The sequence below is a fragment of the Loxodonta africana genome, chromosome 23 (assembly GCF_030014295.1).
Source record: "Loxodonta africana isolate mLoxAfr1 chromosome 23, mLoxAfr1.hap2, whole genome shotgun sequence".
Lineage (NCBI taxonomy): Eukaryota > Metazoa > Chordata > Mammalia > Proboscidea > Elephantidae > Loxodonta > Loxodonta africana.
Window position 1 is genome coordinate 43,512,083 of NC_087364.1, and position 262,721 is coordinate 43,774,803.

Consider the following 262,721-nt stretch of genomic DNA (forward strand, 5'->3'; position numbering starts at 1 on the left):
TGAGGGGCTGCAGCCACAGCTAGGGAATCCAACTCTGGGAGTGAGAAGCTGCACTGGTGCAACACCCCATAATAAGTCCTGCTACGAATCCCAGAGGCCTCCAGGACAGGAGCCACCTTAAAGCCATCTTAGAAAGCTGCTGCATATCTCCCCCTAGACAGTCCATCTCTTGGAAAACCCCACTTATACCTATGAATAAACATAAATCTTTTCCAGCCCCAATATCTTTAAGAACCCATGCAAATCCTTTGTTCTGGGAGATTGGGATAAGCGTTGCCTAGGCCCTCCTCGTCTCTGCTTGCAAATCTCTTTGATAAAGCTTCACTTGTGCAGAAAATTCTCAGTGCCTTACCTGTTCATTCTTGACCAGTGAGAGGCAAGAATCTTATTTAATTAAAAGTGTAGAGGCACCGGCAGCAGTATCTGGAGGCAAAGGAGTATCCCAAGAATGTTCATTCTAAGATGAAGAAAACAGAAGCTTCCAGTTCTCATAAAGTCTAGGCCTGGGACTGGCACAGTGCCACTTTTGTTATATTCTATGGATTAAAATACTCAGAGGCCAGCCAAGTCTCAAGGGGAGGGGAAATAAAGTCCACTTCTCAATGGGAAAAATGACAAAATATTTGCAGCCATCCTGAACCAACCTTGTGAGAGTACATATAACCCAAAAAACCCATTGCCATTGAGTCAATTTCAACTCATTTTAACCCTACAGGGCAAAGTAGAATTGCTCCATAGGAGGTTTTCCAAGGAGCGTTTGGTTGGTGGAATTGAACTGCTGACCTATAGGTTAGTGGCCAACCTCTTAGCCACTGCACCACCAGGGCTCCATATATATATTGTGCTGTAAACGTGTTGTGAATCCTATCTCTATGATAGTAATGAGGTGGGATTAGTGGCAGTTCTGTTGATAAGCCAGGACTCAATCTACAAGATTAGGTTGTGTTTTAAGCCATTCTCTTTTGAGATATAAAAGAGAGAGGCAAGCAGAGAGACATGGGGACCTCATACCACCAAGAAACAAGAGCCAGGAGAATAGCACGTGCTTTAGACCCGGGGTCCCTGCACTGAGAAGCTCCTCTACTGGGAAAGATTGATGATAAAGACTTTCCCCAGAACCAACAGAGAAAGGAAACCTTCTCCTAGAGCTGACACCCTGAATTCGGATTTCTAGCCTCCTAAACTGTGAGAGAATAAATTTCTCTTTGTTAAAGCCATCCACTTTTTGTATATATATATATGCCAGATGCCAAACAATTTGCCTTTAAAGTGGCTCATAAATTAGTAGTTTTCTTCTTTTGCCCATTCATCTTTGAGTTCTGCCTGAAATTCTTTAAGTTTGTGATGGATTACATCAGAATAAATGGCCCTCCACTAAAGGACAATTTGTTCATTCCTTATCCTCTTAGCATATATGCCCCTGACTAACACAGCATTACTTTCCTAATGAGAAAAGAAATCTGTTAAGAAGGAAGTTGATCAATAACGTGGAATATAAACTCATTATTAACTTTTTAGCTAATCATTAACATTGACTTGGACCCTGACAATAGAGTTTGAAGTTACTCTGCTTTTGGGAATCTATGAACTAAGGGGCTTTCTTCCTATCTAGAAACAAATAAGATGAAGGATCCTAAAAAAAAAAAATCATGAAGTGTTCTTGATATCTGGAAACTAGGCATATGCCAAACTAACATTTTTCCAGACACTATTTTACATAGAAATTCAGGGCATGTAGTTCAGCTGAAAGTATACATTTAATCAACATCAGTCTTTATCAGACTCAAATTTAATAGATAGAATTTTCTTCCTGGTAGATGTAATTCTTATATTGCAGAGTCACAACCATCTATTGTGACATTAACAATTTAGGAATTACTTAGAGAACATATTCACAAAATCACCTATATGCAGAGTTAAAATTGAAGCCAATGGTAGCTTTTAAATGTATCAAATCTGATGTTTATAATGGCCTAAGGAAAGCCCCAAGCAATCTCTACATGCCAAAGAGTCTAAAGCAGAGTTTCCTAATGTAAACTAATCAAGGGCTGTCATAGGAGTTTACTCCATCTGGTATCACACAAACCCAAGTCTTCTCTTAATGCTGAAGTTCAGGGGTCTCATGTTCTCTAGATTAAATCACTTGGGAATATCATGCTGTGTACAACAATAGAAAGTTCATGTACGTTACAAGTCTTGTAGTGTGTCTGAAATCAGCGAAGCTGTTCTCAAATATTTTCTTACCCCATTATCTGCTAAAGTTACTATGGTAGCCATAATTCTTCTGCATAATGTTGATTGGATAGTGATTTCCCTGAATACGGTTGTGATGAGTTTTGCCTTCCCAAGGGCAGTTTCTTTAGAGAACAGCCCACTAGAGCAAACTGAGGACCCAATTCAATCAGGTTTTAGACAAGAATTTGAAAACTAACACTGAACCCATGAATGGGTAGTGGCGACAGCAGCAGAGAAGCAGAAACGGTGGAGAACCAGCAGCAGCAGAACCACGAGACCAGCACAAGATGGTGCTGGAGCTGACCCACAGAAAGAAAAAGCTGGATATCTGTGTGCAGGAGGCTTCCTGGCGGAGTGGTGTGCCTCCAGGCACTTATTGGTGGAGCTAGGCTTGCTGACCCACGGAGCCAGAGAGCTGAGTGCCTGTGTGCAGGGGCTTTGTGGTGGAGTGGGGTGCCTCTGGATACTTACTGGTTGAGCTACAGAGCTTTTGAACACTTGCCCCAGCAGGGCAGATGTGGGCGTAAGGCCCAAGGAGTCAACAGGCCAAGAAACCAAGAAACAGAAGCTGAAGAGACAGCACAAGAAGCTGAGCTGCCTCAGTCTCAAAAGGCATGGCCAGGACCTCTGGGATTTCAAAGGGTGGAGTTGCCACTCAGATGGTTGAGGAGAATGGTGTGCCTAAAGCCGAGGGAGCAGAGTTGCCATCCCAGTGAGCCTGGGAGGTGGAGTTGAAGCCCAGGCCCAAGGGGTCTCCACTCAGAATCCAAAGAGTGTGGCCAATACCTAGAGTCTGGAAAGCAGGACCATTGTGTAAATTGTCTCAGGGAACAGAGGATTATTTTCAAAGCTTTGAGGGCTAATGTAATGTGTTCTGCTGACTTTCTTGGTGCCTGTTACGCCTTCTTTCTGCCCAGTTTCTCCCATTTGCAATGGAAATGTCTAGCTTGTGCCTTTTCTGCCATTGCACCTTTGGAAGCAGATAACTTGTGTTCTAGATTTCACAGATGAAGGGGAATTTTTGAATTTTGGGCTTGGACTTAAGACTTTTGCTATGCTATGATGCGATGAATATGTTTTGCATGTTGCAAGAATGTGATTTTTGGGGGGCCAAAGGGTAGAATGTCATGGGTTGAATTAGGTCCCCCCAAAAATGTGTGTATCAACTTGATTAGGCCCTGTGTGTTTGTCCTCCATTTTATGATTATAATTTTGTTGAGAGGATTAGGGTGGGATTTTGACACCACCCTTACTCAGCTCACCTCCCTGATCTAAGGTAAAGGGAGTTTCCCTGGAGTGTGGCCTGTACCACATTTTCTCTCTTATCAAGAGATAAAAGGAAAGGGAAACAAGCAGATTATTGGGTGGGATCTCATATCACCAAGAAAGCAGCACCAGGAGCAGAGCTTATACTGGACATGGGGTCCCTGTACCTGAGAAGCTCCTTGAACAGGGGAAGCCTTCCTCCAGAGTTGACAGGGAGAGAAAGCCTTTCCCTGAAGTGATGCCCTGAGTTTGGACTTGTAACCTACTAAAAAAATTAATTTCTCTTTGTTGAAAGCAACTACTTGTATTTCTGTCATGGTGGCAGGCAGTAGATGACTAAAACATTTGGTAAACTTTGGTCAAATATTCATATTGGTTTTGAAAGACCAGTATAAAAGAAAAACTTCTTGACTCTTAAATATTTCATAGTTTCCTACATGTCATTATTTCTAGCAACACTGTTTTACCACAATTAAAATACAGACATTTTTAATATCAGGACTCTTACCTAGGCTATCACCATCAAGCCTCATTTACCTTAAGCATAAGCATTCTGTAAAGGAAACACCAAGACTTGTTGTTTGACGAAATAAGTAGTCGAGAATTTTCATTTTCCTATCTCTCGCTATATTATTCCTTGCTCAATTATCCTAATCAGTCCTACTGAATTACTAATCAAGTGATATCTCAATATTTGCCTTAAGCATTGTGATGGTTAACATGTATCAACTTAGCTGAGCCATGATTCTCAGTGATACAGCAGTTATATAGTTTGATAGTTACATAATGATGCAATTTGGCAGCTATGTAATGATGTAATCAACTCCACGATGAGATCTGCTATGAGCAGCCAATCGCTTGAAAGAAAGTTTCCTTGGGAGTGTGGCATGTCTCCAGTACATAAATGGATGTGCTTGCAAAGCTTTTGCTCTGGACCCTGCATCCGGCTCATCACCACCTGACCTCCAGTTCTTAGGACTCGAGCTAGCAGCTTACCTGCTGATCTTGAGATTCAACAGCCTCCGCGGCCTGTGAGCCAGCAGACTCCTATTTGATCTAGGGTTTGTCAACCCCTGCAGCTACTTGAGTCTGGAGAAGCCTCCAGCCTGATTTTTGGCTAAGGGATTTGGACTTGCCAGTCTTTAAAACCACATGAGTCATTTCTTTGAGATAAATCTCTGTCTCTTTGGGGTTATATATATATATACTTGACTGGTTTTGCCTCTCTAGAGAACCCAGCCTAAGATAATCATCTTTACACTTTACACTTGAGAAGGGGGAGGAACATATATGTGTGTATGTATGTGTACATATATATATAATCTAGGCAAACTAGGTGGTTATTTTTATCTCATCAAGATTACTTATACCACAGGAGTTAATATTTTCTAGGAATGATGGAGCTGAACCAAGATAAATTTCTGTGTTCATGATAGAAGTCTTGTAGCCTGACTGTCTTAGTTATCTAGTGCTGCCGTAACAGAAATACCACAAGCGGATGGCTTTAACAAAGAGAAATGTATTTCCTTACAGTAAAGTAGGCTAAAAGTCCAAATTCAAGGTGTCAGCTCCAGGGGAAGGCTTTCTCTCTCTCTCGGCTCTGGAAGAAGGTCTTGTCCTCAATCTTCCCATGGTCAGGAGATTCTCAGGTACAGGGACCCTGGGCCCAAAGGACGCACTCTGCTCCTGGTGCTGCTTTCTTGGTGGTATGAGGTCCCCAACTCTCTGCTTGCTTTCCTTTCCTTTTATCTCTTAAGACATAAAAGATGGTGCAGGCCACACCCCCAGGAAACTCCCTTTACATTGGATCTGAGTAAGGGTGGTGTTAAAATCCCACCCTAATCCTCTCAGCATAAAATTACAATAAAAAAATGGAGGATAACCACACAATACTGGGAATCATGGCCTAACCAAGTTCACATATATTTTTGGGGGTACACAATTCAATCCATGACACTGACCTATAAGTATCACATAAGCACCAGTGTACATGCATATAGGCTATTTTGACAAAATCTTGTTGATCATCTATGATGGAATTACTCCTAGGATTCCTTAAAAAAAAAAAAAATCATTTGAAGGATCCATTCTAGAAATTCGACATTTATTTTTCTATATTATCATTTGAGAATTAAATCTAAAGGAAAGGAAATCTAATAACCCTTTTCCAGTCATGTACTTGACAAGGGGTGTCCTGGTATGTTGTACCTAGGATAACAGAAACAACCTCTCAGAATCATCTCCGTGATTTCCATTTTCTGTACTTCATATGCTTTAGTGAATTTGGGTAGAATTGCTCTGGAGACTTTATTGACCCTAAAGAGATCACCTTTTCCTTGACTGTTTTATCATCACAGACATAAAATATATCTTTATCATGATAATGTAAAAACATTATCTGGAACATCCTTGAAACATAAAAAAAGTGAGATCGAGACCAGAAAATAACAGTGCTTTCACCTATTAATTTTGAAGATGATATATCTTTTTTAAAGGGGAATTAAAAGTTTGTTAGCATAAATCTTGGAACTAAACTATTCCAAAAGGAAGATGTAAACAAACAAACAAACAAACAAACAAACTGGAAGCCATGAAATGGTAGTGATTGTGTTTTAGGAAGTAATAGATTAAATGAAAAAGGTCTTGTTTAAATGGACCCACTTAAAATTATGTCAGGTTTCCAGCCAAATAAAAGATAAAATTTTTAATCAGATCTGAATGGAAAAGCAAAGCTTTAAAAATCATTGGACAAAACCATAACCGCATCTTGAGTTAGGCAATTTGGTTCTTTAAAACTGTAGATAACTGGATTTGTTAGTGACATAATGTACCTTTAAAAATGCTGTGCACTTGTCAAGCAGCCAGGGGTTATCTTTGTCACACTCAGGTTTCAGAGGTTTGGGCAAGTCTTTAATTTGGTTTTAAAAAAAATGAAAGTAAAGGTCATTTGGTAGGAGCAGATGCAGATTTAACCTCCATGGAAAACAATTTAATGATATTTATTTTAAATGTAAAGCTTTTTAAATGTGCATTCACTTTATTTTTACTTGGCTTCTCTGCAAAGCAATGGGAGACAAACAGCAAAAACAAACAAAATATAAAAACAAATCAAAAGACACTGAGACAAAGCTTTCTGCATAAGTAGTTTGTCTTACAGGTAATTCCAGGATGCGCACTAAGACAGTGGGGATATGAGACGAGGAGAAGGAAGCCAGTGAAACGTGCACTGATAAGCAGGCTACCTCTGCAGGCAACTGTGGCCGTAAGTCCTCTGAGGATCATCTCTGGGGAACATGCCTCACATTTGTACCACTGAGAGCTGATAAAGTTGGTATTTATCCATCAGCCCTCATCAATTCTTGGTTGAGGGTCATTCCAAGGGCATTGACTTTCTGTCTGGTCCTATGATGACAAGTACGCCAGCTATGGCAACCAGCGAATACCTTCAGGCAGAGAGATACAGAAAAATATCAGTCTATATGGGAATTTTATGCAGGTGACCTCCTGGGTAAACAAAGAGTACATGAGTAGGACATTAATGAGCTCTGCTACTCTGTCCTAAAGGGTCGCTATGAGTCGGAATCGACTCGACGGCACTGGGTTTTTGCTAGACCCCTTGAATCAGCAACTCACACGTAGAAATTTATTTTTCCATCATGATTATCACAGTGGGATAGGAGCCACTATAGCAGTATGTAGTAATGTAACATGAAGTACACAAAGCTACAGGGTAACAAGGAATATTTTCCTGGAGCATCAATTTTACTCTAGTATTTTAAGAATATGGTTGGATTGTTTTGAATTTCTAAAAGGTTTTGTTATATGCAAATGGTTATGTAATAAACCAGTGGGTTTTTGTTTAACATTGGATTATATCAAAAGACTGCAATCTATTCAAGCATCTACTGAAATTATGGTCTATTAAAGCAAATATATAGCTATAATCACAAGACATCCTTCTACCTTGGGATGCCTGATTAATATTCCTAGGAGTCTGGAGACATCCTACATGGATTTGCCAGATTTAGCAAAAAATAGTACAGGACACCCAGCTAAATTCGGATTACAGATAAAAAAAAAGAATGCTGTCCTAAATATTGCATGACACATAAAAAAAAAAAAAAATCATCCATTGTTTATTTGGAATTCAAATTTAACTAGGAGTCCTACATTTAAGTCTGAAAACCCTATTCTTAGAGGATATTCAGACTTCACCATCACCTCACTTCTACATGCTGTTCAAAGAAGCTCTGTTTCTGAAATGAGACTGAAATTGAAGGAAAGTGTCAGAGTCTTCAGTTGTCCTGGGGCTTAACTTTTGCCCTGCCTTCTCTAAAGTATTACATAGGCCTCAGGACCAACCATTTTTCTTTGCCACATTTTCTCTTGGAGTCTGAAGTTGTGATTCTACTTCCGCTTGGTAAATAATTATTGAGTACCTGTTCTGGACCAGCAGCCAGTCAGATGGTAGATAAAAATAAATGAAATGTTCTTCCTGCTCCCAGGGAGCCCACAAGCAAACTGTAATGAAGAAGAGGACATCTCCCAAATAATGGCTATGAATAAATAATAAATAAATGCTGGCAATATAGGCGCCAGCAAAATGTACGAAAATGAGCATAAATAAAGTTGAGGGAACCTCAACTGATTGCTACCCCACCCATTTTGGAGGTTTCAGATCATTTCACGGAGAAGTAGCTTTGGATTTTGGTCTTAAGATGATGGACAGTATAAAAACATAAAGTTGAGTATAAAAAAAGAATAGGAGGGAATATTCAGCTAGAGGGAACAACTGGACCAAAGGTAGGAGTCATCAGCCTGTTCAAGGAAGAATGGGTCGCCTAGTTCAGTGGTTCCTTAAGTCCACTGCATCATAGACAGAATGCCCTGGAAAGCTTTTTATATATATATATATATATATAAATATCAATTCACACAGTCTATTTCAAAAGGCCCTGATTCAGTTTGTTCAGGACAATGTGCTCCCCAGATATTGTAAAGTAATAAGTAGGCCCAAATACATGATGGTTCAAACATAAGTTTATATTTTGTCCATGCAACAGTCCTAGGTCAAGATGGTAGGTTAAGGTTGGGTTAGATAGGAGTAGGCTAAAAGGGGAAAATCTGTTTTGTTTTTCCATGCGGCAAGTTAATTTTAGGCTTACTCAATGATCTAAGAATTTTACAGCCAAGAAACTTTTTCATTAGCACAAATCCCTTCTTTCTTTTTCCTGATACTCCTTATTAAAAGTCAAAGAATAATTCCCATATCCAAACCAACTTATAAATGAACAATTATTGATGGTTTGCACTTAGCGACATAAAATGCAGAAGACTCAGTGTTCTCGGTTCTAAGAAATGAACAAACCTAATTGGTTACATATTTTATGTTATTGATTTAGTCAGATCAGGTGCAGATGAGGTAGATTGCTCTAAAATAGAGCAACCGACTAACTTTCCATGTAAATCACAAAAAAGTTTAAAAATAAAATAAAATAACTAAAAATAACTGTGTGACTCAAACTCCAGGAAATGCAAATTGCTGCTTGTTGTGTCTGCGTCTAAAATAACGTTTAAAAGAAAAAAACCTATTTCTCAAAACAGAGAAAATATGCAACTCTACTCAAAGGAATGTGAAATTTTAGAGAGATGTTTCCTGACAGTATGAAAAATTCTTAAAGGTCTTTAGCTCTAAAACTTTTTGTTCTCTTTATTTTAGGAAAGCCTTGCACCATTTTCATGCCATGTATTATCATCATCTAAGCAGAGTACCAGGGTAACATTATCTATTTGGAAAAGTCAGTATGGTTCTTACTTCAGAACAGCAAAACCAAACCCATTGCCATGGAGTGGATTCCAACTCACAGTGACCCTATAGGACAGAGTAGAATTGCTCCAAAGGGTTTCCAGGGCTGTAATCTTTATGAGAGCAGACTGCCAAGTCTTTCTCCCATAGTGCAACTGGTGGGTTTAAACCACGGACCTCTCTCTCAGTTAGCAGCCAGTCACTTAACCACTGCTCCATCAGGGCTCTGTAGTTCTCATCCACATACCAAGAAATAATGATAACAAACACTCGGAGTTTATGAAGCAAATGTACCTGTTCTGTCTCTTTTGGTCCCTAAGAGTTGTAGCTGGTGGGGAGAGGTGGAAGCCACTGTTAGCATTACCTTGCCATACAGGTGATTAGTCTTAAGCTCAGTAATATTATCAGAGACAACCAAAGTCGGCAGCTTGTGAGTGAGAGAAGCAGGACTTGAACCCCAGACTCATTAACAACCCCGTGTTCTTTCTATCATGCAATGAAGTTCCATTTTTCAGGAAAAGTTTATCCTTATGAAATAATGTACCAGAGCAGAATGTCAGGCAATTGTTATATCTGCCTCAGATCTGTGAGAACTGTTATTGGGATGGGGGTGAAATAGCTAGAAACACCTATTAGAGATATGCAAAGTATATTAGGATTTAATATCTCTGCCGTTGTGTTTTAAAATATCTCAATAAGTTGAACTAATCAATATGATCAAATAATATCTATGAAACACAATTTTAAAGCAAAGCTGTTAGATTTAAGGAATCCAAAGACAATTTCTGAAACTAGTTAACTCTTCCTGCTAGTAATCTCCTTTATCGTTTCATGAAATTTAAACAAGTCACAATGAAAGTTCAGAAATGAGGCGTTTATAAAACTCCAAAACGGATTTCACAGTTTCATTCCAAGTCAAGTCTTAATAATCATATTTTAAAACTATGAGAATGGAGGTTCATAATGGACATGCTGACTGTTCTTTGACTGTCACAGCAATAACGAGACATCACTGCAAAGAGGCAGCCTTGTTTACAGTGGAAAACGAGGTGCCTGTATTACGACTCTTTTTTGAAATAAACTGTCAGTGTCATCATACCCCAGATAATCAGCCCAATAGCTTCCTATTAGGCCATCGTAAGGGACCCATGGTTTCATTAATTCTCAACTTTGAAGGTTCTTCAGCAATCTGGAACAAAAACTGTATGTCTAGCAGTAGGGAATCGTTAATTAAATTATGATGGTCCCCTATAGTGGCATATAAGCTCATGAATTTTTATTGACATGGCAAAATGCTCATGGTCTCATATTAAGTTTGGAAAAACATGATGCCAATTATATACAGAAATATATTTCCTTGGCTGCATATGTATATGTGAATGTCATGGCAAAAACTAAAAGGAAATATGACAAAAAGTTAACGGAAATGAGTGGGGTAAGGCAAATTTTGTTTTCATCATTAAATTCTTATAAATTTAAAACAATGTACATTTATTAGTTGTCATTATTGTTAGGTGCCTTGGAATTGGCTATGACCCATAGTGACCCTATGTATAACATACCAAAAAGTTGCCTGGTCCTGCACCATCCTCACAATAGCAGGAATGCTTGAGCCCATTGCTGCAGCCACTGTGTCAATCCATTTTGTTGAGAGTCTTCCTCCTTTTTGCTGATCCTCTACCAAGCATGATTTCCTTCTCTAGTATTTGTTTTGTTCTTGATAACACATCCACAGTAAGGTAGAGAAAGCCTTGCCATCCTTTGCTTCTAAGGAGCATTTTGGCTGTACTTCTTCAAAGACAGATTTGTTGGTCCAGTTGTGAGGATTTTTGTTTTCTTTAACTTCAGGTGTAACCCATAGTAAAGGATGTAGTTTTTGATCTTCATCAGTAAGTGTTTCAAGTGGTCTTCACTTTCTGAAAGCAAGGTTGTATCATCTGCATATCACAGGTTGTTAATGTGTCTTTATTCAATCCTGTTTGTTTAAAAAGAATGACTCAAATTACTAGTCATGAAATATCAGGGCATCTGATTGTTGTTAAGTGTTGTTGAATCAGTTCCGACTCGTAGTGACCCTGTGTACAACAGAACAAAATACTGCCCAATCATGAACCAGCTTCACGACACTTGCTCTGTTTGAGGTCATTGTTGCAGCCACTGTGTCAATCCATCTTGTTGAGGGTCTTCTTCTTTTTTACTGACCCTCCACTTTACCAAGAATAATGTCCTTTCTGCAGGGACTGGTCCAACTTGACAATGTGTCTGAAATACACGAGACTAACTCTCACCATTCTTGCTTCTAAGGAGCATTCTGGCTTTACTTCTTCTAAGACACATGTGTTTGTTCTTCTGGCATTCCATGGTATATTCAATATTCTTAATCAACACCATAATTCACTGTCCAGCTTTCACATGTATGTGAGGTGACTGAAAATACCATGGCTTGGATAAGGCTCACCTTAGTCCTCAAAGTGACAACTTTCTTTTTAACATTTTAAAGAAGTCTTTTGCACCAGATTTGCCCAGTGTAATATATTGTTTGATTTCTTAACTGCTGTTTCCATGGGCATTCATTGTGGATCCAAGTAAAATGAAATCCTTGATAACTTCAATATTTTTTTCTGTTTATTGTGATGTTGCTTATTGGTCCAGTTGTGAGAATTTTTGTTTACATTGAAGTGAAATCCATACTGAAGGCTATATAGTCTTTGATCTTCATCAGTAAGTGCTTCAAGTCCTCTTCACTTTCAGCAAGCAAGGTTGTGTCATCTTCATATTACAGGTTGTTAATTAGCCTTCCTCCAATCCTGTCGCAGCATTCTTCTATATACAGTCCAGCTTCTTGGATTATTTGCTCATCTTATGGCTTTCATACATATGTTGAAAAGATACAACCCTGACGCACACCTATTCTGATTTTAAACCCTTGCCCTGTACGAAGGACTACATGTTGGTCTGTATACAGGTTTCACATGAGTACAATTAAGTGTTCTGGATTCCAATTCTTCACAATGTTATCCAAAATTTGTTATGATCCATCTGATTAAGAAAGTGTTATTTTCGTGAACCAAGAGAATTCTACAATAATCTGCATTAATAATTTTCTTCCCTTTTCTTTGGTTTTACTTCTTCTTCCCATTTTTTTAAAATATAAAATATCAAAATCTTAGACAGTAGCCCATGATGTAATATTGTCAAAAGCAGAACTACTCTAGTTGATGCAAGGTCATGCTCCTTGAACCTGTAAAGAATTCATTCACCCTCAGTAGATTTTAAGCACTTCAATGACAAGGACAAAATCTTATTTATTTTGAAAATTCTGATCCCTAGTGCAAAGCATTTGACTGAATGCATACTCAATAAATATGCCAAAAGACATCCAGATATCTCACAACCTTTCTCTAAATAAGAGGACAACAGAAAGCACTGGGTTAGAGTCAATTCAGTTCAAGTTATAGTTCCACTGAATATCACATAAGTAAATTGCAGCAATCCTCTTAAGATCTGTGCCCCTACCTCTCTTACCCATTAACCACTGTGGTTTGCCCCTTACCCTTTGAACTAAAGCCTCTTGAAACCAAGAGCTTATTTGTTCTTAAATCCGTAAGTCACAGTGGCCCACAAGGAAATGTTTGTTTGATAAAGAAATAAATAATCAAAAGGATTTTTCTGAGAAGTGAATGCTAGGAAAACTAAGCCAAACACCCTTAGATGGAGATTGTGTGAAAATTCCAGGAACTGAAATTTAGTTTTGGTGCTGACTCTAACTAGCTCTATGACTTTGGGCAAGTCACTTAACCTTTCTGGTCCTTAAGTTTTCTTTATAAAATCACTGGATTGGGTTAAACTGATCTTTCAGGTCAATTCTAGCTCTTAACTTACTATTAACACTCTTCCTCCTTTGTCAGAGGTATGATTAATGGACAAACACCCCTTACAGCCCATTGGTCAACTTGGAAATTCAGACAAAAAAATATTTTATATTTTTTCTTGGTCCGAGTTCAAATACTTAGAGTCCTAGAGAATTCATAACTTCCTCTCTGTTGCATTATTGCTAAACGTTTTCCTAATTAGTCCCTAGACTCATCTTGTATGCCCTTATTACTAATAAAAAAAAAAAAAAAAATTTTTTTTTTTTCTAATGGTTCAGCATATAAACTTCTGTGTGGTACTAAAAGAGAATGATTTTCTATGAAAATTAATTGTTGTATTTTTTTTTTCTTTTTTAAGCATTAAAGAAAATTAACAGTAGATGAGAGTGAAATGGCTGGAGATTTTAATGCCTCAAGCACTTTAACCTTATCCAATAGCTCAGGTTGATCTGCTTTGCAGACATACCAGCAGGAGGGAACATAGCGGGTGGGAAACAAGACATTAAGAGGCTTAAATGAATGGCAATTAGCAGTCCATTATCCCCACATCAGAGCTAGATTGGTTTCCCAATAAGCTTCTGAATTAACCAGCCATCACATTCCAATGTATATCAATTAAAGTCATTTTAGTGTATTATTTTCAGACGTCTTACAAGTTGATTCATATTTACTTAATTTTATGTGTAGTTGATAATGGGCCCACAAAAGAAACCAGTATGAATCTCAAATTAATTTAACTTCATTGTTGATAAAAGTTAAAAACATCATTAAAATGATGGGATTAGGGAGTTTTATCCCTGGAAAAAACATGTATATATTCATAAAGTATTATGGCATAAATTAAATATATAATCATATAAAATATTCTTTTTCACATTTGCCTCATTATAACATTCCTGCAAATAGCAGCACCATTCTCCCAATTCGACTTGAAACTCCAGCTTTCTTTATTGCCTTCTCTCTTGTCTACCATTTTGAAGTTGTTGCCAGTCCAGGCAAACAGTCTCTTCTTTCCCTCACTAGATACATATTCTCCACGAAACCGACATCCCCTAGTCCCCAAAAGCATATCTTTGGTTAAGTGGTAGCCTTCATGATATGTCTGAATACAAGAAGAATCTTTGGGGAAAGCAGTGAGTTCTTCCACAGTTGGAACTGAACAAGTAGAACTGAAGCAGTGTGTGTTGATTTGGAATAGACACAAAGAGAAGGATGAGGTAGTAAATGCCAGGAAATTGAACAAACTGTGGACTCTCATAAAGATGAGGGATAGTGATGTAAGCCAAGTTTAACGAGATATGTGAAGGACAGAGGTCCCCAGCTGAAAACTGTATTCCATATTGGGACATAATTACTGTTACTGGCACATTAATTTTCCTCCTTCCCTGTTACTACCATCACTTCCTAATTTAAAAAAAAAAAAAAAAAATTTTTTTTTTACTACATGTCAGACACTTCCTAAAATAAAGTAGCATCTACAAATATTGTCTCTTGTCTTCGCCATCCTCTCAAATGGTAGAAATAACTGCTCTTATATTACATACGGCATACAGGCAAGTCAAAGAGATTAAGATAGCAGTGTACATTCTTTGCCTACAGCTCCAATCCAGACCCTGCATTCCTTTCCTGATATGCTATCACTTCCTTTGCAACTGTTGAAGAGCATAGTGTTTAAGCAAGCTCTCATTCAAGCCATATGCCTCATGTGCCCATGAAAGCTGGACAATGAAAAAGGAAGAATGAAGAACTGATTTATTCGAATTGTGGTGCTGGCGAAGAATATTGAATATACATACCATGGACTGACAGAAGAACGAACAAATCTGTCTCAGAAGAAGTGCAGCCAAAATGCTCCTTAGAAGTGAGGATGGTGGGACTTTGTCTCATGCACTTTGGATATGTTATCAGGAGGGACAAGTCCCTGAAGAAGATGGTTGGCAAAATAGACGGTCAGCGAAAAACAGAGAGACAGTCAGTGAGATGGATTGACACAGTGGCTGCAACGATGGGCTCAAACATACCTACTATAGTGAAGATGGCACAGGACTGGGTAATGTTTTTTTCTGTCATACGTAAGGTCTCTATGAGTTGGAGCCGACATCAAGGCACCTAAAAGCAACAAGACCTCACTATGTGATAAACAGATGGGTAATAAATCTGGCATGAACTATAATCAGCCTGCTGATCATCAGGACTGATTTGACTATCAGAATGGCTCAAAGTTTTTTTCCTCTGTGTGTCTTCCTACTCAAACCACCAGTTCAGTTAAGACCAGTGCCATCAAGGGAGTCTTGAAACCCATGTGAACACAGTCATCTAAAGTGCCACAGGGTGTCCCATCAGTTAGAATCTTCTTCCGAGGATTGAGTATCCAGATAGCACATTGGGAATTTCACGGGATGTTCGAGTTTTGGGGTGCTTCATTACTAAGACCTAGTGTTCTTTTTGTTGCCTGAATTAAGATGAATAGTATACCAATACCCATAGAACACCTTTGAATTAGAAAAAGATATTCCTTTGACAGGTGGATGTAGATCCCTCAGGATGTTATGTGACTTGTCAAGTACAGTATGATGTGGATTTTAGCCCACACTCACTGTATTGCTTAGTGAACATACTGCACAACCATACATCCCTGGCGAAATTGGTGAAAAATAAGTTGAAGGAACTGAGCCACAACAAATAATAATAATTTGGAGGCTGATTTTCAAAGACTTCCTGAATTTTCATGATTAGGCACAGATGAGGACACATCCTTAATATATACAGATATAGGTCTTCTGTGAGCTCGATATAATACTTTTTCTGTTATGGGCTAGTAAAATGCCCATTATAGCATTTTTTGGACTTCTGCGATTAATCAAATATTGACATGATGTCCTTCTCCTGATTATTAAACAAAGTGTAGTTAATCTACTTAGTTATGAGAAAGGTCATCTCCCAAGACCCTTATGGCCCAAAAAAAGGAGAGGCAGTTTTTCACCTTACTAGTAAGGGCCACTGGAGTAGACCTAGCATTTGCCACCATAAAATCTTCTCAAATTATTGGAATCTATTGAGAACCCTGAATCAAACCTTGAAATACTTGTCATTACCTGTTTGTTACACTTTCTCTCACATTCTATACCATAAGATCCTTGAAGGAAGGAAAACTATTTTTTCTTTGTGTCCAGCATAGTGCCTGGAACATTCAAGTCATTCATAATTTACCACAAAAATGAATGAATGAATGAAAAAATGAATGAATGGGGACCAGGTTGCTATTTAGAGTAAAAGAAAAAACATAGACTGTAAGACAGTTTTAGCCCGGCCCAGATTCTATGAAAAAAACTCCCTCACTTAAGGTACTTCTTGTTTATTGGCAGCAAAAGCATGAGTTTATTCTAGGTACAGCTTCTTGGGGGCTATTCAGTGTCCTAAAAAGTGGAATTAAAGATAGCTGTGTGGGAGAACTGGGAATCCAGGACTACCAGCATTCAGAAATGGTTATCCAGAGAAATGACTGCAACCTTTCTTGGATTTAACCAAGGTAAACGAAGCCTTAAATAAACGAAGTAGCCCAACTGTATTTCAGTGTAGAACCAGCTAAGCCATCATCTCTTACCTAGACTAGTATACACTCCCCACCATTCTTCCCACTTAATCTTGCCCACAACAGTTGATTATTGACAGAGTCAAGAGTGAGCATTTTGAACTCTAACTTTGGTCATGTTGAAACCTCTCAATGGTCTCTCATTACACTTAAAATAAAGCATAAATGTCAGCCTACTTTTTCAGCCTCATTTTCAGCCACTAGTTTCAGGTTCACACCAATCTTCTGTCGGTTCTTAAAAAATTCCAAGCTCACTCTTGGCCATATGTATTGTTCTGACTGGAACCTTCTATTCCTCTCCCCCCCATTTCCTTACTCACATGGCTAGCTTTTTCTTATCCTTCTGATAGGAGTGTAAATGCCATCTCTTTATAAAACACTTTCTTGACTCCTAATTTTAAATAGCCTTTCTATTATTTCTTAAAATTTTTTGAGCAAAGAAATAAGAATGGAAGTGGCATGTGCCACTTATAGTCAGGAGTTTAAAGAGACAGTGTCTGATTTGCTTCATTCTCTTTTCTTCTCTAACAGTAACAAACGTTGCTTCAGTGAGGGAGGCTTCATAAATCCACATCACCCAGTAAGTATGATATGGAGCGACACCCAAGTCAACTAGTAATGGAGTTGCTTTAAACTACTGATTTTATGGGGTTATTTGTTATTGTATTATTATTCAGTCTATCCTAATTAATGGAGTCTTTTCCTGGGTAGCATAAATGGCTAAGCACACGACTACTAACTGAAATGTTGGCAGTTTAAAGCCACCCAGAAGCACCTCAGAAAAAAGGCCTAGTGATAGCACCTCAGAAGAAAGGCCTGGTGATCTGCTTCCAAAAAGTCACAGCCTTGACAACCCTATGGAACACAACTCTACTCCACACACGTAGGGTCACCATGAGTCAGAATGGATTTGAAGGCAACTGGTTTGGTTCTTTGGTATCCTAACTAAAGCAATCACAGGGCCCTGTGTATTACCTGTATATCTCTAACTACAATCTATACTTAATCTACTTAATTTATTGACATCTTTTTCATAATTGGACGACCTCACTGAATTTGTAAGTTTATGAAACCTGGAACCCTCTCTGTACCCTTCATTATTGAATGATTTTATGTTTGTAGTTTTTTAGTGATGTAATGTTTTTTCACTAATGGAATGCATGCTGAATCATTGAGTATTGGTAACTTTTTCTTATATAATATGAATTTTTATAAATATCATGTGGTACTTTTTTCACACATATGTATCAGTAGGTTCTGGAGGTATAATAGGTGGAATGAGGTAGAGAAAAAACTAAAACTTTTGAAAACATGGGGTAATACATACAAGCACCCTGCACTGACTGCACATAACTGTTGTTGGAGTCTGCTTCTTCTCAGTGCTGCATTCTCCTCACCGCCTTCTGGTTCCCTTGACAGGTAAATGCTTTCCAACCTGTTGGAGCCAGACATCATTCGGCACCCTACTGACTCCTAGCTTATTCCTGACAAGAAAGGAGCGTCTTCCTTTTGTTATTCACTTTAGTATTACAAAATCCTGAAAACTGCACCTTCCCAATAACACACAGGAAACCGTAAGTATATTTACGAGGCTTATCTCATTGTTCAGAAGCCTGAAAGGGGAAAAATATAAGTGGTACTTGTATATACCATTGTTCGTACGGTACATCAAGGACGCATACTTACACTGTGTTGCATCTGAAAATAATTTATTCACTTGAATATTACCTAGCACCCAAACCCACACCTTCCCAACAACATACAGTAAATATACTTACAAGTCTTATCTCACTGTACAGAAACCCAAAGAGACAAAAGTTTTTTTTTCATTTTATTTTGTTTTTTATATAATCACTCCTCCAGGATACAGCACTACATACAGTTTCTCAACCTTCTGTTTTATGCAGTTACACAGGTCCCCAACCTGACATCGGCATATTCTATAAATGGTAAAATAAATAAATAAATAAAATAAAGCCTCCCCAGAAATCCCAGAGGCAGAAAATGTAAGTGGTACCTCTACGTACCAGTAGAGGTAAAAGGGGTAAAAGGAATATGCCTACATAATGTCTGGTACCCTGTAGGTGCTAAATACACATTTGATGAATACAGGAGTGAATCTAAGTCCTGCACTACTATAGATACTGCCCAGCGGAAAGGAAACATGAAGATCCCCACTGATGAGCCTGGAGGTGGCACCTTTGGTTAATTGCCCCCATTCTGGCTAGAAAGAGCAGCCTTCAAGAAGGATATAGGGTTACACTTTGCCTGATTTCCTCTACCTTCCAATCTAACCTTGGGACACAGCAGTCCTGAACTCATTTCATATGCGGACACCTTTAAAACTTTAAAGAAAGCCATGGACTATTTCCACAGTACAAAACCAGGCAAGTTTATAATTTTACAGGATTCAAAACTCCCTGAAGGTTTTTCAGAAAGCCCTTCCCTAAGATTTCAGAGACCTCATGCTAAGAAATGGTCTTCACTGTAGTTTTCTGACCAAGTTTCTATGTATCCCATAGTGCCTGAGCCCTATTCAGTACCCCTGATCTGCCCATGCTGTGGTCCTGCCTCAATTTTAGTCTGTTTACTGAATACCAGGCATAGGATAGGGATTCTGGCAAGTGACCTGTGAAGCTGGACCACTTCCCTTGCCTAGAGATGGGTGGTAGTCCCTTCCCTGACTCTTAGTTCCTGTCCCAATCAGGGAAGCATGTGTTATAGGTACAGCCTGACTGCTCCAGATTTCTCCAGTTCCACCAAAAAATATCTCCTAATGCTCACTCTAAACACAGAAATAATCCTGATTTTGAATATTTCTTAAATGAAAAGACTTAAAGATTTCCTCATTTGTTCAGCTTTCTACAACCATGAGTGAATGAAAATGGGTCGTAGAGTCACCTTACATGCTCAGGGTTCCCTCTTAAACTTCTTTTCAGCAGAACTAAAAGTGGAAAGTTAAAGTGCTTCTTAAATTGATAAAAGTGCATCATCAGTTCAATGACTCAACTTCTGAGTCAATCTGAGCTTTCCAACACAAGATGCTCTGGAGTCCATCTTAGGCTGAGTGTGAGATACTGCACTTAGCACATTCACAGTATTATTCAACTCAATTAAAATAACAGTTATAAGTAGAACTGAGTTCTTGCTATGGTGGACTTAGAATTAGAACCATGCTGTTTAAACATTTTAGGCAAGAAAACCTTTGCTGAAAAAAAAGTCTTTTACAAAATCATGATAGGGAAGCAATAGAAGTAGAGTTTCTGTGACCGGAACTTTGATGGGGCTTGAGAACACTTCCTCCTGATGCCCTCCACCCTAAGGAGTCTTTGTGGAACCACCAATGGCCTATGGAGCATCTTATGAAATGCACTGACATAAAATATTTTTCTCTGTGTTGAATTCTAAGCTACATGTGACAATGCAGAAGAAAAATATCTTAACAATTTAGATGATGCTTCTCATCTTCTACAAAATCAAAAACTAAGAGATTCCATGACACCATCATTCATTTTCTTAGAGGTACATGGTGATGATTGTTTGCCAGTAAATTCAAGAAGGCAAACAAGTGCATCATTACTGTGCTGAATGACTTACTTCCCATGTGTAGCTGCCTTCAGTTTGTCCCCTGTATCAGTCAGTAGAGGTTCCCCTTGCTCTTTTTCCGTCCTGACATCACTACTGTATGTATAACTTGAAAAACAGACCTTTTCTACTTTTCAGAGGAATGGCTTCTTGTTCCTTTTGAGAGATATGTCGCACCTCTAGAACTTAGAAGAATATACTGATCAGTGATGTCAAACCCTGAGATAACCTTAAACTAAACTTAATTTGTTGCTGTCGAGTCAATTTCTACTCACAGTGACACCATGTATGTCAGACTAGAGCTGTACTTCACAGGGTTTTCAATTGCTATAATCTTACAGAAGTAGATCAACAGGTCTTCCTTCCATGGTGCTGCTGGCTGGATTTGAATCACCAACCTTTTGGTTAGTAGCAGAGTATAAACTGTTAACATCAACCAGGGACCTCTGAGATAACCTTGTTGTAGTTGTTAGGTGCTGTAGAGTCAGTTTGGACTTATAGTGACCCCATGTGACACAGTAGAATTGTCCTATGGGGTTTTCTAGGCTGTAATGTTTACTGGAGCAAATAGTCAGGTCTTTCTCCTTTAGAGCCTCTGGGTGGGTTTGAACTGCCAACCTTTTGTTTAGCAGCCAAGCATTTAACCATTGCACAACCAGGGCTCCTGAGGTAACCTTAAAAAAAAAAAAACCTTAGCACATGAAAATTCAGTCTTCCATCTTTAGTGTATAAAATGTCTGAATAAAAGGTCGAATAATTATTAACTTATGAGAACCTCCCAAAAAACTAGTGTTGCCCTCTATACGTAGTTTTCTTCTTCCACTTAAGTTTTACTGGAAATGCTTTCCATTCCCCACCCCCACTATCTCCACTAAGATGACAAAAGTCCTACTCATTCTCAATACTCAAAGTGAACATCACTTCTGTGAAGGCTTCCCTTACACAAATCTCAGAGATTACTATGCATTCATTAGTGCAATTATTTATGAGTCTATCCTCTCTGTAAGACCATAAATTCCTTGAGGCAAGATTCGTATTTTATCCTTACCTACCCCAAACCCTGCTTCAGGGCCTAGCACATAATTACTGCTGTTGTTAGGTACCCTTGAGTAGGTTCTGACTCATAGAGATCCCATGTACAACAGAATGAAACGCAGTCCGGTCCTGCACCATCCTCACAGTCGTTGCTAAGTTTGAGCCCATTGTTGTAGCCACTGTGTCAATCCATTTCGTTTAGGGTTTTCCTCTTTTTCGCTGACCCTCTGCTAAGCATGATGTCCTTCACCAGAGACTGGTCCCTCCTGATAACATGTCCAAAGTATGTGAGACAAAGTCTTGCCACCCTTGCTTCTAACGAGCATTCTGGCTGTACTTCTTTCAAGATAGATTTTTTTCATTCTTTTGACAGTCCATGGTATATTCAATATTATTCACCAACACCATAATTCAAAGGTGTCACTTCATCTTAGGTCTTCCTTGTTCATTACCCAGTTTTGGCATGCATATGAGGTGATTGAAAACATCATGGCTTGGGTCAGACACCTTAGCCTTCAAGGTGACATTTCTGATTTTTAACACTTTAAAAAGGTCTTTTGCAGTAGATTTACCCAGTGCAATGCGTCTTTTGACTTCTTCACTGCTGCTTCCATGGGTGTTGATTGTGGATCCAAGTAAAATGAAGTCCTTGACAAGTTTAATATTTTCTCTGTTTATAGTGATGTTGCTTATTGGTCCAGTTGTGAGGATTTTTGTTTTCTTTATATTCAGGTGTAATCCATACTGAAGGCTTCTTCATCAGTAAGTGCTTCAAGTCCTCTCCAATTTCAGCAAGCAAAGTTGCTAATGAGTCTTCCTCAAATCCTAATACCATGTTCTTCTTCATATAGTCCAGCTTCTCGAAATATTTGCTTAGCATAAGGATTGAATGAGTATGGTGAAAGGATACAACCCTAATGCACAACTTTCCTGATTCTAAACCATGCAGTATCCCCTTGTTCTGTCCTAATTACTGACTCTTGATCTATGTACAGGTTCCTCATAAGCACAATTAAGTGTTCTGGAATTCCCATTTTTTGCAATGTATCCATAATTTGTTATGTTTCACACAGTCAAATGCCTTTGCACAGTCAATAAAACACAGGTAAACATCTTTCTGGTATTCTCTGCTTTCATCCAGCATCCATCTGACATCAGCAATGATATCCCTGGTTCCACGTCCTCATCTAAACCTGGCTTGAATTTCTGTCAGTTCCCTGTCAATGTATTGCTACAGCTACTTTTGAATGATCTTCAGCAAAATTTTACTCATGTGTGATATTAATGATATTGTTCAATAATCTCCACATTCTCTTGGATCATCTTTTTTGGAATGGACACAAATACGGATCTCTTCTAGTTGGTTGGCCAGGTAGCTGTTTTCCAAATTTGTTGGCACAGATGAGTGAGCACTTCCAGCAGTGAACACATAATGGGTTGTCAGAAATGTTTATTAAGTGGCTAACACTGACTATTGATATAAATAAGTTACCTCACAGAATTGTTTTTTTGTGTAGGCACACTTAGGAAATCTGATGATTAAAGTGTTACCTGAGTCTATAGCCAAAGATAGAAGGCCACACTCTAGCTTTAGCCTTCCCACCAGCCATCACCCATCTGCTGGCAAAACCACACATTCCACCTTGTAAGAAAAACAACTATAATGCTGAGTATAAGCATTGTCACATATATAGATTTTGTTTCAGATTTTTTCAGCTAATATTTATTGAATATCTACTAAGTTCAAGGCAATGCAAGAGGTTTAAAAAAAATTCAGGGAATTTTTTTTTAAAGAATGAAACTATGGTTTATAAAGCTATAACTCAGACATTTTACTTAGAAAACCCTAAATTCAATCCTATCACCCAAAGGTGAGATATATTCTACGAATCATTAGAAAATTATATCTTAAAAGTTCACTGGAGTAAAAAGAAGTGGAAAAGAAATATTGCACCTATTTGTAAGCACAGACTCTGGAATCAGAATGCCTATATTTATAATCCATCTTTGCCACTTACTAGATTGGTATCCTTGGGCATGTTAACCGTTTTGTGCCTTAGTTTCCTCATATGTAAAATGGGGACTAATAATAGCACCTACTTTATGGAGTTGTTGTTGGGTATATGAAAAATGCTTACAATTGTTGTTGGGTGCTGTTAAGTCAATTTTTGACTGAAAGCAACCCCATGTGACAGAGTAGAACTGCTCCACTGGGTTTCCTAGGCTGTAATGTTTACAGGAGCAGATTGCCAGGCCTTTCATCCATGGAGCTGCTGCACGGCTTAGAAGCACCAAGTTAGCAGCCAAGAGTTTAACTGTTGTGCCACCAGGGCTCCTTGTATCACAAAAAAAAAAAAAAATTTTTTTTTTTTTATATGTTATGAAGTTATTGTAGAAAGGCTCTATCAGCTACCCTCTTTACAGACCTTTGGAAAAAAAGTCCATTAATTCATTCATTTATTCAGTTTATATTCAGCAAACACTTTCTCTGGGCCAGACACACATTGGGGACTTACATAGTTATGAACAAGAGAACCAGTTCCTTCAGGAATTCTGTGTTCTAATAAGAGATCCACAAGTTTAAAAAAAAAAGAAAAAGTGAACAAATGCTCTCTGTAATAATACTGAAAGAAAAATTAATGTGTAGGGGAATAAAGTATATCTTTTTTTTTTTTTAGATATAGTGCCAAATGAAGATTTCTGTGAGAACTGAGAAATGTGAATGGGGAGCCATGAAAGTTTCTAAGGGAAACATATTGCCGAAGGGAAAGCGAGTATAGAGGTCCTGGAGCTAATATCATCTGCTGTTCAAACAACAGCAAGCAAGCCAGTATGCTTGGAGCAGGATTAGCACATGGCAGAGAGGCTGTTGACGAGGTCTCAGTGGTAAGCAGGGGACAGGCCATGTGGGGCTTTGATGGCCACTGAAACAAGTTTGGCTTTAATTCTGACTGTAGTGGGAGGCCAGTTGAGGGGTCTGGATGGGAGAAGGATGTGATCTTTTCTACAAAACAACCCTGGCTGTTTTGTGAAGTAGACTATGGGACAGTTGTGTTAGCAGGATGAGTTGGATTAGGTGGGAGTGGTAGAAGCAGTTAGAAGAATCTTCAAGGTAGAGCTAACAAAGCTTACTGCAGAATGGATAGTGGTCTCTAAGAAAAAATAAGATTCAAAGGTGACTCCTAGTGTCTTTGGCCCAAATAATTGGGTGACTAGCATTGCCATTTTTAAGATGAGAAAGACCAAAGGAGGAACCAGTTTGTGAAGGAAAATCCACAGTTCTGTTTTGGGCATGTCAGTAAAATTTTATGGAGTTTAGGTATGAGGCTTAGGTTATACATTTGGGGTTGGATAAAATTGCCTTTCAAGCGTGTAGATATATAAGAGAGCACATGTTGGTATGCCTGAGCACATGCACATTCAGAGAGAAGATGGAAACAGGAGAAGGTATTTCAGACAACACTGTGAAGGAACAATCGATGAGGTAAAAAGAAAATCATGAAAGGATGGTGTTCCCAAGGACCTATGAAAAATAGTTCCAGAAGGATGAAGTGGTCAACCACATCAAATGCTGCTGAGAGGCTGACCAAGATGGGGTCTGAGAAATATGAAGGTCATTGCTGACCTCGACAATAATATTACAATCAAATGGTGGGAACAAAATCCTGATTTCAATGGTTTAAAGAAAGCGTGGGAAGTTACAAAATGGAAGTAGTGTATAGACTTCTCTTCTGAGGAATTTTACTAATTAAAAAAAAAAAAAAGGAGCTAAAAAAAAAAAAATGGGAGGAAAGACAATGTGAGTTCAAAGAAAATCAGTTTTTCAGTGGAAGATGAGACAGTATACTGCCCCCTCCCTAATATGAAATTCTGAGCAAGAGGTGGGAATTCTGCCTACTTTAAGACAAAGCTCCCACCAAATCTGTGGCTGATATTCCAAAGAGTATTCATAGCAAGAAATTAGATATTTAGCCTAGACTTGAACTTTGTGCAGTTGGGATTCCATAAAAAAAAAAAATGTAAAAACAGTGTTCTGTTTCTGAGGCATGTTTATTTTGACCAGTGTTATAGAAAAAAGTAGAATAATTTCTCTAAATCTAATAAAAAACTGAAACATTTATATTTCTACATTTAGAACAGAAAATACCATAAAATGAAAAATTCATCATTTGGTATGATTGTCACCTATCATTCCTATTTATAGAAAAAGCAAATAAAATTTCATTTATAAAAAAAAGTCTCTGTGAATCAGAAATTTTAATTCACAAGAAGATAGGAAATATTTTTAGAAGAATGGAGAATCAAATTGAGGCTTCCTTTTTTGACTAGCTTTATGTCAAAATTGTCTTTTCCATAACAGTGCAGTGAAGTGTGTTTCACTAATACCTACTAAATGTGTTTTTAATGATGTTATAATAAACCCAAAATCTTGAGAGAAGAGTGATGCTGTCAAAGTATAATCATTTCAAGCTTGGAAAATGAACCATTCAGCCACAGTGCAATGTTTATTTGCAGATAAATGGCTCATTTTCACCTTGGCATTTATTTGTTAGCAGGGGGAGACATATCTTGGTAAAAGTTCTATTACCATTATCTCTTATTTTAATCACAAGCATTTGGTTGGGGTTTAGTTCCTCCTCCATAAAGAAGAAAATGGAGCCATTTCAAAAACTGATAAAGGGGAAACTGCAGAGATAGGCTTGAGCTCCCAGCAGAATCATCTGCCCCTGTATGCCAGACAACTGAGGGAAAACACCTGCCACATTTATAATATCTTTTGAAAGTCTGCTGGGACCACCACAGAATACTTTGCCCAGAGGGGAATTCGGTGTGATATTTCACTTCATAGCTCATCAAGAAGATCAGTCCTGGAAATGAAGACGTGTCATCTAGCATCTTGTCCATGGTAAAGACACAGAGAACAAAATTAGAACTAAGCTCCAGGTTACCCATTTCCGACCATGATTCTTTGAGAATGGAGTGAGATTTACAACTGAATCGCATGTGAGGACAGCCTCAGGAGTTCTAGTAAGAACACTTACCCTCTCGATTAATGCTGGTTTGAGACTAGAGGTACCACCTTCATGGCTACCATAGTGTCAGGGTGGTTCATACTTGCCCCTTTCCCTTATTGTACCTCTCTTCACACCCACCCTTATATCTCTGCCTTACAAACCTTCTGTCTTTGACATTTAGTCCCTTCCCTGAGAGTTTTTCAGGGATGCCCATGAATACCAGCCCCACTTCACTTTTTAAAAACTTCTTCACATCATAGCCTCAGGCCTACTGATATGCACAGGCCACGTTTTATAACATAAATTATCCTTCTTTCTCTCTGATTCCTCCTTCACCAATGCCTTGGCCTGATCCAGCCCTGGGCCATCCTTAGGCTACCATGTTGTCTGCCATGAAAATACAAGCTAGGCCATTTCTCCTTCTGGGTTTAGAATTGAAAAACCAATCCAGAGGGCTGAGGCAGTTAGCTGTCTAATTAGAGCTGAGGTAAACTCAGTTATCCATAATAAATTAAATCTTGAGCAAGAGAAGAAAATATCAGTGAGCAAAAGAAGCCAGTCAGTAGGGAAATATAAGAGGTAGAGATCTAAGAGAAGCAGGAGCCACAACAGTCCCTTCAGTCTCATGAGGCCAGCTCTTTCATGGTTCCTGTTCTTGGATTTCCACACAACTTCACTTCTCACTGCAGTAAACCCTCTTTACTTTTAGTACCTTGAATAGTTCTATACTTGAAGAAAAAAATATCTAACTAGAAGTCAGTTAGCAATTTACATAGACAGTTAGGTAATTCTTGAAATGAGAAGGAGGACCTCTCCTCTCTAGTACTCTCCAGAATCTGGTTCTACAGCAAAGAGATGTAATTTGGCCATGTATCTTAACAATTATGTGACAACATAAATCCCAGAATATCATCCCAAAAAGGGTATCCAGAGATCTTCTGGGGCTCTAGGACACAGACATATACATACATATTTTTTTGTGGCATAATTCTTTTCTTATTCTAACAAAGAACTGCTTTATATATATATAAAATGTCACAGTATAGATGCTTTCCTGACAAACTAAGTCCCCCTTTATACTCCTCACACAAATCAGGAAACCACTAGGGTCCCCACAACTCAGTTTGAAAGCAACTAATCTCTCATTTTATATAGGGACTCTAAAGGATTTAACCTGGTGGCACAGTGTTTAAGAACTCAGGCTGCTAACTAAAAGGTCAGCTGTTCGAACCCACCAGCCTCTACTTAGAAACCCTGTGGGGCAGTTCTACTGTCTCATAGGATTGCTATGAGTCAGAATCGATTCGACAGTAATGGTTTTATAGGAAAAAACTTATATATTTGTTCTGTGTGTATTCTTCTGAAAATTTCAAACATCATAGATTTTAAAATATCCTAATATTTGGAACATTTATTTCTTATCACAGTACTCTTAACACAGTGCATTTAAGTCATTGCCAAAGTAGATTGGATTTGGGCACCAGCCCAAGGACTGAACTTTAAAGAGATTTGGAATGTGTTTCAAGAAGTCCTAAGGTGAAAACTTGAAGCTGAATAATGATGAGGTCCCTGTTTGTATAAATAAAGTTTGCCTTTCAGACTGAAAAAAAAGGTATGGTTTATATAAGAAATGAGTAATTTAACATTAGTGGTGCCTCATTTTTGGCTTCTTTAAATCTCAAAAGGTTGGTTTCTACCATATATTTCAAATCACTACAAAATTCATATATCCTGAAAACAAACTGCTGTAGATTAGTAATGAGGGTAACATTAGAGGCTGTAATAGAGACGCCAGTTGCCTGCGTGTTTACTCTCCTTGTCTTCCTTAGTAACACACCCCCAAATTTAGCCTGAACAGCAGTGTGCCTACTTAATTGACTACATTTCCAGATGGCCTTACATTTAGACTTGGCTAAGTTCTGGCCAATAAGATGCAAGCAGAAGTGTTGTGTGACACTTCCAGGAACACTGGTTTAAAGGGAGCTTGCTCGGCTAGAGGTGTGCCTCTTTTGCTTTTCCCACTTCCCCCATCTGGATGCCTGGAACTCAAATTGTGACTGTAAAATATCTACAAAGGAGCCCTAGTGGCACGATGGTTAAGCACTCAGCTGCTAACTGAAAGGCCAGCATTTTGAACCCATTAGCAGCTCCATGGAGAGAAGGCCTGGTGATCTGTTCCCATAAAAGATTACAGCCTAAAAAACTCTATGAGGTAGCTCCACTCTGTAATACAGGGCTATGAGTCAGAGTCGACTAAATCAGCCCATAACAAGAACAAGATATCTACGGCCATCTTGGAAGATGAGGTTGACCTTGATGGTGGAAGTAACTTTCAAAGATGTAGTTGCCGTACCAGCTCTTGACTGCTACTCTCAATCTCAATGTATATACAAGAGAAATAAACTTATATTTTATTGCACTGTTACTTGGCACTTCCTGTTATACAAAATTAAACCAAATCCTAACTGATGCAATAGCCTAACCCACAAGATATTCTTCCAGGGCTCTGGTGTAGGAGGCTATTTTTAAGTACAGGACACTGTCATCATTTGAATGGATAACAAACTGTTATTCTATTTTAGAAAATGACAATTACTTTAAAAATGTAAAATTATATAAAAAGTGCCCTAAAACAGTCATCCCATACTTATGTTGAATATATAAGGTTTAGTCATTTGTAAAATAGAGGGAAAGCTCACCAGCCCCACCCCACCCGCAACTTGAAAAGCTTTATAACATTCTTATCTAAGATAATGTATATTTTTCTTTTCTGGATAGAAAACAATACACACATTGCTTCCTTTTGGAAGAAGTAAAAGGCTATAGAAAGCCCTTTTAGAAATATGCTTCTATCTGTTATTGTGTAGTATACGTACTGGAAAAAAAGAAACACAAGATAACTCCATCAATCAATTAATTCTTTCCATTTTAAACATAACTGTCACCTTATAGAGAGCATTAAGAATATATCTCCTTTTCCTTAACTATAGAAGACATTTGCATTAAAAGAGGAGGATTTTTATTTCCTTAGAGCTCATCTATGCCTGCTGGTTATTCCTCAGCTAAAGTCATAATCCTGTTTGCAACATCATAATCACTTACCCAGCAAACAATCAGAGTGTCACTAACAAAGAATTATGACTTTAGGTGGGGGATAAACTACAGGCACAGATGAACTCAGAGGAAATAAAGATTGTTTTTATGCAAACGTGGCTGGTAATAAATAACCAGGGATAAAAATTATGATGAAACAATATCTTATAAAAACAGATTTGGGGAGGTATAATTTTTTTTTTTTTTTTTAATTTTCCCTCTCTGGAAGTATGAGGCACAGGGTTTTTGTAAAGTGCTGGTACAATTTTAATATTTAAGAACTTTGAATTTATACATGATAGAAAGAAGGCTATAAACACAGGGAACAGTGTTTCAGAAATATTTAATAAGATAAATTTAGGCATCTAGCCTTCAACAACAGCATCAGCTTTATATGTCCTTCAGTCTAATTCTCCAGCTAGCTAAAGCATTCTCTATTTTTGAGATTAAGTGATTTTTGTGGATTATCTCAACTTAATCCTAAATTCACTAATTAATCCCTCCATTAATCTATCTGTATATTCAATGATTTTGGCATGAAATCATGAAACGTGAAGCGAACAGGCATGACAGAGCACTTTCCAGTTCCCTAAGTGTTTTTCTATTCACATTCTTTTGAGCTAAGTAAAGCTGGTATAATTTTCTTCATTTTATGATAAAGGAACACATTGAAATATGTGATCTTTCAGCTAGTAGATAGTGTGACCTGGTTCCTAAGAATAAAGGCAGTGTTTCTCCCACTACATATATCATGTTGTCTCCCTGGAGAAAAGTCAAGGACTGAGATGGTTTATCAACTGGATGTTGTACATTCATTCATTCATTCATTCATTCATTTACTAATGACCACCCAGTCAGAGCTAGGCATACGCTAAGGACTGAGTGTATACTGGTGGGCAAAATGGACATAATTCATGTCCTAGTGAAATTCATAATCTAGTTGGGGAGACACACCTTAAACAAACACATAAATATTAATAAGTTCTGTGAAGTATAAAGCAGGATGCCATGAGAAAAAAAATAAAGAAAAAGGGACAAGGGAAATTAATTTAGGTTGAGATTAAAGAAGTCTTTGGGAAGGTACTTTCGAGACCTCAGATGAGAAACAGCCTGTGGCCAAAACCAGGATGAGATGTACCTCACTCAAGGTCTGTCCAACAACTGAATCATAAGGTCAGGGTGGACTCCTTTTCTGAATTAAGGTATTACTTAAAATATATGAGTGCTCTATTACAGGGACAAAGCCATTTTGTAATATTTACTTAAGGAATATTTTCCACGCACCTGTCATGTATAAGGCTCAGTGTTAAGTGATCCAAAGGGTAGTAGACAACACTGGCCTGCATTGTGTGATACCTTCAGAGTGCACGAGATGTGAAATGACTTCAACAAACATTAAACAACAGATTAAAACTGTCAAATGCAATGCAATGCCAATCTGTTTCCATCGTGTGTATATCCAGAGCTATAAAATTACAGTATTTCATAAGGCTATTACAGCCCTCATATGAGTCGGAATTGACTTGACGGCACTGGGTTTGGTTTTTGGTTTGGTTTATTACAGCCCTAGCAAGTCTGGGTAAAATTACCAGATTCCAACATGTGTGTGAAACCAAGTGGCTGGGGTTCCTCTGGCATATCTGTAGCTCTCTCAATTCCGCAGTCAGAACTAGGTGCAGGCCGTTAACAGGGATTTTACACTTAAGCTTCAAAATGAAAGAACACATTGAAGCTGCTTCGGGCAAAGGCTCTAATCTTACTTAGTTTTTATTTTCTCATTAGACTAATGGCAGTGGAATTAAGGAACTTTTCTGAATACGTGGTTATGGGAAGCAAATAAAGGCAGAAGGGGGCCTGCTCTACAATTCACAGAGGCCCCTCACGTTTAATTTCAAGGTCACATTGGAAATTCAGTGACAAAGTCAGTGACACCTAGTGGCATATTTTGGCAAAAAATATACTGATGGCAATTGTCAGATTAATTTTCATTTCAAAATTCTTATACTGTAAAGGGTAATGACATCTTACAAACTCTTTTTCTGAGCTAGTCCATAAAAGACTGAAGCTATGGCTGAGTAAATGTAGGAATAATAGGGGTCCACTCCTTTCCTAGCAGGGATAGGACAACACTTTCTTACACTTTGAGAAAAATCCAGGAGTTTTATAAATTGCACTCACAGGAACCATTAGCTTCATCAGAATGGAAAAGGAAGACACCTTAGAGCAAATGAGGGCAGAAAGAGTCAAGAACCTTTAAGGCTGATTAGATGTTTTGAAAGGAAAAAATAACATCTTTTCTTACTTTAACAGATGTGCAGTCAATCCCCCACTTAACTCCCATTTAACTATAGGTACTAAAATTCAGAGAGCTAGCAGCCTCAGGACAAGAGGCCAGGAGAGCTTTTGACACAAATGGTGAAGATTAAAGGGTGGCTTATCTTTTTTTTTTTTTTTTTTTTATCACTGTCTCTTTATGGAATTGTGGTAGAAGAAGTCCTAAGGGGACAGTAAAAATGACTGAGGAGTCACTCTCTTTTTAAGATGTTTATTTCTTTTGAAATACTTTATTCTGAAAGTGATTCGCTTTGCTGATTGCTTAATGTTCACTTGTGTTAATCAGTTTAAATAAACAACATTTATATATTAAAAGACATAGAAATGCCGTAGGTCTCATCATCGTCATTTCCTAGCCTGTCAGGTGACGATGCGTGTAAATGTCAGTATACTGTATTGGTGACATGGAAAAAGTATCAAAGATAAATTTACACTAAACAACCATCAGTTTCGTACAAGGAATTACAACCCAGAATCACAGAGAATAGAAGACAAAAGAGTCAAGGCATGGCTATGTAGTGGTGAGGGCAGAGCCAACCTGCAAGGACATCTCTTTGAGAAGTCAACGAACAACAAAAAAGAGAAAAGGTCCTAAAATGTCACAAAGTGACAACTATAAAACTATTCTCCCCATGTCTTGTCCTGCTCTTAAGCTCTTGAATTATAAGATCATGGAAACCTGACACACGCACCAACCTCAGCACACACACCCTACCAGTACATTATCACCACTGCTACCCAAGACTGGCAAAACACTCCATCTGCATTAATTATTTCCTTTAAGTATCACAATAATCCTTCAAACTGACCTCTCCAAAATAAGCTGTTTGGGCATCTTTTCTATGTTACCAGAACAGAGAATGACAAGTATAATGCCCATTTTTACTTCAGTGTTTTTTTTTTTTCTTCTAGCAGCAACTTTTGAAGCTACCAGAACTTCTATAAACCTCAGAAACACACAAACAACAACAACACAAACTCCCTGTAATTACCAAAGTAAAAACTGGGTTCCAGGTTCAAATGATGATACGAACAAGTGTGACTTGGCAGTCAAATGTAAGTTCTTGTTGATGACATCATTATTTAAAACATTATTTAACAATCAAACATTACTTAAAATGTAATCACATTCTTCATAGGTTCTATAGACATAATTACAACCATCAATTCTTACAGTTCACCAAATTTTACTAATATGATCTGTAATATAGATTTGTGCTTGACATATATCATTTGAAGAAAAAGCTTTTAAGCTCATAATTTTGCTAACTTTTATTAGTCTGTAAGCTTTGAAATATCAGAGACATTAATAATCAAAATCTCCAGCACCTAGACAGGTACAAATGGAAAAGAATGAACAAATGATGATTAAGTATTATTTGACCATGGTAGTGTGATGACATGTTGCTTGTCAAGAAAATCCTCTTCATCCTCATCTGTACTGCTCTCTGAAAGCGTCAGCCAGGATGGAATTTCCGTATCTTTCCCAGAAGAACTGGAAATACATTAAAAGATCAATACACAATATACAGAACCAAGTTTCGACTCTTCATTTATCTTTTGATCAATAGGACATTCATTGAAGTCATTGGAGGCAGGCAGATGCGAGGGGGCTGTGTCAGACTGGGGCCATAATTTTCAGTGTGCCTCATACCTCCTTTTAATGAAAAATTCTCATGTTCTTACTCTCCCCCAAGAAATAAAGCCACAGTGGGACCAAGGAGAAGATTTTTATGGTCTCTAGTTGTATCTTTCATTGGTGATTCAGAAGATACTTCAGAAACTTGCAAAGCCTCAGGGTCATCATCAAGAACACTCATCATTGCTTTGGCTGGTTAATAGAATCCCAATGAATAGATTGTCAGATAAATCTCCTCTTTTGTGTACAGTAAATTAGGACTATGTGGATAGCCAGTCAAGACATGCCAAAGCCAAAATTAATGACAGCAGTTATAGTTATTTTACTTTGTTGCTTTTTTTCTTACTTTGGGGGGTCAGGATAGGTGGAAACTCTAGCATGTAGATGTCTGAGGTTTGGGAAGACGAGTGGGGGGGGGCAGAGAGGAGCCCATATCGTTCAGATTTTTTGGTTCTAAATTATCTAGATTTTCTGCCCATGTATGCCACTAAATTATGTAAAATAGTTCACCCTGTGCTGGAGAAAACTGTTGTTTGGATTGTGTTTTATGCACAACAAAGCCTAAACCAGCAGTTCTAAACTCTGGTCTGTGGACCAGTTCAAGTCTAAGTGTGGTAAAGTTTTTACTGGTCCAAAAAGAGAAGACAAAATAATAACATGGTGGTGATTTTTTCACGGCATTTGTAATGTGAAAGGGTTGTGTTTTATTCTGTATGTTCTTCTGAAGTTTTTAGTGTTAAATGTATTTTCTTCTACAAAACGGTGGTGAAAGTAAGTGGTAGGTTTAGTTTTTTTAAGGACACTCTTAGGAAAAAACAATTGGCAACTTTATATTGGCCCCTTGGTTTTTTTTTTTTTTTTTTTTGGTTTTTGGTTTGTTTTGTTTTTTATTTAAGTGGAGTTATAAATGCAAAAATCCAAGAATTAAGTCTAAATGATTTTCTCCTTCAGAAAGACAGTAACAAATTTGCTTTTACTGCAATATGAGACTTCGAAGCAATAAAAGGGATTCACAATTCAAGGGATTTTTACTTTGACATTTAATCTTATCTTTCTAGAAGGAGCCCTCTTCCTTTCTAAGGAATTTTGGTTGTCAATACTAAACAAAAACAATAGACTACTTTTCTGAAGCATTTTGTGGTATAACTTATATACCTCATAAACTGGTCACTGAAGAAGTGATATAAATTAAAATATGCTGTTATTAACAATCTAGACTCAATTTCAAGAAAGAAACTTTTTAGTATTCTGTTTTAAAAACTGTATTCACATTGGGTATAATTCTATTAATGAAAAGCATTGAAATTTATTAGGTTAATTAATTCAAGTAATGCAATCATCTTTCATTATGAGAAGAAATGAGGAAGGATTATTCAATTGCAAATGTCTTTTCGCTTTTCTGATATGCATTATACAGCAGCACTATCTCTTCAAGTTAAAGTAGCAACTTCATAAACCTTTTACTTAATCCTGCTAAGAGGTAAGAAAAGAAATCAAACATTTTACAAAGAATGGTCACATAAAGTACACACTTTAGGGCAATTTTTTCTTTACATATTTTTATGGATTGAACTGTGTCCCCCAAAACATTGTAAATCCTAACCTCTATGCCTGTGGTTATAATCCCATTTGAGAATGGTTATCTTTGTTATGTTAATGAGATAAGGTTAGCATAGGGTGTATCTTGAGTCAATCTTTTTTGAGATATAAAAGATACTAAACAATCAAGCTAAGAAGCTGAGGTGGCAGAAGACACATGCCAAGCCACATGAAGATCACCCAGGAGCAGAACCTCAAAGAGACAAGGCCCTTCCTCCAGAGCCCACAGAGACAGAAAGCCTTCCCCTATAGCTTGCACTCTGAATTCGGACTTCCAGCCTCCTAAACTGTAAGAAAATAAATTTGTTTGTTAAAGCCATCTACTTGTGGTATTTCTGTTATAGCAGCACTAGATAACTAAGACATATAGTAAGGGTAACTAGATGTGCTTGTCAAAAATTTTACTCTGTGCTATTTTTAGCCTATGCAGCCAGACTTAACCTACCTCTGTTCTTCAACTCCACAGGGGTCCCCTGAGCATGAGGTCTTAAAAAAATCCATGGTAATCTCGCTTGTATTCTGCGAATGGCTGCTGAAGGCTGGTAACCCTTCTGAGGTTAGGCTGTAAAATTTTTCTGAAGGACCTGAAATATTTTATTTCATGCATTGTCAACACATAAATTCAATAAACAAATGCACAGCATATGGTGCTGGAACTTTACCCCGAATAAGCTAGAGGCAGTGCAAAGAGTGTCAGTACAGACTTTTAATTGTCTCTCAATTTTCTGTGCTGCTGTTTGTGGGGTGAGCAGAGGGTAGGGTAAGTTTGATCTGAAATGGCAAATTTGGGCCTAGGTACCAAGTCACCTTAATCATATTGATTTTTGAATATATACTTTAAAAATGTATCAAATGTCCTGAGATTACCAAATTTCAAAGAAAACAAGTGATCCTTTTTAAAATTAGAATATTATGCAACTCCTCAACTTGCCTGCATGTTAAACATCTCGTTATTTCTTTTTTTCTCTAGAAATAAAAGCTTTACCCCCACACAGTCTGAGGCAAAAGGTTACCTTCGGCAAAGCTGTCCTTCCTTTCTTTGCTTCCTTGCTTTAGTTTGCATAGATAATAACCATTTGTGTTTGAAAGGGGAGAAGTCTTAAATCTCCCTTTCATGAAGCTGGCCTATGATTCAGACTACTAAAAAAACAAAAACCAAACCCACTGCCGTCGAGTGGATTCCGACTCATAGCGACCCTACAGGACAGAGTAGAACTGCTCCATAGAGTTTCCAAGGAGTGCCTGGTGGATTCAAACTGTCGACCTCTTGGGTAGCAGCCGTAGCACTTAACCACTACACCACCAGGGTTTTCAACTAGGTAAGAACATAGAAATAAATATGATTACTGCATTAGAAATGCTGTAATGTGTTCTTTGTCGTTGATGAAGTTGTAAGAGCCATCCACAATATTCATATGAAATTCTCACGAAATTGTCAAGTAAACATCCGCCTGGTTAGAGGACTAAACACTAAACTACATATAGCCTACATTTGACTGAACAGACTTTTTTGTGGGAAGGTGGGTGGTTAGTATCAGCTTGAAGTTTTTGAGCAAGCAGAGATTCCTCTACTGAAAGTAACTTAGACTGTTCCAGCTGAAATACAGACCTCAATACACCTTAGAGCTAGCAATGGCCTTAAAATTGTGTAACACAACGACTTTCAAATTATGATAAATGGATGAATTAAGGGGTACAAATAGTCAATGGGCTCAGCTACTACCTGGAAGGTTGGAGGTTCAAGTCCACTTTGAGTTCCCTCAGAAGAAAGGCCTGGTGACTATTTTGGAAGAATCAGTCATTAAAAGAGCACAGTTCTACTTTGACACACATGGGGTCACCATGAGTCAGAATTGACTCTATGGGAACTGGTTTTAGGGATGAGGTTCCAGCTCCTACTGTCCCCAAAGCAATCAGGACAGCTTTACTTAATCTAGTTTAAATATTGGGGGTCTATACAAGATTAATTAAAAAAAATAAACTTCTCAGTCCAAATTTTTTAAGCCATCTGACTACACCTTCTCCTCACTTATTAACTAACTTATTATCTGACATTTCACATTTACGATAATAGCATAAAATCTACTATCTGACTCTTTTGCACATTAAATACATATATCCGGCAGTAGCGAACGTTGAGGTGCGAGGCGAGAATAATGCTGACTTTGATGGTTAAGGTTATGTGGCAACTCGGCTAGGCCATGATTCTCAGTGGTTTGGCAGTTACATAATGATGTAATTTGGCACTTACATAATGATGTAATTGGCAGTGATGTGCTAATATAAAAACCCAAAACCCAGTTCTATTTTGTGATCTGATGTGATCATCTTCCATTTTCACCTAACACTGATTTTGCATAACGACCTGGTCTTTGGAATCTAACCATATTGATAAGCGAGGAGTGGGTGTGCTTCTTGTTAGAGATAGGAAACTAAGGCCCCACAGAGAACTGAAAACCTGTCTAAAGTCACACAGCCACATGATAGAAGAGCTAGAACTAGACCTAAGTTTTTTTAGTTTGCCTGTATTGTAAATTGTTCTATTCAAGAATCTAATTCTCTAATTTGAGGCTACCATTTCTTGTCCTATTTTTTCATGAGATGAAGGAAGACAGGTATCCAAAGTACACTTACGTGCCCCAGTGATAGGGAATGCTGCTCATGGGAAAGCAGATAAATTTCAGAACTTGGAATTGGTGGAATTACAGTATTACAACCCCATAGTCATTCTTAGATTTAAAAAATACCACCAGGAGAGGTAGTCAAACTGAATTCTAACTGTACCAGAATAGAGCTAATTGAGATAGTAGAACTAGAATGAGCCTATATTTGTAGAATTAATCATTCATTCTAAAACACATATTTCAGAATGTCCTGTGAAGTTAACAGAAGCAAATGTGACATTATTCGATTTTAGGTAAAGGAAAAACAAAAAACAGAGAAAAATAAAACTGCTTACAAAAACATTATTGTAAGTTAGTGTTGAACCTAAAAGGTCAATTGAACAGAAACCCAAATCGCCTGATTTTTGTGCTACAAGGTCAGGTAAGATTGAATTGGCATTTTTATTGAAAATTTTACTTTATAACTGTCAAAACAGATGATTGTTGTGCAATGGATTGTAGGTAATACGATTCTCTCCCAGGAGTGAAAAGTACATGCTCTCTGATCATGGAGGTATCTCTTAAATGCAATAATAAACAAGGAAAAGGAGAAAAAACTCATTAAACATACAGTTCTAACGTGTATTTCTAAAATTCAAGCCATTTAAAACACATGCATAAAACTGTATTCCACAGGGAATAAACATTTGTATGAATACTGTTGTTGTTAATGTTGAGTAGATTTCGACTCATGGTGACTCCATGTGTGAAGAGTACACTGTTCCATACGGTTTTCAAAATTGTGACCTTAGGAAGCAGATTACCGTGCCTGTCTCCGAGGTACCCGAGTGAGTCTGTACCTCCAGTCTTGCTATTAGTGGGCCATTAACCATTTGTGCCACCCAGGGACCTCCATTTGAATAATAGGAAGGAAGAAAAGGAAAAAGGAACAAAGAAACCTGTAAAAGCTTCAGAGAATGGAAACAAAGCAGACAGGGTATTCTACAATAAGAAGCAAGCAAGAAAAATTCTAAAGGACAATTTTTTATTTTTTATCTACCATAGCTACATATTTACATGGCAAATGTTTAGGAGGCTTTGACAAACAGATCACTCGCCCTAGAGTCTATGAGCCCCATTCCCAGCCCATTCTGCCTCCTTGTTTTCCTCCTCTCATTTCTCTTCCCCTGTTCCAGTCTGTTTTACCTTGTTTATCCCTCCTTTTCTCATTCACTCCATGCATTCTTCCCCTTACCTTCACTCTGCCCACACTTTCTCCCTCTTAAATGGTGACAGTATTGGCTGGAAGATTTTCAAATTATTTAAGCAGCATTGTGATATGGTGGCAAGACAAATGAGCACGGAGGCAAAACTGTATCCAAAAAGTGGAGATTAAGACTGGCACCTGCTCTACCTACCTCACAGAGTAGCTATTCAGATCAAATGAGGTAGCATTACATATAAAAACAACTAAGAATTATTATTACTGATGGAATGATTTCATATTCCTTATATCAGATGGCTTTTTAATATGTTGCCTTGCCCTTCACTTATTTGTAGCCTGCATTTTTTTTTTTTTCCCCTGCAACTCAAAAGAGCCCTAAAGCAAAAAGAGTGCCATTCCAGCCCACTGTAGCCTGGCTGTCTTTACAAGGGTTATTTAGTTAATTTGCTCACTATACATCCCAGTTAGAATAGTCTTTTCACAGTTTACATTACTTGATGGTCAACCTGTGAACAGAGGATCTGATTATTCAGGAAGCCACTGCCTCACTGTTTTACTTCACAGACAGTCTGACTACATCTGCTAGCATTAGGTAGAATTTTATTCTTTTTTTTGTTCAGGAAAAAGTACCCTCTTCAGTTACTTGGTCTAGTTAACTCCCTGGGGGCTTATATGGAGCCCTGGTGGCGCAGTGGTAAAGGGCTTGGCTGCTAGTCAAAAGGTCGGCTGTTCAAAACCACCAGCCATTCCACGGGAGAAAGATGTGGCTATCTGCTCTGTAAATATTACAGCCTTGAAACCCCAATGGGTCAGTTCTACTGTGTCGTATAGGATCACTATGAGTAGGAATCAGCTAGAAGGCAACAGGTTTTAGGCTCTGTTAAGTGTGTGTGAATAAAGGGAGAGAGAGATTTTCATAAATGTAATATTTCATGTAAGTAACATCATAAAATCATCAATTTTATGAGAACAATCCTATTAATATACTCATGTTTCTTATATATAATCTGATGAAAGAGGGATGAGGAAAATAATTTGCCCAAGGTGACGGACTAGTAAGTCCACCTGACCACTGAGCCTGGGCTCTCAACCATCTCATTCCGGATTGAGCAGGAAGTTGTATCTGCAACCTTCACTCCCTGCCCACCGCTGCCCCCCGCCCCCCAGCTCCTTCCTGCTGTCTAAATCAAAGGAGAAACAGGGACAGCTTGACTTAATATAGTTATTTTCTGTCCTTTCTTCCCCAGCTCCTTGGCACAGCTGTTTCCAATAGAACTGAGAAAAAGGAAATTTTTTTTTTTTTTAGAGCTAACTGAAAACAAGTCAGAAGGGTAGCTACTCACAAAAAAGCAGCTTTCACAGGAAAGTGAACACATTTACATTTGTATAAGAGTCTCCAGTGTGTGACTGTGCCTGTGTGAGGCCAAACCCCTGAGGAGTTTTTCCTGACTGCAGTGTGAGTAGTGAAATATGGGTGGAATGTTTCTGCCCATTGATGCTAAACAGACTAAAAATGTCCTATGCAGAATTAGTGAATTTTCTGGAATTGTATCTGATTTCACCATAGCATCTGTCACCTCACTGACTGTCAGGTAAGTCCTTCCAAAAGCTGTGCACTCATCTAAAGCCAACCTATCTAAACAGAAAGAAAGCCATTCCTGGGTCAAGCAGATGGAAGTGGCTATGTACTGCAGCTGGGCCATCAGAAAAGACCTTGCAGTTCACAGGCTACGCAGTGCATGCTTACTTTCATATATGACATGCTTTGTGTTCATGTTAAAATACTGATATCAGCATATGAAAAAGCGAGTGACATGGGAAAAAAGTGAAGCATATACAAACACAAAGTGATAAAGAAAATGGAAAATTTGGAGTGGAAAAAAGACCACTGCTTTGTAAACTACCATATTTTATTTGAAAACAATGGAAATTATCAATTTATCAAAAAAGAAACTCTTATTTTCTGATTAAAAAAAATGGTTCTGCTTCTGGAGTCCGTGAGTGGTACAAATGAACAAGCGCTTGTCTACTAACAAAAAGGATAGCAGTTCAAATCCACCCAGCAGCACTGCACAAGAAAGAACTGGCAACCTACTTCCTTAAGGTTGTTGTTATTGTTGTTGAGTGTCATCGAGTTGATTCTGACTCATAGCAACCCCCCGTGACAGAGTAGAACTGCCCCATAGGGTTTCCTAGGCTGTAATCTTTATGGATGCAGATTGCCAGGTCTTTTTCCCATAGAGCCACTGGGTGGGTTTGAACCACCAACCTTTTGGTTAGCAGCCAAGTGCTTAACTGTTGGGCAACCAAGGCTTCTTTCCGTAAGTTTACAGCCACTGAAAGCCCTATGGAGCAGAGTTCTACTCTGCAACACATGGGGTCATCATGAGTCAGAATCAACTTGACTGCAACAGGCTTGGTTTTTTGGGTTTTTTACTAATGGAAAGGTTGGTGGTTCAAATCTACCCCAAGGCACTTTAGAAGAAAGGTCTGGCAATCTACTTCCAAAAGATCACAGTGATTGAAAACCCTATGGAGTGCAGTTCTACTGTGACACACATGAGGTCACCAAGAGTTGGAACTGACTCTTTGGAAACTGGCTTGGTGTGATTTTGGCTATCCTTTTAGATCCAGTTCAGACCTGGCATACTTCATGTTAGTATTGTCTTTTAATGTATAATTATCTTCAAAGAGACTTATGACTGTTAGTAATTCAGAATGATGGCTCACTACTCCCCTAGCTCCTGATAAAAATAAAATTAAAATGATAATTGGAACTAAAGTGGAACTAAAACAAAAGAAGAGATACAAGAAAGAGACATAATAAACTTTGAAAAGGGGCAAACAAAGAAATAAACACAAGACTCATTCAGATGTGGCTGGGTATTACTGGTGTACATCCAAAAACTCAAAACCAAACCTGTTGCCATTGAGTTGATTCTCACTCATAGTGACCATATAGTGACCCTATCCATCCCCCCACAAAATACACACACATACACCAGAATAGAAATAGAAAAGGTAAAGAAAAAAAAAAAAAATACTGAGATGTCTCACTAACACCACCCCTATTTGGAGAAAAGCAAGGGGAAAATACCTACCACAAGACAAAAGAGGACAGAAAATTGCAAATCTGCAGGTGTCCCTAAAGGGACAAAACACACTTGAAATCAAATCAAATAAAGTTTGGCATTTAATAAAATCTAGTAAAAGACAAAAAAGCTCATATCCTCCAAATGAGCTGACTGTACTCCCAACTCCTTCATCTTCCCCTCCCCATCCCTCTGAGCCTGGTGTACAGAAATCCATCCAATACCCAACCCACAAATAGAACCTCCAAAGAATAGACTATCAGATCTCAGTAAAGTCTCACTACCTCAAAAAAGACAGAACATATAAGCAAAGCCACCCACAACAAACATGACCAAATAAGATACAAAGAAATTACACGGCAACTAGTTATACAAAAAACTATATTCAAGAATCCGTAGCATGGCAAAGAACAACTATATAAAAGACCAACCTGGTAGAAAAGATAGATCAGGACCACAGGAAATTTGCCCACAAGGCCTTTGAGTACTAAAGAAATAATACAAACAAACTTCTCAAAAAGTGTAAAAATTAATCTTACAGATAAAATACAAAATGTCAAAAATCAAAAGGGAGATGACAAAACTAAGGGAAAAAATTAAATGGTCACCTGTTCCTGGACTGGATCCTAGATCAGAAAAAAAAAATCCGTAACGGTCATTATTGGGACAATTGAAGAAAATTAATTATGGGCAGTGGATTAGATGATCGTATTCTATCAACATTAAATTTCCTGATTTAGATCATTTTACTGTGGTCATGTAGGAGAATGTCCTTGTTCTTGGGAAACACGCCAAAAATTTACTATTTGTTGGTAAAGGAACGTGATGTTTCTAACATCTTCTCAAATGGTTCAGAAGAAAACAAAAAACATTGTGTATATGGAGAAACAGAAAGAGAGAATGAAGAGAGAAGAAATGAAAAGCAAAGGAGGCAAAAGATAAGTGGTAAACTTAATAAAGGGTATACAGGAGTTCCTTACAGTACTGTTGCAAATTTTTTGTTAAGTTTGAAACTATATCAAAATAAAAAATTACCAAAAAAAAAAAAAGGCCAAAGCAACACTAAGTAAATATATTGTACAAAGAAGAGCCAACTTATAGAAAATAGTTTCTCAGCAAGAGAAAGTCAAATGGAACAGAAAAGCAATTCAAAGATACAATAGCAGAAATTTCTCTGGAAAGAAGAAAGAACTTTGTGGACGGGAAGAGAACCCTGTTTTAGAAATTGATGAATTATTGACACTGAAACACAATCCTGGTCAAGTTACTGAATGTCAAGAATTAAGAAAAAAATTCTTTAAGCACTCAGTCAGGAAAAAGGGTGACACATAAAAATCATGGTGGCCTTTAGACTACTTAGAAGCCCTGGTGGTGTAGAGGTTAAGAGCTACGGCTGGTAACCAAACTGTCTAATCACCAGACGCTCCTTGGAAACCCTGTGGGGCAGTTCTGCTCTGTCCCATAGAGTCATATGAGTTGGAATCAACTCGATAGCAATGGGGTTTTTTTTTTTTTTTGGTTTAGACTACCTCACAGCAGAATGAAAAACCAGAAAAAAAATAAATCATATGCACAAAGTTCAAGAGAAAAGAAGTCTAAGAATACTACATTACTCTCGGTCAATTTGCCATTCAAATATAAAGGTAACACACATTCTCAAACATGAAAGAACTCAGGTAATAGAGCTACAATGAACCTTGACCAAAAAATAGGCACTATCGAGTCAATTCCAACCCATCACGACACCTTGTGTTACAAAAATAGAACTGTAACCTCTCAGAATCAGACTGCCAGACCCTAATTCTGAGGCTCCTCTGAGTGGGTTCAAACTGCCAACCTTTCATTTAGGAGCTGAGTGCTTAATCATTTGCGCCACCCAGGGCCTCCATGAGCCTTTCCACCCATTGCCATCAAGTGGATTCCGACCCATAGCAACCCTATAGGATAGAGTAGAACTGCCCCATAGGGTTTCCAAAGCTGTAAACCTTTACAGAAGCAGACTGCCGTATCCTTCTCCCAAGGAGTAGCTGGTAGGTTCAAACCGCCAACCTTTCAGTTAGCAGCTGAGCACTTAACCACTGTGCCGCTAAGGCTCCTTCCATGAGCCTTACCTGGGGGAAAAAGAACCAGTTGACAATTTAATTCATTCAAACAAAAGTTAAACTGAAAAACTGTCATAAAGAGCTAACTAGCACCATATTCAGGGTCAGAAGATCGTGGAAATGTCTACCAAGTGCAGAGGGAAAGAACTTGTGACCCACTAAATAAATCTAGATAGCACACCAATAAAACATAAAGACAAAAGACAGTCTCAAGAATGCCATAATCAAATCTTCTAGAAAAGAATCAAAATAAAGGCTCAAGATTGGGAAGTTATAATAAATACACTGGTATTGAGTGTTTCATCCATGCAAATTCTCAGTAAAAGAAAGAAAATAAAAGGGAACCTTGACAAAATAAAAATAATTACAACGATACTGTCTAGCATTATATGTGGTTAAAAAATAATAATTAACCAACAAATAAGTCCTCATCTTTTTTTATAGGGGATTTATTCATTATTGTCTGAAATGACAACACGTAGTTAAAAATGACCTCAACTCCTTCCTATTTCTTTTGACCTCTTAACTTTTAAAGTGACCTTTTAAAATTTTTCAGTTTGGACTATAAGAATTGCCAATATTTCACTGTTTGGGGTCCACAAAAAAAGTGATTTCACATGGTTCAACTTAACAATTCTGTGGTGAAAAAAAATGTTTATCTGAATTGTATGTTTTCCTTTAGGTTCATTTCAATTTTTCTTTTGTTAAATTGGGTCAATGTATATTTAATAATTTTTAAAGTATTTTGCAAAGCATAAATTTTCTTTATAAATTACCATCTTTCTCCAATCTATTCTTTCTTCTAAATATTTATTTTATGTGTACTTACGACATACAAATGTTTAAAATGATGCTCATCAAATGTTAATAATGGTTATTTTCAGGGGAGTATTTTTTTTTTTTTTTTGGCTTTCTTTTTTGTAGTGTTTAAATTTTCGAAACCAAGATGTAACTTTTTTAGAAAAAGAGCAAAAGCACCATCTAAGGTGAAATAAGGGCGGATGTCACTAATAAAAAAAAGACCAGAGGAGGGGCAAGCGTGGAATATACATACCCAGAAAACTTTGCAGCCTGCCTGTTGGAACTGCAACTGTCTTCTACTAAACTGTGTGAATGGATTTCTGATGAAATTAAGAGGGTTGTTTCCCCTGATATTTTGTTATAGAACCAGCCCTTTGCATGTTCAGAAACAGTTATATTATTTGTTAGACTAATACCCACTGAAGTTTAGAAAACAGAATGCACAAGTATAAATTTCTCTTCAAACTGTGGTCGGCCCACCAGCAGCAACGGCCTTAGCTGGGTATTTGTCAGAAATGCAGAATCTTTTGGAAACCCTGGTGGTGTAGTGGGGTCAGCAGTTCAAATCCGCCAGGCGCTCCTTGGAAACTCTATGGGGCAGTTCTACTCTGTCCTACAGGGTCACTATGAGTTCAAATCGACTTGACGGCAGTGGGTTGGTTGGGTTGGCAGAATCTTTGGCTCTGCCAGAGACCTACTGAATCAGAACATGCATTCCAAAGTGGATTCCCAGGCGATGTATGCACATTAAAGCTTCAGAAGCACTGCTCTGAAAGACCTAACAGCTCAATTCTTCAACAAGAGGGCTGGACAGCTGGCTTTCATAAGCTACAGAGATTAACCACCCAGTGGTTTTGTGGAGAGGGGCCCTGGTGGCACAGTGGTTAAAGCCATCAACTGCTAAACAAAATGTCAGCAGTTCAAAACCACCAGTGGCTCCGAAGGAGAAAGATTTGGCAGTCTCCTTCTGTAGAGATTTACAGCCTTGGAAACCCTATGGGGTCAACTCCACAGCAGTGGGTTTGGTTTTCTGGGGGTTTGTGAAGAGGAGCCCTGTGGTGTGGTGGTTAAGAGCTTGGGTGCTAACCAAAAGGTTGGCAGTTCAAACCCACCAGCTACTTCATGGGAGAAAGATACAGCAGTCTGCTTCTGTAAAGATTTGCAACCTTGGAAATCCTATGGGGCAGTTGTACTCTGTCCTATAGGGTCGCTAGGAGTCAGAATTAACTCAACAGCAGTGAGTATTTTTTGGTTTGGGTTTATGGAAAGAAGATTTGTTGTTGTTGTTGTTTTTCTGTGCACATAAAGGTCCTTATTTCGCAATTTATCTGTGTATTATGTCGGCTAAGGGAGACCATCTCTGGTGTGGCTGAGCATCCACATACTTTATAACATCTTCAGGATGATATAGGGAAATAGCTAAGAAAACAGACATAAAGGCTGGTGGTTAAAGAGGAAAAGATAGAGATTTTTTTTTTCCTTCTGTTTCCTTGCTTGTTTTCTTGGAGTAAGATATGAAGAACCAGGCAGAAGGCAGAGTTAACATCGTCTACACATGGGGGTGCCATGAGTCAGAATAACCTAGATGGCAACTGGTGTTTACTGGTTTATACTGAAAAAAAGTAGCATTACCTGCAAGATTTCTCAGCTCATTTAATTCCTTTTCCAAACTGTCTAAGGTTTGTTGATCAGCAGTGCTGTCTAAGAAAGGCTCACTGTGGTCAGTAACATCAATATACTCAATTTCTGAAATTGCAGAAGCAGCTCTAGATAATGATCGAGCAGCTGCACTTCTTGGTCGCAGATGAGAGGAAGAAAAGTAGTTGGAGCTTGCTTTAACAGAGCTGGAAAGTGGTAAATTTACTGTTGAAGGTCTCTGTGATGTTTGGCCTAAAATGCAAAGTAGAAATTTTAAATACAGAATGATTTTTTATTATTATTCTGAATGAGTGCTTCAAGATATAAAATACCAGCATCCTACACTTAGAGCAGTTAAGTTCATGTGACAGAGGTTACTAGAAAATCAACTTTTGATTATCTAAAAGTGGATCACCCATTTTTATTTACTACAACTTTTTAACCCCAAATTACATTTCCTGCTCTTATACAGAACACTTCTGGGTTGTTTCCCCCTAATTTTTCTGCATTCAGACAAAGACAAACTAATTTTAATATTAATTAAAGAAAAACATTTATAAACCAAGTAAATTCCAGACCAAACCAACACCCAATTTTACAACCTATCTCAAGGCCAAGCAGTGTGCCATGTTTCTTAAATTCTAGGGTGACTCCACCCTGTGCCTTGAATGAGAAAAAACTTGTACAGTAAACATAGTGCCACTTCCTAGAGTAACAATTCCACTTGATGGCAGGTAGCTTACTTTATGGAGGCAAAATAGACTAGTATGCAGAATCTTTTGAATTTTTAGAAAAACAAAGGTTTTAAAGAAATTGAGATCACATCACTTATCTTCCTAAATATGAGTTCACTACCTTCTGCCTTATTTATTTATTGTTTCCACTTTAGTGGAAAAGTTCCAAAAGCCCAGATCTAAGTTATTTACTCTGTTCAATTAGGTCAGTTACCACTTCATCTTGATTAAATTCAAAAATCCATTTAGTTTGTTTCTTTAGCATGTGTGTTTCTTTCATAACAGGGGGAAAAAAATCCTTTTGAAACTTATACCAACACAACATCACTAATTTATAATTTGGCATTGCTCACAAAAGATTCCTTAATAAAGGTCAAGACAATTTTTAAGGTACAAATTCAGAAATTCACACCACAGGTCAATTTTTAAATGTACTGAATCACAATTCTGATTTATATAAATGTAATTATGCTAAAAAATAAGTAATTTATACTAGAAGATAACTTTGTATTCCCTTAACACAAACTGGCTTCATTCAAAACATTGGATTCTTTAAAGTAGCGCTCTTGCCGCTACCATAAAAATCATGATTTGTCTGAACTACAGCTCATATAACACTATGCCCACTCTTCTGACTCAAAGGAAAATGTATAATTCAGAAGAATGGATACAGGCAGTTGCTGTGTATAAAACATTTAATGACTACTGAGCTTGTCTTTTCTAACTTAAAAGATCTACTCTGAATGTAGCTAGTACCCTAAGAAGAATCTTAATGCAGTATGTAGTTATTTAAGCAATTAAAACTGACTAAGGTAAGTCCCAAAGGGCACCAATTTTGATAAACATTGTAGAAATCACTTTTTAAAACAATTTTTGTTGGAATGAAATTATGAATAAATTAAGATTCTAACCTCTTGTGTCTTTGTCCTCGCAGACAATTCTGAAGAAAAATAACCAGTAAAATGTGCCTATGTTTTAAGAAAAATATATATAAATATCCCCAAGAAGTATTTTGATGACTAGAATTTGGAAATGATATTCCCTTTTATCTGTAATATGTGAAGAATCAATATTTTTTTCATAAAAAAAAAAAAAAAAGCAAACCTGTTGCTATCAAGTTGATTCCAACTCATAGCGGCCCTATAGCACAGAGAACTGCCCCATAGGGTTTCCAAGAAGCGGCTGGTGGATTCGAACTGCTGACCTTTTTTGGTTAGTGGACGAGCTCTTAACCACTATGCCACCAGGTCTCCATTTTATCCACAGCCCTCAATAAACATAATAAACTGTTTCTATAATTATAGTTGAGAAGGAGATAATAGTGAAAAGCTGAATGAATGATACCAGAAAAATTCTACTCCAGTGTTATCATTTACCATGTGTTGAACTTGGGCAGATCACTTTATTTAAGTCCCAGTTTTTTGTCCTAAAAAGTTGGAATAGTGACTTTTTTTTTTGCCCAGCTCAGAAGATTTTTGAATTAAGCAAGATGAAATAATTAATGAACTTGTAAAGAACACCATGCCATTCTAGTGTAATAGTAGCAGCACAGGTGAGTAGAACAGTAATTCAGCTATATAAATCGACAGTACTAGATCGATGGAGAAAATCAGAGTCTTGTATCTGCTTTAAAAGGTACTGAGCTATGTCTCTGTCAAGGTAAAATTCAAAGGCATTTAGCATTTTTTTACTGAAATAAAACAAACAAAAAGGAAGGCTGGACTTCTGCCAATCCTGACAAACATGAGCTGAGAAAAATTTAGCATAATATAGATGTCCTTCAGAAAGTACAGAAGAGTGCAAACACTTGCTGAAATCTTACAACAACAGCTGGTTGCCACAGTATTTGAGGTTAATTGATCTCATTTGAAAAAATATTTATACAGGGGATTGATTGGATTTATGCATAGCACATGGTAAGTGGACAGGTTATTTTTATTACTGGAAATACGTTCAAAGTTTAACGTAACTAAAGCATAGATAAAGGTGAGGTCCCAATTTGGTCCTTAATCTATTCGTTTATTTTCATTTAGATCAGTGTGTTATTGCCTCTAATGTTTAATATATAAACTTCTTAAGGTTATTTACTAGAGTTAAGATTTGATACACAGTTACAACTAGCACTAATGAGAATGTCACAATAGAAGGTATCATTTTATAATAAAAAAGTAATAGTCCAGTTTGTAGATTATAAACACACGAAATATACTTTTAGAGTAACTGGCACTATGACTGGCAATATAATCTTAAAAAAAATCTTAAGGAAACATTAATTAGCACTAATCATAGTTATACTATAAATTTAACAATTGTCCTTGATGTTCTCTGAAGAATAGATGCTCTATGATTACTGGTGAAACCATGCCATGTATTGGAAGATAAAATATATTGCTGCCTTTGGGTTATACTAACTTCCATAAGAATGCTGATAATGTTATGGAAAATCTAAATCACTCGCTGAACAGGAATTAATACAACACTAATTGTCACTACTATTATAAATTATAAACATCAGAATTTGATGGGAAATAATCATAGCAACAAGTCTTTTGGATAACATTTTTAAAAGAAATAACATTCTAAAAAACAAACAAAAAGAAATAACATTCTAGTCAAACAGCCCAATATTTAATTCTGAATAGATGTCTCAAAACACTGGTGTCTATTGACACTCTCGACATCCTGCGTAAATTCAGAGAATGTATACACAAAAGAAATAGAAATTCAGTTCTTGACACATATATGGAAATTTTATTTAGCAGAATGTTTTAGCGGAAACAATGCTAGAAAGGGAAGGCTTATTGTCTAGTCTCACTGAATAGAAATTAGCTTGTGACCTGGGAAATGCCAGAGCATATCTCACTTGGAAAATTAAGGAGTTGGACAGGCTGTCTGAAACTCCCACTAACCCTAAGAACCCAGTCCAATACCCAATCCAATTCAACTATAAGAGCGTTTATCAGTTCCTAAAACTGCCAAGAACTGTGTCTGGATCAGTGTATTCAAAAGTGAATGAGACATGGCCCCTAGCCTTAAGTTGTACTGCAAACTAACACACAGTCCTTCTATCCCGCTTCACTTTGTTCAGAAACACTGAGCACTTGCAATGTGCTTGTTCTGTAACTCATGATGGATTCATCAACAGGATAGGCTAGGTCCTTGCTTTCTTTCCAAATGAGGATGAGGGAGAACAGAAAATAAACAAGAAAGATAATGTAATATGGGTGCTGTGAGGAAGATAAAGAAGGTAAATATGATAGAGGGACTGAAAGGGTCAGTATGAGATGGAGGGGGGTTGGTTTCAAAGGTTTCTCTAAGGAGGAGGCATCTGGGCTATGATTAAGTTATGGGAAAGAACTAATCACATGAAGAATGCTGTGGGGTGGGGAAGAGGATGCAGAGCATCCTAGATCAGAGGGAAAAGCAAATCCTAAAGCTAAGAAGTGAGTAAGCATGTGGCTTGTCAAAAAAAAGAGAAAAGAAGTCAGTGTAGCAGAAAATAAAGTTAAGTGAGATGGGCAGGACAAGCATAGCAAGCAATATAATGTGACGCATAGCAAGGAATATAATGGCTTTTCTACGTGCTGTAGGAAACTACAGGATACAGGATACAAGTTATGGTTTAAGACAATGGAAAATGTGATTCCCTCCCTGACTATAAATAGAAACAAATCACTCAATGACTATAAACAGTAGAATTTGAGGGAAATTAATCATGTCAGCATGTTTTGGGGAGCAGTAAAAGTGAACTTGGAAGACAAGTGAGAGATAGTGGACTTGGAGTCAAAATGGAACAATGAACACAGAAGCGTTTAGGGATTTGGGATAGATTTTGATGCTGAAATCAACAGGATCTAGAGATGAAAAAATGTGGTGGGTGAGAGTCAAGATGACTCCCAGGTTTACTTAATCAATAGTTGGATGGTGTTGCTATTTACAGAGGCTGGAAGATGAGCTGGGCGAGGAGTTGGCATCAATGCAGGAAGGGGTGTTTGGAATCAATGATAGTTATAAGTACTCACTATAACTACCATGTTTTTACTTTCACAAATTTAATATCTTAAGGAAATTGGAATTCCTTTAATATATTGGCATCAGTTCAGAATATAAGATTTCTACAACCTGTGACATAGTCAAGAAGGTTTTGTTTCATTTTATGCCACTACCTCTGTCCAGGAACCCATTTCCCTCCTTCCTTAATTGGTAAAATCTTACTAACTTTTTAAGGCTCAGCTGAAAAATCACCTAGTCTCTAACACCTTCCATATCTACATTTTTCAATGGCAAAGTAATTCTTTTATTATCTCTACTCCTAAATGACTATATGTGTACCTCCATTATAGCTGATGGCATGTACTATTGTTAATTACCCATTCATCTCCAAAGGTGAATTACGTACAATCTTTTTATAAAATTTATCATATAGTGTATAGCATCATTTACATGCTTGCATGTATACAGCAGTTTTCTCAAAGTATGATTTCTGGGCTATCTACATCAGAATAACATGAAGTTGCTAGTAAAATAAACGCAAACCCCTGGGCTTTGCCTCAGCCTGAAGGACTCAGAATCTCTAAGAGGGAAGTCCAGTAATTTGCATTATATATAACAGGGTTCCCTGCACATACAAACCTAAGTGATTATGTGCACACTGACTTTTCGAGAACCTTTGAATTGGACTGTAAGCTCTTGCACAACAGAGATGAGGGTTTATTCTGTATCGTAAGTGTCTGGTCATGCCTGGCCTAAAGTAGGTGCTCAAACAACTATTTTTTATACTAATCACTGATTGCAACTGATCTTCCCAAATTGATGTTTAAATTCATTTGGCTACTTACTTATGAAGATTTGTCTTAGTAACAAATTTCTCATGGCATGCACGTGATTTTGTTTTTATAAGTACTGACTCAAAACAGTTCCTTCTCACTGCCTCTGGAGGAATTTTTGAAGCTGTTCTAGACTTTGATGTGAGAATAGGTGCCTAATTATAGATCCAAGAAACATTTATCATAAATGAATATTTTTTCTGCTAAAAAAAGTATATCTGACAGATTCTCAACATAAATGCATGTGGAAAGGGCCTAAGTTCGTCAAGGAGTTTTAAACACAAGGTTTAGGACAGGAGATGCATAAATGTCACATACATGGAGAAATCATATGTTATTAAATTTCTGGCTTGAAGACAGCCTTTCACCAAGGCAAATAGCTCACTTTATGATGTATTTTTCCTAAACCATAATCTCCTTAAGACCAAAGAACATGACTTAGACATCCCTTTATCGCCAGTGCCTAGCACAGTGCTAGCATACTCAACACGTGTATGCCTTAATTCATTACTGACTGAAACTTCACAAGAAATTCGGCATAAAACAAACCTATGTTAACATGTATTAATGTATAACAATAAATCCATTGCAGCCCAGCCAATTCCGATTCCTAGCGACCCTGTAGGACAGAGTAGAACTGCCCCGTAGGGTTTCCAAGATTATAAATCTTTATGGGAGCAGGCTGCCACATCTTTCTCCCTCCGACCAGCTGGTGGGTTTGAACCACCGACCTTTCAGTTAGCAGCCAAGCACCTAACCACTGCACCACCAGGGCTCCTCATGAATAATAACTCAAACCCAAGCCAAACCCATTGCTCTCAAGTTGGTTCTAACTCATAGAGAGCCTACAGGACAGAGTAGAACTGCCCCATAGGGCTTCCAAGGCTATAAATCTTTGCAGAAACAGACTGCCACATGTTTCTTTGTGGAATGGCTGGTGGGATGGAACCGCCAACCTTTTGGTTAGCAACTGAGTGCTTTAACCACTGTGCCACCAGGGCTAGTGACCTAATAATATCACTGCTTTTACTGATGTCAAAACTCTCTGCATGCACTCACAAGGAAAACAGTACAATGAAGGTTCCACATGTCAAAAGAGTTATCACGTTCAAATCTTCCAATTATTTTGGTGAGCAAATGACCTGAAATCAATGTTCCAAGGTTAACACATACAACAGTAGGTTTAAAACGGAGCTATCTCTATTACAGTTACAAGCAGCAATCTTAACCTGAACGATTTGTTTCACAAAAGCCTTTGCTGATCATAGTGTGGACCTAGTGGAAAAGTGTGCAAAATTTGGTGAAAATAAACTGCTTCTTGAGAACATAATAAAATTAGGATATTGAAGGATTGTTCAAAATCTAGCATATGCTGAGCTACATTTAAAAAATATTATTCCTTAATACATTGTTACAGAAAAAATAAGACTATAACTCATGTTTATTAAGAGGAATAACGACTTCTCTTGGTTTGTTTGTTTTTTTTAAAGAAATGTTTAGGCTATTAAGTTAAAATTAATAGGATTAAGTTACATAACTGCAGGAACTAACTTTCAAGTACCTAGTAGAAAACTTGGAGTACCTAGGTGGTGGCGCAAGTGTTTAACTGCTCGACTACTAGCTGAAATGGTGGCAATTTGAGTCGCCAGAGGCACCTTAGAAAAAAGACTTGGCAATCTATTTCTGAGAAATCAGCCATAGAAAACCCTATGGAGCACAGTTCTGTTCTGACGCAGATAGGGTTGCCATGAGTCAGAAATGACTCGATGGCACTATTTTAGTAGAACACTGCTAAGGAACAAATATGAACAAAGTAAGCCACTAATACGGCTCTGCTGGCTTCTAGCCCGTCTTACCTGTCCTTTCCTCTGTTCTACTTGGCCATGGGTTCTGGGCACTGAGGAGAACATCCAAGGCAGCCACATTATCAGCATATGCACTTAAACTATGGTCTGGGATCCATTCTCTGTCTCCTGAAATGGGAAAATGAGAAAATAATATAAATTTTTAAGGGGAGGGGGGATTTATGCTCTTGGTTTATTATATTTATCACCTCACTAAACAATATCTAGCTGAATGAGAGGTATTTATAACAGTGAAATGTAAATTATACTATGAAATATAAAATCTCATAATTATACAATAAAAAACAGATTTACATAGCTTAATCATAAATAAAAATAAAATCTATATTGCAAAGATACTACACACAAACCTATATCTGAATAGAAACAAATATTTTAAAAAGCATTTAACAATATAACTAAGGTTAAACTGTAAAAACTGTACATGGATAAACACATTTGATTACATATGAAATCTAAGAATATAGGTAATATGAAGACCTAGGTTTCAAATGGAAATTACTAACACATCTTAGAAATTGCACAGATCTTGAGATTTTGAGACTTGTTTTTAATAAAGTATTTAAGAATCATCATGTAATACTTAAGAGTTAATAAAGTGATTTGAAGGGTTCCTACTATTTTATAATTTAGTAAGGACCGCATTTCTAAATTCTAAAATTGATGTCTCCCTTGTTTCATTATAGCCATGTTTCTCATATTCTGATAATAGCCTAAGTATAAATACACGGCAACTCACACAGGGTTAAAAAAAAAAAATTTTAATTTTTTCACACAGCGTTAATAATTTCAGTTAGACAAGAAGAGTGATTTTATTCATTGAACAGATTGCCCCATATTTCCTAAGATGAGAACAGGTTGTTAGAAAAGTAAATGAGACAGAAATTATTAAGTTAGTTCAGAAGCCATCTGATTTAACATCTGAATTTACCTGCAAGTGTACTCCTGGTACTGGAAGAGCTGCGTTCTAAGCTACGAGAAGGACATAGGTTGGGTCTTTCATTTTTATCACAAATAAAGAATCTCTCAAGTCCTTGATAACGGTCAGTTATAGGTTTACTTCTGAGGGCTATTTCTTGTAACAACTGGGAAACAAAATATTCAACAAACTAAATTAATTTTATTTTCTCTCACATCAACTCAAAGAAGCACATCATTCATTGAGTACCTATTATGTTTTTGGCAGGGACTCTGCCCTCATCAAGTTTAGGTTCTAGTCCTGGAGACATAACTAATAAACATAACATGTTTATAAATTCTGAAAAACATACAAACCACAACTACAGTAATTACCTAAGAATCATCATCAGTCCGTAAGGACAGAAGCTCATAAGACAAAATAGTTTCCTTTCTCCTTTCGTTCATTTATTTTCTTCTCTAAAGTATCTCTGCATATAAATTATCTTGAAATAGAGTCTCACTCATATGCTGTGTCTTTGTCTAGGGTCTTTGAACTAGTGTCTTTGTCTCTACATATAATAATTTCAAAGTTGAAAGAAAGTAAAATACCAGTGGGAATAAATATGATCTGACAATGGCTGTGGACAAAATCCAAGTTAACAAAATACTCATTATAAAGCAAATATACAAGTAAGAGACTGAAGCAAGGGAAATATAAGTAATTTATGAAATTTAGATAGCTAAGGAGTTTATATACCTAGTAGACTTAGGTTTTAAATACAGACCTGGATGATATGAAGCCTAGGCTTATTCCAACCACCCTATGAAATCATTTTATGTATGCTTTTTTTTTTTTTTTTTTTTTATTCTAGGGGAGAATATACCTGGGATTGAAAAACATATAAATCTAGTATAAAGCAGATTAGGGATTTGGAAGTAAGAGCTCTAGATTGACTTCAAAGATAATTAGAGGGGCTATCAATATTTAGGAAACCCTGTTGGCGTAGTGGTTAAGTGCTATGGCTGCTAACCAAAGGGTCGGCAGTTTGAATCCACCAGGCGCTCCTTAGAAACTCCGTGGGGCAGTTATACTCTGTCCTACAGGGTCGCTATGAGTCAGAGTCGACTCGACGGCACTGGGTTTGGTTTGGTTTTTGGTATCAATACTTAACAATTCCCTAATCAATCTAATTAATGATCAAATACAGTCTGTTTCACAGGATTGAATAATGCAAAGATAACTGTTGTAACTCTGTAGAAATGTGTAAATCAGATAAATGAGAAAGTATCTCAACACTAAGCTAATGACCAATAAAGCATCTCCTTCAAAGACAAATACAAATCTATTTCTTAGGACTTCCTCCTTGGCTCTCCCAGGGCTTGATGACCAATTTACAGGATCTCTTCAGCTCTAGTAGAGCTCATATTTGGACTACACAATTGTATATCTAGAAGGATTTTTAAAAGCCTCAGTTTACAGATAAGGAAACTGAGAGTAGTTATGTTTCTTTTTGCCCCCCCCACCCCGGCAAACACACAAAGTTAACTATTGGTTATTTCAGAACCAGAACCAAGTCCCCCTGACTAATTTATGCTTGCCCTAATACCCTACTCGCTACCCTACAACTTAGTACTTAAGGCCATAGGAGGTCCCACCTTTATGAAAAAAAAAAAAAAAATTTTTTTTTCATAACAACTCCTGAAAAAAAAAAAGTACAAAATGAACTCTGTCTTACACTCAATTTTGATGTCAAGAAATTCCACTACTAACAATTTCCATTTAGTAGTTTCTGCTCAAGAATTGGAGGAGAATAAAATCAGTTTGTGATAGTCATTAGGGATGAAAACAGAGTAGATTCTGCCACTTAACCATCCACAAACAAGAATTCAGTCTGCAAACTCTAAAGCACCAATTTCATATGATAGGCTCTTTAGAAAGCTCTTCTTATTTTATAGACCGCCCTGTTGGTCACCTCTTTTGCAGCATCTGAAATTCTCTCTAGTTCTGACCCAAAAACTTCACTCAGTAGTTTAGCAGATTAGCCTCCCATGGAAAATGCTCAGGGAGAATCTTCGACAGTTTAAGTTCTATTAAAGTAGAGAAGCTCTATTTCTGTGTAAGTATTTATGCTTTATTTTTAAGCCTCAGATATAATTGCCTTGAAATGGATCAAAATATAGCTATAAAATACTTATAAAAATGGGGATCCTCAAGCTAAAAGCCCATTAGCCTAGGGAAGATTCCTGCAGAATCCTATGACAGATTCATCTGGATGAATAATATTAAAAAATTCTAATAGACCCCCAATAATTTATTGAGGAAATTTTAGTAAGTTTCAGAATTTGAACCAAGCACCATGCTTAATGATACAACCATTTACCACTTTTAACAAAACCACACTTTATTTTTAGAATAGTAATATGAAGAATCAAAACATTAGTAGTTTTTTAATTTCATTTATAATATAAAATATTTAATTACAAAGATATGTAGAACACTAACTTGATTACACAATTTAATATTGTTGTTAAAAGTCATCGAGTCAGTTCCAACTCATAGCAACTCCATGTACAACAGAACGAAACACTGCCTAGTCCTGTGCCATCCTCACAATCATTGCTATGCTTCAACCCATCCTTGCAGCCACTGTGTCAATCCATCTTGTTGAAGGTCTTCCTCTCTTTCACTGACCCTCCACTTTACCAACTGTGATGTACTTCTCCAGGGACTGATCCCTCCTGATAACGTGTCCAAAGTATGTGAGATGAAGTCTTACCATCCAAGATTCTAGGAAGCATTCTGGCTGTACTTCTTCCAAGACAGATTTGTTCGATCTTCTGGCAGTGCATGGTATATTCAATATTATTCATCAACACCCAAATTCGAAGGCATCAATTCTTCTTTGGTCTTCTTTATTCATTGTACAGCTTTTGAATGTGTATGAAGCAATTGAAAATTCCATGCTTGGGTCAGGCTCACCTCAGTCCTCAAGGTGATATCTTTGTTTTAACGCTTTAAAGAGGACTTTTGCAACAGATTTGCCCAGTGCAATGCATCATTTTATTTCTTGACTGCTGCTGCTGCAGGAGTTGATTGTGGATCAAAGTAAAATGCAATCCTTGACAACTTCAATCTTTTCTCCATTTAGCATGATGTTGCTTATTGGTCCAGTTGTGAGGATTTTTGTTTTCTTTTTTTTTTTTTTTATGTTGAGGTGTAATCCATACTGTAGGCTGTGGTCTTTGATCTTCATCAGTAAGTGCTCCAAATCCTCTTCAGTTTTGGCAAGAAGGTTGCATCATCTGCATATCGCAGGTTGCTAATGAGTCCTCCTCCAATCCTGATGCCACGTTCTTCTTCATATAGTCCAGCTTCTTGAATTATTTGCTCCAGCATACAGATCAAATAAGTGTGGTGGAAAAGATATGACTCTGATGCATACCTTTCCTGATTTTAAACCATGCAGCATCCCCATGTTCTGTTCAAACGACTGCCTCTTGGTCTATGTACAGGTCCTTCTTGAGCACAATTAAGTGTTCTGGAATTCCCAGTCTTCACAATGTTATGCATAATTTGTTATGATCCACAGAGTCAAATGCCTTAGCATAGTCAATAAAACACAGGTAAGCATCTTTTTGGCATTCTCTGCTTTCAGCCCAGATCCATCTGACATCAGCAATCCATCTGACATCGATTTGCGTCCTCCTCTGTATCCGGCTTGAACTTCTAGCACTTCCCTGTTGAAGTACTACTGCAGTTGCTTTTGAATGATCTTCAGCAAAATTTTATTTGCATGATGTTAACGATATTGTTCAATAATTCCCACATTCGGTTGGATCACCTTTCTTAGGCATAGGCATAAATACGGTTCTCTTCCAGTCAGTTGGCCAGGTAGCTGTCTTCCAAATTTCTTGGCATAGACGAGTGAGCACCTTTAGCGCTGCATCCATTTGTTGAAGCATCTCAATTGGTATTCCGTCAATTCCTGGAACCTTGTTTTTTTGCCAGTGCCTTCAGCGCAAGTTGGACTTTTTCCTTCAGTACCATTGATTCTTGATCATATGCCACTTCCTGAAATGTCTGAACGCTGACCAGTTCTTTTCTGGTATAGTGACTGTGTACATTCCTTCAAATTTCCTTTGTTTCCTGTGTTTTTCAATATTTTGCCCATAGAATCCTTCAATCTTGCCACTTAAAGTTTGAATTTTTTTTTCTTCAGTTCTTTCACATTAAGAAATGCCAGGCTTGTTTTCCCTTTTGTTTTTCTAACTCCAGGTCTCTGCACATTTCATAACAATACTTTACTTTGACTTCTTGAGCCACCCTTTAACATCTTCTGTTCAGCTTTTTTACTTCATCATTTCTTCTATTTGCTTTAGTTTCTCTACGCTCAAGAGCAAGTTTTAGAATCTCTTCTGACATACGTTTTGGTCTTTTCTTTCTCTTTAATGAACTTTCGCTTAGTCATGTACGATGTCTTTGATGTCATTTCACAACTCTTCTGGTCTTTGGCCATTAGTGTTCTCTGCATCTATCTATTCTTGAGATGGTCTCGAAATTCAGTTGGGATATACTCAAAGTTGTATTTTAGATCTCATAGACTTGTTCTAATTTTCTTCAGCTTCAACTTGACCTTGCAAAGGAGTAATTGATGGTTTGTTCTGCAGTCGGCCCTTGGCCTTGTTCTGCCTGATGATATTGAGCTTCTCCAACATCTTTTTCCACAGATATAGTCGATTTGATTCCTGTGTACTCCATCTGGTGAGGTCCACAGGTACAGTTGCTGTTTATGTTGTTAAAAAAAGGTATTTGCAATGAATAAGTCATTGGTCTTGCAAAATTCTAGCATGCAATCTTCAGCGTTGTTTCTATCACCAAGGCCATATTTTCCAACTATCAATCTTTCTTCATTTCCAACTTTCACATTCCAATCACCAGTAATTATCAATGCATTCTGATTGCATGTTTGATCAGTTTCAGGCTGCAGAAGTGGGTAAAAATCTTCAATTTCCTCATTTTTGCCCTTAATAGTTGGTGCATAAATTTGAATAACAGCCGTATTAACTGGTCTTCCTTGTAGGCATATGGATATTACCCTATTGCTGACAGTGTTGTACATTGGGATAGATATTGAAATGTTCTTGACAACGAATGGTATACCATTCCTCTTCAATTTGTCCTTCCCAGCATAGTATACCATATGATTGTCCAATTCCAAGTGGCCAATACCAGTCCATTTCAGATCACTAATGGATATCAATCTTAATGTATTCCATTTCATTTTTGATGACTTTCAATTTTCCTAGCTTTATACTTCATACATTCCATGTTCCAATTATTAATGGATGTTTGCAGCTATTTCTTCTCATTTTGAGTCATGCCACATCAACAAATGAAGATCCCGAAAGGCTTACTCCATCCATGTCATTAAGGTCAACTCTACTTAGACGAGACAGCTCTTCCCCACTGGTATTTTGTGTGCCTTCCAACCTGAGGGGCTCATCTTCTGGCATTATATCAGACAACGTTTCACTGCTATTTATGTAGTTTTATCCATTTTTACTACATATTTCTGAAGCTCTATTGGTAGGTACATACAAATTGAAAAAAAAAAATTTTAATCTTCATGGTAAATAATTCCTTTTATCATATATAATGACCCCCCCCTTTTTTTTTTATCCCTGGCAATGTTTTTGCTTCATTAAAGTTATTATTTATTTACTTAGTTTTAGTTTTTATTATTACTTTAAAACACGTTTTAATACTTTAAGTACATTTCTTGTAAATAACATCTACATGGATTTCGTTTTATATTCAAACTTGGAATGTTTCTAACAACAAATTAGACAATGTAATCTGTTCACATTTATTCCACTGACTGGATTTATTTCTATCAGCTTACTTTACTCTTTTCACTTACTATCAAGAACAGTAAAGGGTCTCAGATTTTTACCCTACTTGCAAGCCTACTACAATTTCATGGATGCAGGAAGAAGACACAAAACTTCTTTGTCAGAGACAAAGGGACTTCATTTCTCACAGCTATAGAAGTATCCAGAGTATCAGCATTTGCTTCAATCTCCAGAACCCAATTTCTACTGAACATCAAGAAAAGGGCTAGGTGACACCTGTACATACAGTGGGCTGTCCTATAAGAAAGGAAGCCTAAGCTTTAAACCAAAACCAAAGCGTTGCCATTGCATCAATTCCAACTCATAGTGACCCTATAGGACAGGGTAGAACTGCCCCATTGAGTTTCCAAGGCTGTAATCTTTACAGAGACAGACCGGCACATCTTTCTTCCATGCAGCGATTTGTAGATTTATATCACCAACCTTTTGGTTAGCAGCTGAGTGCTTAACCACTGCACCACCATAAACCTAAGTTTATGGAACTTGATTTTTTATACCAGACAGTAAGCCTGCCTGACCTTTGTCACACAGATAGACATTATCTTTATTATATTCACCCACTGCTGTCGAGTCGATTCTGACTCATAGCGACCCTAAAGGACAGAGTAGAACTGCCCGGTAAATCTTCCCTTTGCTTTGGAGATACGACCTATATCTCCTAAAGCTGTTTGCTATACAATTACTCTGGAATAGACACTCTGCAACAAAGGGAGCCAGTTCCTTTGTTTGCAAGATGGGCAAAAACGTGAGTGACTCATGGAGAGTTGTATACCCAATACCTACCATACAATTCTTCCACTGAGCCTTTTCTTTCCTGACTATTTCAGTCAATCAAGTTTCTATATTCCCTCTTTCCACTACCATTATGAATAGTACATATTCTATTTCTAGTATTTTAATGGTTACTGTTGAAATTTTTAACATATATACATGACTAAAACCATGTAGTTAATCTATGATCTCTATCCTCCTTCTTTAAAATGTAGGATTTTACAAGCTTTAACTCTAAACATACCTAGCAGTCTTACAAGTTATTTTTGTATATTATTCTTAAATTTTTTATAACCTCGAAGTTGGTCATTATTATAATCGTTTTATAATACATCCAACATATGTGCCACCCCCCCTCCCACACAGACACATTACTTCTTGCATCCCACATCTTCCTTCTAGATTCAATTTCTTTCTTCTGAAGTGTATCCTTCATTGCTCTTGCTAAACTGTTAGTTCTCTTAGAACTTTAAAGATAATGTTCCATTGTGTTATGTTGTTGAGGCTATCTGCTGCTGTGGATAAGAATAATTGTTCTTTGGAGAAAATCTGCTGTTATGTCTGGTTGGTTTTAAAGATTCTGTTTTTATTGTTATGAGGTGAAAACATGTCACAGTAGGATTTATTTTTATTTATCCTGCTTTGAAATTGTTATTCTTTGTCAATCTTTTTCAGTATCTTTTCCATATTTTTCAATTCTTTATCTTTGCTGTGATTCAGGTAATCTCTTTAAATCTATCTTCCAGGTCACTAATATGCTGTACATGATATGCTGTTTAATCAATACATTCAATTATAATTTCAATGATTATATTTTGAATGTTAGAACTTTTTAATTGGCCTTTTATACAGCAGTTTCTAGTAGCTTATTCTTTTCTTATGTTTTTTATTTCCTTTTTTCTATCTTTAAGTATTTTTAATATACTGCCTCTCTGCTTTGGAGTTCTTATTTATTTTGTTAACATCATCCTTTGATTGACTGTTTCTTCTTTTACAGGATAACCTCATCTGCAACGCGACTTTATTTTTGGAAATTCATTTTTGGCTTAGTTGTGGGAATATCTTTACAAGAAGCATTGGGATTTAGTTCTAACAGATGCATCAGGGTGTCAATAGAAATTGACATTAATGTTAACTTCTAGGCTTGGATATTCCAGGCAAGAAGTATGTGTTCAAAATCCAAACTTCTGCTAAATGAAAGCCAAAGATCTCCATTTTTCAGATATTTTATTTACCCAGCCCAGATCCCAAGCAGAAATCAATTCGCTTTCATCTTGTTACATCCGTGGAAATTTCTCCCAGTATATTCCTTCAGTGACTGAGCAGACTTTTAGGAGTCTAAGCTTTTTGCAGAGGTCTTAGTTCTGATTTCTCAGCTCACATGGATATAAGAGATGACAAGAAATCTAATCTGCCAGGCATAATTAGCAGCAGCTTAAGTGTTTATTCTTCCACTTTTTTTTGGAGAGGGGGTTCCCTTTCAATTTAGACACCTTTGAAATTTGTTTCAAATGACTTTAATGGAGTGAAAAATGTTTGTTATTTGCTCAATTTCCAACCAATGTATTAATAATAATTACAATTATTAAGATTTCCAGTATATAAAACAGAGATTCAAATATAGTTTTTAAAAAATTGGCAGTAATGAGCTACTTTACTATTTTTTCCACTAAGAAGAAACACACAATGCTAGTCATGTTCCTGATAGAATTACATGCTTCACCCTACACTTAAATTAAGCAACAGAAACCAGTTCTACCCACATACCAGCATACATTTCATTAAACCAGTGACTATTTTATAGTAAAAAGCTAGAAAGAGGATTTATTATACTAAATTATTCATAATAATGAATTTCATTTAGAAAAGTAACAGCACTCTTACTGTGGTTCATGAGGTGGGCCTTGAAGTATTATTTATCATAGAAAGCCATTTGTCATAATGGCATTACCACAGAGAATTTGTCCTGTAAGTCACTGCATTCTTTCCCAGATGAGTCACTCTTCCATTATCTCATGATAGTATAAGGTATCATATTTTAACTTCAATAGAAAGTAACATTTAAGAGTGTATTGTTTCAATACAAAATTTTAAGTAATTTCTTATAAAACCTGTAATGTGATAAACATAACAGAAATTTACCTGTGCGGACTTGGTAGTTTTAGAATCTTGTAAGTTTGGTCTCTCATGCAGATTGCTAAAGTCCAAGGATTCTTTGATGTCTTGGGATAATTTCTCCTTAATGGAAGGTTCTTCTAAAGCTATATTTGGCAAAGAATACTTGCTCTCAAATGGTGTACAGGAATCAGCAGATTTTTGGTTACTTTCTATATCTATACTTTCCTCTGTTAGATTTTTTTCACGAAAGCTGTTTTCCTCTATCTTTTCACCGGCAGGAGAATAAACACCAGGATCAGCAATGCTGTCAAAATTTGTATTTGGAGTTTCTGCTGTTGAAAACACACATTTACAAAAGGTAAATAAATATATTTAAATAATTAAATAGAATAAACGGTTTATAAACCTAAAGTTCTGTGTCGTAATACTATCAATAAATACTAATCATCAAAATTTCTTTATGGGTGTCTCAGTGCTAAAATACTTTTCTTCTGCTTACGGTCATACACGGTAATCATATTTACTTATACAGCCAAACCTTCCTGAGCCAGACTAATTAATGGAAGGAGGCAAGATTTTATCTTGCAATGAAATCTTGAAATAGATGCAAATTTTATTTCACCCTCTGGTTCAATTCCCACTTCCCCAGCCTCTCTCCCATTCAGATTTTACAACAGTAATTCAGGTGATGTAATGCAGAGGGGATCTAAGCGCCACATTTACCTCTCCCCTGGCCTGCCTGCCTTCCTAGTGATGAGGAGAGGGCAAAAGGAAATCTGCCTGATGAAAGGGCAGCAGCAGTCAGAGGCACAGAAAATGTGTAAGCTGGGACACCTGCCTCTGGAAAGCTACAAAATGAGCCAGACTTTCTTAGTCACCCACCTCATTATGCCTGCTTTAGTAAATCACTTGGTTTAGATCACTGGTTTTCAACCTGACTGCCCATTGGAGTCATCTAAAGGAGCTGTTTAAAACTGTCAGTGTATGGGCCAGGCCCCAAACCAGTTCAATCACACTCTGGGAGCCAGAATCAGGTATGGGTCTTTTTTTTTTTTTCTCTAAATTCTCCAGGTGATTAAAATGTGCAGCCAGGGGTGTGAAATCCTGGTCTAGATTTTCTAGACTGAAAATTCTATCAGAGTTATTTTAAAATATTGCTTTTATCTTAACAAAAGTATATATGCCATTATCTGGATTTAATGCAGCTTAATGTAATTATTTCTTATTCTCTTTTCATTAAAAATACATTGTCTCTATAAATAAAAAAAAAAAAATTAGCTGCATAAAATAGTACAGGCTGTGACGAAAATAAGAAGTCCTGGCTGCACAATGGTTAAGAGCTTGGCAGCTAACCAAGAGGTTAGCAGTTAGAACCCACCAGCAGCTCCACAGGAGAAGAGACACGGTGATCTTCTCCTATGAAGATTACTGTTTAGGGAACCCTATATAGGGCCTATTGATTCAGAATCTACTCGAGGCACACAACAACACCACTATGATGAAAATGGTCTCCAGTGATTAAAATTCTGCCTTACAACCCAAAAGACTTACTTGTTACAATCAAATGTTTCATATATCTCAGCAATTACAAATAGTATTTAGAACTTATATTTCCAACTACTATCACCTCTTAAACAGAAATATTATGAGAAATGAAAGAACATGTAAATATGTTAGAGAGAAACTCTTATAAGGAAAATGTTCTAAAGGCTATTCAATTTAACAAAACTTCCACAATAGTGCTGTACTTCTCTCCTAAGCCTGATAAGAAATTATCCAATATTTTGGTAAAAATAGAAGCCATTTCCTGCATTTAAAAATGCCTACAAATAACCTCTACAGCATTTTGGCAAGATTATAACAGTCTACTGCTGGAATCCATTACCGCTGAAGGACTGACAATTAAACCAGTCAAAATATAATGCATAAAGTATAGGTGTGATTTAATTTAGTGTATTTCTATTCATTGGAAGCTCAGTTAAGTCAAAAAAAAAAAAAATTAGGTGTCTTTAATGTAACACTCATAGGTATGTATGTTCACCATTTTCCCCAAAAGCAATTGAAGCACCATGCTCCAGGTTGGTCAGACAATGCTCACTTCTGGATCGGGTCTGGAGCCCTGCAAAGTTGTGGATTCTCATGTTGGTATAGTTCATAAAACTAAAAAACCAAATCCATTGCCGTCGATTCCCTATAGGACAGAGTAGAACTGTTCCACAGGGTTTCTGAGAAGCAGAGGGTGGATTTGAACTGCTGTCCTTTTGGTTAGCAGCTGAGCTTTTAGCGACTGTGCCACCAGGGCTCCACTATAGTCATAGGTGGCCATAATGGTTTAGTGGCTTACCCAAAAAAACCCAGGACAGCCACAAATCTATTGCTGTCCTCTACCTTCTGCTATCCAGTCAGAAGGTGATCATCAGTGTTTTATAACTAGTTATTTTATACAATGCTCTCTAGCATCTCTCAAATTTTCACAGAAAATGTGTTTATTGTTTTCTTTTCTTAAAATCCCAGGTAGGTCTTCAAATATAATATTCGAGAAGCAGCTTGGAAACAATCTAGTTCCTACATTTTAGCTGAGGAAAATGAGGTCTAAAAAAGTAAGGGACATGATCAAGGTCACACAGTGATTTAATGGCAGAAACCAAAATCTGACTTTCAAACCAAGAAACTTTGCTGTGACTATCATTGAATAATGATCTCACCAACTGGGAACGGGAACCAGATGTTTCCATACAGCACTCTAATCTATAGATCCCATTGAAACTCTGAGCAACAAAAATGTAGAAACATCAGCAAAAGGTTTGGTTTGGTTTTGCTTTTACCCCTAATGTGAAACTTTGTATCTTATTTGAATAGTTGTGTAAAATGTTCAATGCAAGTGAGGGCAACGAATGTCAGTCAGACTTTTGTCACTGTAAGTTCTTCCCTGTGATCTCTTCATTCCTAGCTTGGTCCACTATAACTTTTAGAGAGGTGTATATCACCTACACTTCCTTCTGAATACAGACAGTGCTGTTCACTGATTAAAAAGAGTATTTTCAACCAATTTTCTACCAATTAATAAACTTTTGGTTTTAAAATGAACAGCATAGTAGTCTTATAGACTACAAGAGTAACTCTTGGTTTTATTAAATTACTAACATTTGTTGTTAATAATATTAATAAATAAGAAGAAGTTACCTTTTGAGTTATCTTTATAATACGAAGTGCTGCTGGTCAGACAAAATTTTAAGAGGTCTATTTTTCCCTTAGTGAAAACATAATGTTGATGGATGTCATTTTCACATGGAAGATTATTCTTTTGATAATCATGAAATGTCCAACTTTCATGTATAGAAACAAAGAAACAGAGTTGAAAGAAATGATTAAAAAAAGTTTTAAAAAATCCCAGTTATTAAAACAAATACAAGTAAAGGCCAAATAGAATAAGGTTATTCATATTAAGTTACTATTTGTTTTATCCTTACTGAGATAGCATCCTAAACTATGAATAACTATTTAATACTATGAATGTAAAAGGAATAGGCAACTGATTTAACTGAAATATTTCAACTGAAAGTTGATTTTTTAAACCATAAGGGTTTCCAAAATAAGTTCAGTTTCCTATATTTTTCTAAAAATGGAAAGTTCTCTTTCGAGCTCATTGAAATCAAAGTTTTACTACCATAAACCAAAAAAAAAAAAAACGCAAACCCATTGTCATTGAGTTGATTCTGAGTCATAGCAACCCTACAGGACAGAGCAGAACTGCCCCATAGGGTTTCCAAGGAGCAGCTGATGGATTCAAACTGCCTTTTTGTTAGTAGCCAAGCTCTTCACCACTGCGCCATCAGGGCTCCTTTACGACTGTATGAACATATTATTTGTTCATCAATGAACTTTAATAGTAAAAAAGCAGTATGTGGTATTAAGGTTTCAACTTTTTAATGATGATTACAACCTGTAAGCATAGTTACAACTTAAATAACATTTTCTGTAAAGTTAATAATGCATCATATTTATGTAAGCTCTACAAAGTACCATCATAAAATTTCATGGATTATATTTAACCGAAAAGGCTGTCTTGTGTCACATAGTCAGGAGGGAGATAAAGTTCATGTGGCACCTCCAAACCTAAGCTGTAAAGCTACGGCCAAACCACAATCAGTAATTTTTTCTAACACTGTACATGGGGTCAAAGCAAAGATATGTGATAAGATATACAGAAGAATAAAATTAAAGAGCAGAAATGCTACTCATTTCCTTGAGGATATAAAAATGGCCAGAAACCTTTTATCTTTTGGCAAGAAAGTTGTCTCTTGCCAAAATCCAGGTGCCAAACGCGTATTTGCTTCGAGATATCTGTGTCTGTGTATCCAACCACTTTTTTTTTTTTTTGCTATTTGGGGGCAGGGGTGTCCAAAGGCATTACTTCGGCTCATCCCATTGCCGCAGAGTCAGTTCCGACTCACAGTTACCCTATAGGACATGCAGAACTGCCCCATTGAGTTTCCAAGGCTGTGAATCTTTACAGAAGCAGACTACCATATCTTTCTTCCATGGTGTGGCTGGTGGGTTCAAACCACTGACTTTTCAGTTAGAAGCTAAGCACTTTAACCACTATGCAACCAGGGCTCCATTTAGGCTCATAAAAAATTAGTTGTTACAAAATACTGACAAGGACATAAGTTGATCTGACCATATAAAAAAAGAATTATAATAGAAGCTACCTAGTAGGAACTTCATTCCCCTGGTTACTGAAGTTAGTGCTTCGTGATCAAAACACCTGTAATTCTAACTAAAATTTCACAAGAACTTGGAGTAATGTTTTACTCCAAATAAGAATTGCGAACTTGGAGTAAATTTTAACATTAACAGTTAGATATTAGTTTTCATTTAGAAATGACAAAATTCTATCTAACAGTTATAAAGTAAATCATTATATTTCATTTATTTAATTTATTACCTAGAAAAATCTACCCAGGAAATAATCTATAGTTCAGGAGCTCTTTGTGTCTCTCAATCTAATCATTTACATAACTGTTTTTATTTAGCATTCATAGAAACTAAATGACGCAAATTCAAACAGTATCTTTAGATAAATAAAAGCACAACTATTTCAAATAACTGCAATTCCTAAATGTAGAAGTAACTATTAAATAATCCCAATATTAGGTAAAAGGACAAACATATCATTACAGATAATTTCTAATTGCTGGAAATTGACAAATATTAGCTATACTGTGTACATAAATTAAACCCTGGCTTAAGCAAAATATACTCTAACAGTAAAGTTACAAATTTTTAACATGAATTTCTCATTTAGAGAGAGAATTAATTTTTTGTGGATTTTTAATAAGCATCTGCCATGGATTGAATTGTGTCAGCCAAAAATATACGTATCAATTTGGTGAGGCTATGATTCCCAGTATTGTGTGATTGTCCACCATTTTGTCATTTAATATGATTTTCCTATGTGTTGTAAATCCTACTGCTATGATGTTAATGGAAACTCTGGTGGTGTAGTGGTTAAGAACTACGGCTGCTAACCAAAAGTTCAGTAGTTTGAATCTACCAGGTGCTCCTTGGAAATCGTACGGGGCAGTTCTACTCTGTCCTATAGGGTCACTGTGAGTCAGAATCGACTCATGGCAATGGGTTTTGGTTTTACGATGTCAATGACGTGGGATAGGCAGCAGTTATAATGAGGCAGGACTCTATCTACAAGATTGGATTGTGTCTTGAGCCTATCTCCTTTGAGATACAAAAGAGAGAAGCCAGCAGAGAGACAGGGGGACCTAATACCACTAAGAAAAGTGCATCCCTTGGACCTGGGGTTCTTGTGCAGAGAAGCTCCTAGTCCAGGGGGAGACTGATGACAAGGACCTTCCTCCAGAGCCAACAGAGAAAGCCTTCCCCTGGAGTTCAAACCCTAAATTTGGACTTCTAGCCTACTAGCCTGTGAGAAAATAAACTTCTGTTTGTTAAAGCCACCCACTTGTGGTACTTCTGTTACAGCAGCACTAGATGTCTAAGACAGCATCCAAAGAAAGTTAGAAAGATCTTACCTTTGTTTACTGTCTGCATCAGGTAATTCAACTTTGTAAGGCACAACATTTCCTGGTTCTTCAAATTCCTCTTCATAAGTCTTATTAAAATATGTTGTATAATATTAGCATGTTCAATATATTTAATATACATTAACCAGATAACTTGTGGATGTTACTTAGCATATTTTCTAATTATAAATTATTTCATGGGCTCTTTAGCTACATGCCATAAAACATGAGTTCCATGAGAATTCAACAAATTCACCAGATATTTATTGAGGGCATTTGCTGTGTTATTACTACTATCATGCCCAGAAACAACAATAACAACTTATATTTTATTATGCACCTACAAAGTGCCAAGTAGATCAGTGATTAAGATGTTTTTAATTCTCTGACTGGCATAAGTTTACTGTATATATCAATAATTTAATGAATAGTGTGTACACGTGTATGTATATGAATGTCCATGTGTATATTTATTTGTCCAATAGATCAAATTCAGCCAAAAGAGAAATAAAGAAGTTTCCCAGAGATAATGCTTAAATCTTAAAACAAAATATCCCCTGAAGTCTTCTTAAAACCGGGCAACAATTTAGCTTAACTAGTAAATAATGTCTGCTTTGAGCATCATGCTCTTTCAAGATCTATCTATATGGTATCAGATTGACAATAGCAACTTGCAAGATGAGAGTAACCTTGGAAGCAGTGAGTTTATGTTAATAGGGGAGGAACACCTCAGAAAAGGAGAGTGAGAATGGTTGCACAACTGGAAGAATGTAATCAATGCCACCGAATTATACATGTAGAAACGGTTGAATTGGTGCTTGTTTTGCATGTATATACTTAACAACAACAAAATAAATTGAAAAAAAAAAAAAAAAAACAAGTTGCTAATATCCCCCCAGAGGGGGGAAAAAATTAGAAGGCATCAACCTAAACAACGTCTGTTACAACCAAAAATTTCTACGGCAAGAGGTATGCTGGGTTACTAGATGACTAGAAAGTCAGATATGTATTGTGTCATACCTTAAACCGGCTCTACTTGGCTGATTCTACTTAATGTAAGATAAATAATACAGCTGTATTCAAGTTATTATTATTATATTATTATACTCCCGCTGCCGCCAAGTTGGTTCTGACTCATAGTGACCCTATAGAACAGAGTAGAACTGTCCCATAGGGTTTCCAAGGAGTGGCTGGTGGATTGGAACTGCTAACTTTTGGTTAGCAGCCAAGCTCTTAACCACTGTGCCACCAGGTCTCCTCCATTATTACACAAAGTCACTTAAATCTTAAATACTGTTTTTTCCTTTGAATAGAAAATAATTTTAAATGACATTCATGGAACTAAATTTACACTTAAAAAAAAAACTTAAATGTTATTAAATAGACACCATACAATGACACTAACTTTTGTTTAAAAGTCTGATAACATAAAGAAATAAATTTAACAAATATCAAATTACATTTCTACAAGTCAAAACTGTAAAATGTCTTCTCACCTCCCATATGGCAAAATATCAATTCAGTTAACAAATTCACTCTCTACATTAAAAACAATACTCTATTTTATTTCTATGAGTATGTTTAAATTCCAGCACTTGTAAACTCATTAAACTATGTAGAATTATAAAAGAAACATTGTTGAAAATAACGTTGTTGAAGCTATACACTATTAAATTCCTGTTGGTTTAGTAATGTGAGTGGTCATTATGCACTTACATCATCCAGTTCTACTATCTTTAGAGATGGCTCGGGTCTCTCTATTTTTAATTCTTCTATGGGCAGAAAAAGCTCTGGGCATTGCACTTTGGTCTCTTCAACTAGGAAGTAAGATTAGAAAAAAATGTTAAAGAATATATCCTACCTAATAACGTCCTTTCTTTAAAGCAGCATAACCAACAATATGCTGTGCAGCCATGCAAATATATAAACACTTTTAATTCCCCAGATCAAGCTGAACTGGCATTCAATTTTTAAATGAAACTATTTTAATTAAAGTACAATAAATCTAGGGAATGGAAAGAAGAGAGTATATAGGATTTTGACCGGCAGCTCAAGGACTGCATTGTCTAGTTCAAAATGATCCACTGGATTGATACGCTAGAATGATACACTAGTTGCTGGTGAATTTTTGGTGCATTTAAATTGAAGTAATAAATGTGAAAGTATCAAGGCCGAACTGACCATCACTTTCTTCTTCGCTTCCGTCTGGGGAAAACTGTGTCTCACGAGTGGTTTTACAAGAAAGTATGAATTTATTTGGTTGCATGTTAAGAAGGTGATCTTGTAGAGTTCTAAAAAAAAAATTAAAAGACTTAAATACATTATCTGAAACAGCCCCAAACAAGATCTTGATTGCGCAAGGAGTATAGCAAGTTAATGATGGAAACATAGCTGTACCTTTAATTCAAGAAAAAAAAAAGTATGATTGTATAATAAAATTTTAATCAACTAAAATAGCTTTGTAAATCAAATTGACATCACATGTGATTTTTTTAATTGCATACCTTATTGTTTCTATTGTATTTTTTCAGAAGGAAAATCAAAGTTATAATGTCAGTACCACTTGCCATAGAGTCCATTCTGACTCATGGAGACCCCATGGGTGTGAGAATGGAACTGTGCTCCTCTAGGGTTGTTTTTTTTTTTAATATTTTATTTTTGTTGTTGTTATACACAGCAGAACATATACCTATTTAACAATTTCTGTATGCACAATTCAGAAACATTGATTACATTCTCTGAGTTGTGCAACCATTCTCACCTTCCTTTTCCAAGTTGTTCCTTCCCCATTAATATAAACTCACTACCCCTTAAGTTTCCCATCTAATCTTTCTAGTTGCTGCTGTCAGTTTAAGCCCATATCGATAGATCTTAAAAGAGCATGATGCTCAAGGCAGCTATTCTTTACTAGTTAAGCTAACCTACTATTTGGTTTTAAGAAGACTTCAGGGTTAGGTTTTAAGGTTTAGAGATGGTTTAGAGATTATTTCAGGGCAATAGTTTCAGGGGATCATCCAGCCCCCACAGCTCCAGAAAATCTGAATTCCATGAGAATTTGAAATCATGTTCTGCATTTCCCCCTTTTAATCAGGATTCCTCTGTAGAATCTTTGAACAAACTCTTCAGTAGTGGCAGCCAAACACTGGTCTCACGGCAAAGGAGGCAGTTGTTCATGGGAGCAATTAGCCACACATCCCATTTACACCTTCTATTCCTGACTCTCCTTCTTCCACTATTGCTCCAGCCAAACAGAGACCAAATGTTATAACTTGGATGGCCATTTGCAAGCCTTTAAGACCCAGGTACTACGCCAGGAACTAGAAGGTAGAAAAGAAACACTAAACACAGTATTAGGCTAATTAGCTAGGATGTCCCATGAAACCGTGACCCTAAACCTCCAAACCAAGGAACCAAGTCCCATAAGGTGTTTGGTTGTTTATAAACAGCCTCAGCAGCTAATCCTTTTTTTCTTTTTTTTTTGTCATTGTAAATATATTTATCACGTAACGTTTGCCAATTCAAGATTTTCCAGGTGTACAACTTACTGACGGCAATTACATTAACTGGCTGTGCAACCCTACACTTAATGTGATTTTTTCATAAACAGAAAGTCAGTACTCCACAAGCAATAACCACTCCCCATTTCCTCCTGCCTCCCACCTCTGGTACATTTGCCTGTTTTTGTCTTTTTATGTAAGTGAGGTCACACAATATTTGTCCTTTTGTGATTGGCTTATTTCACTCAACATAATGTCTTCAGGCTCCATCCATATGGTAGCATGTATTAAGACTTTCTTTCTTACTAGCTGAGTAGTATTCCACTGTACCACATTTTATTTATCCATTCATCTGTTGAAGGGCAGTTAGGTTGTTTCTACCTTTTTTGGCTACTGTGAATAGTGCTGCAATGAACAATAGGTACATGTCTCTGTGTGAGTCTCTGCTTCCAAGTCTTTTGTGTATACAGCTAGGATGGAATTGCTGGGTCATATATTAGTTCTATTTCTAGTTTTTTGAGTAACTGCCACACTATTTTCCAAAACAGTTGTATCACTTTGCATTTCTACCAGCAATGAATAAGGGTTCCAATTTCCTCATATCTTTGTGAATATTTGTTCTTTTTTTAATCTTATCCGTCGTAGTGGGAGTGAAATGGTATTTTATTGTAGTTTTGACTTGCATCTCTCTGCTGGCTAACGATGTTTAGCATTTTTTCACGAGCTTGGTGGCCCTTCGAATGCCTCTTTGGTGAAGTGTCTCTTCAAGCCCTTTGCCCATTTTATGACTGGGTCGTCTTTTTGTTAAGTTTTATTATATATATTGGTTATTAGATTCTTATCATATGTATGGTTTCCAAAGATATTCTCTTAGTCAGTAGCTGTATTTTCACTTTTTTTTTTTTTTTGGTAAGTCTTTTGAAGAACAAAAGTCTTTAATTTTTATGAGGCCCCATTTATTTATTTTGTCTTTTGCTGCTTATGTTCCATAGGATTTTCAATGGCTGATTTTTCAGAAGTAGATTACCAAGCCTTTCTTCCAAAGTACCTATGTGTGAACTCAAACTCCAACCTTTCAGTTAGTAGCCAAGTGCATTAACTGTTCGTTATCACCCAAGCTCTCTAAAGCTACAGAGTCCACAAAACATACTACACTATTTAAAAAGCTAACCTATGGATGTGTGTTGGAACTCACAGCCTGGGCCTTACACTGAACTGATGAGCAGTAACAGAACCTGAGGATATTTTTAAAACTTCCACCAAACCAAAAGGGTGATAAAATTGACTCCCACGATATGAACGTGAAGGTGTTTTTGCTGTGGCATATACTGCTGAAGGTAATGCCAATTTGAAAAACATTTGGCAGTTCAGCAGTTTCTCATAGAGCTATACCCAGCAATCCCACTCCCAGGTATTTACCAAACTAAAAATGTTTATAGCCACTTTAGTCATAATTGCCAAAAGGTAGAAACCATCAGGATGTACTTCAACAAATAAATGGATAAATAAACTGTGGTATATCAAGATGATGGAATACTATTCAGCCAAAAAAAAGGACTAAACTATTGATCCATGCAACAACATAAATGAATCTTAAATGCATTTTGCTAAGTAAAGAAAGCAGTCACAAAAGGCTACATATGATTTCACTTACATGACATTCAGGAAAAAGCAAATTTATAGGATAGTAAATAGATCCGTGGTTGCCAGAGGTTGCAGAAATGAAGAGGGAGCAGCCACAGAGGCAGAGTACAAGTGTATTTTGGAGGTGATGGAATTTTTCATTTCGGTACGTGGTGGTTAGATGATTCTATGCATTTGTTAAAACTCAGAGAACCATATATCACAATATTAATCTATGCAAATATAAAAAACCAGCTATGGTATACGGGGAGCCTAACAAATGGCATAACCACATTGAAGGAGGTAGGAATGATATAAGCTGGTCTAAGTGACTGGAGAACAGGGCTTGGACTGGATTCTTTAGGCTAAAGACAAAAAGCACATTTCAAAAACAGTTCACTATAGTTAGTAAATTTGTTCCTCCCAGGGATATGAGTTAACAATTCTGAAACTACTTTATATGTATACTAGGATTGAACAAATTATTAAATATATTATGTATATTGAGAGCCAGGTTTCTCATTACAGGTGAAAGAAATTATAAAACAAGCAAAGGGAGAATGCTAAATGAACACTGTGGTGCTGGTTTGGAGTCAGAGATGCGTGAACTCATGTTTAATAGGTAACCAGATAGATGGGTACAGAAATAAATTTAGCTGTATATGCATGTGTATAGAGGGGTTAGTATAGATACACAGAAATTTGCTAGCTTTTTCCTCTGAAGAGGCCTGGAAGCTGTGATGCCTGAGTAGCTATGAGTCCATGTAGGGACCCTATCTTGGTTTCTGATACCATTCAGAATAAAATGAAGCAGATTTCCTCGAAGAAGTGATTCCAGGTCTGGAGCCAGGAAAATACATCTCGGGAGCCAATAAAATAAATTCTCAAAACAAACCGAACAACAAGGAAGGATAGGGACATGTCAGAAGGACAAAGGCATGATTCTGAAAGAGATTCCAATAGCTAAAGCAGGACCAATTTGAGTCACAAAGTAAATAACAAGAGTATTGAATATTAATCTAAAGAATAAAATAAATATTCATGAGAAATGAAAGGAGAATAAGGAACAGCTCATCCCTGAAGAAGACTTCTAATTAATAAAAGTAGATGGAATAAAAGAAATAGAAAATCTCCAATACAGTCTCAGAATAATAACTGCTGCAGGCAAAAATCCACTGATGAATGCTAAAATCAGTAGGTGAAAGCTTAAGGGAAAATAATATTTTCATAGTCTCAAAGTATCTCCTTTAAATATTGATTAAAAAAAAGGGAAAACAGTGACTTTACAAGGAGAAACTTTGTGAACACTACCTTAACTGTGTGCAGACCTATTGACAGGATGATCCCATGGTATCATGCACTGAGAAGGGCACATCATCTCTAGAGTTTCTTCTTGAAAATGTTTAGCCTCAATCTAACCATGAAAAAAACATCAGACAGACCCAAGTTGAAGGTCATTCTATGATGTACATGTAAAGTACTCTTCAAAAGTGTCAAGGTCATGAAAACAAGGAAAGGATTGAAAGAGGCTAAATAGACATGACAACAAAATGTAATGTGGGATCCTGGATTGGATACTGGAACAGAATTAGGGCATTAGTGGAAAAACTGGTGAAATACAAATAAAGTTGGTCATTTACACAATACTATTGTACCAGTGTTAATTTCTTAGTCTTGATAAATATGCTATGATTATATAAAATGTTAACATTAGGGAAAGCTGGGCTGACAGTATATAGGAATTTTCTGCACTGTTTTTGCAACTCTTCTGTTTATCTTATTTCAAAGTAGAATGTCTAAAAAAATATGACATGACAAACTGTTGAAAGCTGAGGGAAAATGTTAATCTTTCAAACCGAAGTCTCGAGAGAGAAATGAGGCTTGAATTAAAGACCCTGAAGGGTGCCATAGAGAAGAAAGATTAGTCCTGTATGAGCTTAACGAGTAGAATTAAGACCAAGTTTCAAGACTAACTAGAGACATGTTACAGTTTACAAGGAGATATTTTATCAAGCAAAATTCTCCAATGATGGAATGGGCTGCCTCAGGAGATAGTTTTGTATGACTGACGGTGCAGCAAGGGCTTGATGGCCGCTTCCCAGGAACATCCTAGAGAAGTCCTTCATCATTTTACTCCTGAAAATGTGGTCCAGAGATTAGCAACATCGACCTCAGCCTCACCTAGGAACTGAGAGAAATGCAGAATCTAGGCCCCACCCCAGACCTACTGACAATCTGTATTTTTCCACAGTTTCCAGGTGATTTGTAGGCAAACTGAGTTGGAGGCCATTAACAGTACTTCCCAAGTCTGAAATTCTATAGTTCTTATATAACGGTAAAATTATGAATTACTCTAATACTTACTAGTTTAATATTTTAAATAACATATGAAATGGTGCATCTTTGAATAAAATCCACTAGATTACTATTAATAAAACTATAAAATCAAAGATTTAATTAACTTAAAAGTAGATTCTGATAAGTGTAGCCTTAAAAGTTTATGCAAATACAAGAAATCTGATAGTAATTCTTAAAAGTTACCTGCAATTTATCAGACTATTTTTGCTATTATTTTTAAATTCTCTACCGCATTTGTGTCTTTTCCCATATATACATTTTTATTTCTCAAGGCAAACCCTAAATTAATGATGCATCATATTCATACGTTGAATTAAAATTCTTATTAGAACAGTAGAAGCTTCAAAGGCATTTAATATTGTTTTAAAATTATTTATGCAAATAAGAAGCATACACATAAAATTGATACAAAATGGCATATCACACAGTAAGGAATATAATTAGTTTCTATGTTTCTTATTAATGTTGTATATTTTAGATAATACCTCCTGTGCTTTTTAAGCCATAACTTTTCCATATAGGATAGACTGTCTTCTTTAAATTCAATCTCAAGTGGTTCACTCCAAATTTTCAGATTAGTCTGTACTTCACATGCTTCCATTGAGCCTACAAAAATAAATACAACATGCATAATCAATGTAACCTAGTCTATAAATTATCATATCTTCTCTCAAGATATAGAACTTACCTTTTTTGAGGCATATGCACATTGATATTTATGTGTATAATCAACAGTTTCAGGTTTAAAGAATGTACAGGAGTTAAACATTGATCATTTATTAAATAACATTACAGATACTTTCTTCAATAATCCCTTGAAATGAAAAGCTCTTATTATTCACAAAGTTTTTTAAAGCAACTAATTCTTTTAGAGGAGAAATAGAAATAGAAACAGATGCATTCCATATTCAATAAACATACATGCATAAAGGTATGCATTATGGCCACTGACAAAAATATTTACACATTATGGGAAATAGAAAATAAATAATTCAGAATGGCACCTGCAGGAGACAACCATCTTCATGAATTTATATCCATGTGGCAATTTACTTACAGATGCTTAAAATATTTATGAAGTGTTACTAAATTAAAAACATTATTAAGACATATTTAGAAATGATGAAGGTTTCTGGGAAAGAAAACAGTACAAATCCAAGATTACTAGTCTCTCTGCTCTCCCAGGTATCACTCCTCTCTCTACAACAGTAAAAAAGAGGAAAAAAAAAAAAAAAAAACAGGAGGAGGAGGAGGAGAATTAAAAAAAGTAAAGTTGGAAAAATAGACTTTAAGGCAAAATACCAGCAACAGATACAAACCAAAAGAATGTGAGTTGTCCCACTCCTATTGTTCCCAAAGAGTAAACCAATGTTGAAGGAAGCAATTAGAAAAAGTTCTGCAAAACTCCACCAGAATTCATTAAACTGAAAGAAGAGGAGTTCAGGACATGAAGAAGTAATGGGGAAAAAAAAATGTCTCCACTTGGAGTCTCCCTTTCCTTGAAAGACAAAAGATTTGTTGACAGAGGAACTGAAAGAAAATATAAGAACTCATTTTTATTTATTTATTTTTCTGTGCAGTTGAAAAAGAAGAGTCATTGTGCTTGAGAGATAATCACAAACCTAGAGGAGTAATTTGGAAGGTGCTAAATCAGCTGGCATTTAAGTTTCCCTTTTCTGCCATTGTTGTTGTTTGTTGCCATCCAGCCAATTCCAACCACTGGTAGATACTCAGGAAAAAAAGATGTCAGGTGTTATGAATTGAATTGTTTCCTCAAAAAAGATACATTAATGTTCTAAGCCCCAGTACTTGTAAGCGTAACCTTGTTTAGAAATAGTGTCTTTGAAGTAGTTGTCAATTAAGTTAACATGAGGTCATACAGGTAACCAAATATGAGTGGTATCTTTACAAAACAGGAAAAGGTATACAGACACAGAAACACAGAGGGGAGGTGGCCATGTGAAGATGGAGGGAGAGATTTGGAGTGAAAAATCTATAAGCCAAGAAATGCCAAGGATCACCAGCCATCATTAGAAGTCAGGAGAGAGGCATGGAGTAGATTCTTCCTCAGAGTCCTTGGAAGGAATCAACATGGCTAATAGCCTGATTTCAGACTTCTGGCCTCCAGAGCTGTGAGACGATAAATTTCTGTTCTTGTAAACCACCCAACCTATAGTTCTTTTTATGCAGTCCTAGGTAATTAATACAGCAGGTGACCTGGGTTAATGTTAAAATTATGTTGTTAACTGGTACTCCTGGCAAGTAGATTAATGATGCTTTCTAGGAGAAGAAACTTTAGCTATGTAATGCTTTTAGCAGGATGTAGCTGGTTTAGGATTGCTTACAGTAAACAAATCTAGAGGCATGGCTCCCAGCAAAATGTCACATAAGCTATGTAACCTAGGCTTTTGTTTGCTGCCTTGCTTCACGCTTCACTTGCTACCTTTTACGAGATGCTCCATGGCTTATACTGATGGGGTTGTGAGTATTTTCCTTAAAACACAGCACAAAAGTCCTAAGGTGAAGGTATGCTTGAAGTGTTTGAGAATACCCAGGCCAGTGTGGCTGAGACTGAATAAGCAAGGGGAGTAACAAGAGATGAGTTCTCAATAATAACAGATGTCACATCACATAGAACCTTCGAGGCCAACAGCCTCTTAGCAAGGCCTTTGACTTTTACTTTGAGGGAAATAAAGAGGCCTTGGAAACCAAAATAAAATTAAGTTAAAAATCCATAACAGAAATAATTAGAAATCTTGGAAATTTAAAGCACATTGCTAAAGAAAATAGTCAGGAAACATAAAAAGATACTCAATATCATTTGTAGTAAGATAATAATACGAAGTATATAGTATATATATATATGTAGTACATGAACATTATGTATTCATTAGTATCTATACATATTAGTAAGTTGTTGTTGCTAGGTTCCATCAAGTTGGTTCCTATTCATAGTAATCCTATGCACAACAAAACATAACACTGTCCCATCCTGCATCATCCTCAGTCATTAATATGCTTGAGCCCATTGTTGCAGCCACTGTGTCAATCCATCTCCTTGACGTCTTCCTCTTTTTTGCTGACGGTCTACTTTACCAAGCATGATGTTCTTCTCCAGGGACTGGTCACTCCTGATTAACATGCCCAAAGAATATGAGATGAAGTCTTGCTGTCCTTAGAAGGAGCAACTGGGCTGTACTTCTTCCAAGACAGACTTGTTCATTCTTCTGGCAGTCCAGGGTATAGTCAATATTCTTCACCAACACAATAATTCAAAGGCATCAATTCTTCGGTCTTCCTTATTCATTGTTCAGCTTTCACATGCACATGAAGTGACTGAAAACACTGTGGCTTGGGTCAGGCACACCTTGATCCTTAAAGTGATATCTTTGCTTTTTAATACTTTAAAGAGGTATTTTGCAGCATATTTGCCCAATGCAATGGATTTGATTTCTTGAAAGCTGCTTCCATGGGCACTGGTTGCAAATCCAAGTAAAATGAAACCCTTGACGAAATCAGTCTTTTCTGCTTTTATCATGATGTTGCTTATTGGTCCATTTGTGAGGATTTTTGTTTTCTTTACGTTGAGGTGTAATCCATATTGGAGCCTGTGGTCTTTGATCTTCATCGGTACGTGCTTCAAGTCCTCTTCATTTTCAGCAAACAGGGTTGTGTCATCGGCATGTTGCAGGTTGTTAATAAGTCTTTCTCTAATCCTGATGCCCCGTTGCTCTTCATATAGTCTAGTTTCTTGGATTATTTGCTCAGCATACAGATTGAATGAGTATGGTAAAAAGATACAACCCTGACACACACTTTTCCTGGTTTTAAACCAGTCAGCATCCCCTTGTTCTGTTCAAATGACTACCTCTTCGTCTTTGTCCAGGCTCCTCATTAGCACCATTAAGTCTTCTGGAATTCTCATTCTTTGCAACGTTGCCCATAATTTGTTATGATCCACATAGTTGAATGCCTTTGCATAGTCGATAAAACACAGGTAAACATCTTTCTGGTATTTTCTCCTTTCAGTCAAGATCCATCTGACATCAGCAATGATACCCCTCATTCCACATCCCCTTCTGAATGTGGCTTGAATTTCTGGCAGTTCCCTGTCAATATACTGCTTGCTGCAAACATTTTGAGTGATCTTCAGCAAAATTTTGACTTGTGTGTGATATTAATGATATTGTTCAATAAATTTCCACATTCTGTTGGGTCACCTTTCTTTGGAATAGGCACAAACATGGATCTCTTCCAGTAAGTTGACCAGGTAACTGTCTTCTAAATTTCTTGGCATAGACAAGTGAGTACTTTCAGCACTGCATCTGTTTTTTTGGAACATCTCATTTGGTATTCTGTCAATTCCTGGAGATTGTTTTTTGCCAGTGCCTTCAGTGCAGCTTGGACCTCTTCCTTCAGTACCATCGGTTCCTGATCATATGCTATGGCCTGAAATGGATGAATGCAAACCAGTTATTTTTGGAACAGTGACTCTGTGTATTCCTTCAATCTTCTTTTGGTGCTTTCTGTGTTGCTCAGTATTTTCCCCGTAGAATTCTTTAATAGTGCAACTCAAGGCTTGAATTTTTTCTTCAGTTCCTCTTCAGCTTGAGAAATGCCAAGTGTGTTATTCCCTTTTGGCTTTCCAACCCCCAGTTTTTGCACATTTCATTATAATATTTTACTTTGTCTTCTCAAGCCACGCTTTGAAATCTTCTGCTTAGCTTTCTTCGTCATTTCTCCATTTCCACTTAGCTATTCAACAGCAAGCTTCAGAGTCTCTTCTGACATCCATTTTGGTCTTTTCTTTCTTTCCTATCTTTTGAATGACCTCTTGTTTTCTTCATGAATGATATCCTTGATGTCATTCCACAACTAATCTGATCTCCAGTCATTAGTGCTCAAATGTATCCTTGAGATGGTCTCTAAATTCAGTTGCGATATGCTCAAGGTCATACTTTGGCTCTCATGAAGTTGTTCTAATTTTCTTCAGCTTCAGTTTGGAAACCCTGGTGGCATAGTGGTTAAGTGCTATGGCTGCTAACCAAAGGGTCAGCAGTTCAAATCCACCAGGCGCTCCTTGGAAACTCTAAGAGGCAGTTCTACTCTGTCCTATAGGGTTACTATGAGTCGGAATCGACTCGACTGCACTGGTTTTTTTTGGGTTTTTCAGTTTGAACTTGCATATGACCAATTGATGGTTTTCTCTGCAGTTGGCCCCTGGCCTTGTTCTGACTGATGATATTGATCTTCTCCACCATCTCTTTCCACAGATGTAGTCGATTTGATTCATGTGTATTCCATCCTGCAAGGTAAATATGTATAGTCACCGTTCAAGTTGTTGAAAAGGTATTTTCCATGATTCAGTCGTTGGTCTTGCAAAATCCTATCATGCTATCTCTAGCATCTTTTCTATCACCAAGGCCATATTTTCCAACCACTGTTTCATTTTCTTTGTTTCCAGCTTTTGCATTCCAATCACGAGTAATTATCAATGCATCTTGATTGCATGCTTGATCAATTTCAGACTGCAGAAGTTGGAAAAAATCTTCAATTTCTTAATTTTTGTCCAAAGTTGTTGGTGCATAAATTTGAATAACAGTTGTATTAAGTGGTCTTCCTTGTAGGCATGTGGATACTATCCTATCACTGACAGCATTGTACTTCAGGATAAGATCTTAAAATGTTCTTTTTGATAATGAATGCAATACCATTCTTCTTCAATTTGTCATTCCTGGCATAGTAGACCTTACGATTGTCCAACTCAAAATGGCCAATAGTGGCCCATTTCAGCTCACTAATGCCTAGAATATAGATGTTTATACATTCCATTTCATTTTTGATAATTTCCAATTTTCCTAGATTCATACTTCATGCATTCCACATTCCTATTATTAATGGATGTTTACAGCTGTTTCTTCTCAATTTGAGTCATGCCACATCAACAAATGAAGGTCCCCAAAGTTTCTCTCTATCCACATCATTAAGGTTGACTCTACTTTGAGGGGGCAGCTCTTCCCCAGTCATATTTTGAGTGCCTTCCAACCTGAGGGGCTCATCTTCTGGCACTATATCAGGCAATGTTCCACTGCTATTCATAAGGTTTTCACTGAGTAATTTTTTTTCAGAAGTAGACCGCCAGGTCCTTCTTCCTAGTTTGTCTTAGTCTGGAAGCTTAGTTGAAACCTATCCACCATGGGTGATCCTACTGGTGTTTGAAATACTGGTGGCATAGCTTCCAGCATCACAACAACAAGCAAGCTACCACATTACAACAAACTGACAGACACCTGGGGTATTAATGTTTAGTATGTAAGTATATTACTGTCTTAGGATGGGTTCTCTAGAGAAGCAAAACCAGTATATATAAACATATATATATATAGAGAGAGAGAGATTTATATCAAGAAAATGGCTCACGCAATTGTAGAGACTGGAATGCCTCAAGTCCGTGAGTCAGGATAGAGGTTTCTCCTGATTCACATAGCTGCAGGCATTGGCACAAGTCTTCCCCAGGTGTGCACCACTCCAGTGACAACCTCCCTCAGCACTTTTTTTAATCTCTTGCTTCTCTCTCCTCTTTTTCTTCTTTCCCACACCCACTTAGCACCACACATCACATCCTCCCTCCTCCCCCCACCTATCTGTACCATGCATTGAGCATTGCACCCCTAGCATCACACAGGCACAGTCTACCAGAACCTACCCTGCACTGTGCCCAGCCCCACCCTGTTGGCACCAGTATGTGCCACCTATGACTCATCCAACCCTTCCCCCTCCACTGGACCTGTGCTGCTGCACCATAGCTGAGAGATTATTCCTGCCCATTAGACAAGGTGGTGAGAAGAACTGTGCCCACAGATGATCAAACAACAAAGACTGCCCAGTCCACCTGCTCAGCTACAACCAAATAAAACAAAAAAGCAGGACAAAACAACCAAATCTAGAATCAATTTACAGCAATAGACGCACACATCAAAAAGAAGGGACAAAATCAAAACATTAGCTACACAACTCCAATAAAAAGAAAGAGAACAACAAAAGAAGCCCACAACCACCAGAAGAAGGAAAATAATAAAGATCAGATCAGAAATTAATGAAATAGAGAATAGAAAAACAATAGAAAGAATCAATGACACCAAAAGTTGGTTCTTAGAGAGGATCAATGAAGTCAACAAACCACTGGTCAAACTGACAAAAGAAAAGCAGGAGAGGACACAAGTAATCCAAATAAGAAATGAAATGGCAGACATTAAAAAATCCAGCTGAAAATAAAAAGAATTATAAAAGAGTACTATGAAAAATTATACTCCAACAAATTTGAAAACCTAGAGGAAATGGACAAATTTCTAGAAACACAATATCTGCCTAAACTAACACAAAATGAAGTTAAAACTCTGAACACACCCATAACAAGAGATTGAAAAGGTAATTAAAAAAAACTCCCCCCCAAAAAAAAGCTCTTGCCCAGATGACTTTACAGAAGAATTCTACCAAACATTCAGAGAAGTGCTTGCACCAGTGCTACTCAAACTATTTCAGAACATAGGAAAGGAAGGGCCACTTCCAAATTCATTCTATGAAGCCAGTATAACCCTAAAACAAAAACCAGGTAAAGACACCACAAAAAAAGAAAATTACAGACCAATATCTCTCATGAATATAGATGCAAAAATTCTCACAAAATTCTAGCCAATAGAATTCAGCATCATATCAAAAAAATAATACACCACGGCCAAGTGGAATTCATACCAGGGATGCAAGAAAGGCTCAACATTAGAAAATCAATCAACGTAATCCACCAGATAAATAAAACAAAAGAAGAGAATTACATGATCATCCCAATTGATGCAGAAAAGGCATTAAACAAAGTCCAACACCCATTCCTGATAAAAACTCTCTACACAATACTTATAGAAGGGAAATTCCTCAACATAATAAAGTGTATCTATACAAAACCAACAGCCAACATAATTCTTAATGGAGAGAGGCCGAAAACATTCCCCTTGAGAACGGGAACAAGACAAGATGCCCTTTATTACCACTCCTATTTAACATTGTGCTGGAAGTCCTAGCTAGAGCAATAAGGCAAGAAAAAGAAATAAAGTACATGTAAATTGATAATGAAGAAGTAAAACTGTCCCTATTTGTGGATGATACTATACATAGAAAACCCAAAACTACTGGAACCAACAGACAAATTCAGCAGACTAGTAGGATATAAGATAAACATAAAAAATCAGTTGGATTCCTATACACCAATAAAGAGATCAATGAAAAGGAAAACAATATCATTTATAATAGTCCCTAAAAAAATTAAATTCTTAGAAACAAATCTAACCAGGGACATAAAAGACCTATTTAAAAAACAAAACACTACTGTAACAAACCAAAAGAAATCTACGTAAATGGGAAAAAATGCCATACTCATGGGTAGGTATACTCAACATTGTGAAAATGACAATTCCGCCCAAAGCTATCCCAACACAAATACCAACAACATTCTTTAAAGAGATGGAAAAACTAATCATTAACTTTATATGGAAAAAGAAGACGCCCTGGATAAGTAAAGCACTATTGAAGAAGAATAAAGTACAAGGACTTGCACTACCTGACCTTAGAACCTATTATACAGCTACGGTAGTCAAAACAGCCTGGTACTGGTACAACAACAGATACATTGACCAAAGGAACAGAATTGAAAACACAGATGTAAATCCATCCACGTACAGATACCTGATACTTGACAAGGGCCCAAAGTTCATCACATAGGGAAAAGACAGACTTTTCAACATATAGTACTGGCAAAACTGGATGTCCATCTGCAAAAAAAAAAAAAAGAAGCAGGAGCCACACATCACACCATACATAAAAACTAATTCAAAATGGATCAAAGACCTAAATATAAAACCAAAATCTATAAAGTTCGTAGAAGAAAAAACAGGATCAACGGTAGAAGCCCTAGTATACAGCATTAACAGGATACAAGCCATACCTAACAACACACAAACTCCAGAAGATAAGCTGGAAAATTGAGATCTTCTAAAAAGTAAACCCTTATGCTCATCAAAAGACTTCACCAAAAGAGTAAAAAGAGAACATACAGACTAGGAAAAAAAAAAATTGGGGGCTTTGACAAATCCAGCAAAGGTCTAATTTCTAAAATCTACAGGAAAATCCAACACCTCTACAACAAAAAGTTAAATAATGCAATTTAAAAAATGGGCAAATGATATGAGCAGACACTTCCCTAAAGGAGACATTCAGGCAGCTAACAGAAGCATGCAGAAATGCTCACGATCACTGCCCATCAGAGAAATGCAAATCAAAACCACAGTGAGAAACCAGCCCACCCCAACATTACTGGCACAAATTAAAAAAAAAAAAAAAAAAAAAACAGCAAATAGCAAATGTTGCAGAGGCTCAGGGAGATAGGAACTCGTATGCACTGCTGGTGGGAATGCAAAATGGTACAACCACTTTGGAAAATGATATGATGCTTTCTTAGAAAGCTAGAAATAGAAATACCATATGATCCAGCAATCCCACTCCTAGGAATATATCCTAAGGAAATAAGAGCCATCACATGAACAGACATATGCACACCCATGTCCATGGCAGCATGGTTCACAACAGCAAAAAGACAGAAACAACTTGGATGTCCAGCAACAGAAGAATGGATAAACAAACTATGGTACATACAGTCAATGGAGTATTACACAATGCTAAAGAACAATGATGAATCTGAGAAGCATCTCACAACATGGATGAACCTGGAGGGCATTATGGTAAGGGAAATAAGTCAATCACAAAAGGATAAATATTGTATGAGATCACTACTATAAAAACTCATGAAAAGGTTTACAAACAAAAAGAAACAATCTTTGATGGTTATGAGGGAGGGGAGGGGCGGGATGGAAGAATACTAAACAGACAATAGATAAGTGGTAACTTTGGTGTAGGGTAAGACAGTACACAATACTGGGGAAGCCAGCACAACTTGACAAGACAAGGTCATGGAAACTCCATAGACACATCCAAACTCCCTGAGGGACCAGATTACTGGGCTGAGGACTGTGGGGACCATGGTTTGCAGAACATCTAGCTCAACTGGCATAATACAGTTTCTAAAGAAAATGTTCTACATTCTACTTTGGTGAGTAGCGTCTGGGGTCTTAAAAGCTTGTGAGCAACCATCTAAGATACTCCACTTGTCTCACCCTGTCTGCAGCAAAGGAGAATGAGGAAAACTGAATCAAGGGAAAGATTAGTCCAAAGGGCTACAAGTACTACAGCCTCCACCAGACTGAGTCCAGCACAACTAGATGGTGCCCAGCTACCACTACTGACTGCTCTGATGGGGTCACAATAGAGGTTCCCGGACAGAGCTGGAGAAAAACGTAGAACAAAATTTTAACTCATGAAAGAAAGAAAAAAAAAAAAAAGCCATACTTACTGGTCTGACAGAGACTGGAGCAACCCCAAGAGTGTGGCCCCCGGACACCCTTTCAGCTCAGTAACGAAGTCACTCCTGATTTCATTCTTCAGTCAGGCCCATAAAATAAAACAAGACTAAATGGGCACACCAGTGCAGGAGCAAGGATGAGAAGGCAGGGGGGGGAACAGGAAAGCTGCCAATAGGGAACCCAAGGTTGAGAAGGGAGAGTGCTGACATGTTGTGGGGTAGGCAACCAACGTTGCAAAACAATATGTGTACTAATTGTTTAATGAGAAGCTAGTTTGTTCTGTAAACCTTTACCTAAAATACAATTAAAAAAAAAAAAAAAGGCAAATTCAGGGGTCCTGAAATTTAATGATTGGGTTGCGTATTTTTTAACATATTGAAAGTTCCATCAGTGCTTACTCTTTTGTTTTTCTCTACATCCTGCATAAGTTTATCATTGTTCCTTTTTATCTACTTAATATATTATATAAAACCTATTTAAAAAAAGTACTTACAAACATGACATATAATACACACCAAAAGATATAAACACACATATATATAAAACATACAAAAAAACCCCACAGATAATATCAATAAAATTCCTTATCCTGATGACTTCTCAGCAGCAGTCACTGACCTCACTTCTTTATTTAAAAACAATCTTCTCCCTATGGGTTTTTGATGATAATACCTGTACTGGCTCTTTCTGTGTCTTCTTTGTAGGCTCAGCTTTCTTTACAAGGCTGCTAAACGTTATCTCTCCTGCCACTCTTAGCCTTCTGTGCTGCATTACAATCTCTTGCTTTTGAGGTTCAGCCACATGCCTTCCTTCAGTTCCTTGGACATAATATGCTCTATTACAGAGCCTTTGCATTTGCTATTTCCTGCCCCCAACCTCGAACGCATGTATCTAGATCTCAACTCAAATTTTGGTTTTGAAGGGAGCCTTTTCCTGATCATCTGTATCAGTCAGGATCTTAGCAGGAAACAAAGAGCATACTGAAAGAGATAATTTGAAGTGGGTTGATTGAAGGGACTAACATAATCATGTGGCAGGGTTAAGGGAAAGAGTAATACTGAAGCACCTAGAGACTAAAAACAGTGGAAAGCTGTGACCAATGCTAGGTTTACATAGGGTGCAGGGAAGAGGTTGACTAAAAGCTGCTGACAGCAATGGCCATGGAAGCAGGGCCACCTGGCAAGTGCTAAGAACACAGGTAGAAAATACAGCTACTGCCAAACCTAAGCACAAAAGGGAAGGAGAGAGAGTCAATTCCTCTACCTCCTTCTTCACTTACCCTTCAAAGTTCTACTCTAATTGGCCTCTAATTGGCCAAATCTGACCATAAGCTACAGAGCAAGACAGCCTAGGTAATGCAGTCTCTAAAGGCCAACCTCTTCCCTACACTTTATTCTGGTAATTTTTCTACTACATCTTTGACAATTATCTGCTAGGACCCGGCCTCTGCCATACCAGGCCTCCATTATTCCTTTGAAATCAGGCAACTCAATTCCACTAAAGTGTCACTATCCACAGTCATCCTCAGCCTACAGAGGAAAAACATATCCAGCTTTTTTAAATTCTAGTTCTTAATGCCTTGGTTATGGGAGAGTCCTCTGAGCCCTCTTAGAGGGTATGGTAAAAGGATGGCTGAGTAGGTTGTACGTAATCAGTTCCAACATTCCCATCTCCAAGAGCCTTTAAACTCCTTCTCTTACAAAATGTCAAGGAAGTCCCATCATCTTAACCACACTGTCTCTAAAACTACCATCTAATCCACGCTTCAGTTAATCAGCCTAGCAGATCGTTAATGCCATTCCTAAAGTACTTGAGCTAACACATTAAATTCTAAATCCTGGGTCAGTACATTTATATTGATAAATCTAGTCTGATCTAATCTTACTTAATCTAGCACTTTTAAAATCTGTTCCCATACTTGCTTCCCAGTTCACGTGATACACATAGACAAGATGCTGCAACTTCTTGAGTACATGCTCTTTTCACCTGGAGTAGGCATAGCACTTTTCCATCCTTATGTAGACTATTAACTGAAGGATTATAAGAGAAAAATGTTTTATATTCCTAAAATTTAAAACATTACTTGTACCAAAGTATTAGCAAAAGATATTAAGAAAAGAACAAATAAAAATATCTAATAATTATTTCACAAATGATTGTTGAAAAACCAGCTAAAATAATCATTTATTTACTATTAAGCCAGCTAAAGCTAAAGGACTTGAATCCCATCATAGAAAAAATATGGAGAAATAGCCCTTTCACACATTGTCAGTAGAAGTATAACTGACATGGTAATATTTTTAGAAAATAGTTTGATAATATAAACCAAAATTTTAAAAATATATAACCATTGACTCGACATAGCTATACCTAAAATTTATTTTAAGGTAATTGCATAAGTGCACGTGTAGCAAAGGATGGCCATCATAACTTCTTTTATAATACTGAGGATTAGAAACAAAATATTCACCAATAAAAGTCAGGTTAAATAAATCACGGGGTACAAAATACTAAGGAACAGTTACAAATGACAGTGTATTTATAGGGAAACTTGCCCACGACAGAATCTAAGTGGAAATGCAAGTTAACAAACAGAAAAAAACAATGTCACTCCATTTGGGCTTTTGTGTGTATGTGTGTTGATGTACAATATTTTTACACAACTAACTCATTCCTTCTATGTTTGTTTTTCAATAGTTCCTTCCCTGCAGGATACTTTCATAAGTGTGCTATGCTAATTGTTTAAAGCAACATGTACAAAAAAAATTGGCATAGCAGCACTTACAAAAATACCTTGCAGGAGGAGGGAGCAGTTGGCAAACAAATGTAGAAGACACATATTATTTGCATAAAAATACGTTATGTGTCTATATCAACAGAAAGAAAAATGTACCAAAATGTTAACACTGGTTATCTCTAGTTGGCAGGACTGGACTACGTTCATTTTCTTCTTAGTAACTTTTTGTTATTAGCTGAATCTTTTAAATAATAATTATAGTATTTTCATAATAATATAATTACATCCACAATAAAAAACAAATTTTTAAATGGTTTTGGACTTCTCTGATTTGATGATTTCTAAAATCCATACTGGTATTATTTTCAATACTCTTTTTAAAGTGGGCAATCAAAAATGTATTTCTAGAGCCGGAGCCAACATGGCACTATAGATAGAAGCACCATGCTGTCCCTCCACAGCAAAGACCCAAAATACTAAGTAAAACAGAGACAAACATCAATCCTGGAACCCTAAGTGTCAAATAAAGAGGTAGAGAACTCAGCCAAACACCTAACGGAGTAAAAAACTGATAGAAAACAGAGAGCGAGGAGAGATATGTGCAGAAGTCCCCTATAAGCTAATGTAGGATGGACTCATCATCTCAGGCTCCTATTGGAGATTGGCAGACAGGGAGTATGAGAAAGTGGCTCCATGGAGCTCCCAGCAGGAGACAGAATACTGGTACCAGCAATATATGCTTTCCACCCTCCATCTTTCCTCCCCCCTGCTCAGTCTCCTCTGCTTCTCATCAGCCACAGTCTCTTGGCTGGGAGGCACTAGTTTCAGACTCCTGCTGCTTGGATTTGCCCTGCCCACATTGGTCAGCCCTCTGAGAGACATTTGTTTATTGCTGATGTTTTGTTTTTTTACTTCTTTTGGTTTCTTCCGTGCTTCTCACCACCTCTCCCTCCTTTCTCTTGAACACCTGGCTCACTGTGCCATCTTCGTTTCTTCTTGAAAGGCTGTGAAGTGCTGCTTGACTGGGACAGTGCTTCTCTGGCCTGCCCTGCCACACTGGTGGGATCCTTGGGGCTTTTTTTGTTATTTTGTTTTGTTTGTTTGCTTGTTTTCTATTTCTTTTTGCAGCTTAGGAGATCTTTCTAGCTGGGTTATGCTGCACAGCTTAGGAGCCACTTCCATGGTTGCGCAGCTGCGTCAGTGGGATCCCTGGGGGCATTTCTTTTTTCTTTTCTTTATTTCTCAGTTTCTCATCTCTCTATAAAAAAAAAAAAAAACTTTTTTTTTTTTTTTTCTATACTTACCTTATTTTCCTGTTTCCTGAATACCTGGCACTGTGTGACATCTCTACCGCTTCCAGCCAGGCTGAATTTTGCAGCCTGGGAGTCACTTCAGGTCACGCGGCTGCACCAGTGGGATTCCTGGGGGCTTTGTTTAACTTTTCTTTTTCTAATTTTTATTTATTTATTATTATTATTTTTTCCTTTTTCTTTGTTTCTTTTCTTTTCTTTTCTTTTTTTCTTCGTTTCTCAGTTTCTCACCTCTCCAATCCAAAAGCAAGCTCCCATTGCCTTTTTTTGTTTGTTTGTTTGTTCATTTTTGGCTCCTGTTGTTCTCTCCTCTTTCCCATACCCATCTGTTATGGATTGAATTGTGGCCCCAAGAAATATCAGTCAACTTGTCTGGGTCATGATTTTCTTGAATGGCTGTATGATTGTCTACCATTTTTATCTTCTGATGTGATTTCCCCATATGTTGTAAACCCTATCACTATGATGTAATAAGATGGATTAGTGGCAGTTATACTGTGAGGTCAAAAAGATTAGATAGTGTCTAATCTTTTGAGACATGAAAGAGAGAAGTGAGCGGAAAGACATGGGAACCTCATACCACTAAGAAAGCAGCACTGGGAGCAAAGCACTTCTTTGGACTTGACGTTCCTGTGCTGATATGCCCCCAGACCAAGGGAAGACTGATGACAAGGACCTTCCTCAAGAGCCGGCAGAGAGAGAAAGCCTTCCCCTGGAGCTGGCACCCTGAATTCTGACTCTAGCCTACTGGACTTTGACAGAATAAACTTCTCTTTGTTAAAGCCATCCACTCAGGATATTTCTGTTATGGTGCAGCACTAGATGACTAAGACACCATCTCAGCTTCACATAGCACAACCTTCCCCCTCCTTCCTGCCTACCTGCACCGTGCACTGAACATCACACCCCCAAACAGCACAGGCAAGGCCTACCAGACCTGCCATGCACTGATTCCTGGCCCACTCTGTCGGCCCTAGTATGTACCACAAACAACGCATCACAGTCCTTTTCCTTCAGCTTGGCCTGACCTGCTGAACCTACAGACTAGGGAAAAAATTTTGGCTGTTACAAATCAGACAAAGGTATAATTTCTGAAATGTACAGTTAAATCCAACATCTCTCAAACAAAAAGACAAATAATCCAGTTAAAAAATGGGCAAAGGAAATGAACAGACACTTCAACAAAGAAGACATAAAAGCAACTAACAGACACAGGAGGAAATGCTCTTGATCACTAGCCATTAGAGAAATGCATATCAAAACCACAATGAGATACCATCTCATCCCGGCATTACGACACCAATCAAATAATAATAAAAAAAAAAAAAACAGAAAGTAACGAATGTTGGAGAGGCTGCAGGGAGATTGGAACTCTTAGGCACTGCTGGTGGGAATGCAAAATGGTTGAACCATTTTGGAAAATGATAGGATTCTTCCTTAGAAAGCTAGAAATAGAAATGGCATATTATCCAGCAATACTACTCCTAGGAATATATCACAAAGAAATAAGAGTTGTCACACAAATAGACATATGCACCCATGTTCACTGCAGCATCGTTCACAATAGCAAAAAGACGGATACAACCTAGATGCCCATCAACAGGTGAATGGATATACAAACTATGGTACACACACACAAGGGAGTATCACACAACAATAAAGAACAATGATGAATCTGTGAAGCATCTCATGAATCTGGAGGGCACTATGCTGAGTGAAATAAGTTAATTGCAAAAGAACAAATATTATAAGAGACTACTACTGTAAAAACTCATGAAAAGGTTTACACACAAAAAGAAACAATCTTTGATCATTATGATGGAGAGGAGGGGTGAGGATGGAAAAACACTAAATAGACCATAGATAAGTGGTAACTTTGGTGACAGGTAAGAGAGTACATGATATTGGGCAAGCCAGTGCAACTTGACCAAGGCAAGGTCGTGGAAACTCCACCGATACATCCAAACTCCCTGAGGGACAAATTGCTGGGCTGAGGGCTGTGGGGACCATGTACTCAGGGAACATATAGCTCAATTGGCATAATATTGATTATAAAGAAAATGTTCTACATTCTACTTTGGTGAGTAGCATCTGGGGTCTTAAAAGCCTGTGAGTGGTCATCTAAGGTACTCCACTGGTCTCACCCCTTTGGGAGCAAGGAAGAATGAATAAAACTAAACAAACAAGAGAAAGATCAGTCCAAAGGACTAATGGACCACATCTACCATAGCCTCCACCAGACTGCGTCAAATAATGCTAGATGATGCCTGGCTACCACCACTGACTGCTCTGACAAGAATCAAAACAGAGAGTCCCAGACAGAACTGGAGAAAAATGTAGAACAAAATTCTAACTCACAAAAAAAATGCCAGACTTACTGGCCTGACAGAGACTGGAGAAACCCCGAGAGTATGACCTCTGGACACCTTTTTAGCTCAGTAATGAAGTCACTCCTGAGGTTCACCTCTCAGCCAAAGATTAGATGGGCCTATAAAAAAATAAAATAAAACGAGACTAAAGGGGCACTACAGCCCAGGGACAAGAACAAGAAGTCAAGAGGGGACAGGAAAGCTGTTAATAAGGAACCCAAGGTCGAGAAGGGAGAGTGTTGACATGTCATGGGGTTGTTAGCCAATGTCATAAAAGAATATGTGTACTAATCGTTTAATGAGAAAATAGTTTGTTCTGTAAACCTTCATGAAAGTACAAAAAAAAAAAAGAATAGCTGAGCAGGTTGCTCAACTTGAGGCTTTGGAATCTTTCCACCACCTATAGTGCTTCTCAAATTTTAAGGTGCATACATTTCACATGCGGATCATGTTAAAATGCAGATTTTAATTCATTAGATCAAGCTTGAGGTCTAGGATTGTGCATTTTTAACAACCTTTCTGGTGATTTTTATAGTCCTTGTTTGTGGACAAGAATTTAAATAGAAAGTCTCCACAGTATTCACCAAAGTTGTAGCCTTTCAACCTCATTAGCTAAAGGGCACAACTAAGTCTAGGCTACAATTAGCCAATGTAAACACTTTTAATTCTCAAGTCAACTCATTAAATTCTGAACCTTGGGTGAGTTCACTCCTGTTAATAAAGTTATACCAATCAAGGTTTTTATTTCATCTTACTTTGTCTATTACTCTTAGCATCCATTCTCATACATATTCTATATATTCTTGCCTATAAGATTGATGAAGTCCTGCAATTCTGTCTGCATATAAGTTGTCTTTTCTTGGGTCAAACTTTTACTTCTGAATTGGGCTATTCAGGGATCTCATTCTCTTTATGGGTCTGGAGGCAATGAGTCAACTGTCCCAATCGCAAACACTGGAAGATTTTTATGTGCAAACATTGAAAGATTTTTATGTCAGAAAAAGCTGGTTCTCTCACAAAAGGAGGGTGGTCATGCCTTAATTGGCAAAGGAGGTTCAAGATGATTTGCAATTACGAAGTTTTCAGCCTTACCTATGCCTGCCAAAATGTTCTTTTTTATGTGTCACCATCCTATTTACCCCCTACCAGTGCTCTTATCTGGCAGGATTCAACATTCAATTGGCATTGCAACTTTGTAACCATTACAAGCAGGTTATAGGAGATGAGGGACTTCTTCATCAATCAGAAGGTTTCTAATTGTCTCCTTGCATCTCTGCTGGAAAGTCACAGGTCTCAATTTCTCCTTTACCCTATGTACACTCTGAAGGACTTTAGAAGCTAGACTACACCGTCATCTTTATATTATTACTTTGGTTACTATTGCTGCACTAGCAATTCAACACCCACAGTTATTTGATCTCTTCTTGCCTTCACTATGTTCTCCATCCCAAGCTACCGTCATTGATAATTTGAATCATTGTAATACTACTGGCTGTCATGGATTACCCACTACCCATTTCCTTCTGCCGAATGGATTATCCCATTTAGGATATCTCCTGGGGTCTCTTCAAAATCCCCTATGGTCTCTCCCAGGATCTACTTCGCCCACCTCACAGTCTCTCCCAGAGTGTCCTTTAAGCATATACACACACTCATATTCCCTCTCCCAAATTCTCTTCACACACACCACAAAGGAGAAACTGTAGAAATCTATGCTCCTTTGTCAGCCTCAATCTACATGGGAAACAAATTCAAACGTCTCTAACACCCAATTCAGGGTTCTGTAAATATTAAACCACTAACCAATGATTGTACAACACATGCTGTTTTGCAGAAGTCCTATCAAACCTCTATCCCAAGAATGGAGATAAAAAAAATAAATCTTTCTTTTACGACATCCTTTTTTTAAAAATAGCCATACCTGGTTTTTCTGCATGTAAGTTCTGCTTCTCATTGTCATCATGATTTCTGGTTCTCCACTGATTTAAGACTTCCTGAAAGGATCTGGCAGAAGCTTCTTCATCGAATGATCCTTCACACAAGAGCTCATCTTTTTGATTTGTAGATTCTGCTCTTTTTGATGTTGTAATTTCTACCTAAGCAATTAAAAATGAATATAAGTGTGCTTGACTAAATTTTCTGTATCTTAAGATACAGGTAAAATTATTAATCTTTATGAATTAAGCAGTGTTTTTATAAACTTAGAGTGTTTTTATTGTACTTATTTATGTGCTTTACTATTTTCTTTAAAACTCTATCTGCAATTATAAATGGTCTGTTTAGAAATTATTAAAACCAGAGCCTATAGGACTGATGTTCATCATTATGCTATTCACGAGTTCTCCTTGGAAATAGCCTTGTATCTCATCTTCATACTTTCCAGTCACCTGCTCCCTGCAACCTCCCCACAACAGACAGAACAGGTTTCTAAAATCTGAATCGATCATGTCTCTCCCCTGCTCAATCCCACCCTTAACTCTCTATGGCACCTCAAGTTCCTACCAGGACCTACAAAGTTCTACATGATTTCATACCTCCCTACCTTTTGCTTTATCTCTTTCCATTCTCACCTTCACTCACCCTGCTCCAAGCAAACTTAGACTCTTGCAGTTCTGGGAACTCAACAAGTACATTCTCACCTCAGGACCTTGCACTATATCTGCACCCAAAGCCTGGACTATACTTCTCCGTATCCTTGCATAGCCACTCCACTTATTTCATTCAGTCTCTACTCAAATGCCATGTAAGACAGATCTTTGCTGATGATGCAACAAAATAGTTCCCTTCTCTCCTACTTGCTAATCCTTTATCTGCTTTATTTATGTTCTTAAAACTTACTTCCATGTAAATTTACACTACAAGTTCATTTGTTTATGCCTGTCTTTCCCCATTAGAATGTAATGAGATCAAGAATTTTGCCTTCTTCCTCAATGCCGAGAGCAATGTCTGGTGCAAGGTAAGTTCTCATTAAAAGTTAGTTGGACGTTTTTCTTCAGACATGGATTGGACTGGACAACAGGTTGGAGAGGGATGCTGGTGAGGAGTGAGCTTCTTGGATCAGGTGGACCCTTGAGACTATGTTGGCATCTCCTGCCTGGAGGGGAGATGAGAGAGTGGAGGGGCTTAGAAGCTGGTGAAATAGACATGAAAAGACAGAGTGGAGGGAGGGAGCGGGCTGTATCATTAGGCGGAGAGTGATTGGGAGTGTGTAGCAAGGTGTATATGGGTTTTTGTGTGAAAGACTGACTTGATTTGTAAACTTTCATTTAAAGCACAATAAAAATTATATAAAAAAAAAAGTTAGTTGGACAAAGGGAACAAATGAACAAATTAATTAATGCATATGAAACATTTCGTACTTCTCAGCTTAATCATGGGAGAAAGGATACACTCAGCACAACATATGGATCCAATCTGAACACACAAAAGAAAATGAAGGTAGGATTTGGCAGCTATTCAGTAAATCAGAGAAAGCCAAATTATGAAACTCTAAAAAAATAAAATCCACGCCAATGCTGAATTATCAAATTGCTAAATCTCCATTGTGTGTCATTTAGACACAAGAGCAGAATCCTCTATGTTCAGCCCTTACTTACTGTCTTAGTCATCTCGTGCTGCCATAACAGAAATACCACAGGTAGATGGCTTTAACAAAGAGAAATTCATTCTCTCACAGTCTAGTAGGTTACAAGTCCAAATTAAGGGTGTCAGCTCCAGGGGAAGGCTTCTCTCTCTGTCAGTTCTGGAGGAATATTCCTTGTCATCACTCTTCCCCTTGTTGAGGAGCCCCTCAGGTGCAGGGACCCCAGAGAAATTGGGGAATGGTGGTTGTGGACGCAAGGAAACCAATTAAGATGTCACTGAAATTTGCTTACGTCTATTACTATTACAAATGCATACACTCTTTTTACCTAGGAATTTCAAGTTTTTTTTTTTTTAGTGATAAAAATCTTGGCCTTAAGAGTGTCTTAGGGTTAGAAAGAAGGCGAGCATCTGCCCAGAATAAGAGGGAAGAGGCGGTCTTCAGGAAAATACCTCTTGTAGCAAGCATCTTAAAAATTTGGTACCAAAAGCCCATATTAAAATTGCTTGGAATGCTAACTAAGAATCAGATCCTTGGGCCCTAACCCAGGTGTAAAAAAATCAAAGCTTGGGTGGCAGATTCAAAAATGCGTATTTCCATCAAACTCACCCAATGCTTCTAATGCCTCTTACAGTTTGAGAATCAGTGCTCTCCAGTTCGGAGGAGTGCCAGTTATGTGAGGAGGCTGTATATTTAGTGTGGGCATGCACTGTGTTCAGGCACACTTACGGGTCTATAGCAAGGTCTTCCAACCAGGAATGCTCACCAGAACCACTGAAGGGTTATTAAAACCACACAGGACTGGACCCGACCCACAGGTGCTGACCTTACATGTTTCTCTAACATTTCTTCAATTGATTTTACTATGGCACAGTGGTTAAGTGCTGGGCTGCTAACCGAAAAGTCGGCGGTTCAAACCCACCAGCTGCTCCCCTGGAGAAACATGTGGCAGTCTGCTTTTGTAAAGATTAAAAAGCCTTGGAAACCCTATGGGGCACTTCTACTCTGCCATATAGGGTCCCTGTGAGTTAGAATGGACTCGACAGCAATGGGTTTGGATGGTTTGGTTTGATTTTAAGACAGGAGATAGTGGGTCTATACAGCACAGACAGTCACCCATGGGATAAAAGGGAGCATTTATGTAGTAATTAAATGTACAGGCAAGGGAGTAAGTTCTATAGCTTTTCCAGTAGGGTAGTTATATAACCTTTTTCTGCCTTTCTCATCTGTTGAATGGGGTAATAATAGCACACAACTTACATGGTTATTGTGAATATTAAAAAAGGCAAGCAAAGCATTAAGCACAATGTGTTCAAGAATAGTTAACCACTGATTTACCACTATTATTAGTGATAGGATAAATTAGATAAGATGGCAGGCATGAAGGAAAAACCCTAAAACCCACAGCCTCAGTGTAGTGCCTAAAAGCAGATAATTCGGAGTCAGAAAGTCTGACTATCCTAGTTCTATTACCAATGAAATCTTAGGCATTTCTAAAACTTTGCAACTATTTTCTGTGAAGAAAAAAAATGATTAAGAGAAAAGGATATAACACATGTAAAATATTTAGGACAGTGATGGGTACATAGTGTTTATGAGATTATATGATTATTCACAAAACACCCTTGGTAGGTCTACTAGACAGCAGAATCCACACAAATGTTCTGACTTTCCAGGACAATTGAAGAACAGGTCTTCTGCTGGAAAGAGGGCCTACTAACATGGAGCATATTTTCTTTTATGCTCTGTAAGCATGCTTTTGGAAATCAATAAACTTAAGGTAAACCCTGGCTCTGTCATCAGTAACAAGCTGTGACTTTGGCCAAGTTTCTCCTTCTGAGAGCTGCAGTGAAAAGGTAAATAACACCTAAAACAAATAAAGATTATAACATGGAGCAAAATTTGAGGGACTTTTTTTCTAAGGAATCAATACAACATGTTTATTATAAAAATATTGACATAAGCTGATAAAAGCTTATCTAGTGCATCATTGGGTCAATAGTCAATCTGAATAACTGCCAGAATTTGGTATAAATTCGGCTTTAAATAGCTGTGAAATTGCCTGTCACCTAAACTGCTTGGCAGGGTTTTAGTTTTAACCTCTCTGAAGTCCTGACTAATATAAAACTGTTACATTGCCTTATGTGTGTGTATGTTTTACATTTCTCTAAAATACTCATTCAGCTACTGACATTGTGAAAATGCCCAGAAAGCCACATGGTCAAAGGATCATTCATCAAAAAGATCAGTGTTCCGTGGAATCAAAGCAATCTCCTTGAAAAGATTTTTAAAGTCAAGATGTATGTGATTTTTAAAAAACAAATTCATATTTAAAAACAACATAATAAAATAATCTGCAAAACTTTACAGCTCTAGTTAAGTTTATGAATGACAGTCTCCAGGATGACCTACGACAGAAAATATCTACTCGATTTTCCTCAGCTTACCTCAGAGCAGCTCCCCTGCAGAAGTAGAGATTTTGATTTATGGGGACTTTTACTGATCTCTTTTGTAGAACGACTCTCCCCTTTGGGTTCATCTGGATGAACTTCCCTTATAAACTGGTGGGCAACATCCAATACACTAGATAATATTTGAGATTTTGCCTGTTAAAAAATGAACAAAACACGGCTAAAGAGCCTAGTACGCCAGCCAAATAACTATAGATACATTGTCACATTTTCATTATTCCATGACTCTGAAAATTCTATTTATTTAATGTGGAAAAATACAAATTGATATTTACATCAATCAATATAAGAGTAACAACTACCATATTCAGTGACTAGTTTGGGCTTGTACCATCCTAAATATTTTAAAATGGTTTTATCATTTAAACCTCAAGACAGCTCTAAAAGAACTTTTTATCCCTGTTTTAAGGTTAAAGAAATTAGAGCTCAGAAAGTTTAAACGGCTTACCCTCGGTCACATGGTGGGTGAGTAGCAAAGCTGGGAAGTGATTCTATGTGTGCATAATTCTAATAACTTAGCCTTTCCACTATGTCAACCCCAAATGGATAAACATGATGTTTTGGGCACATCATGGCTAAATAATATAGCTAAACTATAGGGTCACTATGAATCAGAGTCGACTCAGCAGCACTGGGTTTGTTTTGGTTTTGGAAACTAACAGGAGCCTGAATAAGCAGTAATGAGTATTCTTTGGTAATAAAAGATTTCTAGAAAATACTTAGGTCCCTCGGGGGGCAAGTAGCTCGCAATCGGCTGCTAACGTAAAGGTTGATAGTTGGAACTCACCCAGAGGCACTGCAGAAGAAAGCCCTGGAGTTCTGCTTCCATAAAGATTACAGCCAAGAAAACCCTGTGGAGCAGTTCTACTTGGTAACACGTGACGTCACTATGAGTTGAAATTCACTCAATAGCAGCAGGTTTGTTTTTTTTTTTTTGGTTTAGAAAGCATTTACTATCCAAAGCTGCACATCAGGAAGTACCTCTACCTATACTTCCCTAGTAAATTCCAAGCTGTTACTCATTTTGTGCCTTTTCTTATGAGGTTACTTTAACAAGAAGGCCTTCCTTCCTCTACCATCTTCTTTGCCTGGTGGTCTCCTACTCCTGAATTCATCCCAAGTTACTCCCACAGGTCTAGGACCCCTTCCCTGCCCTCACCCTAGCTGTGTGCAGCACCCGTCCTCTGTGCCCCCTTAACACTTTAAGTAGACATCTACTGTTGTTGTGTGCCACTGAGTCAATTCTGACTCATAGTGACCCTATAGGACAGAGTATAACTGCCTCATAGGACTTCCTATGTTGTAATCTTTATGGGGGTAGATAACCAGGCCTTTTCTCCCACAATGCTCCTGGCGGGTTCAAACTGCCAACCTTTTGGTTAGCAACTGAGTGCTTAACCATTGTGCCACCAGGGCCCATTAGGCCTTTACTAGCCCTCACTATATTGATTTCACATCACCTTTTTGTGCCTATCCCATAATACCATATAAGCTTCAAGAAGGAACAACCATGTCTTTTTAAGTCTTTGAATCCCCAATGGCTAACACTGTGCCTTGAAATGTTGTTGTTAGTTGCCATTGAGTCAGCTGTGACTCATGACAACCTTATGTACAACAAAATGAAACCTTGCCGAGTCTTGTTTTGGTATGTTTGCATCCATTGTTGAGGCTATTGGACGCAACTCTCATTGAGGGTTTTCCATTTTCACTGACCCTCTACTTTCCCAAATATGATGGCCTTTTCTAGAAACTGGTCTTCCCTGACGATGAGTCCAAAGGAAGCAAGACAAAGTCTCACCATCTTTGCTTCTAAAGGAGCATTTTTTTTGTATCACTTTTAATACTGATTTGTTCATTCTTCTAGCAGTCCACAGTAAATTCAATATTCTTCACCAACACCACAACTCAAATGTATCAATTCTTCTTTTGTTCTCTATCTTATTTTCATTTTACAGCTTTCACACGCATATGAGGGGACTGAAAAGATCACGGCTCAGGTCAGGCACACCTCAGTCATTAAAGTGACATCTTTGCTTTTAGAACTTTAGAATGAAATCCTTGGTGATCTTGCTGGTATTTGAAATATCAGTAGCATAGCTTCATAGTAACATGCATCATAGTAACATGCAGGCCACCACAGTATGAGAGACGACATACAGTTGGTGGCCTAGGAAATGTTGTTAGCTATCAGATCTTTCTCCTGCAGAGTTGCTGGATGGGTTCAAACCACGAACCTTTTGAGTGCTTGTCTGTTGTGCCACCAGGGCTTCTTGGCCTAGCAAATATATATGCTGAGACTGAGGGAAAGGAGGAGGAGCTGCAGAATCAAAACAGATGACTAAAGGAAGGAATTCATAAATCTTTCCACATGCCTTCAGAGTAGCTAAACAGGAACAGGCAAATCTTAGATGGGACTTATTCTTTGAGAGATCTCTTATCACCAACTGTTACCCCTGGTCTGTCCAAGTGCTCTCTGGGTAAACTGCAGAATTCTCCATCCCACCTGAGATTGAGACAAACTCCAGGGGAAGACTTAGGATTTTCAGAGGTTCTATGAGAACCTGGCATTGGGAAGACAAGAAATACATCTTACTTCTTAGCAAACAACCTCAAGATAGAGGAAAAGTCAGCAGGGAACAGAAATAATTATTTCGTGCTCTCCTACAGAAATATCCCTATTTTTAAATTTTCATCTAGTTACCTCTTTTTCTAAGGTTACATTGAAACTTTCCAGTTATGACTTTTTGTATAACTATTATGATTCACTGCAGTCTGATTCTGGAATAAATCAGTGAACATCAAATTAACCGGTGTTATTTCACACTGAATTAATAAATTATCCATGAAAAATTGACAAATGTGACCTATGCACACATATTGCTGTCAGTATATGAAACCATAGTATCTGCTCCAAATTTTCCCAATGGCCATTAAAAAGAAAATTGTATATGCCTATGTAGTTGTTATTTTAAGATAAATTCAAATTACTGGTAATGATTTATCCTTCCAGAAATACCTGTATTTTAACCAGCATTATTAGTAGAGTAATCCAACTTAAGCCTAACCTAAAATTTCCTAGAATAAAGGTCCTTGAGTTTCAAAGGTGATTAAAATGCTTGTTTTTCCTTTTACATTTATAAAAATAGAATTAGTTTTAAGTATAATTACCAAGGCAGAATTATCATTTAAATATATAAGCTTATTTAAATAAACAAAAACAAAGATTATTCCATTTCTAAAATGCATCTTGCTATGAATATTCCAATAATCTTCATAGTACTTTTAGGTAGCATATTAAGAAACTCCATAATAGCCAAAAAAAAAAAAAGTAACAGGCAAATCCTGGAAAGGTCCTCTTCTCTGAGAGATCTCTTATCAGCAACTGATTTTATCTGTAAGTTAAATTTACTGCTAAAAAATAAGATAAACATCATGGATAACTTTTATAAAACAGAATTTTACCTGAATATCTTAAATTCTGTTACTTCGGTATTTAACAGAAATAAAATGCCAATGAACGAGAATTTTCTTTCCTAGAACATCTTGCATTTATATACCACTTTCCTCAGCTGTGTGTTTATGTGTTATTTTTCTTATTCCTAAAACAATCATACAGGGAAAGGGAGCAGCCATATGATTCCCATTACACAGACAAGCAATCTGAAGCTCAGAAAGCTGTTCAAAGAGAAACAGATAGAAAAGGCTGAGGTTTCAGTTAAAACCAAGGTCTTCTTTCTTCTAGCCCAATCTCTTTTCCCTACTAAATTCATGTTAGCCTACATAACACAGAAAATGTGTTTTGTTTTTGATTTTTCTAAAACTTAAAATATTTTTTTGAAACAAATTTCATCTCCACTACATGCACACGCTGTTGCTTCTTCTTCTTAAGAAACCATAATTCTATATGCAATTGCCTATGCAGGGATTAGATTTTAACTTTCAGTTCGTTTTTTGCTTGTTTATTTTCATGCTCGGCCAAGCACTAGCAAATTACAGGCAGCAATAGAGATTCTCTTTTCATTTGTCTCCTAAATGAACTACATAGTTGCAACACATGCCACACACACACACACACACACACACACAAACAAGGTAGTGAACTTTGAAAAACTTTAGACAAGTTAAAAGTATTCTATAATAGCAGAGTGATAAAACAATCTTAAATCGTCTACCTCTTAACTAAGAGGCGTAAAATTTAACAGAATCAATGAGATTGGAAATTCACAATCATTTCATGGAAAATTGGTAGAATGGAGTAACAGCTACTGTTTGTCCTACACTCATGTGTCCCCAAGGAAATTCACCACAACACTATAATATGCTATTCTATTCATTAGTGTCTAAAAATATTTTACAGTACTTAAAAGTTGATATGTGAAAAATCACGTTAACAATTTGCAACTTCCTATTCTCAGACCCAATCTCTCACATCGACTCCAGAGCATAATCAATAACTAATTGCTAGCTATTCACATCGCTCCCCCAGGTAGTTGCTCCCCTTGAATCTGGGTGGAGCTATATGATACTTACAATTAATAGAACATGAGCAGAAGTGATGAGTGTAACTTCCAATGGCAAGGTGGTAAGAGGCAGGTTGCCTTCTCTTTTTCTACTTACACTTTTCTGCAAGTTTGGTAAAAAGGAGCATAGTGACCTTAATAGTAACATGTTGAAAATTCTGATAGTTAAGGTTATGTGTCAGCTTGGCTAGGTCATGATTCTCAGTGGTTTGGCAGATATTATATAAACCTACTGCATTTTGTGATCTGATGTGAGCAGCCAATCAGTTGAAAGGGGAGTATCCTTGGAAGTGCAGTCTGCACCTCCAATATATAAGCTTGTTCTGGCAAAGTTCACTCTGTCTCGTTCCTACACTTGACTCATCACCATCTGACCTCTGGTTCTTGGGACATGAGCCAGCAGCCTGCCGCTGACCTGCAGATTTTGGGATTTGTCAGCTCCCGCAGCCCCATGAGCCAGCTGCCTGCTGTCTGATCTGCCAGTTTTGGGTTTGTCAGCCCTTGCTACCATGTGAGTCAGGAGAAGCCTTCAACCTGATACCTGACCCAGAGATTTGGGACTTGCCAGCCTCCACAGTTGCGTGAACCATTTCCTTGAAATAAATAAATATAGATAAATAGACAGACCGATATATTATATGTATAGACAGACAGACAGAGATAGAGACACAGAGACAAAGGCATAGATATAGATACATATGCTTCATGGGTTTTGCTCCTCTACAGAACCCAGCCTAAGACATTTGGTACCAAGAGTAGATGTAGAGGAACAAAATCGTAAGGATGAGTTTTCTGAACTGCTACTCAAGTCTGGCTCCAGTACTAATGAGGGCACTGCTCATCTGTGGCTTGAAGTGGCAATATAAATATTAAAATATTGCCACCACTGGATCAAATATTTTTTGAGAGACAAGGCTCTGAGTGATCATATATTTGATACGTTTCTACAATTCTGTCAGAATGAAAAGTATACATAAGCTGATTGATTGGTCCTACTTTTGCTAGTCAAACTGGTGAAAAAAAGGGATGAGCTCAAAGCATAGAAGACCTAAAAGTTCCCGCTTGTGCCCTGAAAGAAAGCCTTAACTTTTGTGGTAATGGAGCTGATATTGCTGAAAACCAAACCCAGACTCTTATTATAAGAGTGACTGAATCACAACACCAATTGAATTCTCGACTTGGAATGGTGTATGAAGTTAAAGTGCAGGTGCTGATTGGAAGAAATGGCACCCAGAAATGTGGGATGGGGACATATAGGCAGATAACCAAGAAGCTGGGGACACTGAGCTCCTAAATTCCACTGAACCACTTCTGCCAACAGAACACTCTTACTCCCTTCTGAAGAGATTACTCCATCTTTGTCAGCTAATCCGCCCTCCCAAATAAAACCATTATCCCTTTCACTTCCATCTGATGAGATTAGCCCAGCTGTGCCTGAAGAGTCTTTGCCTGAGATATTGCCTGGGTGGTCCCTGGGGTGTGACCTGGGGCATCACCTGAGGCAGATTCCTTACAAGACATTACTGAGTATCCCCAGGCTCCCCACCACCTAAAATTAATAATCTAAGTTTCACCTCAAGAAGGAATAAAAACAAAAGGTAATAAAAACCAAAAGTAAGTAAAAGTCAGGAAATAAAGACCAGAATGCAATCAATAAAATAATTTTAAAAAGACAAAAAAAAAAAAAAATTAATGAAACCAATAGTTGGGTCTTTGAGAAGAACAAAAGAATTGATAAACCTTTTAGTAGACCAAAGGGAGACAGAGAGAGAAACAAATTCATAAAATGAAGAATGGAAGAAGGATATCACTATAGGCCCACAGGATTAAAAATAAATATTAAAAATCTATACCAAGAAATTAAACAATTTAGATGAACTGGACAAACCAACTGAAAGATATGAATTAACCAAACTGACTCATGGAGAAAGAGGGATGATACAGCTGAATCACAGGAAGAACCTGGACTGGAAATAGGAGATCAATTGCAGCCCAGGTAGCATGTTTCCACTTTTAACTTTATTTTTTTCTCTTTGTGTATCTACTTTATTCTTTTCTTACAATTAACAAGTTCTGAATTTACAAAATACAGAATTGGTCACAGACAGAACAAATGTCCCTTTCCCGACGCAAATCCAAATTCTTATGAACTCAACATGGATCAGGTGCCCACATCTTGTTCAATGAAACACGGCCCAGAAGGCCAATTTTTTTTTTTTTTTTAATTGAGCTTCAGGTGAAAATTTACAGCTCAAGTTAGTTTCTCATACAAAAATTTATACACGCATTGTTATGTGACCCTAGCTGCTATCCCTATGATAGCACACTCCTCCTTTCCACCCTGCATTTCCCATGTCCATTCAACCAGCTCCTGTCCCTTTCTGCCTTCTCATCTTGCCTCCAGACAGGAGCTGCCCAGTTAGTTTTTTTATCTACTTGAGCTAAGAAGCACACTCTTCACAATTATAATTTTATATCTTAGTCCAGACTAATCTGTCTGAAGAGCAGGCTTTGGGAATGGTTTTAGTTCTGGGTTAACAGAGAGTCCGGAGGCCATGTCTTCTGGGGCTCCGCCAGTCTCAGTCAGACCATTAAGTCTGGTCTTTTTACTAAAATTTGAGTTCTGCACCCAAATTTCTCCTGCTCCATCAGGGACTCTCTGTTGTGTTCCATGTCAGGGCGGTCACTGGTGGTAGCCAGGCACCATCTAGTTCTTCTGGTCTCAGCCAATGGAGTCTCTGGTTTATGTGGCCCCTTTGATCTCTTAGGCTAATATTTTCTTTTTGTCTTTGTGTTCTTTATTCTCCTTTGCTCCAGGTGGGTTAGGACCAATTAATACATTTTAGATGGCCATGCGCTAACTTTTAAGACCCTAGACACCACTCACCAAAGTGGGATGCAGAACATATTCTTAATAAACTTTGTTATGCCAATTGACCTAGATGTCCCCTGAAACCACGGCCCCTAGACCCCTGTGTCTTCTACTCTGTCCCTTGAAATGTTTGGTTGTGTTCAGGAAACTTCTTACCTTTTGGTTTAGTCCCATTGTGCTGACTTTCCCCGTACTGAGTGTTGTCCTTCCCTTCACCTAAGATAATTCTTGTCCACTATCTAGTTAGTGAATTCCCCTCTCCCTCCCTCCTCACCCTCGTAACCATCAAAGAATGTTTTCTTCTGCATTTAAACTTTTTCTTGAGTTATTATAATAGTGGTCTCATACAATATTTGCGATTTGCAACTGACTAAATTTTTTTTTTTTTAATTTCACTCAGCATAATGCCAGAAGGCTGAATTTCCTTGAGTAATCATATGTTCTGGGGTGCGCTGATGGGGAAGAGCACTGCTGAAGGTCAGAGAGAAGTTGAAACACAAGGAGATACCACTACACACATAGTAGAATGGCTATAATCAAAAAGGCTGACAATACCAAGTTTTGACAACAACATGGAGAAAATAAAACCCTCATATGTTGCTGAAAAAAAAAAAAAAATTTTTTTTTTCCTGAAGGAATTATAAAATGGTACAGACACTTCAGAAAAGAGTTTAACAGTTTCTTAAGAAGTTAAATATATACTTACTTTGGGATTGAACATTTCCATTTCCAGGTATCTAAACATTTCCATTTCCAGGTATTTTTAAACAAGAGCAATGAAAATATTGCTACAAGTCTACACTAAACTTGTATGCAAATGTTCACAGAAGCATTATTCTAAAAGTCAAAACATGGAAATAATCCATATGTTCATCAATTGACAGAATAAACAAAATGTAGTAGGCTCATACAATGAAATACTATTTGACAATAAAGAGGAATGAGCTATGAATACACGCAACAAAGCAGAAGAACCTCAGAAACCTTAATGTTAAGTGAAAGAAGCCAGACCCAAAACATGACATATGAATGATTCCATTTATACAAAATTTCTAGAAAAGACATAGCTACAGAGAGACATAATGCAGGTCAGTGGTTTCCTGACACTGAAAGTGGGAGTAAAGATAACTGCAAAAAAAAAAAGCCACTAGGAAATTTTTTGTTGTAATGAAATGTTTTAAAACTGGATTGTAGCAATTATTGCATGAATGTATGAATTCACTAATAAATCGTTGAATTATAAAGTTAAAACTTGGAATTTTGCCTCAATAGAAAAATTTTTCACTGGGAAAAAAAAAAGTCAATAGACAAGTAGCTCCTGTGTTACTATGACTGACTGCATCAGAGACTTGTATTGAAGTGAATGCTCCGTTCCCAGGAATGTCCCCATCTATGGTAAATTCTTGACCCGAATCAGTGCTTGCTCATCTCCACCAGCCTCACTATGGAAGACATTGTGCCTTTTGGGCCATGGATCATGGAACAGCTGATCTATGTTGAGTTCATGAGAATTTGGATTTTGATCAAGAAAGCAGCATCTGGTCTCTCTGTGGCCAACTTTGTATTATGTGAATTCATAATTGTTAATTATAAGAAAAAATAAAGTAGACACACCGAAGAGTAAAAATTGAAAGTGGAATAAAGAGTGCTACTTGGGCCACAATTATTCTCCACATTTCTAGTCCTGATTCTGCCTTTGATTCAGCTGCATCATATCTATTCCCATTCAGTTTATCTATGAAGCTTTTATCAACAACAACAATTGTTTTGTTTTGTTTTTTGCTCAAGACAGTGGAAAGAGGCTTAATGAATACAACGACAATGGTTTCCAAGTGAAGCAAAAAAAAAAAAAATTGATGATGTGGGAGATGTTTTGAGTTTTCACGATCATTGGAGAGCATTACTAACATTATTGGGTGGCCCTGGTGTGCAGTGGTTAAGAGCTGGGCTGCTTACCGAAAGGTCAGCACTTTGAATCCACCAGCCACTCTGTGAGAGAAAGATGTGGCAGTCTGCTTCCATAAAGATTACAGCCTTGGAAACCCTATGGGTCAGTTCTACCCTGTCCTATCGGGTCGCTGTGAGTCAGAATCGACTCAACACCAATGGGTTTAGCCAGGTTTAATGAGTATCCTGAAATGTGAGGGATGATACAATTCAAGAAGAAGGCTCCTACACAAAATACCAAGGGTATTCCCATTGAGAAACAGTAATATAGGCCTAGCCTTAAATTAACAACACTTTTTTAAATTACATAATACCAGTAAAAATAAATCCCAATCCCACCACATTAAATTAAAGTAAGAAATAGAGGTTCCTTCCCAACCGTGAAGCAAGACTACCACTGTAAACAGTTTGCTACATATCCCTGTAGCCTTTTGTCTCTGCTTATATATAATATATAATATATAATATATAATATATAATATATAATATATAATATATAATATATAATATATAATATATAATATATAATATATAATATATAATATATAATATATAATATATAATATATAATATATAATATATAATATATAAATATATACACATACAATATATGTATATACATACATATATATAATATATACATACAATAATATAATATATACATAATATATATTATATACATACAATACAAAACATATATATAATATATACATAAAATACAAAACATTTTTTCACTTAATAATATAGTAACTATCATTTTAAAGCAGAAGTAATCAATGACCCATGTGACACTTATTGTTATACAATGTTTAAAATAGATAAATATGCACATTAAATATCATAATACTATGCCATATATGAGGAAACCCTGGTGGCATAGTGGTTAAGTGCTATAGCTGCTAACCAAGAGGTCAGCAGTTTGAATCTGCCAGGCACTCCTTGAAAACTCTACCGGGCAGTTCTACGCTGTCCTATAGGGTCACTATGAGTCAAAATTGACTCGACAGCAGTGGGTTTGGTAAGCCATATATATTAATAAAAATTTTCAAATTTTAAATTTCAACTTATAGATAGTTTTCTTTCCATCTTCTGAATTTGAAAATTTAAATATGGAAGTCCTAATAGGTAGTAACAGGAGGAGGAGAGAACTGAAAATGAATAAACTTACGTATGCGACTGCTCTACGTGCCAAAAAGGTTTTAAAATCAAACCAAAACAGCCTTCAGTGCACATAGTAAATCATGTACCTCACTGTTGAATAGAAAGAAGCTTAAACTAGAGCCAAAGAATGTGATTTACTGCCAGCATTTCCAGATTCCCCCACATCCTTCACTACATCGTCTGATGGTAGGATTTAATCTGGTAACTGTTCTAAATTCTCACCTGAATTTTTTTTCCCCTAGAATGATATTATCTTTCAAATTACACTCTAGAAGAATTCATCACTCTGACAATATATCATTAATCAAACTAAAGAGGGTTGATATTTTATAGCATTTTGGAATGGATGGCACCTTGCAGAAGTTAAGGTTCGAGAGTAAAAGTTTTAGTTTAGTTAGAAAATTATATACTTTATGGTAGTGTCAGTGCTTCAAAACTCTACCGACCAGTATTATCCAAAACTCTGAGCTATCCAACCATAAATGTTAATGCTCGTGTTGACATAGCCATGCCTCCTTATGCAATCCAGAAGTTTCAGCTCAAAGAATTTTATAGTTTAGACCTATGTCACTTCCCAAGTTTGAAAAAAAAAATTTATATATATATATTTTTTGGGGGGGAATGTCTACTTTCCTTTTTTAGCTTTCATTGGGAGCCCTGGTGGTGCAGTGGTTAAGAGCTATGGCTGCTAAACAAAAGGCTGGCAGTTTAAACTCCCCAGCCACTCCTTGGAAGCCCTATGGGGCAGTACTACTCTGTCCTACAGGGGTGCTATGAGCCAGAATCACCTCAAAGGCAAGGGGACTTTTCACTGATTTTCCAGCTCCAAAATCTTTAGAAGAGATTTATTGCAACCACAAACTTGCACTAAAAACTGAAAACTCTGGACAAGACTTTTCCTATTTCATTTGAATTTTCTAGGCAAACAGATGCAGAGGTAGAGATATGGAGGGGCACACACAGAGGAAAAAAATGTATTACGGCAAAACTCAAGAAATATAAATTTATTAGTTGCAGTTGATTGTTAAATATAGTTGGAGCTTGGAAAGCTTTAAATATAAAGTCATTTCAGGGAGATCAAATTGTGTACAAATAGGATTTTTAAAATTATATTTGTATATGTATGTGCATGTATATAATTTTGGCCTGTATTTGAAGAGAACACTTCCCTCCCATATCGAGAATATTTTCCCAAGTACAGTTTGTTCTAGTTTCTTTGATATGAATTACTTTATATGTAATTGGTAAATAGGAGAATGATGTCAGTATAACTCAGAAGTTTTGTAGATTCTTAAGTTTTTCTTTCTTAGGAGAATGGTGTTTTGAAACAATCAGGGACAAACTTTCTCACAATTAAAGCCAAAGCCTTAACAATGTATGAATATCTTAAGAAAAAAAAGCTAAAACTCTATAGAAATGCTTTCCCTTCATAAAAGCACTGGCTGTTTTAAAGGCTTCAATAACAACTATGCATTCTACTAAGTTATCTAGGAAAAAAAAATGAGTGCAGATAAAGAAACTATGAAGACATTTCCCCTGAATGAAAACAATGTATTAATAAAGGAGGCAACATCTTGATTCAGATTTTTCATGTTGATGAAAATGGTCTGTTAGAAGTGAATGGTCATCAGGACCTACATCACAGACAGAGAAGCAAAAGCTACAGAGTATATTTTAGTGTTTTTATCAGAATTGTTACTATTTTTGTTAGGGATCTAGTTACAAAGAGCCATAGGGTTTAAGTGTCCTTCCCCTAACCCTAATTTTCCCTCAAACCCTGGTGTTTAGGCAAGCAATTTTTCAGAATTGGAAGTTTTTCAGAAATGATATGTTATGCTATGGAAAAACCACCTGTACACAGATTAATTATGTGCTAATTTATGGTAAACTAAACTTTTTATTAAAATTCTTCAAAACATTGCTCAAGATTTATTTATTCAAAGCAACCTCCACAAATTATTTTTCCGGTATAACTCTATGTTGCATTGAATATACTGCATAATGATAGCATGCAATCATACTATAGGTTGCAGCAGTACATCAACAGGGAAATGCCAGAAATTCAAGCGAGATTCAGAAGAGGATGTGGAATGAGGGATATCACTGCTGATGTCAGATGGATCTTGGCTGAGAGCTGAGAACACCAGAAAGATGTTTATCTGTGTTTTATTCACTCTACCAAAAGCATTCAATTGGGTGAATGATAAGAAATTATGGATAACATTTCAAGTAATGGAAATTCCAGAACACCTAATTTTGCTCATGAGGAACACAGACCAAGAGGCAGTCATTGAAACAGAACAAGGGGATACTGCATGGTTTAAAGTCAGGAAAGGTATGTTGTCAGGGATGTATTTTCTCATCATACTTATTCAATCTGTATCCTGAGCAACTAATCCGAGAAGCTGGACTATATGGAGAACATGGAGTCAGGACTGGAGAAAGACTCATTAACAATCTTTGATATGCAGATGACACAACCTTGTTTGCTGAAAGTGAAAAAGACTTGAAGCACTTACTGATGAAGATCAAAGACCAAAGCCTTCAGTATGGACTGCACCTCAACTTAAAGAACACAAAAATCCTCACAAGTGGACCAATAAGCAACATCATAATAAATGGAAAAAGTACTGAAGTTGTCAAGGATTGCATTTTTCTTGGATTCACAATCAATGCCCATGGAAGCAGTAGTAGTGAAATCAAAGGGCAAGAGGCGGGGCTAAAATGACAGAGTAGTCAGATGCTTAGTGTGGTCCCTTTTACAACAAAGACTCAAAAAAAACAAGTGAGTCAATTATATATGACAATCTAGGAGCCCTGAACATCAAAGGCAAAGTTGAGGAATTGGACTAAGTGGCGGGAGGAAGGACCCTGTTCAGAAGCATCAAGGAGTTGACAGACCTGACACGGCGGGAACTGGCACCATGCAGGCCAGATCCGCTGGTGCAAGCACAGTGACAAGCAGTGGCATTCGGGACACATTTTCCACATCAGGAGAGACTAAGCAGTGGAGAGTCTCACTCACACCTTCAGAATCAGTGAAAAAGCACTGCTCTCAGCAAAAGATAAGTACATGCATTTAATCTACTGTGCAGACCAAAAAACACCCTTTTGGGAAGAAATTCTCTCCCATTTACCTGAGCCCTCCCCACTCGGCACTGGGTTGTGAGCCAGCTTCAGTGATAGTCACTTTCCCTGGGCCGGAAGTAGGTACTGTCATGTGCCCTGAGCCATTCTCCCAGCCTTGGAGAAGGAACAAATTAACCAACAAGGGAAAAATAATCTGCTGGCTCACCTAAGCTGTTTTGCCTAGGCAGAGGCATAAAGGGTCCACAGACTTTGAATGCCTTTTACCCCTGCATAGGCCTGTGTTGGCCCATTTCAACAGCATAGGCCCTCATTACTACAGTACAACTTCAACTGTTTCAGTTATATGGTGGAGAGGCAGGTTCATGACATTTGGCACTGCTCTGCCTGTTAAGCAGGGTCCTCACCTACCCACATCAGCAGCCTGAGGACTGGGGGCTCTGCCCAAGCCACCTAGCCACCAGCAACAGGGGCCAAGGATAAGTGGTACCTACCAGTCCTTACAGCCAATAGTATTGGATGCCTATAGTCTGGCTCCAAAATCCACCCACCTACATGCTCTAGGGAACAGGGACACGCTTTCCTCACAGACACTCGGGGCAGTTGTCAGCCCTCTGCTTAGCAAGTGACACCCTACTGCAGCCAGATGCCTGTGCCTACACCAATCACCCCTGTTCATCTAAGACTGTAGGTAAGAGCCTACATCACACACTTGGTGACTGACTACTTAGACACCTGAGCTGAATCCACACAAGAAACATAAACAGGCTTTTGGGCTTATATACCTAGTAACAGATCTAAACACCTGCTGACAGGACATTAGAGCTTTGAAGTTATCAATAATAAAACTAGCTCATTTGAAGAGCCTATTTGGGCATTTCAAAACAAAACAAAACAAGAAGCTAGGACACAGTAAGCAAACATAAAATAAATAAATACAATAACTTATTGATAGCTTGGAGACAACAGTCAATATCAAATCACATAAAGAGGCAGACCATCACGGCTTCAGCAAGCTCCCAAAACAAAGGATCAAAAAATATTCTGGATGAAGAGAACTTCTTGGAATTACCAGAGGTAGAAGGCAAAAGATTAATACACAGATCTCTTCAAGAGATCAGGAAGAAGATCAGACAAAATGCAGAACAAGCCAAGGAACACACAGACAAAGCATTACAGGAAGTTAAGAACAATAGACAAGAGCATAATGACAAATTTAATAGGTTGCAAGAATCCAGAAAGACAGCAAACAGAAATCCAGAAGATTAACAATAAAATTTCAGAATTAGAAAACTCAATAGAAAGTCATAGAAGCAGAATTGAGGAACTGGAATCAGAATTAGTGAGACTGAAGATAAAGCGCTTGACACCAAAATATTTGAGGAAAAACCAGATAAAAGAATTTTTAAAAAATGAAGAAACCCTAAGAATTATGTGGGGCTCTACCAGGAGGAATAACCTATGAGTGATTGGAATACCAGAACGGGGGACAGGGGGGTAACAGAAGATACAGAAAGAAGTGTTGAAGATTTCTTGGCAGAAAACTTCCCTGATATCATGGAAGATGAGAAGATATCTATCCAGGATGCTTATCAAACCCCACACAAGGTAGATCCCAAAAGAAAGTCACCAACACATATTATAATCAAAATTGCCAATATCAAAGATAGAGAATTTTAAGAGTGAACAGGTATAAATGAAAAGTCACCTACAAAAGAGAGTCAATAAGACTAGCTCAGACTATTCAGCAGAAACCATGCAGGCAAGAAGGTAATGGGTTGACATATATAAAGCCTTGAAGGAAAATAATTGCCAACCAAGAATTATATATCTAGCAAAATGATCTCTCAAGTATGAAGGCAAAATTAGGACATTTCCAGATAAACAGAAGTTTAGGGAATCTGCAAAACCCAAACAAAAATAACAAGAAATATTAAAGGGAGTCCTCTGGTTAGAAAATCAATAACATCAGATAACAACCCAAGACTGGAACACAGAACAGAGCAACCAAATATCAACCCAGATACAGAAATCACAAAAATAAATTCAAGCTAAAATTCTCAAAATAGGGAAACAGTGATGACATTACATAAAAGATGACAACATTAAAGCAAAAATGAGGGACTATAAAACATAGTCATAGATCTTTCATAAGGAGAAGAAGTCAAGATGATATAAAGAAATAAAAGATTAGTTTAAACTTAGAAAAATAGGGGTAAATACTAAGGTAAGCACAAAGGAAACTAACAATCCTACATATCAAAACAAAAAAACAAGAAAAACATAAAGACTCAGCAAATACAAAAGCAACAACAATATATAAAGAAAAACGACTCAGCAAAGAAAATTAAGTGGAAGAAAGAAACAGTAAACAACACAAAAAAAGACATCAAAATGACGGCTCTAAACTCACACCTATCAATAATTATGCTAAAATTAAATGGACGAAATGCACCAATAAAGAGACAGAAAGTGCCAGAATGAATAAAAAAACATTATCTGTCTATATGCTGCCTACAAGAGACACAACTTAGACTTAACACAAACAAAAACTCAATTGATAGAAATATGTATATCAAGCAAACAAAAATCAAAAAGGAGCAGGAGTGTCAATATTAATTTCTGACAAAACAGACTTTATAGTAAAATTCTCCACAAAGGATAAGGAAGGACACTATACAAAGATTAAAGGGTCAAGACATTAGGAGGACATAGCCATAATAAATATTTATACACCCAACAACAGGGCTCAAAAATACATAAAAGAGAGAGATAGACAGCTCCACAATAATAGTAAGAGACTTCAACACACCAGTTTTGGTGAAGGACAGAACATCCAGAAAGAAGCTGAATAAGGACACAGAAGATCTAAATGCCACAATCAACCAACTTGACCTCATAAACAGACCGAACACTCCACCCAAGAGCAGCCAAGTAAACTTTTTTTTCCAATGCACATGGGACATTCTCCAGAATGAACCATATTATTAGGTCCTAAAGCAAGCCTTAACAGAATCAAAAACAATGAAAGATTCCAAAACATCTTTTCTGAGCATAAAACCATAAAAGTAGAAATCAATAACAGAAAAAACAAGGAAAAAAATCAAACACATGGAAACTGAACAACATCTTGCTCAAAAACTACTGGGTTATAAAAGAAATTAAGGACAAAATAAAGAAATTCACAGAATCAAACTAGAATGAAAACACTTCCCCCCAGAACCTTTGGGAAACAGAAAAAGCATGCCTCAGAGGTCTATTTATGGCAATAAATGCACACACCCAAAAAGAAGAAAGGGCCAAAATCAAAGAATCATCACTGCCACTTGAACAAATAGAAAGAGAGCAGCAAAAGAAGTTTGCAGGCACCAGAAGAAAGCAAATCATAAAAAAAACTAGAGCAGAATTAAATGAAATAGAGAACAGAAAACAAAGTTAAGAAGACCAAAAGTTGCTTCTTTGAAAACATCAAAAAAGTTTATAAACCATTGGCCAAACTGACAAAAGAAAATCAGGAGAGGGAGCAAATAACCCAAATAAGAACTGAAATGAGTGATATCACAACAGACCCAAATGAAATTAAAAGAATCCTAACAGAATACTATGAAAAAAATTACACTCTAACAAATTTGAAAACCTAGAGGAAATGGACAAATTTCTAGAAACACATTACCTAAACTAACACAAACCAAGGTAGAACTAAACAAACCTGTAACAAAAGAAGAGATTAAAAAGGTAATGAAAAAAAACCCAACAACAACAAAAAAAGCCCTGGCCCTGTGGGCTTTACTGGAGAATTCTACCACCCTTTCAGAGAAGAGTTAACACCACTACTACTAAAGGTATTTCAGAGCATAGAACAGGATGGAATACTCTCAAACTCATTTTATGAAGCTAGCATATCCCTGATACCAAAACCAGGCAAAGACACCACAAAAAAAGAAAATTAGAGACCTATATCCCTCATGAACTTAGATGCAAAAATCCTCAACAAAATTCTAGCCAATAGAATTCAACAACATATCAAAACAATAATTTGTCATGACCAAGTGGGATTCATACCAGGTAAATGGGAATGGTTTAACATTAGAAAAATAATCAATGTAATCCATCACATAAATAAAACAAAAGAACCACATGATCTTATCAATCGATGCAGAAAAGGCGTTTGACAAAGTCCAACACTCATTCATGATAAAAACTCTCAGCAAAATTGGAATAGGAGGAAAATTCCTCAACATAATAAAGGGCATTTATACAAAGCCAACAGCCAACGTCAACCTAAATGGAGAGAGTCTGAATGCATTCCCCTTGAGAATGGGACCAGACAAGGACGCCCTTTATCACCACTCTTATTCATCATTCTGCTGGAGGTCCTAGCCAGAGCAAATAGCCTAGAAAAAGAAATAAAGGGCATTCAAATTGGTAAGGAAGAAGTAAAAGTATCTCTATTTGCACATGATATGATCTTATACACAGAAAGCTCAAAAGAATACACAAGAAAACTACTGGAACTAAGAGAAGAGTTCAGCAAAGTATTAGGATACAAGATAAACATACAAAAATCAAAAGTCAGTTGGATTCCTTTACACCAACAAGGAGAACGTCGAAGAGGAAGTTACCAAATCAGTACCATTTACAATAGCCCCCAAGAAGATAAAATACTTAGTAATAAATCTAACCAGCGACGTAAGACACCTATACAAGTAAAATTACAAGACACTACTGCAAGAAAGGAAACCCTGGTGGCGTAGTGGTTAAGTGCTATAGCTGCTAACCAAGGGGTCAGCAGTTCGAATCCACCAGGCGCTCCTTGGAAACTCTATGGGGCAGTTCTATTCTGTCCTATATGGACAGAGTTTTGGTTTGGTTACTGCAAGAAACCAAAAGAGACCTACATAAGTGGAAAAACACACCTTGCTCATGGATAGAAAGACTCTACATTGTGAAAATGTCTATTCTACCCAAAGTGATCTACAGATACAGTGCAATCCCTATCCAAATTCTAATGGCATTTTTTAATGAGATGGAGAAACAAATCACCACCTTCACATGGAAAAGGAAGAGCCCCCAGATAAGTACAGCATTACTGAAAAAGAACGAAGTGGGAGGCCTCACACAACCTGATTTTAGAACCTATTATACCGCCACAGTAGTCCAAACAGCCTCGTACTGGTACAACAACAGATACTTTGACCAATGGAACCGAATTGAGAATCCAGACATAAACTCATCCACCTATGAGCAGCCGATATTTGACAAAGTCCCAAAGTCCATTAAGTGGGGAAAACACAGTCTTTTTAACAAATAGTGCTGGAATAACTGGATACCCATCTGCAAAAAAATGAAACAAGACCCATACGTCATAACCATGCACAAAAACTAACTCAAAATGTGTCAAAGACCTAGATGTAAAATCTAAAATGATAAAGATTATGGACGAAAAAATAAGAACAATGCTAGGAGCCCTAATACATGGCATAAACAGTATACAAAACATTACCAGCATTGTACAAACACCAGAATAGAAACTAGAACCAGAAGCTCCTAAAAATCAGACACTTTATGCTCATCCAAAGACTTCACCAAAAAAGTAACCTATAGACTGGGAAAAAAATTTTGGCTACAACAAATCCAATCCAATCAGTGTTTAATCCCTAAAATCTACAAGGTACTACAAAACCTCAACAACAAAAAGACAAATAACCCAATTAAAAAATGGGCAAAGGATATAACAGGCACTTCACCAAAGAAGATATTCAGGTGGCTAACAGATACACGAGGAAATGCTCAGCATGATTAGCTGTTAGGGAAATGCAAATCAAAACTGCAATGAGATATCACCTCACCCAAAAAAGGTAAGCATTAATCCCAAATAAAGACACAATAATAAACATTGGAGAGGTTGTGGAGCTACTGGAACACTTATACACTACTGGTGGGAATGTAAAATGGTACAGCCACTTTGGAAGCCAACTGGTGCTTCCTTAGAAACCTAGAAATAGAACTACCATACAACCTAGCAATCCTACTCCTTGGAATATATCCTAGAGAAATAAAAGCGCTCACATGAATAGATATGTGCACACCCATGTTCACTGAAGCACTGTTTACAATAGCAAAAACATGGAAACAACCAAAGTGCCCATCAACAGACGAATGGATAAACAAATTATGATATATTCTTACAACGTAATATTACACAATGATAAAGAACAACAATGAATCCATGAAACATCTTGTAACATGGATGAATCTGGGAGGCATTACACTGAGCGAAATTAGTTAGTCACAAAAGGACAAATATTGCATGAGACCATTGTTATAAGAACTCAAGAAAAGGTTCAAACACAAAAGAAAATAGTCTTTGATGGTTACAAGGGTGGGGAGGGAGGGAGGGGGGTATTCATGAACTAAATAGTAGACAAGAATTATCTCAGGTGAAGGAAAGGACAACACACAATACAGGGAAGTCAGCCCAATCAGACTAAACCAAAAGCTAAGAAGTTTCCTGAATACAACCCATCACTTCGAGGGACAGATTAGCAGGGGCAGGGGTCTGGGTACCATGCTTTCAGGGACATCTAGGTCAATTGGCATAACAAAATATATTAAGAAAATGTTCTGCATCTCACTTTGGTGAGTGGCATCTGGGGTCTTAAAGGCTTGCAAGCAGCCATCTAAGACGCATCAATTGGTCTTAGGCCACCTGGAGCAAAGGAGAATGCAGAACAACAAAGACACAAAGAAAATATGAGCCCAAGAGACAAAAAAAGGGCCACATAAGCCAGAGATTCCATCAGCCTGAGACTGGAAGAATTAGATGGTGCCTGGCTACTACCAACAACAATGGCTGTCACAAGGAACGCAACAGAGAATCCCTAATGGAGCAGGAGAAAAGTGAGATGTAGGTGTCAAATTCTAGTAAAAAGATCAGACTTAAAGGTCTGAGTGATATTGGAGGGACCCCAGGGGATATGGCCCCCGGACTCTCTGTTAACCCAAAACTAAAATCATTTCCAAAACGAACTCTTCAGACAAAGATTAGACTGGACTATAAGATATAAAATGATACTGGTGAAGAGTGTGTTTTTTAGCTTAAGTAGACACATGAGACTATGTGGGCAGCTCTTGTCCAGAGGTGAGATGAGAAGGCAGTGGGGGACAAGAGCTGGTTGAATGGACATGGGAAATATGGGGGGGGAAGAGTGTGTTGTCACTTTATAGGGAGAGCAACTAGGGTCACATACCAATGTGTGCATAAGCTTTTGTATGAGAAACTGACTTGAATTGTAAACTTTCACTTAAAGCACAATAAAAAAAGAAATCAAAGGACGTATTGCATTAGGCAAATCTGCTGCAAAAGACCTCTTTGCAAGTGTTAAAAAGCAAAGATGTCACTTTAAGGACTAAGGTGCACCTGACCCAAACCATGGTGTTTTCAACGGCCTTATATGCATATGAAAGCTGGACAGTGAATAAGGAAGACCAAAGAAGGATTGATGCCCTTGAATTACAGTGTTGACAAAGAATATTGAATATAGAACAGACAACCTGAAGAATGAACAAATCTGTCTTGGAAGAAGTACAGCCAGAATGCTCCTTAGAGGCCAGGATGGTGAGATTTCATCTCACATAACTTGGACATGTTATCAGAAGGGACCAGTCCCTGGAGAAGGACATCATGCTTGGTAAATTAGAAGGTCAGTGAAAAAGAGGAAGACCCTCAACAAGATGGATTGACACCGCGGCTGCAACAATGGGTTCAGTCACAACTACGATTATGAGAATGGCGCAGGACCAGGCAGTGTTTCCTTCTGCTGTACATAGGGTCGCTAAGAGTCAGAACTGGCTCGATGGCACCTAACGACAACAAAAGTATAAGGATTTCATTATCTAAAATTAACAACAACAAATCAGACTATATCTCTCTGTTCTGTGGCCTACACAGGAAAGAAGGAATTCTAGTTTTACCAAGTAAGTTCCTCAAATTATCATGAGTCTATCACAGGGCCCATTAAACTCCTACTGAGTGAAAGTAATATCTGCATAACAAAAGTAACTTGCTTATAAAAATTACTTAATTTTTAACATCCTGATTTATTAATCAAGGATGGAAAAGATAAGCTTCATCTCTTCATTTTCTACATTATTAAAATATATATTCACATCACTGAAGTTTATTGCTTATTTCAACATCACAGAAGTCTGACTTTAACTGGAACTTAAAAGACCTCTAGATTTACCTTTTTTTCTAAATGTCTGATAGAAATCTGAGGTTTTATTAATCAAAGATTGATGTGTTATTATTCCTCCTTGTCACAAAAAGAGATAACAAAAATAAACAAGGACTTGGACACCTGTCCCTGATTATAAATGCAGTTTACTATTCAGTAGATTGTATATGCCAAATAAAACCAATAAGGGCTCGCTATTCAGTACTACCACTGAGTAATTCATGAAAATAATGAAATAGAACATGCCAAAATTCGTTAAAATAAAACAATGTAATACATAAACATAATGGCTCAAAAAATTTTTTTCATCAAAACATTTTAAATCACCTAGAATCAATGAGAATAACAAAACGTGATGAAGGTCTAAATAATGACATCTTTCCATTTTTACTATAACATTAAAAAATCCTACTTAAAGAGCAATCTTAAAAGTGAGCTAGAATAAAAGCAACAGGAAAATAGCTCAGGAAATTCACACCTGTAATTTTGCTTTCTATTTGCAGTGTTGATGCCATATAATTATGCTGTATATTAATTATCTTAGCAAGTGCTTACTACTGTTTTCAACTAATATTACATGTATAATGCATTCAGATGCGTTAGCTGCTCTCAGCAATTACTCGTATTTGAGCTACAAGAACAAATTTGTATATGCAATGATTTGAATAACAGATTTTTAGGCATAGCAGAATAAACCCACTAGCAAATAGCAATCAATAATTTGTCATATTTGGGTCTTAAATATAGTATTGCTGTTCCATCACAGTTGGATGATTTTCATCCCATAAAACCCAATGAAGACAAAACATAGTAGACAAAAATCCTATAAAATATGTCAAATTTTAATGGAAAAAAAAAGATAACAGATAACAGAAGTAGCACCTGCAAAATACAAAGGCTTCTCAAATATCCAGCATCGATGTGGCCAGCTCAGTTACAAAGCAGATTGATTAAAGGTTCAGACATGCAGTTAAAGTAGTGATCTTTACGGTCCCCTCCAAAACTGAGATTCTATTGTTCTCTATTTGAAGAAGGAAGAAGTCTGTATCTTTAAATATACTCTGACACATTGAATTCTAAAACCTTATTTCACTATTTTTTTATTGAAAGCCTTCTGAAATGTTACAATAATGCATTTGAAAACAGCTCTAAAACCAAAAGTAACCATTTCATTAATCCTTTAGATTCATTATCAGTACTGTCACTTTGTCTTCTAGGCTCTGAACATAGATGGTGCAGGAAATGGTTTGAATCTCTAGTAATGCTATATCTTCACTGAAAAACCCTAATGTAGGGAGTACCCGCTATGAGCAGAATACTTCTACACTTGTCATTTAATCTGATCCTCCCAACAGTCCTGCCAAGTTCTGAGCTTGCATTTATGAATTTATCTTAAAGATTCCTTTTCTTAGCATAAATACCACAGGGACATCCTCCTTCCAGTTTACAATTGATTCAGGCCGTCTCTGCCTTAAACCTTTGTACTGAGTCATAGGTCACTGATGGCATTGTAAAATGGTACGGCCACTTTGGAAAATAGTCTGGCAGTTCCTCAAAAAATTAAAGAAAGTTTCCATTGAATCCAGTAATTCCACTCCCAGGTACATACCCAGAAATAATGAAAACATATATCCATACCAAAACATGTACACAAACACTGACCACAGAATATTCATAAAAGAATAGAAACAACCCAAATGTCCATCAAATCAATAAATAAATGTGATACATCCATATTATTCAGTCATAAAAGGGAATAAAATACTGACACATTCCATAATATGGATGAGTTTTGGAAACAGTATGCCAAGTGAAAGAGAAGCAAGTCACAAAGACCACATATTATATGATTCCATTTATATGAAATGTCCATAATATGCAAATCTACAGAGAGAAAATAGATTAATAGTTGTTTAGTGCTGGGGAAATAGGGGGATAGAGAGTTATAGCCAAAGGGTATGGGGTTTCTTTTTCAGGTGATGACAATGCTCTGTAAGTAATTGTACTGACGGTTGCATACATCTGTGAACGTACTCAAGTTCAATGTACACTAAATGGGCGAATTGTATGGTATGTGAATTATATCGCAATAAAGCTATTTTTATAAATTTTTGTCAATGAAGCCTATGGAGAGAACTTCATTTATCTTTTGGGTATCCCATCATTCCATTTTTTTTAATTCTGGTTAACTGAAGATTTAACTGCAATGCCCAATAAGGAGTCTGCCTGGGTTAATGAAATTCTCAGACATCCAAGACTATCCTCAAGCTACTCTCAGCATCAGTCTACTCAGATGGCTAAGGACAGGAACAACCATTTGCCAGCAGGACAGCATCAGAGGCTCCTCTTTTGTGGTAGTCTTACAGTCATGTATGCAGAAGTGCAGTTCAGACAGGTGAGGAATATACCTGGCCTAGAAGCCTCATTTCCCACCAGAGCCACTGTCCATCTGTAGAGATTCCAGAGCCCCACATTGGATAGTGGAGTTACAAAACTCACCACGCTCAGAGCTACGCTTGCTTCAAGTATTTATAGTTCTCCTGTTTCATGCAATTTATCAGTCAGGGGTCATATGCTGCTAGGAACATAGTTGACCTTACTACCTTTAGCTGCTTCCTAGGTAAAGAGGTAGAAAGTTAATTGAAGATCACATTCTCACACACCATGGGAAAGGCTTTTGTTAACCCTTCACCAATGTAACTCCATAACATACAATAAATTCTTTTAATTATCAAATGCTTGCCTAATAAATGCTTCGGCTTTCAAAATTCAGAGAGAATTAAAATACACTGCCAAAATACAGTTCTGAATTATTTCAGGGGCTTAACTGTATCATTAAGGGGTCATTCACATTCTCATTCATTCAAAAATTAATTTATACATACCAGGCACAGTGCTAAGCACTGAGAATACAATGAACAAGACAGAAATAGGTGTTCTCCTCACAGGATGTGAAATTGATCAGAAGATATAAAGGAGTGAATAGTCAATAACAACACTGTTTAAAAAACCCTTTGATAGACGAAGTTAAAAGTGATAAATGTCAGCAGGCAACAAACACAAACTTGTGGTACAAGAAATGAGCATTATTCATATTTAAGAAATTGGAGAAAAGCATGCTAATACTAATTTGTTTATATATTTTTTAAATAAGTTACTTTTTCTTAACTCTAATATTAATTAATATTTATAAATAGCAAATTTACACATTTTTCGGGATGTTTATATCACCTGGACTCTAAAAATAGTTACTCCCATCCTCTTATCTCTATCTTATTGGTGATTTAGGGAGAAAGAATTGACCAAACCCAATTCTGCTCATTCTGGGTTCTCTCTTTTATAGCTCCCTACACACAGAGGGATGCATTCCAAACTAGACACCCAGGTAAGCAGCCTTACTGGACAGGCTATGTTTGCCAAAGATGCCCACAATTTGGGGAGAAATGTACAATTTAAGGAAGTATAAAATCCAAAACCAAACTTATTGCCATCAAGTTGACTCCAACTCATAGCGACCCTATAGGTCAGAGTAGAACTGTCCCATAGGGTTTCCAAGGAGCAGCTACTGGATTCAAACTGCAGACCTTTTGGTTAGCAGCCAAACACTTAACCACTGCAGCACCAGGGGCCCAAGGAAGTATAAGGAAGCTCAACTTGTCTTAACATCCATGCTACAACCACCAATTCTGATTGTAGTAATTGTTATTTGCCACCGAGTTGGTTCCAACTCAATAAAGTTGGTATTTTGACTTCTATCTTCTCAACGTAATATCTATTTCTCAGTTTGTTCAGAATTTGGAAAGTTAAGAAAGAGATGTTATTTATTGGCCTTCAAAAACTCTAACATAGTCTAAAATCAGATGAACAATTAACTATAATTTTATTCTGAGTTACATATTGTCATGGGTCAGGTTCCCCAGGAAACAAATTCTAAGATTTACCAGTACGACTTTAGACTCGGGTGTGCTCTGAAAAGAACACCTGTGGGTAAGTGAAGGATGTAGGACTGGGCAAAGAGAAAAGCTGAATTTCAACACAACTGCCAGTCCCAAGGGAGGAGCTACGATGGCCATCAGTCTGAGAAGTCCACAGTTAAGGAAAGGCGGATGCTGAGACTTTGTGCCCTCACTTAGTAGGGAAATTGGATATGGACTGCCTCTAGGAAGGCATCGGAGCCTTGGAAGAGGCAATTTCCATGGGCAAATCCTGGGGAGAAGCTCAACTATGATCCATCAAAAGGCAATACTTCAGGCAGCTAGGGAAGTGTGCATCTCAGTCCTAAAGAGGAGGACCTGGATGGCACACCATAGCATCTAACACACACACACACACACACACACACACAGCGTTAGTAGTCTTGACATTATCTAAAATGACTAGCAATGATTTAAAGATACTGTATTATTCTGAATATTGAGAAAAAAATTATATTCTGAACCTAAAAATCTGATATTAATCATAGTCAAATAGAAAAATCTACCATAAGGTTGGAAACCCTGGTGGCGTAGTGGTTAAGTGCTACGGCTGCTAACCAAAGGGTCAGCAGTTCGAATCCACCAGGGGCTCCTTGGAAACTCTATGAGGCAGTTCTACTCTGTCCTATAGGGTCGCTATGAGTCGGAATCAACTCGACGGCACTGGTTTTTTTTTTTTTACCATAAGGTTGGTAAGCAAAAATTGTATTCTGACAATACGTTCTATGTAATAATTATTCTATGACTATGATTTTCTATGCAATAATTATCTTCTTGTAATTTTATTCAGGAATCTACATATCCCGAATTATACCCACATTTAGGAATTTCTGGGTGGCACAAATGGTTAAGTGCTCAGATACTAACCAAAGAGTTGGCAGTTTGAATCCACCCCCAAGAGAACTCAGAAGAAAGGCCTGATACTCTACTTCTGAAAGATCATTGTTGTTGTTGTCAGGTGCCATTGAGTCAGCTCCGACTCCTAGCGACCCTATGTAAAACGGAAGGAAACACTGCCTATCCTGTGTCGTCCTGACAAGCGTTGCTATGTTTGAGCCCATTGTTGCAGCCACTGCGTCAATCCATCTCGATGAGGGTCTTCGTCTTTTTTTGCTGATCCTTTACTTAACCAAGCGTGCTGCCCTTCTCCAGAGACTGGTCCTTCCTGATAACATACCCAAAGTAAGTGAGACTAAATCCCCCCATCCTCACTTTTAAGGCCATGGCCATTGAAAACCCCATGGAGCACAGTTCTACTCTGAAGCGCATGGCATTGCCATGAGTCAGAATCAACTCGAGAGCAATTGCTTTGTTTTTTGGGTTTTCTTTGTTTGATTGAATATAGCAATATTTACACAGGCATATCTTTCTTTGGAGATAAAAATGTAAAGGGACTGCATATAAACTCCTTGTACCAGAAAACACAGAAATACAGTAATCCAATTCCTTCTACCTCAATCACCTTTTCTCTCATTACTGATGACCACTCCCCTTCCCAGGCAGGGTCTCTCCTTTCCAATTAAGAAAATCCTCATTCCAGTTAAGGAAACATACTTAGCATAATCTATTAATGATTCACTTAATCCAGCCTCCCTTTGTGCATGCCACATTTCACAACAGAATGCCTTCTGATTGTTTTCTTCCTTCTCCTATTCTCTCTGATTCACCTTGTCTCTTCTGTCTGATCATTTGTCGTTAAAAGGAAAAAAGGATGCCTGATATATTAAGACCCTCTTTTTCACCAATGTAAGGCTTACCTGCTGAAAACAACCTTTTGTTTCAAACCTTAGTGTTGAAAATCTTTCTAAATATAGAAGTAGAATTTTCATTCTTAGTAATTCCCCTTGTGCATTTAAGCTTTATTTTGCAGATAATTAACTATTTAACAGAGGTTGGAGAAGGCAAAGAAGCTTCAATTGGTTTGAATTACTGCCAACTAAAAATCAATCACAATCAAAAGAAAGGCCCTTTAAAATGATAATGCTAGTCAATATGAAAAAAGTAATAGCTGGCCTTCAATTCGGTGGGGGGCGGGGATTTATCTCTTAAATGGAAAACAAGATGTGCTGGTACAAAATGGTCCTAATTACTGCGAACTCTGTAAAATGAAAGGTAGGATGAGGGCTGAAGCTTTTTACAACTACCAAATTTGGCTATACTTTGTAACAACCACAAACATCAGCATGGGTTTAAGAATACAAAGTACAATAACCATTAGCCTAGAATGCTTTCTTTCTTTTTTTTATTATAGTGATATACACGCAACAAAAACCTACATTTCACTAATTTTTACATGTACACTTCAGTGACACTGATTACGTTCTTTAAGTTGTGCAAACATTCTCTCCATCTCTTTCTAAATTATCCCACCACCATTATAGAATGTTTTCTTTTTAAACAATAATGCTTATTATTTAGATTTCAGATTTTTGCACTCACTTCTCAAATTAGGTATGGCTTTAATACTTACCAAAACACTGGAAAATTAGAAACACTGTATGACTGGTAATAAGCTCTAAGCAGAAAGAGATGTATGTCCACTGCTTGCTGAAGAGTGGCCATCAAGGCCAAAACCCAAAAACCGTAAGAACCTTAATGCACAGGAGAAGATGGAGAAGAATGGTGGGATCAAGGAAAAAAAACAAGTAAAGAGTAAAACCAAACCAGGTGCCATAGGGTTGATTCTGACTCCTGACGACCCCATGTTCTTCACAGGTTTTCAACGGCTGTGGTATTTCAGAAGCGGATCACCAGGCCTGTCTTTTAAGGTGATTCTGGGTGGATTGGAACCAACAAGCTTTCAGTTATCAGTGAAATCCTTAACCATTTGCACCTCCCAGGGACTCCAAAAAGTCAAACAGAGGACAGAAAATGCCAGATAGGTAAAGGGACAATAAAGATTAAAGTCAAGAAGTGATGGCAGAGAACGAGTAAGGACATGATATCAGAAAAAAATAAAGTATTAACCAGAAGAGCAAATCTCTTAAGGGAAATCTATAGCCACACATATTTCACTAGCTATTTGAATTTTTTTATAAAATGTTAAAGCTATTTTAACTATAATAACTGCCCAGACCCTTTGCTGTTGAGTTGATTCCGACTCACAGCGACCCTACAGGACAGAGTAGAACAGCCCATACAGTTTTCAAGGAGTGGCTGGTGGATTTGAACTGCTACCTTTTGGTTAACAGCTGAGCTATTAGCCACTATGTCACTGGGGCTCCAACTATAATAACTGGAGGTCAAAATAATGGGCACAAGTCACCAACGTATGGTGAAACCACGTTCATTCTACTCTATTTACTAAGACAAGAGTGTACGATATGTTTTGAAATAGGTTCCTTCAAAATTTAGTCTTTTATTCTTAAGTTTTTGTTGAATGAATGACTGGAAAAATTAACTTATCTGGAAAAAATTACCTCGTTCAAATTATTTCATTATTAGCCAGAAGTGACGTTATATAAAAAGACTCAGAGCAGAGTATGCTCAGCTCCCCGCACAGGTGGCCTCTGCATGCTCTTTTATAAGCTTAAACCTCACAATTCGACTTCCCTGGTAGACGATATACTCCCAGCACTACTATCCACTCCCCATAACAGCACCAAGGGGAGAGCAATACAGAGGAATAACATGAACATGGAAGATATGCAGTTCTATATCGTTATTCAACTTTAATTTTATATACAAAAAAGAATCCCTTCATTTTAAGAAAACTCGCAAGGATGTTTTGTTACTTGCCACACTCGCTTGATTTTTATACATATTATGAAATTCGTTCGTGTTCACTTTTTTTTTTAATTAACTTTTATTGAGCTTCAAGTGAATGTTTACAATTCAAGTCAGTCTGTCACATATAAGTTTACATACATCTTACTCCGTACTCCCACTTGCTCTTCCCCTAATGAGTCAGCTCTTCCAGTCTCTCCTTTCGTGACAATTTTGCCAGCTTCCCACTCTCTCTATCCTCCCATCCCCCCTCCAGACAGGAGATGCCAACACAATCTCAAGTGTCCACCTGATATAATTAGCTCACTCTTCATCAGCATCTCTCTCCCACCCACTGTCCAGTCCCTTTCATGTCTGATGAATTGTCTTCGGGAATGGTTCCCATCCTGTGCCAACAGAAGGTTTGGGGACCATGGCCGCCGGAATTCCTCTAGTCTCAGTCAGTCCATTAAGTATGGTCTTTTTATGAGAATTTGGGGTCTGCATCCCACTGATCTCCTGCTCCCTCAGGGGTTCTCTATTGTGCTCCCTGTGAGGGCAGTCATCGATTGTGGCCGGGCACCAACTAGTTTTTCTGGTCTCAGGATGATGTAGGTCTCTGGTTCATGTGGCCCTTTCTGTCTCTTGGGCTCTTAGTTGTCGTGTGACCTTGGTATTCTTCATTCTCCTTTGATCCAGGTGGGTTGAGACCAATTGATGCATCTTAGATGACCGCTTGTTAGCATTTAAGACCCCAGACGCCACATTTCAAAGTGGGATGCAGAATGTTTTCATAATAGAATTATTTTGCCAATTGACTTAGAAGTCTCCTTAAACCATGGTCCCCAAACCCCCGCCCTTGCTTGGCTGTCCTTTGAAGCATTCATTTTATCCCAGAAACTTCTTTGTTTTTGGTCCAGTCCAATTGAGCTGACCTTCCATGTATTGAGTGTTGTCCTTCCCTTCACCTAGAGCAGTTCTTATCTACTAATTAATCAATAAAAAACCCTCTCTCTCCCTCCCTCCCTCCCCCCTTCGTAACCACAAAAGTATGTGTTCTTCTCAGTTTTTACTATTTCTCAAGATCTTATAATAGTGGTCTTATACAATATTTGTCCTTTTCCCTCTAATTTCACTCAGCATAATGCCTTCCAGGTTCCTCCATGTTATGAAATGTTTCACAGATTCGTCACTGTTCTTTATCGACGCGTAGTATTCCATTGTGTGAATATACCACAATTTATTTACCCATTCATCTGTTGATGGACACCTTGGTTGCTTCCAGCTTTTTGCTATTGTAAACAGAGCTGCAATAAACATGGGTGTGCATATCTCTGTTTGTGTGAAGGCTCTTGTATCTCTAGGGTATATTCCGAGGAGTGGGATTTCTGGGTTGTATGGTAGTTCTATTTCTAACTGTTTAAGATAACGCCAGATAGATTTCCAAAGTGGTTGTACCATTTTATATTCCCACCAGCAGTGTATAAGAGTTCCGATCTCTCCGCAGCCTCTCCAACATTTATTATTTTGTGTTTTTTGGATTAATGCCAGCCTTGTTGGAGTGAGATGGAATCTCATGTAGTTTTAATTTGCATTTCTCTAATGGCTAATGATCGAGAGCATTTTCTCATGTATCTGTTAGGTGCCTGAATATCTTCTTTAGTGAAGTGTGTGTTCATATCCTTTGCCCACTTCTTGATTGGGTTGTTTGTCTTTTTGTGGTTGAGTTTTGACAGAATCATGTAGATTTTAGAAATCAGGCACTGGTCTGAGATGTCAGAGCCGAAAATTCTTTCCCAGTCTGTAGGTGGTCTTTTTACTCTTTTGGTGAAGTCTTCAGATGAGCATAGATGTTTGATTTTTAGGAGCTCCCAGTTATCTGGTTTCTCTTTGTCATTTTTGGTAATGTTTTGTATTCTGTTTATGCCTTGTATTAGGGCTCCTAGGGTTGTCCCTATTTTTTCTTCCATGATCTTTATCGTTTTAGTCTTTATGTTTAGGTCTTTGATCCACTTGGAGTTAGTTTTTGTGCATGGTGTGAGGTATGGGTCCTGTTTCATTTTTTTGCAAATGGATATCCAGTTATGCCAGCACCATTTGTTAAAAAGACTATCTTTTCCCCAATTAACTGACACTGGTCCTTTGTCAAATATCAGCTGCTCATATGTGGATGGATTTATATCTGGGTTCTCAATTCTGTTCCATTGGTCTATGTGCCTGTTGTTGTACCAGTACCAGGCTGTTTTGACTACTGTGGCTGTATAATATGTTCTAAAGTCAGGTAGAGTGAGGCCTCCCACTTTCTTCTTCTTTTTCAGTAATGCTTTACTTATCCGAGGCTTCTTTCCCTTCCATATGAAACTGGTGATTTGTTTCTCTATCACCTTAAAAAATGACATTGGAAATTGGATCGGAAATGCGTTATATGTATAGATGGTTTTGCGTAGAATAGACATTTTTACTATGTTAAGTCTTCCTATCCATGAGCAAGGTATGTTTTTCCACTTAAGTATGTCCTTTTGAATTTCTTGTAGTAGAGCTTTGTAGTTTTCTTTGTATAGGTCTTTTACATCTTTGGTAAGATTTATTCCTAGGTATTTTATCTTCTTGGGGGCTACTGTGAATGGTATTGATTTGGTGATTTCCTCTTCGGTGTTCTTTTTGTTGATGTAGAGGAATCCAAGTGATTTTTGTATGTTTATTTTATAACCTGACACTCTGCCAAACTCTTCTATTAGTTTCAGTAGTTTTCTGGAGGATCCCTTAGGGTTTTCTGTGTATAAGATCATGTCATCTGCAAATAGAGATAATTTTACTTCCTCCTTGCCAATCCGGATGCCTTTTTTTCTTTGTCTAGCCTAATTGCCCTGGCTAGGACTTCTAGCACGATGTTGAATAAGAGCGGCGATAAAGGGCATCCTTGTCTGGTTCCCGTTCTCAAGGGAAATGCTTTCAGGTTCTCTCCATTTAGAGTGATATTGGCTGTTGGCTTTGCATAGATGCCCTTTATTATGTTGAGGAATTTTCCTTCAATTCCTATTTTGGTAAGAGTTTTTATCATAAATGGGTGTTGGACTTTGTCCAATGCCTTTTCTGCATCCATTGATAAGATCATGTGGTTTTTGTCTTTTGTTTTATTTATGTGATGGATTACATTAATGGTTTTTCTGATATTAAACCAGCCTTGCATACCTGGTATAAATCCCACTTGATCATGGTGAATTATTTTTTTGACGTGTTGTTGGATTCTATTGGCTAGAATTTTGTTGAGGATTTTTGCATCTATGTTCATGAGGGATACAGGTCTATAATTGTCTTTTTTTGTAATGTCTTTACCTGGTTTTGGTATCAGGGAGACGGTGGCTTCATAGAATGAGTTGGGTAGTATTCCGTCATTTTCTATGCTTTGGAATACCTTCAGTAGTAGTGGTGTTAACTCTTCTCTGAAAGTTTGGTAGAACTCTGCAGTGAAGTCGTCCGGGCCAGGGCTTTCTTTTGTTGGGAGTTTTTTGATTACCGTTTCAAGCTCTTTTTTTGTTATGGGTCTATTTAGTTGTTCTACTTCTGAATGTGTTAGTTTAGGTAGGTAGTCTTTTTCCAGGAATTCATCCATTTCTTCTAGGTTTGCAAATTTGTTAGAGTACAATTTTTCATAATAATCTGATATGATTCTTTTAATTTCAGTTGGTTCTGTTGTGATGTGGTCCTTCTCGTTTCTTATTCGGGTTGTTTCCTTTCCTGTATATCTTTTGTCAGTCTAGCCAATGGTTTATCAATTTTGTAAATTTTTTCAAAGAACCAGCTTTTGGCTTTGTTAATTCTTTCAATTGTTTTTCTGTTCTCTAATTCATTTAGTTCAGCTCTAATTTTTATTATTTGTTTTCTTCTGGTGCCTGATGGATTCTTCTGTTGCTCACTTTCTATTTGTTCAAGTTGAAGGGACAGTTCTCTGATTTTGACTCTTTCTTCTTTTTGTATGTGTGCATTTTTCGATATAAATTGGGCTCTGAGCACTGCTTTTGCTGTGTCCCAGAGGTTTTGATAGGAAATATTTTCATTCTCGTTGCATTCTGTGAATTTCCTTATTCCCTCCTTGATGTCTTCTATAACCCAGTCTTTTTTCAGGAGGGTATTGTTCATTTTCCAAGTATTTGATTTCTTTTCCCTAGTTTTTCTGTTATTGATTTCTAGTTTTATTGCCTTGTGGTCTGAGAAGATGCTTTGTAATATTTCGATGTTTTGGACTCTGCAAAGGGTTGTTTTATGACCTAATATGTGGTCTATTCTAGAGAATGTTCCATGTGCGCTAGAAAAAAAAGTATACTTTGCAGCAGTTGGGTGGAGAGTTCTGTATAAGTCACTGAGGTCAAGTTGGTTGATTGTTGTAAGTAGGTCTTCCGTGTCTCTGTTGAGCTTCTTACTGGATGTCCTGTCCTTCTCCGAAAGTGGTGTGTTGAAGTCTCCTACTATAAATGTGGAGGTGTCTATCTCACTTTTCAATTCTGTTAAAATTTGATTTATGTAACTTGCAGCCCTGTCATTGGGTGCATAAATATTTAATATGGTTATGTCTTCCTGATTAATTGTCCCTTTTATCATTATGTAGTGTCCTTCTTTATCGTTTGTGGTGGATTTAAGTCTAAAGTCTATTTTGTCAGAAATTAATATTGCTACTCCTCTTCTTTTTTGCTTATTGTTTGCTTGATATATTTTTTTCCATCCTTTGAGTTTTAGTTTGTTTGTGTCTCTAAGTCTAAGGTGTGTCTCTTGTAGGCAGCATATAGACGGATCGTGTTTCTTTATCCAGTCCGAGACTCTCTGTCTCTTTATTGGTGCATTTAGTCCATTTACATTCAGCATAATTATAGATAAATAAGTGTTTAGTGTTGTCATTTTGATGCCTTTTTATGTGTGTTGTTGACAATTTCGTTTTTCCACTTACTTTTTTGTGCTGAGACGTTTTTCTTAGTAAATTGTGAGATCCTCATTTTCGTAGTGTTTGACTTTATGTTTGTTGAGTCGTTACGTTTTTCTTGGCTTTTATCTTGAGTTATGGAGTTGTTATATCTCTTTGTGGTTACCTTATTATTTACACCTATTTTTCTAAGTAAAAACCTAACTTGTATTGTTCTATATCGCCTTGTATCACTCTCCATATGGCAGTTCTATGCCTCCTGTGTTTAGTCCCTCTTTTTGATTATTGTGATCTTTTACATATTGACTTCCATGATTCCCTGTTATGAGTATTTTTTTTTTAATTAATTTTAATTTGTTTTTGTGATTTCCCTATTTGAGTTGATATCAGGATGTTCTGTTTTGTGACCTTGTGTTGTGCTGGTATCTGATATTATTGGTTTTCTGACCAAACAATATCCTTTAATATTTCTTGTAGCTTTGGTTTGGTTTTTGCAAATTCTCTAAACTTGTGTTTATCTGTAAATATCTTAATTTCGCCTTCATATTTCAGAGAGAGTTTTGCTGGATATATGATCCTTGGCTGGCAGTTCTTCTCCTTCAGTGCTTCGTGTTCACTTTTAAAGATAAATGTGTCTTCTATGATTTGGGATTCAGTAGGATTTAAATGCTATTCAACAATCTGTGGCTTACCAACCTTTCCTCCTCTTTAATAAAAACTAGAAACTGTGATGATGGCAGTATACAACAACAGTGAATGACATGAATTATATACTCAGTAAGTATTAGTTCTCTTACTTCCCCAATCGGTTCTACATTTAGAATTTTATAAGACTAATTTATAAAGATCACATTCTTCTACGTTAAGACATAAGACGCATCCATTATACTATCATTATGAAATAGAATATTCTCCATTTTTAGAAAACAATACAAGACTTTTACTCTATGTGGTGTTGCTTTTAGTAAGCTCAATTTGACCCCTATCATATCTGCCTCTGGATAACAATAAGCCATATCACTGTCATTTCAAATTGGTTGTGTGACCCTGTCTGTATCTGTATGCATCCACGTGTTGCATGTGTGTGCACACGTGTGTGTGTGTGAGAGAGAGAGAGAGAGAAAGGAAGGATAAGGAAGGGAAGGAAAACATAGGCAAGGGGGGAAGAAAGGGGGAAGAGAGAGAAAAGGAGATTCAGATCTGGATAAACCTTGAAGTTTAAATACTGGAGTTGAGGGAAGGAGCCACGTCAAATTCAACCTTGTATCTTCCATAAAAAGCTTTAAAACATTGAGTGATACCTCCAAAAATGTCCTGAATAAATAAATGAATGAAAATTTCCTAAAATATACTCACAGTGAGGTAATTAAACTCTTTTCCTTAAAAGTGGACTGCCTTTAGTTAAATTCTGTATTATTTACACATTACAATTATACTCACTTTCATAAAGGTTAATGGAGCCCTGGTGGTGCAGTGGTTAAAGTGATCAACTGCTAACCAAAAGGTCGGTGGTTCGAGACTACCAGTGGCTCTGTGGGAGAAAGATCTGGCAGTCTGCTTCCTTAGAGATTTACGGTCTGGGAAACCCTATGGGGTCGCTATGAGTCAGAATCGACTCGATGGCAGTAAGTTTTTTTTGTTTTTATACAGTTTAATTTTCATTTATTGTGACTATCTAATTGTAATGTCCTGGGAGAGGGAAGCAAAGGCTTTTTTGTTTTTTGTTTTTCTTCCTTCCTTACTCATTTCTGCCCCAAGGCTCTGAATATTAATTGCCCACTCATAAGTAACTGACTTTAGTAGACATTGCCATAAATAAGGTCTACCTTACGTTTTGTGGCAATCATGACTTGGGCCATTAGCATCCCAGAGAGCTACCAATATTTATAATGATGTAGCAAGGAAGGACTAAAAGATACCAGAGTTATCTGGCTAACTACAGATCTTATTACCTCCTCCTTCTGCCTCCTTCACTCATTACACAAGGTCCTTAGCACTCCTTTTATTTTTAGGTCAGAATTGACTCAACGGCAACAGGTTTTTAAGAGCAGAAAACCAGTTGTGTACAGTTGATTCTGACTCGTGCAACCCCATGCGTGTCAGAGTAGAACTGTGTTCCACAGAGTTTTCAACAGTTGATTTTTCTGGATGTAGATCACCAGGCCTCTCTCCCAAGGCATCTTGCCTAGTGTTATTCACCTATATAAGGTTACTTGCCTAGTATAGGCCCTGATTCTTAGTAGATCCTCCATAAATATTTGCAAAATGAATTACTGTGAAATGAATGAAACCTATGACAAATCAATATATCATTAAAAGTAATTGGTGTCATGTGAAGTCTACATGTAACTACGTTTATTATTTAAGTATCAGAATTTTAAAACCATCTGACACAGTTTGAGTTTAGGCATTTCAAGAAACAGTGACTACGTGAGGAGAAAAAAAACAGCCTGATGCATAGGAGGAAAAGTAGAAATCTGAGAAAGAAGCTAATCTAAACGATAATGGGTGAGGAAAAAAGAAAAAACTATTTTTTTTTTTTTTTTGACAAACATGGAAAGAAAACACCAGAGATTTCTATTTATAAATAGGTAGAACTAATACTTAAACCATGGGTTAATGTGAAACCACAATAGATAAAAAATACTGTCTGTTATTTAAATTTCAAGTTCAAATACAGACTACATAATATAAAACCTCTAATCAAGCTAAGTGTTTCAGGAACTATATTAAAACACAGTTTCAAAAGCAAAACAGAATTCAAATTAGTGTTTACGAAAATAATTTTAAGATACATGCAAAAATTGACTGTACATAATGGAAATTTAAAAATTAATGTAAATTATCCTGAATTCTCGATAATTAAACATGTTTTAAATGTCTTTATGTGGATACATTTTACAAATACCACTATAAGCGTTTGGAAGTCATACCTGTAAAAGAGTTGTTCTATGGAGTTTCAGTGCCCCCTTCTGGTGAATTTTAGCAAAGCAGCCTGAACAATAATGTTCTCCACATTCAAGACATACCTTCAGAGACATAAAAAATCATAGGAATTTATAATAATATGACTTTGAACAAATGATTACATAAAGATGTCACTATTCTCATTCTTATTTCTGCAGTAACATACCTTGATGTCGTTAGAATTGAAAAGCCCAAGGAAATTGGTACAAGCACTTGTCTCAGGTAAGATTCAACTCCTTATAGAAAACTAACTTGTAAACTCTAAATGCTCCAATATTAAATATAATATTTGCAATGCAGATTTAGATACTTGTGTTAGATGCATGTATGGAGGCAAAATTGCTGAATAAATCATTAAAAAGCCAATAGTTTCAGGTCAAACTTCTTAACCTGGTAAAATCACTAAATAGCATTCTCTGGGTCAAAACTACTTAATGAGTTTTTTGATGAGTAATTTTATCTCTCCTCAAGGATTTACATGGCACGATTAGTTTTGAATGATATGTGCACTATTTGCCTCCCAAAATTCTCATTAAAAAAAACCAACCAACCCAGTGCCATCGAGTCGATTCCAACTCATAGCGACCCTATAGGACAGATTAGAACTGCCCCACAGAGTTTCCAAGGAGCGCCTGGCAGATTTGACCTGCTGACCTCTTGGTTAGCAGCCGTAGCACTTAACCACTACGCCACCAGGGTTTCCAAGAATTCTCATACACTTCCTTAAATATCCTTCACTTGCGATTATCAAAATACGGTGTTTAAAGTGTTCTTCAAAGAATCCCAAAAGTAAAGAAAGTAGAAGAAAAAAAAAAAAAACTAGATAGAACTGCATCAAAATGTCAATGATGTTTACCACTGGTGAAATGATTATGAGCAAGTTTATATTTATTTTCCAATTCTCTACAGTGTTAACAAATGTTATTTTTAAATTTCCCGAATAAATTGAATAATGTTATATACCTGTATCTCTGAAGGTGTCAAGCAAGACTGAAAGTGAAGAGAGAAGAAAATGGAATTTTTACTGCAAGTGAAATTATTACTGTGCAGTTGTACAGCTGCTTCAACGCCTTTGACAATATGATAAAAAGCACTGCAAGCTGCTAAGATCCCTCATTTTCCTGAGTTTGGCTCAAGCTGAGACGAGCCAAAAGCAGCACAAATAAGAAAGCATGAGGGCTTGGAGAGATGGTGTCAGAAAGTCTATGTCAAGGAGCTCACATTTCTTTTGACCACCTTTTTTATCCTCGCCCCTTAGGTGCCCACCACCCACTGTTCTTCTTCCCTTCCTCTCTCTTAAAATCAGCGAATGACAAGTGCAAAGCAGCTGGGGCATGCTGGCAAGATGTCCACCAAGATCTGCTGCTTTGTCCTGGTCTGATATGTGCACGACAACGGCACTGCTCAAACTGTGGCATGAATATGAATCATTGTTACAGTGCAGATTCTGGTGCAGTAAGTCTGGGGTGAGAACTGAGGTCCTACACTCTAACGAGCTCCCAGGTGATGCCCACGGTGCAGCTGCTGCACAGGCCAACCGCTGAGTGAGAAGGAACTAGAATGTATACTATGCAGAAAAGTACTCTAAACATTAGAATAAAAATTGTACTAAAAGTCCCTATATGATGACACTGTGACCTACAACCATGTAGCCAGGTTTATTAAACATAAAATGGCAAAACAACAAATAAATAAAAAAAAAAAGTTAAAAGACAAATCAATTTTACTAAAATGACACTAAAACGGGGGACTAGAATCAAACAACAACAACAATATTGGCACCATTTAGAAAGCCTTACTCTTCTAACTGTGTGTTTCATCCCATTTAATCCTCACAACAGCTCCATCAAGTAGGAACCATCACTGTATCTCCTCAGCGAAGATCAGGAAACAAAGGAACTCTACGATGAAGAATTTGCCCACAGCCATCATCTCTAATCATGGAGGTGCCAGGATTTGAACCCCAAAGTCTAGCTCAAACTTTGAAGCATGACAACACAATATTAATCATTAAACCAATCACTGACTATTAATCCTGGTGCTAATCATTTATTGAAAAACCTTGATAACATCTACTATAAAATAAAGTAAGATATTTCCAATGACTGCATAGTCTGATAGTTATCAAAATCTGATTGTATTTTTCAAATGTGATTAGCTATACAGAACTAGATTTTTTAACAGGAAGAAAAATGAATACTCTTCCTAGCATGGGAACTAGGCCCCCCCTTTTCACTTTTATTTCAAAAGCTATAGTCTCTTAAATGTCGATAAAAGCTTTATCCTAAATTGATACTTTTTAAGTGCTAAATCAATTAAAAAGCTGTAATTTCACAAAAATATATGGCAGTATTATTATATGAACGTAGATTAGAAAATGTATTCAGCATAACTTTTAAAGAAATGAAGATCAGTTTCAGCAAATAATTCTAAACTGAGTATTTGTAACACAAGAGACTGTTAAATGAAAGTAGCCAAACCAATGTTTATAGACTGGAAGATCAAAGCTGGAGTTGCAGAGTAAGCCTCTATATTTTGTTACACAAGCATATTTGTATTTAAATTAGGTTTAAATGACCGCCAACTGGAAAATCTTTTTAGGCAGTGTGTATAACTGGCAGAAACATGCTAAAAACGTGGATAAAGATTCCATTCCACCACAGATGCTTCTTCAATGATGGAATACCCAAGTGAAGTTTTAGCAAATATCATGTTAATTTGATCAAGGCCAGATCAGTTATACTAAGCCTGAAAGAATCCATTTGAGTTTAATTTAAATGTCCAGATTCACCAATTTAATACATAACTTTTAACCATCTATTTTACTTTTGCCATGTAGAGAGAACCTAAAAAAAAAAAAGCTACTAGAATTTCTTAAAAAACATTCCATCCATATGAGTAATCGCATCACGTCCTAAGAAAATGTGCCAATGACAAGAGCACACACAATTGATTGCCTCCTTTTTATGTGCCAGACACAAGGCTAAGTATTTCAGACACATTAACTCATGTTATTCTTAGTGATATTTGAGGTACAGTAACTATTCCTGCTGTTCTATTTTACAAATAACAACACAGAATTATAAAGAAATTACATCATTTTCTGATGTTACGCAGCTAATAACAGGAAAAGTTGAATTTCAAACCTTGAAAACCTAATCTTTTAACCACTACTTCGCATACATACGTTCCCCTGTTGAAAGCCTCCTGGTGGCATATACAAAGATTTACTCTAATTCTCTGAAACTATATGGAAACCCTGGTGGCTTAGTGGTTAAGAGTTACAGCTGCTAACCAAAGGTGGCAGTTTGATTCCACCAGGTGCTCCTTGGAAACCCTATGGAGCAGTTCTACTCTGTCCTGTAAGGGCTCTATGAGTCAGAATTGACTGGACGGCAATGGGTTTATAAAGTAATCTACACATATAACTCATTAAATTCTATGATCTAAGGTACGGCATCCAAACTCACTGTATTAGTTTTCTTATTTGTAAAGAGGCATATCAATAGGGTCTGTTTTCAGAATAAATGTTTACTGCATGTAAAGCACTAAGAATGGTGCCTGTCACCGTTTATGTACTGGTTTGTTGTTGTTGTTAGATGCCGTCGAGTCGGTTCCAACTCATAGCAACCCTATGCACCACAGAACGAAACACTGCCCGGTCCTGCACCATCCTTACAATCGTTGTTATGCTTGAGCTCATTGTTGCAGCCACTGTGTCAATCCACCTTGATGAAGGTCTTCCTCTTTTCTGCTGAGCCTGTACTCTGCCAAGCATGATGTCCTTCTCCAGGGACTGATCCCTCCTGACAACATGTCCAAAGTATGTAAGACGCAGTCTCGCCATCCTTGCCTGTAAGGAACATACTGGCCGCACTTCTTCCAAGACAGATTTGTTCGTTCTTTTGGCAGTCCATGGTATATTCAACATTCTTCGCCAACACCACAATGCAAAGGCATCAACTCTTCTTCAGTCTTCCCTATTCTGTCAGTTTGTTGTACTGGGGGGGCTTGTGTGTTGCTGTGATGCTAGAAGCTATGCCACCGGTATTCAGGTACCAGCAGGGTCATCCATGGAGGACAGGTTTCAGCTGAGCTTGCAGACTAAGACAGACTAGGAAGAAGCACCCGGCAGTCTACTGCTGAAAAGCATTAGCCAGTGAACACCTTATGAATAGCAGCGGAACATTTGTACTGGCTTACAATAACAAAAATAAAGTATTAAACTAACACAATACATGCTAAGTAATTACTACTATCAATATTGAAAAAAATTGTACAAAATAGTAAGTGGATCAGTTTCCAAGTATTAGAGAAAATAAGTGCCATGGATGGCTGTGAACTGGACTGATCATGGATGCAGTATAAAAAAGATGAGCTTAAGCCATCTTAAAGGAGGGATGGAGTTTGGAGGAAGAAGGGAAAAGGTGGGAGGAGTGTAGAGGTGTTTGAGGGCAGGGAGGAATGACTTGCAAAAGCCTGCGCCAGGTAGAGTGTCCTTGCAGCCCAATAGTAAAATGTCAAGTAAGAAGTCAGGTTAAAAAGGTCAGCAGTTCGAATCTTCTCTTGGAAACCCTATGGGGCAGTTCTACTCTGTCCTGTAGGTTTGCTATGAGTTGGAATTGACTTGATGGCAATGGGTTTATTTAGGAATGTGGAAGTCACTGGTGACCTTGATAAGAGCAGCTGCTGGATAGTAAAGAACCAAGACGGAATAGAAAGAGTTGAAGAGAGAAAGGAAGAACAGGAAGTGGTGACAGTAAATATAGATAACTCTTTGGAGTTTTACTATCAAGGAGCACAAAGGGACATGTGGAGTCAAGGAAGGATTTTCGTTGTAGTTTTGCTTTGGGTTTTTGTTTTAGATTGGAGAAACTGCAGTGTGTTTGTATGTTGAGGGGCATGATCCAACACAGAGGGGATAAAATGAATTACGGGAGAGAGGACAAGAGTTAATGCAATGTACTGGAAGAGGAACAAGAGGATGGGACTCTGCGTGAGTAAAGGTACTTGCCTTACTCAGTAGCATGCACAATTCACCCACAGTAACAGGAAGGAAGGAAAAGTATGAGGCCACCAAAGCAGGTCAGTTGGGAAACCTGTGTGAGACCATATGGAAGTTGTATTCTGATGGTTTCAAATTTCTCACTGAAATAGGAAGCAAGGTCATCAGGTAACACTAAAAGAAAAACTAGGAAAGGAGAAAAGTACTGGTGGTTTGAGGAGAAAGGTTTCAGTCAGGAGGTGAATAGAAAAGCAATTACGCTGGGGAGCTGTAGTAGGATTGTCAGGTAATGCCTTCAAACATTAACTAATGCTATTAAAACATTGTAAAACGCTATCTTTTTAGCCCTTCTTAGTCTACAACCCCTTTCTTCATGGGAAGCTTATGTGATTCAATATTCGAAGCAGAAAAAAGTGGAGCTGGTCAGGTTGAGAGCAGTGAGGCGGCAGCCCCCAGAGTCCCTGAAGGGCTTCCCACAAAACATAGTGTTAAAAAAAACACTTCCTTAGATTAGACATAATCCGAAAATTAGCTCACAAGGTTTTACTTAATAACAGTTTCTACATTCTCTTATATCATATTGCCCATTAAATTAGCAGAGTTAACTCTACTTTTTAGAAGGTGTACATAATAAAATCGTAGGATTTGGTGATTACAATTATCTCACAGTTATGACAAAATAAAATGTGTTCTCTCCATCAATAGTGTGGAGAGACTGGGCTGGGCTATTTTAAGGGCTTGAGCACATTCTCATGATGGTTTAACATAACAACGCACATTAAAACCAACATGCAACTAAAAAAAAAATTTGTATTTTAAGCCCTATTTAACCTGACTTCTTACTTGACAACTTAGTATTGGGCTGCAAGGACCCTCTACCTGACCCAGGCTTTTGCAAGTCATTCCTCCCTGCCCTCAAACACCTCTACATTCCTGCCACCTTTTCCCTTCTTCCCCTAAACTCCATCCCTCCTTTAAGATGGCTCAAGCTCATCTTTTTTATACTGCATCCATGATCAGTCCAGTTCACAGCCATCCATGGCACTTATTTTCTCTAATACCTGGAAACTGATCCACTTACTATTTTGTATTATTTTTTCAATATTGATAGTAATAATTAACTAGCATGTATTGTGTGTGTCTAATACTTCATTTTTATTATTGTAAGCCAGTACATAAATGGTGACAGGCACCATTCTTAGTGCTTTACATGCAGCATTTAATTCTGAAAACAGACTCTATTGATATGCCTGTTTAAAAATAGAAAACTAATACAGTGAGTTTAGGTGCCCTGCCCTAGACCATAGAGCAAGTGAGCAGAGATACAGAGAGGCATATACAGGCAGTCTGGCTCCAAGACCCAGATTCTAAACACTATGCTATACTGAGCACATATTTATTTCACCAATACGAATGCAAGTTGAAGAAAAGTTCCCATATCCCATACTTCCCCATTCTCTATCCCATGCCCTCAAAAAGGGAATTTACTGAACACATGAATCCACTTTAACCATAACCAACAAAGCAGTGTTTCTCTGACCATTCACCAAAAACCAAAAAACCAAACCTGTTGCTGTCGAGTCGATTCTGACTCATAGCGACCCTAAGGGACAGGGTAGAACTGCCCCATAGAGTTTCCAAGGAGCACCTGGTGGATTCGAACTGCCTACCTTTTGGTTAGCAACAGTAGCTCTTAACTACTACGCCACCAGGGTTTCCTGGCTATTCACAGGGATTTAGAAATAGAATCTTTATTGAAATACATATGCAATATTAATTTCTTATTGATATGTACTTATATACTAATTTCTTATGAGAGAATTCAGAGAAAATAGAAATATTTCAAATGTCAAATCTAAGACTTAAAAAGCACTGCTTACATTCATTTAACAAAATACATCAGATATGGCACAACACACTTTATTGTCCCAAACCTAAACTGTCACTATGATGCACGTACTAGTAGAGCAGCTTTGTTCTCACACTGTCCGCAAACCTTCCCTTTTATCTTGGGTTTTTCATTTTCAGAAGAATTTGCCATTTTATGATTAAGTGGTTGTTTCATAGGCTCTGGAAGGAAAAAAAAAGGTCAGATCAATCACTTTAAAATGAGATGTTTAGTTTTTTTTTTTTTTTTTTAAATGGCTAATAAAGTAATGGAACTATGCACTTTTCAAAATTCTCAGAGTATTTAAATATTTGTTGCCCATAAGAATGGCATGGAGGTTTATTGGGGCACTGTTTACAATAGCAAAAAGCTGGAAGCAACCAAGGTGTCCATCCACGGATGAAATGGGTAAATAAATTGTGGTATATTCACACAATGGAATACTACACATCGATAAAGAACAGTGACGAATCTGTCGAACATTTCATAACATGGAGGAACCTGGAAGCCATTATGCTGAGCAAAATCAGTCAGAGGCAAAAGGACAAATATTGTATAAGACCACTATTATAAGATCTTGAGAAATAGTATAAACTGAGAAGAACACATACTTTTGTGGTTACGAGGAGGGGAGGGAGGGAGGGAGGGAGAGGGTTTTTTACTGATTAATTAGCTGAAAAGAACTGCTTTAGGTGAAGGGAAGGACAACACTCAATACATGGAAGGGCAGCTCAACTGGACTGGACTGGACCAAAAGCAAAGAAGTTTCCGGGATAAACTGAATACTTCAAAGGTCAGCAGAGCAAGGGCGGGGGTTTGGGAACCATGGTTTAAGGGGACTTCTAAGTCAATTGGCAAAATAATTCTATTATGAAAACATTCTGCATTCCACTTTGAAATGTGGTGTCTGGGGTCTTAAATGCTAACAAGCGGTCATCTAAGATGCATCAATTGGTCTCAACCCACCTGGAGCAAAGGAAAATGAAGAACACCAAGGTCACACGACAACTAAGAGCCCAAGAGACAGAGAGGGCCACATGAACCAGAGACCTACATTATCCTGAGACCAGAAGAACTAGTTGGTGCCTGGCCACAATCGATGACTGCCCTCACAGGGAGCACAATAGAGAACCCCTGAGGGAGCAGGAGATCAGTGGGATACAGACCCCAAATTCTCATAAAAAGACCATACTTAATGGTATGGATGTGACTAGAGGAATCCCGGCGGTCATGGTCCCCAAACCTTCTGTTGGCACAGGACAGGAACCATCCCCGAAGACAACTCATCAGACATGAAAGGGACTGGACAGTGGGTGGGAGAGAGATGCTGATGAAGAGTGAGCTAATTATATCAGGTGGACACTTGAGACTGTGTTGGCATCTCCTGTCTGGAGGGGGGATGGGAGGATAGAGAGAGTTGGAGGCTGCCAAAGTTTTCACGAAAGGAGAGACTGGAAGGGCTGACTCATTAGGGGGAGAGCAAGTGGGAGTAAGGAGTAAGATGTATATTAACTTATATGTGACAGACTGACTTGATTTGTAAACGTTCACTTGAAGCTCAATAAAAGTTAATTAAAAAAAAAAAAGAATGGCACGGAGCCAAAGCTAATCTTCCCAGTAATCTGAGGAGTTCACAGGCCTCCCTCCACTCACTCCCCTGTGATCACAGCACTAACACATGTTCACCCATATCCACTCTGCTTAAAACTTACATATAGAATAACAGAATGTTAACAATCATGCTCATAACGGAATTCCTATGGCATTCTGCCTCATCTCTGCATCAAACTGAAGCACACATAGATCAACTTCTAAATATTCATCATATTATATATGATAAGTATATGTAATACATAATATGTGTAATACATATGTAGTAAATATTATCATATATCTATTTCTGCAACTTGTTACAACTACCAAATTATCTTAACCATTCAAAATTGAAAGTGTTTATCCTACTAGAAAAAGAAAAAAAATTTATTTCCTTTGGAATCATTATGAATGCAAAATTTATTTTCAGTTTATGCTACAGTTATATATTTCACTAAATTACATAAAGCAATTTTTAAATATTCTTGTAATTTCCTATAATAAAATTTTAATTTATAATTGTATACTGCTAAATTACCTTCCTGGATAAAAGATTATATTAATAAAGTTTAAGGGACAGTGCTATGAAAGTTCTCACTTTTGAAAATGCTATTATTATAATCACATAGTAGCATTCTTTTTGACAAAGGATAACTATCCCCCCCCCAAAAAAAAAAAAGCTGAATAAAATTTATTTAAAGCTCAAAGATAAACAGTCATCATTTTTGGATTTGGAATCTTTATATTGCGTGAAAAATTCTAGCATTTTAATTTATTTTTGTAACTCACATATAAAAGGCATTGCATCTTTGGAATCTAATAATATAGTGGTGAATTGTTTACCTTGAAGCTGCTCCTTCAGTAATTTTAATTTCACTTTTCCAGCAGGAAGCTGCATTAATGAAATAGATACATTGGTCAGGTATACATTCTCCTAGTCAAATAAAACTGTGTTACTATCAACAAGAACAAAAGAAAAAATTAGGTCTAACACTGATGTATCTGGAACAAAACAAATTAATTTTGAAAGAATAACATAAATAAAATATCATTTTAAAGCATACATAAGCCTTTTAATTGACAGAGAATTCATGAAAATAAAAATTTTAGAACTATATATAAACCAGTTTTTTTTTTTAAATATGTCATAAATTTAGTTTTTTAAACAAACTAACATCATTATATATAGTCAGGGCATGAGTTTAGGAAAGCACCAGTATTCAAATACTATAAAGGTCCAGCAAGTCTTTTCTACTTCAGCTTTCTCTGAAACAAATTGTAGTATCTGTCTAGACTGAAAATCTAGGCTAAATCCTGACTGAGCAGCTTTGATTACCTAAAAATAGAAGCCAAATTTATTACCTTATTTACCCAATTTAAAGAACTACCTGTTTAAGCATCATAGACTTTTGACTTTCTTTGCCAAGTTGTAGCCAAAAAATTGAGTAGATTCACTGTGAGGTATTTCAAATAAGTAAGCACTTAAAATCTTTGAATCTTAAGATTTAAGGAAATGAAAAAGATTTGCCAATTGTATATACATGCCCTGATCTTATTAAACCAACTCTTAAAGTACAGAAACAAGCACGGAGGGTGGTGTGCATTTATATAGACTCAATTCATGTCTAGCTTTCAACCGGCAATTTGCATGCTCAATTGCCTGATCTGTACAGGAAAATATGAGAACAATGGCTGCCTCTATGTTCATGGCTGTACCAACTGCAGTCATCTTTGAAAATTCAGGCCTAATTATTCTCAGCAAATCTCATGGCTTTGCTTCAAAAAGGGCACTTATTGCTCACATTTTTGATGTAGCTGCTTAGATGCTATGTTCCAAACACAATAGAAAATAGGATTTAAATAATCAATTCATATATGAATCACACTTTTATTTTTAAACTGGTGATGTTATACAAATTACAGATAATTTAATCTCATTTTTCATAACCAAATTTTCCAATATGATTGCCTTAATGATACATCTGAATTGCAACATGCTCACTGTGGTTACAGGCTATCTGGTCAGAATGGATGGATATATCAAAGCAAACTGAATCCATGGTTAGGAAAATTTTATATTTTGTTTTCATTAAGATGAATAATATTTTTCTGTTCTATGAATATAGCCAATTTACTTCAAATAATTCAAACTGCATAAAAGTATTTCAATGAAAAAATCACTAGCTGCTATTTTTAGGCAAATAAAATTTCCTCCTAAATCTGTTTTTTATCTGCTTGGCAAAGAGTTGGAGGTCTAATAGGGTTAGAATAGGAAATACAGATACAGTTTTACATACACACAGAGTCCCTGAGTGCCATGAATGGCTAAGGATTAGACTACTAGCTGAAACGTTGGCAGTTCAAGCTCACCCAGAGGTGCCTCATAAGACAGGTGTGGTAATCTGCTTTTGAAAGGTCACAGCCTTGAAAACACTATGGAGCAGTTCTACTCTGCACCCATGGGGTCACCATGAGTCAGAACTGACTCCAGGGCAACTAACAACATACAACATAAACACAGACATATACTCACACGCACAAATATAAACGTATACACACACCTAACTCCTCACTTATCGACATGGTTAGGTTTCAAAGCCCAGGTTGTTTTGCAAAAATTGGTGTTACGCAAAATACTCGGGATTTCCTGCTCAGGCATCCCTTTCTCCCTAGCCGTAGCCCTCCCAGCTGGGCAGCTGCGCCCCCTCTGTACGAGCTGGTCACGGGCTTGCCCTCACTCTGCTTGCTGAAATTTGAATCCATGTTAGGGCTGCCGGCCGCGCAACCACAGCCACCCAGCGTCTCAGTTCAAGCTCCATGGCGCACTCAGTACGCAAAGTGGGGCAGCACGCTGGGCAATGCACAGTGGCCTCCACTAGGAGGTGGATCTGCAGAGGTAAGTGCCACCCACCATGGGATGCCCATGCCCTGCCCCCACTGACAGGTCGGTGCCACCTGCTTGCCAGGTGAGCTGGGGGCAGAGGGTGGGACAAGCCAGGAGAGAGTTGGAAAGAGAGGAGAGGTGAGCCAGAAGTCCCAGGGGTGGGCGCCCACAGGTTCCATTCTGGGGTTATATACCCTGGATGCAGTGCCACTTCCCCCTCCTGGCACCCTGGAGGACCTGTGCCCAGCGTGGCAGTGCAGGTGTGCCAGGTCATTAATGCACAAAATAGTCAGATAGTAGATTTTTTACTATTGTAAATATGAAATGATAGAAAATGGGACAGTCACTGAGGAGTAGGTGTAGGTGTACATATATATAAGCGTGTGTACACACCAGACATAAATATATCTCTAAAACATCAGAATTTAATACAGAAAAGCCTATGTCTTATCAACCCGCCTACACTTCCATCAGTAGGTGTTAAAGGGGTGCTTTCACCCTGGGCCATCAGAGGTCAGGGCAGTTCAGAGGCTCTCTACGACGTATCATCTGGGCCACTAAGGTCAGACCACGCTGTCCTCAGTTTCTCTGGCATTCACAAATGCCTCCAAACTCCCACCAATGCCCTAATCTGACACACTGGGCTCAGTCAAACTCCTCCCACAAGCTGCCTTTTCAGATAGTCTCTTAACCACATTAGCCGCTTACACTTTGCTCTTTTTCACTGATTGTCCTTTCATCCAGGCACTCAGTTTCCCATGGAGTGCCTACTGAATTCAGGTTTGGCTTGGATGCCTTCAACTTTTCCTAAAAATGTCTCACCCAAATGTTCACATTACTTGGAGCCCACCTTTCCTCAGACACAACCTCCTCCACAGCACTCTCCAACTAACGCTTTTTCTACTCCCCTTCACTCACCAGAAGGGAAGGAATTTTTTCTCCCTACTTGCTCCTCAGTGCTGCCTCCAGAATATTGTTCCTTTGTCATATTTCAACAAATCTGCCTCTGCTGAAGGTTACCACCATCCACTCATTGCTTTCACCAATACCCAGGATACTCTTCCACCTGACTTCAGTGTTCAGCTTAGTATTCCTTTTCACCACATTTCTGGGTGATATCTTGGAGACTTCAATATTCATCTTCACCTGACTTTCTAATACTGAAGACCCTCCAACACGCTGGCTACTATGAACATCTAAGTGTTGCTTTGGCCAATCCACCACTACGACCAAACCTTGGGCCTATTCTAGCAGACCTACCTTCAAAATCTCAAACTCTAGAGTTCCTGAGGCTAACCACAAACATCTCACCTGCTTCCTCTTGGACCTCTCATATCTACCTACAATTGTGATGAAATAATGACGACTAGTCCCCTTGCAAATCCATGCTGAAAAATCCTGATCGGACTATATACTCTTCGACAATCCATTTATTTATTTGCTGCTAAATCTCAATCATGATTCCCAGAGTGGATATTCCAAACTTTTTCCATTCCCAAGAAACCAAATTTACGCCACTTTTCTTCCTGACCTTCAGCAATCTTGCTTTCAACTTCACCCCTTTTAAGCTCCAATTTTTTCGTGTTTTGAATTTTTTTTTTAATTTTTACTATGCTTTAAGTGAAAGTTTAAAAATCAAGTCAGTCTCTCATACAAAAATTTATATACACCTTGCTATGTACTCCTAGCTGCTCTCCCTCTAATGGGACAGCACACCCCTTCTCTCCACCCTGTATTTCCGTGTCCATTCAGCCAGCTTCTGTCCCCCTCTGCTCCCTCATCTCCCCTCCAGACAGGAGCTGCCCACATAGTCTCATGTGTCTACTTGATCCAAGAAGCTCACTCATCACCAGTTATCATCTTCTATCCAATAGTCCAGTCCAATCCCTGTCTGAAGAATTGGCTTTGGGAATGGTTCCTGTCTTGGGCTAACAGAAGGTCTGGGGACCATGACCTCTGGGGTCCTTCTAGTCCCAGTCTGACCATTAAGTCTGGTCTTTTTATGAGAGTTTGAGGTCTGCATCCCACTGCTCTCCTGCTCCCTCAGGGGTTCTCTGTTGTGTTCTCTGTCAGGGCAGTCGTCGGTTGTAGCCAGGCACCAACTAGCTCTTCTGGTCTCAGGCTGATGGAGTCTCTGATTTATGTGGCCCTTTCTGTCTCTTGGGCTCATAATTACCTTCTGTCTTTGGTGTTCTTCATTCTTCCTTGCTCCAGGTGGGTTGGGACCAATTGATGCATCTTAGATGGCCACTTGCTAACGTTTAAGACCCCAAATGCCACTCTCCAAAGTGGGATGCAGAATGTTTTCTTAATAGATTTTATTATCCCAGTTGACTTAGATGTCCCCTGAAACCATGGTCCCCGGACCCTCGCCCCTAGTACTCTGGCCTTTCAAGTGTTCAGTTTATTCAGGAAACTTCTCTGCTCTTGGTTTAGACCAGTTGCACTGACCTCTCCTGTATTGTGACAACACATATTTTTGAGAACACGATTCAATCCACAAGACAGGGTGAACATTACTTGCATTATGGTGTGCTTCGGGGCTTTGCTCTGTGCTCAGAGGAAGCTGGCTCTTCTCAGGCTGGAGATTGGTGGGACACTCTGGGACATTTGCTCCCTGGTGTTAGTTGGGATGTGATGTGCTCTGAAAATCTTGGAAAGGTTTCATTTGTAAAGATAGAACCACTCATCATCAGACCTCTCCTACTAGCTGCTGCCTCCTGTAGGGATCCTTTAACCACCAATTCCTGCTGTTTTTCACTTAATGGCATTGCTCTAATGAGAATCTTAGGGTGCTTTGGCTCTCATGACATTCAGGTCGATTTTGAGGAAATGCTGCTTTATTTTCAGGCCTGAATAGCCACATTCTTGCTTTGTCATCCTAAAAGAGCTGTACTGTGTCTGCATTTCCAGCCTCTGAAGAACTGACTGAAGATCCACAGTGGTGCAGACTTCTTTGTCTAGTAACTGTTTTTAAGTTTCTCTGGAAAACAAAGCCCAAGAAGCTCTGATAACCTCTCAGCAACAAATATTTTCTACCACCGGTGTAGGAATTAATGTCACAAAACCTCCGTTTCTTGGGGGGAAGAAAAAAAAGAGTCTGGCTGTGGTGCACCGGGAGGAGCCTCCCTTACAGGCAATGGCTTGTCTGCGTGTTTCTGGAGAAGGCGTGGATGTTATTACCCTAGATTGTTTCTTCCCTGGAGATTGTAAGGACTCAAAATTCGAAGAAAGATGTCTGCTAAGTTCTAGAGGCAAAGAATAATAGGTGTGAGTTAGTGGAGCAGATGCTGTATAATTTTACCTTTGCCTTCTACTCAGAGACAGGTGGGGAGTTCGGGCCCAGTTTGGAAACCACATGAGAAACGCCATTTGCCGCTTCCTGTAATCGCACCCAATGTTTGACTCTTTTCTTTATCCTTCTGGTTTGTAGCAGGGGTATGTTTGGCTCCATCTCTAAGCAAGTAGGTTCCAAATTTCCTTAGAATGTCTCGAAGGGTGTATGTCATGACTAACCTTATTTTCTCAATTTCTTGGAAAATTTTTTAGCTTATGATTTTCCCCATTAGATTACTGCCTCTTTCTTCCACAACAATCGTAATACAAAGACTTATTCAAAAGATCACTCTCCTCCTCAATCTCTGTCCCCTGCCTCTCTCTCCCTTTCAGTAGCTGCCTATTCTCTCAGTCATAGCTGTTCATCAGTATTTTTTCCCTCACCAATCAAATCCTGAGCCATTTCCCCAAGATGTAAGGCATATACAACAGGTAAAATTATTCCCATTTTACAGATGGGAGGCCTGAGACTCAAAACGTTCCTCATCTGCTGCCTGACTTGTAAAGTAGTGGAACCACACCAGGTCTACCGCTCTTTGCAGTTTTCTTTCCCATCATGCTCCAGGGTGCTGCCTCACAGTCTAGGTTGGACTGTGGATGTGCCTGTGGTAACCTTTTTTTTTGTTTTTTTAGTTAACGTTTATTGCACTTTAAGTGAAACGTTACAAATCAAGTCAGTCTCTCATACAAAAATTTATACACACCTTGCTATACACTCCTAAGTGCTCTCCCTCTAATGAGACAGCACTCTCCTTCCCTCCACTCTCTATCCTTGCGTTCATTTGGGCAGCTTCTGGCCCCTTTGCCCTCTCATCTACCCTCCAAACAGGAGATGCCAACACAGTCTCATGTGTCTACTTGATCCAAGAAGCCCATTCTTCACCAGTACCATTTTCCTTCCCATATTCCACTCCAATCCCTGTCTGAAGAGTTGGTCCACGGAATGGTTCCTGTCTTGGGCTAACAGAAGGTTCAGGGACCATGACCTTCAGGGTCCTTCCAGTCCCAGTCTGACCATTAAGTCTGGTCTTTTTATGAGAATTTGGGGTCAGTATCCCACTGCTCTCCTGCTCCCTCAGGGGTTCTCTGTTGTGTTTCCTGTCAGGACAGTCATCAGTTGTGGCTGGGCACCATCTAGCTCTTCTGGTCTCAGACTGATGTATTCTGTGGTTTCTGTGGTCCTTTCTGTCTCCTAGTTACCTTGTTCCTTTGGTGTTCTTCATTCTTCCTTGCTCCAGGTGGCTTGAGACCAATTGATGCATCTTACATAGCTGCTTGCTAGCATTTAAGACCCCAGACACCACTCTCCAAAGTGGAATGCAGAATGTTTTCTTAATAGATTTTATTATGCCAATTGACTTAGATGTCCCCTGAAGCCATGGTCCCCAGACCCCCGCTCCTGCTTCCCTGGCCCTCAAAGGATCCAGTTTATTCAGGAAACTTCTTTGCTTTTGGTTTAGTCAATGTATTGATTGACCTCTCCTGTATTGTGTGTTGTCTTTCACTTCACCTAAAATATAAAACTTATCTACTATCTAATTGGAAATCCTGGTGGCATAGTGCTTAAGTGCTACAGCTGCCAACCAAAAAGTCGGCAGTTCAAATCCACCGGGTGCTTCTTGGAAACTCTACAGGGCAGTTCTACTCTGTCCTATAGGGTCGCTATAAGTCAGAATCGACTCTCGGCGGTGGGTTTGGTTTACTATCTAATTAGTGAAAACCTCTCTCCTTCCATCCCTCCATCCCCCCTCTCATAACCATCAAAGAATATTTTCTTCTCTGTTTAAATTATTTCTCCAATTCTTATAATAGTGGTCTTATACAATATTTCTCCTTTTGCAATTGACTAATTTCACTCAGCATAATGTCTTCCAGATTGCTACATGTTATGAAATGTTTCATGGATTCATCATTGTTCTTTATGAATGCATAGTATTCCATTTGGTGAATATACCATAATTTATTTATCCATTTATCCATTGATAGGCACCATGGTTACTTCCAACTCTTTGCTATTGTAAACAGTGCTGCATTGAACATGGGTATGCATATATCTGTTTGTATAAAGGCTCTTATTTCTCTAGGATATAGTCCAAGGAGTGAGATTGCTGGACCGTATGGTAGTTCTATTTCTAGTTTTTTAAGGAAGCTACAAATCGATTTCCAAAGTAGTTGTACCATTTTACATTGCCACCCGCACTGTCCAAGTGTTCCAGTCTCTCCACAACCTCGCCAACATTTATTATTTTGTGCTTTTTGGATTAATGCCAGCCTTGTTGGAGTGAGATGGAATCTCATTGTAGTTTTGATTTGCATTTCTCCAATGGCTAAGGATCATGAGCATTTCCCCATGTATTTGTTAGTAGCCTAGATGTCTTCTTTAGTGAAGCGTCTGTTCATATCCTTTGCCCATTTTTTAATTGGGTTATTTCCTTTTTTGTAGTTCAGTTTTTGCAGTGTCGTGTACATTTTACAGATCAGGCACTAATCGGGAATGTCACAGGTAAAAACTTTTTCCCAGTCTGTAAGTAGTCTTTTTACTATTTTGGTGAAGTCTTTGGATGAGCATAGGTGTTTGATTTTTAGGAGCTCCCAGTTATCTGGTTTCTCTTCTGCACTGTTAGTAATGTTTTGTATACTGTTTATGCCATGTATTAGGGCTCCTAGCATTGTCCTTATTTTTTCTTCCATGATCTTTATCGTTTTAGATTTTATATTTAGGTCTTTGGCCCATTTTGAGTTCGTTTTTGTGCATGGCGTGAGGTATGGGTCTTGTTTCATTTTTTTTTGCAGAGGGGTATCCAGTTATGCCAGCACCATTTGTTAAAGAGACTGTCTTTTCTCCACTTAATGGACTTTGGGACTTTGTCAAATATCAGCTGCTCATATGTGGATGGATTTATGTCAGGATTCTCAATTCTGTTCCATTTGTCTATGTATCTGTTGTTGTACCACTACCAGGCTGTTTTGACTACTGTGGCAGTACAACAGGTTCTAAAATCAAGTTGTGTAAGTCCTCCCACTTTGTCTTTTTAAGTGATGCTTTACTTATTTGGGGCCTCTTCCTTTTCCATATGAAATTGGTGATTTTTTCTCCATCTCATTAAAAAATGCCATTAGAATTTGGATAGGGGGGCGGAGCGAAGAAGGCAGAATAGACAAAGATGCTTCCGTGGACCCCTCTTTACAACAAAGACCCAAAAAAACAAGTGAAACAAGTATATTTGTGACAAGCTGGGAGCCCTGAGCATCAAAGGCAAGCTTAGACAACGAACTGAGGGACAGGGGGAGGAAGAGGCTGTTCAGAAGTGGAGAGGAGTTACTGGACCTGAATCATGGGGAGCCCTCAGGCACCATTCCAAGAGCAGCGGTGGCAGTGGTGGCGGGCTGGTACTAGTGTTCAGCCACAGTTTCCTCAGGGAGAAGCAGCCAGCCACACAGCCCACTCACACCTTCGGAACCTGAGGAGAACGGCGCTCTCGGCAAAAGCTAAGTACTTGTGTATATTCTACCACGCCTCCCCCACCTCCAGGCTGGCTTCAGCAGCTCAATCCCTGGGCCTGAGATAGAACCTGGTGAGCACCTAGAGCCATCCTCCCAGCCTTGGGAAAGGAAAAAATTTGCAACTGGGGAAAAGATAATTTGCTAGCTCCATTAACCGGTGGAGCTCAGGACAAAAGCGGCTCCTGTTCACGCATAAACCGTCCATGGACCTTGAGCACCTTTCCCTTCTGCATGGACCTGCGTGGGCCTGCTTCACAAGAATAGGCCCTTGTTGGCAAACTCCAACAATTTCAGCTGTGTGGTGGAGAGCTGGGTGTTTGATGTTTGACATTGCTTTGCTTATTACACAAGGTCCTCACCTACCCACATCAGGGACCTAAGGAATGGTAGCTCCACTCAGGTCACCCAGCCACCCACAACAGGGGTCCAAAGATAACTGGTACCTCCCGGTCCTTACAACCAAAAACTTTGGGTGCCCATGGTCCCTCTGCAGAACCCACCCACCAGCACGCTCTAGGGAACAGAGACATGTTTTCCTCAGAGACACTTGGGGGATGGTTCTCAGCCCCTTGCCTTGATCAGAGCATGACCCCCTGCTGCAATCAGATACCATTATATATGCCAATCACCCCTGCCCCTCTAAGACTGTAGGGCAAAGCCTGTATCACACACTCGATATCAGCTACCTGGAAACCTGAGCTGTATTCATACAAGAAAACTGAATGGACTCCTAGACTGATATGCCCAATAACAGCTCTAGCCTGCTGGGGACAGGACACCAGAGCTCCAAAGGGGAAAATAATCAAGCTAGCTCACTCAAACAACCCACAGGGTTATACCAAAACAAAACAAAGCAAGAAGCTATGACACAGTAAGCAAGCATAAACTAATACAATAACTTATAGATGGCTCAGAGGCAACAGTCAATATCAAGTCACATAAAGAAACAGACCATGATCACCTAAATAGGCTCTCAAAACAAAGAATCCAGGGATCTTCTAGATATAAGTGCATTCCTGGAATTACCAGATGCAGAATACCAAAGTTTAATATACAGAACCTTTCAAGACATCAGGAAGGAAATGAGGCAATATGCAGAACAAGCCAAGGAACACAGATGAAGCAACTGAAGAAATTAGAAAAATTATTACGGAACATAATGAAAAGTTTGATAAGCTGGAAAAATCCACAGACAGATGCCAATCAGAAATTCAGAAGGTTAACAATAAAATTACAGAATTTGATAACTCAAAGAAAGTCAGAAGAGCAGAATTGAGCAAGTAGAAGCTAGAATTTCTGAACTCAAAGATAAATCACTTGGCACTAATATAACTGACGAAAATCAGATAAAAGAATTTTAAAAAATGAAGAAAACTTAAGAATTATGTGGGACTATATCAAGAGAAATAACCTACGAGTGATTGGAGTACCAGAATAGGGAGGGATAACAGAAAATACAGAGAAAATTGTTGAAGACTTGTTGGCAGAAAACTTCCCTGATATTGTGAAACATGAGAAGGTATCTATTCAAGATGCTCATCGAACTCCACATAAGGTAGATCTTAAAGTCACCAAAACCCCAAAAAGCAAACCCACTGCTGTCAAGTCGATTCCGACTCATAGCGACCCTATAGGACAGAGTAGAACTGCCCCATAGAGTTTCCAAGGAGTGCCTGGCAGATTTGAACTGCTGACCTCTTGGTTGGCAACCACAGCACTTAACCACTATGCCACCAGGGTTTCTGAAAGTCACAAAGACATATTATAATCAAGCTTGCTAACACCAAAGATAAAGAGGCAATTTTAAGAGCAGCAAAGGATAAAAGAAAAGTCACCTACAAAGGAGAGCCAGTAAGAATAAGCTTGGACTACTCAGCAGAAACCGTGTAGGCAAGAAGGCAACGAGGTGACATATTTAAAAAAATGAAGGAAAAAAATTGTCTGCCAAGAATCATATATCCATCAAAACTGTCTCTTAAATATGAAGGTGAAATTGAGACATTTCCAGATAGACACAAGTTGAGGGAATTCGTAAAAACCAAACCAAAACTACAAGAAATACTAATGGGAGATCTTTGGTTAGAAAATCAATAATATCAGGTATCAACGCAAGACTAGAACACTGGGCAGAGGAACCAGAAGTCAACCCAGACAGGGAAATACAAAAAAACAAAGCAAGGTTTAAAAAAAAAGCCCAACACATGGTAACGGCACTGTTATTACATAAAAGAAGGCAACATTAAAAAAATAAAGAGGGACTAAGAAATGTAATAATACACCTTCCATATGGAGAGGAACATACAGCGATATAAAGAAATAGAAGTTAGTTTTAAATTTAGAAGAATAGGGGTAAATAATAAGGTTACCACAAAGGAGACAAACTATCCTACTCATCAAAATAAAATACAAGGGAAAAATAGAGACTCAGCAGAAACAAAATCAACAACAACAAATATGAGGAAAGGACAATAAATAAAGAAAATCTACTCAGCACATAAAATCAAGTGGGAAAAAGAAACTATCAACACACAAAAAAAGACATCAAAATAATAGCACCAAATTCATACCTATCCATAATTACCCTGAATGTAAATGGACTAAATGCACCAATAAAGAGACAGAGAGTGGCAGAATAGATTAAAAAAGAAGATCCATCTATATGCTGCCTACAAGAGACACATCTTAGACTTAGAGACACAAATAAACCACAACTCAAAGGATGGAAAAAAATATATCAAGAAAACAACAATCAAAAAAGAGCAGGAGTGGCAATATTAATTTCTGACAAAATAGACTTTATAGTTAAATCCATCTGAAAGGATAAGGAAGGACACTATATAATGATTAAAGCGACAATACACCAAGAAGATATAACCATATTAAATATTTATGCACCCAATGACAGGGCTGCAAGATACATAAAACAAACTCTATCAGCATTGAAAAGTGAGATAGACAGCTCCACAATACTACCAGGAGACTTCAACACACCACTTTCGGTGAAGGACAGGACATCCGGAAAGAAGCTCAATAAAGACACAGAAGATCTAAATGCCACGACAACCAACTTGACCTCGTAGACATGTACAGAACACTCCGCCCAACAGCAACCAACTATACCTTCTTTTCTAGGGCACTTGGAACATTTTCTAGAATAGACCACATATTAGGTCATAAAGCAAGCCTTAGCAGAATACAAAACATTGAAATATTACAAAGCATCTTCTCTGACCATAAGGACCTAAAAGTGGAAATCAATAACAGGAAAAGAAATCAAACACCTGGAAACTGAACAATACCCTGCTCAAAAAAGTCTGGATTATAGAAGACATTAAGAATGGAATAAAGAAATTCATAAAATCCAATGAGAATAAAAACACTTCCTATCAGAACCTTTGGGACACAGTAAAAGCGGTGCTCAGAGGCCATTCTATATCAATAAATGCACACATCCAAAAAGAAGAAAGGGCCAAAATCAAAGAATTATCCCTACAATTTCAACAAATAGAAAGAGAACAACAAAAGAAACCCACAGGCACCAGAAGAAAACAAATAATAAAAAATAGAGCTGAACTAAATGAAATAGAAAACAGAAAAACAATTGAAAGAAATAAGGCCAAAAGCTAGTTTTTTTAAAAAATCAACAAAATTGATAAACCACTGGTCGAACTGACAAAACAAAAACAGAAAAGGAAGCAAATAACCTGAATAAGAAATGAGATGGGTAATATTACAATAGACCCAACTGAAATTAAAAGAATTATATCAGATTACTATGAAAAACTATACTCAAACAAATTTGAAAACCTAGAAGAAGTGGATGAATTCCTAGAAACACACTACCTACCTAAACTAACACAAACGGAGGTAGAACAACTAAATACACCCATAACAAAAGAAGAGATTGAAAACGTAATCAAAAAACTCCCAACAAAAAAAACCCTGGTCCGGACAGTATTACTGCAGAGTTCTACCAAACTTTCAGAGAAGAGTTAACACCACTACTACTAAAGGTATTTCAGAGTATAAAAAGGACAGAATACTACCAAATTCATTCTATGAAGCCACCATATCCCTGATAACAAAACCAGGTAAAGACACCACAAGAAAAGAAAATTATAAACCTATATCCCTCATGAATAAAAAAAAAGCAGATACAAAAATCCTCAACAAAATTCTAGCCAATAGAATTCAACAACATATCAAAAAAATAATTCACCATGACCAAGTGGGATTCATACCAGGTATGCAGGGATGGTTCAACATTAGAAAAACAATTAATGTGACCCACCACATAAATAAAACAAAAGAATCACATGATTTTATCAATTCATGCAGAAAAGGCATTTCACAAAGTTCAACACTCATTCATGATAAAAACTCTCAGCTAAATAGAAATAGAAGGAAAATTTCTCAAAATAATAAAGGGCATTTATACAAAGCCAACAGCCAACATCACCCTAAATGGAGAGAGGCTGAAAACATGCCCACTGAGATCGGGAACCAGACAAGGATGCCCCTTATCACCATTCTTATTCAACACTGTGCTGGAAGTCCTAGCCAGAGCAATTAGGCTAGATAAAGAAATAAAAGGCATCCAGATTGTCAAGAAAGAAGTAAAAGTATCTCTATTTGCAGATGACATGATCTTATACACAGAAAACTTATACAGTAGAAAACTACTGAAACTAATAGAAGAGTTCAGCCGAGATCAGGATACAAGATAAACATACAAAAATCGGTTGCATTCCTCTACACCAACAAAAAGACCATCAAAGAGGAAATCGCCAAGTCAATGCCACTTACAGTAGCCCCCCAAGAAGACAAAATACTTAGGAATAAGTCTTACCAGAAATGTAAAAGACTTATACAAAGAACTACAGTACACTTCTGCAAGAAACTAAAAGAGACTTAGAAAAGTGGAAGAACATACCTTGCTCCTGGATAGGGAGACTTAACATTATAAAAATGTCTATTCTACCAAAAGTGATCTACATTTAAAGCAATTCTGATCCAAATCCCAAAGACATTCTTTAATGAGATGGAGAAATAAATCACCAATTTCACATGGAAGGGAAAGGGGCCCCGGATAAATAAGGTATTACTGAAAAAGAAGAACAAAGTGGGAGGCCTTACTTTACCTGATTTTAGAACCTATTATACCACCACAGTAGTCAAACCAGCCTGGTACTGGTACAACAACAGACACATGGAGCAACGGAACAGAATTGAGAATCCAGACATAAATCCATCTACATATGAGCAGTTGATATTTGACAAAGGCCCCAAAACAGTTAAATGGGGAAAAGACAGTCTTTTCAACAAATGGTGCTGGCAGAACTGGATATCCACCTGCAAAAAAAATGAAACAAGACCCATACCTCACTCCATGCACAAAAACTAACTCAAAATGGATCAAAGACGTAAATATAAAATCTAAAACGATAAAGATCATGGAAGAAAAAATAGGGACAACGTTAGGAGCCCTGATAATGGCATAAACAGTATACAAAACATTATAAAGAAGGTAGAAGAAAAACTAAATAACTGGGAGCTCCTAAAAATCAAACACCTATGCTCATCCAAAGACTTCACCAAAAGAATAAAAAGACTACCTACAGACTGGGAAAAAGTTTTTAGCTATGACATTTCTGATCAGTGCCTGATTTCTAAAATCTACATGACACTCAACTACAAAAAGACAAATAACCCTATTAAAAAAAGGGCAAAAGATATGAATAGACACTTCACTAAAGAAGACATTCAGGTAGCTAACAGATACATGAGGAAATGTTCACAATCATTAGCCATTAGAGAAATGCAGATCAAAACTACAATGAGATTTCATCTCACTCCAACAAGGCTGGCATTAATGCAAAAAAAACAAAATAATAAATGTTGGAGAGGCTGTGCAGAGATTTGAACACTTATACACTGCTGGTGGGAATGTAAAATGGTACAACCACTTTGGAAATCGATTTGGCACTTCCTTAAAAAGCTAGAAATAGAACTACCATACGATCTAGCAATCCCACTCCTTGGAATATATCCTAGAGAAATAAGAGCCTTTACACGAACAGATACATGTGCACCCATGTTTATTGCAGCACTGTTTACGATACCAAAAAGATGGAAGCAACCAAGGTGCCCATCAATGGATGAATGGATAAATAAATTATTGTATATTCACACAATGGAATATTACGCATCGATAAAGAACAGTGAGGAATCTGGAAAACATTTCATAACATGGAGGAACCTGGAAGGCATTATGCTGAGTGAAATCAGTCAGTTGCAAAAGGACTAATAGTTTATAAGACCACTATTATAAGAACTCGAGAAATAGTTTAAACTGAGAAGAACACATTCTTTTGTGGTTACGAGAGGGGGAAGAGAGGGAGGGTGGGAGAGGGGCGTTCACTAATTAGTAGATAAGAACTACTTTAGGTGAAGGGAAAGACAGCACACAATACAGGGGAGGTTAGCACAATTGGACTAAACCAAAAGCAAAGAAGTTTCCTGAATAAACTAAATGCTTTGAAGGCCAGCGTAGCAGCGGCAGGGGTCTGGGGACCATGGTTTCAGGGGTCATCTAAGTCAATTGGCATAATAAAATCTATTAAGAAAACATTCTGCATCCCACTTTGAAGAGTGGTGTCTGGGGTCTTAAATGCTAGCAAGCAGCCATCTACGATGCATCAATTGGTCTCAACCCACCTGGATCAAAGGAGAATGAAGAACACCAAAGATGCAAGGCAATTACGCGCCCAAGAGACAGAAAGGGCCACATAAAACAGAGACTACATCATCCTGAGACCAGAAGAACTAGATGGTGCCTGGCTACAACCGATGACTGCCCTGACAGGGAACACAGCAGAGAACCTCCGAGGGAGCAGGGGAGCAGTGGGATGCAGATCCCAAATTCTCATAAGACCAGACTTAATGGTCTGGCTGAGACTTGATGGACCCCGGCAGTCATGGCCCCCAGACCTTCTGTTGGCCCTGGAGAGGAACCATTCCCGAAGCCAACTCTTCAGACATGAATTGGACTGGACAATGGGTTGGAGAGGGTTGCTGGTGAGGAGTGAGCTTCTTGGATGAGGTGGACACTTGAGACTGTGTTGGCATCTCCTGCTTGGAGGGGAGATGAGAGGGTAGAGGGGGTTAGAAGCTGGCGAAATGGACAGGAAAAGAGAGAGTAGAGGGAGAGAGCGGGCTGTCTCATTAGGGGGAGAGTAATTGGGAGTGTGTAGCAAGGTGTATATGGGTTTTTGTGTGAGAGACTCACTTGATTTGTAAACTTTCACTTAAAGCACAATAAAAATTATTAACAACAACAAAAAAAAAGAATTTGGATAGTGATTGCACTGTATCTGTAGATCCCTTTGGGTAGAATAGACATTTTCACAATGTAGAGTCTTCTAACCATAAGCAAGTTATGTTTTTCCACTCATGTAGGTCTCTTCTGGTTTCTTGCAGTAGTGTCTTGTAGTTTTCCTTGTACAGGTGTTTTACGTCTCTGGTTAGATTTATTCCTAAATATTTTATCTTTGTGGGAGCTACTGCAAATGGTATTGATTTGGTGATTTCCTCCGCGATATTCCTTTTTTTTTTTTTTGGTGTAGAGGAATCCAACTGATTTTTGTATGTTTATCTTGTATCTCGATACTCTGAACTCTTCTATTAGTTTCAGTAGTTTTCTTGCAGATTCTTTAGGGTTTTCTGTATGTAAGATCATGTTATCTGCAAATAGAGATGCTTTTACTTTTTCCTTACCAATCTGGATGCTCTTTATTTCTTTATCTAGCCTAATTGCTCTGGCTAGGATTTCCAGCACAATGTTGAATAAGAGTGGTGATAAGGGGCATCCTTGTCAGGTTCCCAATCTCAGTGGGCATGTTTTCAGCCTCTCTCCATTTAGAATGATGTTGGCTGTTGGCTTTGTATAAATGCCCTTTATTATACTAAGGAATTTTCCTTCTATTCCTATTTTGCTGAGAGTTTTTATCATGAATGAGTGTTGGACTTTGTCAAATCCCTTTTCAGCATCAATTAATAAGATCATGTGTTTCTTGTCTTTTGTTTTATTTATGTGATGGATTACATTAATTGTAGGTGAGGGCTGTTTTTAATAGGTAGAGTGGTATCAGACCTCCAAAACATACCTCTCCACCTCACAGCTGAAACAATTACAGTCAGACCTCTAACAGATTCGCCCTTGCTTTATAATAGCCACCTGGTTCCATGTAGGGGTGAATGTCAAAGTCTGTGGATCCATTATGCCCAGACTGGAGCCTCTTCTGCTCTGAGCTTCCAATTTAGGGGAGTCAGGAAAGTATTTTTTCCCCATTTGTTAATTTGCTCCTTCTCCCAGGCCAAGAGAGTGCAGCACATTCTATCTTGGGCCCAGGGAACTCAACTGCTAATGAAGCCAGCTGGGGTAAAGGGGGGAGGGATCAGATAGATAGGAGAGAGTACTTTCAGAAGAAGGAGCTATAAGATCACGTGATAAGTTAGACAAAATCACTTATCTTGTGTTGGCAGTGCTGTTCCATCTCAGATTCCAGAGACATGTGTAGCCTGTGTGCACTAGCAGGGTCCCTGCTGAGACTGCTCCAGGGGGTTAGGACTGCATCCTGCACTTGCCTTCATAACCTGAAGCAGCTTTTTCCTAAATTCCACAGCCAGACCCTCGCTGTCACACCAGGGGGTTGGGGTTCCAGCAATTTGTTGGCCTTTTTTCACTGAAGCAGCTGTTTCCTAAACTCTGCAGTCAGCCCCGCTGTAGACACCCCACAGGGTCAGGGGTGCGCCACTTTGTTTGCCTTCTTTTGCTGAATCTGCCATGTCTCAGGAAACTACCATCAGCCCTTCCACATTCGTGCTACATAATAAAAAAAAAAAAAATAGTGCCAAGGAATCAGAGCTGAGGCACTGCGTGGGTTCGGCAACTCACTGCTGCTTCTGCAACATCTCTCGCTCCCCTGTCACTCAGATCGATTCCTTAGTGCTGTGTTTGATGCTCAGGGTTCATAGATTGTCATATATGTAATTGATTCACTTGTGTTTTTTTTGGGTCTTTGTTGCAAGAGGGTTGAGCAGAAGCTTCTGACTAGTTAGCCATCTCAGCCCCACCTGTTTCGAATTTTTTGATGACGCCATGTGTTTTCAGTAGTGGAATGCATGCTTACTAATTGAGTGTGTTCACATTTTTGGTTGGTAATATCAATTTTGAAAATTTCATATAGGCATATTTTCCCACAAAATGTTGCTGGTAGTCTGGTGCAATGTTTAGTGGGTTCCATCTGTCCCAAAGACTTTTGGAGGGTGGGGCCTTCCATTTTGTTACATTGGTTTTCTTAATATGACACACATTAAAAAAAAAAGTCAAACCCTCTGGGGCTCCCTAACTATCACACGGGAACCCACAATATGCTTACAAGGACTATCTAGATGTACAAAAGACACAAAATTGACCCAATCACACTTCCTGGATGCTCTGCCTCATATCTAAGCCTTCTACCTTAGTCAATTTTTGTTGAAGAACATTTCTGTCATTTTTCACTGTTACACAAGCCCCCATTGGAAGGCAGCATATACTTTTAGTGGGACAAGTAGCCTCCCAAGACACCTGAGAACCTGAAAATGTTTGTGAATGCATTCTGTCCCAAGAAGCATAAAAGGGTTACTAGGAATATTGGGATTTTCCCCCATTCAAATGCTTCAGTCACCTGCCTCACTACCTGTCAAACAAAAATTAAAGAAACTTACCTACCTGTGAAAATATGCTTTTAATGCCACCTGTTCTCACCTCCATCTTTCTTGTTTCAGAGAAAATCTGTCCTCCTTCCTTTGGTGAAAGCCTCCTTTATGAACCATTTAGTGAAGGCCTCCTCTATAAGCCACCTCTTCAGTGACCACATCACCAGCAACCGACACCTCTCTCAACTGTGTCTTCAATCTTTCCTCCACTAATGCATCCATCCCTCAATCTACAAAATGGTTCTTTGATCCAACTAGACCTTATCCCTGATTCTAAAAAAACAATATAATAAAACCTTTCCTGATCCTGTTAAACCCTCAAGAGTTCCTCCTCCTCTGTTCTCATGTTCACTACAATATTAGTTTTACTTACTGCCTCCCACCCTTCTCTTTTCAATCACTTGAAATCTCTTTTCACATCTGTCATGGATTGAATTTTGTCCCCCAAAAATATGTGTCATCTTGGCTAGGCCATGATTCCCAGTATTGTGTGACTATCCACCATTTTGTCATCTGATGTGATTTTCCTACGTGTTGCAAATCCTGCCTTTATGATGTTAATAAGGCAGAACTCAATCTACAAGAATAGCTTGTGTCTTAAATCAATCTCTTCTGAGATACAAAAGAGAGAAGCAAGTAAAGAGACAGGGGACCTCATACCACCAAGGAAGTAGTTCCAGGAGCACAGCAAGTCCTTTGGACCCAGGATCCTTACACTGAGAAGCTCCTAGACCAGGGGAAGATTGATAACAAGGACCTTCCTCCAGAGAAAACAGAGAACAAACCTTCCCTTGAAGCCAGCTTCCTGAATTCAGATTTCTAGCCTTCTAAACTGTGAGAGAATAAATTTCTTTCTGTTTGTTAAAGCCATCTACTTGTGGTATTTCTGTTATAGCAACACTAGATAACTAAGACAACATCTACTTTAATAATGGCCCAATCATCAAATTCAATTTTTTTAATATTCATTCTCAATAAATAGGCATTTTAATGTGATTTTCAGGTAAATTTACAAAGAAGTTTCACATATATTATCTCACATATTGCTCAAAATTCCATGCAGTAGGTTATGTGGGTATTACTATGCCTGTTTACAGACATGGTAACAAAGGCTCAGAAAGGTTAAATGACTTACCTAAGGTCACAAATCTATTGGATGAGTCAGAAATACATAGGGTTTCTCAACCTCGAGTCCATTGATATTTTGGTCCAAATAATATTTTTGTTGTGGGAGCTGTGCTGTTCATTATAGGATGTTTGGTAGCATTCTTGGCTTCTACCCACTAAATGTCAGCAGTAAATCCCCCCTCCCAGTTTCAATAACTGGAAATGTCTTCAGACATTGCCATATTTCCACTGTGGGGGCAAAACTGCCCCCTTCTAAGAAACATTGGTCTAACTCCCTCAAAACTTGTTTCACTACACAATGTATCAGACAATATTGATTTCTCCATGTTTCCTAAAACTCCCCCCTTTTACTTGCATTTTCCATTAAATCACACTACCTTGATTCTACTGTTACCATTCTCTTTCTTCTCAGGCTCCTTCACTGGAGAGGTAGTAAATTATTCTAGAACAAGCTTGAAAACCTTTAATCAAAATCTTGGCCCTGCCACTTGACCCTGAGCAAGTTAACTTCTTTGATTGTAAGTTACTTCATCTCTAAAACTGGAATAATAACAATGGTCTCTTCAGAGTGGCATAAGCATTTAATGAGATAGTACAGGAAAAGCAGTTCAAACGTTGCCTGGTATAAAACAGATATTCAGTAAACATTAAAGTTACTTTTGCCACCTTATTCCATACACTGGCCTTCCTTGAGCTTTATCCTTCACAACTCTCTTCTTTTAAAAAATTCTGAGGAAACACACTTACTCCCACAGATTCAACTATCACATCAGGCTCAAACAAAATTTCAAATCTATACCCTAGAACCTTCCTTTTTTTTCACCTCTCTTCTTTGTACTACCTCTAGTCAATCAAAAGTAGAATATCAGTTATGCATTTGACTTCTTCTTCTGTCACTGTTTTTTGGTTCCCTTTTTTCTTTCTGCTACCATTGTAATTAAGACACTTTTCTTCTGCACTCTAGATTATTTTAAAAGACTTCCAGAGACAACCAAATCAAAATATGGGCAAAGGATTTGAAAAGACAGTTCACCAAAAAGATACTCAACAAGCATGTGAAAAGATGCTTAATATCATTAGCCATATTAGCCATTAGGGAGATGCAAATGAAAACCACACTGAGTTATCACCTCACCCCTATTAGAATGTCAATGATCACAAAAAAGGAAAACAACAAGTATCAGCAAGGTTGTGGAAAAACTGGAACCAATAACCATTGTGAGTGAGAATATAAAATGGTTTAGTCACTGTGGAAAACAGTTTGGCAGTTCCTAAAAAAGTTGAACATAGAATTAAATATGATACAGCAATCCTACCCAGAAGAACTGAAGGCAGGCATGCAAACACAAACCTGTATACCAATGTTCACTGTAGCACAAAAGTGGAAAGAACAAAATGTCCATCAAGAGATATATGGATAAACAAAATACAGTATATACATACAATAGAATATTATACAGCTGTAAAGCGAAATGAAGCTCTGATCCATGCCACAACATGGAAAAACCTTGAAAACATTATGCTGAGAGAAATAAGTCAGTCACAAAAGGACAAATACTGTATGATCTCACTTATATGAAATAAGCAAATATATAGAAACCAAAGATTATAAAATGTTTTCAAGAGTGGGAGGGAGGGAAAAAGAGAAAGTTTCTGTTTGGGGGCCACTGAGTTTATGTTAATGGTGGTAGAATATTTAGGAAAAAGATAGCAATAATGGTGGTACAACATGAAAAATGTTATCCATGTCACTGAATCGCAAAATGGAAGTTGTGGTGTTGGCAAATGTTTGCTGTGTATATTTTCACCACAATAAAGAAAAAGTTTTCAAAGAGTCTCTCTGTTTCTGTGTCAGTGGCCTCCAAGGTAGCATATATGCATGCATTCATGAAGGCGCTCAGAAAAGACCAGAGTAGAAAAGAAACATCTATTTATGTTTATATTTACCTCATCATTAATATCCATATTTTTTTTCTAATGCACATAGTTTATTACTAAGCTAGTATGTATATAAATAAGTTCTATCTATAACTAAACACATGTGCATGTGTAAAAAAGTCCACGCTGAAAATATATTCTTTACTGATGTGGTACATGATCAAAAAGTTTGGATCCCACTTGCTCTATATTAACTCCAAACACACTGGATATTTGACGAGATCAATCATTATAAATCATTACCTTAATCTTTCCACCCTTTTGCTCAAAACTGTCAGGAAATTCCTTTCACCCAATGAAAAACATCAAAACTCCCCAGCTGGGTATCCAAGGTTTACCCTCCAGCCAAAGAATCTTGCTTTCCAGACCCACCTCCTACAGCTCCCAACCCTCATGCCTTTTACCTGATATTCAGTTATGAGGTTTGGGAGAACTGGGAGTATACTTTATTCAGCACTTTTTCCTTATAAATACACCCAGCAGGCTCAAATATTTGTAAAGCTAAACTATTATTTCCCAAGTACATATTATTTACACACTAAATGGATATGGCAAAAATTACATAGCGACATTTTATAAATATTCTCATATGTGTCTCATCTTTCACATTAGATAAGGACCTCCTTGAAAACAAGAATAACTCACTGAAAGACAACAAAGGCAATTAATAAATACTATTAAATAAATAAATAAATTGATCTCAAATATTCAGCAGTTTTAATATTTTACAATAATATCTGAAACATGGAACACTATCTCAGAAAGAGAATGGAAAATGGATAGTGAATTATAAAACTTTTAATCCAAAACTGTTAAAGAAACCTGTCTTAGTAAGAATGACACTAAAGAATAAATTACTTTTTAGAAGCCACAAAGGTTAGAAGCACCAAGTATGATGTTTATAGATGCCAACTGGCCCAATGAAAGTTTAATGCTAGGTATATAAAAAATAAAAAGCTATATAAATTAAAACTTACAAAGTCACAGCTCTTGTACTAAATAATTCAGAAATGTAACAATTTTCTTTCCATAAAGACACATCTGGTTTTAATTTTAAATATAGTGTGATGTTACTTTTATAATATACAGTAAAGATAAAGCAATTGTATGGCTGGGAAATCCGAAAGTATTTTTTTCTTGGGTATCTTCATATATAGAATCAACAACATAAGAAATAATAATTAAGCAGTATATAAAACATTAAACAAATGTGACACAATAAAAAGGCAGAAAAAAATCTATTGTTATATCAAAAACATAAGCTTAATATAGAACTATTTCACATACTGAGCTGAATTCACATTAACCAGAATTGAACTAGATTTGACTCAAAGTGAATTTCTAAGTCAACTTACAGATAAAAAAGAAAAATATTTATCTGATTAATGAAAGCTGCAAAATAATTAACCTACAAAAAAAAAAAATCTAATACTAGGCAAAGTTGAAACAAGATTATTTGGCTCTTAAGTATGGAAAGAAATTCAAGATCTGAAAAAATAACTTATATTTCTTGCTTAGCAAATTGCCTGAGAATCAAATGGTATCTTCTTACCTTAACAACATTTCCTTTATTTTGTGACATTATGTGTGATCGATTACCCAATTTGCCTGCTTGTCCTGATTTCCAGTGATAGCCACTTGACCTTCAGGATATATAAACAGAAGGCAAAATGTAATTACTAAATATACTTCTCCTTTTAATGAAAAAAAATATATTTTCCCTGTTTCAGGAAATAGAAATTCAGTTGTTAACATGTAACAGACCACCACAAAATGAAAATAAAATATCAATAATGTCACAATATCCTCATTAATTTTAAAATATAGCTCTACTATATTTGTGACTTCTGTGGAGAAACAAATGAAAATTAAATGTCCAAACATGGATGTGGATGAAATATTACATTTTTCAGACATTCACAATGACTAAAGACAGTTTTATTGATTCACAGGAAATACTAAAGATTGCCATGCAGTTTTAAAAGCTAAGGGTCCACAAATTTAAAGAGAAAAAGGAAGCAAAATAATACCCAGAAATATTCAGCAGACCTACTAAGTGATGAGTTCCTTAACAGGACTTTAGATTAGCTCCCACACTGAAAGGTGACAGAAATTGCAAAGATGGTAAACTTTAGTTTTACAGTTTTCAAGGCAATTTTATTTGATTTTTTTTTAAGTCACCAGGGCAGGGAGTCCAATTCCCACTTAAAATATAATGAGACAAAATCTTGCCCAAGGTCTCACAGATAATAAATAATAAAGCCAGGATTAGAACACTGGACTTCTATCTTCTTGACCAGTGAGTGACAGGTTCTCATTCTGGCCATGACATTTACTATCTGTGTGACCTTAGAAAAGCATTTTACTATTCTGAAAACTCAGTCAAACTTTAGAACTGCTAAAAAAATATATCTAGAAAAGGTTCATCAGCTAAGGACAATTCCCTCTGGGGGGCCAATACCAGGAATCTGATTCCCAGAGGAGTATTATGATTCACTGAGAAGTCCAGGCTAAGTTCAAAGCAGTGAAAGGAAAAGAGGTGGCCAGAAGTCATCAAAAGAGAAGCAGCAGAAAACACCATAAACTTTGTCACCCAGGATGATGTACAACATGATGCCTTGATTAAACCGATGCGCTGGCTATTAGAGAAGTATGTGTATGTGCTGTGCATATTTCTCAAAGAATTGGAATCTAATGACAAATACTTAATACTGAAACTATAATAAACATATTTGAACTGCTTTAATGGTTCAGAAGGTATTCAAACGCATTTAATGGTTATCACTTTGAACATCAATCAGAAGTAAATTTAATATACAGAGTATGGTAATACTTAGTAGCAGCAGAGGTACTTGAACCATGCAGTCTCACACTCCACAGGAGTAAGTGTAAACTGTTGAAGCCTATTTGGAAGACCATATCTCAATGCCTTTCAAAATTTAAGATGTACGTACACTTTGATTTAAAATCATACAACTAAAAAATTTGCCCCACAGATACTCTTGCATATCCAAGCAAAGGTACATGTGGAATGATACTCACAGCAGCATTTACGATCACAAAATTCTGAAAAGTTAATAATGATCTGAAAAATAAATGCTATTATATCCACACAAAGAAATACTATACAGTCACTAAAAGAATGAGATAGATCAATGTGTGCTGATGTGGCAAGAGCCTTAAGATAAATTAAATAAAAAAGCAGGGTATGAATCAATCCACATATTTTTATAGATGATCTCATTTGTAAAAATATGGATCAAAGACACATAAGATGCACACAGACATACACACACATTAACTCACATGTATGTACAGAGGCTTATACAAAGGTAAAACATTTGTAGGAAAAATATTTTTTTAATTGTTAAAGTGGTTCTAGAAAATGGGCTGGGAGTCAGCCTTGATTTAAGAAGAGATAATTTTCATTATATATCTATCAGTTCTACTTGAACTTTTATCGTATTTATTTACTATTTAAAAAAAAAATGTTCAGTGTAGTAAATACAGATACACAGGTAAAATACTAGAGAGCTCTCATTAATAAAATTTCAGATAACCAGCATTTGCTAGAAATATTTCAAAGAAACTTGATGATTTGAATAACTTTGAAAAATATGTATATACAAACTCTTGCCCTCAGAATAGTGCTAAAAATAAACTGGTTTTCATTTCTTGTTGATGGCAATTTTAGAGCAAAGGCCAAAGCTTGCATTGCTGTCCTAAACATTCCAGGTCATAAAATGGTTCAGAAGAGTAACTAAGCATAAAAATAAGAAAGGATAGGACCAAATAGAGTCTAAAGGAAATAAGGTAATGGCAATTTGAAAAAGCAACATGCTATATAACGAGCGTAAAATGAAAGATGAAAGGAAATTTAATATTTTTTGTTCACAAGGGAAAGCAGCAAATTATTCATTCAATGAAGATTTTTATTGGAATGACAATAACATATAAAATATTTCTTTATATAATTCAGTATACTCCTCTAAAATTGTCTCAAAATTTCACCCACTCTCTTTTGTTCATTTCTTTGTTCATTGTGGAGTCTAATTCTTGTAGTTTCTTTTCCATCTCTTGGTTCTCCAGCTCTAACTGCACTTTCTCCATCCGCAGTTCTCGAGCATTTCTGAAGAAACAAGATTTAAATACAAAATGTTCATTTGACATTAAAAAAAAAAATTATAGGTGAGTATAACAATAAAATACCAAGGCAACATAATGTTATGTTGTATTTTGTCCTTAAATTAAAATTATAATAAGTGCTGAAATATTTCCACTACTTCCTTTATACCTCTTTGAAATATAACTTGCAAAGTTAGCATGTGCCTTCAAATAGTATTCTCCCTAATCAAGGTATCTCTTAAAAACAGACTTTTATTTTTCCTATAGCATAACCTAGAGGTTTAAAATCATAATTCACTTTATATATGAACCATGTCTTTATATATGCGCAACTATGTATAATAAAAAAAAATAGAAAATACTTCCTAATTTTCATATTGCCTTTCCTCTAAAGGATTCAAGTAGTTTTAAGTAGTGTTTAAAATAACTGCTTTATTCTGTGTAGGCAGAATATACATTTTTACTAAGAAAAATCCTAGAAAACTTAAATAAATTTCTACCTTAGTGTCCTATAGGTATAACGCCAAAAAAATTAAAAAAGCTTGGGACCTATTTGGAAAAAAAAAAGAATCTGTTAAAGAGGTTTTGGTGTAAGAGCCATCAAAAGGTGACTGAACAAAAGCTGAACTAAGCAAATTCTACTGTTTTCTCTGAAGGAAGACAATAAGAAAGACACTTTTGAGGACAGCGCAGAGTCCCCTTACAGATAACGGTACAGAAGATTTTGTGCGTGTGTGTGTGTGTGTGTGTGTGCGCATTAGATGACACTTTACAGAGCAAATTAGTTTCTTATTAAACAATCACTACACATATTGTTTTGTGAAATTGGTTGTCAGCCCCACGATGTGTCAACACTCTCCTCTTCTTGACCTTGGATTCTCCATTTCCATTCGTCCAGCTTTCCTGTCCCCTCCTGCCTTCTTGTCCTTGCCCCTGGGCTGCTGTGCTCATTTAGCCTCGTATACATGGTTGAGCTATGTGTATTATTGTTTGTTTCATGGGCCTGTCTAATCTTTGCTTGAAGGGTGAACATCAGTACTGAGTTAAGAAGGTGTCCGGGGTCATACAGAAGATTTTGATAGTAATATCTCAGCTCATCAAGCTTTTGACTCAAGTCATTTTCTTCTTTTTAAAACTCTGGTCTTCTGTTGTCAGCATTACTCACTCCCTCTTTTGTAGGCCTAAGCCAACCTAGATCTCCAGGACACTGTTATTATCTATCATGAGCTTAAGTATCTTCTTCATTATTACATTGATGTTTTACTATAATCAAGTAATGTGGATGTGATGCATGCTATGGCAATTAACCAAAGGACCACACTAAAGAATAATGGAGATCAGAGGAGGAAACTAATTTATAGAGGTGGTGAGCAGCCACTAAAGGGCAAGTGGGCTGAGAATATGTCCCCAGATGAGTGCAATCAAAGAAAATACCAAGAAAATGATAGGAACCAAAGACAGTACAGAAGCTTCAGAGCGGTTGGCAAAGATACTGAGAGACAGGCATTATTTTCATTATATTTGCTGTAAGAGGTATTGGGATATGAGACACAATGGAGCTTCCAGTCTAGAGAGGAATACAGACAAGCATGAGAGCAACTGAAATATTTCAAGAGTTTAATGGTGCTCTCATTGGGACATACAGGAGCTACCTGTACAGATGGGGCACATATTTCACCCCTTTGAGTGCAGAAAAAATTCCTGGAGAAAGTGAAGTCTGAGATGAGACCTAAAGGATGAAAGGACTTAGCCAGGCAAAGGGATGTTCAAGGAAGAAAGAACATGGAAACAGGTGGAAAAGAGTGATGTGAGGTTCAAGAAACTAGAAGTCCAGCATGACCAGCCATTAAGTGCAGATGGGAAAAGTGGCAAGAAATGGAACTGCTGAGGTTGGACAGGAGCCAGGTCGTGCAGAGCCTTGTAAGCCATGATAAGGAATTGAGATTTTTATCCTATGAACAATGAGGATTCAAAAGGGCTTTAAGAGAAATGGTCATACTGGTATTTTAGAAATACCATTCTGGCTGTATTATAGAAAAATAATTAGAGCGTGTAAAGCCGGAAGCTGGTGGCCAGTTAGGAGACTATCTCAATAATCCAAATAACAGAGACACTATGCTGGTCTGACTGCGTAAAGACAATGAAGGGAAAAGTGGGAGCATCTGGGAAATATGAGGAAATAGACTTGACTTGGAAACTGACCTAAAGTGGGAACCTGACAAAAGGGAGGACAAGGAAGGAATCTAAGATCAAACCCAGGTTTTCTACTTGAGCAAACAGAAGGGAAATTATGTTATTTCTTTAACAAGATCACTGTGGGGTGAGGCAGGGGACACAATTCAGGATCAGTCCCCCAGCTGGTCTCCTTGTCTACATGCTTTCAACAAAGTCTCAGCAGCCTACAACACTTTCCACACTGCATCCAGGGAAAGAGTTCAAATGCAAAAACGTGATTGTGTCACTCCCTTGGTCAGAAAACTGTTTCTGAAGTCACCAATGTGGTGGGGGGAAGGATGAGACTGAAAAGAAAGAGCTGACCTACTGACCAAGTGATCAAGTTTATGATTTTATTCTGTGGATCTGGCACAAGACAAAGGATTCTTCCTGGTGACAGCCTTGGACGCAGAGCCAGAGGACAGACAAGGCCACTGAGGACAGCTAAGTTTCATCCTGGAAACAGCATGTCAACACAAAACATCCAAGGTCTAGCAATAAGATTGAAATGGCTTAGGGCATGGAGAGGAGGTAGAGAACCCCAGAAGATCAGAGCCAAGCTAAGACAGTGCCCAGTGAAAGCAGGCGTGGAGCAAGGAAAGGGTGAAAAAGGGAACTTCAGGGAAATTACCATAGATTTGGTGTTCATGGCCTGGTTTTTATGAATTTGTGGGACATAGGTGGGTCAAAATGAAATACAGGCCAGGGAACTGATTTCCATTCATCTCCAGGATAAATTCCGTCTTTAGCATGTCATCTCTCCAAGTTTGTTCTGTCAACCTCAGCCATCTGGATTATGTCGAAAAGCTCCTGCCCTATCTAGCACAAATTTTACCCAGTAATTACCTAACTAACTGTGTCTCTCAGGCAAAACCTGTAGACCTCCTCACCCCTTCCTCAACAGTTTTGGCCACGTTCTCAGAGCACCCTGTGCTTACACTACCATACCATGTTTCAAACTATATTGTAAATATAATTTTACTTATTCATGTCCTCTACAGCTACCAACAGACAAGAACCAGATTGTGACTTTCTACTTTTATATCCACCCTTCCCTAATGCAGTATATAGAACATCTGTTCTTAATATAGGTTTCTTGGATTAATATTTACAGAAATATTCACATAGACTTCTTGAAACATATCACTGAATGCCCCTTTCACGTCTTCCATTAAAAAAAAATAGTAGTGCTGTCAGTTGGATAGCTCTTCTAGCTCCTCCTCCAAATAAGTGATACATATGGTGTTACACCTAACAGTGACAATGCCATATATTTGAATAACATTTTCCAGGTTACACCTTGCTTTTACACACAGTATCTTAAAAGTGAAAAGGGCATTAAAAAGTTTTGAAGACACTGAATAACAACAGGAGCATTGATCTGATTCAGGCTACTGTCCCCAACCCATGCTGTCTGGCCCTCAGTGATATTTGAACGAAAGGCCCTGGATATTTCCAGTGGCTCTGGGTGATCTCAAAGAGAAATAGTGCATTGAGCGCTCTGGCACCCATACAATGTCATGAAAGTCCCAGGAGACCAAGAATTGCTTGGCTCTACTGATTGCATTTTTCAACTAATTTAGGACAGAAGGTACCTCATGAGTTGAATTGTGTCCTCCTAAAATGTATCAGAATCCTAACCTCAATTTTTGTAGATATAATTCCATTTAGGAAGAGAGTTTTCTATGTTATGTTAATGAGGCCACGTAAGTATAGCGTGTGCCTTAAGCCAATCACTTTTAAGTTATAAAAGAGCAGCTTAGGCAAGCAACCACGAATGAAGGAAAAACAGATACCACTGGAGATGTGCAAGGATTATCAGGAGAAACTGAGACAGCAACACAGCACTGTACACAGAAGCACCATGCCTTGCCTCCACAGCAAAGACCCAAAAAGCTAGATAAAACAGAAACAAACGTCAGTCCTGGAACTCTAATCATCAGAGGAAGAGATAAAGAACTCAACCAAGCACCAAATGGAAGAAGAAACTGACAGAACAGAGAGCAAGGAGAGATAAAAGAGCAGAGGTCCCTTACAAGAAGGAGCACGGATTCACCATATTGGACTCCTATAGGAGATCAGTGGACAGGGAGGACAGGTAAGCAACTTCAGGGAGCTCCCCAGAAGGAGACAGACCATCTGCTGGACCTGCCATGCTGCACCTGGACCGGCTGCACCTGGACCTGCCCTGAGCAACTGGTCCTGCCCATTGGACAAGGAGGTGAAAAGTATCATGCCTGAGGATGAGTAAGAAACAAAGAATGCACATCCCACATGCTCAGACATAACCAAATTTAAAAAAAGCAAGATGAAACAAACAAATCTACAATCAAGAAATGAAGAAAATAACTTCTGAATGTCCTGAAGACAGCAGATAATATCAAAATATAAAAAAAAAAAAAGGACAGGATTGTTCCAAAAGGCATCCAAAATAAAACACCAGTTGACTTTCCAGTAGAAGAAAAGGCACTGCAACTACCTGATAGGGAATTCAAATCTCTTATATTCAGAGTTATCCAAGAGTTGAAGCAAAAAAGCAGACAAAAATGAGGAAAAAATAGACAAATTCATGGAAAAGGCAGACAAAATCATGGAAAATACAGACAAAAAATGCAAGAATTCAGGAAAATAATACAGGAACAAAATGTTGAAAAAAATTCACAACTAGAAATCATACAAAAACAACAATTAGAAATCCAAAAGACAAACAACAAGAGTTCAGAAATGGACAGTGTCATAGAAGGGCTGAGGAACAGGTTTGAAATGATGGAAGACGGGATTAGTGAAATTAAGACAAATGCTTGGATACCATTTTGTCTGAGGAAAAATCAGAAAAAAAGAATGAAGAAAAATGAAGAAATCCTGAGAATGATGTGTGATTAAATCAAAATAAAAAATTGGCATGTGATCAGAGTTCCAGAACAGGGGGAGAAAATGAAAAACACAAAGAGGATCATTGAAGAATTGCTGACAGAAAACTTCCCTAATATCATGAAAAATAAAAAGCTGACCATCCAGGAAGCTCAATGAATCCCATATAGGATAGACCCCTAAAGGAAATCACCAAGACACATTATAATCACACTCACTGAAACCAAAGATAAAGAAAGAATCCTGAGAGTAGCTCGAGAAAAACAAATGGTCACATACAAAGGGGAAACAGTAAGATTAAACTCTGACTACTAGTCAGAAACCATGCAGGCAAGGAGGAAATGGGATGACATACATAAAACCTTGAAAGAAAAACACTGCCAACCAAGAATAATATATCCTGCAAAACTCTCATTCAAATATCATAGTGAAATTAGGACATTTCCAGATAAACAGAAATTAAGGAAATACGTAAAAACCAAACCAAATGTACAAGAATTATTAAAGGCAGTCCTTCAATTTGAGAACAAAAACATCAGACCACAGCCTGAATCTAGGGTGCACGATCACACCAGCCAGATACCAACCTAGGAAATGAACTCTCAAGGACTATTCAAAACTAAAAGATTCACAACAGGGAACCAGAAAGGTTAATCTGTAAATGACAAAAACATCAGAGCAATAAAAGAGGGAATAATGGTATAGGCATAGAGCTTTCTAATGGACGGGAAGGCAAGGCAATATCAAGTAATAAAACCCTGGTTCAAACCTAGGAAGATAAGGGTAAATTTCAAGGTAACCACAAAGAAAGCTAACAAATCTACTTATCAAAATAAAGAAGAAAAAAATAAAGTCTCTGTCATGGATTGAATTGTGTCCCCCCAAAAACATGTGTCAACTTAGTTAGGCTATGATTCCCAGTATTGTGTGGTTGTCCTCCATTTTGTGATTGCAATTTCATGTTGAGAGGTTAGGGTGGGATTGTAACACCACCCTAACTCAGGTCACCTCCCTGGTCCAAGGTAAAGGAAGTTTCCCTGTGGTGTGGCCTGCACCACCTTCTATCTCTCAGGAGATAAAAGAAAAGGGAAGTAAGCACAGAGTTGGGGACCTTATACCACCAAGAAAGCAGCACAAGGAGCACAGCACATCCTTCGGACACAAGATTCCTCCACCTGAGAAGCTCATTGACCAGGGGAAGACTGAGGACAAGGACCTTCCTCCAGAGCTGAAAGAGAGACAAAGCTGTCCCCTGGAGCCGATGCCCTGAATTTGGGCTGTGAGAAAATAAATTTCTCTTTGTTAAAGCTACCCACTTGTGGTATTTCTGTTATGGCAGCACTAGATAACTAAGATAGTCTCAATAAAAACAAAACGTACAAAAACAAAAGAAATGAAAAAAAAGTAATTCATCACAGGAAAGTAAGAGGAACAAAGAAAATCTCAGCACCACAAAAAAAGCACTACAAAATGACAGCAATAAACTCATAGCTATCAATAATTACACTGAATGTAAATGGCCTAAATGCACCCATAAAGAGACAGACAGCGACAGAATGGATTAAAAAAACAAGGTCTATCAATACGCTGTCTACAAGAGACACACTTTAGAAAAAAAGACATAAATTTATAAAAAATCAAACAATGAAAAAATATATATCAAGTAAACAGCTACCAAAAAATTGCAGGAGTGGCAATACTAATCTCAGATAAAATAGACTTTAAAAGAAAATCCACCATAAAAGACAAAGGAGTGCATTATGTAATGATTAAAGAGACAATCCATCATGAAGACATAACCATAATAAATATCTCTGCACCCAATGATAGGGCTCCAAAATACATAAAATAAACTCTAACAGCACTGGAAAGAGAAATCAACAGTTCCACAATAACAGCAGAAGACAACACACCACTCTCAATAAAGGACAGAACATCTACAAAGAAATTCAACACAGATACAGAAGATCTAAAGGCCACAATCCACCAACTTGAACTCATAGACATATATAGAACATTCCACCCAACAGCTGCAAAGTACACATTGTTTTCCAATGCATATAGAACATTTTCCAGAATAGACACATCTTAGGCCACAAAGCAATCCTCAACAAAATCCAAAACACTGAGATAATACAAAGTATCTTCTCTGACCACAACGCCATCAAAGTAGAAATTAACAACAGGAAGACTAAGAAAAAATAAATAAATTACATGGAAACTGAATAACGCCTTGCTTAAAAACCACTGGGTAATAGAATAAATCAAAGATGGAATAAAAAAATTTCTATAATCAAACAAGAATGAAAACACATCATACCAAAACCTTTGGGACAAGGCAAAGGCAGTGCTGAGAGGTCAATTTATAGCAATAAATGCACACATCAAAAAAAAGAAGAAAGGGACAAAATCAAAACATTAGCTACAGAACTCCAACAAATAGAGAACAGAAACTAAAGCCCACAGCCACCAGAAGAAAGGAAATAACAAAGATCAGATCAGAATAAATGAATAGAGAACAGACAACAATAAAGAACCAACACAACCAAAAGTTTACTCTTTGAAAGGATCAACAAAATTGACAAACCACTGCTAAATTGACAAACGAAAAACAGGAGAGGACACAAAAAACCCAAATAAAAGGGGGACATTACAATAGCCTCAACTGAAATAAAAAGGATCATAACAGAGTATTAGGAAAAACTATACACAAACAAATTGGAAAACATAGTGGAAATGGACAAATTTCTAGAAACACATTACCTACCCAAACTAACACAGAATGATGTCAAAAATCTGAACAGACCCATAACAAGAGAAGAGATCAAAAAGGTAACAATAAAAAAAAAACTCCCAACAACAAAAAAATGTCCTGGCCCAGATGGCTTTACTGGAGAACTCTACCAAACATTCTGAGAATAGTACTTCTCAAACTATTACAGAAAATGGAAAAGGAAGCGACACTTCTGAATTCATTCTATGAAACCAGCATAACTCTGAGACCAAAACCAGGCAAAAACATCACAAGAAAAGAAAATTACAGAACAATATCTCTCATGTATCTAGACGCAAAACTTCTCAACAAAATTCTAGCCAATAGAATTCAGCATCATATCAAAAAATTAATACACCATGACCAGGCGGGATTCAAACCAGGTATGCAAAGATGGTTCAACATTAGGCAATCAATCAATGTAATCCACCACATAAATAAAAGGGAAGAAAAGAATCACATGATCACCTCAATTTATGCAGAAAAGGCATTCAACAAAGTCCAGTACCCGTTCCTGATAAAAACTCTCAATAAAATAGGTATAGAAGGGAAATTTCTCAACACAATAAAGGGCATCACAGTGTCGCTATGAGTCGGAATCGACTCGACGGCACTAGGTTTATACAAAACCAACAGCCAACATCGTCCTCAATGGAGAGAGGCTGAAAACACTCCCCTTAAGAACAGGAACAAGACAAGGATGCCCTTTATCACCACTCCTATTTAACACTGTGCTGGAGTCCTACCTAGAGCAATAAAGCAAGAAAAAGAAATAAAGGGCATATAAATTGGTAATGAAGAAGTAAAACTGTCCCTATTTGCAGATGATGTGATACTATACATAGAAAACCCAATAGACTCCAGAAGAAAACTACTGAAACTAATAGATTCAGCACAGTAGCAGGATACAAGGTAAACATACAAAAATCAGTTAGATTCCTATAGATCGATAAAGAGAATGAAGAAAAGAAAATCAGAAAAACAATACCATTTCTAATAATCCCTAAGAAAATAAAATACTTAGGAATAATTCTAACCAGGGACATGAAAGATCTATGCAAAGAACATTACAGAACATTTCTGCAAGAAACCAAAAGAGATCAACAGAAATGGAAAACATACCATGCCCATAGATAGGCAGACTCAACATTGTGAAAGTGACAATTCTACCCAAAGCAATCTACAAATATGATGCAATTCTGACCAAAATACCAATAACATTCTTTAAAGGGATGGAAAAACTAATCATTAACTTTAAAAAATGGAAAGGGAAGAGGCCACAAATAAGTAAAGCACTACTGAAGAAGAAGAATAAAGTAGAACTTGCACTACCTGACCACAGAACCTACTATACAGCTACGGTAGTCAAAACAGCCTGGTACTGGTACAATAACAGAATCGTTGACCAATGGAACAGAATTGAGAACCCGGGTGTAAATCCATCCATTTATGGTCACCTGATCTCTGACAAGGGCCCAAAGTGCATCGAATGGGGAAAGGACGATCTTTTTAACAAATGATGCTGGCAAAACTGCATGTCCGCCTGCAAAAAAATGAAACAGGACCCATTCCTCACACCATACACAAAACCTAATTCAAAATGGATCAAAGGTATAAATATAAAACCAAAAACTATAAAGATCATAGAAGAAAAAATTGGATCAATGCTAGAGGCCCTAATACAGGGCATTAACAGGATAAAAAAAACATAAATAACAACATATAAACTCCAGAAGATAAGCTAGATAACCGGAATCTTCTAAAAATCAAACACTTAATGCTCATCAAAAGACTTCACCAAGAGAGTAAAAAGAGAACCCACATACTGGGAAAAAAATTTTTTGGCTATGACAATTGCGACAAAGGTCTAATCTCAAAAATCTACGGGAAAATCCAACATTTCTACAACAAAAAGACAAATAATCCAATTGACATTCAAGCGGCTAACAGACACATGAGGAAATGGTTGCGATCACTAGCCACAATGAGCTACCATCTCACTCAGACAGACATTAATGGCACACACACACACAAAAAAAAAAAAACAGAAAATAAGAAATGTTGGAGAGGCTGCTAGGACATTGGAACTCTTATACACTGCTGGTGGGAACGCAAATATGGTACAAACATTTTGGAAAATGATATGGCACTTCCTTGGAAAGCCAGAAATAGAAATACCATATGAGTCAGCAATCCTACTCCTAGGAATATATCCAAGAGAAATAAGAGTGGTCACAAAAATAGACATATGCACACCCATATTCAGTGCAGCATTGTTCACAGTAGCAAAAAGATGGAAACAACCTAGATGCCCACCAACAGATGAATGGGTAAATCAACTGTGGTACATACACACAATGGAGTATTACACAATAAAGAACAATGATGAATTGGCAAAACATCTCACAACGTGGATGAATCTGGAGGGCATTATGCTGAGTGAAATAAATCGGTCACGAAAGGAGAAATATTGAATGAGACCACTACTATAAAAACTCATGAAAACATTTACACCCAAAAACATATAATCTTTGATGGTTAAGAAGGAGGGGTCGGGGTGGGGATGAAAAAAACACTAAATAGACGATAAGTGGTAGCTTTGGTGAAGGGTAAGACAGTACACAATACTGGGGGAAGCCAGCACAACTTGTACAAGGCAAGGTCATGGAAGCTCTGTAGACACATCCAAACTCTCTGAGGGACAGAGTTGCTGGGCTGAGCTCTGTGGGGACCATGGTCCTGGGGAACATCTAGCTCAATTGGCATAACATTATAAGGAAAATGTTCTGCATTCTACTTTGGTGAGTAGCGTCTGGGATCTTTAAAGCCTGTGAGCTGCCTTCTAAGATACTCCACTGGTCTCATCTTTTCAGGAGCAAGGGAGAATGAAGAAAAATAAGACACAAGAGAAAGATTAATCTAAAGGACTATTGGACCACAACTATGATGAACTCCACCAGACTGAGTCCAGTACAACTAGATGGTGCCCAGCTACCACCACTGACTGCTCTGACAGAGATCACAGTAGAAGGTCCTTGACAGAGCTGGAGAAAAATGAAGAACAAAATTCTAACTCACAAAAAAAGATCAGACTTACTGGCCTAACGGAGACTGGAGAAACCCCAAGGATTTGGCCTAGACATCCTTTTACCTCAGTAATGAAGACACTCCTTTAGCCAAAGGTTAGACAAGCCCATAAAACAAAATGAGACTAAAGAGGCACACCAGCCCAGGGGCAAGGACTGGAAGGCAGGAGCGGTCAGGAAAATTGATAATAGGGAACCCAAAGTCAAGAAGGGAGTGTTGACACGTCATTAACCAATGTCATAAAACAATATGTGTACTAACTGTTTAATGAGAAGCAAGCTTGTTCTGTAAACCTTCACCTAAAGTACAATTAAAAAAAAAAAGAGAGAGAAGCTGAGACAAGGACTTTCCCCCACAGCAGAGTCTTCCCCTAGAGCCAGAGCCCTGAACTCAAGAGTTCTAGCCTCCTAAACTGTGAGAAAATAAATTTCTGTTCATTAAAACCACTTACAGTGGTATTTCTTTATAGCAATACTAGATAACTAAGACAGTACCATTCCTGAGAAAGGTAAATTCACCATAATGTCCTTCACTATGTGAAATACTAGAGTATTTAATGCCTTCTTCTCTATTTAAAGGTCTCTAATCATAAGAAACTGAAATTTAAGGAGAAATTAGGATTTAAAAATTTTTAATCCTAATTTCTCCTTAAATTTCAGTTTCTTCATAAATCAGGATGATTCTTTTTTAACATTGAATAAGGGACATGAAAATCTTAGTAACTGCTTGTTATACTGATCATAAGCCCACATTTCATTTGGAACTTTTTATTTTGGTTCTTGTGGCATAAAAATTTTTATTCCTTTATTTAAAGAGCCCTGGTTGCACAGTGGTGATGTGCTTGGCTGCTAACCAAAAGCTCTGCTGTTCAAACCAAGCAGCTGCTCCACAGGAGAAAGATAGAGCAGCCAGCTTCTATAAAGATTTAAGGACTTGGAAACCCTGTGAGACAGTTTTACTCTGTCATACTGGGTAGCTATGAGTAGGAATCAACTCGACAGTAATGGATTTTACTATTATAGAGCTGTATAGAGTTATATAACATTTCAAATCTAATAACTTACAGAGAAAAATACAACAATGTGAAGAGTTCACAAAGTCTGAGTTCAACCCTCAGAATAGTTTAAATTACAATATATAAAAATCGAGCAATTATTTCTATTTAAGTAATAAACATATATGTACTTACTTATATTTTAGCTTTACAGAATTTCCAGGTTTTCCCCAAGGAAGAACTACAAAATCTTTTGTGTTCATGATTGCCTTCTCAATATTGTCTAAAAATTATTGTGATTTGTGAAAGCTTCTGAAAAATATTCAAAACAAACAAAATAATTATGCTGGAGGTAAAGTAGTATAAATTACAAATTCAAAACAACGCATAATTCAGGAAACTTTTAAAGACAGAAATCTTTATGGGGGAAAAGGCTAAATCAAAGGTTAAACAAAAAAATTACTATATGTGCTAAATATAATTTATGAAAATATTTATTATATCATAATAAAGGTATGAGTCCCTGGGTGGTGCAAATGGTTGTTAACGACCGAAAAGTTGGTGGTTCAAATTCACTCAGAGGCCCCTCAGAAGAAAGACCTGGTGATCTGCTTTTGAAAGGTCACAGCTATTGAAAGTTCTACGGAAGACAGTGCTACTCTGACACACGCAGGGTTGTCATGAGTTGGAATAGACTCAATGGCACCTGGAAAAAAAAAAAACTAGAAATAAAGGTACTAATAAAATATATCTTACAGGACTGAAATTTCTCCAGTATTTATATATAGCAAAAGATTGGGGAAATATTCAACTGAAAGTGAAGAAAACACTCATTAAAGCAGACTAAAGCACATATTCTGGTTCTTCCTATGGCTAAGGCTATAAACGTAATTATCAGGCATTTGCTTTGTTTCCATCCAAAAAATAATAGCTAAGGCCATATGTTGTTTCATAAAAAGAACATTAGTGATGCAATTTAAACTCCAACACCATATACACCTTCTCCTCGCTTATCAGTTATCTCATTACCCAACATTTCTCATTTATGACAATAGTAAAAAATCTACTATTTGACTATTTTGTACATTAATGACATATATCTTGCAGTTACAAATGCCAAGGTGTGAGGCAAGAGTAATGTTGGCTTTGATGGTTAAGGTTCTGTGTCAGCTCAGCCTGAGCCACGAGTCTCAGTGGTTTAGCAATTATGTAATGATTAATTCGGCAGTTATATAACAATGTAACTTGGCAGTTATGTGATGATGTAGTCATCCTCTATTTTGTGATCTGATGTGGTCATCTTCCATTTTCACATAACATTGATTTTGCATAATAACCTGGTCTTTGAAACCTAACCACGTCAATAAGTGTGGAGAGGGTTGTGCACATGCGTGTGTGTGTATGTATGAAATAAGAATGAGAATTAAGGTATGCAATAATAACCCAGAGGCATTCTAATATCCTCATTTATCAAAGAAAATTTCAATGATGCTCTCTCTGGCTAAGATCAAAAATAAACTTATTTTAGAAAGAATTTTTCAACAAAATATGAAACAAAAAGGATTCTCTGCTTAACCCTGAGTTAATTAGAAAATTAAATTATTCAGAACACCCTGTTTCCATAGTATTCCAATTATTTACAGTTCTATGATAATTTACTTTGCAATACCAAATTACTGAATCATATGCACAAGTTATAGGTTTTTATATGAATAAAACTATCCAAAGTCCAAAAGCCCTTAAAAAAATACAGGAGGCAATATTATAGTGGCCATAGTCTTTAATGTCCAAATCATTTAATGCACATGTTCCTATGTGCTCATAATTCCAATAAATATTTATTGAGACTCTGATATATGCAAGGCAGGGTGCTGAGAACGATGGAGGAGTCAAGGCCAAAGAATACTTGAATTCTGGGCTCAAATGGCTTAGTCAAACAGAGCATATAAGATCTGTGTACAAAAACCATAAAACAAGATAAAAATTAAACCCATAAAAAAAAAAACAAACCCATTGCCATTGAGTTGATTCTGACTCATAGAGATCCTATAGGACAGGTATAGCTGCCCCCTATGGTTTCCAAGGAGTGGCTGGTGGATTCGAATTCCCGAACTTTTGGTTAGCAGCCATAGCTCTTAACCACTATGTCACCAGGGTTTCCATAGAAACTATAAGGGTCATAAAGTCTGTAGATGTAATAATATAAGGCAGAAAATTGAAGCTGACTAGAATTTAAATAAACAGCCCTGGTGGTGCAGTGGTTAAAGCACTCAGCTGCTAACTAAAGGCTGGTGGTTTGAACCGACCAGCTGCTCCATGGGATAAAGATGTGGCAGTCTGCTTCCGTAAAGATTTAGAGCCGTGGAAACCCTATGAGGCAGTTCTAGTCTGTTCTATATGGCCACTGTGAGTCGGAATCTACTCAACAGCAGTAGGTTTTCGTTTCTGGTAGCATTTCAGTGGGGCTTCAAAAGGTAAGGCAGGGCTTATATATGGAGATATAGATTGGAGGATCTTTCCATACTGTGAGAAAGTATTACTCTTGAACGTGAACTAACAACTAGTCCCATTTGGTTGACGTGCAGGTTACATGGACGAACAAGAAGGCATTAAGTTTAGAAATGTCGGCCAGGGCCCAATAACGAGTGGTTTTAAAGCCTAAATTAATGCATTTGAAATTTATTCTGTAACTAACGAGAGTCATTGAAAGTTCTAGAAAGAAGAACAGAAAATCAAACTGGAAGCTTTGTTCAAAGGCTTCAGTAAGGACAATGCCCACAACTGGAGTAACGAAATGGGAGGTTACTGAGACATCGAAGTCTACATAATTAAATGAGGGTTCCTCAAAATTGTTCCTTTGGAAGACTATCCTAATTTCAATGATGCACCCATTCATGAAAACATTTTGAAATACTAAATTATTGAATCATATGCGCAAGTTTTAGATTTTTATATGAATGTAACTATCCAAATTCCAAAAGCCCTTAAAGAAATACACGAATTGTCTGCAGAGTCCATCATACACCTGACACACACACACACACACATTATGTCTTGTTTAAAACTAAAAATGCTATAGCCCAGCAGGAGCAACTACATTGCTCACTCAGATTAGGGTTTGGTTACATTATAAAAAAAAAAAAAAAAAAAATTTATAGGAGGAAGTATATTTGTGTATCACTCATCAAACATTTACTTAGCTGTGCTTTTGTGACCCCTATTCCTGGCACTGAAGCCGAAACTGGTAAACAAGACATGGTGTCTTCCCTCAAGTAACTCGTCATCAAGGGAGAAGCCATGAAGGCAATTACAATGCTCTGTGACATTCCCTCCAGACAAAAGAACCTAGGCGGGGCATCTGACCCAGACTCTTTTCTCAACTATCAAGTGCTGTGTCTCAAAGCTAAAAAAAGAGGCAAAGAGAACTAAAGATATCACAGGGAATGGAAAACTAGGATTTCATTTGTGTTTTGGGAGACAGGCAGCAGTATTTTCAAATAGAATCCTCTTCTAAAAATTACCTCCCTTTAATAATCACTTTAGTAGACAAAACCTTTTTCTCATTTTTACCAAATAGAGGTTATAAAAGCTACCTTGAAAAAATCTTCAGAGAAAAAGAAAAAAGCTTCAGGAATAATCCTGCTCAATAACATGGAGTCTACACCCTTGCTAATCATAATCAGGAAATACAACTGCTGTAGCCTCATCCACCATCAAGAAAACATTTTCATGAAAATTCCATAATGTTACCATTATCATTAAAAATATAAAAGAATTCCCAAAGTTGATCTGTATGATTAATAAAGTAGCTCAAATAGTCTTAATTTCATTTAACCCAGTGCCATTGAGTCATGAGATATACAAATATAATTTTTTGTGGGTATGTATATTTGCATAAAGTTTAACTGATAAACAATGACTATTTTACCTTTACAAAAAATGAAAGAAAAGTCTGTAAATCTCATTAGAATGAGATGATTCAGATTTATAGCTCGCTGATAATGTAATTTAGCCAAAAAAAGGTCTTATTCAGGGGGCATTTCACTTCACCGAATGCAATTAGTAAGGCTTCTTCTCAATCAAATGTTTTATCAAGTCACACACATAAGGCAATTTTCTTATACTAAGAAAAAAGAAAGATTATAATTGTGAGTCATGCTGTTCTGCCTGTTTCCTTTGGTAAAGCCAACAGAGAATTAGTCACCTTTCTTGGGATAGCAAGGATATAACAATGTCAGCAGTAAGAATAGCAAAGCACAAAACTATTCACCTACTGGAACCAGGAGACTACAGATAAACTCCCTATTATGCAAATTTCATAGTGCCATGTGTCATCTGACCACTCAATTTTTTTCTTCATGTACTTCATGTACCAAAAGTTTAGCAATTATTTGGAAATTTTTCTAGTTACTTGATTTTTTTTAATTGCTCTATTTCTTTGTCTCTATCACCTTCCTCTCCACACATATATTCCCAACGTGAAGGTTTGATGATCCTTCCACACATATTCCTATTTGGGGAAAGCAGCCCAAGCATCAAAGTCTATGGGCACAAAATGAAAATAAAAAACTTACAATGATCTCTAAAGCTAGACACTCTGAGTGTTCAGCATTACCTAGGCTCTCACAGAATTTACCATCACATCCTTGGAATATTGGGAAGTTTGGAAAACCACTGTTTTCAAGATGGGCCAGTTTTTGTAAATGAAAATTTATCTAAGGCTAATAGATTCTTCAGATTCCTCATATCACCTTAAAACTTAAAAGCCAATAAATAAGGATTTATCCTTTACATTAGCATGTATTTTTAATGAGTCTAATATACAACACAAAATGAGAAGAAACAGCTGCAAACATCCATTAATAATTGGAACATGGAATGTATGAAATATGAATCTAGGAAAATTGGAAGTTGACAAAAATGAAATAGAATGCATAAAGATTGATGTCCTAGGAATTAGTGGGCTAAAATTGACTGGTATTGGCCATTTTGAATCAAACCATCATATGGTCTACTATGCCGAGAATGACAAGTTGAAGAGGAATGGTGTCATGTTCATCATCAAAAAGAAGATTTCAAGATCTATCCTGAAGTATAATGCTGTCAGTGATAGGATCATATCCATATGCCTACAAGGAAGATCAGTTTAATACAACTATTATTCAAATTTACACACCAACCATAGGCAAAAGATGAAGAAATTGAAGATTTTTACCAGCTTCTATAGTCTGAACTTGATCAAGCATGTGATCAAGATGCAATGATAATTACTGGAGACTGGGATGGGAAAGTTGGAAATAATGAAGGATTGGTGGTTGGAATATACAGACTTGGTGATAGAAATGACTCCGGAGATCACATGATGGAATTTTGCAAGACCAAAAATTCATCCATTGCAAATACCTTTGTTCAACAGCATAAACAGTGACTATACACATGAACCTCGACAGATGGAATACACAGGAATCAAATCAACTACATACTCGAAAAGAGACAACTGAAAAGCTCAATATCATCAGTCAGAACAAGGCCAGGGGCCGACTGTGGAACAGACCATCAATTGTTTGTATGCAAGCTCAAGATGAAACTGAAGAAAATCAGAGCAAGTCCACAAGAACCAAAATATGACCTTGAGTATATCCCACCTGAATTTAGAGACCATCTCAAGGGTAGATTTGATGCATTGAACCCTAATGACTGAAGACGAGACTAACTGTTGAATGACGTCAAGGACATCATACGTGAAGAAAGAAAGAGATCAATAAAAGAAAGAAAAGAACAAAATGAATGCCAGAAGAGACTCTGAAACTTTTTCTTAAAAGCAAAGTAAGTAAAGCCAGCAGAAGAAATGATGAAGTAAAAGAGCTGAACAGAAGATTTCAAAGAGTGGCCTGAGACAACAAAGTAAAGTATTACAATGAAATGTGTAAAGACCTAGAGTTACAAAACGAAAAGGGAAGAACATGCTCATCATTTCTCAAGCTGAAAGAACTGAAGAAAAAATTAAAGCCTCAAGTTGCAATATTGAAGGATTCTATTTTTTTTATGGAGAAAATATTAAACGACACAGGAAGCATCAAAAGAAGACGGAAAGAATACGCACAGTCACTGTGCCAAAAAGAACTGGTTGAAGTTCAACTATTTCAGGAGGTAGCATATGATCAAGAACCGATGGTACTGAAGGAAGACGTCCAAGCTGCACTGAAAGCATTGGTGAAATACAAGGCTCCAGGAATTGATGGAATACCAACTGAGATGTTTCAACAAACGGATGCAGGACTAGAAGTGCTCACTAGTCTATGCCTAGAAATTTGGAAGACAGCTATGTGGCCAACTGATTGGAACAGATCCATATTTGCACCCATTCCAAAGAAAGGTGATCCAACAGAATGCAAAAATTATGGTACAATATCATTAATATCACAAGCAAGAAAAATTTTGCCGAAGATAATTCAAAGGCAGTTGCAGCAGCACGCTGACAGGGAACTCTGGAAATTCAAGCTGGATTCAGAAGAAGATATGGAACAAGGGATATCATTGCTAATGTTCGATGGATCATGGCTGAAAGCAGAGAATACCAGAAAGATGTTTACCTGTGTTTTATCTCTATGCAAAGACATTCGACCGTGGGGATGATAACAAATTATGGATCACATTGTAAAGAATGGGAATTCCAGAACATTTAATTGTGCTCGTGAAGAACCTGTACACAGACCAAGAGGCAGTAGTTCGAACAGAACAAGGGGATACTTCATGATTTAAAGGCAAGAAAGGTGTGCTTCAGGATTGTATCCTTTCACCATACTTATCCAATCTGTATGCTGAGCAAATAATCCAAGAAACTGGACTATATGAAGGAGAACACAGCATCAGGATTGGAAGAAGACTCATTACCAATCTGCGATATACAGATGACATAACCTTCCTAGCTGAAAGTGAAGAGGACTTGAAGCACTTACTGTTGAAGATCAAAGACCAGCCTTCAGTATGGATGACACCCCAACATAAAACAAAAATCATCACAACTGGACCAATACGCAAAATCATGATAAACGCAGAAAAGACTGAAGTTGTCAAGGGTTTCAGTTTACTTGGATTCACAACCAATGCCCATGGAAGCAAATGCATTGGGCAAATATGCTGCAAAATACCTCTTTAAAATATTAAAAAGCGAAGATATCGCTTTAAGGGCCAAGGTGTTCCTGACCCAAGCCATGGTATTTTCAATCACCTCATATGCATGTGAAAGCTGGACAATGAATAAGGTAGATCAAAGAACTGATGCCTTTGAATTACGGTGAGTGAGGAAGAATACTGAATATACTGTGGACTGCCAGAAGAACAAACAAATCTGTTTTGGTAGAAGTACACTCAGATTGCATGCTCATTAGAAGCAAGGATGTGGAGAGTTTATCTCACATACTTTGGACATGTTGTCAGGAGGGACGAGTCCCTGGAGGAGGACATCATGCTTGGTGAAGTAGAGAGTCACCAAAAAAGTGGAAGACCCTCAGCGAGATGGATTGACACAGTGGCTGCAACCGCAGGCTCAAGCCTAACAACAGTCATGAGGATGTCGCAAGACCGGGTGGTGCTTTGTTCTGCTGGGGCTCAATAAGTCGGAACCAACTCGATGGCACCTAAGAACAACAATATACAAGCTCCTTCCGATTGTGTCACATGTTTAGGCCATTTAATACCGCAGTCCTGAGAAACTGCAGACCCAAGCAAGACATGTTGAAAGTGAATTCATTTAAAAATATTTGATTTAAACTCTTAAAAGAGTATTACTTTTAACATTTTGTCTATCTGATTTTATTCCTATACTAAGTATACATGGAGAGAGAGCCAGCTCTGGTGACAGGGTAGTTAAGTCCTCAGCCGCTAACTGAAAATCCAGTGGATGGAAGCCACCAATTGCTCTGTGGGAAAAAGTGGTGGCAATCTGCTTCCATAAAGAATTACAGCCTTGGAAACTCTGTGAGGCAGTTCTACTCCATCCTATAGGATTGATGGCAACTGATTTGGTTTTTAGGCTTTATGTATGTAAACCAAACAAAAAAGAGAAAAAAACCATTGCTGTCGAGTCAATTCTGACTCATAGCGACCCTACAAGACAGGATAAAACTGCCCCACAGGGTTTCCAAGGCACAGCTGGTAGATTCAAACTGCTGACCTTTTGGTTAGCAGCTAAGCTTTTAACCATTGCTCCACCAGGGCTCCCTATATGTATGTGTGTGTGTGTGCATATATATATATATATATTTTAAGAAAAGGGCCCATAAACCATGATCACTGGCATTATCTCTTGTGCTGGAGTTGCCTACTAAGTAAATATGCACCGTTTTCACACAGCACAGGCCCTAGAAGCCCACCTAGTGCACCCTAGAAGCATTCATTATTTCAGCCAGCCAAGATACCTAATAGTCAAACACCATGTCAGTACACTAAATGGTGCCCAAATTGGCCATTTTTCACTCTCTATGTGCGGGTTCCCTTAAGAACAACTGAGAAAGTTTGCCTTTAGACATGACAACAGGCTTGGTTTGGAGTCTTTACGTAAGCAGGTCACTAGATCTTTTCTCCTGCAGAGCCACTGGGTGGGTTTGAACCACCAACCTTTCCGCTGACAGCCATTAAATATTGTTATAGATACTTAAAATAATTAATTCATGTCCTTCAGGGGACTTATTGATAAATATTCTTCATCCTCTCACACTCCTAACTTGTAATACAAAGGAAACTTAGAGAAAGAATTGTTTGACATCAAATATCTCCTAAGTTTTACAGCAGTATCTTTACATGCTTTTGAACGCCTTTTGGGTGTCAAATTGCCCCAAGTAATATGAGGTCACTATTTTTTGCCTCTAAATAGTTCTCTATACCCATAAGAAAACAATTATACATATAGCGTTAAAAAAAAAATCATATTAAGTCAATAATAGAAATTCATTGAAATTTATCTAACAATTTGCAAATCAGAGTAACATTTTGACTAGGGTCAAAAATGTTCCAAAGATGAGAAGAACTTCCGAAGTTTTTATACCACATCTTATCTGCATTTCCATGGAAAATCGGCTGTAACAGAACGGACAAACAATTTGTGGTCAGGAAGGCTTTCATATAGCACTGTCTTGAACCAAAAAAACCAAACCTGTTGCCGTCGATTCTGACTCAAAGTGACCCTACAGGACAGAGTAGAACTGCCCCATAGGGCTTCCAAAGAGTTGCTGGTGGATTCGAACTACCAGCCTTTTGGTTAGCAAAGAACTCTTAACCACTCCACCACCAGGGCTCCACTGTCTTTAAGAACAATTAAAATAATTACTGAGTTGCCCTAAAACATAGCTCCCAGTCCGACCTTTGGAATCTGTGTTCTGAAACTGACTGAAATTGCCAAAGAACACAATGCCCAAGGCAAAACTGTCTTACTAATTATCTAGACCATTGTTTGACTCAAAGGTAACTTTTCAGCTTCAAGGCTCAAGATTCAAAAGGACACCTAAGGGCAAACGGCCTGGGTGGATCACCCCAACTCCAAACCAAAAAAACCCATTGCGTCGAGTGGATTCCGACTCATAACGACCCTATAGGACATAGTAGAACTGCCCCATAGAGTTGTCAAAGCGCGCCTGGTAGATCTGAACTGCCAACATTTTCATTAGCTGCCCTTGCTCTTAACCACTGCACCACCAGGGTTTCCACCCCAACTCCATGGATCCAGAAATCTGGATTCTAGAAGAATTAAAACCATTTCTCAATAAATATACATGTCAAGCTACTCTGCCTGGCACTTAAGTTCCTCCAAGATGTGCACCAATAGTTCTAAGCTCCTGTTTTCCACCTCTCTGCTCACCACATTTTATTCTATTCCATGCCCAATTCAAAGGCCAATTCTATCATGAAGCTTTCTCTGTATCAAAAGTGAGATTTTCCTCCTTATAGGGGACATCGTGTGTATCACACCTGTTTGCTATTTTATCTGCCTTGTACTACTCTGCTTCTTTGTCAAATATATATTCTTTCCCCAAGTAGCCTAAATTCTTTGAGGGTGGTCCTACCATTAATCTTTGAATTCCCAGCAACCACTGCAGAACCTACACACCAAAAACACACACCACAGGGGCTCAATATGTTTGCCAAAAATAACCTGGTAAGTTTTAAGTGTTTTTTTTTTTCTATTTCTTTTAAATTTGTTGCACAATCTACCCTAAGAAAAACATTTTCTTTTTTCTAAAGATACTCACTCTTTTCCACAATTTCAACAAATTTTTTTGTTTTCTTTTTTCCATGTCCTCTACCAGACCTCGATGAGCAGTCAAACAAATATACATTGAGCTCTTCCCCTGTGTCAGGTATCAGGTTAGACACTGAGGACAAAGGGAACCCGACAGGCATACTAATAATCTTCACTGAGCTTACACTCTGGTGAGGAAAGTTTTTTTTTTTGTTTTGGTTTTTTTTGTTTTTTTAAGGCAAAATAACATTACTGCAGGAAGTATCGAGCGTTTTGAAGTAAATACAGATCAGAGTTACTTTCAGATAATTTATTCCTACTGCATTATATGGTAGGTCAGGGCAATCTCTATGAAGCTTGTAAAATAAGGGGCCAGGGAGAGGGGGAGGAGGTTGTTGGATTTCCATAAACATACAGTTTGCATAATGTTAATCCTATGTAGCTTCAACTTTGCAATACCTTTTTTTTTTTTTTTGACTTGGTAACTTTGGATTCAAGAAATCAAGTTATAAAAAAAAAAAATACAACTGAAAGTATATACCTCGGCACATCTAATGCTGATGTTGGGAAAAGCGGGGCTGGGGGGGACTTTCAAACCTTCGTATTTCTCAGGAAACCAGCTCCTCATCACCCAACCCCCTCCACCGGCCCCCTGCCGTTTTCTTTACTTAGGAGAAGAATGAACTTTAAGAAGAGGGTGCAAAAGGGTCAGCGACCTGGCTGTTCAGGGTACCAAATGTTTTTCGTAAGGCGCTAACGGCTACAAAAGAGGTACAATTGATTAAGAACCCCGGTTTCACTGTCTGCGGTTCACATTTGGTCCCCGTCTCCACTGGCACGGTGCGTTAGGAAATCCTTTGTTCACATGACTTTCAACAACCGAGTCCAGGGCCGCGTCTGACAGTCCGCAGACAAAGCACCTGCTCAGCAAACACCTGCTAGGCGGGCTACCCTGAGCCCGGGGCCCCAGCTTCGCTCCGAGCCAAGTCTCCCTTCCCGCTGCGCCCCCCAGCTCCCCGCACCTCCCGGAGCAGGCGCGCTGCCCCGCCACGCAGGCTCCAGGCCCTCCGCCCGCCGCCGCCGCCGCCACCACCAACCAGCCGACCCACCTGGAGACCGCAGCGGCCGCGTCACCGTCGCCGTCCCGGCTCGCCGCCGGGACCTTTCGCCTTGGTTTCTTTGGTTACCGCGCTACCTCAGTATCCATAGCAACCAGAACGCGTGGTCCTGCCTCTGTTTGCCGGCAGATGGCGCAAAGGAGCCAGGTGGAGAAAAAAAGGAGTGGTCACAGGCGAGTGCAGGGGGACTCTGAAACCTTCAGGCTTTCTACTGAAAGGAGTCTTGGGGGGTTAGACATGAGGAAATGAAACAAGAGCTAATGATCTTAATATTGGCTATCACTTTCTTAGCTACTCTTTCCAGGCACTAATCTAAGAGCTTTATCTCTATTATTTAATTCATTCTCATAATAGTTCAATGGAAAAAAAAAAAAAAGAGGTAGGTATTATTATGTCATCCTCATTTTACAAATAATAAAACTAAGTCACAGATAACTTGAGTAACTTAACCCCAAATTGGAAACCCTGATGGGGTAGTGGTTAAGTGCTACAGCTGCTAACCAAAAGATCGGCAGTTGGAATCCACCAGGGACTCCTTGGAAACTCTATGGGGCAGTTCTGCTCTATCCTATAGGGCCGCTATGAGTTGGAATCCACTCCACCCAAGGTTTTTTTTTTCTTTTTTTTAACCCCAAAGTAGACAGCAAATGGCAGACCCAGGAATTAACCCAAGACTTTGGTCTCAAAACTCCTACATACATGTTATACTTAATTGTTCATCAAAAATCCCAGTGGGCAAAGTCAAGATTAGTATTCAGGTCTCTTGGAATGTCTAGATTTCTCTTTATGCTGAATACATGACTCATGGGATTTCATAGGTATACATATGTTGTTGTATTGTTTTTAGCGGCTGTCAAAGTTGACCCCCAACTCATGGCAACGCCATGTGCTACAAAGTAGACCACTTTATTGCCTTGGGTTTTCTTGGCTGTGATTTTTTATTTTTATTTTTGCTCTAGGTGAACGTTTACTGCTCAAGTTAACTGCTCATAAAAAAAAAATTATACACATTCTTTTGTGACATTAGTTGCAGTCCCACAATGTGACAGCACACTCCTTCTTTCTACCTCAGTTTCCCTTTGTCCATCCAACCAGTTCTGTCCTTTTCTGCCTTCTCATTCTGTCCCAGGACAAGAGCCGCCCATTTGGTCTCATGTATCTGAACTAAGTAGCGTGCACTCCTCACATGTATTTTGTTTGTTTGTTTTATGGCCCTGTCTAATCTTGGTGTGAAAAGTGGGCTTCTGGAATGGTTTCAGTTCTGGGTTAACAAAGTGTCTGGGTGCCACAGTTTCGGGATTCCTCCAGTATCGGTCAGACCATTAAGTCTGGTCTTTTTACATGAATTTGAGTTCTGCTTCACGCTTTTCTCCCACTCCTTCAGGGACTCTCTGTTGTGTTTCTGTCAGGGCAGTCACTGGTAGTAGCTGATCACCATCTAGTTCTTCTGGTCACAGGCTGGTGGAGTCTCTGGTTTATGTGGTCCTTTATTCTCTTGGGCTAATATTTTCCATGTGTCTTTGGTTTTCTTTATTCTCCTTTGCTCCATGTGGGATAGGACCGATTGATGCATCTTAGATGGACACTCGCTAGCTTTTAAGACCCCAGACACCACTCACCAAAGTGGGATGCAGAACATTTTCTTAATAAACTTCGTTATGCCGATTGACCTAGATGTCCCCCGAAACTATGGTCCCCAGGCACCAGCCCCATCTACTCTGTCCCTCAAAGTGTTTGGATGTGTCTGGGAAACTTCTCAGCTTTTGCTTGGGTCTAGTTGTGCTGACTTCCTCTGTATTGTGTGTTGTCCTTCCCTTCACCAAAGCTGATCCTTGTCTACTACCTAAATATTGAATTCCCCTCCCCCTCCCTCCCCACCCTCATAACCATGAAAGAATGCTTTTTTCTGTGTTTAAATCTTTTCTTGAGTTCTTATAATAGTGGTCTCATGGAATATTTATCCTTTTGTGACTAATTTCACTCAGCATAATGCCCTCCAGATTCATCCATGTTGTCAGATGTTTCGTGGGTTCGTCATCATTGATTATCACTGCATAGTATTCCATCCTGTGTATGTACCAGAATTTGTTTATGCATTTGTCTGTTGATGGGCACCTAGGTTGTTTCCATCTTTTTGTTATTTGTGAACAATGCTGCAACGAACGTGGGTGAGCATATGTCTATTCCTGTGACAGCTGTTATTTTTCTAGTGTATGTTCCTAGGAGTGGGATTGCTCTATCGTATGGTACTTCTATTTCTAGCTTTATAAGGAAGGGCCAAATTGTTTTCCAAAGTGGTCGTACCAATTTACGTTCCCACTAGCCATGCGTAAGTGTTCCAATCTGTCCATATCCTCTCCAACATTTATTATTTTGTGCATTTTGTATTAGTGCCAGCCTCATTGGGGTAAGATGGTACCTCATTGTAGTTTTGATTTGTATTTTTCTATTGGCTAATGATCATGAGCATTTCCTCATGTATCTGTTAGCCACCTGAATGTCTTCTTTGGTGAAGTGCATGTTCATATTCTTTGCCCATTTTTTAATTGGGTTGTTTGTGTTTTTGTTGTTGAGGTGTTGCAGTATCTTGCAGATTTTAGAGATTAGACCCTTATCGGTTATGTTGTAGCCAAAATTTTTTTCCTAATATGTAGGTTCTCTTTTTATTCTTTTGATGAAGTCTTTCGATGAGTGCAAGTGTCTGGTTTTTAGGAACTCCCAGTTATCTAGTTTCTCTTCTAGAGTTTGTTAGTTATGGTTTGTATACTATTTATGCCATGTATTAGGGCTCCAAGCATTGTCCCTATTTTTTCTTCCATGATCTTTATTGTTTTATATTTACATTTTATATTTAGTTCTTTGATCCATTTTGAGTTAATTTTTGTGCATGGTATGAGGTATGGGTCCTGTTTCATTTTTTTGCAGATGGATATCCAGTTATGCCAGCACCATTTGTTAAAGAGACTGTCTTTTCCCCAGTTAATGGACTTTGGGCCTTTGTCAAATATCAGCTGCTCACAGGTGGGTAGATTTACATCTGGGTTTTCAACTCTGTTCCTTTGGTCTATGTATCTGTTGTACCAGTACCAGGCTGTTTTGACTACTGTGGCAGTATAGTAAGTTCTAAAATCAAGTAGTATGAGGCCTCCCACTTTTTTCTTCTTCTTCGGTAATGCTTTAGTTACCCGGTGCCTCTTCCCTTTCCATATGAAGTTGGTGATTTGTTTCTCCAACTCGTTAAAAGATGCCGTTGGAATTTGGATCAGGATTGCATTGTACCCATAGGTCACTTTGGGTAGAACTGACATTTTCACAGTATTGAGTCTTCCTATCCATGAGCATGGCATGTTTTTCCACTTATGTAGGTCTCTTTTGGTTTCTTGCAGTAGTGTTTTGTAGTTTTCTTTGTATAGGTCTTTTATGTCTCCGGTTGGATTTATTCCTGAGTACTTTTTCTTCTTGGGGGCTATTGTAAATGATATTGATTTGATGATTTCGTTTTTGAAGTTCTCTTTGTTGGTGTAGAGGAATCCAACTGGTTTGGATATGTTTATCTTGTATCCTGATACTTTGCTGAATTCTTCTATTAGTTCCAGCAGCGTATTCTTGTGGGTTCTTTGGGGGGTTTTGGGCATCAGATTGTATCAACTTTGAATAGAGATACTTCTTCCTTACCAATTTGGATGCCCTTTATTTCTTTTTCTTGCTTTATTGCTGTGGCCAAGACCTCCAGCACAATGCTGAATAAGAGTGGTGATGAAGGGCATCCTTGTCTGGTTCTCATTCTCAAGGGGAATGCATTCAGACTGCCTGTTTTAAATAATGTTGGCTGCTGGCTTTGCAAAAATGCCCTTTATTATGTTGAGGAATTTCCCTTCTATTCCTATTTTGCTGAGAGTTTTTATTAGGAAAGAGTGTTGGACTTTGTCAAATGCCTTTTCTGCTTCAATTGATAAGATCACGTGGTTCTTATCTTTTGTTTTATTTGTGTGATGGAATACACTGATTGATTTTCTAATGTCGAACTATCATCCCTCCATACTTGGTATGAATCCCACTTGCTCATGATGAACTTTTTTTTTTTTTTTTAATATGCTATTGAATTCTACTGACTAGAATTTTATTGAGGGTTTTTGCATCTATATTCATGAGGGATATTGGTCTGTAATTTTATTTTTTTGTGGTGTCTTTACCTGGCTTTGGTATCAGGGTTATGCTGGCTTCATAGAATGTGTTCGAGAGTAGTCTTTCCTTTTCTGTGTTCTGAAATACCTTTAGTACTACTGGTGTTAACTCTTCTCTGAAAGGTTGGTAGAATTCTCCAGTGAAACCATCAGGGCCAGGGCTTTTTTGTTGTTGTTGTTGTTGGGAGTTTTTTTTTTTTTTAACCTCTTCAATCTCTTCTTTTGTTATAGGTTTATTTTGTTTTTCTACCTCAGTTTGTGTTAGTTTAGGTAGATAGAGTGTGTCTAGAAAATTGTCCGCTACCTCTAGGTTTTCAAATTTGTTGGAGTACAATTTTCCATGGCACTCTGCTACGATCATTTTTATTTCAGTTGGTTCTGTTGTGATTTGGGTTATTTGCTTCCTTTCCTGTTTTTCTTTTGTCAGTTTGGCCACTGGCTTGTCGATATTGTTTATTTTTTCAAAGAACCAACTTTTGGTCTTGTTGACTCTTTCAATTGTTTTTCTATTTGCTATTTCATTTATTTCTGCACTAATCTTTATTATTTTCTTTTGTCCAAGTTCCCCAGGGCTTCTTTTGCTGCTCTGTATTTGTTCGAGTTTTAGGGTTAATGTTTTGATTTTGGCCCTTCCTTCTGTTTGAATGTGTGCATTTATTCCTATAAATTGACCTCTAAGCAGTGATTTTCCTGTGTTCCAAAAGTTCTGGTAAGATGTGTTTTCATTCTCATTTGATTCTATGAATTGCTTTATTCTGTCTTTGATTTCTTCTATAACCCTATAGTGTTTGAGCAAATTGTTGTTCAGTTTCCATGTATCTGATTTTTTTTTTCCCCCTTGCTGTTTCTGTTATTGATTTCTACTTTTGTGAGTTTATGGTCAGAAAAGATGCTTTGTAGTATTTCGATGTTTTAGATTCTGTTAAGGCTTGCTTTGTGGCCTAAAACGTGGACTATTCTGGACAGTGTTCCATGTGCATTGAAAAGAACATGTACTTGGCTGCTGTTAGATGGAATATTCCATATAAATCTATGAAGTCAAGTTAATTCATGTAGCATGTAGACCATCTGTGTCTTTATTGGTGTTCTGTCCTTCACCAATAGTGGTGTGTTGAAGGCTCCTACTATTATTGTGAGGCTGTCTATTAATCTTCTCAAAGCTGTTAGAGTTCGTTTTATGTATTTTGGAGCCCTGTCATTGGGTGTGTATATTCATTATGGTTATGGCCTCCTGGTGTACTGACCCTTTAATCATTATATAGTGTCCTTCCTTATCCACTGTGGTGGATTTTGCTTTAAAGTCTAGCTTGTCAGAGATTAATATTGCCACTCCTGCTCTTTTTTGATTGTTGTATGGTTGATATATTTTTTTCCATCCTTTGAGTTTTAGTTTGTTTGTCTTTAAGTTTATGGTTTGTCTTCTGTAGGCAGCACATAGACAGATCATATTTTTTAATCCATTCTGCCACTCTCCAACTCTTTATTGGTGCATTTAGTCCATTTACATTCAGTATAATTATTGGTAAGTATGAGTTTACCGCTCTCGTTTTGACATTTTTTGTCGTGTTGACAGTTTCTTTGTTCCACTTAATTTTCTGTGCTGAGTCCTTTTTTTATTTTTTATTCTTTTATTGTGCTTTAAATGAAAGTTTACAAATAAAATCAGTATCTCATACAAAAATTTATGTACACCTTGCTATGTACTCCTAGTTGCTCTTCCCCTAATGAAATAGTACACTCCTTCTCTCCACCCTATATTCCCCAAGTCCATTTAGCCAGCTTCTGTCCCCCTCTGCCTTCTCATTTCCCCCTCCAGACAGGAGCTGCCCACATAGTGTCATGTGTCTACTTGAACCAAGAAGCTTATTCTTCACCAGTATCATTTTCTATCTTATAGTCCAGTCCAATCCCTGTCTGAAGAGTTGGCTTTGGGAATAGTTACAGTCTTGGGCTAACAGAAGGTCTGGGGACCATGACCTCCGGGGTGTTTCTAGTCTCAGTCAGAACATTAAGTGTGGTCTTTTAACGAGACTTTGAGGTCTGCATCCCACTACTCTCCTGCTTCATCAGGGATTCTCTGTTGTGTTCACTGTCAGAACAGTCATAAGTTGTAACCAGGCACCAATCTAGTTCTTCTGGCCTCAGGCTGATTCAGTCTCTGATTTATGTGGCCCCTTCTGTCTCTTGGGCTCATACTTACCTTGTGTCTTTGATGTTCTTCATTCTCCTTTGCTCCATGTGGGTTGAGATCAATTGAAGCATCTTGGATGGCTGCTTGCTGGCGTTTAAGACCCCAGACACCACTCACCAAAGTGGGATACAGAATGTTTTCTCAATAGATTTTATTATGCCAATTGACCAAGTTGTTCCCTAGAACCTGGTCCCCAAACCCCCGTCCCTGTTACTCTGGCCTTTAAAGTGTTCAGTTTCTTCAGGAAACTTCTTTGCTTTTGGTTTAGTCCAGTTGTGCTGACCTCTCCTGTATTGTGTGTTGTCTTTCCCTTCACCTAAAATACTTCTTGTCTACTATCTAATTCGTGAATACCCGTCTCCCTCCCTCTCTTCCCACTCTCATAACCATCAAAGAATATTTTCTTCTCTGTTTAAACTATTTCTCGAGTTCTTATAATAGTGGTCTCATACAATATTTGTCCTTGCAACTGACTAATTTCACTCAGCATAACGCAACTGACTAATTTCACTCAGCATAATGCCTTCCAGATTCCTCCATGTTATGAAATGTTTCACGAATTTATCATTGTTCTTTATCCATTGTGTAGTATTCCATTGTGTGAATATGCCATAATTCATTTATCCATTCATCCATTGATGGGCACCTTGGTTGTTTCCATCTTTTTGCTATTGTAAACAGTGCTGCAGTGAACATGAGTGTACATATATCTCTGCATGTAAAGGCTCTTATTTCTCTAGGATATGTTCTAAGGAGTGGGTTTGCTGGATCGTATGGTAGCTCTATTTCTAGCTTTTTAAGGAAGGGCCAAACTGATTTCCAAAGTGGTTGTACCATTTTACATTCCTGGCAGCAGTGTTTAAGTGTTCCAGTCTCTCCACAACCTCTCCAATATTTATTATTTTTTGTTTTTTGGATTAATGCCAGACTTGTTGGAGTGAGATGTTACCTCATTGTTGTTTTAATTTGCATTTTTCTGATGGCTAATGATCATGAGCATTTCCTCATGTATCTGTTAGCTGCCTGAATGTCTTCTTTGGTGAAGATGTGCCGAGTCCTTTTTCTTTATGTATTTTTTTTTTCATCTGTTTCATTATTGTTGATTTTGTGTTTGCCATGTCTTTATGTTTTTCTTCTTTTTTATTTTGATAGGTAGGTTTGTTAGGTTTCTTTGTGGTTACCTTAATATTTACATTTATTTTTCTAAGTTTAAACTGATCTTTTATTTCTTGATATTACCTTAATTTCCACTCCGTATAGAAGTTCTATGACTACACTATCTAGCCCCTCATTTTTGTTTTCAAGTTGTCATCATTTACTTCTCTGGTTTAGCTTTGACTTGTTTTTGTGACTTCCCTATCTGAGTTGATATCTGGTTGTTCTGTCCTGTTTTCTAGTCTTGCGTAGGTGTCTGATATTGTTGGTTTTTGTAATTTTGGTTTGGTTTTTACAAATTCCCTTAATTTCTGTTTATCTGGAAATGACCTAATTTTGCCATCATATTTGAGAGACAGTTTTACTGGGTATATAATTCTTGGTTGGCAATTTTTTTCCTTTAAGGCTTTATGTATGTCATCCCATTACCTTTTTGCCTGCATGATTTCTGCTGAGTAGTCAGAGCTTAGTCTTATTTGTTCTCCTTTGTAGTTGACTTTTCATTTATCCCTAGCCCTCTCAGGAGTCTCTCTTTGTCTTTGGTTTTGGCAAGTTAGATTATATATCTTGGTGACTTTCTTTTGGGATCTACCCTGTGTGGGGTTTGTTGAGCTTCTTAGATACATATCTTCTTGTATTTCATGATATCAGGGAAGTTTTCCACCAGCAAATCTTCAAAAATTCTCTCTGTGTTTTCTGTTATCCACCCCCTACCCCCAACCCCCTGGTTTGGTACTCCAATCATTCATAAGTTTTTCCTCTTGATAGTGTCCCACATAATTTTTAGGTTTTATTATTTTGTAATTCTTTTTTCTGATTTTTCCTGAAATAAATTGGTGTCAAGGGATTTATCTTCAGTCTCACTAATTCTGACTTCCATTGCCTCAATTCTGCTCCTATGACTTTCTATTGAGTTGTCTAATTCTGAAATTTTATTGTTAATCTTTTTGATTTCTAGTTGCTGTCTTTCTATTGTTTCTAGTAGCCTGTTAAATTTGTTGTTCTGTTCTTGTATTGATTGTCCAAACTCCTCTATTGCTTTGTCTGTGTGTTCCTTGGCTTAGTCTGAGTTTTGTCTGATTTCCTTCCTGATGCCTTGGAGAGTTCTGTATATTAATCTTTTGAATTCTATCTCCAGTAATTCCATGACATTATCTTCCTCCAGAAGGTTTCCTAGTTCTTTATTTTGGTTGCTTGCTAGAGCCATCTTGACTTACTTCTTTATGTGATTCAATATTGACTGTTGTCTCTGAGCCATCAATAAGTTATTTATTTATTTATTTATTGTATGTTCATTTACTGTATCTTAGCTTTTTGTTTTGTTTTGATATGCCAAATTATGCTGGACATATGACCTACTTTGGTTATTGGTGTCTTTGAGGCTTTCACTTCCTGTCTCCCAGTGGTTGGAGCAGCTACTAGGTGTGTGAGCCCAGGAGTCTGTTCACCTTTTTTGTGTGGATGTGGCACAGGTGTCCAGGTCTTTGATCACCGAGTGTGTGGTACAGACTCTTATCTATAGTCCTAGACAGACAGGACTGCTTAGGGATGTTCATAGCAGGTACAAGTATCTAGCTGCAGTAAGGGGCTATGTGTGGAGCAAGGCAGGGGGCTGATGGCTGCCCCCAGGTGCCTTGGTAGAGGGCTTGTGCCTGTTCCCTAGAGCTCTTAGGTAGGTGGTATTGCAGCTGGTCATTGGGCACCCAATGCTGTTGGCTAGAGGGACTGGGAGGCACCACTTATTCTCAGACCCTTGTTGTGGGTGGCTAGATGGAGTAGGTGATACCACCAGCCCTCCAGCCCCTGATGTGGATGGGTGAGGTCCCTGATTAATGAGCAGAGCTGTGTCAAATGTCACAAACCTGCAGCTACCCGTTGGCTGCTGCACTTGAAAACAGGCTTCAGGTTTATGCCCTGCTAATGAGGGCGTGAAAACCCTGGTGGTGTAGTGGTTAAGTGCTATGGCTGCTAACCAAAGGGTCGGCAGTTCAAATCCACAAGGCACTCCTCGGAAACTCTATGGGGCAGTGCTACTCTGTCCTATAGGGTCACTATGAGTCAGAATCGACTCGACGGCACTGGGGTTGGTTTTTTTTTTTTTGTTAATGAGGGCATGCAGTGTTGAATAGGCTCACACAAGCCTAAACAGGGGTAAAGGGTACTGCCAGTTCATGAACCCCTTATGCCAGTGCCTTGGCAAAGAGGCAAGAGCTCCTCATCTGCCCTGAGTTCATTTTTTGGGGGGCGTGGCAGTTGTGGAATACTGCTGGACTTGTGTCGGAGGGGAGTGGGCTGGGGGGTAGGTTAGGGGAAAGAGGCACTTCTCTGCAGTGAAATTCCTGGAGGGAGAGGGGTTATTTTGACCCCACGCAGTAGTTTAGAAACTTACACTTTACTTTCTCAGATCAAGCACTGTCCACCTGGCCCTGGAGGCTTGTGCTGGCTTGCCACTGCCCGGACACACTCAACATGGTGAGATACGTCCTGAATGCTACTGCTCACCTTAGCCTTCATGCACTGGCTAACCCAGCCTGCAGGGTGCCGGAAACCTCGCGACTAGCACTTCTTCACTGCTTTTGCCTCTCCTTCCCTCTGCCACTCATTCCCACTCTTCAGCTTTGTCTTTGATGATCAGGGCTCCTAGATTGTTATATATAATCGATTCACTTGTATTTTTGTGTCTTGGTTGTAAGAGGGATGACAGGAAATGTCTGACTGTTCCACCATCTCAGCCCCGCCTCTGGCTGTGATCTTTACAGAAGCAGATCATCAGGCCTTTCTTCCATGGAGCCTCTGGAAGATATGTACCCAAGAAGATCAACAAACCCCATACAGGGTAGATCCCAAAAGAAAGTCACCAAGAAGTATAATCAAGCTTGCCAAAACCAAAGACAAAGATAGACTCTTGAGAGGGCTAGGAATAAATGAAATCTTTTGTTTAGCAGCAGATCACAGACCAGTTGCGCTGCCCAGGCTCCTAAATGTTGTTTGCCATCGAGTCAATTCTGACTCATAGCAACCCTATATGACAGAATAGAACTGACCCATTGGTTTTCCTAGGCTGTAATCTTTGCTGGAGCAGATCTCCAGGTCTTTTCTCCTGAGGAGCTACTGGGTGGGTTTGAACCACTGACCTTTTGGTTAGCAACTGAGCACTCAGCCATTGTGCCACTAGGGCTCCTTGGCTCCTAAATATAGATATACAATTTCAACCCATACTTTGCAATGTCTCTTTTCTATTCCGAAAAAAAGAGGCACCTATGATGAGCTTATTTTTATTTCCAAATTACTGTGGTTTTTGAGATTTGCTTTGTATATGGCAAGTAGGATGTGTGGTTAACTCTGCAGTCTGTCACTGTATAAACTTCTATGTTTAGCCACATTGCATCTATCCTTTTACTAGACTAACAACCTCAACTACTATAGTAAAGATACCTTTGCTTTCCACATTAATGTGCCTTCGAATCCCCATTTAAGAAAACATCTAATGTTTTTTCTTGGCCAGTTCAACTATATAAGATTACCATATTTATGGAAATAATGTGCTTTTTTTTTTTTTTTTTTTTTGTCAAGGGTACCATCCCACTAGCACATTGTTTTTCAGGTGCGCTATGCACATTATACATGTGGGCACGTTATTTACATGGGCATTTTATTTGCAAAAATACAGTATAAATGATAGCCTTGTGGTTATGAGCTGGGCTTTGGAGTCAGGCCAGTCTGAGTCCGAGTCCTGGTCCTGCCACACTCACTTCCTGTGTAACCTTGAGCAAGTTAAAAAAAAAAAAAGAAGAAAAACAAAGAACAGTTTCATTGTTTAAATGGAATAACAATGACATCTGGCCCACACATGGCGTAGCATAGATGAGTAAATGAAGCAATGTATATTAAGTCTTAAGCAGCACACTGGGGCCATGGTTAAATGCTTAATAAATGGTAGCAATGTGGAAGCTCATTGGTGCCATAGTGTTGATTATCATAGTGATCATGGCATTACTTTACCAATTCCTTCCTTTAAATCAGTTACAACAATGAGCTTCCAATGGATGTGTAATACTACTAGAGTTTTCTTGTGCAGGAGTATGTCTCCCAGATGTATATGCTCTTCAAACTTCCAGGAAAAGTATTTTTGGCATCCATCCCTTCATTCTTCCATTTGTCTATTGAAAGTCCAGTGTTCTAGGTCCCAAAAATTTTGCAGTGAAGAAAATGAAGTCCCTCTTATTTTAATTGGGGTACAAATATAAAAATAAATCCATTTTGGGTACTATGAAGGAAAATAAAACAGAATAAGAAAATAATTAAGGGCTCTATTTTTTTTTTTTTTAAAAGGTTGTCAAGGGAGTCTTTGAATGCAGGAAGGGAGGAAAACACGAGGCAATTAGTGTGTGGAACGCTTCGGACTGAGGGAACAGTAAACAAAATTTAAATCTACCCCAGTGGATAGCGGTATTTTGCATAAAACCTCTCATCACTTTGTACAGGACTTTTTACTTCAAAAAATATTCTAGCAATGTAATTACCAGGTCAGTAGTAAAACTAAAGTCACAAAAATATGTATAAAATATTTCTAGAACTTTCAAAAACATTAAAAGAACATTATCTTACTTATACTTAGAAAAATACCTTAGCTATACAGTTAAGCAAAACAAAACAGTGCCCAAAATAAGCCCATGCCAAGTTACAAAGTAAAATGAGAAGTATGAAGAGCCTGTCTTTCAGAACTGTGATTAGTAACAAAATGAAATGAAGCATGTAAAAACAATGACACCTCTAGAGAGATGTTATTCTCTCCGCCGAAGCCGAGTGCACTTAACAGACACACCAACAATTTTGCAAATAGTTTACTACATCTATATCAGGAGCACAGTATTCTCGAAAGGTTTTGCAAAATCACGCTTCATTGTACCACTGTGAAGACAAGCTTTGAACACAAATTTTCTGAACCAGGGATATTCAATTTAAAAAGATAAAAATTGCCCACAATGTGGAAATTAAGAGCTCAGATTTACAGAACTCAGAGGATAGCTACAAGGTCATGCTTAAAAAGACACTCACAGACACACACACACACACATATAAACACACACATTTCTGTTGAGCAGACCCAATTTATTTTTTCTCCCATAGACCTGTCCCTTCAAAAGTACTTAGTAGGGCTGCCTAGAGGACAGCTGTGGCAGGTCCATTGACTTTTATGGTCACTCACAGGTAATAAAAGTTCTTAGGTGAATAATAAAAATGCCCAGTTCCACATAATGCGCAGAACTTCCGGTGTTATCTATCATTAAGGCATTTCCCTTTCCTAGCACTTTGGTCTGCTGACAGCAACGAAGCCTGAAATCAAGGACCTGTTGAGACAGGCTTGTTTCTCGTTACCCATTTTCCCTTCCGTCTTATTAACTGCCTACGTTATGATTACAGGAAGGGATAAGAACTAAGAGAGAAAAGCCCTAATTTGACTGGCTCTGAGCCTGCCTGGTATTTAAAGACGCCCATTCTCCAGAGACCACCCCTACCTCATCCATTGGAGACCTCTTACCTGCATTCCCCTAGTGCAGGTGATACATTCTCCTCAAACCTTTTTTTTACTAAGCCCTAGGCATCAGGTAGGAACCAAGGTGGCTCAGTGGCTAAAGTGCTTAGCTGCTAACTGAAAGGTCAGCAGTTCAAATCTACCAGCCTCTCTTCAGGAGAAAGAGGTGGCGATCTGCTTTTATAAAGATTATAGCCTGGGAAACCCTATGGGACCATTCTACTCTGTCCTAGGTCACTATGAGTCAGAATCAGGTTGAAAGCAATGGGTTTTGTTTGGTGTTAGGCATCAGGTGATAATTCTTGCTTCTCTCTCCTGAGTCTCAGTGGTTCTTCTGGGAAGAATTTTAAATGATTCCCTCACTCTTTCTCATGCCCTTGAATGTGTTCCATGTCTCTTGCATACTTAGCTCCATCACACTGTGGGAGTGCAGAACAGCCAACACAGCCCCTCTCTGGCCCACTCATGAGTAACCAGCCAGGTTGACTCTTCACCTCCCAATTCTTCAGATGAGAGTCAAAAAGCAGTCTACTCTGTCCCCAACTGCAGGAACCCACTGATACCCATATCAGTAGGCTTGAAGTAAAAGCCAAGGACTTTTAAGAAACATTCAAAACTTGAAAATAAGGCAGAGGAACAATTGCATGTCTTTTCAGTGCCATACTAGAGCACTGGTTAAGAGCACACCCAAAGTTTATCTTATTCTCCAGGAAAGTTCACCTTTAGTTAATTATTATTTACCATCAATAAGAGTGGAAACCTTGGTGGTGTAGTGGTTAAGTGCTACAGCTGCTAACCAAAAAAGGTTATCAGTTCAAATCCACCAGGAGCACTGATTCTATGAAGTTACATGTTAATGTGTAGTTTTTTTTATCTGATATATGTACAAATAATCTGACCTTTAGTTTTATTTCATTGTAGAACATTAGCCACTTGTGTATCTTGCCTAGAAAATTTATACTAAGTTTTTTTCTTAGTGCTATATATAAACAGAACAAGGGGATACTGAGTGATTTAAAATCAGAAAAAGTGTGCATCAGGGTTATATCCTTTCACCGTACTTATCAATGTGTAAACTGAGCAAATAATCCAAGAAGCTGGACTGTATGAAGATGAACACAGCATCAGGATTGAAAGAAGACTCATAACAACCTGTGATATGCAGATGAACCCTAAAAGTGAACCCTAAAAGTAAAGAGGACTTGAAGCAGCTACTGATGAAGATCAAAGACTACAGCCTTCAGTATGGATTATACCTCAACATAAAGGAAACAAAAATCCTCACAACTGGACCAATAACCAACATTGTGATAAATGCAGAAAAGACTGAAGTTGTCAAGGATTTCATTTTACTTGGGTCCACAATCAATGCCCATGGCAGTAACAGTCAAGAAATCAAATGCATTGCATTGGGCTAATCTGCTGCGATAGATCTCTTTAGACTGTTAAAAAGCAGGACGTAACCTTGAGGGCTACGGTATGCCTGACCCAAGCCATGGTGTTTTCAATCCCTTCATGTGCTTGTGAAAGCTGGACAATGAAAAAGGAAGAATGAAGAAGAATTGATACCTTCGAATTATGGTGTTCGTGAAAAATATTGAATATACCATGGACTGCCAGAAGAACGAACAAATCTGTCTCGGAAGAACAGTCAGAATGCTCCTTAGAAGTGAGGTTGGGGAGAATGGGGAGGCTTCAACTCATGTGCTTTGGACATGTTATCAGGAAGCATCAGTCCCTGGAGAAGGACATCATGCTTGGTAAAGTGGAGGGTCCGTGAAAAAACAGTAAGACCCTCAACGAGATGGATTAACACAGTGGCTGCAACAATGAGCTCAAGCATAACAAAGATTATGAGGATGGTGCAGGACTGGGCAGTGTTTCTTTCTGTTGTATATGGTGCTGATTGTGAGTTGGAGCCAACCAAACAGCACCTAACAACAACATGTATACAAGCCTATTTAATTTTCTCTAAGTCAGCTTTACCATTCTGATGCCCCCTTAATAAATTAAATAAATCTTGACACATGTATATTCTATACCTACTGGACATCATGTTTCTAACTATTAAAAATTGTATTTTGATAGTACCAAGCCCTCCCTCCTTGGAGAGAAATGAGACACATAGCATACCAGAAGATTTCCAGAAGCACACTTTCAAACTTCTCGACCTTTCAAACTTTTTCACAGGCAGAAATTAGTGGTCAGCCCAGGATTGCAAACCCTGTTTTCTACGATCTGCTTTTGATAAGTTATGCAAGGTGGCCTTACTTTTAAATGGACCATCTATTTTCTTCATGCCTTAGAAGACACTGATTATCATATCCTATTACATGTGGATGGAGTTTTTCAAATTGTCAAGGATAGCTGAGCTTTAGAGACAACATAAAATCACAAAAAGATATATCAAAGATCTAAATTAGTATAATATAAATATATTAAAATGTATCTCAAGGGCTAAACTTAAAGAAGGAAAAAGAAGAAACTTATGAGTATGAGGTGACATTGTCCTTTTACAATTTTTTTTTCAGTATTGTAATTTCTGGCTGTCATCCATGACACAGAATTTTTCAGCAAATAAATTTCCATAACACAAGGCAATTATTATTGATGTTTCACAGCTGGACAAAAATCATCAGGGCATATGATAATTTTTCAATTCCTGTAATGTGCAGTTTCTTCTCAGCTGAAAAATAAACTTATAAGCTTTTTGAATGGGATAGCTTTTTTTAATCAACACTTATTCAACACCCGCTCTACTTAGGCACTGCCCAAAAATGGATACAAAGGTGAACAAAAATTGCACCTGCCCTTGAGGAACTCACTAGCTATTAAGAGAAGTAAGAGCTTTACAGATAATTATTATGCGATGCATCAAGTGCTATGCTAAAAAAGTATGGGAGCATGTTTGTGGCATAACCAGAATTTCTTGGTGGTTCACATATTGCATATGCAGCAGGAGCATGAGGATGAAAAGCTGTGTTGGAGTCAAATTAAAAAGCACTTCAGACATTAGCCTGTTGACAATGACAACCCTGAATTGTTTTAAAGCAGAAGAATGATAATCTCAGCATGCTTACAGTAGCTGCATCTTTAAAGGGTAATTCTGTTGGCAATGTGAAGATAGAGCAAAAGGAGAATACAGAGGCAAAGGGACAAGTTAAAAATACAGTTGCATTAGTCCACAATAGAAAGGATGAATCTGCACTAAATCAGAGCAGAGGGCACAGGCCAACTGGAATAGATTTAAGGGAATTTTGTAAACTCCCAACAGGTGTTGGAGACAAAAGAAATATGGCTGGCGAGGTATAGGGAGCAGAGTTATGGCCCCTAGATTTGGTAGCTTGGTAACTCAGTAGATGATGTGTATAACCAACCCAGGAATAACAGGAGGGTAAACAGGCTTACAGAGAAGGTGGGACAGAAACGCATTCAGTTTTTGAGTTTTTATTTTTGAGATACTTATGACACATCCAAGCAGAAAACAGTAGGAATCAATAAAACATAAAATACAGGTCTCATTATTGGAAGAGTGATGGGGAATGGTCATACATATCAGAGTGTCATCAGCATATAGGTAGTAACTGAAGCTAAAGGAATAGTTGAAATTGTCCAGAGAGCCGTGGTAAAAATTACAAAGGGGATGGTTTTGAGAGGGATATTTATCGGGCATTCCTAAAATAGACCCAGTAAGAAAACCATACTTGTAATTTTTTTTTTCCCAGCAATAAGACTGACAATCCCAAAGAATTTATTAATGTGATCTCTGGTTCCTTTCTGGGCCATTCATAGACTCACTGCTGTTAGGTGCTATTTAGTTGGTTCTGACTCATAGAGGCCCCATGCACAACAGAATGAAACACGGCCCAGTCCTGTGAGATCCTCATAATCATTGTTATGCTTGAGCCCATTGTTGCAGCCACCGTGTCAATCCGTCTCACTCAGGGCCTTCCTCTTTTTGAGAATAGTTACAATATTTTCTTTGGTTTTTCACTATCGCCTCTAATTTAATATAAGGTTAGTATTTCTTGGTTCAATCCCAGGATTGATAAAAAAAACTATGATGGGCTACAATAAGCTGCCCCTCATCCCCCTACCTTTGCCTGACAACAATCTATGAGGCTTGGCAGCCATGTTTTACTGCATCACCCAGCCTACATTTGTAATGATTTATTGGACAAAAGTCCAAACTGGACCAGTCAGATTCTCTCTTGTGAGAATATGGAATTGAGACTGAGATAGAGAAAGACTCTTGAGGTAACAATATTCTGTTATTTGGACCAGAAAAAGAGAGATAAGGAAGAAAAGAAGGGAGGGAGGAAAGAGGGAAGAAGCAGGGAGGGAGGGAAGCAAAGATGAGAGACAGATTTTCTGAAAGCTTCCCCTTTCCTGAGGACTCACTGCATCCAAGCCCTTGGATTCCGTTATACACATCTATATCCTTAAAACAAACCCTTTTTGCTTAAACTTTTGTTGCTTAAACTAGCATCGGTTGGTATCTGTTGTGGAAAACAAAAACCCTTGACTGAGGTGACTACCATGGAAATCACTGTATAAAGCAACTTTATGAGTCAAGTCCAAACTACAGATTCCCAGAGAATATTTTTAAACAGTACAGCATTAATCTATGTCTGCCATAATTTTATATTAATATTCCTACATAGACAGATAGGAAGGTCACTCTGGCATGCTTTTAAAGTCACTTCCAAAAAATAAAAGAAAAAATCTTTTGTTTATTTTTTAATCAATTTAATTTCTTAGTTTATTTGCTTTGAGTTTAACTGTGCCAGTTTTGCTAGCACACAATTATTTATAATTGATGTGGCTTTAGGGAAAAGCTAATCTTAAAAAGAAAAAAGCTGGCATTTCAGAGAAAAAGTCGTTCATTTCTGATCCTTGCCAAGTTTTAATAAGTGTATCCTACTGTCTTCTTGAGATTTATGCACTGTTAACTGTACTTCACTTGGAAAATTTGCATTTTTCTCTTATGCACTCAAACTGGGAGGCACAAAACAAGAATTACAAGGTTTTTTTGACGTGAGATGTCTAACGGTAATTTTCTTTCATCAACTTTATTCTCCTGGAGTTCTGATCCCCAAGGGCAGCTTTTTCATCAAACTTTTGAAAACATTTTATAACAGACTTATCTTTTTCATAAGTTCTCCCAAAACATTTCAAAGGAGCTGTCACAACTCTTTCTGCTATAGAACAACCCAGATTTACCATTCTCATGCCCACTGTGAGGTGATATCACTTGTATACTAATCTTCACATTAATTCAGAAAGTCGTAATGTGTGTAGTCCAGCTAGCTACAGTGAAGGTAGTGGCTTTTTTTCTGGACGTTCTAATAGACAGTGGCTACCACCATGAACAAGACATATGAGTGCCCTGTCCTTGTGGAAAAAAATAGATTAGATGGACAATACAGACAAGAATTCAGAATAATAGCTGTTAAACTGTGTGGATACATAATACTGTGGAAGCGCAGAGGGAAGATGCTACCCAACAGTTGAGGCCCAAGAAAGGCTTCCTAGCATAAGGGATGTCTTATCTAGGTTTGGCCCAGGTTGGTTGAGTAGGAACCCTGTCATGGATTGAATCGTTGTTGTTGTTAGGTGCTGTGGAGTTGGTTCCGACTCAGAGAGACCCTATGCACCACAGAATGAAGCACTGCCCGATCCTGCGCCATCCTTACAGTCATTATGCTTGAGCTCATTGTTGCAGCCACTGTGTCCAGCCACCTCGTTGAGGGTCTTCCTCTTTTCCGCTGACCCTGTACTCTGCCAAGCATGATGCCCTTCTCCAGGGACTGATCCCTCCTGACAACATGTCCAAAGTACGTAAAATGCAGTCTCGCCATCCTTGCCCCTAAGGAGCATTCAGGACGCACTTCTTCCAAGACAGATTTGTTCCTTCTTTTGGCAGTCTATGGTATATTCAATATTCTTCGCCAACACCACAATTCAAGGGCGTAAACTCTTCTTCGGTCTTCCTTATTCATTGTCCAGCTTTCACATGCATATGATGCGATTGAAAATACGATGGCTTGGATCAGGCGCACCTTAGTCTTCAGGATGACATCTTTGCTCTTCAACACTTTAAAGAGGTCCTTTGCAACAGATTCACCCAATGCAATGTGTCTCTTGATTTCTTGACTGCTGCTTCCATGGCTATTGATTGTGGATCCAAGTAAAATGAAATCCTTGACAACTTCAGTCTTTTCCTCATTTATCATGATGTTGCTCATTGGTCCAGTTGTGAAGATTTTTGTTTTCTTTATGTTGAGGTGCAATCCATACTGAAGGCTGTGGTCTTTGATCTTCATTAGTAAGTGCTTCAAGTCCTCTTCACTTTCAGCAAGCAAGGTTGCTGAAACAGACTCATGAACACAGGTTGTTAATGAGTTTTCCTCCAATCCTGATGCCCCGTTCTTCTTCATATAGTCCAGCTTCTTGGATTATTTGTTCAGCATACAGATTGAATAGGTATGGTGAAAGAACACAACCCTGACACACACCTTTCCTGACTTTAAACCAGTCAGTATCCCCTTGTTATGTCCCAACAACTGCCTCTTGATCTATGTAAAGGTTCCTCATGAGCACAGTTAAGTGTTCCAGAATTCCCATTCTTCGCAATGTTATCCATAGTTTATTCATGATCCACATAGTCGAATGCCTTTGCATAGTCAATAAAACACACGTAAACATCCTTCTGGTATTCTCTGCTTTCAGCCAGGATCCACCTGATACCAGCAATGATATCCCTGGTTCCACGTCCTCTTCTGAAACCAGCCTGAATTTCTGGCAGTTACCTGTAGATATACTGCTACAGCCGTTTTTGAATGATCTTCAGCAAAATTTTCCTTGCATGTGATAATAATGATATTGTTCTATAATTTCCACATTCAGTTGGATCACCTTTCTTAGTAATAGGCATAAATATGGATCTCTTCCAGTCAGTTGGCCAGGAAGCTGTCTTCCATATTTTTGGGCATAGACAATTGAGCACCTCCAGCGCTGCATCTGTTTGTTGAAACATCTCAATTGATATTCCATCAATTCCTGGAGCCTTGTTTTTCACCAGTGCCTTCAGAGCAGCTTGGACTTCTTCCTTCAGTACCATCAGTTCCTGATCATATGCCACCTCTTGAAATGGTTGAATATCGACTAATTCTTTTTGGTATAATGACTCTGTGTATTCTTTCCGTCTTCTTTTGACGCTTCCTGTGTCATTCAATATTTTCCCCATGGAATGCTTCACTATTGCAACTCGAGGCTTGAATTTTTTCTTCAGTTCTTTCAGTTTGAGAAATGCTGAGCGTGTTCTTCCCTTTTGGTTTTCCATCTCCAGCTCTTTGCACATGTCATTATAATACTTTACTTTGTCTTCTGGAGAGGCCCTTTGAAATTTTCTGTTCAGCTCTTTTACTTCATCAATTCTTCCTTTTGCTTTAGCTGCTCAACGTTCAAGAGCAAGTTTTAGAGTCTCCTCTGACATCCATCTTGATCTTTTCTGTCTTTCCTGTCTTTTCAGTGACCTCTTGCTTTCTTCATGGATGATGTCCTTGATGTCATTCCACAACTCGTCTGGTCTTCGGTCACTAGTGTTCAATGCATCAAATCTATTCTTGAGATGGTCTCTAAATTCAGGTGGGATATATTCAAGGTCATATTTTGGCTCTTGTGGGCTTGCTCTGATTTTCTTCAGTTTCAGTTTGAACTTTCATATGAGCAATTGATGGTCTGTTCCACAGTCGGCCCCTGGTCTTGTTCTGACTGATGATATTGAGCTTTTCCATCATCTCTTTCCACAGATGTAGTCAATTTGATTTCTGTGTGTTCCATCTGGTGAGGTCCATGTGTATAGTCGCCGTTTATGTTGGTGAAAGAAGGTATTTGCAATGAAGAAGTCGTTGGTCTTGCAAAATTCTATCATTCGATCTCCAGCATTGTTTCTATCACCAAGGCCACATTTTCCAACTACCGATCCTTCTTCTTTGTTTCCAACTTTCGCATTCCAATCACCAGTAATTATCAATGCATCTTGGTTGCACGTTCGATCAATTTCAGACTGCAGCAGGTGATAAAAATCTTCTATTTCTTCATCTTTGGCCCTAGTGGTTGGTGCATAAATTTGAATAATGGTCGTATTAACTGGTCTTCCTTGCAGGCATATGGATATTATCCTGTCACTGACAGCGTTGTACTTTAGGATAGATCTTGAAACATTCTTTTTGACGATGAATGCAACACCTCTTCTCTTCAAGTTGTCATTCCCAGCATGGTAGACGATATGATTGTCCAATTCAAAATGGCCAATACCAGTCCATGTAGCTCACTAATGCCTAGGATATCGATGTTTATGTGTTCCATTTCATTTTTGACGATTTCCAATTTTTCTAGATTCATACTTCATACTGTCCAGGGTCCGATTATTAATGAATGTTTGCAGCTGTTTCTTCTCATTTTGAATCATGCCACATCAGCAAATGAAGGTCCCGAAAGCTTTACTCCATCCACGTCATTAACGTCGACTGTACTTTGAGGAGGCAGCTCTTCCCCAGTCATCTTTTGAGTGCCTTCCAACCTGGGTGGCTCGTCTTCCAGCACTATATCAGACAATGTTCTGCTGCTATTCATAAGGTTTTCACTGGCTAATGCTTTTCAGAAGCAGACTGCCAGGTCTTTCTTCCTAGTCTGTCTTAGTCTGGAAGCTCAGCTGAAACCTGTCCTCCATGGGCGACCCTGCTGGTATCTGAATACCAGTGGCACAGCTTCCATCATCACAGCAACATGCAAGCCCCCACAGTACGACAAACTGACAGACATGTGGGGGTGGATTGAATTATATCCCACAAAAATATCTGTTAACTTGGCTAGATCATGGTTCCTGGCATCATATGATTGTGTACTATTTTTGCCATCTGATGTGATTTCCCTATGTGTTGTAAACCCTATCACTATGACGTAATGAGATGGATTAGTGACAGTTATATTGATGATATATACAAGATTTGATAGTGTTTAAGCCGATCTCTTTTGTGATATAAAAGAGAGGAGGGAGCAGAGAAACATGGAGACCTCATATCACCAAGACAGCAGCACTAGGAGCACAGCTCATCCTTTGGACCTGAGGTTCCTATGCTGAGATGCTCCCAGACCGAGGGAAGAACCATGACAAGGACCTTCCTCCAGAGCCGACAGAGACAGAAAGCCTTCCCCTGGAGCTGACTCCCTGAATTTGGACTTGTAACCTAGTAGACTGTGAGAGAATAAACTTCTCTTTGTTAAAGCCATCCACTTGTGCTATTTCTGTTATAGCAACACTAGATGGCTAAGACAAACCCCAAGATAGTTTGGGGGAATGCAACTAAGGAATGAAGAAAAAATGTAAGAGTCAAATAATGTTGGCAAAGGGGAGACCAATGGAGAGGCTATAGCTGTAGCCTAGGAGCCACTAGTAGGTTAGACCAGGGTAGAAGAAAGAAGAAAAGATCCAATATTTATCATATAGAAAAAATCATCTGTGAAACTGGAATTCATTAGATGAGATTTTGAGGAATGAAAGATGACCCTCAGGATTTATGTGTCTGAGGTAGTACAAAAAATGATTCAATGACAAAAAAAAAAAAAAGTAGCAGCTGAGTACAACCGAACACCTCATGGGATTTAGTTCTTTGGTTTAGAGGTTTAGGGCTGTGGTTTCATGAGACATTCCAGTTAATTGGCCTAATAACGTGTTCAATGCTTCTGTTCTACCTCCTACCTGGGGTCTTAAAAGCTTTCATGCAGCTATCCAAGGCATGGTAATTGGTCTCTATTCATCTGAAGTGACAGAGAAAGGAGAGTCAGGAATAGGAGGAAGATATGGAATGTGTGACTAACTGTCTCCATGAACAACTGCCTTCTTCATCCTGAAACCAGAAGAAATGAATGGTGCCTGACTACCATAACTGAACATTTTCGTCAAAGATTCTGTAGAAGAAACCTGATCAAAAGGAGGAAAACGCAGAGCAGAATTTCAAATTCTCATGCACTGCAGAGTTTCTGGAGCCATGGAGGCTGGATGAACCCCTGAAACTCTTTCCCTGAGATGATCTTTAAACCTTCAACCAAAAATATCCCCTGAAGTCTTCTTAAAACCAAACAGTAATCTAGCTTAATTAGTGAAAAATGTCTACCTTGAATGTCTTTTAAGAGCCATCTACATGGAGTCAAAGTGACAACAGCAACTAGAAAGATTAGATAGGGACTTTACTGGGCAATGAGTTTATATTAATGGGGGAGGAATGATTCTGCAAAGGAGGATGAGAATGGATGTACTACTTGAAGAATGTAATCAATGTCACTGAATTGTAAATGTAAAAATAATAGAATTTTAAAATTGGTATGTTTTGCTGTGTATATTCCCAACAACAAAATTAAAAAAAAATTTTTTTTGGATTCAACAACAACAACAACAAGATGCAAAATACACTGAGTTAGAAAACATTTATTTATTTAGTACATATTATTGGGTACATACCAAATACCAAGTATTGTTTTGAGAATATCACCTTGAACAAAATAGACGAACGTTTTGTTCTCATTAAGCTCATGTTTTAGTGGAGAGAAAAATATGATATACTCATAAGCCAACTTTTGTTTGTTCAATGAAGAGACACCAAACAGGCTAATGGGCTAGGCAATTTCCTGGGGTGGGTTCCTATTCTAGATAGCATAGTCAGAGACAACCTCTCTGAGGAAATGATCATTTCAATGAGCCTATGATGGGATAAGGAATCAGCTATGGGAAATATGGAATGTTTCTGGAAGAAGAACATCAAGGTCCTGAAATGGAAAAAATGAGAGTGTGGTTTAAATGTTCCAAATAAGAGGAACAATTTAGGTTGTATGTCTGGAGAAGCAGGCAGGAAGATATGCAATAAAGACCAAGGTAAGGAGTTTGGATCCTATTCCAATTACATAGGAAATTATGAAAGAATTTTGAGTAGAGGAGTAGTAAATGATTTATATTTTTAAAAGACTACTTTGACTGCCAGAGGAGATTGGACATAGGGGGAACAAAATGTAACAAAGAGACCAGTGAAAAGGCTAATCCAAGCAAGACAATCACTAAGCAATTGTATTAAAGACTTAGTGATTGTAGTAAGATGCAGGATGGTGATCTAATAAGACCCAGCAGTAGCTTAAATAAGAAAAACATTGATTTCTCTCACTTATCAAGAACTGTCTTTCACCATACCTATTCAATCTGTATGCTGAACAAATAATACAAGAAGCTGGACCATATGAAGAAGGACAGGGCATCAGGATTGGAGGAAGACTCATTAATAACCTGTGTTATACAGATGATACAATCTTGCTGCTGAAAGTGAAAAGGACTTGAAGGACTTACTAATGAAGATCAAAGACCACAGCCTTCAGTATGGATTGCACCTCAACATAAAAACAAAAATCCTCACAACTGGACCAATGAGCAACATCATGATAAACGGAGAAAAGATTGAAGATGTCAAGGATTTCATTTAACTTGGATCCACAATCAACAGCCATGGAAGCGGCAGTCAAGAAATCAAGAGACACATTGCATTGGGTAAATCTGCTGCAAAGGACCTCTTTGAAGTGCTGAAGAGCAAAGATGTCGCCTTGAAGACTAAGGTGTGCCTTACCCAAGCCATGGTATTTTCAATCGCATCATATGCATATGAAAGCCAAACAATGAATAAAGAAGACTGAAGAAGAATTGACACCTTTGAATTGTGGCGTTGGCATAGAATATTGAATATACCATGAACTGCCAAAAGAACGAACAAATCTGTCTTGGAAGAAGTACAGCCAGAATGCTCCTTAGAGGCAAGGATGGCGAGACTGTGTCTTACATACTTTGGACATGTGTCAGGAGGGATCAGTCCTTGGAGAAGGACATCATGCTTGGCAACATACAGGGTAAGCGGAAAAGAGGAAGACCCTCAATGAGGTGGATTGACACAGTGGCTACAACAAGGAGCTCAAGCATAACAAGGATTATAAGGATAGCGCAGGACTGGGCAGTGTTTCATTCTGTTGTGCATAGGGTCACTATGAGTTGGAACCAACTCGACGGCACCTAACAACAGCAATCAAGAACTGTGATGGTGCCTCCATAAGAGACCCAAGGGACACAGGTTCCTTCTATTTTTTGCCCTGCCTTTCTAAACGATCTTCAGTTAATGGTCTAAGATGATGGACTGAGCTCCTGCAGTCAAGCCAATACTCAATCCAGTGAGATTCAAAGAAGAAGGGAAGAAAGGGAAGGTACAAACCTTTCCTTGTTTTAATAATTGATATGTGAAAATTTTATCTTTCTAATTTGCATTTTTTATAGCGAGCTCAAACATATTTTGTAATGACTATTCATTTTAATTCCTATTTCTAGAATTTACCTGTTTTCAAACCAATTAATTTTTAGTTGTTATCTTATTTCAAGGCCATCTTTTCTTTTAATCAGTTTTATTGAGGTCTAATTTACATATAATAAATTATACCCATTTGAAGTTTATAGTTCAATAGTTTTTGATAAATCTATATACCTGTGTAACCACCACTACAATCAAGATATAGAAGTCTATGTCATTCCAAAAAATTTCCTGTTTCCCCCTTACAGTCAATATCCCCACCCATTTGCAGCCCCTGGCAACCACTACTAATCTGTCCTCTGCCATTGTGGAATAATTTTGGCCATTTTAGAAATTTTCATAAATGGAATTATACAGTATGTACTCTTTTCTGTAAGGCTTCTTTCACTCAGCATAATGTTTTTGAGATTTATCCGTGTTGATATGAGTATCAGGAGTTTGTTCTGTTTTGTGTCTGAGGACCATTCCATTGGATATACATCCACAATTCGTTTATACATTTACCTGTTAGGAGACATTTCATTGACATGTTACACTTGAGATGTGAGACATCCAAGTGCATGGGTGTAGAGCATGTTCACTATACCAATCTGGAATTCAGGCAGAGATTAAAGCCGGAAATATAAATTTGGACATCAGCTTGTGGATGGAAAATAAAGCCATCAGATGGGATAAGGTCAACTAGAGAGTACACATAGATATGGTTTCCATCTAATGATAGAATAATTTCTCTGTTTTCAGAGATCAAACTGTCAGTATAAACTATGGCAAATGCTATTAAGCTTAAAACAAAACAGAAAATTGTTTTATTCCTTTTTTGGTAACACAGTTGACAATATAAGGATTACATGTCCGAGACCAACCTGCAGTTAGGTGTGGCCATACCATAGGACTAAATTCTTGCCGATGGAATGTGACACAGTCTCCCTGCCAGTCTGGACTGTCCACCTCCAGAAAGACTGTTACATAAAGGGAAAAATTAACTTCTACTTTATTTAAGCCACTGCATTTGGAACTTTTTTTTTTTAGAAACTGAGATTCATGCTTATCCTTAACTGATTCATGAAGCTTATCTAAATATTTCCTATGTTCAACTAAAAAACACTCTATTGCCGCTTTTCTTTACTTTTATAGATTTTATAACAATGTTGTTTGTTTTTTTTAAGAATTACTTATCTAGGTGTATTTTTCAAAAATTGATTGCTAGAACTTCTAAACTGCTCCAAGAAAAAAAGTAATGATATTATCTTGCAGAGAATATTAATGAATATTTTCTTCATGTACTTGCAATTCTTTCCAGTCATTGCTTCAATTAATTCTCGATGTTAAAAAAAAAAGTGCTAATGCCTTTGTCCTCATTTTACTGAAGAGGAAACTGAAGTTGAAATATTAAATCATTTGCCTATAATAGCAAACCAAGTTAATGGAAAAGGTGGAAGTAAAATGCAATTATCTCACTTCTGTTTTTATTGAACTATTGGATTACAAGTCACAACCAATTAAAAACATGATACAAAAGCTAAGTAGCATAACCTTTTTATGGTGTAGACAATCTAAAAAAACTGCCTTTCAGCACTTTGTAAAATATCCCTTCTTTTTTTTAGATGATGTTTATTGACCTTTTTCACTATAAAGTTTATATATGTATATTTATGCATATGTACATATACACATATACACCCATAAATATAAATATACATTTATAAACTTCATAGTGAAAAGTGTCAATAAACATATATGTTTATACACATATTAAATACATATTAGAAAGTGTGGAAATATTTTAAAAATAGAAAATATAGTAATTTCAGGTTTTCCACAGAATATTTAAGCTGTTTATATCTGGATGTATTTTCTTCCAGTCCTTTCTCTATCCATATCTCTAATTCTTTAATTTTTATGTAACTGTGATCAGTTAAATATAAATTCAGATGGCATTTAGTATATATAGTGTTTCTCAACACAAGTGAAATTCAACAGAAGTCCATTGGGTGGAGTTGTACTATAACTTAACATTTCATAGTGTTTCTCAACTTTCTCTTTTTTGCTTTCTTCCTAGTCTCTACATAGCTGATGGTTAAGCAACATTTGCCATTTGAAGACTTTAAAAGTGTTCAATTCCCACTGGAAATTGTTTGAAGATTGTTGACTTAGGTGTTAATTTCTTTTCCAAATGCATCAAATACAAGCCCCATACACACAGATACAGTTAGGAATTAACAGTCCTGACAAAGGATATAGTTGCTTCTTCATCCAAGAATATTCAGATTAAAGAGATTAAATAGAAAGTAATAATTTATGTGGTTAAAAATTGCTGGTATGTCCTTTAGTCCATTCATCTCTCAACCTCATGTGTTTTCCTGCCATCAACAAGAAACTACTTGATACTTCAACTCCTCCAAGACAAAATGCTATGTGCCCCAAGAAGCAAATCTTCATTAATTTTGATTCTTTCTAATATGTGATACAGAAAAGTCCCAAAAGTTTAAAATACACTTGGCAAACTAGTTCTTCAAAAAAAAAAAAAAAAAGATTTATTGCTGCATACACAGGTTAGTCTCTCTCTGGCAGTATTTCTGACTTAAGTGCGGATAAAAATCATATACCTTAACCTAGAAATTCTGAATCAGTCAATACAAAGTTAACCTCAGCAATCTGTGCATTTTACAAGTACCTACAGTAGTCCAGCGGTCCCTGAGTGGTACAGACGGTTAAAGTGCTCAGCTGCCGACCAAAAGGTTGGAGGTTTGAGTCTACCCAAAGGTACCTCAGAAGAAAGGCCTAGTGATCTACTTTGGAAAAATCAGCCATTGAAAACTCTATGGAGCACAGTTCTACTCTGACACACATGGGGTCACCATGAGTTGGAATCAGCTCCACAGCAACTGGGTTGTTTTGTTTTTTGCAGTGGTCCAAGGATCATACGTAGAAGTACCACACCAAGGGAAGGGCAAAACAGACGGAGAGCTTGCTACCAGTTACTTCTCAGTCTGGAGTTGTGGAAAGAAATAGAGGCATGTTAAAATTAGCCTCTAGTTCAATTTTCTCTGTGGTTCCAATTGATTCATCCTCTGAGGGAGGCCTAAAAAATTCTTTCTTACTCCTCAGGGCTCATTCCTCAACTGTCTCAGAAATGCACCAGTTATGCCATTTAGAAGAATGAAGTCCAAAGTTGTGGTAAAAAAAAATGATGAGATATGAGAATTTACAGATGGACTAGATGGATATTTTATTTTGCTTATTAGAAATTACTAAAGCTCTTTCTCAGAAGAAAATAAAAACCTTGAATATTCCCTGCTATTTTTTTTTTTTTAATTGGTCTCAGGATAGATTTTGAAATGTTCTTTTTGACCATGAATACAATGCTATTCCTCTTCAAGTTGTCATTCTGGGCATAGTAGACCATATGATTCTCCCATTCAAAACAGCCAATACCAGTCCATTTCAGCTCACCAGTGCCTAGGATATCGATGTTTATGCATCCCATTTTACTTTGACAATTTCCAATTTTCCTAGAGTCATACTTCCTACATTCCACATTCTGATTACTAATGGATGTTTGCAGCTATTTTTTCTCATTTTGACTCATGCCACATCAGCTTGACTCCATCCAAGTCATTAAGGTCAACTCTGCTTTGAAGAGGCAGCTCTTCCCGAATCATATTTTGAGTACCTTCCAACCTGGGGGAGCTTATCTTCTGGCACCATATCAGACAGTGTTCCTCTGCTATTCATAAGGTTTTCACTGGCTAATTCTTTTCAGAAGTAGGCTGCCGGGTCCTTCTTCCTAGTCTGCCTTAGTTTGGAAGCTCAGCTGAAATCTGTCTGCCATGGGTGACCCTGCTGGTATCTGAATACCAGTGGCATGGCTTCCAGTATCACAGCAACACACAAGCCCCCACAGTACAACAAGCTGACAGACAGGTGGGGGATCCAGCCAAATATGGAATTATGGAACAATATCATTAATATCACATGCAAGTAAATTTTGCTGAAGACCATTCAAAAGCGGCTGCAGCAGTATATCAACAGGGAAATGCCCGAAATTCAGGCTGGATTCAGAAAAGGAAGTAGAACCAGGGATATCGTTACTGATATCAGATGGATCTTGGCTGAAAGCAGAAAATACCAGAAAGTTGTTTACCTGTGTTTTATTGACTATGCAAAGGCATTCGACTGTCTGGATCATAATAAATTATGGATAACATTGCAAAGAATGGGAATTCCAGAACACTTAATTGTGCTCATGAGAAAGTTGTATATAGATCAAGAGGCAATTGTTTTGAAAGAACAAGGGGATACTGCATGGTTTAAAGTTAGGAAAGGTGTGCATCAGAGTTGTATCCTTTCACCATACCTATTCAATCTGTATGCTGAACAAAAAATCCGAGAACCTAGGCAATGTGAAAAAGAATGGGACATCAGGCCTGGTGGAAGACTCATTAACAACCCGCGTTATGCAGATGACACAACCTTGCTTGCTGAAAGCGAAGAGGACTTGAAGCACTTGCTGATGAAGAATCAAAGACCATAGCCTTCAGTACGGATTGCACCTCAACATAAAGACACAAAAATCCTCATAACTGGACCAATAAGCTACCTCATGATAAACGGAGAAAAGATTGAAGTTGTCAAGGATTTCATTTTTCTTGGCTCCACAATCAACAGCCATGGAAGCAGCAGTCAAGAAATCAAAAGACTCATTGCGTTAGGCAAATCTACTGCAAAAGACCTCTTGAAAGTGTTGAAAAGCAAAGACGTCATCTTGAAGACTAAGGTGCACCTGGCCCAAGCCATGGTATTTTCAATTGCATCATATGCATATGAAAGCTGAACAATAAATAAGGAAGACAGAAGAAGAATTGATGCCTTTGAAATGTGGTATCGGAGAAGAGTATTGAATATACCATGGACTGCCAAAGAATGAACAAATCTATCTTGGAAGGAGTACAACCAGAATTCTCCTTAGAAGCAAGGATGGCAAGACTACATCTTACATACTTCGGACAAGTTACCAGGAGAGATCCGTCCCTGGAGAAGGACATCATGCTTGGTAAAGTATGGGGTTAACGAAAAAGAGGAAGACCCTCAACAAGATGGATTGACACAGTGGCTTCAACAGTGGGCTCAAACATAATGATTGTGAGCACAGTGCAGGACTGGGCAGTGTCTTGTTCTGCCGTACATAGGGCTGCTATGAGCCAGAACTGACTCGACGGCACCTAACAACAACAACAACTGGTCTCAAGTTTTGTGTTTAATAATTATTTGTTTTGATGCTAGCTGGTTTCACCTCCCATACTGGTCTTTTCATGAAAGAATGAGAAAGTAAATTGTTCCTGGTGGGGGTAAACCTTGAGGACAATAACAGGCAGGAATTGCCAATGTTAGGAACATAGCCAGGTACCCTGGAAAGATCAGATAATAAAGAACCCTGAAATATGAATCTGAATCTTACCTCCACGTGTAGTAGCTGAGTAAACAGGGGTAGGTTCTTAACATCAGTGAGTTTTTCTTTTGTTAAACGTCAATGATAGTGCTTTAACAACTTGATCAGATTGAGATGAGGTTCACAAAAGAGCATTATTAAAATACTTCGTAAACTGTGAACTCTTTCAAAGATCACAATCCCTTTGTTCTGATGATGCGCTCTCACTTCCGAGCCACTACTCCCAAAATGGCAGACTGAAAACTGTGTGCACTAATGGAGGTCAACGGCTGTCAAAATGCTCATCAATGATCAATTAAATCAATACAGAACACTCTCTCTGTCTTCAGTGCAATGCTAGCCCATGATACAGTCATTTGTTTGGCTTGATTACAATAGAATCACAAAATTTAATATATGCATGTTTAATATATGTTTATTTAATATATGTATAATTAACAATATTCTTTAAAGTTGGTTAAGTTTACTTCTACAAAGGGCAAAATATTACATTATTCGCATTCCAGTCAATAAAGAGTTCAAAGACAAGATGACAGAGCACACGTGAAACAGCACAAAGCACTATAGTTTGTGTTATTTTTGGAATGATATATGCAGATAGTAAGTGCTAGACACGTTTGTTCTAAGTAATGTTGAAAAACATATAATTTAAGAAATTAAAAGTATCCAGTTCTGGGTTATAATCGGACTAAACCACATCACATATCAATATCCTTTCATAAGAACAAATCTTGAGAAGTAAACCTTTTACCTCCTTTTTTTTCATAACATCAATTAACGTATGCATGCTCTTCTTTAAACCACACATCACATCCATACCAAGCACTGTATCAGTGAAAGAAATAGGAACAATGACATGGGTTTCCTCCGTTCACGTATATCCACGTGCTTCCTTGGGACTGGCTCCCTGACTCATTTGTCTTTGTACTGCTTTTCCCCTGCACAGAGAAAGACATCCTCTGCAATTCCCTTACTTGCCTAATTTGTAGACAATTGACTTGAAGATTGTTTTGAGCTTTTAAAAAGGCTAAAAGGTCAACACCTTGCTCTGGATGGGCCCAATTGCTCCTTCCTTTTCCACTTAGTACAGGCCATCCTGAGAAGAATGCCAGGGCCTGTCACCCCTCTCATCTTTACTTTTCCTACAGATTATGAAGAGTAGAAATACTGGCCTGACCTAAGTCTCAGGAGCTCCCAAGTGATATAAACAGTTAATGTGCTCAGATGCTAATTTAAAGTTTGGAGGTTCAAGGCCACTCAGAGGCACCTCAGAAGAAAGGCCTGGTAATTTACTTCTGAAAAATCAGCCATTGAAAACTGTATGGAGCACAGTTCTATTAGGACACACATGTGGTCTCCATGAGTAGAAATTGATTCAACAGCAACAGGTTACTGGTTTTGTTTTGCTTTGCCACCTTTGTATTCAACATAGGAATCATTTGAGGAATTAGAAAGTTGCCATAGTATGATTTCAGAATTCTTTGAACTCCTGATAAAATCTCTTCATGGAACTCAATCTAATCCATGCAAAAATACAGCTCCTTAATAAATCTAAGATATTGTGTTGGCCTGAGGACTGTTTGCCCTCAAATCCATTCTTTGCTCCTTCTCAGCTCTATGATGTCTTGCAGTGGAGCTGACTGCTGCAGAATGCATTTCCTGGGCTCCATATCAGGTACTCCTAACTGGATGAATGAATGAATGGTGATAGAATTGAGGTCTGTTTGCATGGTGGTAATCTTGGGTAAATGAAAGAATCACGATTGCTATAAGGCACAATTCCAGGAGTCAACATTCCCTTTGAAGTCTATGTGAATGGTACCCAATGGAGTGTACAGAATGTAGTTTGTGTGGCCATTTTCAAGACATGAGGCATTGGCAGAGATCGAAACATGAGGAAGAAATTGTTCTCAGGATGTTAATTTTATAAGCAGACTGGAGTAATAGAAGGAACACTGGATTAAAATTAGAGAAACTGAAATGATTAACATACGGTTGACAAAGGAAGCCATCCATAACAATGGATAAAATATCTGAGGAAGAAAATATGTATCAAAATACAAGAGGGATAAGGTGGAACTTAAGGGAGGCCTATTGCTGTTAGGTGCTGTCGAGCTGATGCCAACTCACAGCAACCCCATGTACAACAGAATGAAACACTGCCCAGTCCTGTGCCATCCTCGTAATCATTGTTATGCTTGAGCCCATTTTTGCAGCCACTGTGTCGATCCATCTTGTTGAGTGTCTTCCTCTTTTTTGCTGACGCTCTACTTTACCAAGCATGATGTCCTTCGCCAAGGACTAGTCCCCCCCATAACATGTCCAAAGTATGTGAAATGATGTCTTACCATCCTTGCTTCTATTATGGGTGTACTTCTTCCAAGACAGATTTGATGTTTGTTCTTCTGGCAGTCCATGGTATACTTAATATTCTTCCCCAAAACTATAATTCAAAGACATCAATTCTTCAGTCTTTATTTATCATCCAGCTTTCATGTGTGTATAAGGCAGTTGAAAACACCGTGACTTGGGTCAGGCATACCTAAATTCTCAAACTGACATCTTAGCTTTTTAACACATTAAGGAGGTCTTTGCAGCAGATTTTTTCAAAGCAATGCATCATTTGATTTCTTGACTGTAGCTTCCATGGGTGCTGATTGTGGATCCAAGTAAAATGAAATCCTTGACAACTTCAATGTTTCTCCATTTAACATGATGTTGCTTATTGGTCCAGCTGTGAGGGTTTTTGTTTTCTTTATGTTGACGTGCAATCCATATTGAAGGCTATAGTCTTTGATCTTTATCAGTAAGTGCTACAAGTTTTCTTCACTTTCAGCAATCTTCCTTTGATGCTTCCTGCATTGTTTAATATTTCCCCCATAGAGCCCTTCAATATTGCAACTGAAGTTTTGAAATTTTTTCTTCAGTTCTTTCAGCTTAAGACATGCCGAGCATGTTCTTCCCTTTTGGTTTTCTAACTCCAGGTCTTTGCACATGTCATTATAATACACTACTTTGTCTTCTCAAGCCACCCTTTGAAATCCTTTGTTCAGTTCTTTTGCTTCATCATTTCTTCTGTTTACTTTAGCTATTCTATGTTCGTGAGTAGGTTTGAGTCTCTTCTGACATCCATTTTGGTCTTTTCTTTCTCTCCTGTCTTTTAAATGATCCCTTGCATGTATGATGTCCTTGCTGTCATTTCACAACTCATCTGGTCTTCAGTCATTAGTGTTCAGTGTATTAAATCTATTGTTGAGATGGTCTCTAAATTCAGGTGGGATATATTCAAGGCTGTGCTTCGGCTCTCGTGGACTTTTTTAAAATTTTCATCAGCTTCAGCTTGAACTTGCATATGATTGATTGATGGTCTATTGTGCAGTTGGCCCTGGCCTTGTTCTGACTGATGATATTGAGGTTTTCCATCGTCTTTTTCCACAGATGTAGTCAATTTGATTCCTGTGTTTTCCATCTCACAAAGTCCATATGAATGGTCTCTATTTATGTTGTTGAAAAAAGATATTTGCAATGAAGAAGTCTTTGGTCCTGCAAAATTCTATCATGTGATAACGAACATCTTTTCTATTACTGAGGCCATATTTTCCAACTACTGATTCTTCTTCTTTGTTTTCAACTTTTGCATTCCAATCACCAATAATTTTCAATGCTAATGAGGGAAGGCTAGTGGCTAGAATTAATAGAAAATAGTAAATAAAAGAAATGCAGAAGTGGAAGAGACGAATCAATTTATACAATGCTTTTAAAGTCAGGGAGTTTTAAAGTGAAGAAAGAAGGTCAGGTATGTCTAATGAAAGAACAGAATAGGGGACAGGGATGATGCAAGATGAATAGTGCCAGGACAGTCACTATTAGAAAGACAAAGCTGCTGTGAGGAAAAGATCATGTACTTGGCTTTGGAGCAAATTCCCCCTTACAAATGTTTTTGCCCCACCAAGTCTTATAATTGCTATTAAGTTCCATGTGTTTGAGAGCAACACCAATATTTAGATTTATCTGAAGGCAATGGTTCTTAAACTTCAGGGTGCATAAATAGCACATGGGGGACTTGTTTAAAACTCCAATCCCTGACAACTGTCACAGAGATTGTAATTGTTTAGGACGTTTACAAGCCTGCTGATTCATTGCTACACAAAGTGTGCCTTCAGGAAAAAAGTGAGACCACAAAATGTTTCCAGTCCAGGAAGAGAGAAGTATAGACATGGAGAGGTAAGGGAATAGAAACTTTCTGAGCAATCTGACTTAGCTACAGCATTCAAGACCATGATTACTGAACTTTTCTCTGTCCTTCACAGATTGGGAGGACGTAGTTTCTCATCACACATAGTTTAAAAAACCCTGACCTACATAATGCAGATGCAAATAGTTCATGAACCACATTTTGAAGAAATATGCTATTAAAACCCTTTCAAGACCCTATTACTTCCTCCTTTTAAATATTTTTGGTACTATGATGAAACAAGGAGACTTTCTGAATTTATGTTTTGAGTTATGGATTATGATATGTAATTTTGGGGAAACATGTCTGAAAAACAAATCTTTTCAAACAATGTGTCAAAGTCAATTTGATTACATTATTTTTCCAAATATGACACTTAAAAAGAAACAGTTACCAGGGCTCCCTAACTGGAAGCCATAAATATGCTTACAATGCTTACCTAGCTGTACAAAATCCAACAGACAAAAGTTTGAACCCAATCACACTTCCTGAATGCACTGACTCATACCTAAGCCTCCTACCTTAGTGAATATTCTTCAAAGAATGTTTCTTTCCTTTTTCACCATTGCACAAGCCCCCACTGGAGGGCAGTAAATACTTTTAGTGGGAAAAGTACCCTCCCAAGAAACTTGAGAGCCCAAAAATATTTATGGACAGATTCTGTGCCAAGTATCATTAAAGGGTTAAGAAGTTCCATGAAAATCTCAATTCAGTCACATTTGAAACACATTTTATTTGTATAGCAAATAAATATTATATTTTTATATAAAGTAGTGTATTTGCTTGTGTATCAAAATATTGTCCAACATTTTGGGGTATTAAAATTTCATACACTCACATACAACTTAACATAAGTGGGTAAATGATTGGGGTTCACAAACCTAGAAATTTTTCCCATGCTTTTATGACCAGGTTTGATCTAATTTCAAGAAGTAGCAGTTCATTTTGTTTTGCCTTGTTTTGATGAAATTAGTCATGAATGCCTTGGCATGTTATAAATATTTATGCTTTATGAATGAGAATGTTCAAATGACAAAAAAAATAAATAAATAACAAAACCTGTTGCCTTTGAGTCGATTCCGACTTATAGTGACCCTATAGGACAGAATAGAACTGCTCCATAGGTTCTCCAGGGAGCACCTGGTAGATTTGAACTGCCAATCTTTTCATTAGCAGCCATAGCTCTTAACCACTACAGCACCAGGGTTTCCAAATGACAAAAAGTCCTTTCAAAATAAACACAATAACATGATCCCCTAAGGTCTTTAACGTTTTGTCAATGAACATTTTAATTCCAAAAATAACATTAGCAATTTCTCTTGCCCTTTTCTTCCTAAGAACAAAAGGTGATGAAGACTGAGATATAGCCAAGTTACTTCAGGGAATTTAAACTATGACCACTTCCCTCTGTTTTTACAGTACTTAAATTAAATAAACTATCATCTCCATGTCAGCTCTGGTTGTTGTCATTAGAGGAGAAAACCAAGGAGAAAACACTATGCCCTTGCGTGATATGGCAAGCACAAGATAACTCTTTTTTCTTTCCTTTCTTGATCATTAAATTCTTGAGAATCTCATTTATAAACATGAAGAACTCAACTACTTGCCTGCAGAATTGATGAAATATTAGTTAAAAATGAGATTCTTGGTGATAGAAATCTGGCTCCTTTCCACAAACACCCCCATCTACATTTCACTTGTCTTCCTCAGCTCCAGTTCCTTTTCATTTTTCAAGATTTTTCCACACCCACCAATTGAACTGCTAGGTTTCACTTGGATGAGGATTGCAAAGGCAAACTAGTCACCAGATATGCCCTGTACACATAGCCCATGATGCTCTTTAAAATTTTTTAAAAAATGAGAAAATTACTCCCTATCCCATCCCAACACATGCGCACACGCAAATATACACTTTTTTCTTCTCCGCGTCACAAGAAAATTATCAGATATGTGTTATTTCCTTACTTTATCTTCCTTGAAACTTTGCCTAACCTCATATATTAATATTTCATTCCCAAAAGTAACATGTCAAAGTGGAGAGTTGTGTTGACTAGCATGAAGTCAGAAGGAAAGAAATTTCTCTGCTCCCAGGAAAACTATTGTTAGTACAGTAGCCAATAAATACAAGAAAAAGGCAGGAGGGAGCATTTTATACTGAGAGAACTGCAGATGATGACAAAACTTATAAGGCTAAGAAAAAACAAATCATCTTTAGGAGAACTTTCACTGGAAATGGCTTTGCCTTTCAAACAGAAAAAATGCTCCGCTGAATCACCAGTGTTTGGGGGAAAAAAAAAATCTTACGTGGTTTTTGAAACACTTAACTCTACATGCATGCCAAAAAATAAAAATAAAAAGTTGTACTTATGTGTAAAATGAACTTAACTCAGCAAATCACAGACAGGAAAAACACACTTAAGCGTCAGGAGTGCAGGGGTGGCGGGTTGAAACAAAATATATTGGGGCTGATAAAGCAACCTTAAATCCAAGACAAAGAATCCACGTAGTTGGCAATACACCCATTTTTCCCTGGCACTTTGGTTCATGAATGTGCTACAAGAAGGAAAAGAAAGAATGAGCTGTAATTCTTGTTCAGTCATAGAGCTGTTCAGTCATGCAAGATAACAGATAATGAATCTCTACAATGGAAGATTGATTTCTGGGTCCTCCGGTTCTTCATTTTGTTTATGTTTCAAAAATGTGTAGACGTGTCAGGATGTCTTACTTTTTTTTTTAATTCCGTTTCAATATTTTATCACAGCAAAAAGAGATGACTATAACTGTGAAATGTAAATTTATTTTATCTCAAAATGTCAGATATATTATTGTCAGTCTACAATGAACATAAAAAAGAATAAAATTCTCTGAAGGACCAGATAACATAGTCAATGAGATATACTTTTACTGTGGAAAATAAAAAAATCCCCAATCCTAGGAAAAAATGTTCCATCTGGATTTTTATGAACTTTTAGAATTGCAGGACATAATTGTGATATGTATGTTCCATTAGCTAGAAAATATTTTCTATACCTAATGAATTTTATCATGTAATATGTATAAGTCAATTGTATAAAGATTTAAAGTGTATTTATTATCACTATTGGTTAGTACTTACCACAAATCTTTCTTCTTTTTTTGGTATAGAATTGTGAGAGCATACAAGAGAAAATTTAATTCTGGGTGTCTGATATTTGCAACCTTTTGGCAAAATATGGTGAAATGTGAGACATCAGAAATAAAGTGTTCATAAATAGGCAGAGTATTATTATAGGCCAGCTTGGCTTCATTCAAAGCCTTGTACAGGAGCAATTAATTGAGAGTCATTGTTAAACTAATGAGGATGGGCAAATTGCAGATAGAAAAAAACAACATTTACAAAGGTAATCCAAGTAAAGGCTATAGCTCCTGAGAGTTTAACTGAATCACTACAACTAATGATCATTCAAACACTCACTTATTCAATAAATATTTTATGAATAATGCTATCCAACAACAGTGTGTTAATTATGTCAGGCATTATAAATTTGCGCTTTCAGAAAAGTTAAGAAATGTGCTAAAGATTTCAGAAGTATTAAATATAAATTAGTATAGTAAACTCCAATTTATCTGCAGCTGAATTTCATGTTTTTTCAACTACTATAAGTTGCTTCACTTCTACTGCTTCCCATAATTTGCCCTGGGTGTGGAGGCATAATAAAAATGATCATGCAATGTGTTACATGCTGTGAAAGAGGATCAGGAAAACCAAAAACCAAACAAAACCCATTGCTGTCCAGTCGATTCCGACTCAAAGCGACCCTATAAGACAGAGTAGAACTGCCCCCATAGAGTTTCCAAGGAGCGCCCGGCGGATTCAAACTGCCGACCCCTTGATTAGCAGCTGTAGCACTTAACCACTACGCCACCAGAGTTTCCGAGGAACAAGAAAGTCTAACTAAAAAGAAGTTGACTGAGTTGGATGTTCAAGTATAAGCAGGTACTTCCCAGGTAAGTAAGGGCATTGAATTTCATCCAAGGGGAATAAAATCAGCATGTGCAAAGTCACGGAGGTATGAGAAAATGTGTATGTCTGACAAACATTTATTAAGTATCTACTGTAAGCCAGAATCTACATATTTATTAGAATTAAGTGTATGAATAAAATGTGGCCCCTGGACTCAAATATTTTATTGTCGTATCACAGCTGATATTATAGGAACATTCCTATAATGCAGAGTCTACAGCAGAAGAATTAGTTTCAAATGAAAAGTTCCAGAAAGACTTCTAAGAAGTAGTATATTTCAAATGAATCTCAAAAAATGAAAAGTTCACCAGGCACTTTCTGCTTCTAGTTAGGGCACAGGACCTTAAAAAAAAAAAAAAAAATTGGATAATATAAAAAGAAAAATTATATATGGGACTATCAAAAAGCAGTGGACACAAGAAAGCCTTGATGAACTGATTTCCAGAGAGAGAAACTCTCCAAAGGTGAGGAATGAGCCCTAACAGGTCTGCAGGCAGAGCAGAAGGCTGCCCAAGACAGAGATGAGGACAACCCAGTTATTGACAGTGATGGAGATAGGTGAGACGGCCAGAGTCTAAAAGACCACCAAGTACATTAATAATTTGAACACCATAACAATGCCCTCCATTTCACCTCCAGTTTGCTGAGAAAATGGAAGTGAAGACAGTACTGATATGCAGAAATAGTTCAATCTCCCCAATCTCCCACATTCTCTCTGTGTATGAAATTGATGAATCCAAAGGTGTTACATAGGATCCCAAGCAAACACTGATAAGAACGTAGAGACTAGCCCCTAGGAAGCCTGATGTTAGGGGGTTGGACTAAGCAGAAGCGAGCTACACTTCAGTGCCATATCAAAAGTACCCACAGCAAAATCTGAATAATCACCTCCTCACTTTAACCGGGAAACCCTGGTGCCATAGTGGTTAAGTGCTATGGCTGCTAACCAAAAGGCCAGCAGTTTGAATCTGCCAGGTGCTCCATGGAAACTCTATGGAGAAGTTCTACTCTGACCTATAGGGTTGCTATGAGTCGGAATCGGCTCGATGGCACTGGGTTTGTTTGGTTTTTTTTGTTTGTTTGTTTCACTTTAACCAACAGATATACAGAAGAATTTGCACTTTCAACCTCCACTCTTCTTTTCTACACAATTTCCATAATGCAAAAAATAATGAAAAGACCTGTAAAGAGAGAGGAATGAGGCCTCCAATCAGAGGAAAACACCAGCAGAACCTTACCACAGATGTTCCATGTATTTGAACTAGCATAAAAGACTTTAAAACATCTATCTTAAAAAGGAAAAGATGGGATGAATAGATAACTAGATGGGTAATTACAAAGAGAAATGGAAAAAGTAAAAAAAAAAAAGATCCAAACTGATATTACATATCTAAAGAAAAACTGTATATAATTTTTTAAGTAAATTACATGGGTTTCACAGAATAAATTATCAAAAAAGAATACATGATCAAATGACTTTGACAACAGTTCAAGAGAACTTATTCAAAACAAAGCATAGAAACCAAAAGACAAAACTACACCTAACAGAGTATCAGTTGGCCTGTTGAACAATATCAAGCATTGCAAATATACGTGTAACTGAAGTCCCAGAAGGACAAGAGAAAGAAAATGGGGAAGAAAAATAAATACTTGAACAAATATTGGCTGAAAATTTTCTGTATTTGACTAAAAGTACATTCTACAAATCCAAGCATCTTACTGAATCCCAAGGGGGCTTAATTCATAGAAAATGCACCTAGCCCCATCATTGTCAAACTACTGAAATCACAAAGGATGTGAAATCCTAAAGGAGTTAGACTGAAAAATTCATCATATGGGGGAGCAACAACATCACCAAAAAGAATGCAAGCCAGAGCACAACTGACTGACATTTTTAAGTTCCAAAGAAAACTACCAAAAAATACTGTCAACTTAGAATGCTATATCCACAAAAAAGGCCTTCAAAAATAAAGGTGGAATACATTTTTATATAAGTGAATAAATAATAAATGAAAGCTGAAAGAATTTGTTATTAAACCTGCACTATAAGAAATGCTAAAAGAAGTTCTTCAGTCCAAAAAGAAATGATACCAGTTGGAAATTCAAGTCTACAGAAAGAAGTGAAGAATGTTGAAGATGGCAAATAAAGGTATAATAAATATGCAAGTCTTTTTCAAAATTGTTCTTAAATTCTTTGAGAGATATTTGACTATTTAAACCAAAAAAAAAAAAAAAAACCTGTGTAATGGTATTTATTAATAGTAAACTATAAAAGAATAGTAAAAATGATGAAAGGGGATAAACAGACTTATAAGTTGGTAAGCTCTCTACATTATAATTGAAGTGAAATAATGTTAATTCAAGGTAGAATGTGATAGATTAAGGATGTATAATATAGTTGCTAGAGCAACTCATCAAAAAATAAAAATGATGGAAATAAAATATCAATAGGTTATATAAAATGGAATACCAAAAAATACTTGATCAATGTAAAAGAAAGCAGAAAAGTAGAATCAAAGGAACAAAAAAGAAAAATCACAGAGGAAACAAAAGGAAAACAAAAACAAGATGGTAGACTTTAAGAAAACCATTTCAATAACTACATTAAATATAAATGGAATAAACACTCTAGAGAAAAGTCAGATATTGTCATAGGAGATTAAAAACAAGTCAAAACTAACAATATCATTTCAAGAATTAAATGTAAGGAAACAGGTAGGTTGAAATTAAATGAATGAAAAAGATGTATCATGAAAACCCTAATCATAAGAAACTTGGCGTGGCTATATTAAGATCAGACAAAACAGACTTCAAAACAAGAAACATAATGAGGGTTATTTTATAATGACAAAATGCTCAGTTCACCAAAAAGACATGGTACTCCTAAGTGTAGTGTTCCTAATAATAGAGTTTAAAAGTGCATGAAGTGGGGACCTTAACAGAACTGCAAAAAGACATGGACAAATTAACAATAATAGCAGTAAATGTCAATATTTCTCTCCCAATAATTGATTAACAATCTTTTAATATGGAAATAACCTGATCAGATTTGCATTTTTTTCACCTTGGTGGTATTGTCAAAGAGGTATTGGAATAGAGAGAAAGAGAGAGAGACTACCAATTAGCAATCATTACAGCAACCCAGTGAGAGATGATAATGGCATGAATTAAAGCACAGCTGCAGGAATAGAGAAAATATAATAAACTGGAGATGCATTTGGTACATAAAATTAATAGAAACTGAACACTGCTTAAATGTTTGGTGTAGTGGAGGTGGCAATAGGGAGGCATCTAGAATCTTCAAGTGTTCTTGCTAGAAGACTGGATGGATGCTTTTCATCAAAAGAGTGTGAAGAAGGAGAATCACATCTGAGAAGAAAGGTAATGAGTCCTCTTTTGGATAAGTTGATCTTAGGATGTCTGTGAGACTTTGACCAATAATCAATTGAATATGTGGGTCTAAAGGTCAGGATAGAGATTGGATTAGAGATAGTTATAGTGGTGGAAGTCATTAAAATGATTGAGACCCCCCAACAAGAACAGGTGGAAGGCTAAATACAGAATTCTTGAACTCAGACATAGAGAGGAAGAAGAACCTGTAATGAAGACAAAGAAAGGGTAAGGTGATTATCAAAAAAAAAAAAAAAAAAGTGTCATAAAAATAAAGAGAAATAGGGTTTCAAGAAGATAGTGTCCGAGGGAGCTAAATGTTGAAGAGAAGTTGTGTTGTTGAAAGCTGAATCATATTCATTACATTTGGTGAATAGAAGACTGCTCAGGACTCTGACAGAGTAGTTTTAGTGATGTGATGAGATGGAAACCTGATTACACTAAATTGTAGAATGAAAGAGAGATGAAAGCAAAGAAAAACTTAGTGTAGACCATTTTTTCAAGGAGCTTGACTATTAAGCTAAATAGGATAATCTGACCTGAGGTTACTAATTGATGAATTACTGATTAAACAGCCTACTAGAAGTTGTGAGAAAGATAAATTAGGTTCTTTATTCAATTTAAGAAACCAACAAATTCTCCCCCACTGGGGAGATTATCATAGCTCCTTAGGTGTTATGATGATTCTCAACCTAAGTGACATCTTCAGTGCTAATTAGCCCTTAATAATGTGTTTTTACGAACACTGCTTTCTATATAAATAATCTAGGAAAAGCATGTATTTATAAAGAAAGCAATAAACACTTGAAGGCAATTTGGACAAAACCCCATTTATATTTATCACAATAGTGGGAAGATTTAACAGGCATTTCTTAGCAATTTATACAACTGGAAGATACTCTCTAGGGAACTCATGAGATTGAAATAGTGTGTAGAAATATGTAAATTTATGGGAAATCTAAGTAATAACCATGTAAATAAAATGTTCCTTCTGGGATAATCCTTGATTTGAGCACCATGGGCATATCTAGGCGAATGTTTTACAATTCCAGTTTCACTACAAATAGACAAACTCTCAAAGCTCTCTACCCAATTTCTAGGAAAATGTGAAGGCAGCAAGAAGGGCTATGGAGGGTGGCAAGCAAAGAGCCAAACCCTAACTCTTTTTCTGAAAAAGGGGAAGGAATGGAAATCATGCAAGGTGAAAAAAATTCAAATTTTGTGTGAAGGATTTGACATTTGAAAAAATAATCTAACTCAAAAGATGAGTTTTTTTCCTAATAGTTTTTGGATGACCTGACAGTGACACAGGAACTGGAAGTAGAGGTTATTGTTTGGGAATCCTGACTCAAACCGCCACTGTGAACTGCCTTCCTACCAATTTTCTCCACTCACAGCCCCCTGTGTTATTAGTGGCCACAGATTCAATGCTCATTTGGTCTGCTGGGTGGTGCCAGGCCATCACTATAGGATCCCAGAAGGATCAAGCATTTGGAAACCTCAAATGAGAGAGTAAAAACATATGCTTATGACCCTCGCTACATATTTTAATTTTCTCTATTGAAATTCAAACAAGTGTACCAGAAAAAAAAAGTATGAAATCTCTCAAGAGTAAATATGTCAATTTAAACTGATGCTTTTCTGATATTAATGCTAAAAAGTATTTGTATGTAGAAATGCCCAAAGCTAATATCCGTACCAATGACTTTTCCCCTTCTAGAAGCAATAGTAGGTACAATGTTATTTGCAAAACCTGAGTGTATGAGTATAATTACCAATATGTGCACAGACAGCTCCAGGAAGATTTTGACCTTGCCATACCACCAGCTCAGATTAGCATGCCCATAGTGCCCCAAGATGACCCCCATAGTGCCCCCAAGTTTGTCTTCATCATACTCTCCTCCAAGATTAATTTTAGGCAACTATAGTTTGTCTCCCACATCCAACTCCCAATCAAGTCCAACTATCCTGATAGAGCTTATCTACTCTCTCCCCACTAAAAATATCCCTGTCCCATAACTTCAAGGTTTTACCAGAGCAGTAGCTGACTTATTAAATGAACTATGCTGAAGGTGCCGAAGTTTTAAATAATTATTTGTTCAAGGCTACTATCAAAATCTGTATTCCTATTCTTCCATAGTAATAGAGTTTAAGCCAGGCATGTTATCACCCATCTAGAGACATTTTCCAGACTCCTTTGCAGCTATCCCTGCTGATGTGACTTAGCTAAGGTAACTTAGCAAAGGAATGTGAGTGGAAGTGATAGTACAATTTCTGCGTCATTGGTTTAAAAGAAAATTGCTTGCCCTTGACATCTGTTCTTTTCCCTTGCCATGAGCCAGAAAATGGACATGTCTGCAATTCAGCTTTGATCATGCAGATGAGGACATTTCCTAGGAAATGACAACATTTTTAAGCCAATCTATTAGAGACCTACCTTTATAGCCTTTACCTAACACAGATGTTAATAGACCAGTGAGTTTCATCTCCCATGTTTGCATTTTTAAACACAGGCAGCACGGAGACCTAGTTACTTAATGACAAGGAGCATCTCTACTACCAGCCAATAATGTCTGCTACTCTCTTGGTACTAATGATTTGGAAGACAAAGACTATATTTCTCTACCTCTAGCATTTAGCATTTAGCACAGGTTTCAGTACAATGGTAGGTGCATAGCAGATGTTTAAAAATATTAGGAAAAGTAAGGGCTTGGGACCTCTAAAATCACGCCACAGAGGAAACCACCTAACCTGTTTACATACAGGGTAAGCCCTAAAAAAGCCCTAGAAATCCTAAATTTATGAGCACTAACATTTCTGCATAGTTAGTTGTAATATCAAGCTTGAAAACAGACCACATGGCTAATGTTTAACCCAGATTCCACGTTTTGACCTGCCAGAAGAGGCAATAATTTATTAGAAAATCCACAGTGAATAATATTGACATAGCTAACTTTAGTGATGCCTGGTCTGTACTTTAATATTAGGTGCCATGAAGTTGCACAGGATGGTGAGGTACCTAAAACCTTAATAACAACAACAAAATACTGTGGGATTAATTTACCAGATGAAAGATGATAAGAAATTTCAACCTTTAGTATTTCTGTTGCTACTCGTATGCTGTATAATAAGATGTAATCTTGCATCTTCCTGTTGCATCATCTAAGGCTGTATTTATGTACCTAGGAGCATACCTGGCCAGGCACTGACCTCATTTAAGCGTCATTCTGTCAAGGGAACTGCCTCAGGCTCTTTCTTGGCCTCTCTCACAGTAATCTTAGCTGCGGTTGTATGTTTAGTCTGCCAAGTCTAGATATCCATCAATAACAACACTTGGAAGTAGTTTTTGTTCTAGAACTTGATTATAACAGCTAAAGGACTTGTGGAAGCAAAGGCTCAAACTAGAAATAAGTATTATGGGGTAAGTGTGTGTCCATACATGTATTTATGTCTTAGTATATGCCCAATAAATTAAATACAAATAACACGTCACAACCAAGCGTAGACATAGAAAATGTCAATCAGGAACCTGGGTAGGTCGCAGAGAAAGGAATTCTAAATAAGTACTTTTAGTCAGCTATTCTCCAAGTCTTAATGTAAAACCCTTGCTCCTCCATTCTTCTTTGGCACACATTTTCTTATATTCATCTTTCATTGCTTTCGAAGTATTGAATATTAAGGAGCTGAAATATAGGCTTTAGCTTGGGAGAGACATAAACAAAGCTGCTTGGATTAATTTGATTCCATTTTAAGCTGACCCATCTTAAGCCAGATAGACCCCTGGGTGATGCAAACAGTTAAGCACTTGACTACTAACCAAAAAATTGGTGGTTCGAACCCACCCAGAGGTGCCTCAGAAGACAGACCTGGCAATCTACTTTTAAAAACTCACAGCCTTGAAAGCCATACAGAACAGTCCTACTCCGTACACGTGGGGTCACCATGAGTCAGAATCAATTAAATGGCAACCAACAACACCAACCTTAAGCCAGAGGGTTTTATTTATTTTTGTTTTTGTATTTTTGTCTCTTCATGTTCAGCTTAGCCAATGAGACAAATGCTTTAGGATTAGGGCAAAAAGTCATACTTTAGTAAATCATTTTTATTTTTCTGGAGGCTACTAAGAATTTGGTCATACTGACCTCTAACATTTGTGGGTCCTTGGGCAAGAGTACAAAAGGAGATCCACATATCATATATCTAACTTGTTAAGAGTTAGAAACCAAGCCAAAATCAGTTAATGGAAATAGGTCTCTTTGATGACTTCAACAAACAAACCTTTAAAATAACCTGGAAGGCCATGTTTGAATTTAGATTCTTTGGTTCCTTGGATTTCTGGCCCCAAATATGTCAACATTAGAAGAGGGAGTCCCTAGTCTCCAGACCATGACCCACTTCTTTCTCTTCCACCCCTGGGCAAAATATCAATTGGGGTTACCAATTGTTAGTTGTTGTTATACAGTGGCATGGAGATTACATTAAATCAGTTTCTGAGAACCTGTGAAAATCAGGAATAAATTATTATTTCTGGGTACAGCCATGATGGGGATTAAGAGTGGATGTTTGTCACTTCCTGGTTCTGGTTCCTCCTGAAGCTTGGTTGTAATTTCTCCGTTGGTATTCAGATAACCATGTATCCTCGAATAAACTCCTTTTTCCTGTTTGCCTTAGTTTACTGCTGTAAACTATGCTACTGTAGCAAATACCACAAATAGGTGGTTTATAAAAACGGAAATTTATTGTCTCATAGCTCTGGGGGCTAGGTGTCCAAATCAGGGTATCCACTGTATTGATTCCTTCTGAGGACTCTGAGAGAGGAACTGTTCCTGACTCTCTCCTAGCTTCTGGTGGCTCCCAGCAATTCTTGGTGTTCTTTGGATTGCAGCTGCCTGTGTTGTCACGTGGCCTTTCTTCCTCTGTCTAACTCTCTGTGTCTTGCTCTTGTCTTTAAAAAGTGCCACTTGGACGGAATTACAACCCACCCTACTCCAGCATGACCTTATGTTAACTGATAAAATCCTCAAAATTACTATTTCCAAACAAGGTCACATTCACAGGTACTAGTGGTTAGGACTCAACATATCTTTTAGGGGGACACAATTCGATCCATAAATCAGTTTAAGCATGAATGGGTTTCTGTTGCCAAAGAGCCTAACTAAACATTACTTGAATTTCTAATTTACTCTGTAGAAATCTCTGTAAACACTGGAAAATTAAAAATTAGTCTTACTTTTAGCCATGCATGTTCTCTGCAAAACAACTTCTGTGATTTTTATATTCATCCAAGGGAGATATGTATATAAACATATATGTTCAATTTGAATTAATTCTCTGTGGCCCTCCCTGTAGGTATGTTCTGTTCTCACTAACCTGTCCCATAGTCATATAAAGAATTTTATAACCAATGTGCCCTCTTTTCTGGTGGGAGTTTTTTTGGTTTTTTTTTAATCACTGTGATACCTGAAATAGTTACCCACATTGTGCAGATATCATTCACTCTTTTATGTTGCCTATTTCATGTGTCTTAAACTTCTGGTTTCTGAGACTCATCTCTTCACTCCTCCCTCCTCCTACAGTCATCTATTTTTTTTTATTTTGTTTTGATTTTTAACGTTTAACTGTTTCATGCCATTGTGGCCTATATAAATATATATCAGGAGTTCTCAAATTTTGGTCTCAGAATGCCTTTCCACACAAAAAATATCAAGTATGCCTAAAAGTTAGTATGTGCCATGTTAGAAAGCAAAACTGAAGGTGGGGCGAACGTGGCTCTGTAGAGAGAAGCACCACATCATCACTCCTCAGTAAAGACCCGAAAAACTAAGTAAAACAGAGAAAAACATCAATCCTGGAACCCTAAGGATCAAATTAAGAGATAAAGAACTCAACAGATAACAAGAAGAGATACGAGCGGAGGGCCCCTAGCAGCTAACGCAGCACAGATTTGCCATCTTAGACTCCTGTTGGAGATGGGTGGGCTGGGAGTATGGAAAAGCAGCTTCATGGAGCTCCCAACAGGAGACAGAGCACCCAATAACCAGTGTTACATGCTTTTCCACCTCCCACCCTCCTACTCCCTGCTCAGCCTCCACTGCTTCCCAGTGAGCCAAGCGACTTTGGCCCGGGAGGCACCAGTTCCATGCCCCTTGGATTTGTCCCACCCACACTAGCTGGCTCTTCAGTGTCATTTTGCTGTTGCTGGTGTTGCTTTTTTGGCTTCTTTTAGTTTCTTCCCTGCCTCTCAACTCCTTCCCATCCTTTCTCTTGAACACCTGGCTCTGTGTGCCAACTTTCTTTCTTCTTGACAGGGTGTGAAATGTCACGCAGCTGGGAAACTGCTTCTTGACACACTGGCAGAATCCCTGGGGCCTTTTGTTTTGTTTGTTTGTTTGTTTTTTCTTTTCTCAGCTTGCGAGCCCCTTCTATCCAGGCTGTACTTCATGGCTAGGGTACCACTTCCCAGACTGCAAAGCCGTGCCACTGGGATCCCTGGGGACATTTTTGTTTTCTTTTTCTTTTTTCCTTTTTGGCCTTTATTTCTCAGTTTCTCATTTCTCTCTACTTACCTTCTTTTCCCACAGCCTGAATACCTGGTGCTGTATGCCATCTCTGCCCCTTCTAGCCAGGCTGTACTCTGAGGCATGGGAGGCATTTTCCCAGTCAGTGGGGCCGCAGCAGTGGGATCCCTGGGGGCTTATCTTTTTTTTTTTGTTTGTATTTATCTTTTTATTTATTTATTTATTTTTCTTTTTTATCTTTCTTCATTTCTCAGTTTCTCATCTCTCTCTATTTACCTTCTTTTCTTGTCTTCTGAATACCTGGCACTGTGTGCCATCTCCACCCCTTCTAGCTGGACTGTGCTGTGCAGCTTGGGAGCCACTTCCCTGGTCTGTGAAGCCACACCTGTAGAATCCCTGGGGGGATTTCTTTTTCTAATTTTTTCTTTCTCCTTTTTCCTTTTTGTCCTTCTTCGTGTCTCAGTTTCTCATCTCTCCCTACTTACCTTCTTTTCCTGCCTCCTGAATACCTGGTGCTATGTGTCATTGTATGCCCCTTCTAGCCAGGCTGTACTGCGATGCTTGAGAGCCAGTTCCCCAGTCAGCAAAGCCACACCAGTGGGATCCCTAGGAGCTTTCTTCTTCTTCTTCTTTTTATTTTATTTACTTTTTCTTTTTTCTTTTTTGCTTTTCTTCATTTCTCAGTTTCTCATTTCTCTCTACTTATCTTCTTTTTCTGTCTCTTGAATACCTGGTGCTGTGTGCCATCTCTGCCCCTCATAGATGGGCTGTACTACACAGCTTGGGAGCCAATTTCTTAATCTGTGCAACCTTGCCAGTGGGGTCCCTGAGGGTCATTCTTTCTTATTTATTTATTTCTGATTTTTATTTGTTTTTTTCTTTTCTATTTTCTTTCTTATTTTTCTTCATTTCTCAGTTTCTCATCTCTCTCTGCTTTCCTTCTTTTCATGCCTCCTGAACACCTGGTGCTGTGTGCCATCTGCACCACTTCTAGACAGGCTGTGCCCTGAGGCCTGGAAACCACTTCCAAGGTCCCTGGTGGGATACCTGGGGGCATTTCATTTTTCTCTTTTCCTTTTTTTTTTTTTTTTCCATTTCTCAGTTTCTCATCTCTACTCCAATGGCAAACTTCCTCAGCACTTTCTTTTTTTGTTTGATTTGCAACAGTTTCTCTCTACTCTCTCTCTTCTTCCCTATACCCACCTTGGCTCCACACATCAAACCTCTCTCCTCCCTCCCACCAACCTGCACCATGCACTGAACATCATACTCCTGAGCACCACAGGAATAGACTACCAGAACTTGTCCTGCGCTGACCCCCAGCTTGCCCTGTTAGCCCCAGCACATGACACAAACAGCCCATCCCAACCCTTCCACTTCAGCTGGACCTGCCATACTGCACTGTAGCTGAGCAACTTCCCTACCCCATTGGACAAGGAAGAGAAAATTTTCATACCCACAGACAGATAAGCCAACAACAAATAATTCACAGACCACCTGTTCAGATATAACTAATTTTTTTTTAAAAAAGGATGAAACAAATTTAAAATCAATAAACAAAGAAAATAACTACTGAATGTCCCAAAGACAGCAGCCAATATCAAAACACATTAAAAAAAAAAAAAAAAAAAAAAAAAAGACAGGAAGGTTCCAGTAAAAAAAACAACATAAAAAAACATCCAAAATAAAACACCAGATGATTTTCCAGTAGAAGAAAAGGCACTGCAAATACCCGATATAGAATTCAAATCTCTTTCAGAGCAATCCAAGACTTGAAGCAAAGGGCAGGAAAAAAAAAAAAAAAAGAGACATATTCTTGGAAAATAGAGACCAACAAAAAAAGAAGAAGAAGAAGAAGAAGACTTTAGGAACATAACACAGGAACAAAATGTGAACATAAATTCACAACTACAAATCATACAAAATCAACAATTAGAAATCAAAATGGTAAACAACAAGAGTTCAGAAATGGACAGTGTTATAGAAGGGCTGAGGAGCAAGTTTGAAACAGTGGAAGACAGAATCAGAGAAATTGGAGACAAAAACTTGAATAAAACTTTGTTTGAGGAAAAATCAGAAAAAAAGAACAAAGAAAAATGAAGAAACCCTGAGAATTATGTGGGATAAAATCAAAAGCAAAAACTTGAGAGTAATTGGAGTTCCAGAACAGGGGGAGAAAACAGAAAGCACAGAGACAATCATTGAAGAATTGCAGACAGAAAACTTCCCTAATGCCATGAAAGATGAAAAGCTGACCATCTGAGAAGCTCAATGAACCCCATACAGGGTAGACCCCAAAAGAAAATCACCAAGGATTATCATAATCACACTTGCTAAAACCAGAGACAAAGAACTCTGAAAGCAACTCGAGAAAAACAAAAAAGTCACATATAGAAGTGAATCAATTAGACTAAGCTCTGATCACGTGGCAGAAACCATGCAGGCAAGAAGGCAATGGGATGACATATATAACCTCGAAAGAAAAAAATTTCCAACCAAGAATAATACATCCTGCAAAACTCTCGTTCAAATATGATGGTGAAATTAAGACATTTCCAGATAAACAGAAATTAAGGGAATATGTAAAAACCAAACCAAACTTACAACAACTATCAAAGGGATTCCTTCGGTTTGAGAACAAACAACATCAGACCATAGCCTGAAACTGGGACGCTAAGTTCACACCAACCAGATACCAACCTAAAAAATGAACTCTCAAGGACTGTTGAAAACCAAAAGACTTAAACAGGGAACCAGAGAGGTTGATCTGCAAAAGAGAACAACCTCAAAACAATAAGAGTGAGAATAAATGGTATAGGTATAGAAATATCCAGTGGAGAGGAAGACAGGGCAACACTAAATAGCAATAGTCTGGTGCAAACTTAGGAAGGTAAGGGTAAATTTCAAGGTACCACAAGGAAAGTGAACAAATCTACTCATCAAAGTAAAGAAGAAAAAAAGTCTCACGAAAAACAAAATCTACAAAAACAAATTAAAAAAGGAATTAACAAACAAAAAGAATTCAGCATAGGAGAGTAAGAGGAGCAAAGAAAATATTACCACCATGAAAAAAAGCACTTCAAAATGACAGCAATAATCTTATGCCTATCACAAATTACACTGAAGGTAAATGGCCTAAATGCACCCATAAAGAGACAGACAGTGACAGAATGGATAAAAAAACAGAATCCATTGATATGCTGTCTATAAGAAACACACCTTAAAAACAAAGATGTAAATTTATTTAAAAAAAAAAGGATGGAAAAAATATATCAAGTAAACAGCTACCAAAAAAGAGCAGGAGTGACAATACTAATCTCAGATAAAATAGACTATAAAACAAAATCCACCATAAAGACAAAGAAAAGCACTATGTAATGATTAAAGGGACAATTCGTCATGATGACATAACCATGATAAAAATCTATGAACACAATGAAAATACTTAAAAAAGACTGATTGCACTGAAAAGAGAAATTGACAGTTCCACAGTAATAGTAGGAGACTTCAACACACTACTCTTGGTAAAGGACAGAACATCTAGAAAGAAATTCAGAAAAGATACAGAAGATCTAAAGGACACAATCAGTCAGTTTGAACTCATAGACATATATAGGACAGTCCACCCAACAGGTGCAAAGTACACATTCTTTTCCAACACACATGAAAGGTTCTCCAGAGTAGACCGCATCTTAGGACACAGAACAACGCTCAACAAAATCCTAAACATTGAGATAATACAAAGTACCTCCTCTGATGACAAGGTCATCAAAGTTAAAATTAACAACAGGAAGAGCAAGGTAAAAAAATTGATTACATGGAAACTGAATATTTTGCTTGAAAACCACTGGGTAATAGAAGATATCAGAGATGGAATAAAAAAAATTCCTAGAATCAAATGAGAATGAAAACACATCATACCAAAACCTTTGGGACACAGCAAAGGCAGTGCTCAGAGGTCAATTTATAGCAATAGATGCACACATCAAAAAAGAAGAAAGGGACAAAATCAAAACATTAGCTACACAACTCACACACGTCAACTCAAACAAGTAAAAAGAGAACAGCAGAAGAAGCCCACAGCCACGAGAAGAAGGGAAATAATAAAGATCAGATATGAAATAGAGAATAGAAAACCAATAAAAAGACTCAACAAAACCAAAAGTTGGTTCTTTGAAAGGAACAACAACATCGACAAACCACTGGCCAACCTGACAAAAGAAAAACAGGAGAGGACACAAATAACCCTAATAAGAAATGAAATGGGGGATATTATAACAGATATGACAGAAATAAAAAGGTTCATCACAGAGTATTATGAAAAACTATACTCCAACAAATTTGAAAACCTAGAGGAAATGGACAAATTTCTAGAAACACACTACTTACCCAAGGTAACACAAAATGATGTTCAAAATCTGAACAGACTCATAACAAGAGAAGAGATCAAAAAGGTAATTAAAAAAAAAAAAAACCTCCCAACAAAAAAAAACCCCTGGCCCAGATGGCTTCACTGGAGAATTTTACCAAGCATTTAGAGAAGCACTTACACAAGTACTACTCAAATTATATCAGAACATAGAAAAGGAAGCATTACTTCTGGACTCATTCTGTGAAGCCAGCATAATCCTGATACCAAAACCAGGCAAAGACATCACAATAAAAAAAAAGAAAGAAAATTACATGAATATTTCTCATGAGTATAGATGCAAAAATTCTCAACAAAATTCTAGCCAATAGAAGTCAGCATCATATCAAAAACATAACACACTACAACCAGGTAGGATTCATACCAGGTATGCAAGGAAGATTCAACATTAGAAAATGAAAATTCTACCCAAAGGGATTTACAGATACAATGCAATTCCAGTCGAAATACCAACAACATTCTTTAAATAAATGGAAAAACTAATCATTAACTTTATATGGGAAGGGAAGAAGCCCCAGGTAAGTAAAGCACACTGAAGAAGAAAAAAGTAGGAAGACTGGCACAACTTGACCTCAGAACCTACTATATAGCTACAGTAGTCAAAACAGCCTGGTACTGGTGCAACAACAGATACATTGGCCAATGGAAAAGAATTTTGAGAACCCATATGTAAATTCATCTACCTATGGTCACCTGATCTTTAACAAGGGCCCAGAGTCCACCAAATTGGGAAAAGACAGTCTTTCTAACAAAGTGCTGGCAAAACTGGATGTCCATCTGCAAAAAATGAAATAGAATCCATACCTCACACCATACACAAAAACTAGTTCAGAATGAATCAAAGACCTAAATATAAAGCCAAAAACTATAGACCAAAGAAGAAAAAAAATGGGCTCAATCCCAGAGGCCCTAAAATACTACACTAACAGGATACAAACCATAACAAACAATATGCAAACTCCAGAAAGTAAGCTAGATAACTAGAATCTTCTAAAAATTAAACACTTATGCTCATCAAAAGACTTCACCAAAAGGGTAAAAGGAGTACCTACAGACTGGGAAAACATTTTTGGCTGTTAAAAATCAGACAAAGTTCTAATCTCTAAAATCTAAGAGAAAAATCCAACACCTCTACAACAAAAAGACAACTAATCCAATTAAAAAATGGGAAAAGGAAATGAATGGACACCTCACCAAAGAAGACATTCAAGGGGCCAACAGACACTTGAGGTAATGCTTGTGATCACCAGCCATTAGAGAAATGCAAATCAAAGCCACAATGAGGTACTGTCTCACCCCAGCATTACTGGCACAGATCAAAAAAACAGAAAATAACAAATGTTGGAGATGCTGTGGGGAGATTGCAAATTTTATGAACTGCTGGTGGGAATGCAAAATGACCATTTTAGAAAACAGTATGGTGCTTCCTTAGAAAGCTAGAAACAGAAATACCATATAATCCAGCAATCCCACTCATAGGAATATGTCCTAGAGAAATGAGTCATCACATGAATAGACATATGCACACCCATATTCATTGCAGCATTGTTCACAATAGCAGAAAGATGGAAACAACCTAGAAGCCCATCAACAGATGAAAGGATAAACAAACTATGGTACCTACACACAATGGAGCACTACACAATGACAAAGAACAATGGTGAATCTGAGAAGCATCTCACACCATGGATTAATCTGGAGGGCACTATGCTGAGTGAAATAAGTCAATCACAAAAGGATAAGTATTGAATGAGACCACTACTATAAAATTTCATGAAAAGTTCACACACAAAAAGAAACAAACTTTCGATGGTTATGAGGGAGGGAAGGGGTAGGAGATTGAAAAACACTAAATAGACAATAGATAAGTGGTAAATTTGGTGAAGGTAAGACGGTACACAGTACTGAGAAAGCCAGCACAACTTGTACAAGGGAAGGTAATGGAAGCTCCACAGACACATCCAAACTCCCTGAGGGACAGAATTACTGAGCTAAGAGCTGTGGGGACCATGGTCTCAGGGAACATCTAGCTCAATTGGCATAACATAGCTCATAAAAAAAATGTTCTACATTCTCCTTTAGTGAGTAGTGTCTGGGTTCCTAAAAACCTGTGAGTGGCCATTTAAGATACTTCACTGGTCTCAACCCTTTGGGAACAAGGGAGAATGAAGAAAACTAAAGATACAAAGAAAAGATTAGTCCAAAAGAACTAATGGATAAATGTTGGAGAGGTTGTGGAGAGACTGGAACACTTATACACTGCTGGGGGGAATGTCAAATGGTACAACCACTTTGGAAATCAATTTGGCACTTCCTTAAAAAGCTAGAAATAGAAGTACCATACGATCCAGCAATCCCACTCCTTGGAATATATCCTAGTGAAAAAAGAGCCTTTACACGAACAGATATATGCACACCCATGTTTATTGCAGCACTGTTTACAATTGCAAAAAGATAGAAGCGACCAAGGTGCCCATCGACAGATGAATAGATAAATAAATTATGGTATATTCCCACAATGGAATGTTTCCCATCGATAAAGAACAGTGATGAATCTGTGAAACATTTCATAACATGGAGGAATCTGGAAGGCATTATGCTGAGTGAAATTAGTCAGTTGCAAAAGGACAAATATTGTATAAGGCCACTGTAATAAGAACTCGAGAAATAGTTTACACAGGGAAGAATATATTCTTTGATGGTTACGAGAGAGAGGAGGGAAGGAGGGAGGGAGAGGAGTATTCACTAATTAGATAGTCGATAAGAACTACTTTAGGTGAAGGGAAAGACAACACACAATTCAGGCGAGGTCAGCATAGCTTAACTAAACCAAAAGCAAAGGTGTTTCCTGAAAAAGCTGAATGCTTCGAAGGCCAGGGTAACAAGGGCGAGGGTTTGGGAACCTTGGTTTCAGGGGACATCTAAGTCAATTGGCATAATAAAATCTGTTAAGAAAACATTCTGCATCCCACTTTGGATAGTGGTGCCTGTGGTCTTAAATGCTAGCAAGCGGTCATTTAAGATGCACCAATGGGTCTCAACCCACCTGCACCAAAGGAGAATGAAGAACACCAAGGACACAAGGTAATTACAAGCCCAAGACATAGAAAGGGCCACATAAATCAGAGACTACATCAGTCTGAGACCAGAAGAACTACATGGTGCCCAGCTAAAACCAATGACAGTCCTGACAGGGAACAAAAGAGAGAACCCCTGAGGGAGCAGGAGAGCAGTGGGATGCAGACCCCAAATTCTCATAAAAAGACCAGACTTAGTGGTCTAAGACTAGAAGGACCCCGGTAGTCCTGGCCCCCAGACCTTCTGTTAGCCTAGGACAGGAACCATTCCCAAAGCCAACTCTTCAGACAGGGATTGGACTGGACAAGAGGATAGAAAAAGATGCTGGTGAAGAATAAGCTTCTTGGATCAAGTAGACACTTGAGACTATGTTGGCATCTCCTATCTGGAGTGGAGACGAGAGAGCAGAGGGGGTCTGAAGCTGGCAAAACGGGCATGAAAAAAGAGAGTGGAGGGAAGAAGCAGGCTGTCTCATTAGGGGGAGAGCAATTAGGAGTATATAGCAAGGTGTATATAAATTTTTGTATGAGAGACTGACTTGGTTGGTAAACTTTCACGTAAAGCACAATAAAAATTTAAATAAAAAAAAGAGAACTAATGGGCCACAACTGTTACAGCCTCCACCAGACTGAGTCCAGTACAACAAGGTTGTGTCTGGCTACCACCACTGACTGCTCTGACAGGGGTCAAAATAGAGGGTCCCAGAGAGAGCTGGAGAAAAATGTAGCACAAAATTCTAACTCACACAAAAAAAGACCAGACTTACTGGCCTGACAGAGACTGGAGAAAATCCAAGAGTATGGCCCCCGGACACCCTTTTAGCTCAGTAATGAAGTCACTCCTGAGGTTCACCCTTCAGCCAAATATTAGACAGGCCCATAAAACAAGAGTAAAGGGGCACATCAGCCCAGGGGCAAGTGCTAGAAGGCAGGAAGGGACAGGAAAGATGGCAATAGGGAACCCAAGTTTGAGAAGGGAGTGTTGACATATTGTGGTGTTGTTAACCAATGTCATAAAACAATATGTGTATTAACTGTTTAATGAGAAGCTAGTTTGTTCAGTAAACTAAGTATAATTTTTTAAAAAATGCACAATAATGTGTTTTTTAAAAGAAATCAAAACAGCAATTAAAAAAATATTTATATTATCTCATTTAAAAATAGCTATAATAAATCCTATGTATTAATGTAAATAACATATTTTTATGGAAAAGTAACTATGTTCTATAAAACAAAAATATCATTGAAAAAAGTAGTATTTCTTTACATTTTTTATATTCTTTAATATCTTGTTTAATAGGAGACAGCTGGAGTCTAATATTTGCCTCTTCATACAGTCTGTTTCAATCACATATCATGGCGCCTATGGAAACCCCACTGTGTGTTTAGGATAGAATGAAGTTGAAAAGGGCAAATAACTTCCTAAAATTATTATAAAAATAGTTTGACCTCACTGATCCTCAGGTACTGCTTGGGTCCCCAGACCACCCTTTGAGGACTGCTACTGTACACTAGACAATCACATCAACTTAGTAATTTAAAGTATAAAATTAAATGACTTAACAGCAAAAAATTCTTTTTTGTTGAGACTTTTAACTGAATTGACCAAATAGACATATTTTTTAATACCACTAATTTCTGATGGGGAAATCACATTCTGTTTTAAATTTGCTAATGCACTAAATACATTGGTGAAATTTAAATTGACTCTGATAAAGTCTATATGTAAGTCCACATAGTGGACCAGTTTATTAACTTTTCATCATCCTGTAGACATAAGGAATAACTTAATCATTGACTTTAGTTAAATGTCTTAGATGATTAGCATTACTTTTTCCTTTGAATCCTCCCACATAGAATTGGTCTCTTTTTATAGTATTCATTTTAGACTTCTATTATTTTTATGACTTTTCTTTTTTTATCCTAACTTTTGGTATAATAAAATCTAGTCATGATCAAATTACAAAATTCTGTAGAAAGTTTTACAAACATCTAAGAGGAGAATGTATACTATGACTTAGTATACTTGAAAAAGCTCAAATACCCCAACCTCCAAATTATCCTCCTTCAATAACCTTTATTCAATTTGATCAAATAAAAATTTCCTCTCTTTAAATCTTTTGAAAATGCGCCAGAGTAGAACTTGTCGGATCATATTCTACCTGTATGCCTAATTCAATATTTACAATGATAACTCAATTTATGTCCTTGTTCTTTTTCTACTATGGACATGCACAGCTCTCTAAGGTGATGTTAAGAGTAGAGAAAGCAACTTCAGAAAGATGCAGCCTGGATTTCTCTGCACCACTGCACAGGACACTGAGGAAGAATAAGCATATACATTTCTCTTGTTGATTCTGAATTTTTGCTATTTCCTTTCAACATGGGGAAACCCTGGTGGCATAGTGGTTAAGTGTTATGGCTGCTAACCAAAGGGTCGGCAGTTCGAATCCACCAGGTGCTCCTTGTAAACTCTATGGGGTGGTTCTACTCTGCCCTATAGGGTCGCTATGAGTCGGAATTGACTCGACTGCACTGCGTTTGGTTTGGGTTGGTTTCAACAGGAGACTATGTTGGAAGGAAATAGTACGCCAACATGGAGACATGTTGAAACAATATAGATATGAAACTAAGTAAATAACGATTTATATTGACCTTAACAATCAACAGGTAAAGGAATATGTCAGCAGTTGCCAGAAGTCCTATCAACAGTTGATCCTTTTAAACAAAAATAATATTCTCCCTTTTTATGTTGTCACTGTCTGTATATAGATAAATTTTCTGTCTTTGGCTTCGAAAAAAACCAAGTTGATCTGAAAATAAATTTACTCACTTCTGAAACAAAACCTAGCAGTTTTTGAAAGCAAGCAACAAAATCCAGAAACTCAATGACACAATAATAACAATAACAGTGTCCAGCACTCAATCAAAATTGCTATACATGCAAAGAGGCAAAAAATGTAATCCATAACTGAAAGAAAAATCAGTCAATAGAGAAGCAGACCTTGAAATGACAGTGATGACAGATTTAACAGACGGCTTAAGATAATTATTATAAATATGTTCCAGGATTTAAAGAAAAACAGGAAAAAATTCTGGAAAGAAACAGAATATATTTAAAAAAATACAACTTCTAAAGCTAAAAAATACAATATCTAAAATGGAAGTTTAACTGGATGGAATCAAAGATTAGGCCCTACAGAAGAAAAGATCAATGAACTTGAAGACATTACAACAGAAACTACCCAAATCAATGCACAAAGAAAAAAATAAACAAAAGCTATGGTGTCCTGTGGTGCAGTATTATGTGGTCTATCATACATGTAATTGAAGTCCAGAGGATATGGGGAAAGAAAAACAATTGAAAAACTAATGATCAAAAATTATCAAACTGTATGTAAGGAAAATTATAGCCTCTTGCCTGAAAAGAATACTAATGATGTCTCAAAAAATTAAAGGACATGTGCAGAAAAAGTTCTCAGGGATTGAAACCAGCACATCCATGCAACCAAGATTTTTCTCCATCTCACATCTCTGCTTAGCTTTATTCTACAGGTAGGCCCTGCAGGAAAATGATCATTCTGCAATATCAGAGGAGTGAGATCATGTCTCCTTCAATGTCTACATAGCAATCCCAAAGAAGGTGTTTGATTTACCATGCTCAGATTACTAATTTACTCCTGAATGAACCACAGTGTTCCGAGAATCATATACTATTGTTACAGATTGAACTGTGTTCTCAAAAAAGTTATTTCGAGAGGGCGGAGCCAAGATGGCGGACTAGGCAGACGCTACCTCGGATCCTTCTTACAACAAAGACACGGAAAAACAAGTGAATCGATCACATACATAACAATCTACGAACCCTGAACAACAAACACAGATTTAGAGACGGAGAACGAACTAATACGGGGAAGCAGTGATTGTTTCCAGAGCCTGGAGCCAGCGTACCAGTCAGGTACAGCACAAGCTCAGAGAGCGGCTCCACCCCCCTGAACTAACCCCGGGAGGGGGACCAGCCCGGTCGCGTGGGCGGCGTGGGACGCAGCCAGTAGGAGAAGTCCCCGGGAGGCAGTGACTGGTCTTGGAGCAGAAAGAGCAGCGTTCGAGCCAGGGAACCGTCCCGCAGGGATTTGGACTGGACACAGGTACAGCATAAACACAGAGAGTTGCTCCACCCCCCTGAACTAACCCTGGGAAGGGGACCAGCCGGGTCGCGCAGGCGGCGTGGGACGCAGCCGGTAGGAGAAGTCCCTGGGAGGCAGCGACAGGTATTGGAGCAGGGAGAAGAGCGTCCCAGCCGGGACACTCGGTCACGGCACAAGCACGGGGACCTGCTCCACCCATCTGAACTAACCCCGGGAGGAGGCCCAACTGGTTCTCGGAGGCGGCACGGCCACGCGGCTGGAGGGACGAGAAGTCCCCGGGAGGCAACGACTGATTTTGGAGTCGAGAGTGCACCGTCCCAGTAGGGGAGCCTTGACGCTGGGCGTGGGGCTGGAAGCGGAGGATCTGACCCTGACTCCAGCGGGCCAGACCCCCCGGGGGCAATCTCCACACAGCCAGCACACATAGGCGACGTGCCCGTGGGAGTCTCAGATATAATAGTCATTCCAAGCAAGACAAGCAACTCTGGCTATATTCTGAGGTGCTACTCTCCTATCTCTCTGTTCCCTCCCCCACCCTCCCCAGGCGGCTTCATTAACATCTGGATGGCCTGAGCCAGAGGGAGAACTCTGATAGGGATCGGACTGCATTTTTTTTTTAGCGGATTTTCTGGAAAAACTAGTTTCCCAGTGATGGCTCGAAGACAACAATCCATATCAAACCACTTAAAGAAGCAGACCATGACAGCTTCTCCAACCCCCCAAACAAAAGCATCAAAATCTTTCCCAAATGAAGATACGATCCTGGAATTCTCAGATACAGAATATAAAAAACTAATTTACAGAATGCTTAATGATATCACAAATGAAATTAGGATAACTGCAGAAAAAGCCAAGGAACACACTGATAAAACTGTTGAAGAACTCAAAAAGATTATTCAAGAACATAGTGGAAAAATTAATAAGTTGCAAGAATCCATAGAGAGACAGCATGTAGAAATCCAAAAGATTAACAATAAAATTAAAGAATTAGACAACGCAATAGGAAGTCAGAGGAGCAGACTCGAGCAATTAGAATGCAGACTGGGACATCTGGAGGACCAGGGAATCGACACCAACATAGCTGAAAAAAAATCAGATAAAAGAATTTAAAAAAATGAAGAAACCCAAAGAATTATGTGGGACTCTATCAAGAAGGATAACCTGCGGGTGATTGGAGTCCCAGAACAGGGAGGGGGGACAGAAAACACAGAGAAAATAGTTGAAGAACTCCTGACACAAAACTTCCCTGACATCATGAAAGACGAAAGGATATCTATCCAAGATGCTCATCGAACCCCATTTAAGATTGATCCAAAAAGAAAAACACCAAGACATATTATCATCAAACTCACCAAAACCAAAGATAAACAGAAAATTTTAAAAGCAGCCAGGGAAAAAAGAAAGGTTTCCTTCAAGGGAGAATCAATAAGAATAAGTTCAGACTACTCAGCAGAAACCATGCAGGCAAGAAGGGAATGGGACGACATATACAGAACACTGAAGGAGAAAAACTGCCAGCCAAGGATCATATATCCAGCAAAACTCTCTCTGAAATATGAAGGCAAAATTAAGATATTTACAGACAAACACAAGTTTAGAGAATTTGCAAAAACCAAACCAAAGCTACAAGAAATACTAAAGGATATTGTTTGGTCAGAGAACCAATAATATCAGATATCAGCACAACACAAGGTCACAAAACAGAACGTCCTGATATCAACTCAAATAGGGAAATCACAAAAACAAATTAAGATTAATAAAAAAAAAAAAAATACACATAACAGGGAATCATGGAAGACAATAGGTAAAAGATCACAATAATCAAAAAGAGGGACTAAATACAGGAGGCATTGAACTGCCATATGGAGAGTGATACAAGGCGATATAGAACAATACAAGTTAGGTTTTTACTTAGAAAAATAGGGGTAAATAATAAGGTAACCACAAAAAGGTATAACAACTCTATAACTCAAGATAAAAACCAAGAAAAACGTAACGACTCAACTAACATAAAGTCAAGCACTATGAAAATGAGGATCTCACAATTTACTAAGAAAAATGCCTCAGCAGAAAAAAGTATGTGGAAAAATGAAATTGTCAACAACACACATAAAAAGGCATCAAAATGACAGCACTAAAAACTTATTTATCTATAATTACGCTGAATGTAAATGGACTAAATGCACCAATAAAGAGACAGAGAGTCACAGACTGGATAAAGAAACATGATCCATCTATATGCTGCCTACAAGAAACACACCTTAGACTTAGAGACACAAACAAACTAAAACTCAAAGGATGGAAAAAAGTATATCAAGCAAACAATAAGCAAAAAAGAAGAGGAGTAGCAATATTAATTTCTGACAAAATAGACTTTAGACTTAAATCCACCACAAAGGATAAAGAAGGACACTATATAATGATAAAAGGGACAATTGATCAGGAAGACATAACCATATTAAATATTGATGCACCCAATGACAGGGCTGCAAGATACATAAATCAAATTTTAACAGAATTGAAAAGCGAGATAGATACCTCCACAATTATAGTAGGAGACTTCAACACACCACTTTCGGAGAAGGACAGGACATCCAGTAAGAAGCTCAATAGAGACACGGAAGATCTAATTACAACAATCAACCAACTTGACCTCATTGACTTATACAGAACTCTCCACCCAACTGCTGCAAAGTATACTTTTTTTTCTAGCGCACATGGAACATTCTCTAGAATAGACCACATATTAGGTCATAAAACAAACCTTTGCAGAGTCCAAAACATCGAAATATTACAAAGCATCTTCTCAGACCACAAGGCAATAAAACTAGAGATCAATAACAGAAAAACTAGGGAAAAGAAATCAAATACTTGGAAAATGAACACCACCCTTCTGAAAAAAGACTGGGTTATAGAAGACATTAAGGAGGGAATAAGGAAATTCATAGAAAGCAACGAGAATGAAAATACTTCCTATCAAAACCTCTGGGACACAGCAAAAGCAGTGCTCAGAGGCCAATTTATATCAATAAATGCACACATACAAAAAGAAGAAAGAGCCAAAATCAGAGAACTGTCCCTACAACTTGAACAAATAGAAACTGAGCAACAAAAGAATCCATCAGGCACCAGAAGAAAACAAATAATAAAAATTAGAGCTGAACTAAATGAATTAGAGAACAGAAAAACAATTGAAAGAATTAACAAAGCCAAAAGCTGGTTCTTTGAAAAAATTAACAAAATTGATAAACCATTGGCTAGACTGACTAAAGAAATACAAGAAAGGAAACAAATAACCCGAATAAGAAATGAGAAGGACCACATCACAACAGAGCCAAATGAAATTAAAAGAATCATTTCAGATTATTATGAAAAATTGTACTCTAACAAATTTGCAAACCTAGAAGAAATGGATGAATTCCTGGAAAAACACTACCTACCTAAACTAACACATTCAGAAGTAGAACAACTAAATAGACCCATAACAAAAAAAGAGATTGAAACAGTAATCAAAAAACTCCCAACAAAAGAAAGCCCTGGCCCAGACGGCTTCACTGCAGAGTTCTACCAAATTTTCAGAGAAGAGTTAACACCACTACTACTAAAGGTATTCCAAAGCATAGAAAATGACGGAATACTACCCAACTCATTCTATGAAGCCACCATCTCCCTGATACCAAAACCAGGTAAAGACATTACAAAAAAAGAAAATTATAGACCTATATCCCTCATGAACATAGATGCAAAAATCCTCAACAAAATTCTAGCCAATAGAATCCAACAACACATCAGAAAAATAATTCACCCTGATCAAGTGGGATTTATACCAGGTATGCAAGGCTGGTTTAATATCAGAAAAACCATTAATGTAATCCATCACATAAATAAAACAAAAGACAAAAACCACATGATCTTATCAATTGATGCAGAAAAGGCATTTGACAAAGTCCAACACCCATTCATGATAAAAACTCTTACCAAAATAGGAATTGAAGGAAAATTCCTCAACATAATAAAGGGCATCTGAAACGACTCGATGGCAATAGTTTTTTTTTTTTTTTTTTTTTTTATGCAAAGCCAACAGCCAATATCACTCTAAATAGAGAGAACCTGAAAGCATTTCCCTTGAGAACGGGAACCAGACAAGGATGCCCTTTATCACCGCTCTTATTCAACATCGTACTTGAAGTCCTAGCCAGGGCAATTAGGCTAGACAAAGAAATAAAAGGTATCTGGATTGGCAAGGAAGAAGTAAAGTTATCACTATTTGCAGATGACATGATTATATACACAGAAAACCCTAAGGAATCCTCCAGAAAACTACTGAAACTAATAGAAGAGTTTGGCAGAGTCTCAGGTTATAAAATAAACATACAAAAATCACTTGGATTCCTCTACATCAACAAAAAGAACACCAAAGAGGAAATAACCAAATTAATACCATTCACAGTAGCCCCCAAGAAGATAAGATACTTAGGAATAAATCTTACCAAGGATGTAAAAGACCTATACAAAGAAAACTACAAAGCTCTACTACAAGAAATTCAAAAGGACATACTTAAGTGGAAAAACATACCCTGCTCATGGATAGGAAGACTTAACATAGTAAAAATGTCTATTCTACCAAAAGCCATCTATACATTTAACGCACTTCCGATCCAAATTCCAATGTCATATTTTAAGGGAATAGAGAAACAAATCACCAATTTCATATGGAAGGGAAAGAAGCCCCGGATAACAAAGCACTACTGAAAAAGAAGAAGAAAGTGGGAGGCCTCACCTTACCTGACTTCAGAACCTACTATACAGCCACAGTAATCAAAACAGCCTGGTATTGGTACAACAACAGACACATAGACCAATGGAACAGAATTGAGAACCCAGACATAGATCCATCACGTATGAGCAGCTGATATTTGACAAAGGACCAGTGTCAATTAACTGGGGAAAAGATAGCCTTTTTAACAAATGGTGCTGGCATAATTGGATATCCCTTTGCAAAAAAATGAAACAGGACCCATACCTCACACCATGCACAAAAACTAACTCCAAGTGGATCAAAGACCTAAACATAAAGACTAAAACGATAAAGATCATGGAAGAAAAAATTGGGACAACCCTAGGAGCCCTAATACAAGGTATAAACAGAATACAAAACATTATCAAAAATGATGAAGAGAAACCCGATAACCGAGAGCTCCTAAAAATCAAACACCTATGCTCATCTAAAGACTTCACCAAAAAAGTAAAAAGACCACCTACAGACTGGGAAAGAATTTTCGGCTATGACATCTCCAACCAGTGCCTGATCTCTAAAATCTACATGATTCTGTCAAAACTCAACCACAAAAAGACAAACAACCCAATCAAGAAGTGGGCAAAGGATATGAACACACATTTCACTAAAGAAGATATTCAGGCAGCCAACAGATACATGAGAAAATGCTCTCGATCATTAGCCATTAGAGAAATGCAAATTAAAACTACGATGAGATTCCATCTCACACCAGCAAGGCTGGCATTAATCCAAAAAACACAAAATAATAAATGTTGGAGAGGCTGCGGAGAGATTGGAACTCTCATACACTGCTGGTGGGAATGTAAAATGGTACAACCACTTTGGAAATCTATCTGGCGTTATCTTAAACAGTTAGAAATAGAACTACCATACAACCCAGAAATCCCGCTCCTAGGAATATACCCTAGAGATACAAGAGCCTTCGTACAAACAGATACATGCACACCCATGTTTATTGCAGCTCTGTTTACAATAGCAAAAAGTTGGAAGCAACCACGGTGTCCATCAACGGATGAATGGGTAAATAAATTGTGGTATATTCACACAATGGAATACTACGCATCGATAAAGAACAGTGACGAATCTCTGAAACATTTCATAACATGGAGGAACCTGGAAGACATTATGCTGAGCAAAATGAGTCAGAGGCAAAAGGACAAATATTGTATAAGACCACTATTATAAGATCTTGAGAAATAGTAAACCTGAGAAGAACACATACTTTTGTGGTTACGAGGGGGGGAGGGATGGAGGG

General features: G+C 37.7%; 1 protein-coding gene across 2 annotated transcripts; it reads right to left on the reverse strand.

Annotated features, from left to right (window-relative positions):
• Window positions 1-33,103: 33,103 nt before the first annotated feature.
• Window positions 33,104-184,864, reverse strand: ZBBX (zinc finger B-box domain containing). Of its 2 annotated transcripts, XM_003416256.3 has the most exons (19): window positions 184,797-184,864; window positions 172,553-172,666; window positions 170,090-170,180; window positions 146,829-146,877; window positions 144,465-144,574; window positions 137,466-137,561; window positions 100,091-100,249; window positions 95,982-96,156; window positions 77,664-77,784; window positions 71,882-71,991; window positions 71,417-71,517; window positions 69,710-69,789; window positions 66,843-66,985; window positions 63,684-63,991; window positions 54,889-55,042; window positions 53,949-54,065; window positions 46,527-46,784; window positions 35,517-35,655; window positions 33,104-33,328 (listed from the first exon to the last, which is right to left on the reverse strand). In XM_003416256.3, exons 1-19 carry the CDS (start codon window positions 184,862-184,864, stop codon window positions 33,202-33,204), a joined length of 2,520 nt encoding a protein of 839 aa, XP_003416304.2. In that variant the 3' UTR covers window positions 33,104-33,201. The 2 variants fall into 2 exon arrangements, with proteins under 2 accessions (XP_003416304.2, XP_003416303.2); XM_003416255.3 differs by lacking the exon at window positions 53,949-54,065.
• Window positions 184,865-262,721: the final 77,857 nt, after the last annotated feature.

What these genes read in the sequence shown, in the direction of transcription:
- ZBBX (XM_003416256.3), bottom strand. Translation starts at nt 184,864, where the DNA reads ATGAACACAAAAGATTTTGTAGTTCTTCCTTGGGGAAAACCTGGAAAT. An exon ending in ACTGAAGGAGCAGCTTCAAG is followed by an intron (nt 144,575 to 146,828) that starts GTAAACAATTCA and finishes TTTTCCTTCCAG; the next exon opens with AGCCTATGAAACAACCACTT. An exon ending in TGGCTTAAAAAGCACAGGAG is followed by an intron (nt 71,992 to 77,663) that starts GTATTATCTAAA and finishes TTTTTTTTTTAG; the next exon opens with AACTCTACAAGATCACCTTC.